The sequence below is a fragment of the Sus scrofa genome, chromosome 3 (assembly GCF_054392235.1).
Source record: "Sus scrofa isolate SSC_HxYL_T2T_F1_AM1 chromosome 3, Sscrofa_HxYL_maternal_Yorkshire_Landrace_v2.0, whole genome shotgun sequence".
In the NCBI taxonomy this organism is placed as follows: Eukaryota; Metazoa; Chordata; class Mammalia; order Artiodactyla; family Suidae; genus Sus; species Sus scrofa.
In genome coordinates, this window is record NC_139385.1 from 53,657,500 (window position 1) to 53,945,857 (window position 288,358).

General features: G+C 43.2%; 4 protein-coding genes, 4 non-coding genes and 2 pseudogenes across 87 annotated transcripts in view; 9 read left to right on the top strand and 1 right to left on the bottom strand.

Moving 5' to 3' along the window:
* Window positions 1–12,469: 12,469 nt before the first annotated feature.
* Window positions 12,470–12,600, top strand: LOC146404626 (small nucleolar RNA SNORA31). The gene has a single exon (XR_014842640.1). It is a non-coding gene; the product is annotated as a small nucleolar RNA SNORA31 (small nucleolar RNA).
* A 22,312-nt stretch (window positions 12,601–34,912) lies between these two features.
* BARX1 (BARX homeobox 1) lies at window positions 34,913–38,605 on the bottom strand. 2 transcript variants are annotated; one of them, XM_013995792.3, is made up of 4 exons: window positions 38,199–38,605; window positions 36,133–36,424; window positions 35,963–36,042; window positions 34,913–35,586 (listed from the first exon to the last, which is right to left on the bottom strand). In XM_013995792.3, exons 1-4 carry the CDS (start codon window positions 38,419–38,421, stop codon window positions 35,276–35,278), a joined length of 906 nt encoding a protein of 301 aa, XP_013851246.2. In that variant the 5' UTR covers window positions 38,422–38,605; the 3' UTR covers window positions 34,913–35,275. The 2 variants fall into 2 exon arrangements, with proteins under 2 accessions (XP_013851246.2, XP_020942655.1); XM_021086996.2 differs by having other exon boundaries at window positions 35,963–36,047.
* A 181-nt stretch (window positions 38,606–38,786) lies between these two features.
* On the top strand, window positions 38,787–167,991 carry PTPDC1 (protein tyrosine phosphatase domain containing 1). 31 transcript variants are annotated; one of them, XR_014841174.1, is made up of 17 exons: window positions 38,787–39,017; window positions 39,364–39,482; window positions 48,415–48,508; window positions 51,791–51,989; window positions 53,709–54,162; window positions 54,313–54,440; window positions 67,939–68,184; window positions 71,030–71,837; window positions 103,112–103,199; window positions 143,006–143,177; window positions 145,461–145,541; window positions 145,779–145,897; window positions 147,879–148,016; window positions 150,308–151,527; window positions 154,464–154,578; window positions 157,224–157,334; window positions 165,656–167,991. XR_014841174.1 is itself a non-coding variant. In XM_085018362.1 (17 exons), the coding sequence occupies exons 7-17, from the start codon at window positions 103,118–103,120 to the stop codon at window positions 165,770–165,772; spliced, it is 2,589 nt and encodes an 862-aa protein (XP_084874488.1). In that variant the 5' UTR covers window positions 38,787–39,017; window positions 39,364–39,482; window positions 47,635–47,697; window positions 48,415–48,508; window positions 67,939–68,184; window positions 71,030–71,837; window positions 103,112–103,117; the 3' UTR covers window positions 165,773–167,991. The 31 variants fall into 31 exon arrangements, 21 of the variants coding, with proteins under 21 accessions (XP_084874488.1, XP_084874496.1, XP_084874493.1 ...); XM_085018362.1 differs by lacking the exons at window positions 51,791–51,989; window positions 53,709–54,162; window positions 54,313–54,440 and adding exons at window positions 47,635–47,697; window positions 113,970–114,003; window positions 142,228–142,541 and having other exon boundaries at window positions 150,308–151,542; window positions 154,393–154,578; XM_085018370.1 differs by lacking the exons at window positions 51,791–51,989; window positions 53,709–54,162; window positions 54,313–54,440 and adding an exon at window positions 47,635–47,697 and having other exon boundaries at window positions 150,308–151,542; window positions 154,393–154,578.
* A 15,137-nt stretch (window positions 167,992–183,128) lies between these two features.
* LOC110260134 (ubiquitin-conjugating enzyme E2 N pseudogene) lies at window positions 183,129–183,798 on the top strand (annotated as a pseudogene).
* A 7,383-nt stretch (window positions 183,799–191,181) lies between these two features.
* LOC146404627 (tripartite motif-containing protein 54-like) lies at window positions 191,182–201,399 on the top strand (annotated as a pseudogene).
* Window positions 201,400–204,663: 3,264 nt separating this feature from the next.
* Window positions 204,664–209,548, top strand: LOC146404628 (uncharacterized). Its single transcript, XM_085020109.1, has 3 exons — window positions 204,664–204,736; window positions 204,812–207,858; window positions 209,113–209,548. Exons 1-2 carry the CDS (start codon window positions 204,664–204,666, stop codon window positions 205,486–205,488), a joined length of 750 nt encoding a protein of 249 aa, XP_084876235.1. The 3' UTR covers window positions 205,489–207,858; window positions 209,113–209,548.
* ZNF169 (zinc finger protein 169) overlaps window positions 204,837–288,358 on the top strand; it is a 103,876-nt gene continuing 20,354 nt past the window's right edge. For 8 of the 49 annotated variants that reach the window (XR_014841184.1, XR_014841183.1, XM_085018411.1 and 5 more), the window contains exons 1-4: window positions 254,485–254,590; window positions 263,191–263,278; window positions 285,640–285,766; window positions 286,266–286,361. Coding sequence is in view for 40 of the 49 variants with exons in the window: in XM_085018422.1 (XP_084874548.1) it covers window positions 263,246–263,278; window positions 285,640–285,766; window positions 286,266–286,361 (256 nt within the window). In the remaining 9 variants the exon portion in view is untranslated. Of the gene's footprint in view, window positions 205,015–254,484; window positions 254,591–263,190; window positions 263,279–272,426; window positions 273,972–275,142; window positions 275,235–277,895; window positions 278,114–285,639; window positions 285,767–286,265; window positions 286,362–286,754 lie in introns of those variants that run through there. The other 41 variants (XR_014841182.1, XM_085018419.1, XM_085018418.1 and 38 more) reach the window with 28 other exon arrangements.
* On the top strand, window positions 215,157–215,248 carry MIRLET7A-2 (microRNA let-7a-2). The gene has a single exon (NR_038599.1). It is a non-coding gene; the product is annotated as a microRNA let-7a-2 (primary transcript).
* MIRLET7F-2 (microRNA let-7f-2) lies at window positions 215,524–215,620 on the top strand. The gene has a single exon (NR_128408.1). It is a non-coding gene; the product is annotated as a microRNA let-7f-2 (primary transcript).
* MIRLET7D (microRNA let-7d) lies at window positions 217,991–218,086 on the top strand. Its single transcript, NR_128407.1, has one exon. It is a non-coding gene; the product is annotated as a microRNA let-7d (primary transcript).

Here is a 288,358-nt window from a genome sequence, read left to right on the forward strand (position 1 = left end):
AGCAATACTATATGTTTTCTACATATGCGCATTCATATAAAGGCATGTTTTAATGGCTGAAAGGATATGTTCCAAACAAACAAATGTGGACACCCGTGAAACTGGGACAGGGGATCAGGAGGTGGGGGGTGGCCCTTCATGGGGAGATGAATCTTAATGTGTAAGCTTTTAATTTTTTACAGAGACAATGCCTAGAAATTTTACTCATGTTCTTGAATGCTGCCTGCAACCAAATAGTCTAAGACAGAAGGCTGAGTGGTACGAAGCTTCACTTTTAGGTGGAACAAGTTCTGAGGGGATAATGCATGGCCTAGTGACTATAATTAACAACTATAAGCTTAGTTAACAATTCTATTGTATACTTGAAATTTGCCAAGAGATTAGATCTTAAGTCTTTTCAACACATACACAAACACACACACACACACACACACACACACACACAAGAGTTGAGGTGATGGGTGTGTTAATTCGTTTGATGATGGCAGTCATTTCACAATGTACACATATATCAAAACTTCACATTGTACACCTTAAATATGTGTAAATTTTATTTGTTAGTTAAAAAGAAAAATCTGGTACTGTGGGCATCAATGCTGGCCTGAGACCCAGGTGTCCCCACAGCTTCACCCTCTCTGCTGCCAAGTTCAAGGGAGGTGGCTGCCCCCTCAGTGCCTACACATCTGCCCTGAGCCACCTGTAGTGCAGAGGTGTGGGGGTGAGGGGCGGGGGTGATGGGTGGGGGGCTGGAATGGTGTGGAAGGAGGAACAGGGTCTTTACTCCCACAGATGCCACTATATTTATTCTACTCCATAGTACTGACAGAGCAAAGAAGGTAGCCAGGATCCAGATGCACCGAAAGCCACCAGCTATTTGGTTTTCAGAAACCCCAGGAGGGGAAGAGAAGTTTCCGATGGGGGCAGAGTGGGTAGGGCATCCCCAGGACCAGGGTGAACCTCAGACCTGCTGCTTGGTCTGTGTAGCTGGAGAGTCCTTTCTGGGCTTGGTCTCCACAGTGGTGGAATAGTGTTCCCCAGAAGTCATGTCCACCTAGAGTCCAGGTATGTGATCTTATTAGAAAGTAGAGCCTTTTATTAGTTAAGAGGTGGTCATACTGGAGTAGGGTGTTGCAGATGCAATTGTTCTGAGGGTCAACTTAGATGGTATCCACTGAAAAACAGATACTTGGGTTAAGTCAAACCTGAACAGAGGCTGGTGACATAGATGCTGACTGGCTCAGGCACCAAGAGCCTGAGGAAGTGGCTAGAAGCTTGGCTGGACCCAGGGATCAGATTATGGCATTAAGACTGTTGCCCTTCCCTCTGGCCCTGAGGGTGGTGGGCCAGTTCTTCCACCAGGCCTCTGTCTTCAAGTGCTTTCCAGCTACCTGGGCAAGACCTCTGAGGGTTGGGCTGTGTAACCAGCCCAGGCACATGACCACCCTCCCAGCCGCTATGACAAATATGAAGCTACTGACCAGCATGGATCGAGGTCACTTTCTCCAGTCCAGAGTCAGGAACACAGGGGCCCAAAAGAAGGAGGAGCACGAAATGTAGTGGGAGCCACAAACCAACAATGTTGTCCCACCAGATGGCATCAGGGATGATGCCACTGAAAGAGGAGCTCCCACTCAAGACCCCACCTTTTTGGTCCCTGTCTCAGTCAGCTCGGACCACCTTAACAGAACACCACAGCCTGGGGGCTCAAACAACAGACATTTCTTCATCAGAGTTCTGGAGGCTGGAGGTCCAGGATCAAAGTTTTCTGGTGAGGACTCTCTTCCTGGCTTGTGGACAAGCCTTCTCGCTGCATCCTCACCTGGCAAAGAGAAAAGGCTCTGTCTCTTCCTTTTCCTATAAGGATACCAGTCCTGTGGGATCAGGGTCCACCCTATGACCTCATTGAACCTGAATTGCCTCCTCAAGGTCCCACCTCTAATACAGTCACACTAGGAGGGTGGGCTTCAATATGTGGATTTGGGGGGCAGGATTCAGTCCATAGATATCCATCTGCTTCTCCCCACTCTAGCCCACCCCCACCCTGGCCCCCAAAGATCCTGTGTCAAATCTGGACCTGACCTTGTCTTTGTCTTCCTTCCAATTCTATCACCAACAGGGCTGTTGCTGATGTAGCCTTCGGGCCACACAAACTATCTGCAGAGACAAGCTGGGGACGACTACTCTCTGTCCTCACAACCACTCCTCTGGACTCCTCAAGAAGAGGAGCTCAGAGCTCTGCTTCCTGGTGGGATTTCAGAGAAGATGAGCCTCTGGCAGCATAAACACCTCTTGATAGTGGGAAGGCAGGCACTGGAGCAGCGATTCAACACAATGGTTTCCAGGAGTTCCCACTATGGCACGATGGGATTGGTGGCATCTGAGGAGTGCTGGGACGCAGGTTCGATCCTCGGCCTGGCAGAGTAGGTTAAGGATCCAGAGTTGCCACAGCTGCAGCTTAAGTCTTTGTGCAGCTGACAGGAGCAGAGCGAGCTACCAGTGTCCAAAGTTAGGCTTCTGGAATCCTAACTCCCCAACTCACCAGCAGTGCGACCTCCAGTGAGCTGCTGGCTGGTGCTGTGCCTCAGTTTCCCCATATGCACAATAGGCTAATTGGGGCTGCTGAGACAGCCCAATGGCACTATGCCTGGCACACAATGAGGACTCACATAGTCTTAGCCCAGGTAGATGTGTCATTACCACCCAGTTACTCCTTCCTTCCAAACCCAATTCTTGGGCCTCCCCTCACCTGATACAAGTTCCCTGGGCTGTCATGATCCACATACACCTTCAGGTCACTGCACAATGATGCCCACTGGGAAACAAATAGGCCAGCATGGCCATCTGACTGGAGTGGAGCAGGATGGCCATGGGGCCCAGGGTGGCTCCTCACCCCCTAACATTCCAGAGAGCCCCAGGGTTTAGGCCCTAGCAGGTGGTGCCTGCACATGCCCCTCCCTAGGAAGGCTGAGACCAGAGCGCCTTACTTGTCAGGAATGTTTGTCGAGGAAACACCACTGGGTAGGGACAGGAATGGCCTTCACGGATCACCTGCTGTGGGCTAGCCCTGTGCCTGAAGATCCTACCGGTCACTGAATGGCGCCAGATATCAAGCACGACAGCAGTCATGGCCCTTGGCCCACCTCGGTACTTCACGTGTACTAACCCAAACCAGCCCTGCACGAGGGATGCAGTATTGTCCCATCTCACAGATGAGCACAATGAGGGACCCATGATGGGGCCAGCACTGGCTGTAGACAGCCAGCTGGGGTCGAGATTCTGATGCCCAGAATTCCCAAAGGAGAGCCGCTTTCGGGAATCAGCAAAGATGGGAGTCGAGAGCTGCTGTGTTGCCCCCCCCCCCGACTCCACCCAGCCACATGCCACCTCTGGTTACTTTAAGGTGTGACTGGCACAGTGAAGAGCTGGATAGGGTGCGGGTACCCAGTGTCCAATCCCCGTGCCGTAATTGGAAGAGTCAGGGAAAGTCACGGCATAGCTCGGCGCCATGGATGCCGCCTGCCGGAGGCCTTGTGGCTGCAGAACCTGCAGTCATGCAAATGATTAATGTCAGCTCCGCGGAGGGCTGGGGTCCACAGGAAATTGGAGTCGATGAATTTAAGAGAAAAACTCCTTGTTTAAACAGAACTACTTTAGAAAATAAATACTGCTGAAGTTGATGGTAAATATAGATATTTGTGTGGGATGGAGGTGGAAATATGAATTTAATAAAACTGGCGGCACGTGGCCCTGCTCCATGGGCCCCTGAGCCAATGTCCCAGCAGCCTGGTCTGCTCAGAATGGGGTTGAGGGGCCCAGCTTCCTGTCTCACTCCTGGGACCTTGACAATTTATGTCCCCTCCTGAGCCTGAGCCTTGGAGTGGTCTGCAAAGTCTCCCACAGGCAACTGTAGAGCAGTTGGCCCACCAGGTCCCTGCCCACTGCCTCCATGCTGCGCCATTCGAAAGGCCACTTGGACTTTAAGGCTTTGCTTGTATTGCCTCTGGTCTATGACTAGTATATCCCCTCCTCCAGGAAGTCCCCCAAGACTTTGCAGATAAGGCCAGGCTCCCAAGTGCTACTACCATGCCAGCACACTCTAGGCCCACAGCCTCTCAGACCCGCCCTGGGTGCAGCAGGCTTCTTGTGGGCTTTGCTCCCCTGCTGGATAGAGGGTGAGACTGGGACTCCAGAAAATGAAGCAACTTTCCCTGAAGTAAGTGGCAGAGTGGGGAGGAGCCAGGGCCCACTAGGTGTGCAATTGTAGGAGCAAGGTCAAGGGTGGGGTAACCACTCTCCAGCTCTGCAAAGTCCCTGCGGGCCCAGGAGCAGGGTGGAGAGGAGCAATCTCCCTCGCCCTACAACAAGGGAGCTCCATCCCATGGGAGGCAAGGGAGGATGCCCATGACTCCCACATTCACACATCTGCTCACATGCACCTCCTGCCTCCTACACATTCCTACATTTACTGAGCACCTTCTGTATACAAAGGCCAGAGACCAGATGCAATTGGATCCTGGTTGAGGGACACAGACACAACTGATGAAATGTGCCAGAGAAGACATGTCCACAAACTGTTGCTCAGGCAAGGAGAGTAGAGCAACCAGCTCACCCTGGTGCGGCTGAGGATCCCAGAGCAATGGGGACAACCACGCCCCCTCCTAGGATGCTCAGGGTGGCTGCTGCTGTCTGTAAAGACAGGGTAAGCCCATGCCAGGCATTCGGGACACCTCCCTGCATACGCATCCCTCTGAGCCCCATCGCAAGGCCACCACAGATGCCTGTCACTCTGCAGGCCACATATTTTTTTGCTTTTTAGGGACATGCCCCACAGCAAATGGAGGTTCCCAGGCTAGGGGTCCAATCGGAGTTACAGCTGCCAGCCTACACCACAGCCACAGCAACATCAGATCCAAGCCGTATCTGCGAAATACAACACAGCTCACAGCAACACTGGATCCTTAACCCACTGAGCAAGGCCAGGGATCGAACCCACAACCTCATGGTTTCTAGTCTGATTCATTTCTGCTGTGTCACGATGGAAACTCCACTGTGGGCCACATTCTCCTCCTGCCTCCCTCCTGGCAAAACCCTCACCCCACAGGAAGCTCCCAGAAGACCCTAGCAGATATCCTAGCCATTCTGGCTTCTGGCCCAGTGGGCAGAACACTTGCTCACAGTCCCGACTTGCTTAGCTGTCACCATCTCCACTTTTCAGGTGGAGAAACCAAAGCACAGAAAGTGTAAGAGACCCCCGAGGCCACATAGTCTATTGCAGCCCCAGAACGTCCCCAAGGTGGCCAGCCTGGGTCTTTAGGGCAAGACTGCCTGGAGGCCGGAGCCCCCATGCCTCTCCCACCAGCCTCGCAAGGCTGGGCACCCAGGAAGGGCTCTGCAGCTGGAGCTCAAGTGAAGCCAGGGGTCCACAACATGCACCCCCTGCCCAGATGGGAAGACTGAGTCTCCAGAGATGTCAGATCAGAAGTCCACCCTTCTTGGAGCATCTCAAGGCTCCCTGAGGGAGGACATGCCCCCAGAGGACAGCCACACTCTGGCGGTGGAGGCAGGTCTCAGGAACAATGATGCTGCTGTGTCAACACGTGCAGGACGATGGTGATTTACACGGGCTTCCTAATCCCCCACCGGGCACCCTGACTCATGGGCCTGGCACCCCTGCCCGCGCCTGCAGGTGGACGGACATTCACCGCGACGGCTGCACCACTGTTATTTTTTCATAAGCCTGCCTTGAAATTTGTCAAACCGCATATTGTTCTCGTACGCGCCCGTCAGCGAAGCCCACGCCAGATGGGCTGGCTCCCCACATGTGCTCCAGGCAGCGAAGGTACACATTGACTTCGGGTTTATGTCAAACCTTTTAAAAGGAGGAAATAAAAAAGAAGACAGAGGAGAGTTTAAAAAAAAAAAAAAAAAAAAAAAAGAAGAAAGAAATGAGTCGGAGTCTGAACAGGCAGGACTATGATGGTGGCTCGCTGGTGCCGGGTTTTATATGGAAACTCAGCCCGCAGTAAATAGGACTTCCCGGCTGTCAGGTCCTTCATTAGTGAGGTGTGCATAATTTATGTATTTAAGAGCTGCCTTCAGCCAAGCTATCACATGGGGAGCATGCTTCATAGGTGTTAGTGTTTATACGGACAGTAAATAAATGTCACACACATACAAAATCCACTCTCAGGCCAGTGCTGACACGGCCCCATCCATCATCTGCCCAGCTGGAGGTTTGGCCAGGCTGCCAAGACCCCAGGGCTGCCTGGCCTGGCAGTGGGGTGGCAGGGCCGGAAAAGGCTGTGAGAAGGCCGGAGGCCTAGGGGCTCTCACACCTGTCCAGAGGCCATGGGAGCCTCTGGTGGGAGTGGGGCCAGCCCATCAGGAGGCCCCCTCAATCGGCCTTTCCCCAGCATTCACCGACGTCCAGCCAAGCCAGGCCATTCTGGCTCTAAGGACTCCCCTGGGCCAGGTTGGAAGAACCCAGTCCATCTCTGCTCAGCCAAGGCTGCCGAGCCTGGAGCCACCTCAGAGGCCAGCACAGGCTGGTAGCTAATAATAGCAACATTGGGAGCAGGGGCCAGGCCAGCAGTATTTCCATCCATGAGTTCACTGGCTCCTCACCCTGCCTACCTGGTAGGTCCTGTTTTTTACAGTTTGGAGCTATTTTTAATCAAAATGTTCTGAAATCATTTTCGTAACTCTTTTTCACGGTCCACAATCAAATTGTACACGCTGGCGGGCCCTGGAAGGCAGGTCCCTGCCTCTGCAAGCTTACATTTGGTCCCTGCCCCAGAAACAGCATGAGCCATTACAGGAAAACATTGCATAACAGCCCATTCCCCTTCTCTGGCAAGGCTGTGACACCCCACACAGACCTGTCCCTTTGCTTCTCCCTGAAAGCCACAACTGAGGCTCAGCTCTCTGTAGACACAGAGTCCTAAGGGTGAAGTGTGGGTACCCCACCAAGTGGGTGCCCTACTCCCCAAGTGGCCAAAACCCAGCCAGGGCTGTGGCTGTAGCACCAACGTCCATTCTGGGGGGGAGGGGCAGCTATGGGTGTTCCCTCAAAATTCATATATTGAAGTTTTAACCCCCAGTACCTCAGAATGTGCCTTTATTTGGAAATAGGGATATTGTAGCGGTAGTTAGTTAAGATGAGGCCATACTGTAGTAGGACTGGTGTCCTTTTAAAAAGGGGGAAAGGTTGGAGTTCCTGTTGTGGCTTAGTGGGTTAAGAATCTGACATAGTGTCTGTGAGGATGCAGGTTTGATCCCTGGCCTTGCTCATTGGGTTAAGGATCCAGCGTTGCTGCTAGCTGGTGTAGATCACAGATGCGGCACAGCATTGCTGTGGCTGTTGCTGTGGCGGGCAACTGCAGCTCCGATTTGACCCTTAGCCTGGGAACTTCTATATGTTGCATGTGCGGCCCTTAAAAAGCAAAACCAAAGGCGGGGAGGGTGAACACAGACAGACAAACAGGACGAACAGCATGTGAAGATGAAGGCAGAATTGGGATGACACATCTACAAGCCAAGGATTGCCAAAAGCTGCCAGCCGACCATAGCAATTATGGGAGGGCCCTGGACCAAATTCTCCCTCATGGCCACAGAAGGAACCAGCCCTGCTGACCCCTTGATCTTTGGCTTCTGACCTCCAGAACAGTTGGGAATAAATTTCTGTCATTTAAGCCCTCATTTGTGGAGCTTTGTTGTGGTAGCCTAGGTGGGTAATATGGGGCCTCTGAGGCCTTAGAGTACTCCTGCCATGCCCCAGACATCAGGGAGAGGGGATGAAGGCAAAGACATTGGGATGGGCCAAGTCTTCTGGTTTCAGTTTTGTCCTTTTATTTATTTATTTATTTATTTTAGGGCTGCAGTCATGGCATATGGAAGTTCCCAGTCCAGGGGTCGAATTAGAGCTATAGCTGCTGGTCTATGCCACAGCCACATCAACATGGGATCCAGGCTGCATCTTCACCACAGCTCATGGCAATGCCAGATCCTTAACCGACTGGGCAAGGCCAGGGATTGACCCCACATCCTCATGGATAGAAGTCAGGTTAGTTACCGCTTTCGCAATGGGAACTCCTTGAGTTTTGTTAACTTCTCTGGGCCCAATTACTCTATCTGCACAGTGGGACCACCGTGAATCTGCCCGGGAGCCCTTCAACTACAGGTGGTTGCAATCCACTTGAACCGCTGTGGTCCTATCCTGGCACACAGGATACCTCAGTGGAAGTTGATAAATGCTGCTATTTGGAGACAGCTCAAGTATGGGGCCTTAATTAAACCTATTGCCAGGACTTACTCTCTGCTATGTGTCACACAAGGTCAGCCTTGCTGAATGGAGCTAGAGCAAATCAGGGTGACCTGACATCACAGACCAAGTCCATCCTCCTTGTTCTGCAGGTGAGAAAGCTGGGCCAGAGAGGATGAGATATGGCTGAAAACCACCAGCAGGAGTATGGCCAAGGCAGGGCTGAAGCCCGAGGTGCCACCTCCAGCATCACCCTCCACAAGGGGACATGCGGCACTGGAGCTGCCTGCTGTGGGTGTGGTCCCACCTGTTCCTTCCTGGATCATTTCTATGAGAAGCCCCTCAGGACCTGAGGCCGGGCACACACCCTGTGTGATCAGCTGTGGTGGGATGACATGGCATAATAACCACAGAAGTGCAAATGAAGGCCAGGTGGCTGTGGGTGAGCTGCTCAACTGGGCATGGCCACCTCATATCCTGGACTGGCAGGCGTGTGCTTAGGGCACGTGCATCCTGCAACAATGTCAGACATATAAGAGGGAACAGGCATATTCAAGACCTATGCCTCAAAAGGGACCACGGGCATCTCAGCCCAATTCCATTGGCCCAAGTACCATCGGTGGGAATCCCCACCGACGTCTCTGGAATGAATTGCAAAAGAGAGTAAAGTGTTGAAATGAAAGGAGTCAGCCACCGCCCTCCCTCCACTGGGCCTGCAGAGCCCCACCGGCAGAGGCAGGGAAGGCAGCACACTGGGATCACAGGTTAGAGCAATGGAACCAGCAAGAATTTACAGCTTCTTTGGTCACTGCACAGTAAAAAGCACGAGGGCGGGCCCACTGCAAGGACGATGTGAAATGCATAAGAGCCTGAGGCATGCCGCCTGTGACGCCCACGTGACTGGAGTTTGGGAAAAACTGACCTAATCCAGGCCATCTCATGCTCCGAGAACTTTTGTGTTTTTTATAGGAACTTCCAAAGGAGAAACCAAAAACGTGGTGACATTTTTCGGCCGTTTAAACAGGTAGGGTGGGATGAAGGAGAAACATCTCTAGGGACAAAGGCGGCTTTCAAGAACACAGATAGGGACAAGCCTTGGCTAGTGTCAGGATTAGGGGCAGAACCACCCACGTGTGAAGAGCCAGAGCCCAGCTCTCAATAACAAGGGAGTTCATTCCATGTTGTATCAAAAGTTCCTATGAAAACGATCTAAGGGTCTTAGTTGGCCACAAGCTGAAATGAGCAATGGATAGCTAAACAAAGACGTAGTCTCAGACTGCACCAAAAAAGCCTGTGCTATCTCATAAGCTGAGGAGGTGTCACCTGTACTATAGCAAGAGAGACCCCATGTCCCCATATAAAGAAATGATCTCTATTTCTTGCTCTACATTATACAAAGGACATTAACAAACCATCTAGGGCACTGGGGACATTCAATAAACAAGTGCCATCTCCTGTGCCAGGGATATTGGACAGATCCATAAGGAAATTAAGTCACCCCAAGACTGGAGGGCAGGGCTGGGTCACCCACTTGTAGGTGAGCTGCTGTAGGACCTTACCGCCACTCCCAGTGGGCAGCCCAGATTGTGTTCCCTTAGCACAGAGACTCTGAGGGCTGGCTTACACTCCCTGTGTGCCAGAAGCCCCGTCCTACCCAGGCCTTGCTCCCTCGCTCTTCATATCCAGCACCCCCAGCCCACTGCTCCCACCTCCTCCTTCCTCATCCTTCACGCTGGCCCATGGTGGCTCAGGGCCCTGCGTGGCTCACCATGGCTCTCACTGTCCATCTCAGTGGCATTGGACAAGGCACTCTACCCCACTAAGCCTCAGTTATCACTCCTGCAGGATGGGTTTCCCTGGCCACTCTGTAGTGTACTCAGGCACAGAGGACACTTTTCTCACAGAATGGTGTTCTAATGTGTTGTTTTCTGAGTCCTGTCTCCCAATTTCCCTTGGGGACCTGCCCCCTCCTCAGTCCATTTGGTTCTGGAGAAGCAGCCCCATCCTCAAGCAGGGTTACAAAGGCACTCCCACCCATCTCGGTGCTGAGCTGGCTCATGTCTTCCAGTTGGAGCTGTCTGGGAGCCTCGGCTGGAGCCAGTAGGAAGAATGCTGCCCCTCTGACCTCTGTAAGACTTAGAGCTGCCCTGGGTGCCTGCACCAGCTCTGGTTCCGCAAGTGGAACACCGTGAGAAGGAAGCCAGCAGAGAAAGATGTGGTAGAATCCCTGGAGCCAGCTATACCTGCAGACAGAACTCCCAGGCTGGTCAGCTACACACTCCACCCTCTGATGCTGATGTTGCCCAAGAAATGAGGAGATTGAATCCCAGGGAGCCTGGGACCCCTGCTGGGTAATGTGAGCAGACTTTAACCTCAGAGCACATGGCACCAAATTCCATCTTCCTCCACCTGACAGCCCTCCTCCCAGTAGGGCTCCAAAGGGCATGCCCTTGTGTGTGCAAGAGGGAGTGACGAGAGAGTGTGTGTGAGAGGGCTTGAGTGTGTATATGTGTGTGTGCAAGTGTGTTGTGGGTGTGAGACTTTTGTGCTAGTGTGAGTATACATGCATGTGAGAGAGTGTATGCTTGTGTGTGTGAGCGGCATGTGTGTGCACATGCACTGTAATTGCCCAGACCCCCGGGCAGAAGAAACCTCGACAGAAACTCCCAAGGACAGAGGCAGAAGCCAGAGCAGGTGTGCAGTGGGGAGGTTTGGCTTGCAGCTGCCACACCAACACTACTACTCTGTGCTGGGAGCCAGGGGACAATTTGCGTGGATGGGTGATTCAGGGGGATGGTCTGGCTTGTGCTGCAAAGCACCAGAAGCCTCTGGACTATCCTCCCTGAGCCCAGCCAAGGGTGTCTGCCCATCTCCATGGAAAGGACCACTGAGGGCAGCACAGCCCTAGAGCCTGAACACATTGCCTGCTTCCCAATCTCTGCCTCCTGGCATGCCTGAGGAGCCAACAGCTTCCACCCTCCAGGAGATGAAGATCCCAGAGGGCTGTATTCTGGGGACTACCTTCACACAGCCATTCCCAGAAGCCTGGGTCCTTAACAGGGAGGGTTCCACAGTTATAAGCCAATGATGACATCTGGGCCATCCTCCTCCCCTGTGACAGGTGGCATCAAGGAAGCTATACCACAGGCTCCAGGACCTGCACTTCTGGCCAGTGCCCCTCTCCCAGCTTCCAGAAGCCTCTGTGTGGACCCCATTCCACCTCCCCATGTACAGCCTCAGCCCCAACCCCTGCCCTGCTGAGTTAGCTGTTCCCCCACCTCAACATCCACTGAACTTTCGAAAGCCCAAATCAGTTCTGAACCCAGATAGACACCCTCACCTAGAGCACTTGGCTCCAAATTCCTTTTGCCCATTAGGCCGGCCATCAGGAAAGAAATTTGGAGAGCCCCCCTCCCCACTTAGATAGGCTGCTTGGGAAGGAGTGATTCGCCCATCCTGCTCCTGCCATTTTCAAGTCGCGAGTCCCTGGGTGGGTTGTTGCCACACTGGGCCTCAGTTTCTCATCTACGGGGAGGAGGGGACTAAGCACACCTGTCCCCAGGGCTGCTTTGAGAGTAATGACACAGGAGGGAGGTACTGCCTGGAGTGGGTGTGGCCTTGCAGGAAGCTGACCTGGGGCATCCTCACACCTTGCAGCATCACCGCAACTCCCTCAGGAAGCCTGCACAGGGCATTGTTCCCCAAAGCAGAGGAACATGACCCCTCACCCTCCAAGATGTGGAACCCTCACCCCCAGACCTGGGTGACGATGACTCAGAGAGAGGGCCCCAGCCTCCCACAGGGTCATACTTCCTCTCTCCCATCTTTCGATTAGAAAACTTCACCATATGATCCAGCAATCCCACTCCTGGGCACCTATCCAGACAAATCTTTCATTCAAAAAGATACATGCACCCCTATGTTCATTGCAGCACTATTCGCAATAGCTAAGACATGGAAACAACCTAAATGTCCATTGACAGATGAATGGATTAAGAAGATGTGGTATATATACTCAGTGGAATACTATTCAACCATAAAAAGAACAAAATCATGCCATTTGCAGCAACATGGATGAAACTAGAGATTCTCATACTAAATTAAATAAGTCAGAAAGAGAAGGACAGATACCATATGATTCATTTACATGCGGAATCTAAATTACGGCACAGATGAACCTATCTGCAGAACAGAAACAGACTCACAGAAATGCATCTATTTGACAGGCCTGGAGCAGTTACTGTCTGCTACTCAGGTTTCCACTACAGGTGCAAGAAGGCATCCTCATGCTTTCTGTCTGTCAAATTGTGGCAGCCCAGATTGAATGGAGGAATACAGAGGGAAATATTTTGCAACTCATAAATCATTACCTAAAAGGCTGCTTTACTCCAAAGAATTTTAAGTTTATTGGGAAAAAGAAAAGAGAAAAGAAAAAGACTCACAGACATGGACAGCAGACTTGTGGTTGCAAAGGGAAGGGAGGAGGGAGGGGGATGGGCTGGGAGTTCAGGGTTAATAGATATAAACTGTTACTTTTAGAATGGATAGACAATGTGGTCCCACTGTATAGCACAGAGAACTATGTCCAATCACTTGTGATGGAATATGATGAAAGATAATATGAGAAAGAGTGTGTAGGGATGTGTGACTGGATCACTTCCCTGTACAACAGAAACTGACAGAACAGTATAAGTCAACTACAATAAAAAATGAAAAAAAGAAAAAAGAAAGAAAGTACAGAAGTTCTGTGTGTGCCCCGCCCCTGCTGGCCCTGAGCCATATGCACAATAGAGACCCAGGCCCACCTGACGCTTTGCCTCTTCTCCTCCCAGACCTGCCGAATCCCCCCAGCTCTCTGCTCCCACCTCCCTGCTGCTCTGAGCCACCTAGTCCTCTGGCATATGCCACTATCCCTGGGGTCTGGGCAGGTCTGCCTTCCCCAGACCCTGGGACCAACCTGACACTTGAAAACATGATGATGGAGGGAGCGTGCTCCTGGCCCATGGTGGGTGGAGGCAAACCTGCAAGGCCACAGGTGACTCCACAGCAAAGGATGGTCCAGGCCCAGAAACCAGAGCCCTGGGCGGAGGGAGGCTTGCTGAGTGGAGCGACAGGCTGGGGCCCTCCCAGTCCACGGGCCTCCATGTGGCTTCCTTTCCCCCAATCCTGTCGTTAGAAGACAGCCAAGGAAAACATGCAGGAGTCCCCCTGACCGGAGCACACAGCCTGGAAGAATTAGGTTTCATGGTAATTAGGCCCATCCGGTGCATATGGTGGCGAGGCCTGGCCACCGCCCAGATACGCCAGGGGACAGGGGACTGATGATGGGGTAAGGATTATTGGGGAGATAGACGATGGGAGGCGTGGGAGGCGTGGGGCGTGGGTTAGGAACTGCCCCAGTCCCTTTTTGTACACGAGGGACGCAGCCTAGAATCCAACGAATGACCTGTCCCCTCCTGGGCTACTGGGCCTGAGCTGGCTGGGTGGATGCCATCATGCTGGGTGGAGGTGGATGGTGAAGCTGTGCCCTTGCTTACAAGGTGTCCTCCAGTGCTTGTCCCCTGAGCCACCTACCGCACATGGTAGGTGCCCACAAGAGAACTATAGGGGCTTCCAACTCCCACCCAGCCCTCAGCAGTCCTCAGGGAGCAGAGCCAGGACGGAGAGTTCCTCTTCATCGTAGGGACACTGGAGCTCACACCCACTTCCTCAAGTGGAGATCTTTCCTGGCCCAGGTATCAACCCCTCACCTCACGTCACCACCTTTAGCCACTCTGCGCTGACGCTCTCTTTCTGGATAAAAAGTCTGCTCACACTCCCTCGCGGGGCACAGACAGACCCTCCCATGCTGCCTCGGGTACATCGCCAACCTAATCTCCCAAACTCTGACTCTATCACCAGAGCCTCAGGAATCCCACTAATGGAGTGCCCGCACCTGACATTTGGTCATCTGCCTATGAGAGACGAACACCAAGCCAAGGGCTTGAATCACACGGACCCAGGTTCAGTCCCTCAGCCAGCACACCAGCCCCTAGAGGGAGTGGGAAAGGGAAGAAGGGGACAGGGGAGGGGAGGATTGGGGGAGGGGTGTGCATCCATGACTACACGCCACTGGCAGAACCTCAAAGGACCCTTAGAGAAGTTTGCCGACCTTTCATTTAGACCATCTACTGGTCAGTCAGCTCAGTCTTGCTCTGCAGCAGTCACAGCCTTCCACTGCCTCTGTGGTGATCCTGTTTGGCTTCCCAAATGGACACATAAGCTACAGCCTCGCAAGAATAATAGTAACAAAGTTGCAATTGTTCTTTTTTTATTGTTCTTTTGTTCTTTTTTTTATTGTTCTTTTTTCATTTTTATTTGTTTATTTTAATAGTAACAAAGTTACAGTTATTCTTTTTTTTTTAAGTACCCCAAATTTTCAACAGCTTTATTCAAAATGACCAAATCTGGAAAACCTGGAAATAACCCAAATGTAAATATCCATCGACAGGTGAATGGACAAACTGTGGTTCATCATACAATGGAATATCACTAAACAATAAAATGAATGAGCAGTTATTCTTTTTTATGTTTTCATTTATTTATTTATTTTAATAGCAACAAAGTTACAGTTGTTCTTTTTATTGTTCTTTTTTAAAAATTTTTATTGATTGATTGGTTAATTTTTTAGGGCTGTACCTTCAGCAAATGGAGGTTCCCAGGCTAGGGGCTAAATCAGAGCTGCAGCTGCCAGCATACACCACAGCCACAGCAATTCTGATTTTTAACCCACTGAACGAGGCCTGGGATTGAACATGCATCCTTGTGGATACTAGTCAGGTTCTTTTCCACTGAGTCAAAATGGGAATTCCCAAGCTGTTGTTGTTCTTAATACTTTATATAAATTACTTACATGTGCATTTATATTTTAAAGGGATCATGCTAACCCCCAACCCACAAATTCTGCAGGCTGATAAGCTCCCAGGGGGCTGCCTGACATGAAGCAGGTACAGACTTTGGGCTTGAGGTGACAGCTGCTGCATTTGGCCCTCCTGCCACTGTGCGTAGCAGTGCTGGGTCAAGGTTGGAAACATGCAAGATGGTTCTGTGGCACCAGGTGTATTTCATCAATGAAGAAATTTCTAGGAGTTCCCGTCATGGCTCAGTGGTTAACGAATCCGACTGGGAACCATGAGGTTGCAGGTTCAGTCCCTGGCCATGCTCAATGGGTTAAGGATCTGGCGTTGCCATGAGCTGCGGTGTAGGTCGCAGACGCGGTGCGGATCTCGTTGCTGTGGCTCTGGCATAGGCCAGTGGCTACAGCTCCAATTAGACCCCTAGGCTGGGAACCTCCATATGCCATGGGTGTGGCCCTAGAAAAGACAAAAAAAGAAAAGAAAAGAAATTTCTACTGGCCAGTGTTGTTCCAATGTTCAGCAATGCTGTGTTTGAATGTTCTGGCCTTTTTAAAACTGGGCCGTGCATGATGAGAAGCTTGTATGCCCACACTGGGAAAGCCAACGGAGGAGTGCTCTGAAGCCAGGAGGTGAAATTAGAAAGGGTGAGGTGAGGCCCCAGGACAGAAAAGGGACTTAGGCAGAAGAGCTTGCCTTGGAAATCTAGGACCTTCCACTCATGAGGATGTCCCCTGATTGCAAACCTAGCGTCTGGTTGCCTAGCACTTGTCACAATGCTCAATAAAGACTAGTTGGAGGAATTTATGTTTGCAGAAAGAAAGGAGTAAAGGCTTTACACATGCAGCCCCCTGCAGAGCCTGATCTGCTCCAGCCCCTGACATCTTTAGAGTACAGGAAGAGACTGCACTACTGGCTTCCGTGGGCCAGAGCTGCCACTTCCCTACTGCACCCCCACCCTAGTGCATGTCTTGCCTCCAACAGTGGTGTTCAGCCAGTACCTACTGAATGAAACTCAAATAAATCAGGTGCGATCATGGGACACCAAAAAGTATTTTGTCAGCAGAGCTTGGCTGCTACAACCTAGCCCTGCTCACCACCTTCTGACAGGAAGGTTCCCCGTCCAAAACCCTGACCGGTGACCTTTCATCAGCAGCACGAATTCCTCAAGGGGTCCTCTGGCCACTTCTCCATCTCCACCTGCTGAACCCCACAGGGAAGGCTGGCTTGTCATTCAGCAGAGGTGGCATGGAGGGAGAGAGAAGGGTGGATCTTGCAGTGCCCTCCTGGCAGTGATGCCCCATGTGGGACTCAGGTTTCAAACCCGATGCCCCTATTGTGAACAGTGAGGTTCTGGCAGCTGTAGCGGAAAATGTTAGCGGTCCCCAGCTGCATGCAAAGCAATGAAACTAGAACACACCCTCACACCATACACAAAAATAAACTCAAAATGGCTGAAAGACTTAAATATACAACAGGACACCATCAAACTCCTAGAAGAAAACATAGGCAAAACACTCTCTGACATCATCATGAATATTTTCTCAGGTCAGTCTCCCAAAGCAATAGAAATTAGAGCAAAAATAAACCCATGGGACCTCATCAAACTGAAAAGCTTTTGCACAGCAAAGGAAACCAAAAAGAAAACAAAAAGACAACTTAAAGAATGGGAGAAAATAGTTTCAAATGATGCAACTGACAAGGGCTTAATCTCTAGAATATACAAGCAACTTATACAACTCAACAGCAAAAAAACCAATCAATCAATGGAAAAATGGGCAAAAGACCTGAATAGTCATTTCTCCAAAGAAGATATACAGATGGCCAACAAACACATGAAAAATGCTCAACATCGCTGATTATAAGAGAAATGCAAATCAAAACTACCATGAGATACCACCTCACACCAGTCAGAATGGCCATCATTAATAAATCCACAAATAACAAGTGCTGGAGGGGCTGTGGAGAAAAGGGAACCCTCCTGCACTGTTGGTGGGAATGTCAACTAGTACAGCCACTATGGAGAACAGTTTGGAGATACCTTAGAAATCTATACATAGAACTTCCACATGACCCCGCAATCCCACTCTTGGGCATCTATCCGGACAAAACTCTACTTAAAAGAGACACATGCACCTGCATGTTCATCGCAGCACTATTCACAATAGCCAGGACATGGAAACAACCCAAATGTCCATTGACAGATGATTGGATTCGGAAGAAGTGGTATATATACACAATGGAATACTACTCAGCCATAAAAAGAATGACATAATGCCATTTGAAGCAACATGGATGGAACTAGAGAATCTCGTACTGAGTGAAATGAGCCAGAAAGACAAAGACAAATACCATATGATATCACTTATAACTGGAATCTAATATCCAGCACAAATGAACATCTCCTCAGAAAAGAAAATCATGGACTTGGAGAAGAGACTTGTGGTTGCCTGATGGGAGGGGGAGGGAGGGGGAGGGATCGGGAGCTTGGGCTTATCAGACACAACTTAGAATAGATTTACAAGGAGATCCTGCTGAATAGCATTGAGAACTATGTCTAGATACTCATGTTGCAACAGAAGAAAGGGTGGGGGAAAAACTGTAATTGTAATGTATACATGTAAGGATAACCTGACGCCCTTGCTGTACAGTGGGAAAGAAAAAAAAAAAAATGTTAGCGGTCCCTTCCCTCCCCTCCCCTCTTTAAGCACATCTTCTGATTTTCTTTCTTTCCTTCCTTCCTTGCTTTCTTGCTTCCTTTTTTGCCTTTTTAGGGCTGCACCCATGGCATAAGGAGGTTCCCAGGCCAAGAGTCGAATTGGAGCTGTAGCTGCTGGCCTATACCACAGCCACAGCAACACAAGATCCGAGCCACGTCTGTGACCTGCACCACAGCTCACGGCAATGCCGGATCCCTAACCCACTGATCGAGGCCAGGAATCAAACCTGCATCCTCATGGATGCTAGTCAGATTTGTTAACTGCTGAGCTATGATGGGAACTCCTCTTGCTTTCTTTATTTCCTGTGTGTGTAGGGGGGGGGGAAATGCAGAAATTCCTGGGCCAGGGATCAAACTTGTGCCACAGCAGTAACCACACTGAATATTTAATCCACTGAGCCACCAGTGAACTCTCATCCTCTGAGAGTTTTCCTTGGGAAGCTCACTTCCTCTACATTTGTGGTCTGAAGGACTAACCAGGCCTGGGATGCAGGACGAGGAGAGATATAACCTGGGCCCCACGTACCATGGTGACTATTTCATGAATGATCCCAAGACTCCAGGAGAGGCAGTACCACATTTACTTGAGGATTAGAAAAAGACAGCTATTTCTGTAAGGTGACCAACAGGCTGGGAAGTCAACCTGGACCCCCACCAGCTCATGTCACCATGACAGGGGGAAGCTGGGAGTTCTGTCATGGCTCAATGGTAACAAACCCGACTGGTATCCATGAGGATGCAGGTTCGATCCCTGGCCTTGCTCAGTGGGTTAAGGGTCTGGCATTGCCATGAGCTGTGATGTAGGTTGCAGACAGAGCTCAGATCCAGTGTTGCTGTGGCTGTGGTGTAGGCCAGCAGCTGCAGCTCCAATTCGACCCTTAGCCTGGGAACTTCCATATGCTGCAGGAGCAGCCCTTAAAAAAATTAAAAAAAAAATAGAGACTGCCCCATCCTCACTCTGAGGGGAACGCTGCCACCTACAGCAACAACATGAGGGCAGACTCATGGAGCAACATCCCCCAAAACTCCAAGGAGATGCTGAGGAATAGGTGTGGGACAAAGCCAGTTCCAGCTGAGGAGTGTGGAAGGCTTCAGGGCAGGATCTAGGGTGTCAGCTCCCTCCCAGACTTGCCATCCTCTGAGCCCTTGTTTGTGAATGCAGCAAGGCCCCGCAGTTCCCCTGTACCCTCCTGGAATCATAGCCTGCCTCTGACACCCAAGGCCTGTCACACGGCTGGCCCTGGCTCTGCTAGGTGACCTCCTGTTTTCCTACAGGCTCAGATGGAGGGTCCCCTCTGTCACCCCTCCCCCATAGACCTGATCTATCAAAGTCCTGCCATGAATCACCTCCCAGCTGTGTCTCCCCCAGGACAGCCTGCAGCCTGCCCCAGGCCCAGCCCCCAACAGCAGAGGGCAGGCTCTGAAAAGCCAGGATCTGGGTAATCTGACTGCCATCTGAGACCCGCAGCCGGTTCTTCCGAAGAAAGCCAATTCACAGAGGTATTTCTTTCATTAAAACATGACAAGAAGAAAGAACGAACAAACACCAGAAAAGAGGCATTCTGGGAAGCACTGCGGGCTGAGCAGGACTCTTCTCCCTCTCCTGACTTTCTCATCCCCTCCATCTCGGTCAGACATTCAATACTTCCTTTTGGAGAACACATAGATTTGTTTGACTTTGAATATTGAATTTGGAGGCTGTTCAGCAATTTCAAATTTCAGGAGTGGGGCAGTGGGGAGATACTGTAAATTAAAAAATTCTTTCCTCTTCGGTTTCTACCCAAGATTGTATATTTTTTGATGGCAAAATTAGGGATTAACTATAAACATCTGTTTGTTCGATACTGGCGTGGTTGTGAGAACAATGACCAAACCATTGGTGTGGGGGTGGGACGGGGGTTGGATGCTGCAAGTCCACAGAGAAAAGCTCTAGACTTCCTACCAGGATTCTGGTAGGGTGGACAAAGGGGAGGTGTCAGGGCCGGGGTTGGGGAGGAGGAAGGAGAGACCCAGGAGAAGAGGCAGCAGGTACTTCTGCCCCCAGGGCACCTGCTCAAACATCAGCCAGCGCTCATCCTCACCCAACCCAGGGCTTCCCACATGACCCCAGCCCTTCCCACTCAGTCCCCACAGCAGCAGCCTCACCAGCCTCCACAGGTCCTTCCTGTGCACCTACTGTGCATCAGGTACAATGCTGTGATCTGAAGACATGCAGGGACTCGTTTTACCTTCATCACCTCTTTAAAAGTCCCACATCCAAATACAGTCACATTCTGAGGTGCTGCGGGCCAGGGCTCTCACATATGATTTTGTGGGGGACACCATTCAGACTCCTTCATGATGGTATGTTATGCATGCTAGTGTGGTGATCACCAGTAGCCTCGCACTTGAACGTGGGCTGGCTGGCTCCCCCGTCTCTGCTTGTCCTCACACCAAAAGCAGTTGCCAGGAGAGAGCTGAGCTCAGAACTGGTGTGCCCCTAAAGGCCATCACATTCTACTGGGCCCAAGGAACAGGAAACAGATTCCAGAAAGGCCTTGGGTACAGGGAGAGAAGGAGTGAAATCACCCGATCATAAATGGGAAAGGCAAAATCATTGCCACAGAGGATGGGGGACAGGCCTGACTGGGACCCCCAGGAGAATTTCCAAGCAGTGCCCATCACCTGGCTGAGGTTGGAAACACTGCACTTGCCCTGGAGTTGGTCCAAACATGTGTGCGCTTGGGTCGGCTCCTCTGGAAGAGGTGTCCACAGAGGACACCCTGTCTGCCTACACTTATTGTCCCTTGAAAGCCACCAGAGCCGCTCTACCTAACTGGAAGCCAGGTTTCTCCAGTCCCCTTGCCAGGTAGCCTACTCACTTCTCAGCATCTCTCTTTTCTCATCTGTGAAATGGAGAAAATAGGAAGACAGTCTTCAATTTTGAAATCTAGAAGATCCAGAAACCTGGCAGCTGTTTCCGTACGTTAGTAGAAAACCAATGGGGTGGAAGGCCCTGACCCTGCACAAAGCCGATTGTGGCCTGTTTGGCCTCTCAAAATCATCATTCCCATGTTCTGTCCAACAGATAGAGGGCTTGAGAACATAATACACATATATAATACATGGTGCATGTGCATCTGAATATCTGAAAAGCTTGAAGCCAGAAACCATCTGGCCCCAAGGTTTCCTGTGAAGCACTCTGTATCTGAACTACCTTTTCAGTTGCTGGAGACATGGCAAAGTTCTAAAGTGCTCAGAAGGTGCCTGGGATGTGGCAGGAGCTTCCTGATGATACAGAGAGGGGACCAGTGGGATGGAGAGTCAGTTCAGTTACCCACTCCGGGTCGTGTTCCTCAGGACCACGCTGGTAGCGAATGTTAATAAGAGCAGATGGAGCTGGGGAGTATACGGGAAATCTTTGTTCCTTCTGCTCGATTTTGCTGTGAACCTAAAACTACTCTTAAAAAAATAAAGTCTTTTTAAAAATGTATTGGAAAAATTGTGATTTAAAGAAAAATGAAAAGATCTAGTAACCAATCAAAAAAAAAAAGCAAATAGATTTAAAGAGAAACATGAGGTGAATCAAATTCATGGAACAAATCTGCAGGTAAGAAAGTCTTTGGACTTCCTGCTGTGGTGCAGTGGGTTAAGAATCTGACTGCAGTGGCTTGGGTTGCCTCGAGGCACAGTTTGATCCCTGGCTCAATGTAGTGGGTTAAAGGATCCTACACTGCCACAGCTGCAGCATAGGCAGTCCTTGCACGGCAAGGACTCGGTCAGCTAAAGCTTGGGACATGATAAGACAGCTCTGACATGAAAGTCTTCACTCTGGAATCTTTGCAACCAGAAGTGAGGCACAGCTCTGAGACTCAGACTCCTGGCTTTGTTCAGCATTCGAACATCACACATTGAGCACTTACTGCCTGTGGGCATTAGGTTCTGAGTACTCAGGGAAACACCTGTCCTGCCTGCCCAAGTCACCGAGTCAGCTGGGGAAACAGACAACTGGACAATGTTGATGCAACAGAGTGACTTGTAAAAGCACCGAGAAGCTTCCCACCTTGGGCTTGGAAGAGTGTGGAGGGCTTCCTGGAGGAGGCAGCCTCTAAAACAACTCTGAAGAGAAGAAGTTCAGATCGTAAAAAGAGGAGGCCTTGGGAAAGCAAGTCCAAGGCACATTTTTATTAGTTCCCCTCCCCTGGGGGAAGTCTGAGGAGTAGCATCCTAGCGCATCCCAGCTCCCAGCTGACCGGAAGGCAAGGATCATTGTGGGCACCGTGCACACCATGGGAACAACATTCTCTTTGCAGTGACTAAGAGTTTTAGCCAGAATATTACAGTGTCCTAAATTTACTAATAATAAATTAAAAACAAGCAGCCTCATAGGGAACAGAACTGAAGTCTTGAATAAGCATTTCACAAAAGCGCATATCTATGTGGCCTCAAACGCAGGGAAAGGTGATAATACAAATTAAAATCCCAGTGAGCCACCACTAGTCAGGTACAGGTGAGATAAAAGGAAAGAGACTGATGGTGCCAAGTGTGGAGAGGGAGGACAACCTGAATCCTACAAGAGGGGACTAAGATGCTGTGGCTGCTTTTAGAGAGCTGCTGGAGATTCTCACCTGAGCTGAGCCTGCGTGTACTTGAGGCCTGCAATTCCACCGCTAATGCATACCCAATTAAGATGTGGGCAGTGTGGAGTTCCTGTTGTGGCTCAGTGGTAATGAGCCCAATGAGCATCCATGAGGTTGTGGGTTTGACGCCTGGCCTCAATCAGTGGGCTAAGGATCCATCATTGCTGTGAACTGTGGTATAGGTGTTACTGGGATCTGGTGTTGCTGCAACTCTGATTCGACCTCTAGCCTGGGAACTTCCATATGCCTCAGGTGCAGCTCTAAAGAGCAAATGCAAAAAAAGAAAAGAAAAGATGTGGGTGTTGCATTCACTGGGGGACCAGACTTAATCAATCCACACATCCGTCCAGTCAGTCGGCAAATATTTATTGGACACCTACTATGTGCAGGCACTCTCCTGGGAGCTGAGGACACAGGAGGGATGTAAGAGGCAAAGGTGCTTGGAGATATCATTCTGGATGGGGAGACAGACATAAACAAGATATAGCAAAAACAACGCATAATCTGATATCTAAGGATGCGTGCTAAGAACCCTGAAGCAAGGAAAGGGGAGAAAGGAGGCTGGGGGTGCTGGGTGAGGTGGATAGGTGGGGGCATGATCGTGGGCTGAGCAATGGGAGCTGACAGAGAGGATAGCACCTGCTAGAGGTGGGTGGCGTTGGCTCTGTGTAAGTGTCCTACAGAAGGAGCAGCAGGGGCAAAGGTCCTGGAAAGGGTGCTGGAGAGAAGGCTGGGAGGCCAGCTTGGCTGGATGGTTGGTTGGAGCCCAGGGAAGGTGTGGGGAGTCACAGGGAGCCAGGGACCTTGAGAGAGCGAGGAGGAAAGCGAGGTCACTTTGCATGAGGGGACATAAGCTGATGGAGGCAGGGCTGGCTCTCACCCACACTTCCATCACCGAAACCCTAACCTGGCATTTGCAGGTTCTCAAAAGGGCATCAAGTTAAGTCAGACCCCACTAGGACAAGACCTGGGTCCACCCCATACCCACCTGTTGTATAAGACCTGACATTTCTTACTTTCCCTGGGGCCTTGGGGCAGGTCCTGGGGGTTGCCAAGTAGACATCTCATGCTATTGTGTGGGGGAGGACTGCAGCCTGCACACCCTGGCCCTGCAGTCTGCAGGGACCCAGAGGGAACCTCTGGGCACAGGTACCCCTGGAATCCCACAGGGCAGAGCTGCTCTCCACACTGTTCACCACTCTGAGTCCCTATAAATACTCCAGGCTCAGCAGAGAGCCTCCTGATCATATTATGACCAGCCTAAATAAGACTCCTTTAATAAGAAGAAACACACGGCCCCATTTATACACAAGTGTGTAAAATATATTAAAATAATTTTAAATGCATGAGTCACTCACAGAGAGTGTTTTTTTAAAAAAAAAATCACAAACAGTACTTTGTGGTGAAGACGGCAGTGAACAGGGGCTTGTCCTGCAGACATGGGACCCTGGCAGGGAAGGCACACAGACATGAGTGGGACACTCCGGAGCGCCCCCTGCAGGTCAGCATTCCTCAGCCGGGGACACTGAGTCCAGGTTTGCACCAGACAGCAAATGGCACTTTCAGCATTGGAATCTGCATCCTCCCCACTTCTCACACTTCACACCCTGCATAGACACCACAGGCAGAGCTGGTGGCAACTGCGGTTGGGGGCTCAGAAATGACACTTTCCGTTTCTCTGGCTCATTCTGGGCTTCAGTTTCATCGTCTACAGACTGGAGAGAAGAACCCTATCTCTCAGGTCTGACAGTGCCTTCAGATGCAGCCCCACTCGCCACACCTCATACAGCTCCACCCTCATCATATGCCCCTCGTGAGAGAGGATGCTCCCCACCCCCCACCCCCGTGGGCATCCCTGGCATTTGATGCTGGAAGAAAGCTCTCCTCTGCCAGCACCGGCTTCCTTGAGGAGAGAGGAGACCACGTGGGGGTTCTGTGGACTCTTTCCGAGCTCCGTGCTGCCAGGCTCTCCGTGCCCCTTGCCCTGGAGCCCAGCTCATCACTTTGGGGGTTAGGTTTCAACATATAAATTTGAGAGGAACACAAATGTTGAGTCCATAACACCCAGCACACTCCAAGAGCAACTAATGAGTTTTCCTTAGTCTTGAGTTTTTTTCCCCCAAATACTTGATGTATTTCAAACAGCTGCAGTTATTATTTTTGCTCAAATTATCCCATGTTGGCCCAGCAGAAGCGCTCTTCTCCTTGGCTGGGTCCAGTAGCACTAGTCACCTCCTTCTTGTCTGCTATAACAAGAAATTCCAGGCTCATCTTGCCAGTTTTCTGTCCCAGACATAGACCAGTTATTGCTCTCTAGAGCCTTGGTTCCTTTTGGTGAGAAGCAATAGAGTCCACAGAGAGGGACCCAGACCTGCTCACTGCTGCTGGATTTATTGCTTCAAGAAATGTTCAGTGCATATAGCTAGAACTTGTGAATTTTTTTAAGATTTTCTCTTATTGTGCTAAAATACACATAATATGAAATCTACCATCTTAACCATATTTAAGCATATACTTCAGTGGTATTAAACACATTCATAGCTCTTTTCCTCTTGTAGGACTGAAAATCTATACATTAAACAACTTCCCCTTCCCTTCTCCCCTCTCCAAGCCCCTGGCACCCTCAAATCTACTATTTTGCATTTTAAGGGCTGAATTTGCAAGCCATAGAAGTTCCTAGCCTAGGGGTTGAATCAGAGCTGCAGCTGCCAGCCTACACCACAGCTCACAGCAATGCCAGATCCTTAACCCACTGAGCAAAGCCAAGGATCGAACCCACATGCTCATGGATACTAGTCGGGTTCATTTCTGCTGAGCCACAATAGGAACTCCTCACCATTCTACTTTTGTCTGTATGATTCTGACTACTCTTAGTAGCTCGTATGAGTGGAATCACACGGATTTTGTCTTTTTTGTGTCTGGTTTATTTCACTGAACATAATGTCCTTGAAGTACATCCATTTTGTAATATGTGTCAGAATGCCCTTATTTTAAGGCTGAATATTATTCCATTGTATGGATAGACCACATTTTGCTTATCTACTTATCCATCGATGAATATTTGGGTCATTTCCACCTTTTGGCTACCATAACTAATACTGCTATGAGTATGAGTGTACCAATCAGCATAAATAACTTTTTGTTGTAGGAGCAAAGGCGGGGAATGAAGACCTGGGTGCATGAATGAATGAATGGTGCATGCTCAGAGCATCCCTGCCTGGCCTTTCTCCCTCAGACCCCTCCCTCCCTCCCCTCTACTTGCTCATCCTCCATCAGCTGGGCCACAAAGCAGGGCCATGGCTGCAAAGAAACAGGATTGCCCACCTTCTTCTTCTTCTTTTTTTTCTTTTTTTGCCTTTTAGGGCTGCACATGTAGCATATGGAAATTCCCAGGCTAGGGGTCAAATTGGAGCTGTAGCTGCCAGCCTACATTGCAGCTACAACAACTTGGGATCTGAGCCCCATCTGCAACCTCCAGAGCTCACGGCAATGCCAGACCTCCAACCCACTGAGTGAGGCCAGGGATCAAGCCCACATCCTTATGGATACTAGTCAGGTTCATTACCACTGAGCCACAGTGGGAACTTCTGGGATTGCCCTTCTCTAGAAGGGCTTCTAGGAGTTTGTTTCACCCAATGCCCAAGGTCTCCTTGACAAATGGGAAGGGCAGGCAGAAGTTTCTGAACAGCACCTGTTGGCAGCACACAGACTGGACATCAATAACACTTTTCTGCTTTCTCCTCTCCCTTCTCTGTCCTCTGCTTCCTCCCTGCTCCTCCTTCTTCCTTATCTTGCTCCTGTACTTTCTCCTCTTCCCTCTCCTCCCCTCCTCCCTCACTATCCCCTCCTCTTCCTTCTCCCCCTCCTAGGGAGGGTGACTGATGCATGATTGAAGCAAAGCCAGTGGCTGCTTGAAGGTGAGTAGACAGCATCAGAGGGATGATGTTTTTGGGATGAGTCCTCAAAAAACATCTATTACAAATGACTGTCTTAAACTTTTTTGCAGTTTTTCACTTTTTCAAATGGAGCCCTATTAACTCAGAGCTGTCAGCAGAGCTGCTTCTATGGTTACTCTCCCTAACAGCCCTCCATGGATCACCCTGTTACAAAAGGCAAAATGCTCCACAGCTAACAAAAGATGTGTTTTCCAGCAAATTCCCACTGGGTGAAACTGGGGTTAAGGGGCCATGCTTATCCACCAACTCCTGGCAGCCACTGGTTGGGTACCACTTGATGAGGGTATAGAGTGTGAGGGTGGCAGCAAAAACCTTCAGGCAGCCTGAAGCCAGCACTTGCAGGTGGAAATCAGATCAAGGCCATCATTCATTCATTCACTCATGGATTCACTCACTGCAGGCCTGACTATCCGCCCACAGCCTGGTTTGGGGTTGGGGGATATGCATGAATGTCCAGGTTCAGGGCAAGCCCAGGGGATGTGGGAGCACACCGCAGTGCCCAACTCAGACAGGGATGGAGTCAGAGAGGTCTCTGAAAAGTATCTGCATTTGGCCAACTGAGGAAGAGCAGATACGGTACCTCAAGAAGAGGAGGGAGCTCTGGAAGATGATAGATTCTGGACATGGTGGAGCCCACAGGCCATGCAGAGGGCAGTGAGAGGAGAGGGTGGAGGACTGGGTGGACAAAGGCACTAGGCCTGGCCCTGGACAGATGGGAGCTGTTAAAGATTAAGTGTAGGGAGTTCCCGTCGTGGCGCAGTGGTTAACGAATCCGACTAGGAACCATGAGGTTGTGGGTTCGATCCCTGCCCTTGCTCAGTGGGTTAACGATCCGGCGTTGCCGTGGGCTGTGGTGTAGGTTGCAGACGCGGCTCGGATCCCGCGTTGCTGTGGCTCTGGCGTAGGCCGGTGGCTACAGCTCCGATTCAACCCCTAGCCTGGGAACTTCCATATGCCGCGGGAGCGGCCCAAGAAATAGCAACAACAACAACAAAAAAGACAAAAAAAAAAAAAAAAAGATTAAGTGTAGCAGGAGTTCCTGTCGTGGCTCAGTGGTTAACGAATCGGACTAGGAACCATCAGGTTGTGGGTTCGATCCCTGGCCTTGCTCAGTGGGTTAAGGATCCGGCGTTGCCGTGAGCTGTGGTGTAGGTTGCAGACACGGCTCAGATCCCGCATTGCTGTGGCTCTGGCATAGGCCGTTGGCTGCAGTTCCGATTCGACCCCTAGCCTGGGAATCTCCATATGCCACAGAAGTGGCCCTAGAAATGGCAAAAAGACAAAAAAAAAAAAAAAAAAAAAAAAAAAAAAAGATTAAGCATAGCAATGACATGGCCCTGAGGCTCTGAGCAGCCATCTGAACAAGCAGAGCTCTCCCAGGGCCACATCCTGGGGCCTGCCAATCACCCTGCCCCTGCCTCAGTTTACCACCACTACCACCACAAGGCCCTGGGGGGAGGGACGTTGCATTCTAGAGCCCATTGAAGCAAAGGCCAGGCTAACTATTGTCGTATGAGATCTTTGTACACATCCTCAGCACACATGTTGGGGTGGGGGTTGGGGGGAGGTGTCTTGGCCCAGGATTTCCCAGCCTGTAAGTGGCATTCACTCTTCTAGCCTATAGACACTTCTTGTGAAACTACCACAGCTCAGGCGCTGTCCCAGGAGTGAGGGTGCAGGGGTGAGCAGAACAGGCAGGGTCTCTGCCCTCCCAGGGCAGACATACCAATGTCTTGGCCAGAAATCCATCAACTGATAATCTCTCCAAAAATTTTGTAAGTGCTATTAAGGCACATATGGGATAGGGCGGGCCAGGGGACTTCTTTGCCAACACCTGAGTCACTCCCATCAGCCCCTGAGACATCACATAAAGCTCATATCATACCCTCAGAATAACTTCAAAACTCCTTTGTGAGGAAATCCTGCTGGCTAAGTGATCAGGCACCTCAAGGAAGGGATGAGATTTTATTATTGGTCCCTATTTTAAAGAGAACTGAAGCACAGGAAAGATATACTTGCCCAAGTTCATGGCTAACCAGTGATGTGACAGGATTTGAACATAAGCAAGCCTGGCTTAGAACTCACATTCTCAACCACCAAGCCAACCTTCATTGGAATTTACTCAGGGCTGAGTCTACAGAGCAGAGCAGAAGCAGTAAGTTGCTCTGGCCTGAATTTGTACCCCAGTTCTGCCTGTGTAAACATAGGCAAGTCTCCCCTTTTCTGAGCTTCTGTTTCCTCATCTGTGAGGTGGATTTGGTTTCTCCACCTTGAGTAGGATTAACTAAAGCAGTGCCCAGCATCAGTGCTCCACAAGTGGTGGAGGCAGCGGTGGCACACTTATAAGCTTGGGGAGGGTCCTTGGTTCCAGCCAGGCTCCCAGGCTGGGAGATGCTGCTGCTCTGTTGGTCTCACCACATCCCAGGAGACACCCTACAAGGTGCTCATTCCAGGACCAGGTCAAATCCCTCCAGAGCCCACCCTGCTTATGCCCAACCCATATACCCACCACTGTTTACACAGGAAAGAAGTACTCTGCAAGGACCCTGGAAGAGAATGAGCCCAGCCCAGCATCCTCTTAGCTCTAGGAGTTTTCTGAGCTTCTGTAATGGGCGCCCAACCCAGCCAGAACCTGGAGGTTTGGATTCAGGTCTGTCTGGCTGCAAATCCAGGGTTCCTTGTTGCTCAGGAGAATGTCAGGAGGAAAGGAGCTCCAGCAGGAGGCTGTCAGGCTGCGCCAGGATTGAGACAGCCATGCCCCAAAGGCAAATGCACAAGGCATCATAGCAGAGGTGAGTGCCAGCCAGACAGGCAAGGCAGTCAGAGAAGCTGACCCTGGGAATAACAGAGGGAGCCCAAATCTGTAGGAGAGAAAGGACACAAAGCAGGGAGTGCAGGGAAGGACACCAAGGCCTGGAATAGCATGTTCGAGGACCCTGAAGAAAAGAGCTTGGCATGTGTGAGAGGCTGAAACCTGCAACTTCATGGTTCCTAGGATTTGTTTCCGCTGTGCGCCAAGATGGAAACTCCTCTTTTTTTTTTTTTTTTTTTTGTCTTGTAGCTCTCACTTCTGCCCCCTTTCCCACACTTCTCCTCTCTCCATCTCCACTGAGTCACCCCACTCCCCTTTCAGCTGCTTCTTTACCCCCTCCACCACACCTCAGCTCTCACCCTTCCTTCTCCCCTCTTCCTTCTCTTACAGTTTCCAGGTTGATAAGTCCATTATTGCATCTACTATCTCTCTCCCCTTCTCTTTCTTTTATCTCTCCTCTCCCGGTTTCTCCCGGTCTTTCTATCTCCTCCCCCTGGCTGCTCCCCAAAGCCTGCTGCCACCTCTACCTGCCCCTTCCCCAAGCGGGTGCCACTTCCAGTGCGCAGCCAGCTCGAGCCTTGCTAATGCGTTTCGCATGGCGCGTCAGTCAAATGCCCTTCTAATGTCCTTAAAGCACGCAGAAAATTGCATCCTTATGAAAAAGAAAAAAAAAAAAAGCAAAAATTGCCCAGTGGAGGCAGAACTGCCGTGGGGCTCTGGCGGCTGCGCACAGAGTTCAGAGCGGCTTAGCTGGCGGAGGCAGCTGACTTTGGCGGGAACCAGACGTCTGCCTCCTCTCCACCGCCTTCCAGGCAGCACCTAGACCCACTTCTTCACCTCCTTCACACTACCTTTGCCCATTCTCCATATTTGCTCCCATCATACTGATGGTCCTTCTGTGCCAAGCTCCATTGCCTCAGGACCTTTGCACTCTCTGTGCTGGTGGCCTGGCAAGCATTCCTTCCTGTCATTGAGATCTCAACTGAAGGGTGAGCTCCTGAAAGAGACTCTCCCTGACCACCCTGACGAAGGCTCCCATCCTACTCGTTGTCTATCACCTGCTTTATTTTCCACAAGGCATTCATTACTCCCTGAAATCATCTTGTGAATTTAATTGTGGTATCTTTGTCTCCAACATGAGCTCCTTAGGTCAGAGGCTGTGTGCCCTATGCCTAGTACAGTGCCTGGCACACAGCAGCCATTTAATAGATACTTGCAGACAAATGGACGAGACTTATTCCAAGCAGGCAGAAGCCACTGGGGACCCTAAGGCATCTAAGACACCAAGCCGAACCTCAAGGCTGATGGGTGAGAGGCAGTGGAGACCAACCGGGCAAAAGTCAGATCCACATTCAGCTGTATGTCCCTGGGCAAGCTGCCTAACCTCTCTGAGCAATATCTTCATTTGCAAAGTGGAAGCAGGGCATCTATTTAACTGGGCTATAACTGGATCAATGAGGGGGGAAGGAACCCCACCACATTCAGTAACTGCTTGTTAAATGAATGGCCCAAGAATGAGATTGTTTAATATCAGAGTCCATGAGAGTGCTGATGTTAGACACCATTATTTCCAGAAATGCTAAGAAAGAAAAAATTTTAAACACTGCCAATGAAGCCATGACCCAGGGCTTTTTTAGCACCCAGCATTTTTATCTTATGCTTTCACAAGGATCTCTTTTGGGCTTAGTAAGACATAAATTTCTATCACAGATCACTACTGAATTTACATAAAAAGGAAACAATTGGGGAAATCAATGGATTGAGTGTTCCTAAAACTTCTCCAAGGTCAGAGCCACCTCTGAATTGACCCCCTTGAGCAGCCACAGTCCTGTCCCACTTGGCCTCTGCCTAGTGGCTGAGTGGATCTGAATTCCCTCCAGGTTGTTGTCCCTTGACTTGCTGCACCTTCAGGAAGGTCCCTTCCTCCTTCCAGGCTTCATATGGTTTTCTCCACCCAGTGCTGGTGCCTGAGAGGTAAGGGCCTCCACTGTTCAGCTAGGGATGCCTGCTATAGAGACAGTAACATCTTGCACACACTGGGCCCACAGAGCCTGGAACAACACTCCACCCAACTGTCTTATGAACCTAAACTTCAGGAAGTCAATGAGATGCAGTGTAAAACAATGAGAGAACTAGGACAAAGGGAACTTTCGAAGTCACAAAAGTGAAAGGCCACTGAAAAGTCAAAGAGGATATGTCTTCTGTGCACCAGGGGTGTAGAGTGACCCAGGGACCAGGGCCAGTGGAGAATTTGGCCTAGAGCCAGGCTTACTGAGATGCAGGATCTTTCTTGCCTCACCCACCAATAAGGAGTGAGGAGTTCTGGCTTCCTTTGTCCCTAAACTGGGGCTGGGAAGGTGGTTTTGGAGAAGCTTCTTTTGGCTCAGTAAGTCTGGGGCAGGCTAATCTGGAGGGTCATTTTTAACCTGGCTGCAGCCCCTGAGAAATCTGGGCCTCGAGAGGCCTTGGGGCGGAGGCTCCAGAGATCAGTGCATCCCTTCTGTAGATGGGAGAAACTTGATGTGGGAACAGAAAATTAACTTCTGGGGCAGGGGTTCCCCTTGAACATAGAAAGGAAATCAGGCAGTAGGGTAACCAAAAAACAGGGTTGATGCCTGGTTTCTCTTTGGATGCTGAGAGGCCAGAGCAGTAAGAGAGCACCCTCTGGCTCCAGGAGATACAAACCTCACATCTAGCAGGGTTAATGTGCCTCAGGCTGTGTTTCTTTTCTTCCACCTTAAAGATTCTCACCACTGACCCTCCAGAACAGGGAAAGGGAGCCAGAGTAACTTTTATTTTACAAAAAAAAAGGTGCCCGCTCCATGAAAAATAAGCCGCTAGTCCGGGCCTCCGAAATGGGATATGGATCCCAGGCCGTCTCCAACAGGCTCACCACTCGCAAACCCTTTCAGCGCGCCTGGCTTGAGCTGAGCGCCGCACAGAGCTAGGCTCCCGCTTCCACCGATGAGGAAAACAACTTGCTTAGGATCGGGGTCATAATCTCCCATTCCAGGCCAGGCCTTCAGCCAACTCCCACCCTCGAAGTCTCCCTTCCCGGCCAGGCCCCCGCCCCCACACCCGTAAAGCCCAGAAGCGCAAACCTCACGTTTGCCTCCGAGGGCTGCCGCCGGACTAATCCCTAGCATAGCTCAGCCCTTGCACACACCCCGGCCCTTCCAGTCAGGGGAGGGTCCCGGCCAACACCGCGCTCCCCCTTTACCCCCATTGCAGGCTCACGTCTCTCGCGATCCCGAGCCCACTCCCTGGCCCGGCTGCGGGCCCTGAGTTTCCGAGGCTCAGCGGCGACCTCTTTTGCGCGCTGGACTGGCGTCCGGTTTTGTTTCCCAGGACCCTGGGGAGGTGAAGAGATTTGTGTGGCAGGGGACAGGGAGGGAGCAAGGAGAACTTCCCTTCCTGAAGCCCCGGGCCTGGAGTTGGGGGCGCGGTTGCCGCCAGGAAGGGAGGAGACTTGCACAGTGGGTGGCCCTGGTGGCCGGAGTGGGGTGGCACTCAGGCCGGCGACCGCATCACCATCCGTGGATAGGACGCGACCATTTACCTAGAGTCCAGACTCTTCGGGCTGCAATCGGAGAGGGAAGTTTTGGAACAGGCAGCAAATCTCCTGCCTCTGCCCCTTCGCTTCTTCCTGGAGAGGGCCTGAGCTTCCAGCAGGTCTCATAGGAATTACCCAAACAAGGAAACCCCCTGAGGTGTTGGGATGCAGTCGGTGGGTGACCAGCTCCTCTCCGGGACCTTTGGGACTCCATCTGCTGTGGTCGCCCGGTCCCCTTTTCTCCAAGGAGCACAGCAGCGCAGGCAGTGACAGAAACCCCTCCCACCCCCGCCGCACTGGAATGTGGACCCCTTCGTTTGGGGCCCAGCTCCCCCACTGACCGTCTGGTGACCTCATGACAGCAGTGCCCGAGTTAGGTTCCCCATATGTGCCTGGAGGGGCTGTACTCCTTGGAATATTGGGACCCTTGTGTTCTGGCCCCGGATTCGCTGGCTGCCCTCCCTCCCTCTGAGAACCCTCATCCTTTTCCACACTCTCTGCCAGCCCAGGGAGGGGACTGCCTTGGGGAAACACCATAGAACCACCAGGCAATCTGCCCGAGGTTGCATTCCTAAAATTTAGGAAGAGGACCCAGAATGGACTGGAGGAGTTAAAATCAGTACCAACCCCCGTCTCCTCTTTTACCCTCCTTCCTTCTACAACTATCCATAGTTGACAACCTGTGGCTGGAATCTGTCCCCTAGGCACAGGAGGGACAGAACTCAAATTTTCACTCCTGCCGCCACCCTCTTTCGAGGTGGAGAGGCTTAAACTCAATAGTACCTGACTTGAATAGCCTGGTGCAGGAAATTTACTGCAGGAACACTTCACTGAGCAGACCTGGAGGTAGCCCTAAAGGCTGGAAGAGATTAAGAAGCTCAGTCTCAGGCTGATGGTCCATTCCTTCACTCAGGCCAGGGTCCTGCAAGTTTTTCAGGCCCCTCGGGGACACCAGCAGGTGAGTAGTCTGGGAGCTGTTTGCAAGGTTGAGCTTAGAAAGGGAGCTGGGGGAAAAAAAAAGACTTGGCAGGGCTGAGGCTTGCAGAGAATTGCCTGCCACCCTCAGAAAACAGCCTCTTTCTGTCTCCTCCCAGCCTTACGCCAAGGCTTGAGATGCTCAGGTACCAGAAATCCAAGTGACCATTTCAGAAAAGGAGAATTGAGCAGTGATTTGAAAAGGAAGCCGCAGCCACTGCAGGTAGGAGGCCACAGGGATTGTTCTCTTTCTGAAGTGATACAAAGCCTTTGTCTGGACATAAGGTTCCTGACTCACTTTCTCTTTTGCACCTGCAAGGACCTGGTTTCAAATTTTGGTCCTGTTTAGAACTCCACAGGGCCAAGTTTCTATCTCTCCCCTAGTTTTAACCAGCAAAGTGGCCTTTTCTCCATCCCCACACCCCGGTCATAATCCTAGGAAGCACAACAAAACAGGAACCTACACAGGAGCTCCCAGTCCGGCTTAGACCAGAGAGAAGGCAATCGGAAACTTCCCGTGGGGAGGGGGGCCAGCAAGCATGTGCTACCAAGCTGCACCCCCCCCCCTTTCTGCATGACCTTGAGCAGTACTCCGCTGCCAGGCAACTCCTTCTTGTGTATATGCAGAAAAAGGGAAACTTCGGGAAGCAGGCGCTGCTGCAGTCTGGGCACTGAGTGGTGGCCAGCCTCTGTGCAAACCTCGGCTTCCTGTTGGCCTCAGGAAGGGCTGGATGGGGCCATCTCTAGGACCCCGCAGTTAGCCCTCAAGTCCCAGGAGACCCAACCAACAAAAGGAGGCAGATTTCAGCCCTGTGGTGGCCTGGGGGTCCTGCTCCTTTGGGCGACCCCTGTGTAGCCTGGCTGCTACGGTCTGCAGTGCCCTGGGCCAAGAAGTAAAGAGAGGAGGTTCAGACTGGCCCCTCATGCCCATAGTGGAAGCAATTCCCAGGATCCTGCAGCAACCGAACCGCCTCTGATGCCAGCCCGGCTGGGTGAAGCAAGTCAGGGCTCGGGTCCACATAGCCCAGCCAGAAAATGTTTCAGAAGCCCTCTTACCTAGCCGGATCCCCCACCCACCCCGCCTCCAACTTTGAGTATTTAGAGACCCCCCTCATCAAGTCCCGCTGTGTCATAAAATATTTTATTGGAAAAAAAAATCACCGTCTTCGTAAGAGAGGGGTAGGGGCCCCAGCGACGTCGGGTTGTCCGGGCGCCATGTTGGGCCATTTGCGGCCGGCGCCGGGCCGCGGGGTCCGACTCGCGGAAGCGGGTGTGTGCCTGGAGGCGTCCCGGCCCCGGGGGCCGGCTCCAGGCTAGTGGGGGTGCAGGAGAGGAGCGGGGCGTGAATGCGCGTGGAGCGCCGGGCGCCGCGGAGCCCCGGGCGGGGACTGCCTTCCGTTGACGCTGGACGTGAGTTTCCAGACAAGAGCCCGCGAGCGCACTGGGGCCTGGGATTGGCTTCAGGGTCTGTCCTTCCTGGTTTGGCCCCTAACTGTCCGCATTCAAAGTAATAATAAAAAGTTTAGAAAGCAAATGGCGTGAACGCGGAAGGGCCGACTCGCGGCATCCTGCGAGTTGTGGGGGCCGCGGACTGCAGGGGGCGGGAGTCCCCGTGTCCGCACCCTCAGCGGCTCTCAGTCCTCGTGGCTCCGGTCGCCGGCCTCTCCCAACGCCTCGGCCGGCTTCTCTGCTTCTTTGGCGCGCTCCTGTTCCGTGAGCTGCTCGCTCGTGGGTATGGAGTTCTTCTTGGGCCTCCCCTTGGGCTTGGTGGGAGACTCCAGGCCGCCGCCCTGCAGCACCTGCGCAGGAGATGGGCGGCACCTCGGTGAGCTGGGACTGGGCAGGGGACCGCTGTGCTCTGTGCCCAGGCAAGGCCTGGAGAGCTCACGAGGCCATTCGAGGCCGCGCCTGGCCCTGGGGACTAGGCAGCCGTTTGAGCGCTGCTGGGGAAAAGCGAACAGAAGTTCTGGCAGAGGGGTTCAAGGCTTCCAGGAGTCCTGTGGGCTCGGCTGGGGCACCCGGAGGGACTGAGAGCAGAGAGGGTCCTTCTATGCATCAGGCACCAAGGGAATCGGGAGGGTTAGGCAGAAGTCTCCACTGTGGAGGGGAGAGAAGCTATTGAAGGCTACGGGGACATGGCAGCAAACAGGGCTCGGAAGTCCACGGAACACTCACTATTTTCTTCCACTTCATCCTTCGATTCTGGTACCATGTCTTCACCTGCAACTGGCTCAGACCCAGGGACTCGGCGAGATCTATTCTGGAAAGAGCGGGGTGCACCCTCAGCGGGGCAAGCAGCCCCCCCCCTCCCGACCCCCACTGGACTCAGCCTGGCCCCGTGCTACCTGTCCGGCGTGGAGAGGTACTTCTGCTTCTCAAAGCGTTTCTCTAGGCCCATCAGCTGCAGCTCGGTGAACACAGTGCGGCTCCGACGCCCCTTCTTGGCCTTGGTGCCTGGCTCCCCCGCGCCTGACGACTCCAACTTCCCGCGGAGCTGCAGTTCGAGCGGCAGGTGCGGCGCGCCGGCAGCGCCGGGCAGCCCAGGCCCCGCGGCAAGCAGCGCCGAGCCCAGCCCGGAGCAGCCGAGCGGCGCCAGCGGGAACTTAAAAACTGCCGCCTGCTCAGCCTTCAGCACCGCTGCGGGGAGAAAGTAGGGAGCCGGGTGAGCTCAGGCCAGGCTGTGCTCCTCCTCCTGGAGATCTTTGCACCACGCACCTCTGCCCCTGCTGAGGAGCTCGCCCTCAGCCAGTGACACCCAGGACAAAAACCTTCCTGCTGGCAGGGAAGTGAGCGATTTATGCCTGCACCTAGACTGACCCTCCTAGACACCAACGTCCCCAGAGTCAGGGAGGGGCATCTCCCCCTCCCGGGTTTGGCCTGGCTTTCCCCAGGGCCCCCACCACCCTGAGTTTTCAGGAATCTCCGTGAACAAGGTCCAACCTCCCAAACACAAAGAGTATGTTTCACGAAAAAGGGAAACCAAGAAAAAAAAGTTACAGTTAGGAAGATGAGCATTTGCCCCAACTAAATCGCATGGCAGTATTCATAAAAAAAAAAAAAAAAAAAAAAAAAAAAAAAAAGGAGTTTCAGTGGAGTAAGCACATCTGCTCTTCTGTGCAGTGCACAAGAGCCACCGGGGGCAGGCAATGAGTTGTGGTGGGGGGTGGTGAAGTTAGGCGCTTCCCAGAAACTCCAAAGCACCCCAAGAATTGGGAAATTTGTTCTTCCTGTTTTCTCTGTTTAGACTCTTCCCCACAAAGTCATTTCCATTTTCATTAGTCCTAAACGATTTTGTTTTTGCCCGCTTCAAACGAATTATTAACAGTGCAACTAGAGGCAAAAGGTAGCAAAAACTGGACTTCAATGAACTGGTCCTGCTGCCTCCCAGGCAAGCAGAGTGAACACTGGCTGGAGGGTCACTGGGTGTGGAGGAAGTTGGCTGGCTGGGTCAGGCTAAAATGTAGGAAGCCTCCCTGCCTAAATAGGCATCTCACTAGGAGGTGTTCTAGCCCCTTTGGAGTCCGAGAAGGGCCTGTCAAGATGTGGATGTAAATGTGAGGAGGGGGCCCAGTATCGAGAAAGAATGCTTGAAAGAAAGTGGGAGAAGAAGGGCAGACCCGCCCTACTGAGAAAGGTGGGCCGCAGAGAGACTGGGAAAGGCCAGAAAAAGGGTGCAGTGAAGAAGGCATAGCAGGAAAGACGAGGATGGAAAGACGAGGATAGAAAGCGGCAGAAAGAAGAGGACAGAAAGCGGCAGAAAAAGCCTGAGTTGTGGGCTCAAGTTCTGCTAAGGTGCAGCTGACCTGGAACGAAGGGCCAGTGGGGCACCAGCTCGAAACCAGGCCTCTTGTCCCCAGGCAAGGCCCAAAAGGGTCGGCACTAGTGGACAGGCCCGCTTCGTTGCCAGCCTGAGACTCCCAACTCTGGGCAGCTCCTGGCTGTCTCCGGCCAGCGTCAGCCCCCAGCACAGCAGTCGGATACAAGGGCCTCTTTCCCAAAGGTCCAGCTTCTCGGGCTTGGGCAGCCACGGCCACTCCCAGCCAGCCTTCTGTGGCGAAGGCCCAGGCGCCCGCGGCCTGAGGTCGCTTTGACCCGAAGTCTGACATTAGCATTCTGGTCCAGCGCCCGCAATGGGGATGCGGGCTCGGGTCCCCGGGCCTGGACTCCTTGTTGCTGGAAACCACCGGGTCGCAGGAAAGGGAAAAGCGAACGCTCTCCTGCTGGCCTGGCCCCCGGGCACGAGGCCTGGTTTCTGCCCGGTCGGGCGCCTACCCCCTTTGCTTCCCCGCCGGGAGCAAGTCAAGGGAACGGCCCGGGGCCTGCGCCCCTGGAGTTGCGTTCCGGAGACGCCGCGGCTCGCTTCCTCCCGCCGAGCCCGGCAGTGCCCCGCGGCCCCCAGTCCCCCACGTACCCAGGTGGCTGTGGAAGGGCCGCGCCGCCAGCAGCGCCTGCACGCCGAACTTGAGCAGCTCGCCCGCGGCGGCGGCGGCGGCGGCAGGCGCGGCGCCCTTGGGCCCCGGAGGCTCAGTGAGGATTTCCTCGATCATGAAGCTGCGGTAGCGGTGCGGCCGGTGGTCAGCGCAGCCCTCGGGCGGCCCGAAGCGCGCTGCGCCCGGCTCCCCTGGCCGCTGCATCGCGGTGCCCGGGGCTCGGCGGCAGCAGCGGCTGGGGCGCGGGGCCCACGCGGGGGTCTAGGCCGGCCCGCAGCTCCGGGCGGCTCGTGGGCGCCGGCTCATGCCCCCTCCCCCGCCGGCCGGCCGGGCGGAGGCACAGGGCGCGGGCGGGGCGCGCGGGGCTCTGCCGGTCGGACCCGGGACTGCGCCCCCGCCCCGCTCTGCCGCGCCTCTAGCCCCGCCGGCCCGCGTCACCGCCCCGCCCCGCCCCACCCGGCCGCCCCGCCCCGCGTCGCCGCCCCCCACCCCCCAGGCCGAGCCCGAGGGAGGGCGGGAGATGGGAGGGTGGCAGGATGGAGGGGGCCGCGAGAGCTGCCGACGGACCCAGTCGGAGAGAGACCCAGAGGAGCGCGCGGCCGAGAAGGATGGAGCTGGAGAGCTCGGGAGAGGAAACCCCTTTGATGGAAGCTGAGGGATCGAGAGAGGTGAGAGAGGGTCTAGAGAGAGACAGCGAGGGCCCCGCAAGATGCGAGACAGTGACGTGAGGATGGCAGGGACGCCGAGACGTGCGCAGAGGGCGACCGTCAGAGGCGCCGGACTCAGCGGAGAGCACAGCAGTAAGTAGTACATAGAGACGGGGCATTAAAGAAAGAGGTGCGACAGCTAGTGAGGCAAGTGGCCTGGGCAGGGTTTAGGGAGCCCGGGAGAGATCGGGAGGAGGAAAAGAAGAGGCCTCGAATCTCGGCTAGGGAAGGAGTGGCGGCGGGCAGCCTTCAGGGCAGGACACAGGGCCGCCTGTCTGGCAGGAGGTCAGCACTGGGTCGGGTGCAACTTCCAAAGCAGTGGCCCCACCTGTGCGCTCCTGCCTCAGTTTACCAGGCACGGCCTCATTTCTCCTGAACTGAGCATCAGAGAAATCTCTACTCTCCCCCTGAGTTTATCTCTTTGCCCCTGCCACTCTAGGCAAGCCAGTGCCCTGTTCTGGACCTGTCTCCTGACCTGTCCTGAGACGATGCTGACCCTTGGCCTGAGGGAGCCAGTCAGGACCTAGTGAGGGGTCCTGTCCCTGTGACGCCCACAAGGTCTGTTAGAGAGGGGTATATAATTTGTCCAGGCAAGGAGGGGGGAGTGTCAATGGAGATGAATGGGACATCCCCAGGAAACTAGAGAGGGGGCCTGCCCCTTTTCTCCTCCCCTTGGAATCCCTCAACTGGAGTCCTGGGCCACTTTCCCTTCCCACATGAGCTCTGCCTGGGGCCTCAGTGTTCACCTCTGGGAAATAGGGCCTGCCATACCCATGGCCCTGCCCTGCCTCAAGATGATGCAGCTTCTCCAGCTCCAGCTGCTGCTGCCGAGGCTCTGGCACCTGCCTGAGACTCTATGATGCCTGAGACTGTGTCCATAGGAACAAAGAGAATGTCTTATCAGAGGCTGTTAAGGGCCCAGCTGCCTCTCCCACCAGTGGTTGATTGACTTTAGCCAGGGCTGCACCCTCCTCAACCTCTCAGGACTAAAAGGTAGCTTCCAGGCATTCCATGTGTGGGTGACCATGTGAGTCACATGGCTCCTCACAAGGGGACAGTAGGGGACCTACTAAGAGTGCCAGCATTCCTTCCACACAAGGCAGGCCTTTCTCCCAGTGAAGGTAGAAAGACAGAGGGTGGGGTCATGCCACCTCAGTTGGCCCAGCAGCCACCAGGCACACATAGAAAAGCCATTGTCTCCTGGAGCCCTGGGCAGTCCAGTTGGGCCCCCTCCCCACTCACAGGCAGAGAGAATCCCTCCTTAGATAGATGCTTGGGTGTCACCCTGTCCAACCATCTACTTTCTCAGATGGTGAAACTAAGGGCCAGCAGGAGGGAAGTGCTGGCCCAGGGACCACAGTAAACAGGGCTTGTTTTCTATTGATCGCTGTATATATGGTATGGGACCTCCACCCAGTGGGGCCCACTGGTGGGTATCCTCCTCCTCCTCACTTCCACATCTTTCCAAGGGCACAGCCTAGGGGTTGTCCCCTGTGGGGGTTAGGCACAGCCACCCACACTCCTTCCCTTCACCCCCAGTCTGGGTCCTGTCTGAAGCCACTTAGCTTTGAACATCCCTGCTCTAGGGAGTTGCTTCCTGAGGGTCTCTGGTCCTCCAGATGGGAGCTCAGGACCCAGATCAGGGGACTTGAAAATCACACTGATCAGCCCTCACCAAATCCATTTTGTCCCCAGTCCTGGGTCAGGGGTAGGGGTAGGAGGTTATTTTCAGGACTGAGCCCTCACCTTTAGACTAGTGCAGTCCAGCCCCCACCCCATTTCACAGGTATGTAGGCAGCAGAGGACTCCTCCTCCACTGGCAGAGCCATTTCCTGGAGTCTGAGGCTGAGATCTGAGCTAGGGAATGAGGCCCCAGGGCTCTTTGGGGGGGCATTCCCAGTATGCTGGAGCAAGAGGGCTTTGGCTGGCTGGAAGCACTAAGAGAGCCCGGACTGTCCAGTCACCCCTCCCTTCAATGAGTAGGCCTGTCATCTCCCCATGCAGTCTATGTACAACATGATCCCAGACCTTCAGATAAACCCCTTTTAGGCGAAAAAAATGCGCATCGCCAACAACAGGGCCTCCTCTGCTGGGAATTACAGTGTAGTTAGCCGGCAAAGGATTCGCAGAAAGTGGGGTCCCTCCTCCTTCCCAGAGGGATGGCTCACTCCTCCTAGTTGGGAACAGAGGCCCAGACAAGGAAGCCCCCTGGGCGAAGGGGCCTCCGGGCCTCTCGCGGCGTCCCAGACCGGCAGCTCCCACCCCAGGGGCGTAACAGCCGAGCCCGACTCCTGGGACCCAGCCCGGGCCTCTCGCCGCCGCTGCCGCCGCGAAAATCCCGGAAACCGTCCGCTCTCGGCGGGCGCAGTGGAAAAGGTGATCTCAGCGCCCGCGGCCAGCCGCTCTCGCCGGCTGAAAGGGGCTTCGGGAGGCAGGGGGGTTTTGGCGCCTCCCGGATGCAGGGTGGGTTTCCCCCCTTCATCCTCGTTGCTCTGCCCCTCAGACCCCACAGCGCATAGGGAAGGGTTACCTCCCTTCTTAACCTAACCCCCTCAGCCAGGGCGTGCAGGTTCCAGACCTCCCTCTCCTCCAGTTAAGCCCTCCTGTTCCCTTGGCGCCGCCGGGGTTGGTTTCTGGAGCCGCTCGGTGGAAAGGGTCCCGAATCTTTGTACCAATGGGGAAGCTGAGTCGGGATGTGGGCAGGCCTGTAAAAGGTTGGTGGCCAGGGTCCGGGTGCTTCTGCATTACCTGCAGTGCCCAAGGCCCAGCTCCCCCTCCAGCACCCACCCATCCACCGCGCTTTTCCGTTGTTTCTTCTCCCAGTTGTGGCAGTTTGTACCCTATTTGGCAAGACGGAGTTCGGGACGGGAACCCAAGAGCTGTTTCTTTTGGAACTGTCAGCTCACCTTCTGGTGCTACCCCCACCCCCTCCCCGTGGACAGATCGGAAACCGAGCCCCACTCGATGGGCTTCGCGGTCTGTGGCCCTCGTTGCGGCCCTGCGCTCCACGCCCTGTGCGGGGCCTCCTCCCCAGAGATGCGGCGGTCCTGTCGGAGACGGGAACGAAGGTCATCCTCGACTTGCTTCTTTCCGTAAGCTGTTGCTTCTGATCGTCTCTAGCCCATGGCAGGCTGGCGCTGGCGGCGGCGGTTCTCAGGCGGGGACGTGCCGGCTCGGTCTCAGTGGGCCATGGCAGGAAGAGGTCACCTGCATCCGGCTGGGAACGCATCATCCCTCCTGAGGCCCGTTCCCTGTTCTTGCTCATAGGGTTTGGACCTGAGACTCATATCTGTCTTGACTTCAAAAGAGAAAATTTCGAGATTATAAAATTACTCCCTCTTCATGAGCAGGAGTCACATCTCCCAGTAACCACTTTCTCCTTGTTGTAGTGGGTCTCTCTGACACCTTTTTTTATGAACGTTTCAAAGCCCTATGGACTTTTCGTTTTGAATCATTTCAAACACGTGTGAACTTTGAGCGCGAAGCACGTTTTGGCACCGCACCTTGAGACACAATCCCTCCATCTCTCCTTCAAGTTCTCCCTCTTCAAATAATTTACAAATTTGTTCTTTGCAAATACCTACTCTCTTTTGGTTTTGTAGCTATTCTTTTAATGTGTGATTTTCTTTAGAAGTGCGAGTTTTAAGATAGACCCGTAGGTAGGAAATAACTGCCTTGACCCAGCGAGGACCCGGTTCTTAATGCCCACGGGAACCTAAGGTGATCCTACTAGCCACAGCGCAGATCCCAGCTGGGCTGGTCCCGGGCTGCCTTTTATGCCCACCTCTCAGCCTAGCCCAGGGGGCTCTAGCAGCTACTTTGGTTCCCAGTGGAGTTAGGAAAACTAGCGGTGCCTAGAGCTGGCAAGTAGTGGCCGTGGGTGCCTCTTCTCGGTGGGGCCCCAGGCTGTGCGCAGGAGCTGCTCTGTGCAGATAGCGAGGCCATGTGTGTGCAGCCCAGCGGACTCCCTCGAGCTTCTCTTGGTGGCGGCGTGTGCAGGTCCTTCAAGAACCATGCCCTGAGCTAAGGGCGCTGTGCTCACTATACACTGGGTGCCAGGACCAAGAGGCTAACTCCGCCCAGGGAGGGGGAGCCAGTCAGGGACCCCAGGCTCTGAGCCATTCTGGCCTTTGGAGAGAGCGAGGGCCAGCGTTGTTCCCCCGATCCGGCAGGTACCTGCTGGCCTGGGTCACCCAGCCTTCCTGCAGCCGGGGACTGACCTCTGATTTGTGGCAGAAAAGGAGAAGCTCTCTCCCTCCAGCCAGATGGGGGCGAGGTTCAAGAAAATGGCTGGAGCTTTGCTTTTTTTTCTCTTTTCCTTCCCTTCCTTCTCTGCTGTTCTTTCTCTCTTCCCTCCTGTTTCCTCTCTTTTTTACTCACCTTCCCCTCTCTGCTTCTCCTTCTTCTATTGCACTTTCGTGCCCTCTGTCCCTGCTCTCTGTTCTCTCTCTCTTTCCCTGTTTCCTGTAGTCAGAAGGATGCCCTAAGCCCAGTCTCCCCTCCTTGTAATGAGGGGAGGGGCCTTCTGCTCCCCCCACCCCGAACTGCCAGGTGTTGGATGCAGAGCCCTTGGAGGCTTCTGTGAGCATCTCCTCCCAGCAGCTGGGAAGCCTGGGGGCGCAGAGCTGGGTGAGACAAAAAGGCCCTGGCCCTGGCCCCCCAGCCAGAGGAGGAAGGCACAGATCCTCCAGGCTTTCTTCCAACAGCCTGTGGGGGGGCCAGATCATATTACCCCCTTCCTTTTTTTTTTTTTTGTGCCACACCCAAGGATTGAACCTGGTCACAGCAGTGACCCAAGCTGCTACAATGACAATGCCAAATCCTTGTCATTGAGTTCCATATTGCCTCTTTCAAGAAGGGACTCACACTTGCATTTGTCCTAACACAGAAGTTCATTTTCTTCCTGGGGACTAGAAGTGGGGAGGGGACAGAAAGCAGCTATGGTCACCTCACTCCTTGGACACCAGGATGCGCCCATGCTCTGGTCCTCAGGTTCCAGTCAACACTCCTTCTGCTGGTCTAAGTGAGAAAACCAGCCCAAGGTCTTGGTGCCCAGTCCACACAAACCTGTGCTTCCTGCATAATCTTGCACATGCACCTCAGTGCCAGGAACAGACACAGAGTTCCTGCTTGAAAATGCCCAGATACCATGCAGGGCACATAAGGAACCCCACAATGCAAGCCCCTTCCCTGCCTAAGCTTTGGTTTCCCAAGTGAAAAAACAAGAGAGAGTAAGCTGGATGAATACTTCTTCTTGCCAGTTTAAACAGTCTAGATCAGGGGTTGAAAAACTTTTCCTGTAAAGGATTGAATGAGTGAATATTTTAGGCTTTGCAGGCCGTATAGCTTGGGTGCAACGCCTCTGCTCTGCCCTTCAGTATGAAGGCCTCTATAGGTAACATGGAAAGAATGAGTTTGGCTGTGTGCTAATCACACTCTGTGCACACTAAACATTGAATTTCATCTAATTTTCACAAAATCTTTTATCACAAATGTTATTATTATCTTTATTCGTTCCAACTGTTTAAAAATGTGAAAACCATTCTCAGTTCACAGGCTGTGCCAAAATTGGCAGTAGGCCATAGCTGCCAATTCCTGGTCTAGATTCAGTTCTTCTGATCACACAAATATGTGCACTTCCATAGCAGTGCTACCTTATCTTTAAAAAAAATTAATTTTTTTCCATGAAAGCACCCATTAGTTTTGCAATATTGAGGCCTTAGAAACATAAATCATCAAGTTCATTCCCTGCTCCTATGTCCGAATTCTTGACAATTTAAAATCTTCTTGCTTTTAATATGCCTGGCCCCTGGACTGGATGCTTTACAACTGTCATCTCATTTAATCCCACATGGTCTTTAGAGTAGGGATTGTTTGCCCCTACCTTCCAGCTTCTTGCATATTCCTGGTGACAGTACACTCACTCCCTTATAGTAGCAGCCCTGACAGACTGCAGGACTGGCTCCTCTGGAGAACTCCTGCTGCTGAGAGCCCAGAGATCTGACCGGTGGCCCTAGAAGGTCATAGGCCATCAAGGGTGTGAGTGCTCCCTCCCAGCCATCCTTTCCCATCTCCTCTCAAATCCAACTAAATCCTCTCCAGCTGTTGAAATGTGGATTGGACAAGGGGGCTACAGCCTTGACTTTCTGGGAGTTTCCCAAGCCCTGAGCCTTCGCAGGCCTTTATAGCTGCCAAGTGACAAATCCTGCAAAATAGGCAAAGGGAAAGAATATGACAGAAATAGCTATTATAAATGTGTTACTTGCTAAAAGTGTTTCCAGGAAATCTTGCTCTCGTCGAGGCCTCACCACCGCCCCCCCCCCCCCCCCCGCCATTCCGTTGCATCTTCAATGGCTCTTGCGCCCTCTGCTGGTCATATTAAGTCTTAACCAAGCTCACTTGGACCAATCTTTGGCTCTGAAAGGAAAAACCACACAGAACTTTATCTCCCTTTTCCATACCAGATGCTTGCTGGATGCTGAGGAGCAGTGGGGAGGTGCCTCAGGGTGTGTAGTTTAGCCGTGGAGAGAGAGAGACAGATGTGCTCACAAGCGATAACAAGGAGGGGCTGTGGTCAGGGTGAGGTGAGGTGGGGTGGGGTGGGGTGGGGTTGATGGCCTCCCAGGGCAGGTGGCAGGTCGAAGGCACGGAGCCTTGAGGGGTGAGGAGCTGCCAGACACTGACACGGTAAGCTCACTCTTCTGGAAGGTGTTAATGTTCCGATCAGGAGCTGGCAGCATGTGTCAGTTTTTAAATGCTTGGATACTTTAGCACCAGCCACAGCTGGCTGGAGACATAACAGGCTGGAGTGACATGCTCCATGTTTTCTCCTGAGGTCCATGGGGACATTTTCCGGACCCTGCTGCTGAGAAGGGGTGTCCCTCAGTCCAGTTAAGTGTTCTGTTGTGTATTCCCCCAACATGGAATAGCACTAGAAACCATCTGAGGAGCGTGTCTTCTGTAGGGGTGGTGTATCACATCCCCCCTTAAATTATCATTTAATTTCACTGTGGGAAGAGGGCATGTTTACTCTTAGTCTACAGGGATGGAAATAGATGCAGAGGGGCTACCTCATTTGCCCAAGTGGTGAGCTGGGGTTTGAACCAGCGCTCTGTCCATAGCACCATAGTGGCCTTTGGCTTTTCTCTGCCTCACTATGTCCAGATCTGGACTCCTCATTTCTCACATCTCCCCAGGCTGCTGTTCCTGGGTGGAGAAGCCCAGCTGGGGGAGCCAGCGGGGAGGGGAGAGGCAGGTACATGCAAAAACCAGGGCAGCCCCATTCATAGCTGGGCAGCCAGCGTACTGGGGCCCTTGCACGTTGTGCTGACCCCATCTGGGCTGCCTAGGAGGGCATTGGGGCAGAGAGGAGAGGGCGACTAAACATGCCTTTGGGAAGGACAGGCTGCTCTCAGGGAACCTGAGGAGGAGGCAGGGAAGGCTGGGGAGGAGGCAGCCAAGTAGGTATCTAGATGTGGCAGGCAGGTCCAAGGAGGCAGAGGAGAGGAGCACATTGGCTGGGGCTGGAAAGCCCTCCCAACCGCTAAGCTCACTGTGGGGGTGTGGAGACCTTCTGGAAGTTCTGGTCAGTCACCCACTTTGAGGCTGAAAGCCTTGCTCCAGAAACAAGTTTGTTCCCCAATGGTTTTGCTTTCAATGGTGCCCACAGTAGCTTGTCTGCGGCCGAGGAGTTACAATTGTAGACCCTCCTGGTGCCCAGGGATAGCCTTTCGACTCTGAGGCAGGTCTGGAGACCTCTGTTGAGACGCCATAACCAGAACTGCCCTTTACAGGCTGCATAACTCCCAAGGGGTATTATCAACTGAACTGGGAATGGCACTTCCCAGCGGTGCAGCGCACAACCCTTGCCCCTGCACCTTGTACAGCAGCCCTGCTGATTACTTGTTTCCTTCAGCTTTTGTAAAACCAGATGGGGTTGAAGAGACTGTTGTCATTAAGTTCTATCACATTCTGTATGCCCCTTTCCCAGATGATAAGCTACATGATGAAACAAAGGAAGATAACACATTCTATCTGCATACTTCATGTTCAAAATCTACCTTAAGGCCCTGGCCTTAAAGGTGCAGCACATTGAGTGCATGGCCCCAGCACAGGAAAGGCTCCTTCCCGAAGGCAGCAAGAGCAGCGGTGACTGAGGACCCCCGCCCCAGAGCCCCTGCTTCCCCTGCAGTGCCCCCAGCAGAAGCTCACTGTCCTGGAGGTGGCTTCAGTCATAGTCTTGGGGGCTTCAGCTCACAGCTCTGGGAGCCACAGCTCAGAGGCATGAGGGAGTCTAGCCCTTCCTATCCCTTTGCTCTGGACCCAGGACCGCACAGTCATGTGCAAATCAAACCAGCTGATGGTCAGCCCAGACCTGTCCTCCTGTCCTCTGGCACCAGAGACCCACTCACCTTTCCCCACTGACAGGTCCCATCACTGTCGGGCAGAATCACCCAGGGCATGGCCCTGGAGCCCTCGATCTGGTCCATAACCCCTGTCTGGTCATCCGCAGAGCAGAGTTTACCATTGAAGACGATCAGGTCTGACAGCTCCATGCCCTGCCCTTTTCTGCCTGGTGGGACTCCAGGACCCTGTGGCCTTGGTCCCACTCCACGGCCACCCTGTCTCCACTGTCAGACAGGGTCAGGCAGCCCTTCTTCAGGTGACTGACCCAGGTGTTTTCCTCCTGGGCCCTTGACTCCATGTCCAGGTCAGCGATAACTGCGATCCAGCAACGACTCCTGCCTGGCATCCTCTGGGAGGCAGACAGAGGGTAGGTGCCATTGTACCGGTCAGTGGGCCTCCAGTTGTGGGCACTGGGTGCAGGGGGCTGGCCAGGGGGTGGGCAGTGGGTGTAGAGCAGCCTGAGGATTGGATGCCAGCACAGGAAGTCCCCCCATGTTGATCCGGAGGGGAGCACATAGACACATTCCTTTCCAGGGGGGTGAAGAGCTGGGCGGGCATCAGACTAAAGGACAGGAGGGACCTCAAACCCTGGGAGAGAGGAGTGGTCAGCGGCCTGCCAGGCATGGGCTTCCCACTTCTGGGAGGGTACAGGCCTGAGGCTGCCTGAGCCAGAGTAAACGGCACAGCTGCGACTCTGTGGCCATCACTCCTGAGGAAGCAGCAATGTCTTAATTAAACCCTGACTCAAGCAGTAAAAAAAAAAAAAACAAAAAAAAAAACCTACCTTAATTTAGAAATCTATGGCCTAGATGTTTTATGGTGCTGTTACAGATTAGAGCAAAATTTTCCTCTTGAAAATTTTGAGTAAGGGACCCACGAGATTCTAAGATTGCCCCCTGGTGGATTTATGCACCCAATATAGGCCCTCCTCTTGAATGTGCAATAGGCTGTCACTGTCCTGATTGTGTTACCTTATAGGGCAAAAAGGATTTTGTTAATGTGATGAAGGTCCCTAACTGGTTGGTGTTGAATTGATCAAAAGGGAAATTATCTTGGACCTGACCTACTATACGACCTCTTTCAGGGGAACTGGAGCCTTTCCTGAAGTTCAGACAGTTCTCTTGCATGTCTTGAAGTCACCTGACACATTTCAAGGGAGTGAACAGAGAGGCTATGAGGCAAGTACCCCACAGTGGTCTCAAGGTGCTAAAAGCAAGGAAATAGATTGTACCAACAGCCTGAGTGAGCTTCAAAGTGGATCCATCCTCAGTTGAGCCTCCAGATGAGACTGCAGCCCTGATTGACACTTTGTGAGACCCCAAGCAGAAGATTCAGCTAAGCCCTGCCTGAACCCCTGAGCCACACAGTCCCCGAATTAACAAGTGTGTTTTGTTTTAAGCAACTGCATTGCAGTAATTTGTTACATAGCAATAGAAACTAATTCGGTAAGCAAGTCGTGCATGGGAAAACCTGACTTCTGCCTCAGGAGAAAGAGGACAGGACACCTGCTTTTTTTCCTTTTTTTTTTTTTTTTGGCCATGACTTGTAGGGGCTTGATGTGGGATCTCAGTTCCCAAACCGGGGATTGAATGCTAGCTGTGTCAGTAAAAGAACGCCAAGTCCTAACCACTAGACCACCAGGGAACTCCCCCAGGACACCCCTCTTGGGATCTTTGCCCTTTACTGTGACCCAGGGGCAAAACTGGAGCCCACCCTGAGGCAGTGATCACACCTACCAAGGGACCAATGTGCCTCTGTCCCCACATGCCTGCTGACCCCCAAGGAAGCCCCTTTGACAGATAGCTGGCCTCAATGTGGGTAGGACCAATGTTGTTTTTCCTCACCTGGAGTAGAGAACAGAGAAGATCATTCTGATTGCCAGTGTCCTGCAGCTGCCCTCTAACTGTGATTAAGAATGAATCTGGAGAGTTCTCTTCATGGCTCAGCAGTTAACAAACCCGACTAGGATCCATGAGGATGCGGGTTCCACCCCTTAATTCAGTCAGTGGGTTAAGGATCTGGCATTGCTGTGAGCTGTGGTGTAAGTTGCAGACATGGCTCAGATCCCACGTTGCTGGGGCTGTGGTATAGACTGATAGCTGTAGCTCTGATTTGACCCCTATCCTGGGAACCTCCCTATGCCACCCCTAGCCTGGGAACCTCCATATGCTGCAGGTGCAACCCTAAAAAGCAAAACAAAAACAACAAAAAAAGAATACAGGATTTCCTGTTGTGACTCAGTAGATTAAGAACCTGACATAGTGGAGTTCCCGTCGTGGCGCAGTAGTTAGCGAATCCGACTAGGAACCATGAGGTTGCGGGTTCGGTCCCTGCCCTTGCTCAGTGGGTTAATGATCCGGCGTTGCCGTGAGCTGTCGTGTAGGTCGCATATGCAGCTCGGATCCCGCGTTGCTGTGGCTCTGGTGTAGGCTGGCGGCTACAGCTCCGATTCGACCCCTAGCCTGGGAACCTCCATATGCCGTGGGAGCGGCCCAAAGAAATAGCAAAAAGACAAAAACAAAACAAAAAACAAAAACAAAACAAAAAACAAAAGACAAAAAGAACCTGACATAGCGTCAGTGAGGATGTGGGTTCAATCCCTGGGCTCGCACAGTAGGTTAAGGATTCAGCATTGCCATGAACTGTGGTGCAGGTCGCAGATGCCACTCAGATCCTGTGTTGCTGTGGCTGTGGCGTAGGCTGGCAGCTGCAGCTCCAATTTGACCCCTAGCCTGGGAACTTCCATGTGCCTCAGCTGCAGCCATAAAAGGAAAAATGAAAGAATGAATCCAGAGTTCCCACTGTGTTTCAGTGGGTTAAGAATCTAACTGCAGCAGCTCGGGTCCCATGGAAGTGCAGGTCCAATCCCTGGCCTGGCACAGTGGGTCAAAGGATTCAGCACTGCCACACCAGCGGCATGGGTTGCAGCTGTGGCTTGGATTCAATCCCTGACCCAGGAACTTCCATATGCCACAAGTGCAGCCATTAAAAAAGAGAGAGAGAGAGAGTCTAAGGAAGACTTCCCAGGGAGGGGAAGCTGCCCTCAGGCCCTCTGAGGCTACAGAGCTGGCCAGCAGTGCACATAGACCCCACTGGAAGTGGGCAGCCAGGTGGGGGAAGGTGTGTGTTCTGTTCCTATTTCTCCCATCCCCCTCTGGCTCCCCTGCACTCTGGGAGGCAGAACAAGGCAGTATATGGACTTGGATCCCATTCTCAGACCCCTGGTCTGGTGTGCTGGGGCCAGCCCATTCGGACCCCCACCCCCCAGTTTGCTCTGTGGCCAGGTCTGAGTCCCTGCCCACCCAGTCGCCGTCCTCCCAGTGACTGACTCCACTCAGGGGTACTGGCCTCTGCCTGCTGCCCCTGTATTCGGGCTCCTGGGAGGAGCCCAATGTGGCCTGTGACAGCGGAACTTCTTGTTGGCCAGGCTCTGCTCAGCATAGACTGCTGAATCCTGGTTGGGAGTGCCCCGGTGGTCTAGTGGTTAGGGTTCAGTGTGCTTTCACCCCTGTGGCCTGAGTTCAATCCCTAGTCTGGGAACTGAGATCCCACATCAAGCAGCTGGTCCTCTGTATCCTCTTTTTATTCCCCCTAAGTAAGAGGAGAGCAGGGCTGTGGAGGAGCGAGGGGCCATCCCCAGCTCGTTTCTAGCAGATGGATTGCATACCCTGGGAAGAGCTTCACTGAACACAGCACTACCAACATTGTCTCACATAGGGGGGAAGACCATTCCTGTCCAATTATTTCTTCATCTTTCTGATCTTGCTGGGTCCCAAATGTCAACCTGCTGCTAGGGTGGTTCTCTGCGCCCACAGACTGGCCACTCCATGCGGTGGACGAATCCAGCCTCAGCGCCACAGCAGCGGACAGGCAGCAGAGCCCAGGGGTACAGGGAGAGTGTTGTGTTGTAATTGGATTCGTCTTTACAGTTAACTACTTTCTCCTTTTCCTTAGTGATGCTGGGTGACTGTTTTTGTTTTTAGTATGTAGGTAAATTTTAAGCACTTTGCGTTAGCAAGAACATTGTCATTTCAAGGGAAACAAATCAGATAAGCAGTAGCACAGGGGATTCATGAGGAAAAGACAGGCTCTCCGAGGGGTGTGAGCACGGCAGCACAGATCCAGGTTCAAATCTCGCTCAGTGACCTGGGGGATGAGCCTTCTCTGTGCTTCAGTTTTTTCCACGAAGATAGGAAGATAATATTGTGAGGGCCAGCAATGTGCATAGTCGCAAAGCCCCCAGGTGGCCCTGACATCTGGCACATCACAGGGAGTGTTTGCTGCATAGAATTGACTGCCGTTTGAGCAGCCTGTGCTGTGAGCCTCCCAGCAGAGCATGCTGCACCTCCCCAGACTCTGCTGATGTCTATCCCTTCAGGAACTTTCTGACCCAAGTCTGAGTGGGGTGCTGAGATCCACAGCCCTGTCTTTCCGATGCCACTCACTTCTCTTGTTACCAGGACAAGGACCTTAGCTCCTGGCAGGGAGAAATGCCAGTCAACAGCTGTACCTGGCAGGGGGCCTGGGCCAGTCGTGACGGTGAATGAATGAAGTGAATGAATGAAGGCTCTGATTGCTCCGTGGCTGTGCCACTCTCTGGATGCCACGTGTGCTCGCTGCAGAGAGGGCCCTAAAGGAGTTTTCTTCATGGCTCGGCAGGTATCCATGAGGATGTGGGTTCCATCCCTGGCCTTGCTCAGTGGGTTGGGGATCTGCTGTGAGCTGTGAGCTCACATTCCTCATTGCCATGGCTGTGGTGTAGGCTATAGTTCAACCCCTAGCCTAGGAGCTTCCCTAAAAAGGAAAAACAGAAAAAAGAGAAAGAAAGAAGGAAGGAAGGAAGGAAGGAAGGAGAGAGAGGAGGGAGGGAAGGGTTGGGGCATGGGTCTGTAAAGACACACTATAATGAAAGCCTCCCTCTCCTCCTGAGACCAGTGGGGCCCAGCTTTGTGTCTGTCCCTGATGTGAGTCCATGACTTGCTGGTCCACAGAGCAGCTCCATTTGGGGATTGATGGCCATGGGGCAGAGGGGATTCTGGAGAATTTCAAAATGGTGAGCAAGTGGTCCAGCTTGGAGGCGATGCTGGTCACTTTCCCTGACAACTGGGCCAGAGCTGGGACAATCCTGCCACACACCCAGTAGTGCCGATAACAGCACTCCAGGCAGCCAGAGCTCAGAGCCTAGGGTCCTGCCTCCAGGCTGCCCCCTCTCTGTGTTACCCCAGACCTTCTCTCCATTTGTGAGGTGGGATCACAGGGCAAAAGGGCTCTGAGAGCCATCTTAGCCCAATATTCTGTGACAACGAATTCACATGTGTTTCTGTAAGTGGTCATATCTCCCTGACAGTTCTGGCTCCATCCTTTGCCAGTTTGGAAGACAAGTATCAGAACCTCTCCGACTTTAGCTTTCCTACCTGTCCAGCGGAGACAGTAGAAGTTTCATGTTCATGGATTGCTGGGAGGATAAAATGAAACAATACTTTCAAGATGCTTAGCAGAACCAGGAACAGAGCAAGTGCTTGCAAAACTGGAATGATAAGCTTCTGAGTGCTCAGAGAACCCCTATTAGGAGTTCTGGCTATGGTGCAACAGGATTGGCAGTGCACTTGGGAGCACCGAGATGCAGGTTCGATCCCTGGCCCGGCACAGTGGGTTAAGGATCTGACATTGCAGCAGCTGCAGCTTAGGTCAAAACTATGGCTTAGATGTGATTCCTGGCCTGGGAATCACATGCCATATGCCATGGGGCATCCAAGAAAATAAGAGAGAGAGAGAGAGAAAGAGAGAGAGAGAGAGAGAGAGAGAGAGGGAGAAAGAAAGAAAGAAAGAAAGAAAGAAAGAAAGAAAGAAAGAAAGAAAGAAAGAAAGAAAGAAAGAAAGAAAGAAAGAAAGAAAAAGAAAGAAAACCCTTGCTAGTGATTACCTTTGAATGAGTGTATATGATCACATGCCTAAGCCCTTGAGCATTAGCTAGTGTCATCCCCATCTTTCTGACCAGAAAACTGAGACTTGAGGCATTATAGAAATTGCCCAGGGGAGTTCCCATTGTGGCTCAGTGGGTTAAGGACCCTATGTTGTTTCTGTGAGAATGCAGGTTTGATTCCTGGCCTGCCAAAGTAGGTTAAGGATCTGATGTTGCTGTGGCTGTGGCATGGGTCACAGCTGCAACTCCAATTCGACCCCTGGCCCTGGTAACTTCCATATGCTCCCAGTGTGGCCTTAAAAAAAAAATTGCCCAAGGAAGCCAGTAAGGGCAGAATCAAGTTTGAATTGTACACTAGAAGATCTGCAGGTACCCAGTCCTGGGTGGGGGAACTTTGTGGCCAGGTGGCAGGGAAGATGGAGAGTGAAGCTCTGAGCTGCATATGTGCATTTCAGAGCAGCCTTGGAGGCCTGAATGCAAAGATGTTGCCCAGTGGTCCTAGGTAAAAATGCTGCCATCGCTTCCTCCCACCCCCAAAACCCCCTTTCATGTAGGCACTCTTCTTGTAGAAGCTGAAGTCAAGGTCCAGAGTGGAGCAGCAGGTAAGAGGAGGAGAGTAGGGACTAGAACCCAGTCTGTAGGATGCTTCCTTCACTGCCTGGAGTCTCTGGCTGCCTTTCATCAAGTGTCCCCAAGCCCCCAGCTCTCGTGCACATGCCCAGCCTTGGGTCTCAGAACTTGGGGTGGGGCCAGGCACCTTCCCAGGGTGGTCAAGGAGGAGATGCAGATACCCCGCTGGACTGAGGACTCACAGTGCATCCTTCTTCCTTCCCCCCAGCCTCGGCTTTCTCCCCCAGGGACTTTGGACAGTTCCCTCTCCTGATGTCACTACCAGGGAGGCCTTGGGGGGTGAGTGACCTCCAGAAGGTGTGACAGATCAAGGGTGGCCCCAGGATAGCCATGTTGGCATGTGGAAGCTCTGAGGAAAAGAGGAGAGGGCTGTGGAAGGTGCCCCTTGGCTCGGAGCACAGCCTCCCCCCCGCTGCCCCAACCCTGCAGGTGCTCATGGCCTGCGTGCATGTGGCCTGTGTGCCCTCTGCTGGATTCTCCTGGAGCAACAACTTAGCACTCATCCGTTGCTTTCTTCTGCCAACACTTCTGGTGGGACAGCATTCCCAAGGGAACAGGTATTTATTTGCTTATTATGTGTTTATTTAAAAAAAAAAAAAAAAAAAAACTCTGCCACTAGGCCTTTAGGATCCTTGAGAACAAGATTCACCAACCCACCTCCACCACAGTGCAGAGAACTTCACATATTCTAGGGATGTGGGGGAGGTTCTGATGTTTAAAAACATTTAAATAAGAATTCTAGAACAGAGCCGTCACTTCCCACATGAGCTTCCTGTGGCTACCATAAGAAAGCACCACAAGACTTCTCACTGTGGCACAGCTAGTTAAGGATCTGGCATTGCTTCTGGTTGTGTTGTATGATCCCCAGCCTGGTGTAGTGGGTTAAGGATCCAGTTTTGCGACAACTGTGGCATAGGTAAGCTGTGGCTCAGATTTGATCCCTGGACTAGTAACTTCCGCATACTGTGCGTATGGCCAAAGAAAGAACTAAAGATTTGGTGGCTTGGAATAACAGAAATCTGCTTTTTTTCAGTTCTGGATGTTTGAAGTCCAAAAGCAAGGTGTCAGCAGGGCCACACCCCTCCAAAGGCTCTGGGGGGGGGGGGGTCCTTGCTCTCTCTTCTATCTTCTAGTGACTGCTGGCAAACTCCAGTCTCAGCCTCTGTGGTCAAGCAGCCTTTCCCCCTATGTTTCTGTGTCTCCAAATCTCCTTTCTTTTTTTCTTTTTGCTATTTCTTTAGGCCGCTCCCGTGGCATATGGAGGTTCCCAGGCTAGGGGCTGAATCGGAGCTGTAGCCACCGGCCTACGCCAGAGCCACAGCAACGTGGGATCCGAGCTGCGTCTGCAGCCTACACCACAGCTCACGGCAACGGACCCACAGTTAAGGCAACAGATCGTTAACCCACTGAGCAAGGGCAGGGACCGAACCCGCAACCTCATGGTTCCTAGTCGGATTCGTTAACCACTGCGCCACGATGGGAACTCCCAAATCTCCTTTCTTATAAGGCTTCCAGTCATTAATTTAGGGTCCACCTTAATCCAGCCTGATATCATCTTAACTTATTACATCTGCAAAGACCCTATTTCCAAATAAAAGGACACTCACAGCTTCTGGGAGTTAGGACCACAACATAGCTTTTTGGGGGGCACAAATCACCCCATAGCACTACCTGTATAGCATCTTCGTACAAATTATGTAAAGACACCCCCTCCTGAATAGGCACGGCTGCAGCAGTCAGTTTAGGTTTGAGCACCTCCTCCCCACTGAGCCAGGCATTCTTTCTCCATGAACAACCTTCGCAACTAACTGTAAGCAGCAGCCCTGTTCTGGAAACTCATTTAAAAGCTTAACATCTGGTAGTTCCCGTCATGGTGCAGCAGAAACAAATTCGACTAGTATCCATGAAGATGCAGATTCTATTCCTGGCCTCGCTCAGTGGGTCGCGGATCTGGTGTTGCCATGAGCTGTGGTGTAGGTCGCAGACGTGGCTCAGATCCCATGTAGCTCTGATTTGACCCCTAGCCTGGGAACCTCCACATGCCGCAGGTGCGGCCCTAAAAAATCAAAATAAATAAATAAATAAAAATAAAATAAAATCTTAACATCTATCCCAGGTAAACAGTCCAGCCTGGAAGTTCAACTCCAAACTAGGCCAAAGGTGCTACAAAGCCCAAGGGAGGGGCCTGAGTGTCCCAAGCCTGGGGGCTGAGGCAAGGTCTAGAGTGGGACAGGCCGAGAGTGATGTACTTCTGCAGAGAATTTAAGAACAATAACAAAGCTAACTAAACATTGATCTGCTTTTTTATTATCACCAGGCATCCACTATTTTAAACAATGTCACTCAGGAAACTCTCCTCCCACACCCAAATCTGCTGGTTTAAGTTCTGACAACTGCTGCTGTTATCATTGAGTTTTCATGACATATGGAAGCTTCAGACTAGCACACACTAGTTCCTTTTCACAAACACTGTGGTGTGGAAGTTTTTTGGACACATGGAAGTTAGGCAGCAGGGCCTGACATACACATTCACCTTGAGTTGGTGAGGTTTGGGGACCACTGACAATCACAGCCCCAGTAGGACTGCCCTGAGACTAATGTCCATCCTGAAATCAGGGTGGCTGTGAAGACAAAAGCAGATCCCAGGCTTCTTCAAGTGTGCTGTTCTGCCAGAGCACGAGGAATTTTTACAGTGTTCAAATCTTAAGGCAATAAAACAGAGCCTGAATGTAAGATGCGACAGTTCTGTATCCTGAATTAAGTGGTGGTTACCACATAGGTGATTAGAAGCTGAGAATAACACAAATATACAACTTCCAGCCTTTTTTTTTTTTTTTGTCTTTTCAGGGCCACACCCACAGCTTATGGAAATTCCCAGGCTACAGGTCAAATTGGAACTGCAAGCTGCCAGCCTACACCACAGCCACAGCAACATGGGATCCGAGACATGTTGTGACCTACACCACAGCTCACGACAACAATGGATCCTTAACCCATTGAGCAAGGCCAGGGATCCAACCCAAGTCCTCACGGATACTAGTCAGCTTCATTACTACTGAGCCACAATGAGAACTCCTCGTCTTCTTTTTTGAATGGTATTTTCACTTAGTGTAGAATTCAGGGTTGACATTTTTTCTTTCAGTACTTAACAGTTTCTGAACAGAGGTATTGTCATTTTTACTTTGCTCTTGTAATATGTCTTTTTTTCCTCTAGCTGCTTTATTAAGATTTTCTCTTTATCTTTGGTTTTTAGCAATTTGATAATCATGTAGCTTTTTGTGGCTTCCTTTACGTTTCTTTTGTTTGGGGTTTGTTGAGCTTCATGGATATTTGGGTTCGCAGTTTTCCTCAGATTTGGAAATTTTCAAATATCATTTCTTTAAATAGTTTTCTTCCTTTTCTCTCTGTCTAGGACTTCAATTACAAGTCTGTTAGACCACTGGATATTACAACACAACTCAGTAAAGTTCTGTTCTTTTTTCAATCTTTTTTTTTTTTTCTCTTGGATGGTTTCTACTGCTACAGCTACAACTTCACTGATCTGTTCTTTTGCAATCTAATTTGATTTTAATTCCATCAGTGTATTTTTCATTTCAATATCATATTTTTCATCTATACGACTTCTACTTGGGTCTTTTTTTTTTTTTTTCCTATTTCAGTCTTATTGAGGTATAAGTCACATAGATCACTGTAAACATTCAAAAACATAGAGTTCCCATGGGGGCTCAGGGGTTGGTTAATGAACCCGACTAGTATCCCTGAAGATGCAGGTTCAATTCCTGACCTTGCTCAGTGGGTTAACGATCTGGCGTTGCTGTAAGCTGTGGCATAGACCAGCAGCTACAGCTCCGATTCAACCCCTAGCCTGGGAACCTCCATATGCTGGCCCTGAAGAAAAAAAAACAACACACATTTAAAGTGTACAGCATAATTATTTGACTTATATACATCATGAAATGCATTTGGGTCTGCTTTATAGCTTTTATTTCTTTCCCCATTATGTTCACATTTTTATTTTCTTTTTTTTTGGGGGGGGGCACACCGGGGACACATGGAGGTCAAATTGGAGCTACAGCTGCTGGCCTATACCACAGCCACAGCAACACCAGATCCGAGCCACTTCTGCAACCTACACCACAGCTCACGGCAACACCACATCCTTAACCCACTGACTGAGGCCAGGGATTAAACCTGTGTCCTCATGGATGCTAATCGGTTTCATTAAGCACTGAGCCACAAAGGGAACTCCCACATTTTCTTTTATTGCCTTGAGTATAGTTATAAGATTTTTAAGTTATCTTAATATCTTTACCTATTAACTCCATTATCTCTGTCATTTCTCAGTCTGTTTCTATTGACTGATTTTTCTGCTGGTCATATCTTCTTTGCCTGCTTGGTAACTTGTGCTTAAATATTGGGTATTGTGAGTTTTATGGTGCTGTTCAGTGCTGGATACTGTTACACTATTTTAAAGAGTTTGATTTTTTTTTTTTTTCTGGCAACAGGTTACTTTCAGATGAAATTGATCATTTTGAGGTTTGATTTTAAGATTTATTATGGGGATTTCAGAGCAGCTCTTATTCTGGGGAAAAGGCCCTTGTGAACATGCTACTCAATACCGCAGGTGTTAGGTCTGTGAGAATACAAGCTATTCCCAGCCTTGTCTAAACTCCAGGAATTGTTCTGTCCACTGCTTTTTGGGATTTCTTCTCTTGGTCTTATAAGCTTTCCTCCCAAACATGCACAAGTACTCTCTCTCTCTCTTTTTTTTTTTTTTTTTTTTTTTTTGGTCTTTTTCTCTTTTTAGGGCTACACCTGCGGCATGTGGAGGTTCCCAGGCTAGGGGTCTAATCAGAGCTGTGGCCATCGGCCACAGCCACAGCCATGCCGATCCAAGCCCCATCTGCAACCTACACCACAGCTCACAGCAACGCCAGATCCTTGACCTGCTGAGGGAGGCCAGGGATCAAACACACAACCTCATGGTTCCTAGTCAGATTCGTTTCTGCTGCGCCATGATGGGAACTCTAACAACTACTCTAACAAAGATTCCACAGTATCCTTCTGCTGATGGGTGTCTGGACCTCACTCTTTCTTCCTTCCTTCTTTTCTTTCCTTTTACAGCCACACATGCAGCAAATGGAAGTTCCCAGGCTAGGGGTCGAACCAGAGCTGTAGCCCCCAGCTTATCACAGCCACAGCAACTTGAGATCTGAACCACATCTGTGACCTACACCACAACTTTTGGCAATGGATCCTTAACCCACTGAGTGAAGCCAGGGATCAAACCCTCATGTACACTATGTCGGGTTCTTCACCTGCTAAGCCACAATGAGAACTCCTGGAACTTTCTATAACACAATCTTTTTCTGTATTCTGTCTGAAATTTTTAAACTTTTGACTTGCTGGGAACCCAATACCTGTCTCCTGAACTCAGCAATACTTCTGAGCACTGTTCGGCTTTCCTGTCCTGTCCTGCATTCCCCCTTAGAGATTGGCTGCAGGCAGTAAATTGGGGCAATTGCAGGGCCCACCCCATTTTCTTCTTTTCAGCTTCTCAGTCATGTGCTACCTGTTTTCCATGGTTGAAAACTGTTGTTTCAAATATCCTGTCCAGTTTTCTAAATTTTATGACTAGAGGGCAATTCCCATAGCATTTAATCCTTCATGGACAGAGGTACAAGTCATCCATTGAGTTCTAAATTTCAGTTACCATAATTTTCAATTCTAGAATTTCCATTTGATTGTTTTTAATAGTTTCCAGTTCTCTGAAAAAAATTTCTATTTTCTTATTGGATGTACTGAAGACATGAAATGTGAAACAATTATTTTAAAGTCCATGTCTGATAATCCCAGGACCTGGGCCCTCTGTGGATCTGTCTTTGGTCTTAATTTTTTCTCTTAATTTTCAGTTAATTAGTACCTTTTAAAATGCCTGCCTATAGTTGGTTGAGTGCCAGATATTTGTGGTTTAAAAATTATGGAGATAATTTGAGACTTTGGATTCCTTCTCATGCAGAGGGGATTTACTTTTACTTCTGGTAGGCATTTAGTAAGGGACAGACAGACCACCTTATTGGAACAAAAGACTAAGCTGACATAAAGCTGGCTTTTGTCCTTGTGAGAGCTGATCTTTTTCCTATTTGTCCTTTCTCTTAGGCTGTAAGCCTTCAGGGACCTTGCCCCAAGCCTAGGTGTAGGACAGGTCTCCCCTCTTTGGCCAAATTTGAATGACAATTGCTTTTTGTTTTGTTTTTGTCTTTTTAGGGCTGCACCCACAGTATATGGAAGATCCCAGGCTGGGGGTTGAATTGGAGCTGCAGCTGCCAGCCTATGCCACAACCACAGCAATGTGGGATCTGAATCAAGTCTGCAACCTGCACCACAGCTCATGGCAACACTGGATCCTTAACCCACTGAGTGAGGCCAGGGATCAAACCTGCATCCTCATGGATACTAGTCTGGTTTGTAACCTGCTGAGCTCCCTTGAATGATACAATGATAGGAATTCTCTTGAATGACAATCATTGCCCCCAAACCCATGGAACTACCAACAGTCTCATTGAGCTTCCCAGCCCCTCTGCAGCAGCAGCATTTGTTTCTGGCAAATATCTAGAGGGGAATATGTACCAGATGTCAGGCTTCCTCTATCTGTAATGCTGTCAAAAAATGTGTACTTGGATTTTGTCCAGATTTTCTAGTTGTTCTTGGTTGTGAGACTTAGTTTGAAACAAGCTCGTTCACCATTACAAAAAATAAAATTCAGCCCTGATTTCTCTCTCTCTCTCTCTCTCTCTCTTTTTTTTTTTTTTTTTTTTTTTTTTTGCTTTTTATGGCTCAACAGGTGGCATGTGGAAGTTACCAGGGTCAAATAGGAGCTATAGCTGCCATCCTATGCCACAGCCACAGCAACTGGAGATCCAAGCCACATCTGTGACCTACACCACAGCTCATGGCAACGCCAGATCCTTAAGCCACTGAGCAAGGCCAGGGATCAAACCCCCATCCTCATGGATAATAGTGGAGTTCATTACCACTGAGCCACAATGGGAACTGCCAGCAGTGATTTGTTTTTAGTAACATTTTTGAGGCTGAGTGGGCAGAGGTTGTGCTCAATGATGAAATCTACTCAGCTAAAAACTTCCTTGTGGCCAAATCTAACTCTAATTCCTTGAACACTAAGATCATAAACATGAATGGAACTCTTTCCAAATAGCTATGGTGGATATACCCCTTAATGAAGCCAGACAGTAGGATCCTTGAACTAAAACAATTTTAAGCAGAAGAGATTTACTGCCATAACACGTGCAGATAACTTATTGAAAAAGGGAGTGGTCACCTATGGTGATGTGTGCTTAGGAACAACGCTTATAGTATTACTATCCAGGAGGGAGTTCCCATTGGGGCTCAGTGGTAACGAACCCAACTGGTATCCAGGAGGATTTGGGCTCAATCCCTGGCCTCACCCAGTGGATCACAGAGGCGGCTTGGATCTCATGTTGCTGTGGCTGTAGTGTACGCTGGCAGCTGCAGCTCTAATTTGACCCTTAGCCTGGGAACCTCCATATGCCACAGGTTCTGCCCTAAAAAGGAAAAAAAAAAAAGAAGAAAATCCTCTGTAGCATGTTCAGTGTTGCACGACACTTACAGTGGAGAAGTCCCATCTGTATTCAACCTGCATCTCTTTTGTCTGAATTGCTTTGGATTATTATTCTCACTAGAAACAAATTTATTTGCTACTGTCAGCTTACACAGTAATACTTTATAACTCTTAAGCCTATGATTGGACTATTTCAAACATTTGCATGAGAAATTTTAAATGCATTTGTCATGATGTTTCCAAATCTCAACAACAATTAACCTTTCTTTATTAGTTTCCCATTCTCCTCCTCTGCCTTGCCCACTCCTCATCTGCGGTATTGGACTTTTTTTGCATTTCGGGGAAGTACCAGGCCTTATTTTCACTAACTGCATCTTTATGACTGCAAATAAATTGACATGCAGTTTAAAATCAAGAGCAGAATGAGGGTCACTGCCTTTCTCTTGTGTCATAGTTGCTTCATTTGTAAAATAAAAATGTTGAACTCAGTTGGGCACCAAGAATGGGACCCCTGGATTCCCAGGGGGCCTTCAGTGATGTGAACAGGGATCAGTAAGCTAATAAAATGGAATGTTTGCCCACAAAAAGGCTACAAAGGAATAAACATTTACTAAGTACCCATGTGATAGGCTCATGTTTCCTTGGAGTTATGTAATGAACCAGGTGTTATTATATCTATTTTACCATTTCCATTTTCAGATGAGAAAACAGTCCACAGAGAGGGAGATAACTTTCCCAGGGCAGAACTGGGGTTTTCAGGGCTAAACAAACAAACAAAAAAACCCCAAGATTCTTTGCTACTAAATGGAATTATATCAACCTAATAATGTAATGAGGTTTTTTCAGTTAACAGAGGGAGGAAAAAAGGAAAAAGTGTATTTTTGTTTGACAAAAACCATTCAAAACATGACCCAAAGGGAGAGGCAGATAATCATGTGTCTCCTTCTCCATAATGTTAGGAACCTATGGAATAGTTGTTTTCTAAAGCAAGGACCTTCCAGCTCAAAATACTTGGATTCCAAGAAAACGACTCACATTATGTGCATTGATACTTATATGCCACAAGGTGGCACAATTTTCAGTAAAAGCAAGAAGTTTGGTCCAAGTCTAAAATTTGACACTTGCCTTCTGCATGTACAGCATTCTCATGAGGTTGAAATTAAGGCATCAGTGGACTGAGTTCCCATATGGAGGCTTTGGGGAAGGACCCACTCCAAGCTCACCCTTTTTTTTTTTTTTTTAGGAGTGGGTACATCCACAGAAATTCCCAGGCCAAGGATCAAACCCATGCCACAGCATTGACAGAGCTGGATCCTTAACCTTAACCCATTGAGCCACCAGGGAATTCCCTCAAGCTCATCCTTATTGGCAGGACTCAGCGGCCCTCAGTTGCAGGATTGACAGCCCAGCTTCCTTGTTGTCCATTGACTCTCAGCTCCTAGAAGCCTCTCAAATCCTTTCCACTTGGTCTCCATCATCAAGTCAACAGTAGTGCCTCAAATCCTTCCCATACTTCATGTCTCTGACTTCACTGATACTACCAGCTACAGAAAATCCTCAGCTTTTAAAGGTTTCATGCAATTATATTAGGTCTACCATGATCTTCTCTTTCTTTACATCAACTATTCCAGGTAATATAGCTTAATTATGGCAGGAAAACCCATCAGATTCATTCCCAAGGATTAATCAGGAGGTGTATACGGAAGGTGTGCAGGAACCCTTGGGAAACAAGTTAGAATCCCATCTACACACAGAAGTATGGGAATCATAGGCATGACTTTAATACCAGGCTCATCACTCCAAGAAAACATGACACATAGCATGTGCATTGATAATTATATACCACAAGGTGGCACAATTCTCAGTAAATGCAAGAAGTTAGGTCTAAGTCTAAAATCTCCCATCTCTGTGGTTGGACATATTACATTTGATTGAGCCAATGTTTCTTCATTGGTAGGATGAAAATAATAAATAGTCCACAATGTTTTTGTAAGGGTTAATGAGAATATGGATATGAAAGTGGCTTCAACGCATAACCTAGCAGGGTCTAGTCAAAGTAATATGTACAAATGTGTGGCATCACTAGACTGGAAATTCCTAACAGAGGAAAACATGTGTCTCTTCAGACCTGCCAAAAACAGGGCTTCCTCCTCTGCAGTGTGAGCCTTACTCTTAGCCACAAGGACATGGAAGTTGAGGGTGTCAAGAAACTGACAGGAATTACAGGATTTCAAACAGCCTTTTCTTCCCACCCAGGACAAATTTCTACACCGTAATTTTTTTTTAAATTTTTTTTGGGGAGGTGCACCCACGGCATGTGGAAGTTCCCAGGCTAGAGGTCAAATCGTAGCTGCAGCTGCTGGCCTGCACCATAGCCATGGCAATGTGGACTTCAAGCTGCATCTTTGACCTACACTGCAGCTCGCAGCAACACCGGATCCTTCGAGGCCAGGGATCAAACCCAAATCCTTGTGGATATATGTCAGGTTTGTTACTACTGAGCCACAATGGGAACTCTGCTAAACTGTATTTGGATGTATCTGGGCCACTCTAGCCTTTGGCTACAGCTAGGATTTCTTCAAATAACCAAACAGTCCTGGATCCCCAAGTTGACATGGTTCATCTGGTCAAGTCGGGGTTTAACTCAGAAGGAGGGAGACACAGCAGAGGTGGCTTCAGGGCAGTGTTTTTGCAGCAAAGACAGCTTAGCTATCCCTCCCCACTCTCAAACATTTCTTAGCACAGAAACTGAGTTATGACAACATCTAATCATAACTCTCTTAGCTGAGAGCACCAAGGGGCAAGGTTCTCTATTATCTGAAAGAAACACTGAAAGTAGTCAGCACACACCTCTGTCAGAACCTAATTTTCTCTTCCTTCAGGGTGGCTTATTTTCTGAGAAAGCAGCACACAGACCTGGATGTAACTTGCTTAAGAATGATGACGACAAATATTAATGTTTTCCCCTTCAGCAGAAGAAATCATCATGTAATGGTCCTCTGCAATCCTTTCTTGCGGAATACAGAGAAAAGAGCAGAGTCTTGTGCATCACAGACATTTCAAATAGCATTTGCTGGATGAACAAATGAACAATAGTAATAATAATAAACAGTGAGCTAGACCCAGATCTATTTCCCACACATCACTTTCTAGTAAACTGTTTTCCACTCTATTGGCCTCGTGGCTGCCTTTAATAAATTTAATAAGCAAGTGTTAAGGCTCAGGCTAAACCTGGATATGTCAGCTCCCACAGCCACTAGGAATTCTAACCAGCTTGTCAAGTTAAATGTCTGTAGAAACAGCCACGCAGCTGAGGAAGTGAACAGCACATCGACTCTCTGTTGTCTTTCTTCTGGGAGCTGAGCTGAAGGGATCTGGAATGTTAATGAGCTCTCTCTGGCTAGTGTGGTCTTGCATAATCTTTAGGTGTATGGGTGTTGTCTATTTTGGAGGAAAAACACCCACATGAAATGCCTGGGGTGAGCACATGCATCTACAGTGAATAGAGTTTTCTTGCCATGGTGATGTGTGAACTTTTTAGAGCTATAAAGGAACACTAGAAAATCACTTGAGCTTTCTAATCAGAATGCTCTGGGGTTTTTTGTTTTGTTTTGTTTGTTTGTTTGGTTGGTTGTTTTTTTGGTTTTGTTTTGTCTTTTGGTTTTTTAGGGCCGCACCTGCCCGCAGCACATGGAGGTTCCCAGGCTAGGGGTCTAATCAGAGCTACAGCTGCCAGCTTACACCACAGCCACAGCAATGCCAGATGCCCAAGCCACTGAGCAAGGCCAGGGATTGAACCCGAAACCTCATGGTTCCTAGTCGGATTTGTTTCTGCTGCACCACGATGGGAACTCCTGCTCTGGGTTTTAAACCTTGACCCCTCCACTGAGTAGGATAACTTTGGCTCCTCTCCGAGCTTCTGTTTCTTCACCTGCAAAATTGGAATTATAATATTTATATCATGGGACTATCATGAAGATTAAATGAACTAAGTGTGCAAAGCACTCAGTAGAGAAATAGGCACTTCATAAATTGGCTACTATGATTTGTTGGTGTGTAACTAAACTCCCTCTTGAATTCCTGTGAACTTCTCCAAACTATGCCATCACTTATTCCATAAACAACTCTAAGTGCTTAATAATATGCCAGTCACCGTGCCAGGTGATAGCAGTGGAATCGAGAAAGAGGATGGCTCAGGGGAAAGGCAGAGGAAATTAATGTGGATCGAGAACCTACGTGGAACCAGACTTAGCCCTTTGTTGGGACTCACAGGCAAACAGTTGCAGCATTTGAATCTCATACCTGCTTTTGTTTCTTCATTTCACAAGTTCATTTAAGAGACATCAAAGCTCACAGAAGCTGCTAAGGCTTTCTGGTCACCAAAATTTCTTTTTTAGGGCCACACCCTCGGCACATGGAAGTTCCCAGGCTAGGAGTGGAATCAGAGCTGTAGCTGCTATAGCTAGATCCGAGCTGTGTCTGCGACCTACAACACAGCTCACAGCGACACTGGATCCTTAACCCACTGAGTGGGGCCAGGTATTGAACCAGTATCCTCATGGATACCAGTTGAGTTCATTACCACTGAGCCACAATGGGACCTCCAGGGCACCACAATTTCTTTTTGCATCAGTCTTCTCTGAATTTCACCAGGGCAGGACAGTTGTAGTGATGAATAACTCCTCTTTTTCAACAGAAGCCTCAATGCCCTTGGCCTCAACATTATTGCTCTTGAAAGTAATTGTGTTGTGGCAAGATCACCCTGCACTCTTAATTAAGGGCTTTTGCGGTTTGGTCCTTGTCCCAGGTCCTCTTAATTTATTTCCTGTTGTCAATTTCACCACTAAGTATGTCCTCTTATATAATGTTATTACAGCACAAGTGACATAGCACCATAAAATTTCGGGGGAAAAAAAACCCTGGAAATAAAAATACTGAGAGAACCACATGATGAAGAAAAGATTCCACAGGGCTAATTTGTTCTCTATTTTCCATAAATCTACAGAAACAAGTCAGTCATTTTAAAAATAGCTCTAGAGTTGCCTGCCTAGAATAACTCAAAGGAAAAAAAAAATCACACACACTTATCATGGTTGTTAGTTTACTAACAACCAATTAATCAATCTTCAACATAGTAACTCCAGAACAATTAAAATTTAAATGAGATATAAAACTATACCTCAAAAAAAGAAAAAAGTTCCCATTGTGGCTCAGTGTAAATGAATCTGACTAGCATCCATGAGATTGCAGGTTTGATCCCTGGCCTCGCTCAGTGGGTTAAGGATCCAGCATTACCATGAGTGGTGGTATAGGTCACAGATGCAACTTGGATCTGGCATTGCTATGTCTGTGGCACAGGCAGGCAGCTACAGCTCTGATTCAACCCCTAGCCTGGGACCCTCCATGTGCTGCAGGTGCGGCCCTAAAAAAACAAAACAAAAAAAACCTATAAGTATTTTAGAACTATAAATATGTGAAAATGTTTACACTTCTGAAGTGGGAATGGTATTTCTAAGCATGACATCAAAGGCAAAAAGCATTAAAAAAGTGAATTAGTTTCTGAAAAGGCTTTAAAACTTTTACATGGCAAACAATTCCCCAAAATATTAACAAACATAAATTAGGAAAAATATTTGCAATTCACCAAGAGCACTTAACATACAGTTTCACAACTGCAAAATGGTCAAAAGTCATGAAAAGACATTTCACAAAGTACAATGTCCAGTAAACATATAAGCATGTTTGACCTCACCAAAGAAATACAAATTAAAACAATGAAATATAATTTTTCACCATTATATTGGCAAAACTTAAATTTATAGATAAGGCCAGTGTTGGCAAGTATGTGCATAGACCAGAACTCTCACACATTCTTACTGGAAGTGTGGTGGGATTATTTTTCTGGATGACTCTTTTGCAACATGTCAATAATTTTAAAAATGCATACCATTTGACTTAGCAATTCCACTCCTGAGAAGTTTTTTTTTTTTTTTTTTTTGTCTTTTTAGGGCCGCACCCACGGCATATGGAGGTTCCCAGGCTAGGGGTGGAATCGGAGCTGTTGCTGCTGCCCTACGCCAGAGCCACAGCAACGCCAGATCTGAGCCACATCTTCAGCCTACACCACAGCTCATGGCAATGCCAGATCCTTAACCCACTGAGCGAGGCCAGGGATCGAACCCAAACCCTCATGGTTCCTAGTCAGATTCATTTCCACTACACCACGATGGGAAACTCTCCTCCACTCCTGAGAATTATCCTTAGAAAATAACTGAAGAAGTCATAAGGTGTTTTGTAGCATTGTTTATAATACAGAAAAATTTTAAACAACCTTATATCTATAGAGGGCAGTTAAATTATGTGACATCTGTACAGTGGAATATTATGCTGTACGGATACATTAAAATGATACCAATAAAATGATAATGATTCTCTCTCCTTTGCTGGCTTTGAAGAAGTTGCCAGGTTGTCAGTGGGTCAATGGAAAGAACCATGGGTAAGGAACTGAGAGTGGCCTCTAGGAGCTGAGAGCAACCCATTGCTGGCAGTCCGCAAGAAAATGGGAACCTCAGTCTAGAGCTGCAGGGAGATGAATCCTACCAGTAACCCGAGGGAGCTTGGAAGCAGATCCTTCCCTGGTCGAGCTTCTGATGAGACTGCAACCCTGGCCAATACCTGATTGCAGCATGGCAACAAAAATGGTGAGATAGTAACTGTGTGTTATTTTCAAGTCACTAAGTTTGTGGTATTTTGTTATTCAAAGCTGTCTATGTTATATTTAGTAAAAACATAGGTTATGAAACAGTATATAATATGATCTTTTTAAAAATTAAACAGGTTTGAATAAATATTTGTAGATAAATGTCTTGGACAATATAAACCACTTTTATATATTATAGAAAGTATTCTTCATACTTTTCTGCCTTTCTTGAAATCTTTTTTTTTTTTTTTTTTTTTTTTTTTGGCTTTTTAGGGCTGCACCAGTGCCATATGGAAGTTCCCAGGCTAGAGGTCGAATCGGAGCTACAGCTGCCGGCCTACACCACAGCCACAGCAATGTGAGCTCCAAGCCACATCTGTGACCTACGCCACAACTCATGGCAATGCCTGAACCTTAACCCACTTAGAGAGGCCAGGGATCGAACCTACAACCTCATGGTTCCTAGTTGGATTCGTTTACACTGCCCTAGAACAGGAAATCCCTGAATTTTTTTTTGATAAACATATATCTTATAATTAAAGATAAATGTATTCCCATTTTCAAAGAAAAAAAATCAAAACCTTGGGAGAAGAGTGCATCTGTGATGGTGTCATTTTTTTTTCTTTTTCTTTTCTTTATTTTGCTTTTTAGGGCTGCACCCATGGCATATGGAGGTTCCCAGGCTAGGGATCCAAACGGTACAGCTGCTGGCCACAACCACAGCCACAGCCACAGGATCCAAGCCGAGTCTCTGAACTACACTGCAGTTCACGGCAATGCTGGGTCCTTAAACCACTGAGCAAGGCCAGGGATTGAACCCGCAACCTCATGGTTACTAATCGGATTCATTTCCTCTGTGCCACAATGGAAACTCCTTTTCTTTTTAGGGCCGCACCTGTGGCATAGGGATGTTTCCAGGCTTGGGGTCAAATCAGAGCTGCAGCTGCCAGCCTACACCACAGCCACAGCAGCACCAGAGCTGGTACTGCAACCTACACCGCAGCTTGTGGCAAAGCTGGATCCTTTAACCCACTGAGCAAGGCCAGGGATCAAACCCAAATCCTCACTAATACCAGTCAGATTCTTAACCTGCTGAACCACAATGGGAACTCCAGTGGTGTCATTCTTGTGTCATAATGATGCAACATTTTTGGGGGAAACTTGGAACATTATTGAAATTCATTTATTTAAAGATAATTAACAATTTTTTTCACTAAGGTAATCTGTAGATATGCGTAAACATGCCTGTCTTAGACTAAGGGATAAAATGAAAAAAAACTGCAATCAGAGCTTTTGCACTACTAAAAATAGCTCATATTAAATTTAGACACTTGCATTATGGCTTATTTCAAACACACTGCTAGTGATTATAAGGAAACAAAATCACAACTTGAATAACTGCTATGCCAGAACATTCATTCTACCCAGTAACAGAATACTTGAGTTAGACTAACAGGACAAGTTCTTCAATAAGAGCAGCACTTACTGTTCAAGAGTAATTGTCAGTTTATCTCCCTTACAGTAGATGGATTCAGAGAGACAGTCAAACAGAGGCTAAGATGTATTACTGAGGAGAACACAACTGGAGATGGTGCCATGGAATAAATTGTTTCAGTATTAACTAAAGAAAGCATTTGGTGAAAAGTTAGACATATGGCTTAAACATTCATATTTTTATCAAAAATTTTCACCCTTCCTTCCTTCATTCTTTCTTTTTTGGTGACACATGGAGTTCCTGGCCAGGGATTAGATCTGAGTCGCAGTTGCTACCTACACTGCACCCAGATCCTTTAACCCACTGTGCTGGGCTCTGGATCGAAGCTTTGTCCTGAAGCTGCAAAGACTCTGCTGATCCCACTGCAGCAAAGCAGGAACTCCCAGAATTTTCTTTTTAGTGCTCTGAGCCATAAAGTGATCTACTGAGCTAGGTCTAATCACACATCAGTTTTCAGAGATTCAAATCTGGGAAGCAAATAAATGGGGGGGGGTGTAAAAAAAAAGACTGAGTATTAAAAAACAAAAATGCTTAAATAACTATCATTTTAATGTAACCTAACTTGTAACCTTTTTATTCCTTAAGAAAAAACATCATTTTGAAAGTGTTGCCAGAAATATCAGTTAGTGAAAATAAAGTTCTCTTGCAAGTGGCTCTCTTAGTGGTCCTACAAGAATTTAAGAACAAAGCTCTGTTTTTAGTCCATATCACCCACAAAATTGTATCAACAATATTGTTCCTTATCATGAACACAATGAAACTTTTACTCCTATGGTGGCTGTAAAATGAGAGAAATTATGTTAGCATGTGAAGTCTATTTTACTTTCACCATCACAAAACCTTCTACTCTAAAACTCCCCATTTTATTCTTTAAGAATGACTCAGGGAATTCCCGTCTTAGTGCAGCAAAACAAATCTGACTAGGAACCATGAGGCTGAGGGTTCGATACCCAGCCTCGCTCAGTTGGTTAAGGATCCTGCGTTGCGGTCACCTGCGGTGTAGATTGCAGACCTGCGTGGCTCGGATCTGGCATTGCCGTGACTCTGGCATAGGTCCGCAGCAACAGCTCCGATTCCACCCCTAGCCTGGGAACCTCCATATGCTGCGGGTGAGGCCCTAAAGACAAAAAAAAAAAAAAAAAAAAAAAAAAGAAAGAAAAAGAAAAAATTACTCAGACTCACAGGAATAAATTTGATACCTAATTTTCATTTTGTCCTTCCTTCTTCAATATTTTGATTAGAAAGCCAGAATTATTTGGCAAGAGATGTAAAACTACTTAAAATTAGGGTTTATATGTAGTATTATATGTAGTATTCATTTTTTAAAATAATGCACCTTTGATTTAAACAGATCAAAAGTGAAGTGCACCAAGTGCAGCCTTAGCTTCTGCATACTATTCCTGGGGAGGACGGAGGATCAAAGCGAGACCTGATTATCTCTCCTTCACCAGGCCATTTAGTGGCATCTCTACATGGTGGATAATGTGAATTGGTATTCACCAGTTCCATTCCATCTACCTTTTGGCTGGGGATGTGGCAACTACACTTCCCATATTCCCTTTAAGTTATGTTCTTGTGTGAATGAGGATTTTGAGACGTGGAGCTGGAAGTGAGGCACGGGTTTTCTACCTTCCCCGTCAGCTCTTTCTACCAGGAAGCGGAGTCGTGGATATGTTAAGGTTTTTCTACACAGTTCGCCAGTATTCCTTCTCCATCCTGGGGGACTAGAGGTTATTACAGCAACTGCAGCAACAGCACCCACTGGCTTTCCATGCCTGGATCATCGCTAACGGGCGTCTTGAGATCCTTCTCCTACCGAACTGCGGCGTGGCCCGCAGAGAGCACCTGGAGTCAGAGCCGGACTTCAGTTACAAGCAGCCACGCAGAACCAAGGCAGGGCCCACCCAACACGCTCAGACCCCCGCCCCCTCTAGCGGCCCAGCAGTCCGCCCGCGCCGCAGTAGCCAGCTCACCCCGCCGCCCGCAGCCGGCTCTGAAAGCGCCGGGAGCAGCCAGTCGCGTCACGGACCGTCTCGAGCTTCCATTGGCCAGCTCGCGTCACATGCGGAAGCGCGCAGCGGCGATTGGTGCGGCGCGAGGCGTCGGGGGGCGCCGGCACAGCGGAGGAGCGTCGCTTCATCTCCGAGCGCCTGGCTGCGGTGAGTGGCGGGCGGGCTGGGGGATTGCGGCGTTGCGGTTGCCGTGGGGGCGGCGGAGCCTCCGGAACGCCCTGGCGTTCGGTTGAGGCTGGGATCAGCCAGGCCAGCAGCCCGGGGCGAGTGGGGCGGGGCCGGCGGGGAGGCTGCAAAACTGACCCGCTCTCCGGCTGCGAGGGCTCCGGATGCCGATGCCGAGCAGGGCTGGAGGCGCGCGACCTGCGGTTAACACAGCTGCGCCAGAGACTCCAGCTGCGTCCTTAACGTCCGGTTCCTCACGTGGTGAGTGTTGGAGGATACCTCCATGAGCGGGATTGGCCTGGGTTTTGGAGCTGCAGCGCAGGGGCGCGAGAGACCGCCCTCGGCTTCCGCCGGCCCCCGCCCAGGACCCGACCTGATCTCTAGAAGCTGAATGTGGGCATTCTCCTGTAGAAGCTCCAGTTTTCTAAGTGTTAGGAACTAATTCGAAGTAAATAAGTAAACACAGTGGGAGCCAGACCATCACTTTGTGACTCTGACGTGGACCTAATTCTGCTCCTAATTTGTGCAGTGCTCTTGACCAAGTCACCTCTCCGTAGGATGGACGTTTTCAACATGAGTAATAGTGCTCATATTTGGGGGGGGGGGGGGCGCGGCAAAAGGTTTGTTCTTTCCAAAGGGCCACAGAACATGAGCAGATGCACCCACTATCTGTGGCGTTAAAATGTTAATGGAAGCTGAGAAAATGTCTAAAGGGCTCCTAGGGAAAACGGGGAAAAAAGATGAGAAACACTGCTTTAAGGGAAGAGAAACATTTCCGTGATAGTTGTATGTATTAAAAGATTAAAACAAACTGGCGTTCATAGACTGAGTTGGAAGAATGTCAGAGGCCATCTAACTATTAGAAAAGTTTTGTGACATCACACAGATACACTCGTAATTTTACTTGGTCTCTAAAACAAACTGGCATTCCACTTTATATAATGAGAAAATCGAGGGTCTTCCTGCAGTCAGAGCTATTAAATTGAAGACCTGGAATTTAAACTCAAGTCTCTGTGGCTACAAACCAGGGATCAAACCCGCAACCTCGTGGTTCCTAGTCGGATTCGTTTCTGCCGTGCCAGAACGGGAACTCCAAGATCTTGCCTTTTATTCTTTTCTTTTCTTTTCTTTTCTTTTCTTTTTTTTTTTTTTTTTTTTTTTTTTTGTCTTTTTGGCTTTTATGGGGCCGATCCCGCGGCATAAGGAGGTTCCCAAGCTAGGGGTCGAATCAGAGCTGTAGCCACCAGCCTACGCCAGAGCCACAGCAACACGGGATGGGAGCAGCGTCTGCAACCTACACCACAGCTTAGGGCAACGCCAGATCCTTAACCCACTGAGCAAGGGCAGGGATGGAACCTGCAACCTCATGGTTCCCAGTCGGACTCGTTAACCACTGCACCACAACAGGAACTCCATTGCCATTTTTTTAAGTTCTCTTTTTTTTTTTTTCTCGGTAGTGTTCTGCAGTTTTCAGTATACAGCCTTTTCACATCTTTTGTCAGATGTAGCCCTAAATATTTAATACTTTTTGATACTGTTATAAATGTGTTTTCTAATTTTAGTTTTATAATTTATGGTTATTGTATAAAATATTAGTTTTTGAGTGTTAATTATATACACTGTAACCTTAACTTACTCCTAGTAGATTTTTTTAAATAAATTGCATCAGATGTTCTACATAGAGGATATGTCACCTCCGTATAAAGATAATCTTGTCTCCATACTGTATTGAGTAAAAGTGGTGAGACTAGACATACTTGTCTCAGTGGGGGAAATACCTTGAATTGAATGAACTTTCAACATATCAAAAACTTGTAGGCCACCTAAAGCAGTGCTGAAAGAGGATGCAAGGCTGGTTTAATATTTGAAAATTAGTTAATGTAACTCACCAAATTAACAGGTTTATGAGACAAAAGTCACACGGTTGTATCAGTTGATGCAGAGAAAGTATTGGACACAATTCAACACTGACTCATTATTTTAAAAACTCTAAGAAAGTTACAAATAGAGGGGGAACTGCCTCAACTTGAAAAGAATATTTTTTTTCTTATTTATTTTATTCTATTCTGTTCTATCCTATTTTATTTTAACTTTTTTTTTTTTCAGGGGCGCACCTGCGGCATATGGAAGTTCTGAATCAGAGCTGCAGCTGCCTGCCTACACCACAGCCACAGCAACACAGGATCCAAGCCACGTCTGCAACCTAGACCACAGCTCACAGCAATGCGGGATCCTTAACCTACTGAGTGAGGCCAGGGATCGAATCCACATCCTCATGGATACTAGTTGGATTTGTTTCCACTGCACCACAATAGGAACTCCTATTTTTTTTTTTCTTATAGACCTCATAGAATTAAGTTTTACATTTAGTTTAAGCATAGAGAAATACATGTTTTTGTTCATTTGTTTTTTGTCTTTTTATGGGCCACATTTGAGGCATATGGAAGTTCCCAAGCTAGGGGTCAAATTGGAGCTGCAGCTGCCAGGCTATACGATATAACCACAGCAATGCAGGATCCAAGCTTGCAGCAACACTGGATCTGCAAACCCACTGAGAAAGACCAGGGATTGAACTCACATCTTCATGGATACTAGTCAGGTTCTTAACCCTCTGAGCCACAGTGGAAGCACCCGAAAAAGACATTTTTTGTATACTAATCTTGTATCCTGTGAACTTGCCAAACTTGTTTATTCTGATAGGTGTGGATTCCTTAAAATTTTCTAAATACGACATCACATCTGCAAATAGAAATTCTTTTATTTCCTCCTTTCCAATTTGGAAGCCTTTTTTTTTTTTTTTTTCCTTCCTTATTGCACTGACTGGAACCCCCATTACATTGTTGAACAGAAGTGGTGAGAGTACCACTCATCTTGTTCCTGATCTTAGGAGAAAGCCCTCGGTCTTTCATTATTGCTTATGGTGTTAGTTGTGGGTTTTTCATAGATGCCCTTTGTCAGTATGAGGAAATCCCTTGTAATGCTAGTTTATTAAGTGTTTTTAATCTTGAGAGGATGTTGGTTTTGGTCAAGTGCTTTTTATGTTCTGTTGAGATAATGTGGGTTTTTTTATTTTATTACACCCACATGAGGTATTTCATTGATTTTGAATGTCACACAAAACTCACATTCCTCAGATAAATTCAACTTGATAATGGTGTATATATTTTTCTATGTGTTGTTGAATTTGGTTTGCTAATATTTTTTGAGAATTTTTTTTCCCCTCCATATTCATAAGATTCTGACCTTTAAACTTCCTGTGATGTTTTTCTCAGTTTATTGTCAGTGTAATACTATACTTATAGAATGAACTCTTGTTTTTTGAGAGTTTCCATTCGTCACCGTGTAGTTGATCCCCTCTTACCCTCCTGCCTTTTTCTGCCTCTTCCCTTCTGGTAACCACTGGTCTGTTCTCTGTATCTGTGTGCTTGTTTTTGTTTGGTTTGGCCGCCCCACAGCATATGGAGTTCCCAGGCTTGGGATCAGATCCGAGCCTTTAACCCACTGTGCTGGGCCAGGGATTGAACCTTCATCCTGGTGCTGCAAAGACACTGCCAATCCCATTGTGCCACAGTGGGAACTCCGTTATTCATGTATATTTTTTAATTTGTTGTTTATATTCTACACGAGTGAAATTATATGGAATTTGTCTTTCTTCATCTGTTTTATTTCATTTAGAATCATACTTTCAGGGCCCATCCTTGTAGGAAATGCAAATTTTTTTTTTCTTTATGGCTGAATAATATTCTAATGTGTGTGTGTATACAAACACACGTGTATATATGTGTGTGTGTATATATATAGCCATTCATCAGGTGATTGGCCATGAGATTACATTCATATCATGACTATTGTAAATAATGCCACAGGGGTGCCTATATCTCTTAGAGTGAGTGTTTTGTATTCTTTGGATAATTACCCAGAAGAAGGATAGCTGGATCATATGGTAGTTCTATTCTTAATTGTTTCAAGGAATCTCCTTACTGTTTTCCCTAGTGGCTACACCAAGTTACATCCACACCAGTAGTGTATGAGGGTTCCCTTTTCTCCATATCTTTGTTAAAATTTATTTCTTGCCTTTTTGATAATAACTTATGTCTGACAAGTGTGAGTTAATAAGTCACTGTGGTTTATTTTGTTTGTTTGTTTATTTATTGTCTATTTGCCTTTTCTAAGGCCGCTCCCATGGCATATGGAGGTTCCCAGGCTAGGGGTCTAATTAGAGCTGTAGCCGCTGGCCTACACCACTGCAACGCCAGATCCGAGCCCTGTCTGTGACGTACACCACAGCTCACCGCAATGCATGCCAGATCCTAAACCCACTGAGCAAGGCCAGGGACTGAACCCTCAACCTCATGTTTCCTTGTCGGATTTGTTAACCGCTGAGCCACGATGGGAACTCCAAGTCACTGTGGTTTTGATTTGCATTTCCCTAATAATTACTGCTGTTAATGTCTTTCCATGTGCCTGTTGGCTGTCTGTCTGTCTTCTTTTGGAAGCTTGTTTGCTCATTTTAAAATAGGGTCATTTGGAGCTCCCACTGTGGTGCAACAGGATCAGCAGCATCTTGGGAGTGCTGGGACACAGGTTCGATCCCCAGCCCGGCACAGTGGGTTAAAGGCTCCAGTGTTGCCGCAGCTGCGGCTTAAGTTGCGACTGTGGCTCAGATCTGATCCCTGACCCGGGAGCTCCATATGCCATGGGGCAACCAAAAATGAAGATAAATAAATGAATAATGAATAAAGTGAATAATGAATAATAATAATAATAATGAATAAAATGAATAATAATGAAGATAAATAAATGAATAAATAGGGTCATTTGGTTTTTTGTTGTTGAGTTGTATCAGTTCTTTATATATTTTGGATATTAATCCCTTATTGGATGTATGACTTACATCTTCTCCCTTCTTCTTCTCCCTTCCTTCCTTCTCCCTCCCTTCTTCCTTCTCTTACAAATCTTCTCCCATTTGGAAAGTTGTCATTTTGTTTTGTTACCATTTTCCTTTGCTGTGCAGGAGCTTTTTAGTTTGATGGAGTCCTGTTTATTTTTGCTTTTGTTTCCCTTGCTGGATACATACCTAGAAAGATACTAAGACCAATATCAAAGAGCATATTGCCTGTGTTTTCTTCTAGGAGTTTTATGGTTTCAGGTCTTAGCATTCAAATTTTTAATCTGCTTGAGTTGATTTTTGTCTGTGATGTGAAATAGTGGTACAGTTTTTTTTCTTTTCTTTCTTTCTTTTTTTTTTTTTTGCATGTGACCAGTTTTCCATCACCATCTATTAAAAATATTAGCCCCCCCCCCACTCCTGGGCATCTATCCAGAGAAAACCATAACTCGAAAAGCCACACGTACTCCAGTGTTCATTGCAGCACTATCTGCAATAGCCAAGACATGGAAACAGCCTAAGTGTCCGTCGACAGAGGAGTGGATCAAGAAGATGTTGTACACCATGGAATATTACTCAGCCATTAAAATGAATGAAATACCAGCATTTGTAGCAACATGAATGGACCTAGAAATTATCATACTAAGTGAAGTCAGCCATACAATGAGACACCAACATCGAATGCTTTCACTGACATGTGGAATTTGAAAAAAGGACAGACTGAACTTCTTTGCAGAACAGATGCTGACTCACAGATATTGAAAAACTTACGGTCTCCAGAGGAGACAGTTTGGGGGTGGGGGGCTGTGCTTGGGTTATTGGATGGAAATCCTGTAAAATTGGATTGTTATGATCATTATATAACTACAGATGTGATAAATTCATTTGCGTAATTTAAAAAAATTTTTAAAAATAAATAATATTAGGCCCTTTCTCCACTACATGTCCTTTGCTCCTTTGTTATAAATTAGTTGTCTATATATGTATGGGTTTATTTCTTGCTCTCAGTTCTCTTCCACGGACCTGTGTTAACTTCTTCTGCCAATAATATGTTCTTTTGTTATTTTGACTTTGTAATATTTGAAATCAGGGGTATATCCAGCTTTGTTCTTTTTTTCTTAGGCTTCTTTTGGCTATTCATAGGTCTTTTGTGTTTCCATATATGTTTTAGTTAGAAGTTTTTGTTCTGTTTCTGTGAAAAATGTCCTTGGGATTTTTGCTAGGGATTGCATTAACCCTGGAGATTGCTGTAAGTAATAGGGGCATTTGACCAATGTTAATTTTTCCAATTCATGACACAGACTATTTTTCCGTTTATTTGTCTTTTCTTCACTTTCAACAGTATGTTATAGTTTCCAGTGTACAGGTCTTTCACCTGCTTGGTTAAATTTATTCCTAGGTTTTTTATTCTTTTTGTTGTGATTATAAAGGGGGGTGTTTTCTTGATTTCTCTTTCTGCTACTTATTGTTAGTATATTAAAAACGCCACAGATTGTTGATTTTTGTATTTTGTAACTTTTCTGTGTTAATTATTTCTGTTTTTTGGTGGTGTCTTTAGGGTTTTTAATATATAAAATCCTGTCATTTGCAAATAATAACTTTACTAATTGTTTTCCAACTTGGATACATTTTATTTCTTTTTCTTATCTAATTGCTCTGCCTAGGGCTTTCAATATTATGATGAAGAAGAGTGGCAAGACTGGGCATCTTTGTCCTGGTCCCAGTTTTAATGGGATAGCTTTCAGTTTTTCACCATTGAGTGTGATGTTAGCTGTGGATTTGTCATATATGGTTTTTATTATGTTGCGGTATGATCCTTCTATACATACTTTGTTGAGTTTTTGTCACAGATAGGTGTTAGAATCTTATCGGTGCTTTTTCTGCATCTACTGAGATGTGGTTGTATTTTCTCTCCTTTTTTTTAAATGCACCACTCTAGAACAAGCCAGTGCTTGACTATACACTTTTTCAGAGACCATAGAGCTTTTTTTGTTGTTGTTTTGTTTTATTTGTCTTTTTTTTTTTTTTTTTTTAGGGCTGCACCCGTGGCATATGGAGACCAGGCTAGGTGTTGAGTCAGAGCTGTAGCCTCTGGCCTATGCCACAGCCATTGCAACTCCATATTTGAACTGTATCTGTGACCTACACCACAGCTTACAGCAGTGCCAAATCCTTAACCCACTAAACGAGGCTAAGGATCAGACCCACGTCCTCATGGATGCTAGTCAGATTTGTTTTCACTGAAACATGATGGGAACTGATCATGTTTTCTTTTATCCATTTTGTTAATGTGATATATCATGGTGATTGATTTGAGGATGTGGAACCACTTAATCATGGTGTGTTATCCTTTAAACATATTGCTGTATTCAGTTTGCTAATATTTTGTTGAGGATGTTTGCATCTTTGTTTATCAGAAGTATTGGCTGAATTTTCTTTCTTTCTTTTTTTTGTTTTTTGTTTTTTTGTTTTTTTGCTATTTCTTGGGCTGCTCTCGTGGCACATGGAGGTTCCCAGGCTAGGGGTCTAATTGGAGCTGTAGCCACCAGCCTATGCCAGAGCCACAGCAACACGGGATCCGAGCCGCGTCTGCAACCTACACCACAGTTCACGGCAACGCCAGATCGCTAACCCACTGAGCAAGGGCAGGGACTGAACCCGCAACCTCATGGTCCCTAGTCGGATTTGTTAACCACTGCGCCACAACAGGAACTCCTGAATTTTCTTTTTTTGTGTGTTGTCTTTGTCTGGTTTGGGTATCAGGATGATATTGGCCTCATGAAATGAGTTGGAAAGTATTCCTTCTTCAGTTTTTTGGAAGAGTTTGGTAAGGATAGGTATTGAATCTTTGAATGTTTGATAGAATTCACATGTCAAGCTGTCTGGTCCTGGACTTTTGATTTGGGGGCGGTTTTTAAATTACTGTTTCAGGAGTTCCTGTAGTGGCTCAGTGGTTAGCGAATCCGACTGGGAACCATGAAGTTGTGGGTTTGATCCCTGGGTTGATCAGTGGGTTAAGGATCCGGTGGGTTAAGGATCCCTGGGTTGATCAGTGGGTTAAGGATCCGGTGGGTTAAGGATCAGTGGGTTAAGGATCCCTGGGTTGATCAGTGGGTTAAGGATCTGGTGTTGCCGTGAGCTGTGGTGTAGGTTGCAGATGTGGCTCGGATCCCAGGGTTGCTGTGGCTCTGGCATAGGCCGGCAGCTACAGCTTTGATTAGACCCCTAGCCTGGGAACCTCCATGTGCCGCGGGAGCAGCCCTAGAAAAGGCAAAAAGACAAAAATAAAATAAAATTACCCTTCATGATTCAGTTTTGGAAAGTTATATAAATCTAAGAACTTGTCTGTTTCTTCTGGGTTGTCCATTTTGTTTTCATACAGCTGTTTATAATGTTCTCCCATAACCCTTTGTATTTCTGTGGTATGTGGTCTGCTCTCTTTCCAGTGCTTTAATTAATACATACTTTGTCTCATGTATCTTCAGCTCAAGAATTTGGTTCTTTTTGAGAGTTTTAATCTCTTTGGTAAAGTATTCTTTCTGTTCATTAATTTTATTCCTGAGCTACTTGAACGGTATTTCTGAGTTTTTTGGTAATTTCTTCAGTTTCTTCATGACAGCTATTTTGAATCCTCTATTATTTAGATGACAGTAGTCCATGATTTTGAGTTTGGTTTGGGGGGAGTTGTCATTTTCTTTTTGTAATACGGTGTTACTGTGGTTCTTTATGGTGCTCTGTGAGTTGTTCCTTTGCCAGTGCATTGGAAGTAGCCACTACTTTTTCTACTTGGTTCTAATATCTCAACAGATAAGAAATTAAGAGGATATTCTTTTGTTTTCCGGTAGGTGGCACTATAGCCTGGGTTTTTGCTTTCTGTTACCTGAGCTGCCACTGGTTATATTTAAGGGTTGGCACTTTTCTACCCCATGCCTCTGTCAGGTGTTGCCCCATGCCTTCATTATCCCTTCTTGTGTCTTCAGGATCAGTAGCATCCGCTTCTGGGGCACTGGGATGGTGGGCTTCTCTGCTGCATCCAGAATTCCCAGAGTCAAATGCTCCATCACCAGGGGTAGGGTGAGGAGTCAGGGTCATGTGGACACCTCTGCTGTGTCTGGTGTTATAAGGATTGCAGGCTCTCTTGCTGTAGGTATGGTGGCAGTGGGCCAGAGTTGTGGGCACCTCAGTGACTGAGAGGATGGGGTTCTGGGTCCCAGTAGCACTGCTGCCATGGGTGCCACTATTGCTCAGAGGCCAGAGTTGTGTGTACCACCTTCTTTGCTGCTACCGGGTTTGCTGGGGCTGTGGGCTTAGCTGCTGCAGCCATAGGCACTTCCGTCAGTGTTCCCTCAGTTCTGCCTCCTCTGTGTATTACAGTCTACCCACCTTTTGGTTTATGGGTGTGTGGTATTCTCTAGCATCCCACTGAGTTGGGCAGAAGGGCACTTGTTAAGTTATGGATGTTTTAGTGGATGTAGATAGAAGTGGAGATAACAAAAGGAGTGTCTCATTTTACTGTGCTGCTGGTGTCATTTCCCCAGATTTTCTGTTTCTTTTCAAAGATATTCTTGGTAGTTTGTGTCTTTATAGCAATTTTTTCACCTTTCTTACTTATTTGTTGGCGTACTTTTCTTTCTAATATTTTCTTGAAGAGATTTTTTTGGGGGGGGCTATACTCCCGGGCATATGGAGGTTCCCAGGCTAGGGGTCCAGTTGGACCTGTAGCTGTCAGCCTACACCACAGCCACAGCAATGCTGAATCCAAGCCGCGTCTGCGACCTACGCCATAGCTCACGGCAACTCCAGATCCTTAACCCACTGAGCAAGGCTGGGGATCAAACCTGCAACCTCATGGTTCTAGTCAGATTCATTTCTGCTGCGCCCCGATGGAACTCCTCTAATAGTCTCTTATAACTTTTTTTATTTTTATGAAGTTTCTTATATATAATACATACCATATAGTACATGTAATATGTAGTATGTGATATATAATATTCCATCTTTTATTACTAATTTAGTAATTTGAGTCTTCTCTTTTTTTGGGGGTACAAAGTTTGTCTATTTTGTTGATTTTTTTTTTTAAAGAACCAACTTTTGGGCTCATTGATTCTCTCTGTGATTTTTCTTTTATTTCATTTTTTCTGCTCTAATCTTTCTCATTTCCTACCTTCTGCTTGCTTTGGGTTTATCCTTCTCATCTTTTTCCAGTAACTTAAGGTGGAAGATTGTTGATTTGAGTTCTTTCTCCTTTTTTTAATATATGCGTTTGCAGCTGTAAATTTCTCTTTAAGTGATAACTGTGTAACATAAGTTTTGATATTTTTTAGTGTCTTTTTCATTTCATCCCAAAGTACTTTATGTTTTCCATTGTGTTTTCTTCCTTGACCCATTGGTTATTTAAGCAATGTTGCTTAACTTTTTTGTATTTGTAATTTTTCCACATGTTTTTCTGTTATTGATTTCAGATTTAATTTCATTGTGGTCAAAGAACATACTTTACATGAGTTAATTATTTTTTTAATTTATTGAGGTCTTTTGTTTTGTTTTGTTAGGGCCGCACCCATGGCATATGGAGGTCCACAGGCTAGGGGTCGAATCAGAGTTGTAACCACTGGCCTACACTGCAGCCACAGCAACCTGGGATCTGAGCCATGTCCGTGACCTACACTAGAGCTCACGACATCACGGTATTCTTAACCCACTGAGCGAGGCCAGGGGTTGAACCTACATCCTCATGGATGCCAGTCAGATTTGTTTCCACTGAGCCACAACAGGAAATCCCAAGAGGTTTGCTTTATCACCTAACACATGGTCTATCATGGAAAATGTTTCATGTGCATTTGAGAAGAACATGCATTCTGTTTTTTTTGGACCTAGAGTGTTCTGTAAATACCTGGTAGAACAAGGTGGTTTATGGTATTCTTCAAGTCTTCTGTGTTTTGTTGACCTTCTGCCTTGCTTTCAGTCTTTTTTATTTTTATTTTTTGGCGGTGCCTGCAGCATGTGGAAGTTCCCTGCCAAGGGACTGATCCCATGCCATAGCAGTGACCCAGGCCATAGCAGTGACAATGTCAGATCCTTAACTGGCTAGGCCACTAGGAAATTCTGCTTTCCATCTATTTTTATAAGTGAAGTATTGAAGTCTCCAAATATTTTTGTTAAATTGTCTGTTTCTCCCTTCAGGTTTTCGGTTTTACTTCATGTATTTTGGGGCTCTTTTTAAGTGCAAGTATACTTAGAGTTACTCTATAGTCTTGATGAATCAGTTCTCCTATTAATATCTTTCTTTTATCTCTAGGAACAGTTTTTGCCTTACAGAATTTTGTGTGATGTTAATATAGCCATCTCAGTTCTATTTTGGCTACTACTTCCATCCTTTTGTTTTCAGCCTGTTTGTGTCGTGGAATCTAAAGTGTTTTGCAGATAGCATATAGTTGGATTTTTTTTTTTTTTCTTTTGGATGGAATCCAGTTCATACTTTTTTGTTCTATATTTTCTGGATTCATATTTTTTAAGACTGCTTTTTTTAGATCAGGTTTAAGTTTACAACAAAATTGGAAGAAAGTACAGAGATTCCCATGGATTCGCTGCCCCCACACATGCATCACCCATTAGCAACATTATACACCACAGTGGTACATTTGTTATAATCGGTAAATCTACATTGATACATCATAGTCAGCATTAATTTTGGCTGTGCCCCATGGCATATGGAAGTTCCTGGGCCAGGGATTGACCTGCATCACAGCAGGGACCTGGGCTGCTGCAGTGACAACACCAGATTCTTAACCCACTGTGCCACAAGGAATTCTAGGGTTCATTCTTGATGTTGTATACTTTATGGATTTGGACGAATGTATAATAACATAGTTATAATACCACAGAGTATTTTCACTGCCCTAAAAATCCTCTTGCTCAGCCTATACATTCCTCCTAACCTCCTTGCCGACCCATCCCCAGCAACCACTGATCTTTTTATTGTCTTCATAGTTTTGCTTTTTCCAGAATGTCATATGGTTAGAATCATACAGTATGTAGCCCTTTCAGACTGACTTCTTTCACTTAGTGATATGCATTTAAGATTCCTTAAGGTCTTTTCATGGCTTGATGGCTCATACCTTTTTAGTGCTGAATAGTATTCCATTATCTGGATGTACTGCAGTTTATTTATTCATTCACTTATTAAAGGGCATCCTGTGGCTTACAAGTTTAATAAATAAAGCAGCTATAAAATCTGTGTGCAGGTTTTTGTGTGGACATAGGTTTTAACTCCTTTGGAAAAAAACTAAGCACAATTGCTGTATTGTGTAGTAACAGCATATTTAGTTTTTTTTTTTTTTTTTTGTCTTTTTGCTATATTTAGTTTTATAAGAAATCACAAAACTCTTCCAAAGCAACTGTATTATTTTGCATTCCTACTGGCAATGTGCAAGAGTTCCTGTTGCTCCACATTGCTGCCAGCATTTGGTGTTATAGTGTTCCAGATTTTGGCTTTCCTATCAGGTGTCTAATGACATCTCCTTGTTGTTTTAATTTGCATTTCCCTGATGACATATGATGAGGATCCCCTTTTTCATATGCTTAGGTGCTGTATGTTTTCTTTGGTGAAGTCTCTGTTAAGTTTTTTCGCCCATTTTTTAGGTTGTTTTTTTCTCTTATTGTTGAATCTTAAGTGTTGTTTTTATGTCTTCAGTAGCTGTCCATTACCAGATGTCTCTTGTGCAAATGTTTTTTTCTCAGTCTGTGGTTTGTCTTCTTTTTCTTTTGACATTATCGTTCACAGAGTATAAGTTTTTAATTTTCATTAAGTCCAGCTTACTAGGTTTTTTTTTTTTTTTTCATGGTTGTGCTTTTGGTGTTGTATCTCAAAAGGCATTATCATACCCAAGTTTTTCTTCTATATTCTAGAAGTTTTATAGTTTTGCATTTTATATTTGGACTTAGTGTCAATTTTGAGTTAATTTTTGTGATGAGTCTAAGGTCTGCATCTTAGAGTCTTTTTTTTTTTTTTTTTTTGGCATGTGGATGTCCTGTTCAAGCACCATTTGTTGAAGAGAATGTTTTACTCCATTGTATAACTTCTACTTCTTTGTCAAAGACCAGTTCACTGTATTTATGTGGGTCTATTTCTGAGTTCTCTATTTGGTCCATTGATCTGTATGCCTATGCTTTTGCCAGTACCCCATTGTCCTAATTAGTATCCTCGCAGTAAATCTTAAGGTCAGGTAGTGTCAGTTCTCCAGCTTGTTCTTCTCTTCCAGTCCTGTGTTGGCTATTCTAGGTCTTTACCCACCCCCTGTTAACTTTAGAATCAGCTTATTGATGCTCATAAAATAACTCTCTAGGATATTTTGGTTGAGATTGCCTTGAATATATAGATTAATTTGGAAAGAACTGACATCTTGACAATATTGAATCTTTCTATCAGTGAACATGAAATATTTTTCCATTTATTCAGTTCTCCTTTGATTTTGTTTGTTAGAGTTTTGTAGTTTTCCTCATGCAGCTCATATGTGTGTGTGTGTGTGTGTGTGTGTGTGTGTGTGTGTGTGTGTGTGTGTGTATTTAGATGGATAATTTTTAAGTCCATTCTGCCAATCTCTTGACTTTTGATTGGGGTATGTAATCCATTTACATGTAATAAAATTACTGATAAAAATTAAGATTTATACCTTCCCTCCCTCCTTCCTTCCTTCCTTCCTTCCTTCCCCAAACCTGACATATGGAAGTTCCTGAGCTAGGGGTAAATCAGACCTGCAGCTGTGGTCTATACCACAGCCATGACAACACTGGATCTGAGCCACACCTGTGATCACTGCATCTTGTGGCAGCAGCAGATCCTTAATCCACCGAGCGCCAAGGCCAGGGATCAAACCACATCCTCATGGATGATATGTGGGGTTCTTAACCCACCGATCCACAACAGTAACTTCTCTTTTTCTTATTTTTATATGTCCTACATCTTTTGCATTCCTTTATTCTTTGATTCTTGCCTTCCTTTGTTTAGATATTTTTTATTATGCTCTTCCAATTTCCTTTTTTCTTCTTCTATTTTTAGTTACTTTCTTAGCACTTAGCCTAGCATTACAACTAGCATCTTAAAACAGTCCCATTTAGATTAATTGTAGTTTAATATCAGTAGTATACAAAAACTTTTCTCCAGTATATCTCCATTTCCATCTCTCTTTTATGTACTATTATTGTAACCAAGGTATACTTTTATTCACTACATGCTTATCAACTCATTTTTATAATTATTGTGTCATACAAGTGTCTTTTAAACAGATCAAGGAAAGAGTTATATTTAAAGAATTGCATTTATGTGTTTTTCATAATTCATATTTAGTTCAATTTTGGGGGTGCTTTTTACTTCCTTGTGTGGATTCAAGTTATCATGTAATGTACTTTATTTCAGCCTGAGGGATTCCCTTTAGTATTTCTTGTAAGGCAGGTCTGTTAGCAACAAATCCTCCCATGTCATTTTTTGGAGTTTTTGATTGGTTTTAAATATGGAGATGTCTTAATTTCTCCTTCATTTTTCAAGGAGAGTTTAGCTGGATATAGAATTGTTGGTTGGTCATGTATTTCATTCAACATTTTGAAGGTGGTCGTCTCATTGTCTTCCATCTTTTCCAATGAGACACGGCCATCTGTTATGTTACCCTCTTCGTGGTCATGTTTTGGGCTACAACTTCTCCCACTCAGTTTTAGTTGCCTCTGTACTTCCATCTGCTTTCTATCTTCCCATACCCATTTAAATCTTCTCTTGTCCCTTGCTCTGTGGGCTTAATTCTTTTTTAAAATTTCTTCTTACCAGCACCTTAGGTGGAAGGGGAAGCTGGTTTATTAATTCAATCCACTACTTAAATCAGGCATTATCTGTATCTTGCTATAGAAGGTAAGCTAAGTCTGTGGTGTTCCAGGAGCTACACACCTGCCTGTGTTTTAAGTCATTCAAGTTTATCACCCAAGTATTTGAAATAAGTTTCACAGAATAGTTTTTTCTTTGCAAAGTAGTTTAGGAATTGAGGCGTAAAATCTTGTTATCCTTTGTAGTCTGTAAATAAATGGAGATAGTAAAATAAATAAACTCTGTTTCACCTAGTAGTCTAAGCTTTTCATGTTGAACTAGTTGTAATTTATTTTAAAAATTCTAAGCAATATATCACTATGTATTTTTTTTTTTTTTTTTTTTTTTTTTTTGTCTTTTTGTCTTTTGTTGTTGTTGTTGTTGTTGCTATTTCTTGGGCCGCTCCCGCGGCATATGGAGGTTCCCAGGCTAGGGGTCTAATTGGAGCTGTAGCCACCGGCCTACGCCAGAGCCACAGCAACGCGGGATCCGAGCCGTGTCTGCAACCTACACCACAGCTCACGGCAACGCCGGATCGTTAACCCACTGAGCAAGGGCAGGGACCGAACCCGCAACCTCATGGTTCCTAGTCGGATTCGTTAACCACTGCGCCACGACGGGAACTCCAATATATCACTATGTATTTAAAGGTGAATGTAATTATATGTGTGTGTGTGTGTGTGTGTATATATATATATATATATATATATCCACAGTTATATACTTACTATAAAGGATATTCAGATAATAAACTTCTCTTAGTTAGGAATCTAAATTATGGTGTCCAAAATGATATGGTATGGGGTGCTTGACTAAAAAGAGGCTGCTATGGAGATAGCAGTCTTCTTGCTGATACCACTTATGCTCAGATTCTAGATGATGTGTTTGGTTTAAAATAGAATTTTGGTAGGAACACTTGTATCCAGGTCTCACTCAGGAATATGAGGCTATTCCTAGATCTGGTTTATGATATAGGACTTTTTGTTTTTTCTGTCTTTTTGTCTTTTTAGGGCCACACCTGCAGCATATGGAGGTTCCTAGCCTAGGGGTCAAATCGGAGCTACAGCTGCTGGCCTACAGCACAGCCACAGCAACGTGGGATCTGAACCATATCTGCCACCTACACCACAGCTCACGGTAATGCTGGATCCTTAACCCACTGAGCCAGGCCAGGGATCAAACCCACATCCTCATGGATACTAGTCAGATTAGTTTCTGCTGAGCCAGGACGGAAATTCCAATAGGACTTCTTAAAGTATTTCAAGACATGGTGAAGATTGTCTCAGGTGCTATAAAACGCAAGCTTTATTGGCTCACAGCTAAGCAGAACGTAGGAGATATACCGTCACAGTAATGTGTAGAATACCTGCTGTTAGGTAAATACAAATTGCTTACCTAATGTAGTGGTTCTCAAAGCATTCAGCATCATAGAAAATAGTTAAAAATGCAGATTCTCAGCTCCACCTAGACCTACTGGGTGGAATTCTTGGGGTGGGACCCAGCGGTCTGGGTTTTTAAGAAAGCCCTGAAAGTGATTCTGATGAACATTGAATTGGGAATTGTTGACCTCTTTATGAGTTTAGAAGTGTCTGTGGTAGTGATGTTCATGTGAGGGTTGGTTCAAACTTGTAGAAGTAACCAGACAGGCATGGTTGTTTGTGAGAAAAGGCTAGGGAGTTTGGAAACTTTGCTTGTGAAGACTAGCTTCACCTATTGCTAATACTTTACCCATCTGCTTTATCATAATATATTTTCTGAAGAGTCTGAACCAAATAGCATGTTTCTTTAAATGATGAAATAGTAAGAATCCTGCTGTAGTGTTGTTTTTCCTTGATCTGTGATGAGTCTCCTGAGAGCCAGGACCCTCCCTAAGGTGTATTTAAGGCCCGAGATCACAGAAGCCAGGGAAGTTCATAGCAATCTGCCAGACATAACGTATTTTCAAAGCAGTCAGTTCTTAGCTCTTTCTTTCCCTGAGGACTTACCTAGCTAGAAAGGCTGTAGGTGTTTGAAATTTAAAAAAAAAAAAAAAAAAAAAAAAAAGTTTTTAAATGTCACCTGCGCTTTGGAGGTGATTTGAGGAGAAAACGGATTTTATATAGTTCTGTGGGTTTTTTAAATTTTTTTGAGGTTGCAGATTCAGAAGTGAGGGCTTAACACCTTCAAAGACATCTGTCTTTGTTTTGTTTTACTACATAAGAAGTCATAAAGAATGCTTTAAATCTTTTAAGGACAATATACTACCATTGTATTAGGAAACTATGTTTTATAGCATTTGAGCCAATAGATAAATCTTCAGTCAGCCATTCATGATGAGGGATATGGATAAAATGTGTTATTGGTATTAGGGAAGGCTCCCAAAGGAGAGAAAATGTGGATTGAGGGTTGAATTTATTGTCATCATGCATATTTGGCTGAAGGAAAAACACCTACACCCTCAGGGAATTAAAAGGAACACAGATCTGTCAGGTTAAAGAGCAGCAAGAAGTTGAAGATATAATTGTGATCAGGAAAACTAAGGTAAGGAGAATGCCGTTCCTAGCTTTTGTGTAGTGGTACTGTCATATAATTGATAGGCTCTTAGCAGTAACATTGAGATAAGTACCATTCCTCCTTTACAGATGAAAAGGCTGAGGTTTAGAGAGATTAAATGATGGTGGTTTGGCGGCAGCTGCTTCTTATTGACATATATTCATGTATTTCTTCAGCAGATCTTTGAGCACCTACTGCATGTCAGGCCCTGTTCTGGGCTTTGGAGACACAGCAGTTAGTTGACAAAGCAGACAAAAATATATGCCTTCCTGAAGCTTACATTTCAGTAGGGAAAGGCAGCTGATAAATAAGTAAATTATGAAATGTGCTAGATGTATTTTTTTCCGTAAGTCCTGAGGAGAAAAGTGAAATGGGGGGGGGGGGGCTGGTTTAAATTGTAAACAGGGTGGCTAGAAGGGTTTTGAAGAGAAGGGTGATATGAGCCATCTGAAGTTAACCAGATCACTCTGGCTACTGTATTGCAAACAGATTGAATTATGGATCAGGCATGGAATTAGGTCTGTGTACTCACTGTCAGGCAGTCTTTAATAACTACTGCAGAGCAGAAAATGAGTCTCAGTGTGCTTAAGATCACAAAGCTAGTAAGTGCTAACAACTCTTTTGAAAATATGTTTGGATTTTATAACCTTATGTTTAGACCAGCCACATTTCTGTTTCTGTTGGGAGGAGGAGCCAAAAATGTATAAAAGGGCTGTGTTCTTGATATTTGTCTTTGGGGCAGCAGTGAATGAAGATTTGGATGAAGGATCAGCAAATTGCACAGAAGCAAACAAATTTGGAAAATCTTGCTGTGGAAAGAGAATCTGAAAAGTTTCTTGAAAATGAAAGAATTAATTATAAATGGTACAGAATCCAGTGTAACTAACGGAGTTATGATGCATAATGTTGATGAGTAATGATGATGTTCTGTTTACTTAGTGTGAGGTCTTCATTGTTAAGCTGTATGTATAATAGTTGAGAGTACAAACTCTAGAGTTGAACTGTGTAAATTCAAATCCCAGCTCAAATCCCAGTTCAAGTAATAGCTGTGACTTTAGGCAAATTACTTGACTTTTCTTAGCTTTAGTTTCCTAATCTGTAAAATAGGTATAAGGTACAAATGAAACATGTTCTTACCACACCATCCAGCAATCATGCTCCTCCATGTTTACCTGCAGGAGCTGAAAAACTTATGCACACAGATATTTATAGCAGCTTTATTTGTAATGATCAAAATTTAGAAGCAGGGAGTTCCTATCGTGGCACAGTGGAAATGAATCCGACTAGGAACCATGAGGTTGTGGTTTCGATCTCTGGCCTTGCTCAGTGTGTTAAGGATCTGGCGTTGCCATGAGCTGTGGTGTAGTTCTCATACACAGCTCAGATCTGGCGTTGCTGTGCCTGTGGTATACGCTAGCACTGTAGCTCCAATTCAGCCCCTAGCCTGGGAATCTCCATATGCTGTGATTGCAGCCCTAAAAAGACAAAAAGACAAAAAACAAAAAACAAAACAAAAAAAAAAAAACACAAAACAGCTTAGAGGCAACCAAGTTGCCCTTCAGTAGGTGAGAGAATAAACTGTGGTGCATCCAGAGAATGGAATATTACTCAGCACTAAAAAGAAATGATCTATCAAACCATGAACAGACATGGAGGACTTTAACTGCACATTACTAAGTGAAAGTAGCCAATCTGAAAGGGCTACATAATGTACGATTCCAACTATGTGACATTCTAGAAAAGAGAAAATAAAAAGATGAGTGGGTGGGTGGGAACATAACTCAGCAGAGCACAGAGGATTTTTAGGACAGTGAAAATACTCTGTATGATACTGTAATGATAGGTATATGTCATACATTTGTCCAGATCCAGAGAGTGTCCAAGATAAACTTGGTACCATAGCTTATCTTAGGTACCAAGAATGAACCCAGAAATAAGCTGTGGACTCTGGGTAATTATGATATGTCAGTGTAGGTTCATTTGTTGTAACAAATGTATCACTTTGGTAGGGATATTGATAATAGGAGCAGCTATACATGTGGGGGTATATGGGAAATATTTGTACCTTCCACTCAGTTTTGCCATGAACTATGGACCTAAAGCTACCCTTAAAAATAAGCTATTTTTAAAAACGGGAATAGGAGTTCCAGTCGTGGCTCAGTGGAAATGATTCTGACTGATAAACACGAGGACACAGTTCGATCCCTGGCTTCGCTCAGTGGGTTTAGGATCCAGTGTTTCCGAGAGCTGTGGTGTAGGTCACAGACACAGCTTGGATCTGACATTGTTGTGCCTGTGGTGTAGGCCAGTGGCTACAGCTCCCATTGGACCCCTAGCCTGGGAACCTCCGCAGGTGTGGCCCTAAAAAGGCTAAATAAATAAATAAATAAAACAGGAATGGTAGCATTCACCTATTAGTGTTGTTATGGGGATTGTATGAGTTGTAGAGTATTTGGAACAGTGCAAATGGTATGGATTAAGCTTATCTGATTTAGTTATATTATTCATGAACATAAAAATATTTACGTAGATTTCGTAGGTTCACTCATAGACTTGGGGTTGGTTCCATCTCTGTTTTTCCCCATGTAAATTTTACTTTTTCAGTCTCAAATTCCTCTATCCTGATTAACATGTAGAATCTAATCATATTGACTGTATGTACTTCTTTAAGTGTGGGCACAGGGCCTCTTAGAATGAGCTGGAGGGTAAACTGATAATACAGATTGTACAGATTGTTACAGAAGTATACAGATTTGTTACCCTTCTCATGGAATTTACCAACTCAGACATTTTGAGGGTGGACCAAGGAATTTGCCTTTTCATAAGCATCCAAGACTATTCTGATGCAAGTTGGAGTGCTGGTTCTTTGAGAGTGTGGGAAGGATTATATCACACTTCTAATCTCCCAGGCACTTAATGCAGTCTTCACAAATTCTCTCCCCCAAAAATGCATGTAGATTTTAACAGATCACTGTATATCTGGAAGCTAGAAGGAAAGTAGTGACCCTAAAACTCCTCGGTCCACCTCAGAACCCAGTCTCTTGTGTGAAATGACTTCTTTTTTAAATGAAGGAGAATAGTCTTTATGTCAGACTCTTTGTGGTGATTCTTCCTAAAGTGTAATAGGCCATTGCTGTTCTAACTTTTAAGTAGTGAGTATATGATTGATCCTAAACGGTTGAGTCATTTTGAGGGACTTTTGGGGATAAAAGCAAACTCTAGAATAGAAAAACAGCTATCATTAGCAACAGGTAATTAAATGAAGTAATAAATGATTGTGCAGTGAAATGATAGGATTACTATTCAAACCCTTTTTCTCCTGACCCTACAGCCAGGCACATGAAATAAATTCAGTTGTGGATGGAGATAATGTTTCATAAGTCTTCTTGAGAAGCTCAGTCATTACTAACTACTGGCAGGACTGTTCTGCTGATAAAGAAGGGATTACTTTACAAATACTTTTTAAAAAATAATGGAAAAATGAAGTGAATACAGATTTAGAAGGGAAAGAAACAAAAAGATTGCAAGTATTGGTTTGCAAATGAAAAAAACAAGCATTTATTTAATACCTGTATACCCAAGATTGTGCTAGGCATACACACACAATCTCTCTTCATATTCACAGCATCTTAAGAAAGATATAGTAATCCTTATTTTATGGAAAATAAAATTGAAACTCGAAATGGCTCATACAGTAGGCAATGAACAAAGTCAGAATTTAAACACAACTTTTTTTTTTTTTTTGTCTTTTTGTCTTTTTGTCTTTTCAAGGGCTGCACCTGTGGCATATGGAGGTGCCCAGGCTAGGGGTCTAATCGGAGCTGCAGCCTCTGACCTACGCCAGAGCCACAGCAATGCAGGATCCGAGCCACATTTGCGACCTACACCACAGCTTATGGCAACACTGGATCCTTAACCCACTGAGCAAGGCCAGGGATTGAACTCGCAACCTCATGGTTCCTAGTTGGATTTGTAAACCACTGAGCCATGATGGGAGCTCCCTAAACACAACTTTTGAGTGTATGGTATAGTTTAACCTAGTTGAGCTGTTTATAATTGATTAGCAACTATATACAATTGCACTGCAAATTAATGTTTTTTTTGCAAAACCAGTGCACAGTGAGCACTATTTCAGAGGTCCCTTGGATTTGAGTTATTCGAAGAGGGCCAAGGGTGTTTCCGCTTCCAACCAAGATGAAAAAACGGAGACCAGAATCACCCTCCTGCCTGAAGTAACTAATGATAGACAAAATATATTTAAAAATGAGTTTTGGACATTGGAAAGCAGGCAGCTTAGGATTGTGTTTTGTGAGAGAAGAAACTAATGTGGTGGGCCTAAGAGGGTGCCAGCTGCCTTCCCCGCAGTGCAGGAGTGCTAAACAGAGCCTTCTCAGAGATGTGTGGAGAGCCAGGGTGGTGAGAATTTGCAGTGCTGGGTGCTGGAGAGAAGGCAGCAGCATGGAGAGAGGCTCTAGAGAGGTGCAGAGGACCCCTCACATCTTTGCTGGCCTAAGGTGTTTGGCTGAGTGCTCATTTGTGCAGACAACCCAAGACTAGGGAAAATACAGGAAGGCATAGACCCAGTAGTTTCCAGGGCTCTCAGAGGGGGCTGGAAATAGTTCATGTTCCCACCAGCCAGGGAAGAAAGGCCTCATGATACCCAGAGCAGTGGGTGGAAGCCTCAGAAAGATGTGGCCTTAAGCAATGGGCTAAATAAGCCTGAAATGACGTGCCTCTGGAACTGCTGTAAAGTAATAGAGATTTCCTTGAGAAGGATAGAAGGATTAAGTAAGATAAAACAGGAAAAAATATATGACCGATGTTCAGGCAAACAGGAAAGCTGTTTAATTTGTAAAATAGTGGAACAGAGGCTACTAGACTTTTTTTTTTTTTTTTTTGGCCATACCTGTGGCATGTGGAAGTTCCTGGACCAGAGATCACACCCATGCCATAACAGTGACCTGAGCCACTGCAGTGACAGCACTAGATATTTAACCCACTGAGCCACTTGGAATCCCAGTACTAAAGTATAAATTATAGCAAGTCATCAGCAACTGCAAAAATGAAAAGGAATCAGCACTGGATGCTTTTGATGGCCCTACGGATACAAATAGAACTGATTTTCTCTTTTAACCTTCAGGGGTTTTTTAGGTCTTCTCCTCCCTGTTTTTTTTGATTGGGTTGTTTTTTGGTTGGGGGATTTTGTTTTGTTTTTGTTTTAATTTTATTAGAGTTGACTTCAAACCTTCAGACTTTGAAAGGTCTTGAAATACTCTGTTCCTCAAACTAATAATTTTATTATATATTTCAGTTCTTCGAAAATTGGTAATTTAGCTCAAAGCATCTTTGGTAACTCTTGGGTTACTAACATCTTTAAAGAAAACTTTCCATTCTTCCACTGTTTTCCTAGGTTAGAAGAATTACTTTTCCATATAAAGCATGTAGTCATGTTGTTGGTAAAAATGTATATTTAAGCTTTACAAATGTAGGTAATTAACAGAAAAGGATAATTTTTTTTACTACTATTAAAGGAGACTTTTACTATACATGAAGTCTCTTTACTGTACATACCATATTGTTTGAAGATGGACCATCTTTAATTCTGTAGATTAACTTATACTTTAGCAATTGTACTGTCAATCTGCAAACTAGGAGCATTTATCACCCCAAAATGGGAGACATTAAATTGGGATTTACATCTTATATTGGGGAAAGCTTTCCTTATTGTGGCATTAGAGCCAGAAAAGCCGAAGGAAAAATCTTACAGGTTGGACTACAAGACAGAGTAGGACTGCTAGGCAAAACACACCATTAACATATTTAAGACATGGTAAACTATTTTTATTTTGTTTTTTTGGGGGGGGGGTATGATTTTTTAAATTTTTTTTTTCATTTTTTTAAATTACTCAAATGAATTTATCACATCTGTAGTTGTATAATGATCATAACAATCTGATTTCACAGGATTTCCATCCCACAGCCCAAGCACATCCCCCCACCCCCCAAACTGTCTCCTCCGGAGACCATAAGTTTTTCAATGTCTGTGAGTCAGCATCTGTTCTGCAAAGAAGTTCAGTCTGTCCTTTTCTCAGATTCCACATGTCAGTGAAAGCATTTGAGGTTGGTGTCTCATTGTATAGCTGACTTCACTTAGCATGATAGTTTCTAGGTCCATCCTTGTTGCTGAAAATGCTGGTATTTCGTTCTTTTTGATGGCTGAGTAATACTCCATTGTGTATATGTACCACATCTTCTGGATCCACTCCTCTGTCGATGGACATTTAGGTTGTTTCCATGTCTTGGCTATTGTAAATAGTGCTGCAATGAACATTGGAGTACATGTGTCTTTTCGAGTCATGGTTTTCTCTGGATACATGCCCAGGAGTGGGATTGCTGGATCAAATGGTAGTTCTATGTTTAGTTTTCTGAGGAATCTCCATGCTGCTTTCCACAGTGGTTGCACCCATTTACAATCCCACCAACAGTGTACTAGGGTTCCTTTTTCTCCACACCCTCTCCAGCACTGATTGTTTGTAGACTTTTTGATGATGGCCATTCTGGCTGGTGTAAGGTGGTACCTCAGAGTGGTTTTGATTTGCATTTCTCTAATAATGAGTCACGCTGAACATCTTTTCATGTGTTTCTTGGCCATCTGTATGTCTTCTTTGGAGAACTGTCTGTTTAGATCTTCTGCCCATTTTTTTATGGGGTTGTTTGTTTTTTTGGTATGGAGCTACAGAAGGTGTTTATAAATTTTGGAGATTAATCCCTTGTCAGTTCACTTGCAAAGATTTTCTCCCATTCTGTGTGTTGTCTTTTTGTGTTGTTTAGGGTTTCCTTTGCTGTGCAGAAACTTTGAAGTTTGAGTAGGTCCCATTTGTTTATTTTTCTTTTTATTTTCAATACTCTGATAGGTGGGTATGAGAAGATGTTGCTGTGGTTTATGTCAGAGAGTGTTTGGCCTATGTTTTCCTCTAAGAGTTTGATAGTGTCTGGTCTTATATCTAGGTCTTTCATCCATTTTGAGTTTATTTTTGTGTATGGTGTGAGGGAGTGTTCTAATTTCATTCTTTTGCATGTGGCTGTCCAGTTTTCCCAGCACCACTTATTGAACAAGCTGTCCTTTCTCCATTGTATATTCTTGCTTCCTTTGTCATTGATTAGTTGGCTGTAAGTGCATGGGTTTAATTCTGGGCTTTCTATCCTGTTCCACTGATCTATATGTCTGTCTTTGTGCCAGTACATGGTAAACTATTTTTTAAAAGATATAGGAAATTCACTCTTCTAAAAAAAGCCTCTGGAAAACTACTTTGCCTCACTACAGCAATTTGAAGTAAAACAATAATGAGGTGATTCTGTTAAAAAGGTGAAAAATTCCTGCATTGATGAGGAAGAGAGAAAAGTCACCCTTTAATACATTGTGTAACTTGGTCGGATCTTTCTGTAGGGCTGGTGGATTGGTATTAGGAGCATGCAGGCTGGATTCATGTCCCAACTCTGTCACTAAAATCTGTGATCTCAGACAAGGTTTCCCACCTGAGAAGATGGAGATAATAATAGTATATACTTCATAGAGTGATTCTGTAAGAATGACATGAATTTTGTAAAATAAAGCACTTAATATAAATTATGATATCTGGTGCACAGTTTTAGCTTCTGGAGGAGACATCATTTACATATTCAAAGGGCCCAGCAATCCAGGTGAACAAAAAGGACCTGCTTCCAGTACACAGGTCGGCATCCAGACTTCTCATCAGCAATATTGTTTGTTAAAACACAGTAGAACAGTACCTTCAAATTCTGACATGGCTTGGCTTTCAATCCAGAATTCCGTAAGCAGCCAAATTATCAACTGAGTACAAGGATAAAATTATATTTTCAGAATGAAAGAACTTAGAAAGTTTACTTTTCATTAAAAAGTTACTTGAGGATAGATTAAAGCCAAAACAGAATCTGAGGAACAGTGGCCTCAGCTGAGGGGTGCAGTTGGAAGAAATCCCAGGTTGATAACTGTATATTGGGCCTATGAACCTTCTCCACTCCATCCACATTAAAATAGGAACCCAGAGGGCTTGGAAAAAAATATTTTCAAAAAGCAAGCATATGATATGATTAAGATTTTGAAAGATTTTAGAGATATGATAAAGATTTATGATACTTTTTTTTTTTCAGGGCTGCACCTGTGTCATATGGAGGTTCCCAGGCAAGGGGTCAAATCAGAGCTATGCTGCTGGCCTACGCTACAGCAACACAGGGTCCAAGCCCTGTCTGTGACCCACGCCACAGCTCACGGCAATGTCAGATCCTTAACCCACTGAGTAAGGCCAGGGATAGAACCTGCAACCTCATGTTTCCTAGTCAGATTTGTTTCCGCTGTGCCACAACAGGAACTCCAAGATTCATGTTACTTTTATCAGCAAGAAAAAGGCAATTAAAAGCCAGGTGAAAGTCTGTATAAGAAATACAGCATCTTGGGAGTTCCTGCTGAGGCACAGTGGGTTAAGAATCCAGCTTCAGTGGTTCAGGTCACTGCAGAGACCCAGGTACGATCCTTGGCTGGCACAGTGAGTTAAAGGATCCTCTGTTGTCACAGCTGTGGTATAGGTTGCATCCATGGCTCAGATTCAGTCCCTGGCCCAGGAACTTCCATATGCCACAGGTTTGGCCATTAAGGAAGGAAGGAAGGAAGGGATACAGTATCTTAAATTGGCAGCAAAATAAAATGCACCCTTGTTGAAAGCAGTTAATGAAAGATAATCCATTTGACACTGATACTTCGAATGTTTTACTTTGAGCAGCACAGGTTTTGCAACATAAGATAGTATATATTTTTTTTTTTTTTCAGAAAAATGTTTTCTTTTTTTTTTCTTTTTGGCTGCCCTGCAGCATATAGATTTCCTGGGCCAGGGATCAGATCCAAGCTTCAGTTGAGACTTATTCCACATCTGTTGGCAACACTGGATCCTTTAACCCACTGTGCTGGGCCAGGGATCGAACCTGTGGCCTAGTGCTGCAGAGACATTGCTGATACCATTGTACCACAGTGAGAACTCAGGATTGTACTTCTTTTTATATGAGTCCAAGCATAGTACTTGGTAAAAAAAAATTTATAGGGTATGTATATACAAATTATACATATGTGTATACAGATATATAATATCTAACATAATATATTGTCTTTTGTCTCACATATTAGAATAAGCCTATGGACAAAGCCTGGGAAACTTAATTATAGGTAAAACTAAAGCTTAAAAATTAAAAATCTTTAAAGAAAAGATATAATTGGCAGAAGTTGGAAGTGGAGTGGAATAGTACAGGTAAAGTAATTTTCTTATTTTACAAGGTAGGGAATCAAGATACTGTTTAAAGTTGATAGAGTAAGAGATGGTTAAATGATGTTATTTAAAATTACAAAGATAATCAGAAGATTTTAAAGTATGATGTATTAAATGAGGAAAGGTTTGGCATAGTAGGAGGTAGATAGAGAAAATGAGCCAATTTCCTCATTATTTACTCCAGGAATTCAATAAAATGGTTTAAAAATGATAAAATAATAAACAGAGGTATAAATATATTAACTGCCCCCCAGGAAAAACTAAAACCAATGTTTACATTGTTTACCTCTGGGAGTAAAACTTGGGCTGGGAGATAGGAGTAAGGAGACTTTACTTCTCATTCTGTACCATTTATTTCATTGTAAACTTTTATGTGTGTTTAATTATCTGTACCAAGTGTCTGTTTTTTAACCTAAAAATATACTACAAATCATCTTTAGCCAAGTTTTTTTTTTAAATATTCTATCCTGATGTGTCTTGAGACTGCTGAAAACACTCATGTGGGTGGTAAGCTGCATACACTGTGCGACAGGGGAGATGACTTGTTTTTGTTCTAATTTTTGATGATTACACCTCACCTAAATGGTAGATTTCAGCTCTCGGTACTAGATTATGAGTAATTGTAGAGTGTAAATATAAAAGGGCATCCAGGTCTGTGAGGTCTAGAACTATTGCATGAGAAAGGCGAGGGGAACTGCTGGTGGGAGTCTGGGAAAGTATAATTCAGGGTTAGGAGGAACATGAATGATCACCAGCAGGCTTTAGAATGTGGAAGAGAGGTTTTATTGTTCTGTGTGGTCTCCAAGGGCAGAAATGAGACCAGTGGGAAAAAATTAGAGTGGCCACATTATAAAGAGCTTTCCAAGTACAGAAGCTGCATGGTGATGTCACTGTTACTGTTCAGAGAGACTGTGGAGAGCATGTTCTTGTGGGTTAGAATTCTACTAGAGGACTTCTGATGTTCCCTATAACTTTGAGTTTCTGAGGGGCTAGTTAAGAAGAAAATCTTAAGAAAGTCCACAATCATATTTGTACTCTTTTATTACCCAAAAGGGTAAAATGAATTCAACACTTTAACGCCGTATTTTCACTGGGCATGAGGCGTTGGCAATTCAGAGATAAACAAGATACAAATAGATCCATGAAACTTAATCTGGAATGCCCATTTCAGCTTAATAGATGCGCAGTGAATGCTTCCCTTAAACCAAACTCTCCCCTTCTCTAAAGACAAATGAGCACATCATGGCGTCTCTCAAGACCCCATGATGTTCAGGGAGCCAGTGTGGTGGTAGCATTTCATTACATTACAGCTGAAGAGCTTAGGGTGGCATCAGAGAAGGCTTCACAGAGAAAGTGACTACTGATTCCATCTTGTCACCACATGCTGGATCACCTGGGACATGATTCATAACTCTTTATCTACAAAACAGCTAGGGCTAGAACTCTGATGTAAAATTCCATCGTTCTAAAATGTTTTTTGTCAAAATATGTTTTAAAGATACAAATTTATGAAAAGTAATATGATAAAAATGTTTACTGTGAATCTAAATGGATATTCTTTTGCATAAATGATTTTTAATTTTTTCATTTAATTTTTATTTTGGAGTATATGTCACCAGAACTTGGCCTCTGTCTATTGCTGCTGAATAGAAACTTGGAGACAGAGTTTTGGGTGAAGGCAGAAAAAAATAGCTTTATTGCTTTGCCAGGCAAAGGAAGGTCACAGCAGGCTAATGCCCTAAAGACTGTACCCCCCTTGGGAGAGATTGGGAGGTGGTTTTATAGTTTGGAAGTGAAAAACAGGGCCACAGATTAGGATCAGCGTAGATGCAAACTTTCATTGTTTTTCAAAGCTGGTGATCCTTCTTCCATTTGTTGGGGATTTTAGTTCTGCAGAAGAGCTCAGATATTGTTGTCTGTATTCCTTGAGAAGGAACCAGGACTCTGCCCCAAGGCTACATCCCCTCCATTCCTTGATTAGCAGCTGTTTGAACCTCCCCACTGGAACTCAGGAAGGTCAAGTAGCCTGAATGAGGCCTGTTTCCTAAAAAGAAATGGGGGCCACAGAAAGGCTTTTGTTCCCAGGAGCCCTATTGGGCCCTGCTCTGTTACATATACTTGATTTATAATGTTGTGTTAGTTTCAGGTGTACAGCAGAGTGATTCAGTTATACATATATCCATTTTTTTCAGATTCTTTTCCCATATAGGTTATCACAGAATATTGATGGATATTCTTTCAGGTTAAGCTTTTGTTAGTTTCCTGGGACAATGTGTTCCATTAGTCCATTGACTTATTGTTTTTATGTAACATTCGCTTGAAATATTATGCAATGCTATAAAATTTTGTGTTACTATCATATCAGATTTTGTTGTATTAATATCGAAGGAATTTCTTTTTTCTTTCTTGTTAGAATACCCCTATGATTTTAATTCTTGTATTTCTTTTGAAGGGAGACAGTTTCATCAAATAGGTCTTTAGATTAAAATGTTATAACTATTGAGAATATAAAACTTGATTGTAGAAATTTTAGTAAATTTTGTACAATTTTAGTAAATTTGAAATTCTTTTTTTTTTTTTTTTTTGTCTTTTTGTCTTTTTGCCTTTTCTAGGGCTGCTCCCATGGCGTATGGAGGTTCCCAGGCTAGGGGTCGAATCAGAGCTGTAGCCACCAGCCTATACCACAGCCACAGCAATGCCAGATCCGAGCCTTGTCTTCGACCTACACCATAGCTCACGGCAATGCCAGATCCTTAACCCACTGAGCAAGGCCAGGGATCGAACCCTCAACCTCATGGTTCCTAGTCAGATTCGTTAACCACTGAGCCATGACAGGAACTCCGTAAATTTGAAATCTTGAAGGATCACTGAAATTTGTGAAGTGACTTTCTTCCCAAAGCAGATATTCCAAGGAAACATTAATTAAGACTGTATTTAATTACTGCTGTTAATTTATTGGTACAAAAAATTTCAACAGATTTTTAGAGCATTTTTTAAAAAATACATAGCACTTTAATATAATAAAAATAATAGTGTTAAACTCCCCGTTGTTGAATATCTAAACTGTAAACATACTTTTTCAGAGAAAAATATTAAAATCATTATTTAGAAAAAACTTTAATATTGTGTATGATTTTCTGTTGTGTCAGTCAAGTCTCTCCCTCTAGACAATTCCAAACTTCTAAAATGGCTTGGTTTTTTTGGTGACTAGCCCCCATCTAGGAGCCATGCAGTAGCCCACCTAGAGTGAGAGTTGCCTCATTAGAACTAAAACAAAAGGTGGAGTTCCTGTGGTGGCTCAGCAGGTTAAGAACCTGACTAGCAGCTATGAGGCTGAGGGTTTGATCCCTGGCCTCGTTCGGTGGGTTAAGGATCTAGTGATGCTGCAAGATGCAGCATAAGCATTGTAGCTGTGGCGTAAGCCAGCAGCTGTAGCTCTTGATTTGACCCCTAGCCTAGGAGCTTCCATATCCTGCAAGTGCAGCCCTACAAAGAAAAAAAAAGGAACTAAAACAAAAGAGACTCCCAGGGCTCTTATCACTTAGGAATTTACAATGGTCTAGTTGCCCTGTGTCAGGAACCAGGGAGAAGAGACAAGTATGTGTTTTTCTTATTTCGCAATCCAACACATAATAAGAGCTTAACAAAAGTGACAACTTGCTTTTGGAAACTATAGCAACACAGTGATCACTTGGATCACTTAGAATCATATTAGCATGCGCTAAAGACTGTTACCTATAGATTAAAGTCATAAATTCAGTAAACCCTCACTTGATGGAATGAGTAAATATTGAGGGTTCTGTTCACTTTCCTAGTATACTTTCATGTCCTCAATTTTACTCCTTGAGCCCAGTTCTAGTATAGACTCCTTCAAGCTTTGTATCTGCCTCCAGTTGGGACAGCCCTCCTGCTTGTCCAAGCTTGCCTTGTGATGCTTAGCACATATTAATTTGTGTCAGTATCTTATCTTCCCAACTGTCTTACATGCATAAAGGAGAATGTGTCTTATTTTTCTCTATAATGTCCTTACTGCCTAGCACAGCACTGTCCAGTAGAATATCATATGAGCCACATACTCAAATTTAGGTTTTATAGTAGCAACATTAAAGATAAAAAAAATCAGGAGTTCCTCTGTGGCTCAGTGGGTTAAGAATCCAACATAGTGCCCATAAGGATGTGGGTTTGATCCCTGGCCTTGCTCAGTGAGTTAAGGACTCAGCTTTGCCACACGCTTTAGTGTAGGTCATGGATGTGGCTAGGATCCAGCATTGGTGTGACCATGGTGTAGGCCAGCAGCTGCAGCTCCAATTCGACCCCTAGTCTGGGAACTTGCATAAGCTGCAGGTGCAGCTGTTAAAAAAATCAGAAAAATAATTGTAACGATGTATTTAACCCAGTATATCAAAACTATTTCAATGTCAAATTAATATAAAAAACTAGATATTTTACATTCTTTTTTGTACAGGTCTCCAAAATCTTATATATTATGTCTACAGCATATCTCAAATCTACACTAGCCACATTTTAAGTACTCAGTAACCATTTAGCTAATGAATGTTGTATTAGACAGTAAAGTCTAACAAATTATAGGTGATTAGCAAATGAATATTGCATAGGACGACTTTTAAGAAACAATCTTTTTTTCTCCCAACAGACTACCATGGCTGCAGGAGTCTTGCCTCAAAATGAACAACCATATTCTGCTTTGGCGAATAACAGTGGGTATGCTGTAAACATGAAAGGTAATAGTTCTTTAATATACCATTTGTCTCTGTGCGAACTAGAATTTAATAAAGCTCTATAAATGGACATGAAAGAAAAGGATTGGTTTTTCATATTGGAATCCCAAATTGCAGGTACTAGTTAAGGCCTTTTGTTTATTTCTGCCTTAACATTTTGGTCTCTTAAAATTCCTTTTCAAAATTCTGAGTAATGGAGTTCCCTTTTGGTATAGCAGGTTGAGGATCTAGCATTGTCACTCTAATGGCTCGAGTCCCTGCTGTGGCACAAGTTTGATCCCTAGCCCAGGAACTTCCACATGTCATGGGCATGGCCAAAAAAAGTTCTGATTAATGACCTTAGCTCTTTATTTTTCCTTAAATTTTTTTTTTTTTTTTTTTGGTCTTTTTTGGCATTTCTTGGGCCGCTCCTACGGCATATGGAGGTTCCCAGGCTAGGGGTCAAATCGGAGCTGTAGCTGCTGGCCTACGCCAGAGCCACAGCAACGTGAGATCCAAGCCGCGTCTGCAACCTACACCACAGCTCACGGCAACGCCGGATCCTTAACCCACTGAGCAAGGCCAGGGATTGAACCCACAACCTCATGGTTCCTAGTTGGATTTGTTAACCACTGCGCCATGATGGGAACTCCCTTAAATTTTTTATATTAACTTTTGAGGCTTTTTCTTTTTCTTTTTTTAAATTTTACCCATGGCATGTGGAAGTTCCAGGGCTAGGGATTGAACCAGAGCCATAGCCGTGACAACGCCATGTAGTTAATGCTGTAGGCCACAAGGGAAGTCCTCTTACACAACTTTTGAAGGTTATTTTTTATTTACAGTTATTAGAAAATATTGTCTGTATTCCTCATGTGGTGCAATATATCCTTGAACCTATCTTACACCCAGTAGTTTTGTACCTCCTACTCCCCTGCCTTTGTGTTGCATACCACCCCACCCCACTGGTATCCACCAGTTCTTTCTATCTGAGTCTGCTTCTTTCACTAATTTGTTGTTTTATAGTTTCCACATATAAGAGATATCATGTAATATTTGTTTTTCTCCGACTGACTTCACTTAGAATAATGCCCTCTGAGTCCATCCATGTTGTTGAAAATGGCAAAATTTCATTCTTTTTATGGCTGAGTAATGTTAATGTATATGTATACACCATATCTTCTTTATCCATTCATCTATTGATGGACACTTAGATTGCTTCCATATCTTGGTAATTGTAAATAATGATTCCTATAAACGGGGTCCATGTATCTTTTTGAATTAGTGTTTTTGTTTCTTTCAGGTATATACCCAAGAGTGGAATTGCTGAATCATGTGGTAGTTCTAGTTTTAGTTTTTTTGAGAAAACTCTGTGTTGTTTTCCACAGTGGCTGCACCAATTTGTAGTCCTACCAGCACTGTACAGTGTTCTCATTTCTCTATATCCTTGCCAACATTTGTTGTTTGTATTCTTTTTATTGATAGTGGTTTTGACAGGTGTGAGGTGTAAGATTAGCTCATTTATTTGTGATTTTTCTTGTTTCCTGAGGTAAGCTTGTATCACTGTAAACTTCCCTCTTAGAACTGCTTTTGTTCTGTTCCATAGGTTTTAGAACGTGGTGTATTTGTCTCTTAAGTATTTTTTTATTTCCTCTTTGACATCTTCAGTGATCCATTGGTTATTTAGTAACTTTGTCTTTTTCAGGGCCACATCTGAGGCATATGGAGGTTCCCAGGCTAAGGGTTGAATTAGAGCTGTAGCTGCTGGCCTACACCACAGCCACAGCAACACTGGATCCTTCACCCCCTGAGCAAGGCCGGGGATTGAACCTGCATCCTCATGGACCATCAGGCTTGTTACCGCTGAGCTACAATGGGAATTTCTAATCCCTTAATTTTAAATGCGTTTTATTTATTTATTTGTTTATTTTGTTTTTTTAAAATTTATTTATCTATTTGTCTTTATGTCTTTTTTTTAGGCATACGGCATATGGAGGTTCCCAGGCTAGGGGTCCAGTTGGAGCTGTAGCCACTGGCCTATGCCAGAGTCACAGGAACACGGGATCCAAGCCGCATCTGTGACCCACACCACAGCTCATGGCAACACCGGATCCTCAACCCTCTGAGCATGGCAAGGGATCGAGCCCGCAACTCCATGGTTCCTAGTTGGATTCGTTACCCACTGAGGCACAACGGGAACTCCTAAATGAATTTTAAAAGCTTTGCATTTGTACTCTTCTTCCCTCATGATTATTGGGGTTTTCCCCTTTTTTTCTTTGTTTTCTTTTTTATTAAAGTATAGCTGATTTACAATATTGTTTGATTACTCTTTTTGGTATCGTATTTTACATCTAATAGTTTTATGTATCACTTAACTGCTTATTGTGCATATAGATGTTTTTATACTTCTGTCCTTTAACTTCTCTACTAGCTTTGTGTATGGATTATTTCCTGCCTTTACTGTATGATCACCTTTGCCAGTGAGCTTTTTCATTTTGTAATTTTCTTGTTTCTAGTTGTGGACTTTCTTTTTCACCTAGAGAAATTCTTTTAACACTTGTTGTAAAGCTCATTTGGTGGTGCTGAATCGTAGGTTTTGCTTGTCTGTAAAGCTATTGATCTCTATCAAATATAAACAAGAGCCTTGCTGGGTAGAGTATTTTTGGTTGTAAGTTTTTCTTTTTCATCACTTGAAATATATTGTGCTACTCCCTTCTGGCCTGTAGAGTTTCTGCTGAAAAATCAGCTGATAGCCTTATGGGAGTTCCCTTGTATGTTATTTCTTGCTTTTCCCTTGCTGCTTTTCATATTCTTTCTTTAATTTTTGCCACTTTAATTACAGTGAGTCTTGGAGTGTTCCTGTTTGGGTTAATATTGTGTGAGACTCTGCTTTCTGGACTTGAATGACTCTTTCCTTTTCCAATAACTTAGAAGCTTTTAGCTCTTATGTCTTCAAATATCTTCTCAGACCTTTTTTGTCTTTCTCTTCTACTTCACAGACCTCTCTGATGCCTGTATTAGTACACTTGATGTTGTCCCAGAGATCTCTTAAAGTGTCCTCATTTCTTTTCATTCTTTTTTTTCATTCTCTTTTCAAATCACTATTCAGAATCAGTGATTTCAGCACTGTCTTCTAGCTCACCAGTCCATTTCTCTGTGTCATTTAGTCTGCCACTGATTCCTTCTAGTGTAGTTTTCATTTCACTTATATTTTTCATCTCTGGTTCTTTATATTTTCTCTTTGTTAAAAACTTCTAACTTCTTGCTCTGTTCATCCATTCTTCTCCTAAGTTCTTTCATCGTCTTTAGGATCATTACTCTGAACTCTTTCTCAGGTAGATTGCCTATTTCCACTTCACCTAGTTCTGGGGTTTTATCTTATTCCTTTGGAACATGTTCCTCTGCTGCCTAATTTGTCTTAGTTGCTATTTGTATTTCTATGTATGTGGTAGGTTAGTTATGTTTCTCAACCTTGGAGAAGTAGCTTTCTGTGGGAGACATTCTGTGTGTCCCTCTCATCATCCAAGCTGTATGCATTAGGGGTCCCCCTAAGGGAGCTGTGTGAGTTCTTCTTTTGTAGGGGCTGACTCTGTGGGTAGTCATGTAGGTTTGGTTGGCCCCTAGCCCAGTTGGTTGCCAGGCCCTGCCTTGTGTGGATGCTGCTGGCTGCTGTTTAGCAGGGCCTAGTCATAAGGTGGCTGGCTGCAGAACCCTAGGGGCCCTGGGACTAGTGCCCCTGGTGGGCAGAGTCAGGGTCCCAAAGACTCTGGGGCTGTTGCCTGCCCACTGGTTGGTGAAGCCAGGTCCTGGGGTTAGTACTGACCTACTGGTAGGCAGAGCCAGTTCCTGGGGTGTGGCTGCAGGGCTCAGGGATCCTAGAGCTTGTTTCACGTTATTGATGGTAAGGGTAGTGGGGTAGTTCCTGACACAGTTGTGTATGTGGTCTGGGGTATCCTGAAGCTTGTATTGGCCTCCTGTGGACAGGGCCAAAGCCCAGCTGGTAGGGTCTGGCCTGCAGTGGGCTGCCTAGTTCCACAGGCTGCGAGATTGTAGTTTTCTTCTATTTGATATCTGTCCTCTTGGTGAGTGAGGCTGTTCAGGAGGCTAGTGCAAGCTTCCTGGAGGGAAGGGCCAGTGTCTGCCCGCTGGCAGGTAGAGCTGGGTTCTAACCCTAGTGGGCAGCCACTGGGAGCTCAAGAATTCTTCAGGTAGCCTGTCTGATGATGGGTGGGGCTGTGTCCCTGCTCAGTTAGTTGTTTGGCCTGAGGTGTTCCAGGTCTGGTGTTATAGGCTATTGGGTGGGGCTGGGTTTTGTTACTAAACAGCCGACTTGGCAGCCACCAGCCGCAGTATTCACCCAGCGGAATGTTCCCAAATAAGGCCGTCCCCAGTGTCTTTGTTCCCCGGGTGAGCCTCAGTTGTCCCACTTTTCCAGGAGACTTGCCAAGACCAGCAGGTAGGTTTAGGCTCCTGTCAAATTACTGCTTTTGCCCTTGCTTCTGGCATGTGAGATTTTGTGTGTGTCCTTTACGAGTGAAGGCTCTGTTTCCCCATTTCTGTGGGGCTCCCAAAATTCAAGCCCCACTGGCCTTCAAAGCTGAATCATCCTCCCAGTGCAGGACCTCCAGGCTAGGATTCCTACGCGGGGCTCAGAATTCTCACCATTATTCTCCAGAGTATGTTATTCTCCAGTTTGTGGGCTGTCCACCCGGGCATATGGGATTTGATTATATCACAAGTCCACCCCTCCTACCCATCTTGTTGTGGTTCCTTTTTTGTCTTTAGTTGTAGGAGATCTTTTCTGGTAGGTTCCAGTCTCTTTCATCCATGGTTTTTCCGCAGATAGTTGTAATTTGGACGTGCTCACATAAGAGGAGGTTTCTGTTCCACCGTCTTGGTTGTTCTCTCCTTACTCTTTTAAGAAGGAATATTTAAAACAGTGTTTGTCGCCTGCGTTCTCCTCTTAAACTGAAATTATCCAGCTGTTGCTCTCATCAAATGCCTACTTGTGATTCAGCCTTTTACTAGTTTCTTCTTTTGTTATTCGCAAGTGTCACTTAGAAAACACATTGAGAAGCTCTCCTCCTCTGTTTCGTTTTGGTTTTTTTTTTCCTCTCCTTTGTCACTGTCCTACTGTACTGATTTTTACAAGGTGCCTGGGAAGGAAGGGTGCTCTGTGACTCAGAGTCTTACTGCCACACTCATCCTTACTCTCACTGTTGCAAGTTCTAAGCTGGAAGTACACCTTGATTCCCTGTGACTTTGGCACCGCTGTTCTGGTTACTACCACCAACAGTTGGCAAGAGAAATGCTGAATAATTTTCTTTCTTTTTTTTTTTTTTGTGTGTGTGTGTGTCTTTTTGTCTTTTTGCCTTTTCTAGGGCTGCTCCCGCGGCATATGGAGGTTCCCAGGCTAGGGGTCGAATTGGAGCTGAAGCCACCAGCCTACACCAGAGCCACAGCAACGTGAGATCCGAGCCTCGTCTGCAACCCACACCACAGCTCATGGCAATGCCAGATCCTTAACCCACTGAGCAAGGCCAGGGATCGAACCCGCAACCTCATTTGTTAACCACTGCGCCACGATGGGAACTCCATGAATAATTTTCCTTGGCAGTACCCTTGCATGTGGTTTTCTTACTGCCTACTTTGGGTTTTGCCCATGTTCGCTTTGGTGCTCCTCTATAGGAAACTTTGAAGTGTTTGCTTTTCCTGAGTATGGATTAGATAATATAAGGAAAAGTAAAGGAGTAAGGGTCTAAAAGTATTAAGAGTTAAGCACTTGCTGGGAATAATTGGTTCTCAGCTGATTGTGCCTCATGTTGGAATCTAACCACTCCACCAGAGGGAGCTCTCTTTTCCCACTTCTGACCTTTTCTGGATTCCAGATCCTTGTAGATTCTCCTTCCCCTGTCCCTTCTGTGTCTGGCTCTAGAGGGACTAATACATCTGATAGCTACCATCTATGGAAAGCTTTTGTGTGCCAGGCTTACTGCATGTTCATTTCCTTGGTTTTAGAAAGAGGTGCTCTCTAAAACAAATGCAATGATGGTATCTACTTACTGCTTCTCTTGTAGAATAATGGGGTGTTTTTTTCCCCCTAAGTAACTTTGCAGCTAAGAATGTAGGAGTTGGATGAGTCTTTTTCCCTAGCCCTTCTTCTACTGGAATGTTACCGTCTAAGTTGGTGTTTCTCGCCTGGGGTTCTGTTGGCTTTTGAGGTGGGACAACTCCTCATGGTACAGGAGAGCTCTGAGCATTGAAGACATTTGGTAACCCTGCCCACCCCCCAGGTTACAGTGATTAATTACAGTGACAACCAAAGCATATCCATTTCCAAATGCCCCTAGGAAGGTTGTAACCTCTATTGTCACCCACTAGAGAAGCTGATTTTTACCTTTTCCAAGACACTTTTTTAAAAAAATAAAATATTCCTCAGTGTATAAATGTAGCTAATTTTGAACTAGGAAAAAAATCTAGAAAAATAAAAAGCTTACTTTATATCTTCTTAAAATGCATCTCATTTATGACGATGGTCAATTAAACTTCTAGTATTTTTTTCTTAATTTTGGCTAATGGATCATGGGAAATTTTAGGAGATATACAACTAAAGTACTTAAATTACTTTTAAAAGAGGAGTTCCCGTTGTGTCTCAGCAGTAAGCGAACCCGACTAGGATCCATGAGGATGCAGGTTTGATCCCTGGCCTTACTCAGTGGGTTAAGGATCTGGTGTTGAGGTGAGCTGTGGTGTAGGTTGCAGACATAGCTCAGATCCCAAGTTGCTGTAGCTGTGATGGAGGCCGGCAGCTGTAGCTCGGATTAGACCCCTGGCCTGGGAACTAACGTATGCCATGGGTGTGGCCATTAAAAAAAATTACTTTTAAAGGAAAATAGAAAACTCAGCAATAATTAGCTTTGGAAATAGACCTTAATTTAAATCATGATTCTACATTTTTTGGGGAAAAAAGAAAAGTCTTATTTTGGAAATTTTCAACATTCATGGAAGTATACAGAATCCACTAAAGATTCACATGTGATTATCACACCCCTGTACCCCATGGAAGTACTATCCCCTATATAAATCAGCTTTAACAGTCTCAGCTCACTCACTCCCTCTACTCCCTTCCTCTACTTCCAGATTATTTCATTTGTTAACCATATCATCATTGCATTAACTAAAAATAAATTTAACACTAATTGCTTAGGCATCTGAACATTGCTCAAATTTCTGATCGTCTCATACATATATGTATGTTTATTTGAATCAAGATCCAAAAAACCACATTGTTTAATATACTGTAATTGGTTGATGTGTGTCTAATATCTTTTAAATTTGGCTTTCCCTGTCTCTTGTTCCTTATAGTTTGTTGGAGAAACCACTTTTTTTTTTTTTTTTTTTTTTTTTTTGGCCCTATAGAGTTTGCCACAATCTGTATTTTGCTGGTTATATCCTTGTGGTATTTCCTGTAAATAGAATTGATAGAGGGATGTAGAGTCTAATCAGATTTTTTTTTTATTGGCATAATATTACATGGATGGTGCTATATTCTTCTATCAGGATGCCCATGATGTCTTGTTGTCTCTTTTTTTGTGATATTAGTTCTTCTATTTTAAAATAATTCCAAACTTATACAGAAAACTACAAAAAAATTCCTGTGTATTTTTTACCCAGAGACCCCCATTCAGGTTTTATCAGCTGTCTCAATGATATCCTTTAATAGCAGAAGGATTCTTATCAATTTTTTTTTCAGTTTCTTTTGATGACTGTAGTCCTCTTTGACCTTTGTGAAGAGTACAGGCCAGTTCTTTTGCAGTATGTTCCTCAATTTAGGTTTGTCTGCTATTTCATCATAAGATTGAGGTTATGCATTTTTGACAGAAACATCACAAAAGTGAGTCTATGCTTTTCTTATAGTGTATCCTATCGAGTGACACAGATATCATTTTACTTTAAAACTGGAAATGTTAAGTTTGATTGCATCAGTAAAGCGGTATCTGCCAAGAATTACCTATTACAAATTGTTCTTTCTCTGTTCATAATTAATATTTCATGAGAGATGTTTTGAGACCATGTATATATCCTGGTCCTCATCCAGCTTTTACGCAGTAGTTTCAGCTTTTAATTATTACTATGATAGATAACTAAGTGGAGCATTTTTGTTTTGTTTTGTTTTTTGTTTTTTGGTCTTTTTTCCCTTTTCTAGGGCCGCTCCTGTGGCATATGGGGGTTCCCAGGCTAGGGGTCCAATCAGCAATGTGGGATCCCAGCCGTGTCTGTGACCTACACCACAGCTCACGGCAACGCCAGATCCTTAACCCACTGAGCAAGGCCAGGGATCGAACCCGCAACCTCATGGTTCCTAGTCGGATTCGTTAACCACTGAGCCACGAAGGGAACTCCTAAGTGGAGGTTTTTTAATTCCATCACTCCCTCTGCATTTCTTAGTTGGCACTTTACTATGAGGAAGAAATTTCCCTTTCCATTTATTTGTTCACTCATTTCTTTATTTCAGTTTAGGTTGCTATTTTGTTCAATGCAATACCGTCTTTTACTATCATTCATTTTGATGCTCAAATATGGTACTGTCATATTTGGCCGGTAAGAACCCTTTAGCTCTATCATTTTGACATTCCTTACTTTCTAGGACAGCAAGAGCTTCTAGTCTCATATTGTGCTTTCCCTGTCTCACCCCTGAAATCAGTCATTTTTTCCCAAGGGGCCCTGGTTTCTTTTAGCTGGGGCTGGGGTTAGTGGTGGGGGGTGGGGCGGTATTTAGAAACCAAGATGTATTTAACTACTGGATGTGCTAACTGCTGGAATGTTAGAGTTCCCAAGCTCCCTAGGAGAGAATGCTAGGAAATATGCATTAATATACATACACACACACATACACCTGTCCGTTTTTACATGCGTATTTATTTTTGTTTCTATCTGTACATGTTGAAAACCATGACTTCATTTGGTACTTCCTATTCTAATCCAACTCAATACCATTATTCTAGCTTTTTCAATTATGTTTATAATTCCCATCTCCAAGAATGAGAAGTCTGGCTCTATTTTTTTCTTTTTATAGCCACACCTGCGGCACATGGAGATTCCCAGGGTAGCGGTCAAATTGGAGCTACAGCTTATAGCAGTGCCAGATCCTCAACCCACTGAGTAGGGCCAGGGATCGAACCTACATCCTCAGAGAGATGCATCCACAGAGAAACCAGGGCTCCTTGGGAAAATGATTGATGTCTTGCTGTATTTCTGTTGTTGTTGTTGTTGTTTTTTTAATTTTGTTATAGTTGATTTACAGTGTTCTGTCAGTTTCTGCTGAACAGCAGAGTGACCCAGCCATACATATTTATACATTCTTTTTCTCATATTATCTTCCATCATGTTCTGTCACAAATGATTAGATATAGGTCCCTGCGCAGGAGTGTCCAGTTCTTAACATGATAGTCCACAATGGGAACTCCAGAAACCAGTGTCTTACTAGCCCCGATATGTTTGCTTATTTATTCAGCCCTCCTTTTCATAACCAGTCTACCAGCCCTGCCCAGCCATCAGCACCTTAGCTCTTTCTCCACATGAGGCCCACATCCTGCCAGGCTACGTGCCATGCACCCTCTTCTGTTGCCTTCTCTGTTGGCACTGACCTCTGCTAAATGACCCTCACTTAGGCCTGGCCTATGGTTTTTTCTTCTTGGTTATATATACATTTTATTTGAAATATGGTGATAATTGTACAGTCACCGGCTATTGTAAGAAATAGTACAAAAAGATCCCATTGACCCTTTACTTAGTTTCCGCCAGTGGTAACATCTTACAAAACTATAGTACAGTGTCATAGCCAGGATATTGACATTGTTATGGTCAAGACAGTTCCATCACTACAGGGATCCCTCTTGTTGCCCTTTGATAGCTAAACCTACTTGGCTTGGATTTCTTGGGTGTGTCCTATTTAAGCATAATATAGCTTCTTGAACATGTAAGTTTATGTCTTTCTTCAAAGTTGGGAAGTTTCCAACCATTATTTCTTCAAATATTTTTTTAGTCTCACTCTCTTCCTCCTTTGGGATTCAGTGATACGGACATGTTAGCTTCTTTGTGGTTGTGGTGTTTTTGATTGGTTTTGTTTTGGTTTTTTTGTTTTGTTTTGTTTTTTCTTTTTCTTTTTTTGGCTATCCTGTGACATAAGGAGTTCCCTGGTCAGGAATCAGATCCAAGCCACAGTTGTGACCTAAGCCACAGCTGCGGCAATGCTGGTTCCTTAATCCACTCTGCCAGGCAAGGGATCAAACTTGCCTGGCACAGTGCTACCAACATATCACTGATCCCATTGCACCACAGTGGGAATTCCTAGCTCCTTTGTTAAGTCCTGTAGGCCCCTGAGAATCTATTCATTTCTGTAAGTCTATTTTACTGTCGGTTTAGATTGTATAATTTCTGTTGATCTGTCCTCAAGGTCACTAATCATATTCTCTGTCATTATACTCTTGAGCCCAGCCAGAGAGTTTTTAAATGTTGGTTATATATTTTTCAGTTCTGTAGTTCCTATTTGTTTCTCTTTTTATAACCTCTATTTCTTCGCTGAGAATTTCTGTTTATTTATTTGCTTTCGTAATTGCTGAATTATTTTTAGGACAGCTTCTTTAAAATCCTGATTGGGTGACTTCAATGTAATGTTTATCTCCATTTCTCTGTTGATTGTCTCTTATTCAAGTTGTAATTTTCTTGGTTGTTGGTATGACAAATAATTTTCTTTAAGTGTGTTGTAGACCTTTAAAGTCCTATTTCTTCTTATAGGCATCTCCCTCTTGAAGTGTAACTCGAGAACCAGGTGGGTATGTACACCCTGCTTCCCATTCAGCCATATTGATACCACCCCAACAAAAGTGGAGCACTTACACTGTCTTCTTGCAGGTGACTGACGTGGAACTTCAGCACCCCCATCAACTCTGTTGACACCTTTGTGGGCCACTGCCCTTCTCTGTCATGTTCCCTTTGAACGGGGGGTTATAAAACTAGTTCCCTGGGGAAAAGATCAGCTGCCCACTAGGAAGAGGGCAATTAAGGGTGATTCATGCCACTTTGTTGCTGTAGGATGCAGTTGAAGCTCATTTCCCTTTTGGGCCATGTGGACATGTGGGAAGCATAGTGCCAGCTATCCCACCTCCCACCACTGCTTTCTTCCGCAGGGATACCTGGTGTTGTGGGAGGCTCAGCTCCCCAGTGGGCCCCACTGATACTGGGAACAGTGTAGGGGAAGACAGGAGTGCCAGCTAGCCTGCTTCAGCACATTTTTAAAAACACATTCATCAGTTGATGGGCATTTGTGTTGTTTCCACTTTTTGGCTATTATACAGCTTTGAACACTTGTGTACAAGTTTTTGTGTGGACACATGTTTTTATTTTTCCCGAGTCTATACCTTAAAGTAGACTTTCTGAGTTGGATGCTCTTTATTTTTTCATTTGAGGATCTGCCAGATTATTTTCCAAAGTGGTTGTGCCCTTTTATATTCCCATCAGCACTTTATGGGGCCTCTCAAGTCGTCCCATTCCCACAGCACTTGTTATTATCTGACTTAATGGTCCTAGTCCACCTAGTGAATATGAAGTGATATCTCATTGTGGTTTTGATTTGCATTTCACTGATGCTTAGTGAAGTTGAGAATCTCATGTGCTTATTGGCCATTTCTATTTCTTTTTGGAAAAATGCCCATTCACACACCATAAAAGTCATGCTTTTTTTTTTTTTTTTTCTTTTTTCCTTCTTTTTTGGGACTGTACCCGCAGCATATGGAGGTTCCCAGGCTAGGGGTCCAATCAGAGCTCTAGCTACCAGCCTACGCCAGGATCCGAGCTGCGTCTGCAACCTACACCACAGCTTACAGCAACACTGGCTCCTTAACGCACTGAGCGAGGCCAGGGATCAAACTTGCATCCTCGTAGATACTAGTCAGGCATGTTACCACTGAGCCGCAATGGGAACTTCCTATTCAGAGGTTTTTAGTATATATATAAGGCTTTGCAATTATCATCACTATCTAAATCCAGAACATTTTCATCATATCAAGCAGAAATTAGCAGTCCCAATTTCTTTTTTAAAAAATTTTTATTGGAATATAGTTGATTTACAATGTTGTCAATTTCTTTTGTACAGCAAAGTGACCCAATCATACATATATAAACATTCCTTTCTTATGTTATCATGGTCTATCCCAAGAGACTGTGTATCATTTCCTGTGCTATACAGTAGGACCTCATTGCTTAATCATTCCAAATGTAATAGTTTGCATCTGTTAACCCCAAACTTGCAGTCCATTCCACTCCTTCCCCCTCCCACTTAGCAACCACAAGTCTGTTCTCCATGTTTGTGAGTCTGTTTCTCTTCTGTAGATAAGTTCATTTGTGCCACATTTTAGATCCCACATATAAGTGATACCATGTCTTTCTCTTACTTACTTCACTTAATATGATAATTTCTAATTGCATCCATATTGCTACAAATGTCATTTCTTTCCTTTTTATGGCTGAGTAGTATTCCATTGTGTATATGTACCACATCTGCTCAGTCCATTGATCTGTTGATGGACATTTAAGTTGTTTCCATTTCTTGGCTATTGTGAATCTTGCTACAGTGAATATAGGATGCATGTATCTTTTCTAATTAAAGTTTTGTCTAGATATATGCCCAAGAGTGGGATTGCTGGGTCATATGGTAGTTCTATATTTAGTTTTCTGAGGAACCTCCATACTGTTTTCCATAGCAGTTGTACCAATTTACATTCCCACCAACAGTGTAGGAGGGTTCCCTTTTCTCCACACCCTCTCCAGTATTTGTTATTTGTGGACTTTTTGATGATAGCCATTTTGACTGGTGTGAAGTGGTACCTCATTGTAGTTTTAATTTGTATTTCTCTGATAATGTGCCTGTAGGCCAGCTTCATGTCTTCCTTGGAAAAACATCTATTTATAGGTCTTGTGCCCATTGTTTGATTGGGTGTTTGGTTTTTTGTTGTTGTTGTTGTTGAGTTGTATGCGTTGTTTGTATATTTTGGAGGTTAGGCCCTTGTCAGTTGCATCATTTGCAACTATTTTCTCCCATTCCATAGGTTGTCTTTTTGTTTCTTTTATGGTTTCCTCTGCTGTGCAAAAGCTTGTAAGTTTGATTAGGTCCCATTGGTTTATTTTTGTTTTTATTTCTGTTTCTTTGGGAGACTGACCTAAGAAAACATCTGTATGGTTTATGTCAAAGAATGTTTTGCCTATGTTCTCTTTTAGGAGTTTTCTGGTGTCTTATTTTTAAATCTTTAAGCCGTTTTGAATTTGTTTTTGTGCATGGTGTGAGGGTATGTTCTAGTTTCATTGATTTACATGTGGCTGTCCAGTTTTCCCAACACCACTTGCTGAAGAGACTCTTTTTCCCACTTTATATTCTTGCCTCCTTCGTCAAAGATTAATTGACAGTAGGTGTCTGGTTTGTTTCTGAGCTCTCTATTTTGTTTCATGGATACATATCTGTTTTTATACCAATACCCACACTGTCTTGACTATGGTAGCTTTGTAATATTTCTGCAGTCTAGGAGACTTATGCCTCCTGCTTTGTTTTTGTTTTTGTTTTTTCCTCAGTATTTTTTTGGCAATTCTGGGTCTTTTATGATACCATGTAAATTTTTGGATTTTTTTTTTTTACTGTGAAAAATGTCACAGGTAATTTGATAGGGATTGTATTAAATTTGTAGATTGGGCGGAGTTGCCGTCGTGGCACAGTGGTTAATGAATCCGACTAGGAACCATGAGGTTACGGGTTCAATCCCTGGCCTTGCTGAGTGGGTTAAGGATCTGGTGTTTCTGTGAGCTGTGGTGTAGGTTGCAGACACGGCTCTGATGCAGCATTGCTATGGCTGTGGTGTAGGCCAGCAGCTACAGCTCCGATTCAACCCCTAGCCTGGGAACCTCCATATGCCGAGGGAGCAGCCCTAGGGGGAAAAAAAAAAAAATTGTATATTGCTTTGTGCAGTATGGCCATTTTAACAATATTAATTCTTCCAATCCAGGATCATGGGATATCTTTCCATTTCTTTAAATCCTCTTTAATTTCCTTGATTAATATTTTATAGTTCTCAGCATATAAGTCTTTTACCTCCTTGGTCAGGTTTATTCCTAGGTATTTAATTTTTGGGAGTGTGCAATTTTTAGAAGTATTTTTTTATATTCCTTTTCTAATATTTCATTGTTAGTGTAAAGAAGAACAATTTCTGAATGTTAATCTTGTAAACTGCTACTTTGCTGAATTCGTTGATCAGTTTGAATAGTTTTGTGTGGTGTCCTTAGGGTTTTCTATATATATTATCATGTCATCTGCATAGGGTGACGATTTTATCTCTTCTCTTCCAGTTTGGATACCTTTTATTTCTTCTGTTTGTCTGATTGCTGTGGCTAGGATTTCTAATACTATGTTGAATAAAAGTGGTGAGAGTGGGCATCTTTGTCTTATTCCATATGTTTGCAGGAAGGCTTTCAGCTTTTCTCTGTTGAATATTACATTGGTTGTGAGATTGTCATAAATGGAACATATAGATATGTTCCCTCTATATCCACTTTGGTAAGAGTTTTTATTATGAATAGATATTGCATTTTGTCAAATATTTTTCTGCATCTGTTGAAATGATTATGTGGTTTTGACGTTTCTTTTGTTAATGTGGTGTGTGACATTGATTGATTTGTGTATGTTGAACCATCCTTGTGAACTTGGGCTGAATCCCATTTGGTTGTGGTGTATGATCTTTTTTATGTGCTGTTAGGTTTGGTTGGCTAAAATTTTGTTGAGAATTTTTGCATCTCTATTTATTCAAAGGTAATAATAGCCTATATAATTTTCTTTTTTGGTAGTATCTTTGTCTGGTTTTGGTGTTAGGGTGATGTCAGCTTCTTAGAAAGTCTGTGGAAGTGTTATTTCTTCAATCTTTTGGAAAAGTTTAAGAAGGGTGGGTATGAGTTCTTTGTACGTTTGGTATAATTTGCCTGTGAAGCCATCTGGTCCTGGACTTTTGTTTGTAGGGAGTGCTTTTATTACATATTCAATTTCATTTATAGTAATTGGGCTGTTTAAATGATGTATTTCTTCTTGGTTCAGTTTTGGAGGGCTGTGTGTCTATAAAGTTGTCCATTTCTTCCATGTTGTCAGATTTGTTGGTGTATAATTGTTCCTAGTATTCTTTATGTTTTTTTGTATTTCTGAAGTATCCATTGAGATTTTTTCTTTTTCATTTATTTTGTTTGTGTGGGTTCTCTCTCTTCTTGAGTCTCACCAGAGATTCATCAGTTTTGTCTCCCTCCAATTTTTGCCTCCCTCCAATCAATCACCTTCTCACTAGTTCTTGACAGCCACTAATCTTCTTTCTGATGCTATGGATTTACTTCTTCATGACATTTCATATAAATGGAATAATACAACGTAATTTTTTTGTCTTCCTTCTTTCACTTACATGACTTCAAGTTTCATCCATGTTGCAGCATGTATCAGTAAATTCATCTGTTTTATTGCTGGATAATGTTCCATTGTATGAATATACATTTTGTTTATCCATTTGGCTTGATGTATATCAGGGTTGTTTTTGCCTTTGGCTACTTTAAACTATACATTTATGAACTTTTGTGTGCATATTTTTTGGTGGACATATTTTTAATTCTTTTTGAGTATATACCTAGAAGTAGAATTGCTAGGTCACGTGGTGGATCCATGTTTAACAGCTTGAGAAACTGACAAATTGTTGTTTTGATTGCATTTTTCTTCTAATTTCTTCTGAGCATCTTTTCATGCTTACTTGCAGTTAGTGTATCTCTTTTCATGCTTACTTGCAGTTAGTGTATCTCCTTGAAATAAATATCTATTCAAATCCTTTGCCCATTTTTAAATTGGGTTATCTTTTTATTGTTGAGTTGTCAGAGTTCTTTATGTACTTTGGATACTAGTTTGGTATAGTAGCCTTGTAGTTTGCTCTTCTTGACTTTATTTGTTCTTATGGATTTTAATTGGTATCTTATGTTTTCTCCTTACTTTAATAAAACTCTCCTCCCACCTACTCTTTTGTGCTGTTATCATCATATGTATTACATTTCTATATTTATAGGCCCGACAATACAATTAGATACATATTATTTTGTGCAGTCCTTTCTAAGTTACTTAATAGAAGAAAAGGAAAAAAATTTTATTGTTTTATATAATTATAGTCTTATGTTTTCTGTCTTTAATGTACCTGTATCCTTTCTTTCTGTAATATGGATTGACATTAATATCTGGGGTCCCTTGCTTTAACCTGGAGAACTTTATTATTTCTTGTTAACTGGGTCTGCCAGCAAGAAATTCTGTTTTTTATTTATCTGGGAATATCTTTGTTTCCCTTTCAGTTTTGAAAGATAATCTTGCTCAGTATATTTTTTGGTTGGTAGTTTTTCATTTTTAGTACTTGGAATACATCATCCCTTTGCTTTTTGGTCTCTCTTGTTTCTGATTGAGAAGTTAGCATCTACTGAGGTTCCCTTGTACTTGAATCATTTTTCTCTTCGTGTTTGCCTTTTGGTATTTTTACTATGACGTTTCTTGGTGTTGAGTCTCCTTATATGTATCCTGCCTGGAATTTGCTGAACTTCTTGGATTTATAGGTTGATATTTTTCACCACATATGGAGAGTTTTAAACTGTTATTTCTTCTGATATTTTTTTTGCTCTTTTATCATCTCTCCTCCTGGTACATCCATTATGTGTATATTGATAGACTTAGTTGTGTCATATTTCTTAGAATATCTTGTTCATTTTTCTTCATTCTTTATTCTCTCTCATCTTCAGAGTGCATAATCTCTGTCTTTCTTCCAGTAATCTAATTCTTCCTTCTGCCGCTTCACATCTGCTGGTGAGTTCCTCTAGTGAATTTTTTATTATTGTACTTTTTGGCTTCTGAATTTCTGTTTCTTTTTTGAAATTTCTATTTGATGAGACATTATCATCATACCTTCCTAAACTTCTTTAAGCATGCTTTCCTTTATTTCTTTAACCATATTTACAATGGCTACTTCAAAGGCTTTGAAAATCTGATATCTGCATCCTCCAACAGGTAGTTTCTAATGACACTTCTAAATTCTGATTTCCCTCTCCCTTCTCTAGGCTTGTTTTGTTGTTTTTGCTTGTCTTTTGTTTAGAGACTTCACTATACCATTTTAGTGAAGTCTCTTTTCTTCAAAGTCTGAATCCTCAGAGGGCACAGCTTTAGGCAGGCAAGCACAGTCACCCTGGGATGACAGTGGTTGTGGAAGGGCTCTCTTTCTCTCACTTTAACTAAGCTTTCTGTTAAGCTATCTGTCTCCCTTGTTATAACACCCAGCTGTTAGTTTCCACTAATTGCCTTCTGGTCACTCTGTTGTTTTGGTTTTTTTGGTTTTTGTTTTTCGGGTTTTTTTTTTTTTTTTTTTTTCTTTTTTCTTTCTAGGGTCACATCCACAGCATATGAGCCTCCCAAGCTAAGGATTGATCAGACCTACAGCTGCTGGCCTACACCACAGCCACGGCAATGCGGGATCTGAGCTGCATCTGCAACTACAACACAGCTCATGGCAGTGCTGGGTCTGAGCTGCATCTGTGACTACACCACAGCTCACGGCAATGCCAGATCCTTAACCCACTGAGAAAGACCAGGGATTGAACCTGCATCCTCATGGATGCTACTCAGATTTGTTTCCACTGATCCACAACGGGAACTCTGTCACTGTGTTGTTTCTGATAAAGCTCTGGAGCATGTATTGCTCTACAGTTTGATCCAGTTAAGTTCTAGCAGTGGTAAGCCTTTGAGGTTTGTTCTTACCCTTTGACGGCTTGCCTTTCTCTGCCTGGAATCTCTAGCTACAGTGGAGGTGGGGTGAGCTTGCATAGTTGAAAAGTACAAAACATTGCTGAAAGAAATTAAAGATCTAAATAAACAAAAGGACATGCTCTGTTCATGGATTGGAAGAATTGCTGAGATGTCAGTACAACCAAAAAGGATCTGCAGATACAGTGCAATCCCTATCAAAGTCCCAATGACATTTTTTGCAGAAATAGAAAAATTCACCCCAAAATTCTCATATAATCTCAGGGGAACCCCAAATAACCAAAGTAATCTTGAAAAGGAAAACTTGGAGGACTTGTTTCTTGATTTCCAAACTTACTACAAAGGTCCAGTAATCAAAACAGTATGGTACTGGCATAAACACGGACATGTAAACAAACGGAACAGAATAGCAATCCCAGGGGGGAAAAGCCTTGCATGTGTGGTCAGATTATTTTTGACAAGAGTGCCAAGTGGGGAAAAGATAATCTTTTTTTCAGAGGTGGGCTGAAACTGGAAGCAGTTACTGGTGCTCCTGGATCAGATGCATGGCTTTCAGCAGGTTTACACCAGTGACTTTGTCAGTGCAGCATCAGAGAAACATTAGAGCTGATGACTGGTATTCCCACAACTAAGGTGGGTCTTGCACTATTAGCATCATAGTTTGTGGGTACACACGTGGAGTGGGGCTAAAATCTGAGTCAATTATTGGCAGTCCCACAGTGGATCCCACAGTGGAGGTGGGGCCGAGGACAATGGACACACACAGCAGGTGGCAGTTGGTGTCACAGAACATGTGTCTCAGTGGACAGTGCCTAAGGAGGAATACACAGCAGCTCATTTCCCAGCAGAAGGGCTCAAGTCTTGCCTGCCTCATACTGCAGCTTAGGAACAGATCTGGAGGCTTCTGTTCCAACAACTGAGGAGCAGACCCTACCCTCAGTGGGGCTCTGATTATCACAGAACAAAGAGGAGGCCTGTCCAACATCCAGTGCAAGCTCTGGTCACCACAGCACCAATCACACCTCCTATCAAGAGGATAATGGCCAGGATCCAGGGATGCTCCCACGTAAAATCAGCCTGTCAGCACCACTGTTTCTCCTAAATTCATAGAGTCAGAGAAATATAAGCAATATGAAAAAGCAGAGGAGCAAATCCCAATTAAAAGAACAAGAGAAATCCCCTGAACAGTGAAACAGATATTTCCAATCTACCAGGCCCCTGAATACAAAAAGAAGGTGAAAAAATGCTGAACGAGTTAAGAAAGACTGTTGATAGAAATGAAGATCTGTAACAAGGAACTATAAAGTGTAACCAATCAAAATTAGACAATTGCTGAGTTGAAAATCAAACTAAAAGCAACTAAATAATGCAGAGGAAGGAATTAGTGATTTGGAAGACAAAATAATAAAATCATCCAATTGGAAGAGCAGACAGAGAAGTTTACATTGTGGCTCAGCAGTAACAAGTTTGACTATTATCCTTGATTAGTGGGTTAAGGATCCATCATTGCCATTAGCTGTGGTGTAGGTCGCAGATGTGGTTTGGTTCTGGCGTTGCTGTGGCTGTGGCATAGGCCAGCAGCTGCAGCTCAGATTTGACTTGGAGCCTGCAGACTTCCATATGCCATGGCTGTAGCCCTACAAAGACCAAAAAACAGACAAACAAAAATACCAAAACCCAACCAATCAACCAAACAATAGAAACAGCAGACAGAAAGACAGATAAAAAATTGAAAGCGACATAGGAGACCTATGGGATAATACAAAGTTTCCCAATCTACATGTAATAGGGGTCCCAAAAAGGGAAAGAGAAAAGGGGATTGAAAATGAATTGGAAGAAATTATGGCTAAAAACTTCCCAAATCTAAAGAAGGACAACAAATATCCAGGTACAGAAAGCAGAGGGTCCTAAACAAACTGAACCCAAGCAGACCTACACCAAGACACAGCATAATTAAAATGGCAGTAGTTAAAGAGAGGATTCTAAAGAGAACAAGAGAAAAGCAGTCAGTTGTAAGTGAATGCCCATAAGGCTGACAGCTAATTTCTCTACAGAAACTTTGCAAGGAGTGGAAAGATTGATTTAAAGTCCTTAAAGGGAAAAGCTTGCAACATAAGATACTCTACTCAGTAAGATTATCATTTAGGATAGAAAGAGAAAAAGAATTTCTCAGTCAAAAACTAAAGAATACAGCAATACTACACTTACCCTAAAAGAAATATGAAGAGGTCTTCTCTAAATAGAAAAGAAGCAAGAATCTAGAGGAAAGGGAAAGTCACAAAAGGAAAGGCAAATATACAGAAGGATTGAAGATCACTTAAGCCAGTATAAAGATTTAAAAAAAAAGAGGAGTTCCTGTCGTGGTGCAGTGGTTAACGAATCTGACAAGGAACCATGAGGTTGAGGGTTCGATCCCTGGCCTTGCTCAGTTGGTTAAGGATCCGGCGTTGCCATGAGCTGTGGTTTGGGTCTCAGACACGGCTTGGATCTTGTGTTGCTGTGGCTCTGGAGTAGGCCAGTGGCTACAGCTCCGATTTGACCCTTAGCCTGGGAACCTCCATATGCTGCAGGAGCGGCTGAAGAAAAGGCCAAAAAAAAAGAAAAGAAAAGAAATTGTAAAAGCAGTGATAAGTACAATGAACAGCAAAAGCATAAACTTGAAGGTGTAAAATAGAAAGTCAGAATCATAAAATGTAGGAGAGTAAGAAAATGTAGATTATTTGTTTATTTATTTATTTTTGCTGTTTAGGGCCATACCCACTGCATATGGAAGTTCCCAGGCTAGGGGTCAAATTAGAGCTGCAGTTGATAGCCTACACCACAGCCACAGCAGCATGGGATCCAAGCCACGTCTTCGACCTACAGCACAGCTCATGGCAACACCGCTCCTTAACCCACTGAGCAAGGCCAGAGATCGAGCCCAAATCCTCATGGATACCAGTTGGATTCATTTTTGCTGTGCCACAACAGGAACTCCCAGAAAATATAGATTTTTTTAAGCATGTGTTTGAGCTAGTATGACTATCAGGCTAAAGGAAAATATGGTAATGGCTTAACATACTTGAAAACCGGAATAACTACAATCAAAAATATAATCACAAAAACCAAAAGTAAAAGAACTTGAGCATAATACAAAAGAACACTGTTAAACCACAAAAGGAAAAGGATAAAGGAACAAAGAAATATAAAGTCACCTGGAAAACACATTTTAAAATGGCAAACAAACAAATACCAAGCAACATTAACTTTAAATGACATAGAATGGCAGACTGAATAATCAAATAAGAACCTATGTTAAGCTCCCTATAAGAGACTTAGAGACCCACTTTCATGTGAAGGACACATAGATTTAAAGTGAGGGGATGGAAGGAGTTCCCACCGTGGTGCAGTGGTTAAACGAATCCAACTAGGAACCATGAGGTTGTGGGTTCAATCCCTGGTCTTGCTCAGTGGGTTAAGGATTTGCGTTGCTGTGAGCTGTGGTGTAGGTCGCAGATGCAGCTCAGATCCCTAGTTGCTGTGGCTCAGGCAAAGGCCAGTGGCTACAGCTCTGATTTGGGAACCCCCATATGCCATGGGAAGCGGCCCTAGAAAAGGCAAAAAGACAAAAATAATAATAATAATAATAATAAAGTGAGGGGATGGAAAAAGAAATTTCATGCAAATGGAAATGACAAGCAAGAAGGGGTAGCAATACTTATAGCAGATAAAATAGACTTTAAAACAAAGGCCATATAGAAAGGTAAGGACGGACACTACTTACTGATAAAAGGTTCAGTACAAGAAGATATTACATTCATTTAACATATATGCATCAAATATAGTAAAATGTAAATACATAAAGCAAACATTAACAGAAAAAAGGGAGAAATGTTAGGAATGCAATAATAGTAGGAGATTTTTAACAACCAGCTAACATCCTCAAGGGACAGATCTTTCACAGTAAAATCAATAAGGCAACAGAGATCCTAACTGACATAATGGAAGAGTTAGATTTAATTGATATCTTCAGGACACTACATCCAATAAAACCCTCAGAATATATACTCTTTTCTCAACAGATTTAAGAGGATAGGAATTATTTCAAGCTGTTTTTTGGGTTTTTTTTTTTTTTTTTTTTTTTTGGTTACACCTGTGGCATTTGGAAGTTCGCAGGCCAGGGATCGGACCAGAGCTATTAGGTCTCCAGGAAACCTTTCAAGCGTTTTTTCTGACAACAACAGCATGAAACTAGAAATCAATCACTGAAAGAGAAATAAGGGGCGTGAGGGGGAAATGATTACATGGAGAATGAACATGCTAGTAAAAACCCAATGGGTCAAAGATGAAAGCAACGAGGAAATTAAAAAATACCTCAAGACAAGTGACAGTGAAAACACAATGGTACAAATGTCTGTGGGTGGCAGCGAAAGCAGTCCTAGAAGGGAAGTTCATAGCAAAACAAGCTTTCCTCAAAAAAAAAAAAAGAAAGAAAGAAAGAAAAATCTCCAACAACCTAACCTGCTGCCTAAAAGAATTAAGAAAAGAAGAACAAACAAAACTTAGGTCAGCAAAAGGAAGGAAAGATCAAAGAGGAAATAAGTAAAATAGAGATTTAAAAAAACAATAGAAAAATCATATAGTAAAGGTAGGAAATCATCCACAAACAAATATGTTATCAGAACCAGCCATACTGAGATGAGGAGGTTACAAATGCAAGATACTGTAGATGCATTTGCAATTAAGAGACCAGCAACTTAAAAATAATCTTGTATATATAAAAATAATAGAAAAAAATCAGTAAAACCAAGAGCTCTTTATTTATTTATTATTATTATTATTTGTCTTTTTTGCCATTTCTTGGGCTACTCCCACAGCATATGGAGGTTGCCAGGCTAGGGATCTAATCAGAGCTGTAGCTGCTGGCCTACACCACAGCCACAGTAGTGCAGGATCTGAGCTGCGTCTGTGACCTACACCACAGCTCACGGCAACACCGGATCCTTAACCCACTGAGTAAGGCCAGGAATTGAACCCACAACCTCATGGTTCCTAGTCGGATTCGTTAGCCACTGAGCCATGACGGGAACTTTGAAGAGCTCTTTTTTTTTAAAAGGATAAACAAAATTGACAAACCTCTGGCGAGGCTCACCAAAAATAAAAGAGAGGATCCAAATGAAATAAGAAATGAAAGAGGAAAAATAATAATCAATAGTAAAGAAATACAAAAAAACTGTAAGTGAATACCATGAACAGTTAAATGCCAACAAACTGGACAACCTAGAAGAAATGGACAAGTTTCTAGATAAGTACAGCCCACCAGAACTGAATCAAGAAGAATAGATGATTTGCACAGACCAATCACCAGATGTGAAATAGAATATGTAGTAAAAAATTAAAAAACTCCCTGCAAAAAAAAAGTCCAGGACCGGATGTCTTCACTGGGGAATTCTGTCAGACGTACAAAGAACTTACGCCTTTCTCAAACTGTTCCAAAAGATTACAGAGGAGAGAACACTCCTAAAGTCATTCTATGAAGACACTACCCAAAAAGGAAAATTATAGGCCAATATCTTTGATGAATATAGATGTGAAAATCCTCAACAGAATATTAGCAGGCCGAATCCAATTACATATAAAAAGAATCATACACTATGATCAGGTTAGATTCATCCTAAGGTAACAAGAATGCTACAGCATAATGCAAATCAATGTGATACACCACATCAAGAAAAAAGATGAAAACTACATGATCATCTCAGTAGATGCATAAAAAGCATTTAATAAAATTCAACATCCATTAATGATAAAAATTCTCACCAAAGTGGATGTAGAGGGAACATATTTCACCATAATAAAAGCTATTTATGACAAACCCACAATCAGCATAGTACTCAGTGGTGAAAGCCTTTTTGCTAATTCTGGAACAAGACAGGGATGCTGACTCTTATCACTTCTTATTCCATATAGAATTGGAAGTTCTAGCCACAGCAATCAGACAAGAAAAAGAAATGAGGTATTTTTATTGGATAGGAAGAGGTAAAATTGTCATTATAAGTAGATGACATGATAGAAAACCCTAAAGCCTACACTCAAAAACAACTAGAACTGGTAAAATGATTCATCAAGGTAGTAGGATACAAGGTTAGCATAAAGAAATATGTTTCATTTCTTTATACTAACAGTGAAATATGAGAAAAATAAAGCTAAAAAATAACTCTTTTAAAATTGTGTCAAAAAAGTAAAATAAAATACTTAGGAGTAAACCTGACCAAGAGGTGAATGAGTTAAAGGCTGAGGACTATGAAACACTGATAAAGGAAATTAAAGATGATTCAAAGAAATGGAAACATAATTAGAAAAATGAATATTTTTAAAATGGCCATACTACCCAAAGCATTCTACAAATTTAGTGTGATCCTTATCAAATTACCCATGTCATTTTTCATACAGCTAGAACAAATAATCCTAAGATTTAGATGAAACCATGAAAAAACCATCATTTTTCACACAACTAGAACAAATAATCCTAAGATTTAGATGAAACCATGAAAAAACCAAAGTTGCCAAAGAAATCTTAAGGAAAAAAAACAAAGCTGGAGGCATAACCCTCCCAGACGATTTTTTTTTTAAAGTATTGATCTCATTGCCTTTTAGTTTTATTTTATTTTAATATATGTTTAATACTCAATGAATTTATTATATTTATAGTTGTAAAATGATTATCACAATCCAATTTTTTTTTAATCTTTTTGCCATTTCTTGGGCTGCTCCTGCAGCATATGGAGGTTCCCAAGCTAGGGGTCTAATCGGAGCTATAGATGCCAGCCTGTGCCGGTGCCACAGCAATGTGGGATCCGAGCTGCGTCTGCAACTTACACCACAGCTCATGGCAACGCCGGATCCTTAATCCACTGAGCAAGGCCAGGGATCAAACCCGCAACCTCATGGTTCCTAGTCGGAGCTGTTAACCACTGAGCCATGACGGGAACTCCTATCACAGCCCAATTTTATAGGATTTCCATCCCACAACCCCAGTGCATCCCACCACCCCCAACCTGTCTCTGTTGGAAACCATAAGTTTTGCAAAGTCTCTGAGTCAGTATCTATTCTGCAAAGAAGTTCATTCTGTCCTTTTTTCAGATTCCACATGTCAGTGAAAGCATTTGGGGTTGGTGTCTCATTGTCTGACTGACTTCACTTAGCATGATAATTTCTAGGTCCATCCATGTTGCTAAAAATGCCAGTATTTTGTTCCTTTTTGTGGCTAAGTAATATTCTGTTTTGTATATATACCGCATCTTCATCCATTCCTCTGTCGATGGACATTGAGGTTGTTTCCATGTCTTGGCTATTGAAAATAGTGCTGCAGTGAACATTGGAGTACATGTGTCTTTCCGAGTCATGATTATCTCTGGATAGATGCCCAGGAGTGGGATTACTGGATCAAATGGTAGTTCTATGTTTAGTTTTCTGAGGAATCTCCATACTGCTTTCCACAGTGGTTGCACCAATTTCCAATCCCACCAACAGTGTACTAGGGTTCCTTTTTCTCCACACCCTCTCCAGCACTGATTGTTTGTAGACTTTTGGATGATGGCCATTCTGGCTGGTGTAAGGTGGTACCTCAGAGTGGTTTTGATTTGCTTTTCTCTGAGAATGAGTGATGTTGAACATCTTTTCATGTGTTTCTTGGCCATCTGTATGTCTTCTTTGGAGAACTGTCTGTTTAGATCTTCTGCCCATTTTTGGATGGGGTTGTTTGTTTTTTTGGTATGGAGCTGCAGAAGGTGTTTATAAATTTTGGAGATTAATCCCTTGTCAGTCAATTCACTTGCAAAGATTTTCTCCCATTCTGTGGGTTGTCTTTTTGTGTTGTTTAGGGTTTCCTTTGCTGTGCAGAAACTCTTAAGTTTGATTAGGTCCCATTTGTTTATTTTTGTTTTTATTGTCAATGCTCTAAGAGGTGGATCTGAGAAGATGTTGCTGTGGTATATGTCAGAGAGTGTTTGGCCTGTGTTTTCCTCTAAGAGTTTGATAGTGTCTGGTCTTATATCTAGGTCTTTCATCCATTTTGAGTTTATTTTTGTGTATGGTGTGAGGGAGTGTTCTAATTTCATTCTTTTGCATGTGGCTGTCCAGTTTTCCCAGCACCCCTTATTGAACAAGCTGTCCTTTCTCCACTGTATATCCTTGCCTCCTTTGTCATAGATGAGTTGGCTGTAGGTGTGTGGGTTTATTTCTGGGCTTTCTATCCTGTTCCACTGATCTGTATTTCTGTCTTTATGCCAGTACCATATGGTTTTGATGATTGTTGCTTTCTAGTATAGTCTGATGTCAGGGAGCCTGATTCCTCCATTTTTCTTTTTCAAGATATTTTTGGCTCTTCTGGGTCTTTGGTGCTTCCAAACAAACTTTAAAATATTTTGTTCGAGTTCTGTGAAGAATGTCCTTGGTAATTTGATAGGGATTGCATTGAATCTGTAGATTGCTTTAGGTAGTATAGTCATTTTGATAATATTAACTCTTCCAATCCATGAGCATGGTATATCTTTCCATCTATTTGTGTCATCTTTGATTTCTTTTATCAGTGGCTTATAACGTTTTCAGAATACAGGTCTTTTGTCTCTTTAGGTAGGTTTACTCCTAGGTATTTCATTCTTTTGGATGCAATGGTAAACGGGATTGCTTCCCTAATTACTCTTTCTGACCTTTCATTGTTAGTGTATAGAAATGCCGTCGATTTCTATGTATTAATTTTGTATCCGCCAACTTTGCCAAATTCCTGGATGATCTCTAACAGTTTTCTGGTAGAGTCTTTAGGATTCTCTAGGTATAGTATCATGTCATTTGCAGATAGTGATAGTTTTACTTTTACCTTTCCAATTTGGATTCCTTTTATCTCTTTCACTTCTCTAATTGCTGTAGCTAGGACTGCCTAAGCTGTGTTGAAGAGTAGTGGCGGGAGCAGACATCCTTGTCTTGCTCCTGATCTCAGTGGGAATTCTTTCAGCTTTTCACCATTGGGAATGATGTTAGCTATGGGTTTGTCTTATATGACCTTTATTATGTTGAAGTAGGTTCCCTCTTTGCCCAGTTTCTGAAGCTATTTTTTTTTTCTTTATCAGAAATGGGTGTTGGATTTTGTCAATGGCTTTTACTGCATCTATTGAGAGGATCATGTGGTTTTTATTCTTCAGTTTGTTAATATGGTGTATCACACTGATTGATTTGTGGATATTGAAGAACCTTGCATCCCTGGGATAAATCCCACTTGATCCTGATGTACAATCCTTGTAATGTATTGTTGGATGCAGTTTGCTAATATTTTGTTGAGGATATTTGCATAGATGTTCATCAGTGAAATTGGCCTGTAGTTTTCTTTTTTTGTGGAGTCTTTGTGTGGTTTTGGTATCAGGGTGATGGTGGCCTCATAGAATGAGTTTGGGAGTATCCTTTCTTGTGAAATTTTTTGAAATAATTTTAGAAGGATAGGTATTAGCTCTTCTCTAAATGTTTGATGGAATTTGCCTGTGAAGCCATCTGGCCCTGGACTTTTGTTTGTTGGAAGTTTCTTAATCACAGTTTCCATTTCATTACTTGTGATTGGGCCGTTCATCTTTTCTATTTCATCTTGGTTTAGTCTTGGAATATTGTACCATTCTAAGAATTTGTCCATTGCTTCTAGGTTTTCCGTTTTATTGGTGTATAGTTGCATATAGTAGTCTCTTATAAACCTTTGTATTTCTGTGATGTCTGTTGCTACTTCACCTTTTTCATTTCTAATTTTATTGATTTGCGTCCTCTCTCTTTTTTTCATGGAAAGTCTGGCTAAGGATTTATCAATTTTGTTGATCTTTCCAAAGAACCAGCTTTTCGTTTCATTGATCTTTTCTGTGGTTTTCTTCTTTTCTATTCCATCGATGTCTGCTCTGATCTTTATGATTTCTTTCCTTCTACTAACCTTAGGTCTTGTCTGTTCTTCTCTCTTGAGCTGCTTTAGATATAAAGTTAGTTGTTTATTTGAGCTTTTCCTTGTTTCCTGAGGTGGGCTTGTCTTGCTATAAGCTTTCCTCTTAGAACGGCTTTTGCTGCATCCCATAGGTTTTGGAGTGTTGTATCTTTGCTGTCATTTGCTTCCAGGTATTTTTTAATTTCCTTTTTGATTTCTTCAGTGATCCATTGGTTGTTAGGTAGCACGTTGTTTAGTCTCCATGTGTTTGTATTTTTTGCCGTTTTTTGGTTTTTTTTTTTTTTTGTCTTTTTTTTTGTCTTTTTGCCATTTCTTGGGCCGTTCCTGCGGTATATGGAGGTTCCCAGGCTAGGGGTCAAATCACAGCTATAGCCACTGGCTTACACCACAGCCACAGCAACGCCAGATCCGAGCCGTGTCTGTGACCTACACCACAGCTTACAGCAAGGCCGGATCCTTAACCCACTGAGCAAGGCCAGGGATCGAACCTGCAACCTCATGGTTCCCAGTCAGATTCGTTAACCACTGTGCCACCACGGGAACTCCCCGTTTTTTTCTTGTTGTTGATGTCCAGTTGTATAGCATTGTGGTTGGAGAAGATGCTTGATATGATTTCAGTTTTCTTAAAGTTAGCGAGGCTGGATTTGTAGCCCAAGATGTGATCAGTCTTAGAGAGTGTTCCGTGTGCACTTGAGAAGAATGTGTATTCTGTTGCTTTTGGATGGAATGTCCTATACATATCTATTAAGTCCATCTGGTCTAATGCATCATTCAGGGCCTGTGTTTCCTTATTGATTTTCTGTCCGGATGATCTGTCCATTGCTGTAAGTGGGGTGTTAAAGTCCCCCACTATGATTGTGTTATTGTCGATTTGTCCTTTTAAGGTTGTTAGCAGTCACCTTATATATTGTGGTGAACCTATGTTGGGTGTGTAGATATTTAAAATTGTTATATCTTCTTCTTGGATTGATCCATTGATCATTATGTAGTGAGCTTCCTTGTCTCTTAAAATATTCTTCATTTTAAGGTCTGTTTTGTCGGATATGAGTACTGCTACTCCAGCTTTCTTTTGACTCCCGTTTGCATGGAGTATTTTCTTCCATCCTCTCACTTTCAATTTGTATGTGTCCCTAGAAGTGAAGTGGGTCTCTTGAAGACAGCATATATATATGGGTCTTGTTTTTGTATCCATTCAGCCAGTCTCTGTCTTTTGGTTGGGGCGTTTGGTCCATTAACATTTAAGGTAATTATGGCTATGTATGTTCTTATTGCCATTTTATTAATTGCTTTGGATTTGTTTTTGTTGCTCTTTTTTCTTCCCTCCTTCTCTTGTTCTCTCTGATGACTATCTTTAGTGTTGTATTTGAGTTGATTGTTCTTATTTGTTTGTGTATCCATTGTAGATTTTTGGTTTGCAGTTCTTCTGAAGTTTTGATGTAAGAGTCTGTACATATGCGAGACTGTTTTAATTTGTTGGTCTCTTAAGTGCAAGTGTATCGCCAGTGTCCTGCATTTGTACCCTCCTCTTCTCATGATTTCTGATTCTGGTGGCATAATTGTGCATGGATGATTTCGTATCTTTGCTATATATAATATACCTTTACTGGTGAGCCTTGTCATTTGTGGTAATTTTGTTTCCTGTTGCTGTCTTTTCTTTTCTGCCTTGAGTAGTTTCTTTTTTAGTATTTGTTGTAAGGCTGGTTTAGTGTTGCTGAATTCTCTCAGCTTTTGCTAATCTGTGAAGCTTTTGATTTCTCCTTCAAATCTGAGTGAGAGCCTGGCTGGGTAAAGTAATCTTGGTTGGAGGTTTTTTTCCTTTCATCACATTAAGTATATCATGCCACTCCCTTCTGGCCTGCAGAGTTTCTGCTGAAAAATCTGCTGATAACCTTATGAGGTTTCTTTGTATGTTATTTGTTTCTTTTCCGTAGCTGCTTTCAGTATTTTCACTTTGTCTTTAGTTTTGTTCAGTTTGATTGATATGTGTCTTGGGGTGATCCTCCTTGGGTTTATTTTATATGGTACTTGTTGTGCTTCCTGGGTTTGAGTGGTTAGGGATGTTTTCACTTATTATCTCTTGGAATATTTTTTCTGTCCCCTTCTCTCTCATCGCCTTCTGGCACTCCTATAATACGGATGTTGGTGCATTTAATGTTGTTCCAGAGTCTCTGAGAATCTCTTCATTTGTTTTCAATGTTTTTTCTATTCTGTTCCTCATCCGTAATTTCCACTTATCTGTCTTCAGCCTTGATTATTTATTCTTCTGCCTCCTGTATTCTGCTGTTAGCTGCTTCTAATGAATTTTTTATTTCAGTTATTGTATTTTGCATCTCTTCTTAAGTTTTATATCTTGTATCTCTTTGGTCAGTGTTTCCTGTAAGTTATCCATCTTTGCCTCCAGTTTATTTCCAATGTCTTGCATCATCTTCAGCACAAACAGTCTAAAGTCTTTTTCCTGGAGGCTGAGAATCTCCTGATCACTTAGCTGATTTTCTGGGGGTTTTCCTTTCTCCCTCATTTGAGTTATAGTTCTCTGTCTTTTCATTTTTGTAGGTTTTTGGTGTGGTGACCTTCTTCCAGATAATAGAGTTGTAGCCTCTCTTACTTCTGGTGTCTGGTCCCCTTGTGGGTGGTTTTAGTATGGGGGGCTTCCTGTGTGCTTCCTGATAGGAGGGACTGATGCCTGCCCACTGGTAGGTGAGCTGATTCCTATCCTTGTGATGGGTGGCGCTTTGTCTCTGGATGTGGTTAGAGGTGGCTATATGCCTGGGGGGGTCTTTAGTCCACCTGTTTACTGAGGGGTGGGGCTGTGATCCCACTTAGATTGTTGTTTGGCCTTGGGCTTCTCAGGGCTGATGGGTGGGGCCAGATTTTCCCAAAATGGCTGCCTCCAGAGAAAGGCATGCTGCTGAATATTCCCAAGAGCTTTGCTTCCAGTGCCCTTCCCCCACAACAATCCACATTCACCCCTGTTTTCTCTGGAGGTTCTCCAAGAACTGCAGTCAGGTTTGACCCAGATTCCTATGGAGATTTGCTTTGCCCTGGGAGCCAGTGCACATGAAAGTCTGTGTGCACCTTTTAAGAATCAGGTCTCCGATTCCCCCAGTCCCATGGAGCTCCAGCACCCAGGCCCCACTGGCTTTCAATGCCAGATGTTCCAGGGGCTCTTTCTCTGAGTGCCAGATCCCCATTGGTGAGGGTGTGATGTGTGGCTGAGAACTCTCACTTCTGTAGGTGAGTCTTTGCGAACCAGTTAGTTTCCAGTCTGTGGGGCTTCCCACCTGGGAGGTATGGGGTTGGTTATATCATGTAATTGCCCCTCCTACCTCTTGATGTGGCCTCCTCTTTGTCTTCTGGAGTAGGATGTCTTTTTGAAGGTTTCTGGTCCATTTGGTTGAAGCTTGCTCAGCCTTTAGTTGTAAATTTTGTTGTTTTTATGAGAGAAGTTGAGCTCCAGTCCTTCTATTCTGCTATCTTAATCCCATCTCCCAACTCTCCCAGACTTAGGACAATACTACAAAACTACAGTAATCAAAACAGCATGTTATTGGCATAAACAACAGATACAATGTTCAATGAAACAGAATAGAGAGACCAGTCAATTAATCCTCAACAAAGGAGACATATATAATGGAGAGAAGACATTCTTTTCAGCAAGTGGTACTAGGAAAGCTGGACAGCTGCATGTAAATCAGTGAATTTGGAACACTCCACACCATACACACTCACAAAAATGACAAAATGGCGTGGTGACTTAAAAACAAGATATGACAGTGTAAAACTAGAAGAGAACATAGACAAAACATTCTTGGATGTAAATTGTAACTGTTTTCTTAGATCAGCCTTCCAAAGCAAAAGAATTAAAAGAAAAAAGTAAACAAATGGAATCAAATCTAACTTACTGACTTTTTTTTGGCCCATGCCAGGGATCAGCCTCTCACCACAGCAGCGACCCAAGCCACTACTGTGATACTACCAGATCTTAAACCCACTGCACCACAGGAGAGTTCCTAAACGTAATGGTGTTTGGACAGCAAATGAAACCATTAACAAAATAAAAAATGCAGTGTACAGAAGGGGAGAAAATATTTACAAGCAATGTGACCAACACAGGATTAGTTTCCAAAATACACGGACAGCTCATACAGCTCAATATCAGGAAAACAAACCTAATCCAATAAGTGAGCAGAAGACCTAAACAGACGTTTCTGCAAAGAAGATATATAGATCGGCAACTGGCACATGAAAAGATGCTCCATATTGCTAATTAGTAGAGAAATGCAAATCAAAACTGCGGTGTGTTATCACCTCATACTGGTCAGAATGGCTTCCATCTAAAAGCCGGCAAATAGTAAATGCTGGGATAAGCTGTGAGATCCTTTTGTATAGTGCAGAGAACTGTATCTAACCACTTGTGATGGAACATGGTGGAGGATAATGTGACCCAAAAAATATATATACATATATGTATAACTGGGTCGCTTTACAGCAGAAGTTGACAGAACATTGTAAATCAATTATAATAAAAGTAATAATAAATGCTGGAAAGGCTGTGGACAAAAGGGAGCCCTCTTACACTGTTGATGCGAATGTAAATTGGTGCAGCCACTGTGGAAAACAGTATAGAGGTCCTTTAAAAAGTAAAACTAGAATTGCTGCATGATCCAGCAATCCCACCCCTGAACATGTATCAGGAAAAGATGACAATTCTAATTTGAAAAGATACTGCACCCCGATGTTCATGGCAGCACTACTTAAAATAGCCAAGACATGGAAGCAACCTAAATGTCCATTGACAGAGGAATGATAAAAGATGTGGTAAATGTATACTATACAGTGGAATATTACTCAGCCATAAAAAAGAATGGAATAATGCCATTTGCAGCAACATGATTGGACCTAGAGATTATCATAATCTAAGAAGTTAAGTCAATGAAAGGCAAATATCATGTAGAATTTATTTGTGGAATTTAAAAAACTGAACTTATTCACAAAACCAAAACAGACTCACAGACATAGAAAACAAACTTCGCAAACTTAACAAACTTATGGTTACCACATGGGAAAGTAGGGGGAGATATAAATTAATTAAGAGTTTAGGATAAATAGATACACTACTGTATATGTAATAGATAGACAACATGCACCTACTGTATAGCACAGGGAACTATACTTAATAACTTGTAATGATAAACTATATGGGAAAAGAATCTGAAAAAGTATATATATGTATGTGTATATATGTGTGTATATATCTTAGTCACTTTGGTGTATACTTGAAACTAACATAACATTGTAAATTAACTATATTTCAGTTAAGTTTTGTAAAAAATCAAAAACCTAAACATAAGAGCTCAAGGTATAAAACCCTTAGAACAAAATATAGGGGGAAATCTTCATGACATTGGATTTGATAATGACTTCTTGGTTATGACTCCAAAGTGCAGGAACAAAAGAAAAAATAGATAAATTGGACTTCAATATTTAAAACTTTTGTGCATCAAAAGACAGAATGAAAAGTCATCCTATAGAATAGGAGAAACTACTTGCAAATCATGTATCTAATAAGGGACTAGTATCCAGAATTATATAGAAGTCCTAAAACTGAACAACCAAAACCAAATAACCCTATTCAGAAATGGACAAAAGACTTGAATAGAAGTCTTTCTATTCTAATTCTCTCAAAAAGATACAGATATGAAATAACCAATGAAATGATGTTCAACAATATTAACTATTAGGAAAATGCAAACCAAAACCAAAGTGAGATACAACTGCATATCCATTAGGATGGGTGTCATCAGAAAGAAATTATGAGTATTGGCAGGGATGTGGAGATATTGGAACCCTAGTGTATTGCTGGTGGTGTAAGTGGTACAGCTACAATTGAAAACAGTATAGTGGTTTCTCAAACAATTAAAAGTAGAATTACCATGTGATCCAGTAGGTTCACTTCTGGGTGTATACCAAAAGAAGTGAAAGCAGAGACTTGAGCAGATGTTTCTATACCCATATGTTTTTTAATTTTTTTATTATCGTTGATTTACATTGTCCTGTCAATTTCTGGTGTACAGCAAAGTATATACATCTATACACACTCTCATATTATCTTTCATCATGTCCCATCACAAATGATTGGACATAGTTCCCTGTGCTGTATAGCAGGACCTCATTACTTATGTAAATGTAGCAGTTACATATGGTATCTTTCTCTTTCTGACTTCACTTAGTATGAGAATCTCTAGTTTCATCCATGTTGCTGCAAATGGCATTATTTTGCTCTTTTTTATGCTTGAGTAGTATTCCATTGTATATAGGTACCACATCTTTTTTTTTTTGGCTTTTGTCTTTTTTTGAGGGCTGCACCCACAGCAAATGGAGATTCCCAGGCTAGGGTCCAATCAGAGCTGAAGTTGCTGGCCTACACCACAGCCACAGCAGCACAAGATCTGAGCCACGTCTGCGACCTACGCTACAGCTCACAGCAGTGCTGGTTCCTTAACTCAGTGAGGCCAGTGATCGAACCTGCAATCTCATGGTTCTTAGTCGGATTTGTTAACCACTGAGCCACGACAGGAACTCCTATACTACATCTCTACATCTTCTTAATCCATTCATCTCTCAGTGGACATTTAGGTTGTTTCCATGTCTTGGCTGTTGTGAACAGTGCTTCAGGGTGCATAGGGTGCATGTAATCTTTTTGTGTGTGCCTTTTTTTTTTTTTTTGCTTTTTAGGCCCGCACCTGTGGCACATAGAGGTTCCCAGGCTAGGCGTCAAATAACTGCAGCTGCTGGCCTATGCCACAGCCACAGCAACACTGGGATCCAAGCCACCTCTGTGACCTACACCACAGCTCATGGCAACAGTGGATCCTTAATGCTCTGAGCAAGGCCAGGGATTGAAGCCATGTCTCATGGATACTAATCAGATTTGTTACCACTGAGCCACAACGGGAACTCCACATGTATCTTTTTGAATGATATATGCTTGGATATATGCCCAGGAGTGGGAATTGCTGGATCATATGGTAGTTCTATATTTAGTTTCCTGAGGAACCTCCATACTGTTTTCCAAAGTGATTGTACCAATTTACATCCCCACCAAGAGTGCAGGAGGGTTCCCCTTTCTCCACACTCCCTCCAGCATTTGCTATTTGTAATCTTATTAATGATAGCCATTCTGACCAGTGTGAGGTGGTACCTCCTTGTAGTTTTGATTTGCATATCTCTAATGATTAGTGATGTTGATCATTTTTTCATGTGCCTGTTGGCCATCCATATGTCTTCTCTGAAGAAACGTCTGTTTAGGTCTTCTGCCCACTTTTCAATTGGGTTGTTTGTTTTTTTGCTGTTGAGTTGTTTGTATATTTTGGAGATTAAGTGCTTGTCAGTTGCATCATTTGCAGCTATTTTCTCCCATTCTGTAGGATGTCTTTTCAGGTTTTTTTTTGGTTTCCTTTGCTATGTAAAAGTTTGTAAGTTTGATTAGGTCCCACTGGTTTATTTTTGTTTCTATTTGCATTGCCTCAGGTGACTGACTTAAGAAAACATGTGTACAGTTGATGTCAAAGAATGTTTTGCCTGTGTTCTCTTCTAGGAGTTTTATGGTATCTTATATTTAAGTCTTTAAGCCATTTTGTGTTTATTTTTGTGCATGGTGTGAGAGCATATTCTGGTTTCATTGATTTACATGCAGCTATCTAGCTTTCCCAACACCACTTGCCTGAGAGACTTTTTCCCATTTTATATCCTTGCCTCTTTTGTCAAAGATTAATTGACCATAAGTGTCTGAGTTTCTTTCTGGGTTCTCTATTCTGTTCCATTGGTCCATATGATGGTTTTTGTACTGGTACCACACTGTCTTAATTACTGTAGCTTTACAGTATTGTTTGAAGTCTGGAAGAGTTATGCCTCCTGCTTTGCTTTTTTCCCCTCTCAGGATTGCCTTGGCAATTCTGGGTCTTTTGTGGTTCCATATAAAATTTTGAATTGTTTGTTCTAGTTCTGTGAAAAATGTCAGGGGTGATTTGATGGGGATTGCATTATGTATGTAGATTGCTTTGTATATACCCATATTTATAGCAGCATTTACAATAACCAAAAGTTGGAAACAACCTGAATGTCCATGAGTAGATTGATGGATAAAATGTGGTATGTATATGCAAAGAGATATTCAGACTTAGGAAATAAATTCTGACACATGCTACAAGATCAATGAACTTTGAAGACATTATGCTAAGTGGAATAAACTAGTCACAAAAAGATAAAAATAATTATATGGTTTCACTTATATGAGGTACCTAGAATAGTGAAGTTCATAGAGACAGAACGTACAGTAATGTGGGTCTAATTCCTTGGTTGTTGGATATTTAGTCTACGATCAGTTATTTTATTTAAAAATAAGACATCATGTATCTTCAGGACCAGAACCTTTTTACTGCTATCTTTTCCTTCAGTAAACTCCTAGGGATAATGTGACTAGTGAGCAAAATTAATTTTCAAAGCTCATATTTTTATTTACTTGAGTCTTTACATGTTTGGACAACCAATTATAAAGAAGCTGAAAGGAATATTTTTTAGCAACTCAGCAAGGGTTTTTTCTGAGATCAGCAAGGAATAGGAAAAAAAAAACGATGCCTTATCTTTAGACAAATACCATATGATATCGCTTATATCTGGAATCTAATATGCAGCACAAATGAACTTTTCCACAGAAAAGAAAATCATGGAATTGGAAAGTAGCCGAGGGGGAGAGGGAGGGAGGGAAGTGGATTGGGAGCTTGGAGTTAATAGATGCAAACTATTGCTTTTGGAATAGATTAGCAATGAGATCCTGCTGTGTAGCACTGGAAACTATATCTAGTCACTTAGGACAGAGCATGATAATGTGAGAAAAAAGATTATATACATGTATGTGTAACTTGGTCCCCATGATGTACAGTAGGAAAAAATTGTATTGGGGACATAACAATAAAAAAAAAAAAAGAAAATTATGAGAAGTCCAAAGTAAAAAGGGAAGATGTTAGCTGTGCTGCTTAGAAAAAAGCAGGAAACTCATTTACAATATGACTAAAAATATGTAGGACATCTACTTGCTGTGGACAGATATTGGAAGGAAATTGAGTTTAGGGCTGGGACGGAAGGTCCTCTTTCCAAGTATAAAGCCATTTGGCATAAATAAAAACTAATTTTTAAAAAATGGATTTGGCTATGCATTGGGCATTTTGCCAAGGACTAGAAGGCACATGAGACAGTGAGGTTGACATTTCTAATTTGTCTGTGGGGAATGGAGGCCTCTGCGCAAGTCTGTTGTGCCCTTCAGCTCCAAATCAGCACCAGACCAACACCAGGTGTGTACCAGCACCACTGGGTGTCCCAAGCAAGCAATTTGCTGAGAGGGGCTGCTGTCACCTTTTGGACTTCTGTTTGCCTTGGGCTCCACTTTCCTAACGACCCGGATTCAGCATTCCTGACTGTCTAGTAACTGAGTCTGCTCGGTGGTTGCATATTTATTTGAGGCCAGCCCAGTTCTTAAGATTTAACAGCAGAAATTATTCTTGAGATGATACTGCCTGGTCCTTCCTTCCCTTCCTCAGTTTGGTCCAGGCAGGTCCTGTCGTCATCACGTTCATTCTTATTTTTAGAACCATCAATAGCAGAGTCACTTGGACTCTCCTCTCTGGATGTCCTTAGAGCTGCATAGATCAGGCATTGCCCACTCGCTGGTTGAGACCTCTTAGTTGCCACCTTACATGCCATTCATCTTGAACGGAGCTTGCCAGAATGGAGTTTGCTCACCCATCTTCTCATAGATGCCCATGTTAATCAGCTTCAGTTATCTCACTGCTGCTTACTTAGGCTCAAAGTCTCAGCACCCTGGGCTCTACTCATGCATTCACTGTCTGCAGGCCTCCAGTCCTTGACCTCTGGGCTTGTCTTTGAAGGGGGTATTAACAGAGACTTCCTGTTCCCAAGGTAGAAGACTTGCACCCTTCAGTTGGAACAGTTAGGGCCTCCTGCCATCAGGTTCCAACTTGCCTTCCATAGCACATCTACTGTTTCCTCTCCTGTGAAACTCCATGGAAGCTGTGTCTTCTGGATTGAATGCATTACAAGAAATTATTTCCATTGCTATATACAAAGTAACAGGAGCAGAATGCTACATTCATAGGATTTGGTGCACCAAATTGAGCTGCTCTGTCTTATTTGACAGAGTACTTCCAATTGGGGAGATGGATGTGTTTTAAAAGGAGCATGCTTTAAAGCATTGATTGTTAAAACAGAACAAAACAAAGACAAACCTTTCTGTGACAGTAAATTTCCATCTGCACATGGCTGAAATACAGTTTGGAGAGACATGGGGGTGGGGTTAGGGCGAATGATTGACATTAACAAGGGAGGAGGCGGACAATTGGTGGTTGTTGTAGTTTCTGTGTTCTGTATATTTTTTGTCCTCAAGTTGCAACCTCCCCCTCATCCACAGCCTTTAAAAAATGTGATACTTAGTAAATTTTCTTCCTTTGCCTCTGCCAAGACTTTACTGAAGCTTTTCTTTTCCCCATAGTCAGCAACAAAAGGCACAGAATTGTGTCTTTTGAGTTTTTGAGAGCTGTGGTTATGACTGCTATATCCAATAAAGGCATAACCAAGAATCGGGTTTTCACATTCTGAAAACAAAAATATGAAAATAAATGTCTTTTGATTAATATATCAGCCCTACACATGTCTTTTGTTCCATCCAGGTATTCCTTTAATAGTTCTATAAAGAAAATACAGGGATTTTTTTTGGTTTTGAAAAATTAAATGGTGCTTTAATAATGTTAAAGGTATCTAGTATATCCCAGTATTACAATTAACTTTTTATCTGCCCTGTTCCAGAGAGGAATAGAAAGAGAATTTTTTTCAAAACATTCAGAGAATTAATATGAAAGGGCTAACAAAATTTAAACCTTTTAATATATGTATATTTACATCAAAAAAGACATTTTTCTAAATTCATTGCAATATTTTAGATGTAATTCTTTGAGCAGTCAGAGCTTTTAAATGTGTTTGAGAAGTGAAATAGAGTAGTCACATTTTCGGTATACTCTATTTAAAATACATGTTATTCTTGTTTATATTTGAACAATGTGTTAAAAACACAATCCATTCATAGGAGATTTTGCTTGTGCAGATCTGAGTGGGAATCAGTAGTTTCTTTGTTTGTCACTATGGAAACAAGTCAGCCTATCCCAAATGTCGGTTAGATCACGCAGAGTGATGCTCACGTCTCAGTGTAACTTCATCATGGAGCAGGCTGGCGCTGACATCTCCTCGCCTCCAGCTCTTCCCTCCTGGAAGCCCAGTGCCATGCAGGATCCACCCCGGAGGCTCTCTGCTGTGCCGTTCCTCAGCTCCTTTTTCCAGGGCCGACGACACTCTGCCTCCGACCCAATAGTGCGGCTGCAACAGGGGCGGCACAGTTCTGCTGGCAAGATGCTGTCCTCGTCCTCTCTCCAGGTGATGGTGGCGGTGTCCTCTGTCAGCTGTGCTGAGAGAAACCCAACTTACCCTGGAAAAAGTAAAGCTCCTTCTCTTCTTAAAGATTGCTGCACCTTCAAGTTTAAATATAAGAACTATTAAGGAACTATGTTGTGTTTGTGTTTTTTAAGATTTTGACAGTTAATTTTGCGTTATACTTTTTATTATCTGTTATGCTAAGAGTTTCAGTGGACATGTAATTTGAGATAAAAATTGTTTTGTGTTTTTTTGTTTAAAATGTAGTTTTTGCACAAAACTGTTTCTCTTGAAGAAGTTCCTTTTCATTACCAGTATGACACGTGGAGATTATTGTGTGCAGAAAGCCTTTTCTATAGTAAGGAACGGTGCACTTATATGAAAGAGAAACAGTTTTATTCCTGACAAAATGAAGGGGATTTAGCACCAGCTTGTCATCTGCAGTCTTAAGAGAAAACAGAAGCTCTTTCTCATGTTACTATGCCATTTGGAGATTAGAATTTTGAGTCTTCCCTTTGTATGTTCTAGGAAATTCAGGACGTCCAACACCAAAGTATACAAAAGTTGGAGAGCGTTTACGGCATGTCATTCCTGGACATATGGCCTGTTCCATGGCATGTGGTGGCAAAGCTTGCAAGTATGAAAATGCAGCCCGCTGGAGTGAGCAGGAGCAAGCTATTAAGGGGGTTTACTCATCCTGGTAAGTGATTTTTATCAGCCTTTGGTAGTTCCCACTTACTTCTAAGCAGCAAAAGGTCATGGGCATGTAGATGATGCCAGGAGGTGGCAGGCTGTAGAAGAAGAAATACAGGGTTTTCAAGTCAGAGGCCTCACCTCCCTGGCTTTGCCACTTGACAAGCTGTGTGATCCTGGCCTCCTCACACAGGCACTCTAAACAACAGGTTCCTCATCTATAAAATGGGAATAATACAACCACACTTACAGGGGTTTTTTTCAATTAAGTGAAAAGCTATATGTATGTAAAGTATCTTAAAGAAATGGAAACCAGCTCTTAAATTTCAGAAATTTCTAGCAATAAATAAAATGTTCAGCTATAAATTTGAGAAAACGTGAGGTGCATATGTAGGTTTTCAGTTTCATACAGGTAAGCTTTAGCCTCATTTTTATTTTGTTCTTGTATTCTCTATTGAAGGACACATATTCATACAAATACATATACTTCCAGTGTGCCTCAAGAGAAGACAGTACAAATTGTCAGTTTAGTAGATGATATTAGATGCTTACATTGTTTATGGCATGTAATTCATTCATTGTTGAGTCATACTGCTTTTATTATTAATAGTAAATCAAGTATACCTTTTTGATGTAGTAATATCTCTGAAAAATTCTTATGTTCAAACCAAGTCACATTTGAAATGCACTAAGGGGAATTCACTGTTTAGAGAATTCTGCTGGTGAATCATTTTATACAGCAAGAATCTATTTACAAATTAGGTATTTGTCAACCAGCTTATCTAACTTGCAACCCTGTATTTTTTTATATTGGATTTGCTTGGTATTTATATAAAGATACAGTCTGAGGTCCACTGTCACTGTCTCCGAGTGTGTCACTGTCTTTCTTAAAGAATGTTGTGGAGGAGTTCCTGTCGTGGCTCAGTGGTTGACAAATCTGACTAGGAACCATGAGGTTGTGGGTTCGATCCCTGGCCTTGCTCAGTGGGTTAAGGATCCAGTGTTACCTCGAGCTGTGGTGTAGGTCGTGGACGCGGCTCGGATCCGTCATTGCTATGGCTCTGTTGTAGGCCGGTGGCTACAGCTCCGATTAGACCCCTAGACTGGGAACCTCCATGTGCTGCAGGTGTGTCCTAAAAAAAAAAAGAATGTTATGGAAAAGCAAACACTCTTCCTGAGAGTGGTCAGACAAGTAAATTCCTAGTAATGCAGCTTAAGTTTTGTCTTATTGTTGACTACACCATCTGAATTTTTTTCACCTCTGCTGCTTTCATATAGTATCTCTTCTTATACTAGGTGCTGTTATATTTGAGGGATCCCAAACCTTTAGGGATTCTGTTAAATTTTAGACATTGCCCCAAGCAGGAGGAGCAGTATCTTTCTGACCTGCTTATCTAATGTATCTGTTACTCCTCTCAAGTTCTTGCGACCCACAACTTCTAATAGTCCACTTTGCGTGTCTTTTACCAGGCCACTGATGAGAAATTTGATTAGAACAGAATGAAGCCAGAGCCCTAATGAGAGTGACAGTCATTTATTGGGCCTTTATGCATTTGTACACTCAGTGAATCCATTTGGCTATAGGCCAGGCATGGTGTTAGACATTTTCAAATTATTACCTTCATAAGACTCTTTAAATAGGCATTGTTAATGTCATTTTGTTGATGAAAGAATTGAGGTTCAGAGAGACCAAGTAATTTGCTACACAGCTGGGAAATAGAAAAGCCAGCATTTGAAACCAGGCCTGACTGACTCCAAAGCCCATTGCTAAATTACAGTAACTCAGCATTTATTCATAACCACATGCCAGGATTTGTGCCGAAGACTTTACATTCACATCATGTGGAATTCTCACACCAACCCTGTGAGGCAGACGTTATTATTATCACCACTCAATGGATTAGGTAACTGAGGTACAGGTAGCTGAGTAACTAAAAATACTTCCTCACTGGCACTCTGCATTTAGTCAGTAATCTTTGAATAACTCTTCCAGGATGTTACCTTTGCTGCCAGCTTAGGTTTCTCTATCACGGCCACTAGAGTATCAGAAATGTCCTTGAAAATACTTTACAAGAACCCATAAATACATTATGTCCAGGAATTTAAGATGTTAGGGTTTCTTAGATCCCTAATCATAATGTAAACTTGAAGCCAGATTTGTATAAGGAGATTCTTACAGAGTTGTTGAAGTCATAGAAAAAGTAAGGACTTGAAATCTTGCATTCCCCATCCTTAGAGCTGGAGCACTCTTGATTTTGTGCATCTCACCAATGCCTCCTTCCGCCTGTAGGGTCACTGATAATATCCTAGCCATGGCGCGCCCATCCACTGAGCTCCTTGAGAAGTATTGCATCATTGAGCAGTTCCAAAGGTAAGCTTTGAACCGTGCACACACCTTGATAAGCCAGCCCGTGTTTTCTCTTCCATTGCTTTTGACTTCGCATGAAAACATGCTTTCATTTTACCAATAGGAGTGTGAAGGCCTTATTTCAGATAAGATAATTCAGGTTTTAAGAGTACCTAATAATGATTATTAATGCCAAAAATGATTAATTTTTTTTAGTACTCCCTCCCAATGTGATTCATTTTTTTTTTCTTTTCCTTTAAGCCATGGTATAAAAAGTATCATCAACCTGCAGCGTCCTGGTGAGCATGCCAGCTGTGGGAATCCTCTGGAACAAAAAAGTGGCTTCACATACCTTCCTGAAGCTTTCATGGAGGCTGGCAGTAAGTCCTTCGATCTGCCTCTTCATGAGTTACCAAGGACAGAACTCAGAAACTTTTTGTCTGCTCAGCTCTTAGGTTAAAAAAAGTGATACCATTGTGGTGCAACAGAAATGAATCCAACTAGTATCCATGAGGATACAGGTTCCATCCCTCGCCTCACTCGGTGGGTTGAGGATCCAGCGTTGCCGTGAGCTGTGAGCAGACATGGCTGGGATGCCCTGTTGCTATGGCTGTGGTGTAGGCCGGCAGCTATAGCTCCGATTTGACCCCTAGCCTGGGAACTTCTATTTGCCAAGGGTGTGGCCCTAAAAAGAAAAAGTGATGGAAATAAACAGTTACTGCACTGTAGTAGGGCTTCTAAAAAGTGAAGATGAGGAGTTCCTGTTGTGGCGCAGTGGTTAATGAATCCGACTAGGAACCATGAGGTTGTGGGTTCGATCCCTGCCCTTGCTCAGTGGGTCAAGGTTCCGGCGTTGCTGTGAGCTGTGGTGTAGGTCGCAGACACGGCTCGGATCCTGCATTGCTGTGGCTCTGGCATAGGCTGGCAGCTACAGCTCCGATTCGACCCCTAGCCTGGGAACCTCTATATGCCGCAGGAGCGGCCCAAGAAAAATGGCAAAAAGACAAAAAAAAAAAAAAAGTGAAGATGAGCAAACTTTGACTTTAAGTAACGCTACCATTCTTTACTGGTATAGCTATTGAAAGTACAGGATTTCTTTTTTCCTGTGAGGGGGAACTTGAGAGGAGACCTTGTAGAAATAATGCTTATGTAATTAACATAAATAGTATGCCAGAATGTCATCTCATTTAATCCTTAAGGCAGTCGTGTAATATAGTTGTTCTGCTTCACATATGAGGCCACACAAGCTGAGCAAGTTCTGACTTACCCAAGATCACATGGAATAAACATGGCCGAAGGATGGGAACCCAGGACTCTCATGCTTTTACCTACTGTGCAGCTGTGCCCCTGGGTAGGATGCAGAGATTCTGAATGTGATAATCCCAGAAGCCCCTCAGTCACAGGAGTGTTAGAGTAGAATCCATTGAATAGGTGTCATTCACACCAGACTGAAAGGATCAATGTGTTTCACTCTTTTTGGGGGGATGGGGGGCGCTCCCATGGCATGTGGAAGTTCCTGGGCCAGAGAGCAAACCCATGCCACAGCAGCAACCCAAGCCATAGCAGTGACAATGCCAGATCCCTAACCCACTGAGCCACCACAGAACTGCCAGATTATTCCACTCTTAGAACATGTTTATAAAACGTTTATATCTAGGGTTTGTTGTTATTATTTTGTGTGTGTGTGTATTTTATTTCTTTTTCTTTTTTTCTTTTTTTTTTTTTTTTTTTGCTTTTCAGGGCTGCACCCGAGACATATGGAAGTTCCCATGTAGGGATCCAGTCGGAGCTACAGCTGCCAGCCTACACCACAGCCACAGCCACAGCAATGGAGCAACGGTGGGATCTGAGCTGCGTCTGCAAGCTACATCACAGCTCACGGCAACACCAGATCGTTAACCCATCGAACCCGCATCCTCATGAATCCTAGTCAGATTCCTTTTTGCTGCGCCATGACGGGAACTCCAGTATCTAGCTTTTTTATGTTATAGAAATATGTACATACTGCCTTATGCCATTTATCAGTCTCCTGGACATATTTCTATGCTTAAACAGGGCTGTGTGCTTTTCCTCTGTGGTTGAATAATTTGGGCATAGATCATTGACTTTAATTTGCAATCCTGTTTTTCCTTAATGCTTTCTGGCTGAGTTTCAGCAAGAAATATAAATAGTATAGAATGTACTTTGTAAGAAATGTTAGTAGTAATCTTAGTAGAAATGTAAAAGTCCTATTATTTCAGGCCTACATATCCAGTGAGATGTTTTATACTTCTCATGAATTCACTCACTGTCTTCAAATATTTTTGCAGATATTTTTCCTGTATGTTGATTTTTCTTCTTCTTCTCTTTCTCATTGTCAAGTTTATTTCTACAATTTCGGATGGAAGGATTATGGTGTAGCATCCCTTACCACCATCTTAGATATGGTAAAAGTGATGACATTTGCTTTACAAGAAGGAAAAGTAGCTGTCCATTGTCATGCAGGACTTGGTCGAACAGGTAAATGCTCGGAGGTAGTGGTTTTATTATCTTTTGGCGTATATATATATATAAAATTCTAAGCTTTGGAGTCAAATGGTACAAGTCAATAAAAGATACTTGAGGAGTTCCCATCATGGCGCAGTGGTTAACAAATCCGACTAGGAACCATGAGGTTGCAGGTTCGATTCCTGGCCTCGCTCAGTGGGTTAACGATCTGGCATTGCCGTGAGCTGTGGTGTAGGTCACAGACGCAGTTCGGTCCTGTGTTGCTGTGGCTCTGGCATAGGCCGGTGGCTACAGCTCCGATTAGACCCCTAGCCTGGGAACCTCTATATGCCGCAGGAGTGGCCCTAGAAAAGTCAAAAAGACCAAAAAAAAAAAAAAAAGATACCTGAAATATGTTAGTTTCTGTAACCATATATTCATGAGAATTGTTTTGGGAGTTTTTTTTGTTTTGTTTTTTTACATTTTCAGGGCTCACCTGTGGCATACAGAAGTTCCCAGGCTAGGGGACAAATAAGAGCTGCAGCTGACGGCCTACACACAGCCACAGCAACTCGGGGTCTGAGCCATGTTTGGACCTACACCACAGCTCATGGCAACACCACAGCTCATGGCAACACCACAGTTCATGGCCAGAGATCGAATCTGCAGCCTTGTGGATACTGGTTGGGTTCTTAATGCCGAACCACAGTGGGAACTCCCATGAGAGTATTTTTGAGTGACTTAGGGTTAAAACCTCATCATATTGAGTAATAAATAGGTGGATTTCCACAGTTAGCTAAATGACCTTTCTGATATTATTCTTTGAAGGAAATAAATCATCATTTTGTTTTTAAAACATAATTTTTTAAATGTAATTTTCCTTAACCAAAATATAGTGAAAATAGCAAGCAGTGCTTCACCTATTATCTTTTTAAATCTTTAGCAACAATGTAAGTTTTGAAGGAAGTTAATCTGCTACATCAAGTAAGTAGCAGGGCTGTGATTAAAATCTATAGCCGTAGGGATTTTGTTTGTAAAGGAGAGTCTTATCTATGTGTACAATTCTATATAAAAAATCAGTGATTTTACTTAAAAATTCAGCAGAATATCAATGCAGTGCTGATATTGGGGCAAAAAAAAAGAAGAGTTGGACCCTTCATTGTCATCTGAGTTTGACTTTGTCCACAGTATACCCATGTCCCTGCCACTGGGTGTCACACCTACTCAGGAGCACCTTCAATGTGGAAACTCAGTCCTGCTCCAAATTGTCAGCACTCGTGGTTGAGCCAGAATCTCACTTGGGAGTCCATGTGATAGCTCTGCAGATATTTCATAGTTAACAGTAAAGAGCTGCCATGTCCTAGTGAGAAAGATATGTTGGACCTTACCACGTACCAGGAAAACATGCATTTTTCAGGAGTTCTGATTTTCATGAGTAACAAGAGTCATAAGTGAATCGTACAGATGTCTTTTGATTTGCCTTTTACTTGATATTAATTAACTATTACATTGAATGAATAGATTATCACTTTTTATTATTCATTTTAACTTTGTATTAATAAGAATACATAATGTTTATGCTGTTAAGGCTGTTTTCCTTAATATTAAGTGCTTATAGAAAAATACAGTTATATCATGGTCTAGAGGAAAATGCATATTAGTTTAGGCATTAGTTTTAGTCTTAGAATTATAAGGAAAAAAAATAGATTGTGAAAGTGAATAATCCCCAAAGATAAAAATGCCCAAGTAGGGAAAATGCCACTCTGGAAGGTGCCACCAGTTGATGACAAAGATAACAGGGGTTGGAAGTTCCAATCAGAGTGTAAGGATTGACTGGATAGAAATTTTTAAAAGCTTTCAAAGAGGAAAGCAGAGTTATCTTTCTTCCATGTTAGAGTTCAGCATAATAAGGATAAATGGGCCAGGTCATCAGTTCATTATGTCATGCCCCCTTCACACTTCGTCATCCCCCTCACTCCACACTTACTCCATCATCCCCCTCACTCCACACTAACTCTGTCATCCCCTGACTCCACACTCCATCATCCACCCACCACCCATTTACTCCATCATCCCCCTGACTCCGCACCTACTCAACTTCACTGTGACAGTTCTTGTGCTTGCCCTGGGGTGCAGAAGTGACTAGCAGAGTCATAAGGAGGGTTGCCATGTGGACAGGTAAATAGGTAAACTCTTATACAAAAAGTTTAAAAGTTATCATTATATTTATATGGTTTCTTAACATATATTTAAATTTTAAGTCGTCAAAGAGTATAAATAAAAATAGAAGCTTTTCTCATATCAGTCTTCTCTTCACTGTTTAGGTGTCTTAATAGCATGTTACTTAGTTTTTGCAACAAGAATGACTGCTGACCAAGCAATTATATTTGTTCGAGCAAAGCGACCCAATTCCATACAAACTCGAGGACAGCTACTATGTGTAAGGGAGTTTACTCAGTTTCTGATACCTCTTCGTAATGTATTCTCTTGCTGTGACCCCAAGGCACATGCTGTCACCTTAGGACAGTATCTGATTCGCCAGCGGCATCTGCTTCATGGATATGAGGCACGACTTCTAAAACACGTACCAAAAATTATCCACCTCATTTGCAAATTGTTGCTGGACTTAGCTGAGGACAGGCCAGTGGTAACAGAAGATGTGGTGGAAGTACCTGGCCTCTCTGCTGAAATTGAAAAGACTGTCTCTGAGATGGTCACAAGGCAGCTGGATAAAGAGTTACTGAGACATGGCAGTGACGCATCGGACTCTTTCACGCCTAATGCAGTGGTGGCAGAATTTTCAAATCAGGGTGTGGTTCTTTCTGGTGAGCAAGAGTTTGACCCTCTCTGGAAGAGACGGAATGTCGAGTGCCTTCAGCCCCTGACTCGTCTGAAAAGACGGCTCAGCTACAGTGACTCGGATTTGAAAAGGGCCGAGTCACTTCTAGAGCAAGGGAGGCCTCCGTGGACAGGGCCTGCCCAGGTCTTGCCTTGCTGTAACTCCAGGCAGCAGAAGCCCATAACCCGTTGTTACTCCCCACAGTCTCCACAGCTAGACTTAGATAAGGAAACACTGCTCCACAATGCATTTTCTCTCTGGAATCAGGCTAAATTTGGAGGCCTGGAAGGACTCAAAGATGACAGGTCATCAATTTTTCATAGGACAGATATTCCAAAGGAGGTACAGCGAAGTAGAACTTTTTCTTCAGGTGTTTCAGGTTCATATAACCCTGGGGAACCAGTTACACCCAGCTTTGCAAATATCCCTAAGGAACCAAACTCTTCTCACCAGCAGGTATCCCACTGTGGGTGTGAAACTCACAGTGGTTGTGGCTCAAGCTCTGTTGTGAAGGACGGTGAGACTTGCCACCACCCTGTGGACTGTGGCTCCAGTCCCAAAGCACAGGACAGCAAAGATCTGTCTGAAGTCACTCCACACACGTCTTTACAGTCTGAGTTGAGTGTTGAAGCAAGAAGAATGCTGGCAGCCAAAGCCCTGGCAGATTTGAATGAGTTTGCAGAAAAGGAGGAAGTGAAAAAGAAGGTAGAAATGTGGCAGGTATTTGTATTTCATTAATTATGTATGGATGGGAAATAATTTATGTCAGAGCAAAAATAATACATTTTCCCAAACTCATTTGTTAGAGAAATTTGAAGACATGTTTGCATAATACTTAACTTTTGAACTTCAAGTTTCTCAGCTGTCATCCCAGCTTGCTGTCATCAAAACAGGGCTGTTTTGTAGGTTCATTTCAGTCTCTGTGAAAGAATGCAGTTAGTGCTTAATGCTCAGCAGGGTGCGTGACTGATCAAGTCATCGATGTTGATTGATGTCAGCAGTTCCTTCTTTCTTGCTGGGTTTGTGAAACTGAGGGGCAGATGGACAGACCGCAGCAGACAGCTGTAGGAACTGACCTGAAGCTCCTCTGCCCTAACGCCTGGCAGGGAACCACTCACCAAGAGACATAAATAAGATCAGAGACAATTCTTTTTCAAAACTCATCAGCCCGTGTCCAGGAAGGTCCAAAAGATGAGTGATAGGGACTCTGCTCAGCATTCCCGCCTCAGACTTCCCAGTCCACCCCAGTAAGGCAGGTATTGGATTCTGGAAAGCAAATGAGGATACCCACAGAGTACCTCCAGTTCTACCCAAGATTGTGGGGTCTGTTTCTTGGCTTTTATTTAAAATAGTAGGTGAAGATTTTAATTGTAACCCGTTTTTGTGTTGTACTTCAGTAGAAAGACAGTCTTGAATCAGCCATGCTCTCTGCCCAGAATGAGCATCTGGTCTAGAGAAAAGGCAGGCCTTATAAACCAAGCTTTCAGAAACAGGTAAACTGCCCAAATGTAGGCTGACCTGAGGGTTGGCTTGTTAACCCATCATCTGCTATGAATTATTTGTGCAGCTCTTTTTCCACATTCTGCCATTAAAGCAAAGCGTGTACACTTTCTAAAAGGTCAGACCTTCCAGAGGCTGAGGCAGGAGGAGTAGGCGTGGAGCCTCACCCTCACTTGTAACTGTGTGACACTCACGCTTTCTTCTTCAGAATTGTGTTTTGCTTAAGGAGTAGTTAAATGTCTTGCTTTCTTCCAACATGAAGTATTTTCTTTATTTCCTACACCAAACTGAACACATCTTCCACTCAGCGGGCAAGTCTCTGCATCGCTCTGAGCCACAGTGGCTAGCTGTAGGACCTCTGGTTTTCAGCTTACCGTCCCCTCATGGGTCAGTACCCCCATGGACCAGACTACTTGAACACATAATATGTACAAAAGCATCTATAGAGGTTGATACAGCCCTATGGTTTGGATAGGTTTGGTGTTTTTTTCCTTTCTAGATTTTATTGTGGTTCTTTCAGTAATAAATTAATTGAATTCTGGAAAAAGTAAAAAGAATATATGATTTGAATAGCATCATGCCACCTGCGCTTCTACTAGACCCTTTCACATCTATTATTTTATGTGATTTTCACAGTAATCCTGTGAGACAGATGACATTATTTACAGATTTTGTTAATTCTTATGAATTAAGTATCACAGATGGGGACGCTAAAGGCCATAAGGGTCATGTGATACACTTGAGGTCATGTGGTCTAGATGCAGCAGAGCCAGGGTACAGTTCCTGCGTTTAATACTTTGTCATCCGTGATGTTTTTCCTTACCCCAATGGAAGATTTCAGAAAATAAGTGACGTAATGGTCATTTTACAAAAAGGGTCTTTGAGTCATGTCATTTCTGCCCAACATAAAATCGAATAAAAGTCACTCTGCTTTTATGTATACATGATCTGTGAGATACAGAGGACTAGCTGCAACTGAAAGTTTTGGCTTATTTATGAAGTAATAAGGAGAAACCCAGTGCCGGAGGGCCCTGGTTGCATGACATAAACATTACAGACTGGGGTTGAGCAGACGTTGAATTGGGAATACCTCCTTTTCCTCTTTCTCCTGGGCGAGTTACTTCATCCTCCCTGAGCCCCCAGGACCTTCATCTGTCAAGGGGCCTCCTTGGTGGGTTGCCATAAGAATCATGGATAAGTCTGCTCCTGGCGTACTGTAAGTTCTGTACATACTGTAAGGGTGAATGAATGAATGGTGGTGTTAATTTTTCTGCTTATTCCTATTGTAAACATATTTTATTTACGAAAACATAAATCGGAGCCCTGTCAGAAATTAAAATTCTCATCTCTCCTGCTCTCTGTGAGGTAGTTTTAAAATCTATTTAAATTATCTACGCATTTGGAGTATTGGCAAGACTTCCTAGTTATTTTACCCCATTAAATTTCAAAATGCAGGGTTTGTTTATTGAATTCCATGTAGGATTCTAAAAAGGAATTTGAAAGAAATACATATACCACATCTACCAACTTTTTTGTGTAGCACTTTGAAGTTTGCATCAGAAGCGTTTCTTACCTCGGGTTAATCTGCAGATGTTCTCTTATTTACACCTTTCCGTCGTCATTCTCCTTCACCGCAGTGAGCATTTTTGTTTTGTTCCAAGGAGCCTTGAAAGGAAATGACCCTCTTGAACTGTTTCTGTAGTTGGTGAATGAAGTGGAAAACTCCAGTTAACTAAGCCCTTCTCTGAACCAGGCGCTTTAACAGCCCTCTAGGTTAGTCAGGCCACCTGTAGGGCAGGAACAAATTTCACAAAGGAAAACTGAGGCTTAGAGAAACTAAACGCCTTAGTTGAAGGTGCTGCCTGGAAGTGGGAGCTCTGGAAGCGGAGCCAATCCACACTCAGTGCCTGAGACCTTATTCTCCTGGACGCCTAAGGGTCATCAGATGTCCAACAGGGCCTGCCTCCCTTCCTCCTCTCTCCCTCACTTTGTGTCTCTCCCTCCTCTCTTGTCTCGTCCTGTCCTCTCCTCTCCTTTCCCTTTTCCCTGTCTTTCTTCCTTCCTTTTTAGAAAGAACTAAATTCCCGAGATGGAGCTTGGGAAAGAATATGTGGCGAAAGAGATCCTTTCATCCTGTGCAGTTTGATGTGGTCTTGGATGGAGCAGCTGAAGGAGCCTGTGATAACCAAGGAGGACGTGGACATGCTGGTTGACAGATGTGCGGATGCTGCAGAAGCACTGTTTTTATTAGAGAAGGTAAAGTAGTTGGTGGACAGTTGGTGAAGTTAACTATAGCCCTCAATGCAAGTTTCACACACTGAAAAAAAAACCCTTATTAAAAAAAGAATTCATGCAGAATCTCATCATATTGGTGTCTAAATTAAATTTTTCCAAGGTAAGAGAAGAAATGCATACCCAGCATAAACATTTAGAAGATAGAAAAGTAAAAAGGGAACATAACCCATAAAGGAGGGCCACTTTAAACATTTTTATTTAAACATTTTCAAGTCTTTTCTTTCAGTCTTACCAAGGCGTATGTTAACTTAATAAAAATTATTTCACATACAACTTTATTTTATTTTATTTTGCTTTTTAGGGCCACACCTGTGGCATATGGAGGTTCCCAGGCTAGGGGTCCAATTGGAGCTACAGCTGCTGGCCTACACACAGCCATAGCAATGCCGGATCATTAACGCACTGAGTGAGGCCAGGGATTGAACCCACAACCTCATGGTTCCTAGTTGGATTCATTTCCACTGCGCCATGACAGGAATTCCCACATACAACTTTATATACTTCATGTTTGCTCAAAATGTAGGTGTTTTTCCATGTTTGGTTTTTTTTTTTCTTTTTTTGGGTCTTTTCTAGGGCCGCACTCAAGGCATATGGAGGTTCCCAAGCTAGGGGTCTAATTGGAACTGTTGGTGCTGGCCTACACCACAGCCACGGCAACGTGGGATCCCTGAGTGAGGACAGGGATCGAACCCTCAAGCTCATGGTTCCTAGTCGGATTTGTTAACCACTGAGCCACAATAGGAACCTCCAGTGTTTTAAGTTTTTCATAAACGTTCACTTTAATGGGTAGGTAGTGCTCTAACATAGGGATCTGTTGTAACTAACCACTTTTTCACTTTCAAGTACTTGTTTCTGCTCATTTACTTTGAGCTAGGTTAGAATATGCACTCATTTGTGTTTCCTAAAAAATGATGTATCTCACTTATGTGCATTTATGTATGTAATATGTATAGGTATAAAATACAAATGAATATAGAAGGAAAAATAAAAAACCGATAATGGTGGTTGCCTTTAGAGAATAGTTATAGGAGGCAATGGATCTAGAAGCCAGAGAGACTTAATTTTTTTTTTTTTTTGTCTTTTGTCTTTTTAGGGCTGCACCCACAGCATGCTGAGGTTCCCAGGCTAGCGGTCCGGTTGGAGCTACAGCTGCTGGCCTACACCTTAGCCACAACGCAGGATCTGAGCTGCATCTGTGACCTACACCACAGCTCACAGCAACGCCGGATCCTTAACCCACTGAGTGAGGCCAGGGATCAAACCTGCATCCTCATGGATCCCAGTCGGGTTTGCTAACCGGGGAGCCACGACGGGAACTCCCAGACTTATTTTCATTGTAGATTCTCCTGTGCAATTTAATATGATTAACCGTCTAGAGATAATTAAATTTTCATTTATAAATAGGCTTTGTTTTGCTTTAGGAAACAATGTTACCTTGAGTTGCCTAATATGTGGTGGTATAAACATCACCTCATTTCCAAATCTTCTTCTGTTACTACGTATAGACACACAGACACATGCACAAGCACTTGCATACAGATGTGTGGTACACATCTTTAAAGATCAGGTGTTCCCTGTATCTACATTCCTTTTCTCAGACTATTTTCTGAGCATTTAAGTCACAGAGATGAAACAGGAGGGATGTGGAAGGTGGTTAGCCTTGCTGGTGGCAGTGGGCCAGGCCCTTGCTAGGTCATAATTTGTGTTTTTACCTTTATTTATCTCCATAGCTCAGAGAACTAGAGGCCTAACTTTTCAGAAAAGGGAATGTGAAGCAGTCTGCCCACACTGTACAGCATGTGTTAGAGCAGGATTCAGATTTGGGTGGCTCTGGCATGAAGGTCATTTACTTTCTGCCATATTGTACTATTTCCTCATCATTCACTCCAACCCTAATATGCAGGGCATTTACATTATTTAGAGTTTTTTTACTTTTATAGGCATCACTGTAATGATCATTTGTGCTTGCATTTTTTTCTTCATTTCAGATTATGCCGTTAAGAGTAGATTTTTAGAAGTGAAATTAGTGGCTCTTGGGGTGCAACAAGTATTGGATGCAAGTTGCTCCAATGATGTGGTTTCTCCTTTGCTTCTCCGAAGAAAACAGCCCACAGGGGTCAAGTTGGGGACACATTCTTCAGGGGCCTTCCCCCTTAAGCAGTGGCATGCTCCTAGGGGGCTGTGACTTTCTTCTTCTGCCTTTCCTCCCTCAGTAGTGTCTGCAGCTGAGGTGCTGAGCACTGAATACCCGGCCGACTATTCAGCCAGTGCTGTGGTATGTCAGCATCTATTTGCCAAACTGAAATGACTATGTTTAGAAACAAGAAAAATAACTGCACAGAAGATACTTGATTTAAAATTGCACTTGTCTTCATATTCAACTGTACGTTGTGTTGTAATGAACCACCCTTGACTTTATCTTCTGAAAGCTTTTCAGATTAACACATAACAGTAAACATATGGTAGGACCCTTGGTAGATGGTTTAGTATTTGAGGTACTGCATACTTGGTTGCAAACAAGTTCTTTGTTCAGCTGTTGTTTTGAGTTTATTTCTTGAGGCATTTTTTTCAAACAATTTGTTTGATTTTGATTTCTGCAAAAACAGGGCCAGCAGCAGACTGTTCTTTGTGTGTTGCATTGCATAGTAGGCCTACAGACAATCCCCGCAGATGTGGAGGAGGCTGTTCTTGCCCGTGCCATTAAAGCTTTCACAAAGGTGAGTTGCACTCTTTCCCCTTCAGACCACAGTCAGCATGATCTTTGTAAGTCAGAATCCAGAGGTCACCAGCCTCCTCTAAAATAAAACCTTTAGCCACATTTCCTCTTTTTTTTTTTTTTTTTTTTTTTGTCTTTTTGCTATTTCTTTGGGCCGCTTCCAGGGCACATGGAGGTTCCCAGGCTAGGGGTCTAATCGGAGGCGTAGCCACCAACCTACGCCACAGCCACAGCAATGCGGGATCCGAGCCGCATCTGCAACCTACACCACAGCTCACGGCAACGCCGGATCGCTAACCCACTGAGCAAGGGCAGGGACTGAACCCACAACCCCATGGTTCCTAGTCGGATTCGTTAACCACTGCGCCATGACGGGAACTCCCACGTTTCCTCTTAATAGAAATATGTTTGACATTTCTTGAAAGTAGTTGCAGACTTTTGGCTAAAAAAATGTCATTTTCCTAGCAGTGTTATTAGAAAAGGGGTTTTGAAGGAAAACTCTGAAACAAAGAACTTTTCTATAGAGAGAAACAGTGGGTATTGAGAAAATGTTTTTAAATCATGTGCATAATAGAACTCAGAGAATCGTTTCTTGTTGAATCAGTTCTACCTTGGGTCTGAACAGGAAACCATCTACTGAGAATTTAATATCCAGTGCTGGCAGTTCTGTTCCATTTCTGGTTGGCAGATCCTAAGCAAAAAGTAAAAAAATTGTTTTCTTTCCATAACATCCTTTTGGCCTGCAGCAGTCTTTCCTGGCTGAAGAAAGGGGCTCAGGCCAAGAGAAAAGGTCCCCTTCACCCCTTCTGCTGATTTGTTTGCTATCTCTCATATATGATATACAAATGTCATTAAACAACCCAGTTTTTTTGATGACAGCATCTGTGGTACACCTTAATGGTAATAGCAATTATTATTTGTACTCATTCACCAGTGTCTTTCCCCATCCACTCTTTCCAAGTGATGTCCTTCTTAGAGGCTTCTTTGTTCCTCGTCTGCAGTGTTGTGACACTAACCACTCTGCATCCTCTCAGTCTCTTCTTGACAGTTTCCAGAGTCAGCACCTCAAAACCAAATCACGTGATCCTTTACATCTGAATATATGTTTTCATAGTTTCAGGGGCTACCTGCTGTGTGGGGAGGGTTGTGATTTGGTGTTTAACAAAGTGTACAGTTCAGACTTTTTTATGTTGTTTTTTTTTCTTTTTAGGGCCTCACCTGTGGCATATGGAAGTTCTCAGGCTTGAGGTTGAATCAGAGCTACCGCTTCTAGCCTACACCACAGCCACAGCAACTCGGGATCCTTAATAAGGAGTTTTTGCAGATAGGATTGACAAAATAATGATAAAGATAAAGTTAAATTTCTGAATTTAACTGAAACAATTCTTAATAGTAATCTCTCTTAAAGCAGTAGTAATTCTTTACAACTTCTGTAGGCCTTTTAGGGGAATACTAATGAAAAGTTAAATATACTGGCTATTCAAAAATCTGTCTATAACAATGTTAGATCTTTCTTGGGTCTCTCCCCTTGTGTACAATCTTAGGAGCAGAGGCCTTGATAGTTTTTGTTCCAGGCTAGCTCTTCAGTGAAATCTGTGCAGCATCTGCTTCCAGTGTAATTAACAAAGATCATGTTTTCTTCAGGCCCAAGATTAGCAGGCTTGCCACAGTTCCCTCATCAAACATAGGGAAGTGCCTAATTATGGATTTCCTCAGCTATAATGCAGACTCTTGCTTGTGCAACCTCCACATGTGCCCCTCTGCACCATCCCCGTGGGGCTTGGTGGGCATGGAAACCCATGTTGTTATGGAGCATGTGCTGCCTTGAGTCATAAAGGTGTTTGTCTCTAGCCTGGCAATCTCGTGTCTCCTGCCAGTATCCACAAAGTGTGTGAGCAGGGTGAAATCTCAGACCCTTCTCAGCCCTTCATCAGGGTGTGGCCTTCCTTCTCTCCCTCCAGGAGGGAGGGGATCCCTCACCAAGGGATCCCGATCCTTTCTTAAGGAGAAATTTCGTTGACCATGGAAGTGGGATAGCGGTGTGGTGATTGCTCTGATTCTCTGCTTTTGTGTGTGTGTGGCTGCAAAAAGTTTATTGTTTTATACATCCATACAAATAATATGTACTCATTTATACCAAATTAACAACATGAGGGGAGTTCCCGTCATGGCTCAGTGGTTAACAAATCCGACTAGGAACCATGAGGTTGAGGGTTCGATCCCTGGCCTTGCTCAGTGGGTTAAGGATCGGGTGTTGCCATGAGCTGTGCTATAGGTTGCAGACGCGGCTCGATCCCGCATTGCTGTGGCTCTGGAGTAGGCTGGTGGCTACAGCTCCGATTCGACCCCTAGCCTGGGAACCTCCATATGCTGCAAGAGCGGCCCTAGAAAAGGCAAAACAAATAAACAAAAACAAATTAAACATGAAAGAAGTATTGGTGGGTGACATCTGCTCACACACAGGCACTAAGCAAAGTGTTTTACTTTTTTTTTTTTCATGTATACTCAAAGCAAGTATTGATAGATGAGGAAACCAAGGCACAAAGAGATTAACTTGTCCGAATATCTTGGAACTGAGATTTGAACTCAGGTCTGACACCAGAGCCTATGCTTTGAACTTCTACCCCATTTCTGCTTCCTGCATGTTTGCCAGTCTGAACTCTGGCAGTTCCCTTAGTGGTCTGGGGCCTAACAGTGGGAACTTAGTAAATGTTGGTTGAATGATTTTTTTTTTTTTTTTTCTTTTCGTTTTCTTGTAGGGCTGCAGCTGCAGCATATGGAAGTTCCCAAGCTAGGGGTCGAATCCGAGCTTCAGCTGCCAGCCACAGCCATAGCAATGCAGGATCCAAGCTGTGTCCCGAGATCTACACCGCAGCTCACAGCACGCCAGATCCTTAACCCACAGAGTGAGGCCAGGGATCAAACCCACATCCTCATGGATACTAATTGGGTTCATAACCCGCTAAGCTACATCGGGAATTCCAAATGAATTTCTTTTTTTATTACTCAATGAATTTATTACATTTATAGTTGTACAATTATCATCATAATCCAGTTTTATAGGATTTCCTTCCCACACCCCCAGCACATGCCCCCACCGCCACCCTTTCTCCTTTGGAAACCATAAGTTTTGCAAAGTCTGTGAGTCAGTATCTGTTCTGCAAAGAAGTTCAGTCTGTCCTTTTTTGCAGATTCCTCATGTCAGTGATAGCATTTGATGTTGGTGTCTCATTGTCTGACTGACTTCACTTAGCATGATAATTTCTAGGTCCATCCATGTTGCTAAAAATGCCATTATTTTGTTCCGCAGTTTTTTGGAATAGTTTCAGAAGGATAGGTGTTAGCTCCGTCTCTAAATGTTTGATAGAATTCGCCTGTGAAGCCATCAGGTCCTGGACCTTTGTTTGTTCAAAGCTTTTTAACCATAGTTTCAATTTCATTACTTGTGATTGGTCTGTTCATTTTTTCTATTTCATCTTGATTTAGTCTTGGAAGATTGTCTTTTCTAAGAATTTGTCCATTTCTTCTAGGTTTTCCATTTTATTGGTGTATAGTTGCATATAGTAGTCTCTTATGATCCTTTTTTTTTACTCTTTTTTTATTACTCAAATGAATTTATCACATCTGTAGTTGTATAACGATCATAACAATCTGATTTCACAGGATTTCCATCTTATGATCCTTTGTATTTCTGTGATGTCTGTTGCTACTTCACCTTTTTCATTTCTAATTTTATTGATTTGCGTCCTCTCTCTTTTTTTCATGATAAGTCTGGCTAAGGATTTATCAATTTTGTTGATCTTTCCAAAGAACCAGCTTTTCATTTCATTGATCTTTTCTGTGGTTTTCTTCTTTTCTATTCCATCGATGTCTGCTCTGATCTTTATGATTTCTTTCCTTCTACTAACCTTAGGTCTTGTCTGTTCTTCTCTCTTGAGCTGCTTTAGATATAAAGTTAGTTGTTTATTTGAGCTTTTCCTTGTTTCCTGAGGTGGGCTTGTCTTGCTATAAGCTTTCCTCTTAGAACGGCTTTTGCTGCATCCCATAGGTTTTGGAGTGTTGTATCTTTGCTGTCATTTGCTTCCAGGTATTTTTTAATTTCCTTTTTGATTTCTTCAGTGATCCATTGGTTGTTAGGTAGGACATTGTTTAGTCTCCATGTGTTTGTGGCCGTTTTTTGTTTTTTTTTTTTTTTTTGTCTTTTTTTTTTGTCTTTTTGCCATTTCTTGGGCCGTTCCTGTGGCATATGGAGGTTCCCAGGCTAGGGGTCAAATCACAGCTATAGCCACTGGCTTACACCACAGCCACAGCAACGCCAGATCCGAGCCGTGTCTGTGACCTACACCACAGCTTACAGCAAGGCCGGATCCTTAACCCACTGAGCAAGGCCAGGGATCGAACCTGCAACCTCATGGTTCCCAGTCAGATTCGTTAACCACTGTGCCACCACGGGAACTCCCCGTTTTTTTCTTGTTGTTGATGTCCAGTTGTATAGCGTTGTGGTTGGAGAAGATGCTTGATATGATTTCAGTTTTCTTAAAGTTAGCGAGGCTGGATTTGTAGCCCAAGATGTGATCAATCTTAGAGAGTGTTCCGTGTGCACTTGAGAAGAATGTGTATTCTGTTGCTTTTGGATGGAATGTCCTATACATATCTATTAAGTCCATCTGGTCTAATGCATCATTCAGGGCCTGTGTTTCCTTATTGATTTTCTGTCCGGATGATCTGTCCATTGCTGTAAGTGGGGTGTTAAAGTCCCCCACTATGATTGTGTTATTGTCGATTTGTCCTTTTAAGGTTGTTAGCAGTCACCTTATATATTGTGGTGAACCTATGTTGGGTGTGTAGATATTTAAAATTGTTATATCTTCTTCTTGGATTGATCCATTGATCATTATGTAGTGAGCTTCCTTGTCTCTTAAAATATTCTTCATTTTAAGGTCTGTTTTGTCGGATATGAGTACTGCTACTCCAGCTTTCTTTTGACTCCCGTTTGCATGGAGTATTTTCTTCCATCCTCTCACTTTCAATTTGTATGTGTCCCTAGAAGTGAAGTGGGTCTCTTGAAGACAGCATATATATATGGGTCTTGTTTTTGTACCCATTCAGCCAGTCTCTGTCTTTTGGTTGGAGCGTTTGGTCCATTAACATTTAAGGTAATTATGGCTATGTATGTTCTTATTGCCATTTTATTAATTGCTTTGGATTTGTTTTTGTTGCTCTTTTTTCTTCCCTCCTTCTCTTGTTCTCTCTGATGACTATCTTTAGTGTTGTATTTGAGTTGATTGTTCTTATTTGTTTGTGTATCCATTGTAGATTTTTGGTTTGCAGTTCTTCTGAAGTTTTGATGTAAGAGTCTGTACATATGCGAGACTGTTTTAATTTGTTGGTCTCTTAAGTGCAAGTGTATCGCCAGTGTCCTGCATTTGTACCCTCCTCTTCTCATGATTTCTGATTCTGGTGGCATAATTGTGCATGGATGATTTCGTATCTTTGCTATATATAATATACCTTTACTGGTGAGCCTTGTCATTTGTGGTATTTTTGTTTCCTGTTGCTGTCTTTTCTTTTCTGCGTTGAGTAGTTTCTTTTTTAGTATTTGTTGTAAGGCTGGTTTAGTGTTGCTGAATTCTCTCAGCTTTTGCTAATCTGTGAAGCTTTTGATTTCTCCTTCAAATCTGAGTGAGAGCCTGGCTGGGTAAAGTAATCTTGGTTGGAGGTTTTTTTCCTTTCATCACATTAAGTATATCATGCCACTCACAGGATAAATCCAAGAAGAAAATATAACAATTCTAAATATATATATATATGCACCCAGCATAGGAGCACTCAATTTATAAGGCAAATGCTAACAGCCATAAAAGGAGAAGTCAACAGTAACACAATAATAATGGGGTAGTTTAGCACCCCACTTACATCACTGGACAGAAAATCAGTAAGGAAACACAGGCCTTAAATGACACATTAGCCAGGGGGACTTAATTTATATTTACAGCACATTCCATCCAAAAGCAGAAGACTACACTTTCTCCTCAAGTGCACATGAAACATTCTCCAGGATAGATCACATCCTGGGCCACAAAGCAAATTTTCTTATATTTAAGAAAATTAAAATCAAATCATGCATCATTTCTGACCACAATGCTCTGAGATTAGAAATTAACTATATGGTGATATCACTTATATCTGGTATCTAATATACAGCACAAAAGAAACTTTCCACAGAAAAGAAAATCATGGACTTGTAGAAAAGACTTGTGGTTGCCTGGGGGGAGGTGGAGGGAGTGGTATGGATTGGGAGCTTGGGGTTAATGGGTGCAAACTATTGCTTTTGGAATGGATTAACAATGAGTTTGTGCTGTGAAGCACTGAGAACTATGTCTAGTTACTTATGATGGATCATGATAATGGGAGGAAAAAGTATGTATACATGTATGTGTAACTGGGTCCCTATACTGTACAGTGGGGGAAAAAATTGTGTTGCGGAAATAACAATAAAAAAAAAACCTAAGGGGAAAAAAGAAATTAACCATATGGAAAAAACTAAAAAACGCAAACACATGAAGGCTAAGCAATGTGTTATTAAACAACCAATGGGTCACTGAAGACATCAAAGAGAATTAAAAAAAAAAAAAAAACTAGAGAGAAATGACGATGAAAACACAATGATCCAAAACCTATGGGATTCAGCAAAAGCAGTTCTAAGAGGGAAGTTTATAGCAATACAGTCTTACCTCAGGAAACAAGAAAAATCTCAAATGAACAACCTAACCTTACACCTAAAGCAACTAGAGGAAGAAGGACAAACAAAACCCAAAGTTAGTAGAAGGGAAGAAATCAGAGAGATCAGAGCAGAAATAAATGAAATAGAGAAGAAGAAAACAATAGAAAAAATCAATGAAACTAAAAGCTGGTTCTTTGAAAAGATAAACAAAACTGATAGACCTTTAGCCAGACTCATCAAGAAAAAAGGGGGGCTCAAATCAATAAAATTTGAAATGAAAAAGAAGTGACAGCAGACCAGACAGAAATGCAAAGGGACATAGGAGACTACTGCAAGCAATGATATGCCAATAAAATAGACAACCTAAAAGATATGGACGAATTCTTAGAAAGATATAAGTTTCCAAGACTGAATAGGAAGAAATAGAAAGTACAGTTCTCTGTTTTAACATCACTCCTAACCCTGCCCAGATATGTGTACCAACAAGAAAGGGAATTAACTTTTGTGGGGGTTGTTAGATGTGCAAAGCATGTGTTAGTACTCATAGAAATCCTGAGAAGATGGATGTTGTGATCTTCATTTTGTAGAAAAATTATATATCACCTGAGGCTATAGTAGCTGACGGGTGAAGAGCTCAGTTTAACATGTGCATTGTCTTAATAAGACACCTTTGCACCATCCACAATTAGTCTCTGGAGTCAAAATTCCTATCTGTCACACTCAATAAATTCATGACAGTCTGACTTGCTTTCGATAGTACATATCCAAGCACTAGGTTTTTGTTTGTTTTTGGGGGTTTTTTGCCTTTTTTAAACAGCTGTACCTGTGGCATGTTGAGGTTCCCAGGCTAGGGGTCTAATCAGAGCTACAGCTGCCGGCCTATGCCAGAGCCACAGCAATGCAGGATCTGAGCTGCGTCTGCGACCTACACCACAGCTCATGGTAATGCCAGATCCTTGACCCACTGAGTGAGGCCAGGGATGGAACCCCCAACCTCATGGTTCCTAGTCAGATTCATTTCCGCTGCACCACGACGGGAACTCCCCAAGCACTAGTTTTAATTTTTTTTAGTTTTCATTCATAAATTTGCTGTTGACATGATTGGCAGTTCTAATATAGTCATATTAGACTATATATTTTTTTTTTTTTTTTTTTGTCTTTTTGCCATTTCTTGGGCTGCTCCCGCAGCATGTGCAGGTTCCCAGGATAGGGGTCTAATCGGAGCTGTAGCTGCCAGCCAGAGCCATAGCAACGCAGGATCTGAGCCTCATCTGTGACACAGGGTCCGAGCCACATCTGCGACCTACACCACAGCTCACGGCAACGCCGGATCCTTAACACTCAGCAAGGCCAGGGATCAAACCCGCAACCTCATGGTTCCTAGTCGGATTTGTTAACCACTGTGCCGTGACGGGAACTCCTAATATAGTCTTTTAATAAAACTAGTGTGTGTAATGTGTTGTGGGTGCTTTTTAATTATATGTAATTATGTTTATAAGTCTTTTTTTTTTTCTCTACCCCTTTTCTTTTATCCCAAAGTAGAGACTGGTTAAAATTCTTGTTATAGTATCCTGAATATAAATTTTCTTTGTCACCAGGTTAATTTTGATTCTGAAAATGGACCAATAGTTTACAGCACCCTGAAGAAAATATTTAAGAACATGTTGGAAGAGAAAAGAAAAATGACAAAAGATGGCCCTAAACCTGGTATTTAGTGCAGCTGACTTTCCCGTTATGAATAGTTCAGACCTGAAGATCTCGATGGCATTTCTGCTCATTAGTGAATAAGATGAAGTGTAAAACTGCTTCATCTCATAGCACTTTATTTCAGATGCTCTTGGATTGTGCTAAGAATGCTTGTTCCTGTTTGGAGCAATTATTTCTTTTAAAATGTCCTGGATTTACATTTTTGTGTTGAAAAATGTCCACAAGCTTGGTACTGCTTCTTTCGTTATTTAACTGAATTAATATTACAATAATATTAATATTAATATTTTAAGTATGTGGTGTTTACATCCTTATTCATCTTGACATTTGGGGGAAAAAATGTAACTCTTCTTTCCAAAACAGTTATTTTATTGACAGAACTTGTCCTAGAGTTTTAACCAAATAGATAACGTTAGTAGTAAAACTTCACTGTGTATCCATCCCCTGATACATGACCTAAGGAAGTCACCAAGTGTCTTAAACTGTTTTATATTTGTTGATAAGAAGGCTATTGATACAGCATTTTTAAAGGATTTTTTAAATTCATTAGAATTTTCTTTTTTTTTTATAAATGTGGTAAAAAGTCTCAAAGTGTATTATTTTTCAGAGTGATTTAGTTTTACGTTAAAAGGTTGACAGTTTAGTGTTTGGGATTTTTTTCTTATTGTGGGAAATAGACTTGTTCTTTGTCAGCCTTCCAGATGACCTCACTGACCTCTGCTGTCACAGGAGGAAGGAGCAGTTCTCAACACATCAAGCCTTATTCCCACTCCCCTGGGCTCTTACTGAGCCAAATCACATCTCTACAGAGAAAGTGGGATCAGTGGCAGGCAGTGTGGGAAGCTATAGGACTCTGGCAGAAAGAACTGTCAGACAGGGGCAGGCACCGTAGCCACTCACCAGAGGCAGTTCTGCTCCTACTGATGTTGTAATAGTGTAAGCGCCAGCCCACACCTTCTGAATCTGCCATTACATAGACGCAGTTGCCTCAGGGCTCTGTCTTTGGCTGCTTTTCTATTATGAGATTAAGCCTTTTAAATGAATTTAACGCACATAGGTTGCATTCACCCTACTGGCTTTGGATGAGGAAGTGATTGCCTAAACTATATAGTTCCTTGTAAACCAAATTATCAATCAGCAGCTGAAGTTATGAATATTATTTAGAGGAATGTGTGGGGCACAAGAGGGCGAGACACAGAAGGGGCAATAACCTTTCCCAGTAAAACTTATATTAAACCAATTTCAAACTGAAGCAACTGCTTAATCTGAAAGCAGAATTAATTTACAACAAATGAAATTTCTCCAGCTTGTGTATTTCTGAATCAGGTTCTAGCACATTAAAAAATATTGTACCAGTTCGCATCGTGGCTCAGTGGAAACAAGTCTGACTCACATCCCTGAGGATGCAGGTTCAATCCCTGGCCTCACTCATTGTGCTAAGGATCTGGCGTTGCCATGAGCTGTAGGCAAAGCTCACAACTAGGTCGTAGATGTGGCTTGGATCCTGTGTTGCTGTGGCTGTGATGTAGCTCAGTGGCTACAGCTCAAATTTGAGGCCTAGCCTGGGAACCTCCATATGCCACTGGTATAGTCCCCAAAAAACAAGAAATATATATAGTTTATATATATATATGTATGTCATTATTACAGTCCCCTGTGGCCTAGCAATTAAGGACTTGGTTCTGTCACTGCTATGGCTCATGTTACTGCTGTGGCTCAGGTTCAGTCCCTGGCCTGAGAACTTTTGCGTGCCACAGGTGCAGCCAAAAAATATATGTTTTTTAGTCATTGTATTACTAACTCTACTGGCAGTTACCAAATGCCACACTATTTGAATTTTTTAGGAAGTCAAGTCCAGTGAAATTTAATTAACTGGGTTGCCCATTCCTGGAATTTATTATTTTCAAGTGCCTGATCTGGGAAAGAGGAGAAAACAATTATACTTATCCAAAAGTATATTATAAAACTATGTTTTTTACCTAAAAAGATGTTTATCCTCATTTCTGTCAGTCTCATGAGCCACCATGGCTCATTTGACAAGTGGCCTGTGCATCTGAAATGATCATTTAAATTAGAGGATAAATCCTGCACAGCTGTGATGTAACCACAGCAGTACATGTCTAAAACCTAAGTGCACGAGCCTGAAAAAGAGAGGCGGCAGGAGAAATTACTAAGGGTGTTTACAGATTTTGTATTTATTTGAATAAAAGTGAAAAAAAAAAAAAAACCCATAACCCTTGTCTTGTACTCCTTTAGCTTGGCGCTCTTGAGGTCCTGATGATAAAGATGTGACTTTGTGTTTAGAGTAACCTGATGAGCAGCCTGAGTTGTAGGCTGCATAGTCAGCTAGCCAGGCTGTAGTCAGTCCCCACTTCACTGGCTCACAGTGGCCAGGGGATGGAGGTGGGGGCAGGTAGGAGCATTCTAAGAGGAATGTGTGGTCCCTGCCTTCCTGTGTTTGAACTGGTGGGGAGTTTGAATTGGTGGGGAGCCCAAAGGAGAGAAATTACCTACTGGAGGAAGTTACAGGGCTGCAGAATTCAGCTCATGGAGTAGAGAGTCCCACATTTGGAACTTAACTATCACTGGCCAAGCATATGCATCATCTTGCTTCTCTTACCAGACCGAGAGAGGAAGTAGTCTTCATACATAGCTGATGAAAGAGTTCCCTGTGACCGACTTTGAACCATGCTTGTCTCCCTCACTAGATTCCGTGAGGGCGTTATAGAGCGTCCCATTACCCATAACGTCAGTGGAAATATCCCACATTTTTTATCCTCTGAAAAAGGCTAAGCTCAGTGTTGTTACTATATATATGATCTCTAACATTGTGCTGAGGAAGTGCATGATTTCTTGCTACCTATGGTTTCTCCTGTTTTAGAGAACTTGTTGATACTCTTTGAGATGAGGCACTGCTACTTTAGATATTGCTGTCTCTGCATAACTCAGTGGATCTACTTTGTGATAGCTTCAACCGGCTTCCCAGTTTTGTCTGGATTCCATAAAAAATAACCCTGTATCATACCTCAATAGAGAAAATGTTTCTCTATTAAGCTCTTAAATGGAGGAGCTCTTAAATAAACATTGCTCGTTTATTTGGGTGCTATTTCGGGCTATTCCTAGAGATCTATGTGAAAAAATGTCCAGACATAGTATATGTAGAAGCACATACCCTAAGATTTTGATATCTGAAAGCCCCAAAATAATTTGGGTTATTTAAAAGTGACAGCTTACCCATAGGAGCTTTGGTTTTGTTCAGAATTCACAAGCATTGGTATATTTTCAGTGCAAGTAAGTCAAGAACAACCTTCCCTTTGGTGCTTTTAATTTTTATGAATGTGGCCCTAATCAGATTAGCACCTTACCAAAGGAACCCTTTTCAGTGTTAAGTGGTTGAAAATTATTTGCAGGTGAAATGGCAGGAGAAAAATTCAGCAAATCCTGCTATGCATTGGTGCATTATTTTTTAGTTATGTTTTTAAGCATGAGCTGATCTCTTCTTAGCCCAATGCTGACAATAAATCTGATTTATAAGTAATCACAATAGAGCCATTCAGTAGTGGAGCTGTGGCAAACCTTCATTTTAAGTCATCAGTTAAAAACATCCAGTCACTAAAAATCATGTCCCAATAAGACTTTAATATCATAAAAACCTTTTGCACTGGAAATGAAAGTCACATATATCCACTGCAGTTTATATCACAACAGAAGACTGTTAGGCCCTTGCCTTCTGGCCTTCTTGATTAAAATGAAAAGATGTTTTAAGATTGCCTCTTTGGGAGAGAAGTTGTTTTTGGAATAGGTTCCTTCTTATGTGACCATTTGATTACAGTCTGCAAACACTCTTTGGTGTTGATTTAGTGAATTGCTTTATTATCATTTTCTTTCTCCTTTTAAAAATAAAACAGACTGCTCAGACATTAAATTAGGTTGAACCAAATTGAATGGCCATTTCTTCAGGTCAAAAATGATCAAGTGTTGGCTATCTCATACTATTCAATGTTCCCATGGAGTTCCAACTGTGGCACAGTGGGTTAAGAATCCAACTGCAGTGGCTTGAGTTGCTGTGGAGGTACAGGTTTGATCCCCAGCCTGGCGCAGTATGCTAAAGGATCCAGCATCGCCACAAAATCCTGGGCTGCGGCTAGGATTCAGTCCTTGGCCCAGGAACTTCCCTTTGCTGCAGGTGTAGCTATTTTTTAAAAAATTACTGTTCTTGCAGTTCCCATTGTGGCACAAAGGAAATGAACCCGACTAGGAACCATGAGGTTGCAGGTTTGCTCCCTGGCCTCACTCAGTGGGTTACGGATCCAGCGTTGCCATGAGCTGTGGTGTAGGTCGAAGATGCAGCTTAGATCCCGTGTTGCTGTGGCTGTGGTGTAGGCTGGTGGCTACAGCTCTGCTTCGACCCCTAGCCTAGGAACCTCCATATGCTTCAGGTGTGGCCCTAAAAAAGCAGAAAGATAATAATGTTCTTAGCACCAGTACGTGACATTTTAAGAATTATTTTTAGCAAAGTTTATATGATCAATTATTCTCTAAGAATATCCTGTATGCTCACATTAGAGTTTTAATACAAGTGGAAGAGACTAATATGAAACTCTTACTCTTTTAGCAATAAGACTGTGCTATTCTGTTTGCACTCTGCTGATGCTGGGGACACCCAGGAATCGTTCATTCAGTCATTCCTCCCTCCTTTAAGAGCCAGTCTACCTGCTTTTCCATATCTGCTGGGTCACTTGTCTGTGCTGCCTTCTTCCTCCATAACTGAGCTGGAGATAATTGAGTTCTACATTATCTGCCCCTTTGGTCCACACTTGCATTCTTTCTATACAGTGCTGGAAGACTAACTCTCAACGCTCTAATTCTGAATGTGTTTAATTCTCATTTTTTTTTTTTTTTTTTTTTGTCTTTTGTCTTTTTAGGGCCGCAACCACAGCATATGGAGGTACCCATGCTAGGAGTCCAGCTGGAGCTGTAGCTGCCAGCCTGTGCCACAGCCACCGCAACACAGGATCCGAGCCAAGTCTGGGACTCACACCACAGCTCATGGCAACGCCAGATCCTTAGCGCACTGACCAAGGCCAGGGATTGAACCCATGTCCTCATAGATTCTAGTCAGGTTCGTTAACCACTGAGCCATGATGAGAACTCCTGAATGTGTTTAATTCTGAAACTCAGCTATGATTCCTTTGGACAGAATATGTGCTAATAACTTTTTATTACATGTAATTAAATTCAACTACCTGACTACCTTGTGGCCCAAGGAAATGGGGAGTTGTTATGTGCTGAATTATGACCTCCAAAAATGCATGTTGAAGTCCTAACCCCCACTACCTCAGAATGTGACTGCATTTGGAGATAGGGCCTTTTAAGAAGCTATTAAGTTCAAAGGAGGCCCATCTGTGTGGTCCCTTATCCAATCTGACTGCTGTCCTCAGAAGAAGAGAGTGGCGCATAGGTGTGCACAGATGCGAGGACACAGAGATCGTCGTCTGCAAGCCAAGGAGAAGCCACAGGAGAAGCCACACTGCTGAAAACTTAATCTCAGATGCCTGGCCTCCAGAATTGTGGGAAGATAATGTGTGTGTTGTTTAAGTCACCCACCTGTGGTACTTTGTTATGGCAACCAGAGCTGAGGGATACAGGAGGAGACAAAAATCTCTGCTGCTCCTCAATGCTTACACCATACCTCGTGTGTGTTTACAATTTTACTTCAAATACCACATTGCTTGGTTTTGCCTGTTTTTAAACTTTATGTAAAATGAACAATGCAGTATGCATTTCCCTCTGACTTGCCTTTTTTGCTCAACATACTCCTCACATGTTTGCATGTCGATGTGCAATGCTGTACTTCCTATGTAGTCGCTGCTGCATGGTGGTCCTTTGTGTGGATGCACCACCATTTTCTCCCTTGGCTTGCGGCAGACCCTTGGTGGTTTATATTTGTACAGATGCATAAACACATGGGTGCAGAGTTTCCTAGTTGTTCAGCAGGTTAGGGGCCTGTTGTTGTCACTGCTGTGGCACAAGTTAGATCTCTGGCCCAGAAACTTCTGTGTGCCACAGGAGTGACCCCCCCACCAAATAAAATAAAGAAATACATGGGTGCACATATACAAATTCCGCTAGTCTGTGTAGCTCCCAGTGGAATTAATGGGCTTTAAGTAAGTACATGTCCAGTTTCCTATGCAGGGACAAAGCATTTCTTTTTCATTTTTTTCTTTTTTCTTTCTTTTTTTTTTTTTTTTTTTTTTTTTGTCTTTTTGCCTTTTCTAGGGCCTCTTCCGCAGCATATGGAGATTCCCAGGCTAGGGATCTAATCGGAGCCATAGCCACCAGCCTACGCCAGAGCCACAGCAACACAGGATCCAAGCCGAGTCTGCAACCTACACCACAGCTTACGGCAACGCCGGATCCTTAACCCGCTGAGCAAGGCCAGGGATCGAACCTGCAACCTCATGGTTCCTAGTCAGATTCATTAATCACTGCGCTACGACAGGAACTCCAAGGGACAAAGCATTTCTAAAAGTGATTGTACTGGTTTATACCCCTCGTAGTTGAGAAAGAGTTCCCATGGCCCTACATCCTTCCCAACACTTGGTACTGAGTTCTTGATTTTTGCCAAATCCAGCTGGTGTGAGATTGTGTTTCAGTGTGTTATTGTATGTTCAGGGCTATTTGTGTTTCCTCTTCTCTCAAGTGCTTGTTCACATGCATGTCTGTCTCTCATAGGAGAGACAGGATGCTGCATTGGTTGGTTTTCTTTTCATCCTTGGACCTGCCACTCCTATTTTAATGCAGGGCATATAGAAAGGACTCAAAAAATGTGGGTAAAAGAAAGGAGAGGGGATGGAGGAAGGGAGGGGAGAGCTCTCATATCAATGAGAGCTATATATATAAAATTGTCTCTTGGAGTTCCTGTCATGGCACAGCAGAAATAAATCCGACTAGGAACCATGAGGACGAAGGTTTGATCCCTGGCCTCTCTGTGGGTTACAGATGCGGCATTGCCGTGAGCTGTGGTGTAGGTCGCAGACGTGGCTCGGATCTGGCATTGCTGTGGCCCACAGCTATAGCTCCGATTCGACCCCTAGCCTGGGAACCTCCATGTGCTGTGGGTGCAGCCCTAAAAAGACAAAAAAACAAAAAATAAATTTAAAAAAAATTATCTCTTTAGGGCCACACCTGCAGTATATGGAAGTTCCCAGGCTAGGGGTCGAATCAGAGCTGTAGCTGCGGGCCTACACCAGAGCTACAACAACATGGGATCTGAGCCGCGTCTGCAACCTACAGCACAGCTCACAGCAACACCACATCCATAACTCACTGAGCGAGGCCAGGGATCAAACCTGCGTCCTCATGGATACTAGTCGGATTTGTTTCTGATATGCCATGATGGGAACTCCTGGGCAGTTATATTTAAAAATAAGGAAGTGAAGTGTGTGGCGCATCATGGAAGTAATGTTTTTCCACTTCATTCAAAGTAGCAAAACACCCTTGCCACTAGATTGTGCCATGTACATATGTAATGCCTAAAGTAAGCACTAGGAAAAGTATGCAGAATGACATACTCACAAACTATAATTAAGATGGAATTTTTAAATTTTAAATAACTATAACAGGAAAGTAAGAAAAGAATGAGAAACAGAGCAACTAGAACACAAATAATAAAATGGTTGACTTAAGGTCTAACAATTACCTAAATTCAGATGGACTAAATGTACCAATTAAAATACAGATTGGGGAGTTCCTGTCATGGCTCAGGGGACACAAATCTGACTAGTATCCATGAGGATGAAGTTTTGACCCCTGGCCTCGCTCAGTGGGTTAAGGATCTGGTGTTGCTCAGGTATAGGTCACAGACGCAGCTCGGAACCTGTGTTGCTGTGGCTATGGTGTAGGCCGGCAGCTATAGTTCTGATTTGACCCCTAGCCTGGGAACCTCATATGCCACGGGTGTGGCCCTAAAAAGACAAAGGAAAATAAAATATAGATTGGCAGAGTGGATTAAAGAAATGATTAATAAATCCTGTGTACCAGAAGTATTAAAGTACAATTTTATAGTTTGTATCACATACTTTTTAAAACAGAATAGTTAACATTATCAGATAAAGTAGACTTCAGAGCAAAGAAAATTAGTTGAAACACTGTACAATGATAAAAGGATAGGTCTCCCACAGACACACAATCCTAAATAAGTACACACCAACACCAAGAGCTTCCAGATATATAAAGCAAAAACTGATAGAGCTGAAAGGAGAAGTAGATAAATTCACGATTAGGGTTGAACCTTCAGCATCCTACTCGTAGCAACTGAGAGACTACTTGAGAGAAAGCAAAGCTGCAGAAGCACTGGAGCATGCACACACTTGTGCATTCACACACACAACACACACACCAAACACTGGCTCCTGTGCAGCAGCTCTGACTGGTTTATCTCAGGACCACTTTGCTCTCTTAAGAATCATTAAGTTCCTCAAAGAGCATTTGGTTGTTGTTATACTTAATGATTTTGATGTATGTAATTGACAAATCTCTAAAATAATTCATTTCAAATGAAACCTAAACCCATCCAGTACTTCTTACCATAAGTATCTTAGTGAAAAAATGACTATAGGGAGTTCCCGTTGTGGCTCGGTGGTTAACGAATCCGACTAGGAACCATGAGGTTGCGGGTTCGATCTCTGGCCTTGCTCAGTGGGTTAGCGATCCGGCGTTGCCGTGAGCTGTGGTGTAGGTTGCAGATGCGGCTCGGATCCCGCATTGCTGTGGCTGTGGCGTAGGTTGGTGGCTACGCCTCCGATTCGACCCCTAGCCTGGGAACCTCCATGTGCCACGCGAGTGGCCCAAGAAATGACCAAAAAAAAAAAAAAAAAGACTATATATCCAAAAAACCAGTGAAAAGATTGGCATTGTTTTAAATTTTTGCAAATTTGGGAGTTCCCTTCGTGGCTCAGTGGTTAATGAACCCGACTAGGAACCATGAGGATGTGGGTTCAATCCCTGGCCTCACTCAGTAGGTTAAGGGCCCAGCAACAGCGTTGCCGTGAGTTGTGATATAGGTCACAAACTCAGCTCAGGATCTGATGTTGCTGTGGTTGTGGCATAGGCCAGCAGCTGTAGCTCTGATTCAGCCCCTAGTCTGGTAACTTCCACATGCCATGGTTGTGGCCCTCAAATATTAAAAAGTAAAATAAATTTTTGCAAATCTCTTTGAAGTCTGACTTACAGAAGACAGCTAGGTTCTCATATCTGCTCCTGCATTCAGTCTGTTAGACTATCACACACCTTGTAACCCCTGTAAAACTCCATTGTATATTCATGAGAGTGAGAAATGCACATAACACCTTAGTATTATAGTGAAAAAGCTTGAAGTTGGCAGACACCCTGAAAGAGTCTTGGTTCCCCTAAAGGTATACTTGATACTGTATGGCCTCTATCAGCTTGAAACCAACCATCCAAAGCTCCTTTCCAAGGAAGCCTCCCACTAAGGAGAGGCTGCTGGAAGTAGAATTCAGTTTGACAAGGAGGGAGAAATTGAGGGCAAAGAAAAGAGAAGTCTAGTTAAAAATTGGGAGAGGGAGTTCCTGTCATGGCGCAGTGGTTAACGAATCCGACTAGGAACCATAAGGTTTCGGGTTCGGTCCCTGCCCTTGCTCAGTGGGTTAACGATCTGGCGTTGCCGTGAGCTGTGGTGTAGGTTGCAGACGCGGCTTGGATCCCGCGTTGCTGTGGCTCTGGCGTAGGCTGGTGGCTACAGCTCCGATTGGACCCCTAGCCTGGGAACCTCCATATGCCGCGGGAGCGGCCCAAGAAATAGCAAAAAGACCAAAAAAAAAAAAAAAAAAAAAAAAAAATTGGGAGAGGAACAGAAAGTGAGATTTTTTTTTTTTCATCGTTTTTCAAAAACCACAGAAAGAAGCCCTAGAACCACAAAGCTAGGAAAGCAATTCTGCCCCCATCTCACATGGTATGAGCAACAGTTGAGGACCATTGTTTAATCCTGTATAAAATGAGTAAAAGAATAAAAAAGCTTAATGGGTTAAGTGCAAAGAACATTGCTGTAAATAAAGTATACCAGAAATATATACTTGCAAAATATGTACCTGCTATTTCAAAATGAGCTTTAGAAATTAAGATTATAGAAGCTATGACAGAACAGCAAAATAGAATATGAAATAATGCAAAGAAGATTGGGGGAAAAGCAGGTAACTCAAGAAAGAATTAGAAATAACAAGGAAAACTTGGAGAAACTGAAGATTAAACTAGGTGGAACACAAGAGCAAATAAATCCGAAAGAAAGAAAAGTGGGAAGGAGGAAGACAAACCAAATTTATGAAATAAACTTAAAAAGATTTGAGAAAAATTGATAGATAAAAAAGACAAGATTCAGTGTAAGTGTAATAGGAATATCCAAAAAAAGAAAACCAAACTAATAGGAAAAAAAACTAATTAAAAAAATTGCTCTGTAAAAGTTTTAAAAGTATACACTAGAAGTTCCCATTGTGGAGTTCCCGTCGTGGCGCAGTGGTTAACGAATCCGACTAGGAACCATGAGGTTGCGGGTTCAGTCCCTGTGCCTTGCTCAGTGGGTTAACGATCCGGCGTTGCCGTGAGCTGTGGTGTAGGTTGCAGACGCGGCTCGGATCCCGTGTTGCTGTGGCTCTGGCGTAGGCCGGTGGCTACAGCTCCGATTCAACCCCTAGCCTGGGAACCTCCATATGCCGCGGGAGCGGCCCAAGAAATAGCAACAACAACAGCAGCAGCAAAAAAGACAAAAGACAAAAAAAAAAAAAAGAAGTAGGCAAGAGAGTAAAAATTAAAAAAAAAAAAAAAAAAAAGAAGTTCCCATTGTGGCTCAATGGAAGAGAATCTGACTAGTATCCATGAGAACGCAGGTTTGATCCCTGCCCTTGCTCAGTGGGTTAAGGATCCTGCATTGCTGTGAGCTGTGATGTAGGTCACAGACGCGACTCAGATCTGGCGTTGCTGTGGCTGTGGTGTGTGCTGGCACCTACAGCTCTGATTCGACCCCTAGCCTGCGAAAATACAAAAAAAAACAAACAAAAAAAAAGTATACAATAAAAATTCACTCCATTTGCACAGGAAAATCAACCCAGACTGGCCAACAATGACTCCTATTCTAGTAAAATTGTTGGGTTTTTAAAGAAAAAGAAAAACCCCTTTGGAAAAATCAGACAGAATGACCAATCTTCTATAGAGAAGTAAAATCAGACTGACATCATCAGACTTTACAAAAGTAACACCATGCCAGAAGACAATGATACTCACACAAGTGTCTTGTTAAGATGTCAGTATTATCTAAACAGCTACAAATTCATTGTAATTCTAGCAGTCTTTTTGTGTTTAAGGAATGGGAGGAAAAGAATATTTCCAGACAATGCAACCTCTCTATCACATTCATCTGAACATATCTCAGAGAATATTGTTTACATGCGCCCTTCCTGAGGTGTCTCCTAGACTTGGGGCAGCTCAGATCTAGCCCACCACTGGTTTTTGTACAATGCATGAGCCATACAAAAAGCATAAAATATTCCCTGAGTCCATATTTATATAAGTGAGTGAGCAATAAATAAGTGGTAGAGATGAGGCAAATCTATACAGAAGGATTCCAGATAATTTAGGTAGGTACTCTCCTCTTCCCCACCAAAATGTGGGATGCACTTAGTAAGCTGCTTCCAGAAAGTGTAACATGAAAAAGGGCACCGGGAGATTGGTAAGTTTATAGTGGGGAACGCTGGCCAACATCTTGGCCAGGGAATCAAGGTCAGGATCATTAGTGGTGAGTCATGTTGTAGCATTCATTCATGATACGATGGAAGGAGAGGCATTCATTCATGATACGTATGATATGACACCTAGCATTCATGATATGTAGCATTCATTCATGATACGACGGGAGGAGAAAAGCATTCATTCATGAAACATGATATATGTAGCATTCATGATATATAGCATTCATTCATGATACAATGGGAGGAGAAAGACTTGTGCTTCCTCCCCATGAGAAAACCATCAGACAAACCCAAAGTGTGGAACATTCATTCAACAGCCTGGGAAGTTCTCCAAACTACCAAGTTAATCAAGGACTGGGGAGATCTGAGAAACCCTCACAGCCAGGAAAGGCTAAGGAGACAGGATGACTGATATCCAGGATTAGATTCTGAATCGGAATAAGGACATTGGAGGGAAAAGCGGTGAAATCCAAGTAAAGTGTCAAGTTCAGTTAAGAGCAATGTGCCAATGTTGTTTTCTTAGTTGTAACAGATATACCATGGTGAAATGGAATTTTAGCAGTAGGAAAACTGAGTCAGGAATATATAAAAATTCTGTTATTTTTGAAACTTTTGTTTTAAGGTAAAACTATTCTTTAAAATAAAAAAGATCATTGTTTAAAAAAGACAATATTGGAGTTCCCATTGTGGCTCAGCAGATTAAGAACCTGACTAGTATCCATGAGGATGCGAGTTCATTCCCTGGCCTCGCTCAGTAGGTTAAGACTCTGGCATGGCCATGAGCTGTGGTGTCGGTCCAAGACACAGATCTGGCATTGCTGTGGCTGTGGCATAGGCTGCCAGTTTCAGCTCCAATTCAACTCCTAGCCTGGGAACTTCTATATGTTGCAAGTGCAGCCCTAAAAAGCCAGGGAAGGGAAGAGGAATAGGAAGGGAAGGGAATCTTAAAGTGTCTTATGGACTAAGTGTGTTCTCCCAAAATTCATATATTGAAATTTACAATTTATGTACAAGATTATTTTTTAACTAATATAAAATTCTGGGAATTTCCTGGGGACTCTGTAGGTTAAGGATCCCACATTGTCACTGCTGTGGCTCAGCCCACTGCTGTGGCTCAGATTTGATCCTGGTGCCAGAATTTCCAAACACACAACCACCACAATTAGCAGTGACAATATTTAAGAAACTGGAACCTGGAACTCAGGCAACAAAAAACAGTGATCTTGAGAGACAGGAAACATGTGAGCTGCACTATTGCCACAGGTTCCTGCCTTGAGAAAGTGTCCGGACTGTGGCAGAAGAGAGGGGACCGAGAATAGCCTAGTAGGTTCCTACTTGAGGAAACAGAGCTGAGAGGTGGGAGAGACCAGGCAGCTAGAGCTTTGGAACAGAGTGCCACCCAGGAGGGGGCTGCACAGACAGGAACCCAGAGCTGTGCAGAGGGACCACTCGGGTGCTCAGGTGAATACTGATCCCTTCATGCTTGAGGAAATTACTATATAAACAAACAAAAAAACAGATGATCATCTTCAGATGATCGCATTTGTCAAAATCCAACGTCGTTTTCCAATAAAAATTCTCAGCAAATAGCAGAAAAGAACTTCCTCAGTGTGGCAAAGAGCATCTAAAAAAGCCTACAGCTGATGTCATGTGCAAGGATGAGTGTGGTAGGGCCATCCCCATAAGAACAGGAACAAGTTAGGGAGGGCTGCTCTCAAAGTCCTATTCAACACGTTACTGGAGGTTCTGGCTCATGCAGTTAGGCAAGAAAAAAATAAAAGCATCAGGAGTAGAAAGTAAAGTGGTTTTTATTCCTTTTTCTTTTTTTTTTTTTTTTTTTTTTTTTTTTTTTTTTTTTTTTTTTTTTTTGTCTTTTTGCCATTTCTTGGGCCGCTCCTGCGGCATATGGAGGTTCCCGGGCTAGAGGTCGAATCGGAGCTGTAGCTGCCAGCCTACGCCAGAGCCACAGCAACGCAGGATCCGAGCCGCGTCTGTGACCTACACCACAACTCACGGCAAACGCCGGAACCTTGACCCACTGAGCAAGGGCAGGGATCGAACCCGCAACCTCATGGTTCCTAGTCGGATTCGTTAACCACTGCGCCACGACGGGAACTCCCCTTTTTCTTTTTTTTTTTCTCCTTTTTTGCCTTTTTATAGGGCTGCTTCCCCTGGCCTATAGAGGTTCCCAGGCTAGGGGTCTAATTGGAGCTGTAGCCACCGACCTACGCCAGAGCAACAGCAATGCAGGATCCGAGCTGCGTCTGCAACCTATACCACAGCTCACAGCAACGCCGGATCCTTAACCCACTGAGCAAGGCCAGGGATCAAACCCGCAACCTCATGGTTCCTAGTCAGTTTTGTTAATCACTGCGCCACGACGGGAACTCCACAGTTTTTATTCTTACATGTGATCATCTATGTATAAAATCTGTTGGAATCTACAGAAAAAGCTATAAGAATAGGTGGATAAAGGAGTTCCTGTTGTGACACAGTGGAAACGAATCCTACTAGGAACCATGAGGTTGCGGGTTAGATCCCTGGCCTCGCTCAGTGGGTTGGGGATCTGGTGTTGCCATGAGCTGTGGTGTGGGTCACAGATGCAGCTCAGATCTGGCGTTGCTGTGGCTGTGGTGTAAACCTACAGCTGTAGCTCAGATTAGACCCCTAGCCTGGGAACATCCATATGCCACGGGTGTAGCCCTAAAAAGACAAAAAGACCAAAAAAAAGAGTAAGTGGATATAGCAAAGTATGAAGATTCAATATCAATATGTAAAAATCAATTCCACGTCTAGGTACTAGCAGTGAAAAACCTGAAATTGAAATTGAAAAACAATGCCGGAGTTTCCGTCGTGGCGCAGTGGTTAACGAATCAGACTAGGAACCATGAGGTTGCGGGTTCGGTCCCTGCCCTTGCTCAGTGGGTTAACGATCCGGTGTTGCCGTGAACTGTGGTGTAGGTTGCAGACTCGGCTCGGATCCAGCATTGCTGTGGCTCTGGCGTGGGCCAGTGGCTACAGCTCTGATTCGACCCCTAGCCTGGGAACCTCCATATGCTGTGGGAGTGGCCCAAGAAATAGCAAAAAGACCAAAAAAAAAAAAAAAAAAAAAAAAAAAAAAAAAAAAAGAGAGAAAGAAAGAAAAGAAAAACAATGCTATGGCATCAAAAAGAGGACATACTAAGGGAAGAAGGAGGATTGCAGATATGAACAACCAGTTTCTTTAGTTTCCCTAGTGCTGCCACAACCAGTTATCACAAACTCGATGGCTTATAACAGAAATTTGCTCTTTCCCAGTTCTGGAGGCCCAGAGCCTGAAATCAAGGTGTCAGCAGACCTGAACTCCTTCCAGAGGTTCTTGGGGAGGTTCCTTCCTGCCTCTTTCAGCTTCTGCTGGCTCAAGGAGCCCCTTGCTGTGTCTTGGCCATAGCACTCCAGTCCCTGCCCCTGTCTTCACATTCCCCTCTGCACGTCTCTTAGGAGGACACTTAGCCCAGCTGGATACTCCAGAATGACCTTCTCATCTTGAGACCCCTAAGCACCTCTGCCAAGACCGTCTTCCTAAATAAAGTCACACCCTCAGGTTCTGGGGATTAGGATATGGACATCTTGGAGGGGAGGGTGAGAGGGCAGTTATTTAGCTAACGGCACCAATACCCTGAAAACAACGACAAACTATTGCCAATCGAAACTAGACCTAATTAAGACGGGAGTTACACCTGTCCAGGAGTCACAGGACTCAAGATTGTTAAAATTGTCACTTCCCTCCAGAGTCTATGCAATCCTAACCAAAATCCATACAGGCTTTTCTTGTAGAAACTGACAAATTGATTCTAAATATAATATGGAAAGGAGAGGACCTTGAACAACCGAAACATCTTTGAAAAAGAACAAAATTAGCAGGCTAGTGCTACCTGATTTCAAGAATTATCATCAAGCTAAATGAACACTAAATGAACCTGTAGTATTTTATACAAAGATAGGCAGATCAGTGGAACAGAAAAAAATGAATCCAGAAATAGACCCACACGTACAGGAACACCTGATTTTTGACAAAGGTGAAAAGGCAGTGCAGTGGAGGATTGTCTGTCAACAAAAAGTGCTGGAGCAACTTGGCTATTTATTTGGGAAAACAAAAAAACTACTTGTACCCATCATCTGCAAAAATCAACTTTTATTTATTTATTTGTCTTTTTAGGGCCATACCCATGGCATATGGAAATTCCTGGGCTAGAGGTCAGATCAGAGCTGTGGTTGCTGGCCACAGCCACAGCCACATGGGATCCAACCCACGTCTTTGACCCACACCACAGCTCTCGGTAACCCACAGCTCATGATACCCACTTAGCAAGGCCAGGGATCTGACACACGTCCTCATGGATACTAGTCAGGTTCGTTACCACCGAGCCACAATGGGAACTTCAAAACTGAAATTTTTTTTAGGGCCGCACCTGTGGCATGTGGAGGTTCCCAGGCTGGGGGTTGAATTGGAGCTGTAGCTGCCAGCCTACACCACAGTCACAGCAATGCCAATCTGAGCTGCATCTGCAACCTACATCATGGCTCAGGGCAACACCAGATCCTTAACCCACTGGGCAAGGCCAGAGATCAAACCTGCATCCTCATGGATACTAGTCAGATTCATTTCTGCTGAGCCAGGACAGGAACTCCCAAAGCTTACTTTTAAATGAAAAATCTTAGCCAAAGATTTATAAGCTAGGACACCAAAAGTGTTACTAAGCAAGAGCTTACTGCCCAACCTGCATAGAAACCAATACTATGGCAGAGGATTTTGAGAAAAGAGAGAGCTTATTGTAAGGTCAACAGGTAAGGAGACAAGAGGCTCAGCTCAAATCTGTCTCCCTAATCCAGGATTCCAGGTAAAAATTAAGGGGTTAGGGGAAGAAGTTGATTGGCTAGTCTTAGATTGGAATGGTAATCAGCTGCTGGAAGCCAGATTTTTCTTACTGGAGGACTCACTTCATAAAGGGCTCCAGTGAGGACATTTCCATTCTTTGAGTTTTGAAGACTGAAGATTCTTGCTTTGGGGGTTGTTGGGAAGTCATGGGTTTATGTCTTGCATATGCGTGGTGCTGTCTCTGTAAAACAGCCCCAGGTTTGATTCATCAACAACTCGTTTTAAGGAAGCAAAACCAATTTAAGCTCGTCAGGGTTATATGTACTATTTCAAAAGTGCAAGAGTTCCCTGGTGACTCAGCAGGTTAAGGATCCAGCATTATCACTACTATGACACAGATTTGATCCCTGGCCAGGAATTTCCACATGCCTCGGGCACAACCGAAAAATAAAAAATAAATAGCACAATCCATAAAAGAATATATTGATAAATAGGACAACATACAAATTTAAAACTTCTGCTCTTCAAAAGATACTATTAAGAAGTTCCCATTGTGGCTAATCAGGTTAAGAATTCGACTAGTAGTCACTTTTGAGGATGTGGGTTCAATCCCTGGCCTTAGTGGGTTGATGTTGCAGCAAGCTGAGGTATAGGTAGCTGATGTGGCTCAGATTCCGCATTGCTGTGACTGTTGCGTAGGCCTGCAGCTACAGCTCCAATTCAACCCTTACCCTGGAAACTTCCATATGCTGCAGGTGTGGCCCTTAAAAAAAAAAAAAAAGACTCTTTTAAGGAAATGAGACTGGTACATGAGGCCAGCAGAGCCAGAGACAAGACCAGAGGCTGTACTTGTGATTTGACAAGATGGCTGGGCTGCCCCACAGGATTATCAAGGAAACCCAATGTTTGCTGGCAAAACCAGATGAGAGCAATGCTCATTATTTTCATGTGGTCATAACTGGCCCCCAGGGTTCCAGGTGTGGCCCTTTGAGGGAGGGACTTCTAAACTTAAACTATTCCTTCCAGAAGAATACCCAATGGCAACCCCTAAAGTCTGTTTCATGACCAAAATTTATCATCCTAATGTAGACAAGCTGGGAAGAATATATTTAGATATTTTGAAAGATATGTAGTCCCCAGCACTGCATATCTGCACAGTTTTGCTATCCATCTAGGCTTTGTAAGTGCTCCCAATCCAGATGATCTATTAGCAAATTATGTAGCAGAGCAGTGGAAGACCAACAAAGTCCAAATCATAGAAACAGCTAGAGATTGGACTGGGCTATATGCCATGAATAATATTTAAATCAATCATCAAGTGTGCATCACTTCTGTTCTGCCAAGGTGTCTTCCTTTTTTGTTTGCATTTAATGGACACAGTCTTAGAAACATTACAGAATAAAAGCCCAGATATCTTCAGTCCTTTGGTGATTAAATGCACATTAGCAAATCTAAAAAAAGAAAAAAGAAAAGAAAGTGAAAAGAATGAAAAGACAAGCCATAGGGTAGGAGACTTTTGCAAAGCATATACTTGATAACGGACTTGAATCCAAACTATATGAAACTTCTAAAAACTCAGCAATTAAAAAAAACCTCAACAGGGAATTCCTGTTTTGGTGCAGTGGAAACGAAGAATCAGACTAGTATCCATGAGGATGTGGGTTCGTTCAATCCCTAGCCTCCCTCAGTGGGTCAGGGATGTGGCATTGCAGTGAGTCGTGGTATAGGTTGAAGATGAGGCTCGGATCCCACATTGCTGTGGCTGTGGCATGGGCTGGCAGCTGTAGCTCCAATTCGACCCCTAGCTTGGGAACTTCCACGTGCTGCAGGTGTGGCCCTAAAAAGAAAAAGAAAATCTCAATAAGACAAAAGAGAAAATAGCCCCAACTTTTAAAAGTGCAAAGTATTTGACTATACCACCAAAGATACAGCACTGGCAAATAAGCATATGAAAAGATGCTAAGCATTATTAGTTAGAGAAATGACAATGAAAATCATGAGATATCACTTCACACCTTTTAAATGGTTAAAATGAAAAAGGCCGACCATACCAAGTGTTGATGAGGATGCAAAGAAACAGGAATTCTCATACGCTGCTCGTGGGGAAATAAAATGGTACAGGCTTTGGAAAACAGTTTGGCAATGCCTTCAACAGTTAAACATGCACCTACTATGTTGATCCAGCCATTCCACTCCAAGGCATTTACCCAAGAAAAAAACATATATGTTCCTACAAAGAATTGTACACAAATGCTCCTATCAGCTGTAGTTGGAATAGCCCCAAACTGGAAACAACACAAATATCTATGAACAGATACATGGACACCTAAATGGTGATACATCCATACATGAAATGCCATGCGGCAGTAAAAAGGAATGAACTATTGATACATACAACAGGAATGAAATTCAGCCTGATTGTGCTCAGTGGAAGAAGACAGCCCCCTTACCCCCCAAAAAAGTGTATTGGATGGTTCCATTTATATAAAACTCTAGAAAATGTTGGAGTTATCTTGTGATGTCATGGGTTAAGGATCCGGTGCTGATGTGATGTGGGTTCAGTCCCTAGCCTGGGAACTTCCACATGCCTAAGCCTTGGCTAAACAAACAAACAAACAAACCTCTAGAAAATGCAAAGTAATCTGTAGTTGCCTGGTGATGAGGAAGGGAGAAGAGAGGAACAACGAAGGTGAAGACAGATTTGTTCACTATATTGGTTGTGGTTTTGGATTCACGGGTATACATGTGTCAGTACCTGTCTAATTGTACACTTTAAATATTGCATGTCAATTTTACTTCAATAAAGTAGTTCAAATAAAATAAACTACATTTGGAGTTCCCGTTGTGGCTCAGTGTTTAACAAATCCGACTAGGAGCCATGAGGTTTTGGGTTTGATCCCTGGCCTTGCTCGGTGGGTTAGGATGTGACTTTGCTGTGAGCTGTGGTGTGGATCGCAGATGCAGTTCAGATCCCGAGTTGCTGTGGCTGTGGCATAGGCCGGTGGCTACAGTGCAGATTAGACCCCTGGCCTGGGAACCTCCATATGCCTCGAATGCGGCCCTGGAAAAAGACCAAAAAAGACAAAAAAAAAAAAAGAAAGAAAAAAGAAAAGAAATTATATTTGTAAATGCGGAAAGAAAACATTTTAGAAGGAGGAATGTTAAGATGGGCACGGAGGTTTTCTCTGGGGAAGGGATTGAAATGTGTGGTTACTTTCAAAGAGCACTGGAGCTTTAACTGTATCATTTAAGTTTTTATAACACAAATATGCCCACCTATTAACTGTGTTATTTTTTAAAGTTTAAAAAAGAAATGGCTGGCACACAAGTGGGTGTTGATGTTTGTTCACTCTGAATCTTCAGAGAAGCTCTCCATGAGTTGGAATATTTTTATAGTGGGAACTTTGTTTTTACAATCTAAAATATCTTAAAGGAATTGAAAGAAAGTTATTTCTTAGTTTAAATGTTTTTTCCTGAGAATATCCAAAGGACTGAGTTTGGAAAAATCTGCTTTTTAACAGATGTGTCTTGCATTCCCTCCTCAGTATTTTTCTAGACTCTGACTAATACATGAAATTTTTTGGCCACCACTCATTCAGAACACAACCTCTATAACCAGATGTTTGTCTTCCTGCTTTCTATTTTTAAAAGAATCAGGGAGAGATTTAGCTGTTACAGCCACACAATAATTTTTGCAACAATTAAAAAACTCTGATGACGAGGATCCACAAACTAATTACATTGAGGCATAGAAACTCCAATTTAATTAAAGAGCTTCAGGAAAGGCTCAGCCTGTTGCCTCCTGCAATGGCTCTGGTGGCATGCCCAGAAGTCCTCACCCCAGGAATTCTGATAGACAGAGCCTCCTGGCTGCCACCCAGGGACTGTGAGTCATGAAGAAACCCCATGTGTGTAAAATAAACCTTCAGGCAAGTGAGAAATGGTCCTTCAGAAAGTACTGTGTCTGAGCCACAGAGTGGAAAGTTGAATTAATTCTTTCTCCTTGGCATCATTTATTCAGTCCGCACTCAAGCACCTTTGGGCTCTCCATTCCCCCCCTCCCCAGGAATGTGGAATGTGCAGCTGGATCCCCACTAAGGAAACAGGTAGCCCTGGGAGTCCAGGCAAGACAGACACCTAGAACCAGATTCCTTTGGGAAGAGGGAGAAGCTCCTCTGCCAGGGGACAATTGGACTTGACTTACAGAAAATAGAAGGATGAAAATTCTGGACAAAGACGAAATACGTAGAAGTACTTTCAGAGATACAGCTGCCAGCCTACACCACAGTTCACGGCAACACCGGATCCTTAACCCACTGAGCAAGGCCAGGGATCGAACCCAAAACTTCATGGTTCCTAGTCAAATTCTTTTCTGCTGCACCACGAAAGGAACTCCACTTCAGGCCTTTTGTTCTGAGATCAAATCATTCTGTCCCTGGACTGTAAGAGAGGGTTAGGAGAGAAATACAGCCAGGGTTGTTCTGGTGCCAAAATTCAAAAAGCTCCCCTCTCTTTCAGTCTTTTAAATCCATAAACTCAGGTGGGCAAGAAATTTCACTTTGGGTTTGTTTTTTGTGTTTTTTTTATTTTCTTAGGATCAACTCAGTGTTGACTCCAAGTCCACATTTCCCCCCAGGGCTGGTAAAATATCTGATCTAGGTCATTTTGGGCCCTAAGACTGTGCTGGGGTTCAGGCATCATTTGGAGCTGAGATGGTGAATATGCCCTCAGGCCTGGGGCCTCTGCTCTGCCTCCCAGCTACCATACTGGGCTTGTGGCCTAGGGGCGTTCAGCAAGGCTGAAACACAGACATATTTTCTCCTTAAAATGGGAGTTTCCTTGTGGACTGGCAGCTTAAGGACCCAGCATTGTCATTGCTGTGGCATGGGTTTGATCCCTGGCCCTGGGACTGCCACATGCTATGGGTGTGGACAAAAAGAAAAACAAACAAACAAACAAACAAAACAGAACTGGGAGTTCCCATTGTGGCTCAGTGGGTTAAGAACCCAGCAAATATCTATGAGGATTCAGGTTCAATCCCTGGCCTTGCTCAGTGGTTAAGAGTCCGGTATTGCCATGATCTGTGATGTAGGTCGCAGATGCGGCTCAGATCCTGAGTTGGCTGTGGCTGTGGTGTATGCTGGCAGCTACAGCTCTGATTTGACCCCTAGCCTGGGAATTTACATATGCTGAGGGTATGGCTCTAAAAAGAAAAAAAGAAAATGAAAAGAAAAACAGGGCTCCAGAAGTTCAAGGACCTGTCTTCCAATTTGGGATGCACTCTTGACTCTGAGGAAATTACTTTCCTCTGGCGCTTGGTCTGAGGCTGGCTGAGGAGATGGCTTGTGTAGGAGCTTTCGTAACTCTTGGGAGAAGGTGAGAAAGGAACTGTGATCCTCTCCAGGGCACCCATGGGGGGCTGGCTGACAGAGGGCTGTTCATCTTTGCTGAGACTGTCTCTGGCACAGGACACTGACTGGATGACCAGGAAGAAATAAGGATCCCCAGGTCTGCTCCCGCCCAGCTTCTAGGACCAAGCTCATCTGGAGAAACCCCTCCCTGAATTCTCCCCATCCAGTGCCTTACCCCACATTCCAGTCCCTCCCCAGTCCCTCACAGCAGCATCAGCTACCCCAGCTCAGCCTCCTCCTTCAAGAAGCCACCCCAGTGGCTACTTACTTTAAAGTCAGGTAGATTCAATATCATTAATATACAGTCAGATCCTATGCTTTTCATATTCTTTTGACAAACACGGTCATAATCATCACAGTCAAGATACGGTTTCAGGAGTTCCCACCATGGCTCAGCAGTGACTAATCTAACTAGTGTCCATGAGGACGCAGGTTTGGTCCCTGGCCCCATTCAGTATGTTAAGGATCCAGCATTGCTGTGAGCTGTAGTGTAGGTCACAGACGTGGCTCAAATCTGGTGTTGCTGTGGCTGTGGTGTAGGCCGGCAGCTGCAGCTCTAATTCAACCCCTAGCCTGGGAAATTTCATGTGCCACAGATGCAGCCTTAAAAAGACAAAAACAAAAACAAAAACAAAAAACCAACCAACAATGTGATTCTATCCACACAGTAAGCTTCCTGGTGTCCCCTGGCAGCCCTCCCCAGCCCTGCACCACATCTGTTTTCCGTCTCTCTGGTTTTGAATTTGCAGAACGTCAGACAATATATAGCCTCTGGGGTCTGGCTTTTCTCACTTCACAAAATGTATTTGCCATTGGCAGATGCTGGGGCCTCTCAGTCCTATGCTCATTTTTGAACTGAGGAAGTTTGCCTTGTGTGGACAGACCGCAGCGTGTTTATCCATTTACCCAAGGACATTCAAGCTGCTTCTTGTTTTTGCCAGCTGCAAATAAAGATTCAATACAAAGAGCATTGGCAGGTTCTCTTCAAAAAACTTGGTTTTGGTTTCTCTTGGTGAAAAGTCTAGGAGAGGGATGGCTGGACCTGGTGGTGAGCAGCTTTGAAGAAGCGGCTCTTTTTTATTATTTCCTCCAGAGAAACTGGCTTCTCTCTTGCATCACCTCTGCTCTGCCTCAACCCTCCTCCACACCCCAGCATTGGTTCAGTCCACAGACTTATGGGGAATTGTCTCTCAGCATCATCCCCCCATCTCTTTGTCTCTCCCTCCACATCTCATGCCTTTCTGAAGGTGCATCTCCTCACATCCTGCCCCTCAGTCTCTCTGGGAACCCCCCATACCCACGAGCCCTCCTGCTTCATTTTCTCCCTTCCCCCAGTGATGTCCCTCCCCTTTCTCTGCATGGCTTCCCAGGGCCAAGGCCAAGTGAGGGTCTCTTGGGCACCTTCTCATCCAAGGAGAGCACCCTTTTCCTGGGAAGGGTCTGGGGCCCGTCCTAGAAGGCAGGGGCAGCTTCTGATTGAAGTCTGACTCCCCAGACCCAGAAAGCACTGGGCACAGATTTGGCACCCAAGGGGGACACAGGCAGGGAAGACTCTACCACCAAAAGGGGGCAGGTACGTGGAGAACACAGGGAAGTTTGAAAACCCTACTTCTCAAGCAGGAATGTTGTGGGGACTGGGAGGGAGTTCAGAGAAGCAGAAAGGTGTGCACCTGTCGGTGGGGTGGCTGAGGAGCTCAGGCAGATGTCCAGCGTGTACACAGGTTTGCGGCTCATATTCCTGGTCCCGGAATCTGAAAGTCTGCCCCCATGCCCCATTCTGCTCTCTACTCTCCTGAAGCCACAGGTGATGACGGAGGGTGCAGATCTACCCCCAACAAGCCTCGGAGGCAGCACAGACCCACACTCTCTCCTTGGCACTTTGTCTTCCTGTGGTCCCTCTTGCTGCTGCAAACCCTTTCTGGACTCTTCCCATCCCCCTCTTCTGCCTGGCCGGTGTTGGGTGGGGGGGTGTTTCACTCTGCTGTGCCCACACCCTCCAGCCCCTGTGGCACCATGAGAGAGAGCTCAGCCAGGCTGTCCTGCCTGGATCCACCCCCCAACTGATGGCTCTCACACCTCCTCTCTGTCACTTTCCACCTATAAAAAGTGGTGCCCTGAATGGGGGTGGGGGTGCCAGGGGCTTGGAGAGGAGAGAAGGGGGAATTATTTAATGGGGACAGTTTTAGCTTTGCTGGATGAAAAAGTTCTGGAGATAGATGGTGGTGATGGTTGTTTAAGAATTTGAATGTACTTAATGCCACTGACACGTGCACTTAAAAATGATTAAAAAAGAGAGTTCCCGTCCTGGCATAGTGGTTAACAAACTTGACAGTATCCATGAGGATGCAGGTTCGATCCCTGGCCTTGCTCACTGGGTTAAGGATCCGGCGTTGCCGTGAGCTGTGGTGTAGGTTGAATACACAGCTGGGATTCCGAGTCACTGTGGTTCTGGCGTAGGCCTATGACTACAGCTCCAATTAGACCCCTAGCCTGGGAACCTCCAAATGCTGCAGGTACAGCCCTAAAAAGACACACACACACACACACACACACACACACACACACAAAAGGTTAAAAACGTAAATTTTATGTTATGTATATTTTAACAATTTAAAAAATGAAAAAACAAAAGAAAAAAAGCAGTGGCTTAGCAATCAGAAGGCTGCTTCTTGCTGGAAGTCCCCAATACAGCAAGGGGCCAGGGGAGTGGACAGAGGCCAGTGTTTACCTGTCCAGCCTGCTGCTTGCAGTCCTAACTGATCATTCAGCCTTAGGGAGGTGTGGACACACAGAACCAAATTCCCAGTCTTCCGAAAAGCCTGTACACAAGCCAAGAATGAGCCATGGGACCCAACCAATAGGACTTAAGCAATGAAGATGTCTATTCTGTACTTACAATAAGTCTGGAGCCAGGTGGTCCCAGGGTTCTTTCAGCAGCTCACTGAAGTCAGTGTCAGCAGTCTGGGTCAATACATCTACTGATCTTCAGGGGTTTACTTCTTGGTCTTTTTGTCTTTTCAGGGCTGCACCCATGGCATAGGGAGGTTCCCAGGCTAGGGGTTGAATTGTAGCTGTAGGTGCCAGCCTATGCCAGAGCTATAGAAACTAGGGATCTGAGCCATGTCTGCAACCTACACCACAGCTCATGGCAACACCAGATCCTTAACCCACTAAGCGAAGCCAGGGATTGAACCCTCATCCTCATGGATCCTAGTCGGGTTCGTTAACCGCTGAACCACGAAGGGAATTCCCTCCATAGTCCTTTCTGATGCCAGTAGCAGCATTTTTTCAAAATGCTTCCAACCTCTTATCTCCATGGCTCATAATACTTCCTGCCTTGTTTTATCAGTTAGGATTGCAAACCGACTTCATGGTGGCTTTCTTTACCCATGTATGGTGAGCTGGAGGGAGGTGAGTACTGGCATCATCGCAGCTGCTGCAACTCCAAGTTCTACACTTTCATTCCAGGCAGAAAGGTGACGGGAAGTGTGCTAAAATCTGCATTGGTCTCTTTTGTAAGGAAATCGAGAAATTTCCTGCAAATCCTCTATCAGACTTTGATGCAAGTCTCATTGGCCAAAAGCCTCTGACATGACTACCCCTCAATGTCAGACAGTTTGATGGGACATACTTGGTACTTTTGGCCACTGTCCTAGAAGACAATCACTGAAGAGATAGCCAGTGGGCCATACTTTCTGTACCTGCATCTCCTTTGGGCTGAGAGCTCTCCGAGAGCAGGGATTTGCCTTGTCTGTGTTCATGAATTAGAGTTGGTTACACAGGAGTGATGTAGTGAGTAAATGGGTGGTGTGTGCTGAGCACTGATCCTAATGAGACTGTCATGAAAAACAAGCATCTTAAGCCCCCATGGGACCTATCATGTGTCTTGAACATATTTAGCGCTCAATCTGTGTTTGCTGAACGGAGGCTGAGAGCACATAGGGTGGGTTTTCTCTCCTTTCTCCCTGGTCTCCATGGTCTCATAAGCACATCCAAGAGTATAAGGAAACTGCATTTCACCAAGAACCTTCCCATCTGCAGGAGGACCTCATTTGTGAGGCAACAGCCCATCAAAAGCACAGGAAGAGCTAGTGGACCATGGTGCATCACCAGCTTTGCCATCTTCATGAACTGCAGCCCTGGGCAGGTTGCTTTATCTCTTCAGGCCTCAGTTTCCATGACACAGGTGAGAACTAATGACTTGAACCTATTCCACTTGTGGAGACTGACAGATAATATGACAGCAGTCTGGCCCAGCCCGAGTGCTCAGTCAATGCTTCTTTTTAAGACTAGTTCTTCTTTTGAAGAACCCACAGGCCAGGTAAGGACTATACAGTTGTCCCCGTTGTGAGAGGCTGTGGAAGTTAGGAAAACCTGAGTTACATGCCAGAGACTAGATGCGCAGTGACAGAGCTGAGAGGGATTAAGATAACCCAGTTCAATGGATTGTGGATGAAGAAGCAGGAGAGAGGCTAGTGATCCTTGGTGCATAGACGGTGGGCTGGAGGCTGGAGCCAAGGCCTCCTCCCCACCAACTCCTAAAGTAAATTGGAATGAGCTGAATGTGCAAGTGAGGTGGGCTGGCTTCCACTTATGTTTATCTTCTAAATTAGACAGGGTCAGGAGTTCCCGTCATGGTGAAGCAGAAATGAATCCGACTAGGAACCATGAGGTTGCAGGTTCGTTCCCTGGCCTCGCTCAGTGGGTTAAGGATCTGGCGTTGCTGTGAGCTGCAGCAGTGTAGCACAGATGTGGCCTAGATCTGGTATTGCCTTGGCTGTGGTGTAGGCTGGCAGCTGCGGCTCTGATTCAACCCCTAGCCTGGGCACTTCCATATGCTATGGGTGCTGCTATAAAAAGGAAAAAAAAAAAGTGAAAAGCATACGTGGTTCAAGATGTACAAAGAAAGCTGGTGGGCTAGGCTATGCCACCATCCCCTCCAACACATCCTGTTGCCCCTGGTATCTGTGGAGCTTCCTTTGCTTCTTCCAGCCTCTGAGGAAAGCCCTGCTGTGTCACACGGCTATATTCCACGCCTGTTCTAGAAGCCTGGCAGGGGCAGATGGCCTGGGAGAGGCAGGTGGCTGCAGATGCCATGGAGGCACTGGGCCAGGTTCTGTCCTGCCTCGTGTGTATGGAGCTGTTCACGCCCCCAGTGCTGCTCCTCTCCTGCTCCCACAACTTCTGCAAACAGTGCCTGGAAAACATCTTGGTGTGCCAGAACGGCACCCACGTCAATGGACAGTTCTGCTGCCCAGTGTGTAGGAAAGTAAGAGAGGTTTGGGCCCCTTCTGCCTTGAGGGAGAAGATTTCTTTCTTTACTTTTTTTTTTTTTTTTGCTTTTTATTTTTATTTATTATTATTATTATTATTATTATTATTAGGGTTGCACCCGCAGCATATGGAAGTTCCCAGGCTAGGGGTCTGATTGGAACTACAGCTGCTGGCCTACACCACAGCCACAGCAATGCCAGATCGGAGCTATGTCTGCAACCTATGCTACAGCTCACGGCAATGCTGGCTCCTTAACCTAATGAGCAGGGCCAGAGATCAAATCTCCGTCCTCATGGGTCCTAGCTGGGTTTGTTAACTGCTGCACTAGATTTCTTTCTGATCAGCACTTCTTGGGAGCTGTTCTGTGGAAGAATTGGGGATATCTGGCCTGCAGAATGAAGGCTGGCTGGCCAGAACTCTCATCTCTGAAGGGCTCTGAGGCCTTCAGGTGTGGGTGGGGAGCAGTCGGAGCTACCAGAGGACATGCGTTATGGCTTAATGTTAGAGAGAAGGTTCTAACAGAAGCACCAGGAGATAATTCAGCGCATGCTAGAGTAGTGGGCATTTCTCACCTTCTAGGGGCCTTGTCACTGTGCCAGGACCCCAGCTGTGCAGAGATGAATGAGTGAGGAGCATCGTCGCAAGAGCCAGTGGCCCCGTGTACAGCCTAACATCCCACAGTGGAAACATGCAAGACTGCAGAGGAGGGCAGACAAACAGAGGATAGCAAATGCCAGGGGTCAAGAAAGGGGCCTGCAGCCGAGATGCTTAGAGCTGGTTAGTAGATGAGAAGTCATCAGGACATTCCTTTTGTGGCTCAGCAGGTCACGAACCCAACTAGGATCCCCGAAGATGCAGGTTCGATCCCTGGCCTCACTCAGTGGGTTAAGGATCCAGCATTGCTGTGGTGAGCTGTGGTGTAGGTCGCAGATGTGGCCCACATCCCACATTGCTGTGGCTATGGTGTAGGCCGGCAGCTGCAACTCTGATTTGACCTCTAGCCTAGGAATTTCCATATGCTGCAGGTGGGGCCCTGAAAAGAGAAAATAAATAAATAAATAAATAAATAAATAAATAAATAAAAATAGAAAAAAAAGAAGAAGGCTTCAGTGTGGGGTCATGGGAGGGGACAGGGCACTGACAGCACCCACCAGGAGGCCAGATTGAAGGTCTTATACGTCATGTAAAATACTTTGCATTCTATCCTGTAAGCAATGCGGGCAAGGGTCTATAGTGTTGGCTTTGAAAGCGCACTGTTATCTACATTTCATACTCTCATGGAAACTTTTTGTACAATGACGTGTGTAGTGTCCTCTCCCCATCTGGGACATAGGAATTGTGTGGTGTTTCTCCAGGTCCTTTGGGTATTTTTCTCCAGGAGGAAAATATAAAATGAATGGATTGCAGGAAGAGGGAAGTTCTGTAAGGATCTGCATCAGTGGAACAGAGGGTGAGTGTACTGGATAGATGGGTGCCAACTCTTCAACAATAATCCACTGAATATGGTGGTAGGGTGAGGGGGCAGTGAGGAGACCATGTGTGTGTGTGTGTGTGGGGGGGTGGCAGTCAAAAACACCAGATGCTTAGATTTATTTATGTTTTACATTTTTCAACCTGGTATTTTCACTTATTTATGCATTTGTTTAAAAATCATGTCAGGAGTTCCCACTGTGTCACAGTGGGATTGGTGGCATCTCTGGAGCGCTGGGATGCAGGTTTGATCCCAGCCTAGAACAGTGGGTTAAGGATCTGGCATTGCCACAGCTGTGGCTTAGGTCAAAACTGTGGCTCAGATCTGATCCCTGCCCAGGGATTCCGTTTGCTGCTTGGTGGCCAAAAAAAAAAAAAAAAAAAAAAAAAAAAAAAATTACACACTAGGAGTTTCCTGGTGCCCTGTAGGAGTTGGAACTGCTCCCAACTATGTAGGGAACTGTGTATGAAAGTTCCCAGGCTAGGGGTGGAATCAGAGCTGCAGCTCCCAGCCCACACCAAAGCCACAGCTACACAGGATGCAAGCTGAATCTGCAACCTACACCACAGCTCATGGCAATGCCGAATCCTTAACCCACCAAGCAAGACCAGGGGACAAACCTGAATCGTTGTGGATACTAGATGGATTCATTTCTGCTGAGCCACAACAGGCACCCCCTCGAGTCACAATGTTTAAGTTCAACACAGCTATTTTTTCCCTCAGGGTATAAAATACATACAATACAGTAAGGTGTGTGAAGTGCCACACGTCTGAGGTAAACATCATTCCGATGAATTATGTATGTATATTTTCATAAAGCCCCATCCAGACCAAGATCTAGAAAATTACCTTCACCCCCTTGTGCTTCCCTCCAACACACACGCAGGAGACATTTATAATTTCTTTCACTGTGGGTTAGTTTTGCAGAAAAGAATATTGTATCCAAGAAGGGTCTAAATTAATTGTCTGGTTGGAAATCAGCAGACAGAGGTAGCATATTGGTTGTTTAACATCTGTTTCCCTCTCTAGCATATAAACCCCTTAGGGTAGGGCCAGCTGTGTCTGTCCTGTTCACTGTCACATTCCCAGCATGGTAGGTACCTAATAAAAGTTTACTGAACAAATGGTATTTAAGGTTGTTGACAGATGGGTGAACTGTGATTGTAACTCACAGTGGCATCTGGCCTTTTTTCCTTGTGCTCTTAAATGTAGGTTTTGTTTTTATTCAGGTATGACGAGGCCAACAGATCAGGAGATGACTCCCATTGAAAAACAGTCTGTGGAGTTCCTTCGTGGCACAGTGTGTTAAGGATTCAGTATTTGCAATGGCTCAGGTCACAGTTGTGGCATGGGTTTGATCCCTGGTTCAAAAATTTCAATATGCCATGGGTGCAGCCAAAAGAAAAAGAAAAAGAAAGAAAAGAAAGAAGGAGGGAAGGAAGGGAGAAAGGAAAGAAAGAGAGAGAGAAAGAAAGAAAGCGAGTTTCCGTTGTGGCTCAGCAGAAATGAATCTGACTAGCATCCATGAGGATGCAGGTTTGATCCCTGGCCTTGCTCAATAGGTTAAGGATCTGGCATTGCTCTGAGCTGTGGTGTAAATTGCAGATGCGGCTTGGATATGGTGTGGCTATGGCTGTGGCACAGGCCAGTAGCTACGGCTCTGATTCCCTAGCCTAGGAACCTCCATATGCCACGGGTGCGGCCCTAAAGGACAAGAAAGAAAAAAAAAGAAAAGAAAAGAAAAGAAAAGAAAGAAAGAAAGAAAGAAAGAGAGAAAGAAAGAAAGAAAGAAAAAGAGAGAGACAGAAAGAAAGAAAAGCAGTTTGTAACCCATAGCTGCCAAGAGGAGGGGCCATGCCATGTTGCAGGGGGCCCTTGGTGAAATACAGGGAGACAGGAAAAATGTGGACAAGACCTTTGTTGCGGTTTCTGCAGGAAGGAACAGGTGAGGCAGGGTGAGAAGGCTTAGGATTGGCCAGTTGGAATAATTTCAGTGGCTTCCTAGAATAATTTCTAGGCTGCCCCTAGATATCTGGTGTCTGGCCCTGGGGGGTAGGGAAATAGCAAATATGAAAGAGGTAGTTGGGGTGGGAACCCCAGATTTATTGGTTTACATGTGGAAAGCCTGGTCCCAGATGTATCCTTTACTGTCTGTAAGAATTGGCTTACCCTGGAAGGGGCCATCCCGGGTCCCATATGCCAGAACATCAGGACACAGTAAATAAAAGATGTGGTTAATGCGCTTTGGTATTCAATGCCTAATTCAGGCATCTGCTTGAGTATCCAGTTCTGCTCTCCTCCATCACCCCAAGGACACTTAGTCCGTCCTTTTTATGCTCCCCTGCATACCCAATCACACAGACTCTGTGAGGCTGCCCTTCCCTGGGAGACAGAGCAGGTGCAACCAAGACTCACAGGGTGAAAGGAGGCAGGTTCCTGTTTCATCTGATGGAATTCATGGCATCTGTCTCTGCAGACAGTGACTGCATGCACACACCAGTCTATAGGCAACAGGGCTTCGGAGAAGGAGAAGTTATTTTGCAGAGGTGAGAGACTTCACAGTCATTTCTTTTCGAAATTCCGATCAGTGGGTGACCTTTTCTCTCTTCCCGCTCGATGGTGTTTACATGCCAGAAGGGAGGTGTCTCATCCTTCCCCATTATAGTGTCATGGGTGATGATGGGAATTTGCCACGTGCTCCTGCCGGCTCTGTGTTTTAGGTCGTTTATTTGAGGGAAGGGGAACAAACGGATTGCAGAGGAACATCCTGGCTGAAAACATACTGGAGAAGTTTAAGGAAGAACTTGAGATGCTTCACACCAAGGAGCAAAACCGGCTTGCTCAGATGTGTGAAAAGCACAGAGAAAGTGTGAATCTGGTATTCAATTACACTCTTAATTTTATTTTATTCTTGCTTAACTACCCAATCTGTCAAATGACTTAGCAACCTTATGCTTGAAATCAGGTATTTGCTCAGGAGTATAGTAGAGAATTACTCTCCAAATAAATGCACATACCAATGTTGACTTCATGCTTCATTTTTAAGGATGAAATTCAGTGTTGAGTGTGAGTGTGTGTGTGTGTGTGTGTGTGTGTGTGTGTGTGTGGTATTCAGCCATTGTACTCCGTACTATGCCATATGCATTGTATGTTTATACACACGTCTACAGTGCGATTTATACAAAACCATGTGTATACGATTCCATATTCCCCAACAAAGGATCTTCGTGGGTAACTTGACACACATAATCTTTCCTTTTGGCACTCACTTTAGCATGATGCCTGTCAGATATATATAACTGAGATATGAATCAGATACAACACCACTTCAGCTTTCATTCTGTTGACAAAGCTGTTTCACAACCTTGAGCCTATTTGATTTGAATCCAACTCTTGGAGGGGCAGGATGAAGCACAGCGTTCTATGTTTCACAGACTATGTAGCACCAATCACCAGGTCTAGGTTGCTTTGTTAATGGTCAGGGATGAAATAAATAGGTGATTTCCTTGGAGAGAGTCGAAAGTATTTCCCAGCCTTCATTAACTAGCTCTAGCTTGAATGAAGCTCAGCAACCAACTCCTAAGGTGTCTTTGAAAAAGGGTCTGGATAGAGTTCCCGTCATGGCTTAGTGGTTAACGAATCCAACTAGGAACCATGTGGTTGTGGGTTCAATCTCTGGACTCATGGGTGAAAGATCCGGCGATGCTGTGACCTGTGGTGTAGGCCAGCAGCTACAGCTCTGATTCGACCCCTAGCCTGGGAACCTCCATATGCCGTGGGAGCGGCCCTGGAAAAAGGCAAAAAGACAAAAAAAAAAAAAAAAAAGAAAAAGGAAAAGGGTCTGGTAATTCCAGGGGCCTCAGCACTTCAGTGCAGAATATCAAGAGTCTGTGCTTACAGGGAGGGTTTCTCTATAAGTCTCCACCCTCAGCGAATCTCCTGGGCTGCTCTGAGCTCAGCCAGCCTCTGCTCTGTTCCTTCCAGCTGCCCCTCCTCCTCCAAGGACTTAAGTGGCATGCTTGGAGCAGGCTAGCTCAGGCCACTAAAGGACTCAGGAGAATTTGGCATTCCTGTTACACTATGCCTCTAAAAATCGGTTTTATCACAAATTCCTAGTGGTTCTGTCTCATCCTAAGCAGTTAACCTTCCCTTCCAAGGTTCCAAGAATGGGAGTTCCCACTGTGGCTCAGAGGGTTAAGAACCTGACTAGTATCCATGAGGATGTGGGTTTGATCCCTGACCTAGCTCAATGGGTTAAGGATCTGGTGTTGCTGTGAGCTGTGGTGTCGGTTGCAGACACAGCTCAGATCCCACGTTGCTGTGGCTGTGGCTTAGGCTGGTAGCTACAGCTCCTATTTGACCCCTAGCCTGGGAACTTCCACATGCTATAGTGTGGCCCTAAAAAGGGAAAAAAAAAAAAATTTCCAAGAATGAGTTTTCATTCCAAGGCTTCCCTTACCCAAGTGAGAGGGGGAAGGGCCAGCATTGCAGGAAGTGTCCTCCTCCATCCCTTCCATCTAAAATAGGCCCAGCTTATCTTGAGCCTGTGGTGAGGTTAATTTTGTCCAAGTCCTTAAGATATCATCAATAGCTACCATGTGTATCTACAGAGTGCCAGATACTACACCAAAGCACCATGCTATATGCCCCATGGTATTTAATCTTCTCAAGAGCCCTATGAGGAAATGACTTGGCCAAGTGGAAAAAGCTTTCCTCCTGGAGTCAGAAAACCCTTGTCTTCTCATCTGAATGCTATCCCTTCCTGGCAGTGTGTGCTTGGGCAAGTCACTTATCAACTTGGAGAATTCTCATCTCTCTTGCCTGTAGAATAGGCATAATACTTTCCAAATCAGAGGGTTATTGTGAGGATTCCATGAACTACCAAGTGTAGCAGGTACTTGCTAAATTACCACTCAGGTATCCTAGCACCATCATCTCTGTCCTCCACACACCAGGGCATCCTGTGCAACTGACTTTTTTTTCCTTTGTGTTTTGTTTGTTTCTTTGTTTGTTTGTTTTTGCTTTTTAGGGCCCCACCCTAGGCATATGGAAATTCCTAGGCTACGGGTCAAATTGGAGCTACAGCCGCCAGCCTCTACCATAGCCACAGCAACTTGGGACCTGAGCTGCATCTGTGACCTACACCATAGCTCATGGCAACACCAGATTCCTGACTCACTGCATGAGGCCAGGGATCAAACCTGCATCCTCATGGATACTAGTCAGATTTGTTTTGCTGCACCACAACAGGAACTCTGCAACTGACTCTTGATATCTGTGTAAGAATACATTCAGGGAGTTCCCTGGTGGCCTAGCGGGTTAAGGATGCAGTATCATCACTGCTGTGGCTTGGATCACTGCTGTGGCACGAGTTCGATCCCTGGCCCGGGAACTTCTTCATGCCATGGCCGTGGCCAATAAAAAAAAAGAAAGAGGGAATAAATTTGGAATGTCACTAGCCTGAGGTAGGCAGGTCCTGAGTGTGTTGGGTTGGATCAGGAAGAGAAATAAGTGTCACTGACTTTTCTTTTGTCAATCAGATGTGCCTAAGTGATGAAGAACCAATATGTGGAATATGCAAGCTCTTTGGAGACCATGAGTCTCACCCAGTAGCCAAAATTTCTGATGCCTATGCAGAGAAGAAAGTGAGTTTTGTTGAGGATATTCAGCTGGTGCTACAGAAATCTGAGAGCACATCACGAGCAGTGCAGGTACCCCTTGTGTGGCTTGTGTCCTTTCTCCACATAAACATCAGGACAATGTTTGGTTTCAACTCAAATGGTGGGTTTTCTCTTGAGGACACTAGACTGACAGAGGCAGTGTTTTAATGAGGGAGAGGAGTTCCTGTTGTGGCTCAGAGGGTTAAGAACCTGACATAGTGTCTGTGAGGATGTGGGTTCAATCCCTGGTCTCTCTCAGTGGGTTAGGGTCCACTGTTGCTGCAAGCTCTGGCAGAGGTCACAGACTTGGCTCGGATCTGGCATTGCTGTGGCTGTGGTGTAGGCTGACAGCTGTAGCTCGGATTGGACCCCTAGCCTGGGAATTTCCACATGCTGCAGGTAGGGCCCTAACAATAAAAATTAAAAATAAATAAATAAATAAATAAATAAAACATGCAGGAGAAATTCATTCCTCTCCTTAAGTGTGTCCTGAGAGGCATCCCTAAGGAGTTCCTGGCTCAGTGGAGGAGAAGAGGCAATGCCATGAACCAGGTGCCCAGGCCTGCCCTCTGGAGGTCTTTCCTAAGAAATGTTCCTGCCTCCACAGGACACAGAGAAGCTCATCAGGGAGCTCTCCACCAGCACCGCTGACACACTGGCCATGATCAACACCATTGGAGACAGCCTGCTCAGTGGCATCAGATCCTGGATTGCCACCTTAAAAAGGTACCTGAAGAGGGAGCACACCTCCAAGTTGGAGAAGTTGCAGCCCCCCTGTTAGCAGATGAAAATCCTCTTGCAGCATCAGGCAAACGCAGTGCAATTTCTCCAAGAGCATAAAGGCTCAAGGCAGAAATGGAGAGACTCAACAGAGAGCAGTTTGTCCCCCCAGGTCCCCACCAAGGACACTATTTCCATCAGGCACTAGTTTCAGGAGCTCATTAGAGGAATAGACATCACTGCCTTTGTCCCTTCTGAGACTTCCCGAGTTCTGGCCAGCACAGCTGGGCTCCAAGAGGACTGGCAGGTGGGCTGTGTCACGCAGGGTGGTCTGTCCCAACAAGTTCTTGAGGATATTTTGCACAAGGCAGTGTTGGGCTCAGTTAATGCAGAGGCAAAATTTCCCAGGAAACCATCTCATTCCTCCTCTCCTTCCTCCAGCACAGGGAAGTGAGGCTGGGTCTAGGGAATCAACTGTATAACTTGGTATTTTGGTCTCAAAATGTCAGCGGCTTTTATCATTTTGGCTGCAACTTGAAAGATGTTAATTTTACTTCTTAAAAAGAAAAAAAAAGATTCTACATTGAGGTTTCTCCCTTGATTTAGGGTCTTCTGTTGTTAATTGATTATCCAACACTTTTCCTTTTCTTGTTTTTAAATGGAAATCTGCTTTAGAAGCTAGGTGCTTGAAACTCATGGGGGTTGATGGCTTGGCCATCTGGATGGGTGGTGCAGGAGGTGAGTTCTTGGCACAACTGAACAGACCAGCTTTGTGCTCTGATGACTTACTTTGCAATTTTAGCTCAATTGAGCCTCAGATAGTAGGAATCACAATAGCAATGATTCCCCAGAAATGAAACCTTTGGCTATCTCTCCACTGTGTCTTTTGTTCTTTTTCTGTCACAATGACTACAATTGGCTGAATGCTTAGGATACAAACACTACTAGGCACTCTTATGTTAATGAGTTAATCCCATTCTCAAAATAACTGAAAGTGATGAGAATTATCATGTCCACTTTATAGGAGGAACCTCAGGGTCAGAGAATTTAAGAGCCTAAAATGACACAGCCATTGAAAGGGTGGATTGTAATGCAAATCCAAATCCTTCTAGTGGAGCCCTGGCTTCTAGCCCTTCCCAGAGTCTCTGAAGGCAGTGCAGAGGTGGAAATATCTCCTCAAAAACACTGCTATCATTCTTCAAGAGGGAGCTTACTCTTCTTAATTCTAGCCCACCAGTTTTTTGTAAACATCTACTGTGAAATTCACTGTTTATGGAATTCTGAGTAGCACCTGTGATGCACATTGTGCTTCGTGTTTCACATAAATGACATTATTGGAACCCCCACTCCACCTTGGGAAGTAAGCTTTAGAGTTCCCATTATACAGATGAAGAAACTGGGAAGGAGATCAGTGCTTTGTCCAAAATGGCAGCACAGTAGAAATGTATCATTCTCAAACCTATTCTCCTTCTGGCTACTGCATGGTTAGTTGGGGAAAGGGTTAGTTGGGGAAAGGGTGGGGTAGCCTCAGGGGTGATAGGACCTAGACTCAGTTGATGTCAGAAGGCCCCTTCTCTCTTTTGTCTCTGCTTCTCAGTGCTTGCTTTGCTTCTTTACTACAGTATGACCCCTTCTCCCCCGTCATCACAGCTTGGTGTTCAGAGCTAAGGGGTTCTCTTCTCCCAGCGCCTGTTTTGAGACATCCTCAGGAAAGGACTCTGCTTGACCTACATCAAAATCCCATGACCCAAGTGGGGCAGAAACAGTGCCACAAAAGAGGAGGCAAGGAGTACATGGGAGTCAAGCTTGTAATAAAAATGAAGCAGGTTGGGAGTTCCCATCGTGGCTCAGCAGTGGAGAAACTGACTAGGATCCATGAGGATGCAGGCTTGATCCTTGGCCTTGCTCAGTGGGTTAAGGATCTAGCGTTGCCCTGAGCTGTGGTATAGGTCACAGACAAGGCTTGGATCCCAGGTTTCTGTGGCCGTGGTGTAGGTGGGCAGCTACAACTCCAATTTGACCCCTAGCCTGGGAACTTCCATATGCCTTGGGTGCAGCTCTAAAAAGACCGAAGGGAAAACAAACAAACAAACAAACAAACAAACAAACAAACAAGCTGGAGGTGGGGAGGGGTGGAGGCAGGGGGGCTGTGACGAATAGCAGAGTCCATGCCGAGCATAAAGAAAATACTGTCCTGTTGGGATGTAGGCTGAGTGTAGCCAGAGATTCCAGTTTCTTTAGAAAAGCAAGAAATTCAGACTTTTTAATGTTAAATATCTTCTTTTGAAAGCTGTCAGCTAATTAAAAAGAGATTTAAAACAGTGCACGGTTGTCACAAAGCATTTCTGTAAACCAGATGTGATCTCCAGGCCATCACCAGTTTGCAATCTCTGATCGAGGTGGACAATATAGTAACAACATAACAGCTTACTCCACTCCAGTGATGCTAAATGCATTTGCCAAGCCTGGGCCTCTCTCCTTCCACTGTGACTCCTTAGGGAGCATCACTTCCCAGCAAAGACACAGGAAAGCAGGAGGTCCCTGGCAGTCAGAGTGGGTAAGATATTGGTAGGCACTGGCCAGACATCAACCTCCAGATCTATGCGTTCCCAGTTCTCTGAGCTAAAACCTGGGCCCACTGAGGCAGACACTCAGGATTAAGGGTCTGGTTAAGGATAAGGGCATCTGCTGCAAAAGGCAGGGAGGCCAAGAGGCAGAAGTCTCATCTGGACCCAGCATGCTGAGTGAGGGGCCATAGGGAGCAGCTGCACAAGAAGCCCCAGTCTCAGCTGGGTAGGGACAGTGATGGGGCAGAGGGTGTGTCTGGAGTGTGTTTGCTTTTCTTGGGTAATTGTGGTTGCAGGTTGACAAAGGTGGAGGGAGGGATCTGTTCTGGGGCTGCCTGCAGAGAGGTGTAGACAAGCAGAGGGGTCTGAGATGGCAAGGCCTTAGTGACCTTGGACCTCTGGGCCGGTTTAGGCCTGGCTACTCTTGGAACTCCAGTCTAGGAAGTTTGTACGTTTTCTCAGGACTCTGAACCTCCTCCTCTTCCTGGCCCAGCAGGCTGCCCCAAGCTCAAGGTTTTCCTCCTCTAGTTTCTTGTTCACTTCAGCCCACAAAATTAACTCTTCAGTTTAACTCCTTTTCCGTGTATTGCATTGTAGTAATACAAGTGTTAGATACTGCCACCTGAGATCGTAAATATAAACGCACCAGGTAAACTAAGTGCTGTTCAAAAACATTTCTATTATCCATTAGGATGAATTTTTGTGTTCTGTTTCTGCTTTTTTAAAACCTTGTGCGCAAAGTTAACAGTGAGGAAAGACAGACTCAGCTTGTGGGGCTCCCAGCCATTGAGAGACCTGAAAGTTTACCTAAACAGTGCTTTCCGGGGTCCTAGTTTGGGAGGGTCATTATTGGAACGGAGGAATGATATTTTCAGCAAACGTTAAAGTAGGAAAATTAAACATTGCTTTGAAAAGACAAGACTCTTCAAAACTTGGGGCCTTCGATTGGCTGCCTCATCTACAGCTGCGTAAACTGAAGCAAAGTGGGTGGGTCTACTTGAAGCCTCAGGGGGCGGCGGGCGGGACAGTCCTTGTGGGGGTCGCACGCAAGACGTTCCGGCAACCAGGGGGCCAGGCACAGCCGCCCCCAGCGAGGGCAGCGACCACGTGACAGCGCCGATCGATCACGAGCGGACTGCAAGACCCCGTGCCACCACTCTCCCGGCGGTCCAATAAGAAATGGGGAGCGGGCAAGGTGGGTGGGCCCTGGTCGCCCCGCCCTTCGCGAGGCGGGTCCAGCCGCCGCCCTCCAGTGAGGTCCCAGCGAGCCTGGCTCGGCGGAGGCAAAGGGCAATGTTTACGTCAGTCAAACGGCCTCGCCAATGAGTTCGCGCGCTGCGCTCGAGCCCGCCCCTGCCTCGGCCTCCCGGCGCCCGCGCTCCCTTCCCTCCGGCCGCCGCGGCCCGCCAGCCCGCACCTCCATCCGGGTCTTCGCGTGCGACTTTCCGGTGGCTGCGGGCGGCAAGCGCCGGGGCCGGGCTGTCCCCGCGGAGGGCGGCGGCTGGCCGTTGGCTCTTCCACGAGCCTGAGGTGGGTACAGAAGCGAGACAGCGAGCGCGGGCCCGTCGCCATTTTTCTTCTCTCGGACCCCTGGCGGAGCTGGGAAAAGGGGACCGCGGCGGCCTGGTTGGTAGAGAGGCCTGGGGGCCAGAGCAGGCCGGGCTGGCGGGTGGCGAGCTGAGGCCGCGGGAGGCGGCGGCGCGGGCGGGGGATGGGCGCCGCGTGGCGCGTCCAGCCCCAACCCCCTCCGCTTCCCGCCCAGCGCCTCACGGACGGGGGGAGGGGTCATTCTTCACATTCTTCACCCAGCACCTCCCCCCACTTCAATCAAACTTGGGCGGGGGAAGTCCCGCCCCCGCGCCGTGCCCATTGGCCAGCATCTCCTCCTGCTTTGGCGTAACTGGCTGCGGGCGCCGCCAGGTCCCCCTGACGTCGCTTCCGCTATCAGGTTTGTGGGCCGGGGAGACCTTGGTCTTGGGGGCTGGGATGCTGGAGGGAAGGTAGGAAGTGCGGGGGAGGGCCGGGGCTCGCTGGCTGGCAGGCCCTGGGCTGGCTCCCTGCCTCTAATCCGTCCCACCAAGTGCAGCCTCCGGCCACGGAGCAGCTGTGCGACTGGGTCCAACCGGCGGCCGTCCTTGGCGGGGGAGGGGCCGGGCGGGCGGTAGGAAGTGGGATCCCGGGGGACGGTCTTGTGCACGGCGACCAGGGCCACCGCCAGCGGCCCCAGCACTGATTTGGGCTGCACACCCTGCAAGCGGGCTGGCTGATAAACGTTCCCGGAGGACTCGAGTGTGAGGAATGCGTAACCTTTATGTCCTTGGCTGGCAGTGGCCTTCGGTCTTTACAATTTTTACAGTAGGGACTGGCCCCCTGCCTTGTGTGTCAGAGTTGAGGGTGTGTTTTTGGCACATTTTTCAACTCTTAGGCTTTTTAAAATTGACTTTCCATTTATGAGCGGGTTGGCAAACGGCATCAGGGCATTGGGGATAGTGAGTGTGAAATTCTTAAAGTAAATCGGAAGACTGAATGATTTTTCTTTTTTTAACTTTATTGATAATGTATCGCTTTTTTGGCACTTCTAGTTAAAACCGCATTTAGCAGTCCTCGTTTATTTTTATTGGCCTGAAAATCATGCAGTAGTTTAAGAAAATGTAATGTTAAGTTCTAAATTTAAATGTAGTTCAGAAAAATACAGTAACTTTTTATCCGTTTTTCTGCTGTATAGTAGTCTGATTAGTTTATAGTATATTCAGAGTATTGTAGTTAAGGCAATAAAAATTTGTAAGTTTGGGTTTTTTTGAAGGTGCTTGATGTACTGTACACAGTTGTTAAAAGTATCGTTTTGAAACTTGTGGACTCTTTTGAGAGTAGAATGGTTAGCATTAACTAGAATGTCTTGGTTTAGAATACAGTACACTAGATATTTGTGTACCTTTTCTTTCAATAGCTAACATATGGTAGTTTTATAAATAATTGTAATTGCTCAATAGTGAGAGTTAGAAACCAGTATTTCAAACTGTAGGTGCTGGCTTACTGGGTCATAAAATCACTTTTAGTGGGTGGTGATCACAATTCTAAAAAAATAGAAAGTATTAGTTTGTTACATGAAACTGTTAATTCAGCTATATACGTATTTGCTCCTGTAAAAATACCTTTTTTGAGGGTATTTGGAAAAGTTTGAAAAACAGCCCTTCTGATGGGTATTTTTTTTGTTTATAGCACTAGTGTTCTCCTAAGAGTGTTAAAAGTAGCCCTGTTATATTTGGTGGAAAATGTTCTCCTCACTTTAGTATTCAGGAGTTGGGGAAGTAAATTTGCTATCAGTGACCAGCATGCTTTTTAGTTATTTTTTTTGTCATTTTAGGGCTGCACCGGAGGCATATGGAGGGTCCCAGGCTAGGGGTTGAAATGGAGCTGTAGCCACCAGCCTGCATCACAGCCACAGCAGCAGGATATCTGAGCTGAGTCTGTGACCTACACAGCTCATGGCAACGCTGGATCCTTAACCCACTGAGCAAGGCAAGGGATGGAACCCACTTACTCATGGATGCTTGTCGGTTCGCTAACTGCTGAGCCATGACGGGAACTCCCAGCAAGCATCTTAATCATGTAATATTTTTAATAGTTTGAGAAGTTTTTACTTAGACAATAAAGGATCTTCTCCATTCCAGAATATTAACTATCAATGAATTTTCCATGTCTAAATAGAATCCAGATCCCCAGTTAGGAGTTATCAACATTACCTTTACATGACCTCAGGACTGGATAAGGGAGGCCTGGTCATTGCATTGTTGTTGACTGTATAGATGTTCTAAGCATTGCACAATCACTTAGATCAAAGGAGAGCTAGGAATTCCCTTGTGGTGCAGCAGGTTAAGGATCCAGTGTTGTCACTGAACCAGCCCAGTTTGCTACTGGCCCAGGAACTTCCACATGCCACAGACACAGCAAACAACGACGACAAAACGAGAGTCACTGCCTTTTTTTGTTGTTGTTTTGTACTATGTCTTTGAAATCTAGAGTGTATTTTACAGTTGCAGCACATCTCATTCTGGGCTGATTGCATTTCCAGTGCTCAGTAGTGACGTGGCTAATGGCTACCAAATGGCCAGTGCAATTATAGTGGATTGCTCAGCCGCTTTTCAAGAATTTAGCTTTCTCTAGCTAAGTATTTTCAGATTATTAGCCCAAAATGTTCCCTCTCCATAGTCTAATCTTAAATATGAGGTCATTTCTTTCTTAGGCTCTTTCTTGGTCTAAGATTTAAGTATTCTGAGGCTGATGACAAGTAGTTTTGCTGAGTGTTATGTTTGCTTTTCTAGGAATATTTTAAGAGATTTTGGATGTTTTTAAATTTTTACTCGCTTTTGCTATGTAGGGCTGCACCCACAGCAAATGAAAGTTACCAGGATGGGGTCAAATCAGAGCTGCAGCTACTGGCCTGTGGCACAGTCACAGCAAAGGGGGATCCAAGCCATGTCTGTGACCTACATACACCACAACTTGAGGCAGCGCCGGACCTTAACCCACTGAAAGAGGCTAGAGATTGAACCTGCATCCATCTCCTGTATACCAGTCAGGCTTGTTACTTCCGAGCCACAACAGGAACTTCTGGGTGATCTGTATTTTGTTTTTTTTTTTTGTTTTTTTCCGCCTTTTTTAGGGCCAAACGTGTGGCATATGGAAGTTCCCAGGCTGGGGGTTGAATTGGAGCCACAGCTGTAGCAACACCAGATCTGAGCCTTATCTGCAACCTACACCACACACTCGACAACTTCAGATCTTTGACCCACTGAGGGAGGCCAGAGATTGAATCTGCATCCTCGTGGATCCTAGTTGGGTTTGTTTCTGCTGAGCCACAATGGGAACTCCTGGATGATGTTATAAAATTACAGATATTAATGATGAATTTAATTTAGAAGCACTTTGTTCTTCTATTAATTAGGTAGTTATCCTTTTCTGCTTTTTGTCAGCATTCGTTTTCATGAAGTTATACTGTCTTTTCACTTGGCTGACTCACCCCTTCCCCCCAATTTTTATTTGGTCAATTATATGATTACTTAATGCATAGGAGAGAATGTTTTTCTTGTACAGTGTAGACTGAGTTGTCTGCTAATTGTAAACTGGGATATCTGGATTTAATGGCAAGAACCCACCTTTTTAAAGCCTTTTGGGGACATGTAAGCTTTTCAGTATGGGAGCATATCAACTCAGTATCGTGGATGGGAAGGCAAAAGATTGATGATTGAGAAATAATGGTGTATGTATATAAGGACCATTAAACAAAACAAGTTACTACCCAAGTGGAATACGCTGCCTCACCCTAAATATTTGTGTGCTCTATATGGTTTGTAGCAGAATTTAATTAGATATACAGGAAGGTAGCATAGAATGCACTTGTAACAGGGAAGGTGGTCTCAAATTAACAGTTTGCATCAGGAATTCTACAAAGGAATGCTGAGTTGACATTAGTTCCCTTTTTAAAAAATTACAGAGTTTAGGTACTTTATCTAATCAAGAACATCTTTGAGTTCTTTTCTGGTGCAGCCAGTTAAGGATCTGGCATGGTCACTGTTGTGGCTCTGGTTTAATCTCTGGCCTGGGAACTTCTGCAAGCTGTGGGTGCAGCCCTCCAAAAACAAAACATCTTATGTACCTGCTGTATGTCTAAGATCGAATGAAGGAAAGGTTTTGGTTTTGTTTTGGAAAACATGACCTAGTACTAGCTGTTTAAAACGTTTAAACTATTAAACTGTAGAAACTTTTAAACTATTTGAAATTTAACATGTGCTTCGGCTTAGTATTTATCAGCAAGTGAAACTAGATGATGAGACTGAAGGAAATACTTGTTGTATTTGTCAGGATAAGAAATTTAGTGGATAGTGGAGGTCCCGTTGTGGTGCAGGGGAAACAATCTGACTAGGAACCATGAGGTGGCTGGGTTCAGCCCCTGGCCTTGCTCAGTGGGTTATGGATCGGGTGTTGCTGCGGCTGTGGCGTGAAGCCTGGGAACCTCCATATGTCATAGGTGCGGCCCTGAAAAGACACAAAGCCAAAAAAGAAATTTAGTGGGTAGTAACTGTTTGTGATCATTTCACAGTGTTTACAAATAGGGAATCATTATGTTATGCACCTGGAACTAATATACTGTATGTCAGTTATACATCAATTTAAAAAAAAATCCTGCCTACAAAGAGAAATTGAAAGATTAGAAGTAGGTTAATTTGATTTTTGAAATTTTATTGGATTATAGTTGGTTTACAATGTTGTGTTAGTTTCAGGTGTTCAGCAAAGTGATACATAATACAGGTTATTACAGAGTATTGAGTAGATTTCCCTATGAGCTATACAGTGAGACCTTGTTATTATCTATTTTTTATATAGTATATGTATGTTAATCCCAACCTAATTTATCCCTCCCAACCTTGCCCCTTTAGTAATCCTAAGTATGGTTTGGAAATCTTTGAGTCTGTTTTTGTTTCGTAAATAAGTTCTTTTGTATTAGAAGTAGGTTAGTTTTCATTAGCAAAGCTTAGGAAGAAGGAATCAGAATTGTGTTGGAGAGTTTGCATGTTTTATATTGAAAATACTTTTACATTTTGGATAGTATTTTAATGTTCAGCCAGCATCATCAGATAATTTTGTTAATAGTTAACTGAGTATTTCAAGGAAATTCATGTTAAGTAGCCAATATTCTAATTTTGTATTTATCAGCAAGTGAAACTAGATGATGAGACTGAAGGAAATACTTGTATTTGAATGAAAGTTTGGCAAAAAGTGAAATTTATATAAATGGCCTGTGAATAAAGGTTTTTAAAAATAAAACCTGGGGTTTCCGTTGTGACTCATCAGGTTAAGAACCTGATGTAGTCCCCATGAAGATGCAGGTTCAATCCTGGGCCTCACTCAGTAGGTTAAGGATCTGGTGTTTACACAGGCTGTGGTGTAGGTAGCAGATGTGACTCAAATCTGGTGCTGCTTTGTTGCTGTGACGTAGGCCTGCAGCTCCAATTTGACCCCTAGTTTGGAAACTTCACGTGCTGCAGGTGCGTCCATAAAAAGAAAAAGGAAAAAGAATAAATAAATAAAAGTAAAAATTTTCTGAGGTGCTTTGTTTATAGAAGTATGTGAAATATTATAAAAGGTAGGAAATAAGACTGCTGGAAAAAGTTTTTCTCAGAAGTTCAGAGCTGTGTCACTGCAGTAACCAGTAGTGACAACACTGAATCCTCAGCCCACCTCACCACAAGAGAGTTCCTCAAACTCTAATAAGCCATAGAAAGTAGAGTATGCCTGGCTTTGGACTAGGTTTAGCGTATTTTAAGAACTAGAAGCTTGTTTGTTTAAAATACTGTCTTACTAGGGAGTTCCTTTTGTGACTCAGTGGTTAACAAATCAACTAGGAACCATGACGTTGCAGGTTCGATCCCTGGCCTCACTCAGTGGGTTAAGGATCTGGTGTTGCTGTGAGCTGTGGTGTAGGTCCCAGACAAGGCTTGGATCCCGTGTTGCTGTGGCTCTGGGGTAGCCTGGTAGCTACAGCTCCAATTAGACCCCTAGCCTGGGAAGCTCCGTGTGCGGCCCTAGAAAAGACAAAAAATAAAATAAAATACTATCTTACTAAAATTGACAATGCAAAAGTGGTATTTATGTATTTCAATTAGTATGTAGCTTTCAGAATGTATATTCATGTGTTTTTAGGACCATAACGCTTAACCTTCTTTTAGTTATAGACTTTGTAAATGTGGTAAAAGCTGTGGAGTCTTGTAGAAAAATTGTACATTCTGAAATTCATTGTGCTTATAGGTGAAGAACTCTGACTTTAAGGTGTTGACTATACACAAGTATTAAACATAAGATGTCATACACTGTCATTTACTAAGATATAAGTGGATTTTAAAATGAAACCTTACTTGATAGAAATACAGATAAACAAGCTTAAATCATAATTAATAAGTAGATATGCCTCTTCACAGCACATTTTAAGTTGACACAGCATGATTAAATTGAAGATAAGTATTTTTGACTGTCACAAGTATATCCAGGAATTTAAAGTTAGTTTCTCTCTCAGATTGATTTATTAGAACAAGGGTTACCATTTGTTGAGTACTTACTTCTAGGTCATTAAGGTGCTTTGCATGTGTTCCTAATCCTCAAAACGGTCTTCTGAGGGTGTGGATGTTAGTTCCCCAACTGATGAGAAATAAACCTCAAGAAGGTTATTTAATTTGCCCAAGAACACAGCTGCTAAGAAGCTGCTGTATCCGAAAGCCATTGCTCTAATCTTTCCTGCACTGCTATGTTGCGCAGGAACATTTTGTCCAAGTTGAATTGTGATGTTTAATTATTAGTATTTTTAATAGGGATGGGAAGAGTTCAAGCTACAGATTAAGGTAGTGCGTGAATAAGGATAGAAGATACATGGAAAGTTATGTTACTTTTAGTTAGAAAAGGAATTATCTGAAAGATCACATTCAGATAGTTTCAGCTAATAGTCTTGTCTAAGAATGTTTTAGTTAATATCTAATACTGATGATTGAAGCTACAAGTTACTGAGTATCCTCTGTGCACCTGGCATTGTGCTTTGTGACTTTCATATTTTCCTCCCCCCCATCATCTTTCCTTCCTTCCTTTTTCTTTCTCTGTAGTTATTTTTCTCTCCCTCCCTCCCTTCCTTCCTTTTCCGCCTCCACAGCATGGAGAAGTGTCCAGGCCAGGGATCAGACCCAAGCTACAGCAGTGACAATGCCGAGACCTTAAATACTGATTTTAATGAGTTAACATAACAGAGGCCCCAAGATTATTTCCGAGTCTCAGATTCTGAAGTGTGCTCTGACTTCAGAGGGGAAAATCTGAAGAACTGAAAGTAAACCTGCTCTGTGACCCAACTCCTTTCTCTTTCTTTAGTCAAACATTGTGTAGTTGTGACAGTGTACATGTTAGTTTTTCTTTAACTTTATTTCTTAATGAACATTTCTATGGATCCTTGTTATTTGTTATGTGGATTGTGTTCTGTGTTCTGAAAGCTTGCTTAACTAAACATTGCCTACTCTCAACTGTTAGATTTTAGTTTCCAAAATTTGCTCTCATCAGTATTAATCTGAAAAACTGTAGGTTGAAAACCATCAGTGGATCATAAAATCAATTTAATCTGTATAATAAAGTAGAAAAAGAATAGGGGTTAGTATTGATTTTTGAACAATAGTGAATAGTAGTATTTTACTGTATTAGTATTTTGTATTATGTATGTATAGACATGTATGAGTACTGTTTTGAATTATAAAACCTTTTTCTCATGTGGATCATAGACTTTTGGAAGCTATCGCTCTAATGAATAGTGATGCTACATAGTAGATAATTGTTCCCCCTGCCCCTCACCCATAAATAACAATTTTTGGGTTACATTTGTATGTATTTTCCCCCAATTGGAGGAGCATTTTAAAAGCTCCTGGTGTATAAATTGCTGGATTGCTGTCTACCAGTATGGGTACCTGTATACATTGCTGGATCAAGAAAAATAGTACAAAGTAAACATGCCTCATTTTCCAAGCTTGAAAAGTGAATACATTTTAAATTCTATTGTTTACTTCATTTTAAATTCCTACATTTGCTGAGGATTCAAACATGTTTTAAATGAGGAAAATCAGGCTGGGCTTGAGAATTGGGTTGGAGGTACCAGCTGGTTTTCCTCTTGGTTCTTATTTATTTATTTATTTATTTTAGGGCTGCACCCATGGCATATGGAGTTTCCCAGGCTAGGGGTCAAATTGGAGCTGTAGATGCAGGCCTAGGCCACAGCCACAGCAACACAAGATCTGAGCTGCGTCTGTGACCTACACCACAGCAACGCCTGATATGTAACCCACTGAGCAAGGCCAGGGATCGAACCCGCAACCTCATGGTTCCTAGTTGGATTCGTTAACCACTGAGCCATGAGGGGAACTCCCAGAAAAATCTTTTTAGGGACAGTTGTCTGCATGTTCATATCGTGAATTATCTGGCCTTGTAGAATTGAAATTGGCTGAGGTATGGTGAGTTTGAGTTTGGAGATCCAGTGCTGTCTCTCCTTGTAATTTGGAGCCAGTTATTAAACTTCCTGGCACCAGTTTACACCTATGTAAAATAGACACCATGAGATAAGGTGGCTCACTTGAAGGGCTTAATGGTGGGGTCTTATATATATTGAGGGTGTGGTAACTCTTTTCCTGTATTATGGATCATTTAGTCCATTGTATTGATGTTACAGAGGGGCTGGGTTCCAGAGTGTCAGTGAGTGAGCAGGGACAGGATTTGAACCTTGGTTATTTTGACTCCAAATGAGATATGTTGCTGTGAGCATTCATATTTAAGTTTTGTGTTTAATTCTGTTAGGAATATACCTGTAAGTGAAGTTGCGGGATCATTTGGTTAATTTTTTGATAAACTGCTAAACTTTTCCAAAGCACCTGACCATTTTACGTTCCCACCAGCAATGGTAATGTAATTTAATTTTTCCACATCCTTGGTCTCTTTTTGATTATGGCCATCCTCGTGGATCTGAAAGTGATACCCCATTATGATTTTGGTTTGATGACTAATAAATGATGTGAGGTTTTTTTATGTACTTATTGGCCCTTTTTTCTTATTAATCACATCTTTAGAGAAATGGCTATTTATCCTTCTTTAAAGGAGGTTATTGGTCTTAGGTTACGTTTATATGTGGTGCGAGGTGTAGGGGTCCAGATTCATTCTTTTGCATGTGGATATCCAGTTGTTCTGGCACTCTTTGTCGAAAAAAACTTTTGTTTCCCCATTGAATTGTGGTGGCACTCTTGTTGAAAATCAGTTGACCCAGTATATGGGGTTTATTTCTGGATGTTAAGTTCTGTTACATTGAACTATATGTCCTAAGAGTGGTTTTGTTTACAGGTTTTGGTTATTACTAAGTAACTACTTAGCAGCTTGCTTTCTTTGAAATTAAGTAATCTTTACAGTGGCTGCTTCTTAAGTATGAAGTCTGTAAATTGAAGACTGATATTTAATATGGTTTAGCTCAAGATTTTGATTATAAAACTAAACTGGTCATATTGCTTAGTTCAGAGAGTATTGTACCAAAGTGGTTACCATCTTTGATCTTCACAGCACTTTTCTAGTGAAGGAAGGATCCTTATCTTGCCTCAGATCCAGTAGATAATCATTGGTTTTCTTTTAATAAGATCACTTAGTGTTTGCTGACATGGAATACTTGAGTAGGTTAATTTAAAAATGAGGTTCTCATGTATGGATGTGTGTGTTTTGTCCTTTTAGTGCTGCATTCGCGTCATAGGGAGGTTCCCAGGCTAAGGGTCTAATCGGAGCTGTAGCTGCTGGGCCTACGCCAGAACCACAGCAATGCCAGACCTAAGCTGCGTCTGTGACCTACACCACAGCTCATGGCAGTGCCGGATCCTTAACCCACTGAGCGAGGCCAGGGATCGAACCCACAACCTCATGGTTCCTAGTCGGATGTATATTTTTTGATAGCTCTGTACATTATTGCATTTAATCATAGATTATGTTAAGTGAATGAAAGGAGTCTAATACTTTTTTCTTTCTCCTTTAATCACACAGGAGAACCAGGATTACCTAGGAGAAAGCTTTCCTGTGGTGCTCAGCTGTGGTCCCTTTTCAGCATTCACTGTGGACGTTCTCTTCACTGTGGGATGAGGTAGTAGGTTGTATAGTTTTAGGGTCACACCCACCACTGGGAGATAACTATACAATCTACTGTCTTTCCTAACGTGATAGAAAAATCTGCATCCAGACAGCATCATCCAAGCATCACTCAACATCAGTACAAGTTGTATGACATTTAAGATTAACTTTTGTAAAAATGCTGTGGTTCAGTATTTCCTTATGGTGTACAAGTTGCTGCTTATTTTAGAGACTAAAAACATTACCAGGTATACAGGTTGGGTGGGGATACTTTTACTGTGTGTCAGAGTAAGTGTATTTTATTTTGATTGGTAACTGATGATGCAACATAAAGAGATTGTGCTCTATTCCCGAAGAAGAGATTGCTCTATCAGAGTGAGGTAGTAGATTGTATAGTTGTGGGGTAGTGATTTTACCCTGTTCAGGAGATAACTATACAATCTATTGCCTTCCCTGAGGAGTAGACTTGCTGCATTTTGTTTCTACCTAGATATTAAAACTCAGAAGAATTAATTTTGACATTGCTTTGTACTTAAAATTTGTTTATGTTATTTGCTAATAACATTCTCTGTTGCTACAATAGATACAGTGATCAATATGTAACTTTTTCACTTATCTATTTTAGAAATTTGAGAAGTTCCCATTGTGGTGCATTTGAAACGAATCCGACTAGTATCCATGAGGCTGTGGGTTTGATCCCTGGCTTCACTCAGTGGGTCGGGATCTGGCATTGCCTTGAGCTGTGGTGTAGGTCACAGACGTGGCTCAGATCCCACGTTGTTCTGGCTGTGGCTTAGGCTGGCAGCTGTAGGTCTTATTCGACCCCAGCCTGGGAATTTTCATATGCCCCTGGTGTGGTCCTAAAAAGCAAAGAAAGAAAGAAGAAATTTGAAGTCAAGCAGCAGGGGACCAGGCCGCTGTGGAATTGTGAATAGGTTTGCTGCCCCGGTAGAAATGTCCAGGGTGAGATTGTAGGTGGTAAAGGTAAATACAAACTGGAAAAGCACTGTCACAGCTAAAATGGAATCAGGTTGATTATGATTCATTCCCCAGTTTGGTTTTTTTGGGTGGCTTTCGGCATTGTAACCATGTTTTATAGGTGTGTTGATTTGGACAGCTTAATTTTCCAGCCTGGAAAGGGAGATACTGGGCTCTGGGTTCAATTTTTGCTCCCTGGTTAAGTCACTAAGACCTTAGCTTTGCCCTGCCCTCAAAACCTGAGCTGGGTCTTCACTCACAAAGGAATGAAGCTGTCAGATGAGGAGATCCATAGTTTGTTTTAAAATGCAAGGATCGTGCTCAAAAGAACTGCTTTGAGTTTTAACACCCATGAAGACCTTCTTCTAACGTCTAAACCATATGTTGCCTTGGGCCCTTATAATTAAGCAAAGCTAAAGCTCCTTGCCGTGTTTTAAGTGTTTGCCATCTATTTTATTTGGGGAGAAGGAAAAGAGGCAAAGTGGAGGTGAGGAGAGGTCACACCTTTTCCTAAATATCTCCGTCTGTCCTGAATCTTAATATCTAAGATAATTACTGTGTGGTGCCATCGGCAGAAGGAAACCTGCATGATCCAGAATTGGTCTTTGTTATAAACTAGACATACATAGGTAGAAGGCTTTTATAGTCAACTGCCTTTTGTTGTGCCAAAGAAAAGTGGGAGTGTTAGAGAAATTGGCGAGTATAAGTTTTGGATTTGTAGTACATGTGCCTCCAGTGTAGCTATTGTCACCACTCTGCAGTTGAAAACTTAACTAATACCTAATGTTTGGTGAAAAATATATACCTTTTAGGAGTTCCTGTTGTGGCTCAGCCGTTTACCAACCTGGCTGATATCCATGAGGGTGCGGGTTTGATCCCTGTCCCTGCTCAGTGGTTAAGGACCAGGCATTGCTGTGAGCTGTGGTTTAAGGTCGCAGATGTGCCTCAGATCCCAGTTGCTGTGACCGTGGCGTAGGCTGGCAGCTTCGACCCCTAGCCTAGGAATTCCATATGCCATAGGTATGGCCCTTAAAAAAAAAAATTATGTCTTTTATTAATTACCCAAGGACCCATTTCATAACCTTATTGGCCAAGCACAATGGCCAATTGAATGGAATTGTGGAGAATTAGATTTTGTGAAAACCTTTAAATGTACTTTATGGAGGGTTTCTCGTGTGGCGCTGCAGTGATTTGGGTCACTTCTGTGGTGCAGATTCAATCTCTGGCCCAGGAATTTCCACATGCTGCAGGCCCCCCAGCCCCCAAGTACCTTATGGTACAGTGTGACAGTCTGCAAAAGCTTGTTGATGGTTTTCTAAAACCATGAACAGAATTTGCTTGTTTAACACTCTAGATGAAGGGTCAAAATCCCCAAATAACCATGGCCTGGAAGTGGCTGGCTGTAACTGGAGAACACGGCATCTAAAGGGGACAGGCAGTAAGTTAATTGCTTCAGTTGATGGTGGCAAGGATTTATACATGCAGTCACTAATTTTCTAGTTTATCAAGAAAGGTGGAGAGTTTATGAAATTTGATGATATAAATTTTGACATTATAGTAAATATTTCTTAAAATCTGTGGCTTCAGCAGTACATGGTGGGCTGGGTATTAGGCCTCTGGTTTGCATCCTCTGATGTAATTGAATTGTTTCTTCATAGCAAGAGGTTTGATTTTAAGCAAACATTTTGTGATTTTTACCAAGGGCATATGGCCAATAACTTTTTTAGAGCCTCTCAGTGAGTGAATTCTGATTGGTTTGAATTTGAAATAAAACCCCCAAAATATGACCTAATTTAACAGGTTAATTTGAAATCCATCTGTTAAGTGGAAGACTGGCAAGAAAAAAAAAAAATGGGTTCCTAGGAAGAGGTAGTAGGTTGCATAGTTTTAGGGCAGAGATTTTGCCCACAAGGAGGTAACTATACGACCTGCTGCCTTTCTTAGGGCCTTATTATTCCACGGTAACCAGTTTCCTTGCTACCTTGCTTTGGTGTAAGCAGAGTTGTTTCTGCAGGTTTTCTGACAAATGGAAACATTGCAGGAATACCAGAGGAAAGAAGCATTGCTTACATTGGTGATTTAAAAACAGCAGCATGGTACCAACATTGATTAATAAAAGTAAAGTACTGAGAATTTAATAAGACTTTTGTAGTATATCTAGTTGCTTATATGATCTCATTTTGGGGTTGCTGTGGAAAATTTTGGAAAGCATAGTTTTTTTATTTTTTTGGTCAAGTACCTTTTTCTGATCAGAGACTGCCGGCTCCTTTCCCCCTCTGTAGCCTCTGTTAACACTTCAAAGAAGGCATTCACTGAAGCTAGTGGGAAAATTTTGCTTTTTCATACACTGTATTTGTAAATATTTATCTTGCTAAGTGTTTGGGTTTCTTTGTCTTCTGGACTTAAAATTTGGAATAGTTGTTAGGGGTGGAATGTATTGCATATTGTGGGAATCCATCATTGCATTGAGCACCCATTGTGGTATGCAACTCTGAATCTGTTTAATGTGTACAGGGACTGGAAGGTCAACAAAAATGAGTGATTATAAAATTATTTGTTAAACATCTTTCCAATAAAAATAATTACTTTTGCTTTAAAACTTGTGCTTTTAAAATCATTAACCTGTCCCCCCCCCCCCCCCCCCGAGAATGTTACAGTAGGAGGAAGGTCAGTAGGTTCTAGGCACATTACACACCTTTGACGGAGATAGTTATGTCTGGCATCTAAGGCATTTTTTACATTGTGCAGTCCTTTGAAATCAAAGTTTTAAAGATTTTAGTTGAGTGGCAAAGCTGCATCAATTACATGTATGCTGATTTGAATGAAAATGCATAGGAAAAGAGCAAGGAAGTGAAGGTGATACTGGCTATAGCAGGATTTGGGATGATTTTTTTAATCAGTATTTCAAGTTTTCCCTAGTTTTACTTATAAAGGCATTCTAAATGACCTGTAACCACCTTCCTATTAAAATATTTGGACCACACCATACAGCCCTTAATTTTCCAGGTGGTTCTATTTTGTGTTTTCTGTTTTGCTTCTTCCTTTGGTTGGGATCTTGGTGGGAGGGGAGCTGAAGCTTTCCTAGGGATTGGGCATCAGTGCCTTGAGAAATGTTTGATGGTTGGAGTTCCCATTGTGGCTCAGCAGTTAAAGAACGCTACTAGGATCCATGAGGATGCGGGTTCGATCCCTGGCATCACTCAGTGGGTTAAGGATCCGGCGATGCCATGAGCTATGGTGTAGGTCGCAGACGTGGCTCAGATCCCACATTGCTGTGGCTGTGGTGTAGGCTGGCAGCTGTAGCTTCTATTGGACCCCTAGCCAGGGAACTTAAATATGCTTCAGCTGCAGCCCTAAAAAGCCAAAAAAAAAAAAAAAAAAAAAAAAAAGGAAAGAGAAATGGTTGGTGGAATTCACTTCGTGGCTCAGTGGAAACAAATCTGACTAGTATCCTTGATTTTGATCCCTGCCTGGCCTCACTCAGGGTGTTAAGGATCCAGCGTTGGCTGTGATAAGTGGTATAGGTCACAGTCACAGCTCATATCTGACATGGCTGTGGTGTAGGCCAGTGGCTACAGCTCCAATTTGACCCCTAGTCTGGGAACGTCTGTATTTGCCATAGTGCGACCCAGAAAGACAAAAGAGTGTTTAAATGGTTGAACAAGCACATGAAAAGATATTCAACATCACTCATTAGAGAAATGCAAATCAAAGCCACAATGAGGTATTCCATCAAAATGGCTCTCATCAAAAAAATCAGAGTTCCCATCATGGCTCAGTGGTAATGAACCGGAACAGTATTCATGAGGATGTGGGTTTGATTCCCTAGCCTCACTCAGAGGGTCAAGGATCCAGTGTTGCCCTGAGTTGTATAGGTTGCAGATGCACCTCGGATCCCTAGTTGCTGTGTGTAGGCTGGCAGTTGCAGCTCTGATTCAGCCCCTAGCCTGGGAACTTGTATATGCCATGGGTGTGGCCATAAAATATATAATGTACAAGTAGCCGTTCTCTTATGGGTTATGTAAATTGGTGCATCCATATGGAAAATAGCATGGGAGTTCCCGTCGTGGCGCAGTGGTTAACAAATCCGACTAGGAACCATGAGGTTGCAGGTTCGATCCCTGCCCTTGCTCAGTGGGTTAACGATCTGGTGTTGCCATGAGCTGTGATGTAGGTTGCAGATGCGGCTTGGATCCCGCGTTGCTGTGGCTCTAGCGTAGGCTGGCAGCTACAGCTCCGATTAAACCCCTAGCCTGGCAAAAAAAAAAAAAAAAGGACAACAGTATGAAGGTTCCTTAAAGAACTAAAAATTGAGCTACTGTATGATCCAGTGGTCCGTCCCACTGCTGGATAGATAACTGGAAAGACAAAAACTAACTTGAAAAGATACATGTACCTCAGTGTTCATAGCGGCACTTTTTACAATAGCCAAGACATGGTAACACCCCAAGTGCCCATCAACAAATTGATGTAAGAAGTGGGAGGGGTATGTGTGTGTACACAGTGGAATGTTACTCAGACATAAAAAAGTATGTGGAATCTTAAAAAATAATGTAAATGAATCTACATACAACACAGACAAAATAGACTTAGCTTATCAAAGGGGAAGGGAGGGGGAGCAGGGGACTATATTTAATATAATCTGTAATGGAAAATTATCTGAAAAAATAGTCACTTTGCTGTATACCTGAAACTGACATCAGATTGTAAATTAATTGCAATTGGGAGTTCCCGTCGTGGCGCAGTGGTTAACGAATCCGACTAGGAACCATGAGGTTGCGGGTTCGGTCCCTGCCCTTGCTCAGTGGGTTAACGATCCGGCGTTGCCGTGAGCTGTGGTGTAGGTTGCAGACGCGGCTCGGATCCCGTGTTGCTGTGGCTCTGGCGTAGGCTGGTGGCTACAGCTCCGATTCAAGCCCTAGCCTGGGAACCTCCATGTGCCGCGGGAGCGGCCCAAGAAATAGCAACAACAACAACAACAACAACAACAACAACAAAAAATTAATTGCAATTAAAACAAGTTTGGCAGTTGGCCCACCTGAAGGAAGCATCTTCTGTATTAACTCAGATCCTGGAAACCTTGCTTAAAATCCATTAACTTTAATATTTTAGATCGATTTAAGGCTATTTTCCTTAAGTAAGAGAGCCCAGGGGTAGAGTAATTGAATTTAACTGCTATTAATATTAGAACAATGTGTTAGAGAAATTTACATTTCAGAGAAGTGTGGAGGTTGCCCAGTGCTGATGTGGAAGCTTAATAATTGCAGTCCTGAACTTTTTTTTTTTTTTTTTTTTTTTTTTTGCTTTCTGCCAGCTCTAGCACATGGTTTCCACTTTTAAGTTCACCTCTTTGTCATAATATGGCTCCTGTTAGGTGGTCATCACCCCTTTTCTAAAGAGAAAGATGTAAGGAGAAGGGCACCTTTTTGTAGAGTTTTCCCAGCCATGCCCCATGGTGGCTGCAGGGAAGGCTGGTAAATGGTTTAGGCCATTTTCCAGGCTGAACAGGATTGGTTCCATTGGTACGGAGATGAAAGAGAAGTACACCATACCTCAAAGGGCATTAGGAAAAATCTTGGCATAACGGCCAATGGTTTCTGTTCTACCCCTCCATACTTGAGTGGCTTTGGGCAGGGCCCCTCCAACTCCTCTGAGCTTGATGAGAAATTTCTTTTGAGATGGAGTGGTTCAGTAAGAAGGGCTGTTGTGCGGGACTTTCCATCAGCAGAGAGAACTGGCAAGGGACCTGCACAGACCCGACAATGTATAATTGCCCCTAGCACAGGGCCTGGTACAGAATTGCATCTGATGAGTCTTTTTCTCTTAATAAACTATTAGAGTAGCTTTAGGATCACAGCAAAACTGAGCAGAAAATAGTTTACATATACCCTGCATCATCTATACCCTGCCCCCCAAAGTCCCCAGCCCAAACTTAGCCACTGTGGACATCCTGACCACAGTGGGACATTGTAATAAAGCTTTTTTTTGTCTTTCCCTTTCCTTTGAAGTTCTTCTATCATTAGAATTAGTCCAAGGCTTAGATTATGGCCCCATGGAAGGAAGGGAACAAAACTGCAATGACCAAAGGACAGATTCCTGGCCTTGAGTGCCAAAGTTGGCTGAAGAAAATGTCAGAAGCAGGTACTTACAGTGCCTTTTTTATTTTTTGCTTTTTAGGGCCGCACCCGAGGTATATGGAAGTTCCCAGGCTAGGGGCCAAATCAGAGCTACAGTAAACCACAGCTACAGCCGCTCGGGATCTAAGCCATGTGTGCAACCTATACCAGAGCCCATGGTAATGCCGGATCCTTAACCCACTGAGCAAAGCCAGGGATCAAACCCCCATCCTCATGGGTCCTGGTCTGGTGGTTACTGCTGAGCCACGATGGGAACTTCCTAAAGTGACTTTGGAATTTTGAATAAACTTGTCAAGAGCTAAACCTGAAAGACTGAAGACAGTGAGTTGCATTATGACAATAGTAGAAGAAAATGTGTAATGAACTTTCCACTCCAGAAGAGTTTTACCAGCAAGTAAGGAGAGAATGACTTCAATGAGTGCTGGAGAAAAGGTTCCTGTGCTCAGTACTGTGAGCATGTGGAATTCCATAAATGAATTGGGGGGAATGCAGGAGCAGGGGTTGGCAGGTTTGCCGCCTTTGCCAGGGCAGAACCTGGGAGACTTGTAGGCAAGACCGTAGATAGCATGGTACCTCAGCAGTTAGGGCTGGAGGAGTGCTGTGGCTTTTGATGGAGCTGGAAGACCTATGCAAATCACGTATTTCTAGGAGGGCCTCAGTTTCATTGAAGCATGAATCCTTGTCTCAGGAAAAGTGCCCCAGCTCTTGGTCTGGGGATAGACAGACCAGATCTGAACTGAAATGTAAAAAGGAGTGGTAGAGGGTTCATAAGGGGAACCTTCTGGAAAAGAAACAGGCTTGTAGTGTACCCTGCTGCTTACCTTTGGCTGTGGTTGTGTGATGACCAGAGCTATAACAGCCTCCTGAAGACACCCGGGAGGGAGGGAGGTCAGTGCCAAGTGGAAATTTTGACATCATTGAGCCTGTGTCAAGCATTTGCCATCCTTCTGGTTATATGTGAAAAAGAAACTACCCCACAGTGAGTGGGTATGCAGAGGAGAGCTCCTTTTACAGATCCCACATATCAGGGACATCTTAAGGAAAGCCCCTAGATGTGTTTAAGTATGAGGAGTGAAGGTGTGAAGAGACTGTCAACTAGGTAGAAGCTTTGGTGCTGGGTTGAAGATTGTAAGAGACTGCATATCTGACATTTGGAGGCCATGGTATGATCCTGAACAGGAGCATAGCTTGCTGTGGATAAAGGCTAACAACAAAGACCATGTTTCTGAAACTGAGATCTTAGGAGTGTTGGCCAGCAAGGACCAAGTTCGGACAACATGTGGACCAGCCATCCCTTTCTGGTGGTGAGGTGTCAGCTCCTTGGAAACTTAGATCCTCAAGGAGGAAAATGGGTCGGGGAAGAACTCTGAGTTTGATAGGCTACTCTGTTAAAACTGCTTTAAATCAAAACAGTTTCAGCTTTCTGTCAGCAGAAATGGGAGCATTTTAAGACATTTAAAAACAAATGTTAAGTTACCTTACGCTCCTGAATGCTAAGTGCAATTTTGAACATCTACAGTTAGCCTAACGCAGAACTTACTACTCAGAAATAAGAGCTTCTTTGAGGATTTGCAGTGAAATACAGATGTAGAAACATTTTAAAAGGCAAACTATATGGCTTACCTACTTCTTAATGGGTAATGTAGATTAAGTTTTCTAACATCTCATTTTATACCCCAGGTATATTATCCTTAGTACTTAATATGAGCATTAGTCACATGACAGGCTCTCAATAAATGCAGTGTGTGTGTGTGTGTGTGTGTACTCCTTGCTTTGCATGGTACCTTGCTAACAAATTTATGCATATGAGAAATGTTCTTCCTTTGCTTTGCCTAATAGAGAACCATGCAAAGTGAGTACAGCGGAACCAGTATATACATGTTTTCATTAACATGGCACCATGCAAAGTGAGTATTGCCTGCATGTATATGTACCCTTTGCTTCTTAAAATATGCCCAGCTCCCTTCCTTGTCTTGCTTCCCATCAGTCTAGGACCCTTTAGTCATAGATTCTCATGGAGCTAACTCTCTAAACTTCCAGGTTTCATCATTCAGCCCATTGGCAGTGCTTAGAAAGCTTAATACTAAATCTTGAGGTGTGGTTTTTCAACCAGGTCTGAAAGTGGAGGAATGACGCAGTGGAGGGGGAGCACTGGCTAAAATGAGAAAGGAGACGGCTAAGGAAATCTGTAGAGATGCACAGAGTTTGAGGTCCAAATACATTGGTCTGGTAACTCTCAAAATTGTAAATAATGCCCTCTAAGTAATCTTAAAATGATTAATATCTTGGATACCCCAGGGTAGGGACTAAGGAGACTCAGGGTATGATGAATGGCAGAGCAGAGGATGTTTGAATGGTGGGAAAATACATTGCAGTTACTGGAAACCTCCATTGAAAAAAATGTATCTGGTTTGTATATGGTTATTTTGTGATTGGGGGTATGGCAACTTAGTTCGTAAGAATGATGAAACACGCAGTCCTTTGAATATGGTTTCTTTTGCTTAGCATATTTTAAAAGTTCATTCCTGCTATAACATATATGAATAATCTGTTCCTTTTTATTATTGCATAGTATTCTGTCATATATCACATTTGTTTAGTCAGTGGTCATTGGATTTTTTTTCTAGATTTGGCTTTTTTGATTGATGTGCTATAAACACTTGTGTACATCTCTTTCTGTGGATATCTGTTTTCATTTCTCTAGGAGAAATACTAAGGAATGAAATTGCAGGGTGATCTGGTAAGTTTATGTTTAACTTCTAGAAAGTTGCCAGATTGTTTGTTGCAAAGTGTACTATTTTACATTCCCAACAGCAATAAATGAAAGTTCTATGCATCTTTATCAACACTAGATAATTACTTTCTAGTAGGTGTTTAGTGGTATCTCATTGTAGTTTTAATTTGCATTTCCATAATGACTAATAATGTTACACATCTTTTCCTGGACTTATTAGCTATTCTTGTATCTTTGGTAAAATGTTTACTCACATCTTTTGACCTTTTTTTCCCATCAGCTTGGTTATCTTTATATAATTGTGTTATAAGGATTCTTTTTATATTCTGAGTACAAGTCCTTTATCAGATAGGCTTCCAAGTATCTTTTCTCAATCTGTTTTTCATTTTATTAATGGTGTCTTTTGAAATACAAAAGCTTTAACTTTTGATGAATTCTAATTTATGGGGGGGTTGTTTTATTTTTTAGGGCTGCAGATGCAGCATATGGAAGTTCCCAGGCTAGGGGTTGAATCAGAGCTACAGCTGCCAGCCCACGCCACAGCCATAGCAACGCCAGATCCCAGCCACATCTGCAACCTACACTCACGGTAATGCCAGATCCTTACCCCGCTGAGTGATATCTTTATACCTTTGTATCATAAAGGTATAATATAAAGGTATAAATTTATCTCTTTGGCTGCCCAGTTGTTTCTCAGCACCATTTGTTGAAAAGATTGTCCTTTTCCAATTGAATTGGCTTGGTGCCTTAAGTGAAAATCAATTCACCATACCTATGAGGCTTTACTTCCTTTTTTTTCCTTTATGTTTCTAGCTTTATTGAGGTATGATTGACCAAAAATTATATGCATTTAAGGTATATAATATGGTGTTTTGATATAAGCAAGCATACTTTATGTAATGATTGCCATAGTCAAGTTAATATATCTGTCACCTCATATACTTCGATTGTGTGTGCATTGAAAGCAAGATCTACTCTCACAGTGGATTTCAGGTATACATTATTATTATTATTTTTGTCTTTTTTTGTCCTTTTAGGGCCGCACCTGTGGCATATGGAGGTTCCCAGGCTAGGGGTCTAATCGGAGCTATAGCCACCAGCCTACACCAGAGCCACAGCAGTGTCAGATCTGAGCCGCGTCTGTGGCCTATGCCGCAGCTCACAGAAATGCTGTATATGTAACCCACTGAGCGAGGCCAGGGATTGAACCTGCAACTTCATGGTTCCTAGTCGGATTCATTTCCACTGAGCCATGACAGGAACTCCAAGTATAGGTTATTATTAATTATAGTTACCACATTGTACATTAGATTTCTAGAACTTAGGCATCATGCAATATTTGTCTTTCGTATTTAGCTTATTTCACTTAACACGTTGTCCACCTTCATTGCCATTATCACAAATAGCAGGATTTCCTTCTCATGGCTGAATAATAGTCACTGCATGTCTATACCATACTTTTAAAATCTGTTTCTTTGTCAGTGAACATAGATTTTTTTTCCTCATATCTTAGATAATTGTGAATAATGCTACAATGAAAATGGGCGTACAGGTATCTCTTCAAGATAGTGATTTTACTTCCTTTGGATATTTACTCAGGAGTGGGATTGCTGGATTACATGGTAATTTTTTAGTTTTTTGAGAAATGTCTATATTGTTCTCCATAGTGGGTGTACTAGTTTACTTTCCCACCAACATTGTACAAGGATTTCCTTTTCTCCACATCATCTCTTTTTGATAATCTTCATCCTAGGAGTGAGCTTTATTGAGCTGTAATTGACATATAACTTTGTATAAGTTAAAGTGTACAGTATGATGATTTGATATACATATGTATTACAGAATTACCAAAATAAAGTTACTTAACATATCTTTCACCTCACATGATTACTGTTTTGTTGTTATTGTGAGAATTTTAAAATCTATGCAACTTTGGAGCATAAATACAGTATTATTAATGTAGTCACAGTGTCGTACGTTAGATCCTGATACTTAGGTCTCTGTCACTGAAAGTTTGTACCTTTGTCCAGTACGTCCTCATTCTCCCACTCTTGCAACCCTTGGTAACTACCTTTCTATCCTCTGCTTCTACAAATTCAGTTTTATTTTTGTTGGTGTTCTTGTTTTTGGTTTTTAGGGCTGTATTTGTGGCACATGGAAGATCCCAGGCTAGGAGTTGAATTGGAGCTACAGCTAGGGCCTTTGCCACAGCCACAGCAGTGTCAGGTCACAGCGTCTGCGACCTACCCCACAGCTCACAGCAACGCTGGATCCTTAACCCACTGAGGATTGAACCTGCATCCTCATGGATACCAGTTGGGTTTGTAACCTGCTGAGCCACAACAGGAACTCCCCAACTTTTTTATTTTTTATTTGTACATTTTTAAATTTTATGGCCACAGTCAGGGCATATGGAATTTCCCAGGTTAGGGACTGAATCTGTAGCTGTAGCAGTGCCAGATACTTCTAACCCACTGCCAGGCTGGGGATCACACCCAAGCTGCTGCAGTCAGATTCTTAACCCAGTTCACCAAAACAGGAACTCTGAGTACACCTTTTCTAGATTCTGCATATAAGCGAGATTATACAGTATGTGTTTTTGTCTGACTTCTGTCACTTAGCATAATGCCCTCAAGGTCCATCCATGTTGTGGCAAATGGCAGTATTTCCTTTTTTTGATGGTGGTGGTGGGGTTATGCTTGCAGCATGCAGAAGTTCTGGGGCCAGGGATTGAACCCCATGGCAGTGACAATGTGACAGTGCCAGATCTTCAACGTGCTGAACCATTATTTCCTTTTTTTTTTTTTTTTTTTTTTTTTTTTTTTTTTTTTTTTTTTAGGGCTGCATCCACGGCCTATGGAGTTCCTAGGCCAGGGGTTGAATTGGAGCTATAGCTGCCAGCCTACGCCACAGCCACAGCAACATGGGACCTACACCACAGCTCATGGCAATGCTGGATCCCTGACCCACTGAACAAGGCCAGGGGTTGAACCTACATCCTCATGGATACTGGTCGGATTTGTTTCTGCTGCGCCACAACGGGAACTCCTGGATTTCCTTCTTTTTAGTGACTGAATGATATTTGTGTGTGTGTGTGTGTGTGTGTGTGTGTGTGTGTGTGTGTGTTTTCTTCATCCATCAGTAGACACGGGTTGTTTCCATGTCTTGGCTATTGTGAATGATGCTGCAGGGTATATGTGTGCAGATACCTTTTCGAGATACTGATTTTATCATTTTTGGATATATACCCAAAATGAGAGTTCTGGATCATATGATAGTTCTTTCTTTAAAATTTTTTGAGGGATATTTATACTGCTTCCATAGTAGCTGCACCAATTTACATTTCCACCAGCAGTGCACAAGAGTTCCCCTTTCTCCACATTCTTATCAGCATTTGTTATTGCTTGGTTTTAGGGTTTGTTTGTTTTTGTTTTTTTGTTGTTTTTTTGTGTGTGTCTTTTCTAGGGCCGCACCCACGGCCTGTGGAGGTTCCCAGGCTAGGGGTCTCATTAGAGCTGTAGTCGCCAGCCTACGCCAGAGCCATAGCAACACTGGATCCGAGCTGTGTCTGCGAACTACCCCACAGCTCATGGCAATGCCAGATCGTTAACCCTCTGAGCAAGGGCAGGGATCGAACCTGCAACCTCATGGCTCCTAGTCGGATTTGTTAACCATAATGGGAACTTCTAGGGTTTGTTTGTTTCGTTGGTTTTTTCTTTTTGTCTTTTTAGGACCTTACTCACAGCACATGTTAGTTTCCAGGCTAGGGGTTGAAATCAGAGCTGTAGCCACCAGCCTACGTCCCAGCAATGCTGGACCTGAGCCGTGTCTGTGACCTACACTACAGCTCATGGCAGTGCCAGATCCTTAACCCATTGAGCAAGGCCAGGGATCAAACCCGGGTTCTCATGGATACTAGTCATGTTTGTTACCACTGAACCATGACTGGAGCTCCTTTTTGGGGTTTTTCGATAGTAGCCATACTAATAGGTGTGAGGTTTTAACTTTCATTTTCCTGATGATGAGTGATGTTGAGCATCTTTTTGTGTATTCTTTGGCCATTTGTATCTCTTCTTTGGAAAAATTTTCTCTCTCCTTTTTTTAAATCAAGTTGTAAGCTTTTTGCTATTGAATTAAAGGAGTTCTGTATATATTTTGACTCTTAACCCCTTATCAGATAGATGGTTGCAGATATCTTCTCCCATCCTGTAGGTTGCCTTTTCATTTTGTTGATTATTTTTTGGGACTCCTTTAATTTAGCCCTTATTTTTTTTGAAGGACAGTTTTGCTGGCTATAAAATTTTCATTTGATAGCCCCGCCCCCCCACCCCCTGCATATTATTGTTTTTTAGGGCCTCACCTATGGCATATTGAGGTTCCCAGGTTAGGGGTCAAATCAGAGCTGCAGCCCCTGGCCTACACCACAGCCACGGAAACACCAGATCCTTAACCCACTGAACAAAGCCAGGAATTGAACCTGCATCCTTATGGTTTCTACTTGGGTTCCTTAACCTCTGAGCCACGAAGGGAGCTCCCCCTCCAGCACTTTAACTGTTGCCTTCTGGCCTTCAAAGTTTCTGTTGAGAAACCTACTAGTAATCTTATTTGAGATCCCTTGCACATGATGAGTAGCTTTTCTCTTGCCCCTTTCAAGAGTCTCTTTTTGTGTTTGCTTTTTTCATTGTGCATCTTGATGCATTTGGTTCTTTCATTGTGTCTTGATGTGGGTCTCTTTAGATTTATCCTACTTGGAATTTGCTGAGCTGGCCATTGTTAATAAGTCTACAAATAACAAATGCTGGAGAGGGTGTGGAGAAGAGGGAACCCTCCTACACTGTTGGTGGGAGTGTAAATTGGTACAGCAACTGTGGAATACAGTATGGAGGTTCCTCAGAAGACTAAATATAGAACTACCATATGATCCAGCAATCCCACTCCTGGGCATATATTTGGGCAAAACTGTAATTCAAAAAGATACATGCACTGCTGTGTTCATTGTAGCACTATTCATGTTAGTCAAGACATGGAAACAACTTAAATGTCCATTGACAGATGAATGGATTAAGAAGATGTGAATATATACAATGGCATACTACTCAGCCATTAAAAAGAATAAAATGCCATTTGCAGCAACATGGATGCAACTAGAGATGATCATACTAAGTGAGGTAAGTTAGAGAAGGACAGATACTCTATGATGTCACCTATATATGGAATCTAAAATATGGCACCAAATTACCTATCTATAAAGCAAACAGACTCACAGACATGAACAGACTTGTGCTTGCTAAAGGGCAGGGGGAAGGAGTAGGATGTACTGGGAGTTTGGGGTTAGTAGATGCAAACTATTACATTTAGAATGGATAGACAAAAAAGTCCTGTATAGCACAGGGAACCATATCCAATCTCCTGGAATAAACCATGATGGAAAATAATTTTTTTTAATGTAAATATATGTATGACTGAGTCATTTTGCTATACTGGAGAAATTGGCAGAGTATTGTAAATCAACTATAATAAGGAATAAATGGGCAGAGGACCTAAATTAACAGGTTTTCCAATGAAGACACAAAGATGACCAACAGGCACGTGAAAAGATGTTCAACATTACTAATCAGGGAAATGCAAATCGAAATCACAATGAGATATCACATCACACCTGTCAGAAGGGCTGTAATCAAAAAGACAAGAAATGAGTGTTGGTGGGCAAAGGAAACCCTCAGGCACTGTTGATGAGAATGCGAATTCATATAGTCACTATGAAAAACATGGATATTTCTTAAAAAAATAAAAATAGAACTACTATACAATCCAGCAGTTCTACTTATGGGTATTTGACAAAACCAAAAACACTAATCTGAAAAAATATAAGCACTGTTGTGTTCATTGAAGCCTTACTTACTATAGCCAAGATATGGAAGCAACCTAAGTGCCCGTCAGTGGATAACTGGATAAAGAAGATGTGATTACTCAGCCCTAAAAAGGAGGAACTTCTTCCAGTTGTGAAAGATGGATGAACCTAGAGGTTATTATGCCAAGTGTGACAAGTCAGAGGAAGGCAACTATGGTATAATTTCACTTATGTCCTTAAATGCAAAGGAGCTCCGTTGTGACAGTGGGTTAAGGATCCAGTGTTGTCACTGCAGTGACTGGGGTCACTGCTGTGGTACAGGTTCAGTCCCTGGTCAGGGGACTTCTGTGTGCTGCGGGTGGGGCCAAAAAGTAAATAAAAAATAGGAGTTCCTGTTGTGGCTCAGTGCAACTAACCCAACTAGTATCCACAAGGATGCAGGTTCGATCCCTGCCCCCACTCAGTGGGTTAAGGATCTGGTGTTGCCGTGAGCTCCCTGTTGTGGCTCAATGGTAATGAACCCAACTAGTATCCATGAAGATGCGGGTTCGATCCCTGCCCCCACTCAGTGGGTTAAGGATCTGGTATCGCCGTGAGCTCCAGTGTAGGTCACAGACACAATTCGGATCTGGAGTTGCTGTGGCTGTAGTGTAGGCTGACAGCGGCAGCTCCAATTTGGCCCCTAGTTCAGAAGCTTCCAAGTGCTGCGGGTGTGGTTCTAAAAAAACCAACCAAACAAGCAAACAAACATAACTAAACAGAACAGAGTCATAGATACAGAACAAACAGGTAGGTGGTTGTGTCATCCTATGCATGAACAAGGTCTTTTAAAGGTCTTTAAGAATAACTCAGTGATGTTTTGTAGTTTTCAAGTTTTGCAAATCTTTTTTCGTATTTATCCCTCAGAATTTCAAATTTGAGGAAAGTGTCAATTGCTGATTGTTCCTAATAAAGATAATCTTTTATAAAAACAATTTAAGTTATTTTAAAAATTTTCTCAAGTTGCTAAACTTTTTAGTTTCATCAGAACTAATCATTGGGAGTTCCCGTCATGGCGCAGTGGTTAGCGAATCCGACTAGGAACCATGAGGTTGCGGGTTCGGTCCCTACCCTTGCTCAGTGGGTTAATGATCCGGCGTTACCGTGAGCTGTGGTGTAGGTTGCAGATGCGGCTCGGATCCTGCGTTGCTGTGGCTCTGGCGTAGGCTGGTGGCTACAGTTCCGATTTGACCCCTAGCCTGGGAACCTCCATATGCCGTGGAAGCGGCCCAAGAAATGGCAAAAAGACAAACAAACAAACAAAAAACTAATCATTGGGTTTTCTACAAAGGCGATCATGCTGTTGTGAATAAAGACATTTTTGTTTACCATTCTCTATGCTTTTCGTTTATCTTCTTGCACTTACTCCAGTGCCCAATTCAGTGTTGCATAAAGTGGTGAGCATAAGCATCCTTTTCTCATTTCTGACATTTGTTGAAAAGTTTTCATTCAGTATAATGTCCACTGTACCTTTTATTCATAGTTTGCTGAGAAATTTTACAAATTAGGAATGGATCGAATTTTGTGAAATGCTTTTTCTGTGTCTATTTAAATAATCTTTTTAGGGGAGTTCCTGTTGCGGCTTACTGGTAACGAACCTGACTGGTATCCATGAGGATGCAGGTTCGACCCCTGGCCTCACTCGGTGGGTTAAGGGTCTGACTTTGCCATGAGCTGGGGTGTCAGGTCACAGAATCTGCTTGGCTCTGGCATTACTGTGGCTGGGATGTAGGCTGGCAGCTGTAGCTTGGATTCAACCCCCAGCCTGGGAACTTCCATCTGCTGCAGATGCAACCCTAAAAACACAAACCCCAAAAAATAAAACAAAATTTTTTTCCTCTTAGCTTGTTAATATGTGGATTTACAGCGATTGATTTTTCAAATGTTAAATGAATCTTGCATTTCTGGGACCCACTTGGTTATGATGTGTTATTATTCATTTTTAAGAATCCTTCTTTAATACTATTTTTTTTCTCTTTTTGTATTTCAACTTAAGTATTTTCTCTTGACCTGTCTTAGATTTGATTCTTCCGTTGCCTTACTACAAAGTCCACTGAAAGACTTCTGTGATGGTATTTTTCATTTCTAACATTTCCTTTTGGCACTTTCTGAATGAAGGGATAGTTTTCATCTGCATGTTAAAATTCCCTGCTGTTCAATGTTGTCCCTCCTTTCTGCTGTTTTCTTTAAAATACTTATTATAGTTATTTAAAATTTTCTGTGTAATAATTCCCATATTGGAGCCATCTCTGGATTAAGAGTCTTTCTTCTCTTGGTGATGACTGCCATAGACTGCCATTGCCTGTGCTAATACTAAAACCCAAAGGTCTTGGAGTTCCTTTAAGTTCTCCCAGCCTGCCTCCAGGCTTAAGCACACACTGCCTCTGCACACCTCTGCCATTTCTCTCTCCGCTCCCCACTCCTTCCCTCCGCTGTAGACCACCACTGCCTCATGCTCAGTATAGGGCTCAGATTTCACGTGGGATTTCTCTGTTGCCCTTTTTTGTCCCAATTTTCTATAGAGCCTCTCTATAGATAGGCTGCCCTTATATCTGGGGCTACTAAAGATCCTAAATTCTCAAACTAGCCCACATTTGGCCTTCAAAAGTTCCTACCCATGTCTGTGCACCCTTCTCTTCCTCCTGCTGCTCACTCAATGATAAAATAACTGGGATGCCTTTATTTTCAAGAGGGGTCTGTCATGTTCTGTATTTTTGCTTAGCATTTTTTTTTTTTTTTTTTTTTTTGGTGACCTCAGCTTTCTGATGGTTTAAACGATCACTTTGAAGAAATATGATGTCGTAGGTTATCTGCCTTTGTTTTTGTTGTTTTTTTGGGTAGGAGAGACATTTCCCCATGACTTTCTGTGTCCTAAGCAGGAGTGGAAGTTCCTAATGTCTTTTTTTTGGGGGGGGTCTTTTTTTTAGGGCCGCACCCCCAGTATATGGAGGTTCCCAGGCTAGGGGTTGAATCAGAGCTACAGTTTCCGACCTATGCCAGAGCCACAGCAATGCCAGATCTGAGCCACGTCTGTGACCTATACCACAGCTCACGGAAATGCTGAATCTGTAACCCACTGAGCGAGGCCAGGGGTCGAACATGCAACCTCATGGTTCCTAGTCAGATTTGTTTCCGCTTCGCCATGACGGGAACTCCCCTCATGTCTTTTAAGCCCAGGTCCTAGTTGTCTCCAAGCTTCAGTGGCACTCACTCCTTCCCTGTGATCCTTGAATTCCACTTTTGTTTAAGCTGAGTAGAATTTGGTTCATCTCAGTGTAACCTCAAGTGTCCTGTCTAACACAGGAGTGGGAAGACATTGGGGAGATGTTAAGCAGAGACTACAATCTACCAGAATGCCTCTATTCCTTTACTTGCAGAATGGGGGTGAAATTCTCTCCTCTGTCTGCTTACGGGTCTCTTGGGAGAGTCTTCTGGTATAATGGATGTGAATGAGCTCTGTAAACTATACAGTCACTATGCATGTGTAATTACTGAAGATAAAGGTTTGTTTTTCCCACTGCCTCAAATCTATGGAGCTCAGGTCTTCTCTCCATTGGTACTCCCACCTTCTGGTTTGGGTCCATCATTTCTCATCAGTAACTTCCTATGTGATAGTGATCCTGCCTGAGCTCTTTAGGCATCTGTGCTGTCCTTATTACAGATATGGTCTACAGATTTATGACTCCAGCTTCTTACTGGCTGTGTGAGGTTGGAGAAATAGTTTAACATCCCAAAGCCTCTGTTTCTTTATTAGTAAACGGGTTAAAATAGCATATAATCTCAGAGTTATAAGAATCAAATGCCGTGTTTGAGATGTGTTCCTGGCATGCTGGAAGTGACTGGCCCCAAGGCCATGTGGTCAGTTTACATTAGGGCTAGGCTGGAGCCCAAGTCTGATGTCAGAGGCATCATTTAGAATTACTGAGTTATGTGGTCTCTGAGTAGCTTTCCTGGACTCTCCGCTTCGCCTTTGTCAGATATTCCAAAAAAACACATACTTTTAAAAAAAGTCTTTCTCTTGCCCTTAAACATTTGTTTGTACCTCAATGCCAGGAACTCTCTTCACATCTCCAAATGAATTATCCCAGCATTCAAGGCTCCTCACGGTCCTGGATAAAACTTATCTGTCTGTCAAGCATGCCTTATTGCTCTATTTAGCCCACAAACACTGGTTGTGCCTTGAACAATGAGTAAGCTAAGGACAGGCACAGACAGAGAGGGCTATTTTGGGTTGTGTGGGAGAGGGCATTTCCAGGGGAAAATGATGAGAGTGAAGACCAAGGGACAGGTAAGCAAGGTGGCCTGTATGGGAAGCAGAGAGCAGGCTATTGGATGCATGGAAGATGTGTACTGTGGAAGGTGAACCCGGGGTATTACCCATAGTTGGACGGTTTGGACAGCAAGTATAAGCTGCCTGATTCTTGTTCATTGTGTTTTCCATGGGAAACCCATGGAATTGGTTTGAGAGGTAAAGACATGACCATCTGCGCTGCAGGGTTTCTTGCTCCTGGTTTTACTTCCACTATTTCAGAGGTCAGACAATCTGGAGTGGAGTCTCAGGGCTCTCCTCTCTGACTTCATTCTCCTTGCAGCCTCTGAGAGGCCCAGCCTCACCCTCCATCAGAAAGTTACTGTCTCTAGCCTCATCCTCCTGAGACACCACAGCTTGAAGTCCTGAGAAAGACTTAGAATATGACCACAAGATCTCAATATCTGCTTGTCCACATCAAGATCTCTCTGTGCCTTAGTTTCCTTGACTGTATATTGGAAGGAATATCACCTGTTTTGGAGGGATGCACTGTGGGTTAAGTGAGATAATGTAAGAAAAGTGCATAGCACAGGGTCTGGCATGAAGCTAGCTCCCAGTAAAGCCTTCTGCTCTGGCCTTCTCCTGGGACATTCTTCCCTCTAGCACTTTCCATTCACAGACAGTGAATGGTTCCATTCCAAGGCGCCTGTTCACTTGTTCAGAGTGTGGGCATCACCTGAGAGGCAGGGCACACAGTTTCTGCCTTGAAGATCGCATGGTTGATCTATGAATAGAGAGGACTGGTGTCCAGACGTCCAGCACAGTAGGGAGCATGAGGAAGGAGAGTTCCTTCCTCTCTCAGAGGCTTCTGTGCTCACAGGGACAACAGTGTGACAGAGGAAAACTGTCTGCCTCCAGGGTTAGCTGATTACAGTCACCAGCTGCAGAACGCAGGCAGGTCCCTCCACTTCTCCGATCTGTTTTCTTCATTGAAATTGGTTCTGTGTGAGGGGAAATGGAAGAGTACAGGTAAAATGCTGCATATTGTCTGGCAACACTAGCTCCTGATGAAGGCTGCCCTCTCCCACATGATTCTCCCTGAGACCCATGGAGAGGAGGAGCAGTCAGGATGGTCAGAGAAGCTCCTGGTTGCTCTCAAGGCCTTGCAGCAACCTGGACCTCAAGGGCCAGCTCTGATGTGATGGTGAAGTAATTCTGTGATATCCATGTGCCATATTGCTTTCCACCTTGGGGCACAGCCAAGACCACCAGGGTCTTGATTCTGCAAGTTCTCTTCGGAGATTCTACAGAGGGTCAAGCACTATACTGTCCATTAGAAATGTAATGTGAACCACACGTCTAAGTTTAAATTTTCTCGTAATCACATTAATAACGAGGAGTTGCCACTTAGGTGCAGTTGGTTAAGGATCCATTGTTACTGCAGCTGCAGCTCGGATTTGACCTCTGGCCAGGGAATTTCCATATGCTGTAGGTGGTATGGCCAAAAAATGAGGACAATGTTAATTATTTAACCAAATATATCTAAAATACTGTTTCCACATGTAGCCAATATAAAAACATTATTAATGAGATAATTTGTTCTTCACACTAAATCTGCAGACTTCCATGTGTATTTTATATGTAAAACAATCTTAATTAGGACTGGTCACATTTCAAGTGGTCATTAGCCATGATGTAGCTAAGTGGCTATGAACTGGACAGATTCAGCGTGACTGGACCTCCAGGAAAGAGCCATGCTGCCACCTGGTGGTCGTGTTGTCAAATAGCAACTTGAACATCCACCCTGGGCTGGCACCAAAGACACAGAAGTTACATATTTCTTGCCCTGGCATGCATTCATCCCAGTGAGAGAAAAGGCAGTCAGAAAGAACCAACCTTCAGAGGGTGCAAACTCCCAGAAGAGAAGGCCCTAACAATGCCCTGGGATCTGGATGCATCAGGCACAGAAGTCAGCCAGAGATGTGAAAACACTCTAGGCAAGGAGGCATTTCACAAACATGGGAGAGGAGAGGCTTGGGCCACATGATAAGTAAACAGTTGTCCTAGGGTGAAGAGGCTCTTGGCCAGGCCACCGGCATCTTCACATGGGCCATGGAAATCATTTTAAGTACTTTTTTGCCTCTTTTTATTAAATACTACATTTAATGATTCAAAAATCCAGTAAGAGCAAAAGCAAATAACCTCCCTCTCATCCTTGCCCCCTAACCACCCTGTTCTCATGAGAACATTTATGTGAAACATAAACATTTAGTGAAGTATGCAAGCAATGCCATGATAACTTTGTAGACAATTTGTAGACAATTATTCTACACGTGCAAGTACACCTGTAGAATAAGTTTCTCTCTCTCTCTTTTGCCACAATCACAGCATACAGAAATTCCCAGAAAGTCACAGCAGTACAATGCTGGATCCTTAACTGCTAGGCTACCAGGGTACTCGAGAGTAAGTTTCTTGAAATTATTGGGCCCGAATATATATGCATCTGTAATTTTGATAGATAAGGAATAGCTTTTAAAAAAGATTTAGCTTTTTTTTATTTTTTAATTTTTCAGCCATGCCTTGAGTGTTTGGAAGTTCCTGCACTCAGGATCAAACCTGCACCACAACAGTGACAATACCAGAGCCTTAATGGATAGGTCAGCAGGGGACTCCACATTAAGTTTATTTAGATAATAATCTGCATGTAATAAATTCCCTGTTTTAACTGTAAAATTTGATGAGTTTTGAAAAATGTATACAGTTGTGTAACCACAACCACATTCAAGATATAGAACATTTCTATTGCTTCACAAAGTTCAGTCTTGCTTCCTCCCTTTTCCTTTCACGCGAAAGTACTTCCTAGGAAACCCTTTCACTCCTAACTGTCTCAGCACCTGCTTCTTAGAGGACCCAAGCAATAAACAACTTAAAAAAAATGAAAATTTATAAACAACAGTTCACAAAAGGATAAACACTAAAAGAGGCTTAACACTATTAGTGAAGAAATATAACAACGAAATGACCATTTAGGGAGCAATTAGATAAGAACTTTTGTCTATCGCATTGGCAAAAGCTTAAAGAAGTTGAATAATATCTGTGTTGGTTAGCGTGTGTTGAGAATGTAAATTGCAAAGTGTATGGTAATGGAAACTGATATAGTCATTTTGGGGAACTGGCTTACAAAATATTTTGAAATTATGTATAAATACCATATGACTCAGAATATTTCATTTCTTAAAATGTACTTTAAAGAACAATTGCTAATGTATAAAATGAGGTATATTCAAGAATATTCATTGTAACATGGCTTATAATTGGTAAACAATTCTAGAAAGAAACAAACGAACCTGACTCCTGAGGTAGTTTTGTATAACCAGTTAAATTTAGAGATCTCTTCGCTCCTTGGCAAAGAACATACTGATTTTTTAAAAACTGTAAAATCTAATATTTAGTATTTTAACCATTTGTAAGTGTGCAGTTCTGTGACATTACATATATTCATAATATTTTGTTTGTTTGTTTGTTTGTTTTTAGAGCCACCCCTGTGGCATATGGAAATTCCCAGGCTAGGGGTCCAATTGGAGCTGCAGCTGCCAGCCTATGGCACAACCATAGCAACTTGGGATCCAAGCCACATCTTTGACCTACACTGCAGCTCATCATGCCCAGATCCTTAACCCACTGAGTGGGGCCAGGGATGGAACCTTCGTCCTCATGGATACTAGTCAGGTTTGTTACTGCTGAGCCACAACAGGAACTCCTATCATTCACAATGTTTTCAAGTTCCATCTATGTTGTAGCATATTTAAAAAGTTGTTGGTCTGAATTAAATAAGATTCCACCACATTTTGTTTATCCATTCAACTGTTGATAGGCACTGAGTCTTTTGACTGTTGTGACAATGTGAATATGGGACTAGATATTGCTTCTAGGAACACTGCTCTACAGATTCAAGTTGGTGCTTTCAATTCTTTTGGATTATATACCTAAGAGTAGAATTGCTGGATCATATGGTAATATAACTATGTTCTAGTCCCATCAGCAATGCACAGAGTTCCAATTTCTCCACATACTTGCCAATACTTGTTATTTTATATTTTTAAAATTAGAGCCATAATATCTTATCTTTTATAGTTTCAATTCACATTTCTCTAATGGCTAATGATGTTGAGCATCTTTTCATGGGCTTATTGGCTATTGGTATATCTTCTGTGGAGAAATGTCTATCCAAGTCCTTGGCCTACTTTTTGAACTGAGTTATTTTCTTGTCAATGAGTTGATTTGTATGCGTTCTTTATATTTGTGGATAACAATCCCTTATCAGATATATGATTTGCAAATATTTTCTCTTATTTTGTGGACTGCCCTTTGATTCTTTTTTTTAAAACTGTTATAACACAACATGTCATTTATTGAACATTTTCTAAGAGCTTTACATATACTAGTTCTATGATATTTCTAAAAAATCATGATAAATTAGGAAGCTGAGGCTTAGAAAAGTTAAGTGATCTGTCCAAGGTCACATATCTAGGTGAGCGGAGCAGTCAGCATTTGACTCCAGATTCAAATGATTCTAAACAGTCTCTTCCCATCTATTAAGGTGTGACTTCTCAACAAGCCATCAAGAGGATCAACAGCTTTGAGGTACAGAGCCAACAAGAATTCAGCTAATATCAAATAGTCGAGATGTAAGATGGTGGATGAAATCTGAGGGGCAGGCTAACACTCACGTGTGGTGGACCTTCATGAGATTTTTGGCATCCTAAGGTCCTTTCCTTTCTTCCCAGCACCTTGGTTTCTATAGGGGACTTACTTCTTTCCTTCAGGATACCATATGATGAGATCTTAATCGGGAACCCTACTGTCACTGATAAAAAGAGTATATATTTGATCTAAAGTCAGCTGGACACTTGTTCCCTGGAATTTTGAATATTTTTTTCTCTATTTTTGACATTTTCTTTTATTTATTTTTTTAATTGACATATAGGTGATTTACAATGTCATGCTATTTTTAGGTGTACAGTGCAGTGATTCAGTTATATTTATTTATAGCTATTCTTTTTAAGATTCTTTTCCCTTATAGGTCATTACAAAATATTGAGGATAGTTCCCTGCGCTATATAATAGGGTCTTTTTTTTTTTTTTTTTTCTCCTTTTTTCTTTTTTGGCTGCTTCTCAGCATATGGAGTTCCTGCGCCAGGGATCAGATCTGAGAACCTCAGTTGCTATCTACACTGCAGCTTCAGCAACTGCCAGATCCTTTAACCTACTTTGCCTGGCTGGGGATCAAACCTGCATCCTGGCCCACTGCAGAGATGTCACAGATCCATAGCGCCATAGCGGGAACTCCTGTTTGCCTTTTCACTCTTGATGCTATTTTTGACACATAGAAGTTTTTTTTTTTTGTTTTTTGGGTTTTTTTTTTTTTTTTTTTTTTTTTTTTTTTTTGCTTTTTAGGGCCACACCTGCGGCACATGGAAGTTCCCAGGCTAAGGGTTGAATTGGAGTTGCAGCTGTTGGCCTATGCCACAGCAACAGCAACGTGGGATCCAAGCCGCATCTGCAAACTATACCACAGCTTATGACAATGCCAGATCCTTAACTCACTGGCCAAGGCCAGGAATCAAACCTGAATCCTCATGGATTCTAGTTGGGTTGGTAACCTGCTGAGCCACAACAGGAACTCAAAAGTTTTTAATTTTGATGTTCAGTTTGTCTATTTTTTTTTTCTCTTGTTGCTGGTGCTTTGGGTATCAAATCCATGAAATTGTTGCCAAATCCAGTGTCCTCAAGATTTTCCTGAACATTTCTTCTGAAAGTTAAATCGTTTTAATTTTTATGTCTATATCTTTGTACTAATTTGAGTTCATTCTTTTGCATGTGGATATTCAACTTTTCCTAGTACCATATTGTCCTTTCCCCCACTGAATGGTCTTAGCACACTTGTCAAAATTCAGTTGACAATATGTGTGAAGGTTTAGCTCTGAACTCTCTTCTGTTCCATTCTGATATTCTATATGTTTGTCCTTATGCCAGTACCATAATGCTTAATTATTATAGCTTCCTAGTAAGTTTAGAAGTTAGGAAGTGTGAGTCCTCCAACTTTACTCTTCATGTTCAAGATTATTTTGGCTACTTGGAGATTACATTTAACATGCTAAAATTATAATGTTATAATCTGAGTTGATACCGTTTGAATTCCATATGAGTTTGAGGATAAGCTTTTCCATTTCTGTAAAAAAAGGCAGTTGAAATCTTGATAGTAATTACACTGAATCTATAGGTTACTTTGGTAGTACTGACATCTTAATAATATTATCTTCCTATCCATGAACACAGGATGTCTTTCTATGTATTTAGATTTTCCTTAAATTCTTTCAGTAATGTTATGTAGTTTTAGCATGTAAGTCTTTTAACTTCTTGGTTAGATTTATTTCTAGGAATTTAAAAATGCCATTATAATTTAAATTTCTTTCCTAACTTCCTTTTGGATTGTTCATTGCTGGTATATAAAAACACAACTAAATTTTATGTTTTGATCTGTACTGTGCAACTTTGCTGAATTTGTTTATTAACTCTAGGGGCTTTAAATGGCTGTGAATTCTTTGGAATTTTGCATATATAGGATCAAGCACCCACAGATAGAGATAATTTTACCTGTTCTTTTCCAATTTGAATGCTTTTATTTCTTTTTATAATAGCTCTGGCTAGAAATTCTAGTACAGGGTTGAGTAGCAGTAGTGAAAGTGGGCATATTTGTCTTATTCCTGAACTCAGGAGAAAAACTTGTAGACATTTACCATGTTAGCTATAACCTTTTCTTAAACGGCCTTTGTTGTGTCAGAAGAATTTTTCCTTTATTCCTAGTTTTCTGAGTTTTTATCATGAAAGGATATTGAATTTGTCAAATGTGTTTTCTGCATCAATAGAGACGATCATCCTTTTTTCCCTTCATCTTCGTAATTTGATGTATTTCATTGATTAATTTTCTTATGTTGACCTATGTTTTCATTCCTGGGATAAATCTCACTTGGTAATGGTGAATAATTTTATTTATTTTTTTTTTCTGGTCAACTTTGCCCTAGTTTGTGAATAATCTTTTTAATGCACTGTTGGATTTAAATTGGTAATATTTTGCTGAGGATTTTTGCATCTATATTCATAAGGAATATTGGCCTGTAGCTTACTTTCTTGTTATATCTTCATCTCACTTTGGCATTAGAGTAATGCTGGCATTACTAACATGAGTTAGGGAGTATTTCCTCCTCTTCAGTATTTTGATAATTTGAGAGGTGTTGGTGTTCATTATTTAAGTGCTTCGTAGAACTCTCCAGTAGAGTCATCTTGTCCAGAACTTTTCTATGTTGGGAGGTTTTTAATTACCTTTTCAATCTCCTAACTTGTTATATGTCTGTTCAAATTCTGTATTTCTTCTTGAGTCAGTTCATGTAATTTTATGTTTTAAGAAATGTGTTGGAGTTCCCGTCGTGGCGCAGTGGTTAACGAATCCGACTAGGAACCATGAGGTTGCGGGTTCGGTCCCTGCCCTTGCTCAGTGGGTTAACCATCCGGCGTTGCCGTGAGCTGTGGTGTAGGTTGCAGACGCAGCTCGGATCCCGTGTTGCTGTGGCTCTGGCGTAGGCCGGTGGCTACAGCTCCGATTCGACCCCTAGCCTGGGAACCTCCATATGCTGTGGGAGCGGCCCGAAGAAATAGCAAAAAGACAAAAAAAAAAAAAAAAAAAAAAAAAGAAATGTGTCCATTACTTCTAGGTTATCTAATTTTGTGGTGTACATAGTATTCACTTCTAAACCTTTTTATCTTTATAGGATTGGTAATAATGTCCCCACTTTCATTTCTAATTTTAGTTATTTGCATCTTCTCTACTTTGTCATCTTTTTTTTTTTCTTTTATTTTTAGGGCCACACCCATGGCATATGGAAGTTCCCAGACTAGGAGTCAAAATTGAGCTGTAAACACCAGCCTATGCCACAGCCACAGCAGCTTGGGGGCTGAGTGTCATCTGTGACCTACACCACAGCTCACAGCAATAACAGATCCCTGACCCACTGAGCGAGGGCAGGGATTGAACTGCATCCTCGTGGATACTAGTCGGATTCCTTTCCACTGTGCCACAACGGGAACTCCTCAAAGAACCAAGTTTTAGTTTCATTGATTTTCTCTATTGCTTTCTCTTCTCGAATTTATTTCTTTACTTCCTTCCTTCTGCTAGCTTTGGGTTTAGTTTATTTGTCTGCCCTCACCAGCTCCTTAAGGTATACATTTAGGTTCTTGATTTGAAATCTTTCTTCTATTTAATGTAGACATTTGTAGCTATGAATTCCCCTCTGCTTTTGTCTTTTGCCTTTTTAGGGCTGCACTCATGGCATATAGAGATTCCTAGACTAGGGGTCGAATGGGAGGTACAGCTGCCAGCCTACACCCCAGCCACAGCAACACGGTATCTGAGCCTCGTCTGCAACCTACACCACAGCTCATGGCAACGCCAGATCCTTAACCCACTGAGCAAGGCCATGGATCAATCCTGAATCCTCATGGATGCTAGTCAGATTTGTTTCTGCTGAGCCACAACGGGAGCTCCTCCCCTCTGCTTCTTAATGCAGAATGTAAATGTAAGAATTTAAAACTATTTCTTTCCCATAAAATTTGGTATGTTGGATTTTGTTTACATTCATCTCTGGATTTTCTAATTTCTCTTGTGATTTATTCTTTTACCCTTTGGTTGTATAAGAGTGTGTTGATTAATTTTTGTGTGTGTGTGTCTTTTTGCCATTTCTTGGGCCGCTTCACGCGGCATACGGGGGGTCCCCAGGCTAGGGGTTGAACTGGAGCTGTAGCTGCTGGCCTACACCACAGCCACAGCAACTCGGGATCCGAGCCGCGTCTGCAACCTACACCACAGCTCAGGGCAACGCTGGATCCTTAACCCACTGAGCAAGGGTAGGGACCAAACCCGCAACCTCATGGTTCCCAGTCGGATTTGTTAACCACTGAGCCACGACGGGAACTCCCTGTTGTTTAATTTCTATATATTTATGAATTTTCCAGTTTTCTTTTGTGTTATTGATTTCTAAATTCATCCTGCTGTGATTGAAGTTGATGCTTAATATGATATCTACTTTAAAAATCTATTGAGAAGTTCCTGTTGTGGCTCAGTGGTAATGAAACCAACTGGTATCCATGAGGATGTAGTTTGATCCCTGGCCTTGCTCAGTGGGTTAAGGATCTGGTGTTGCCATGAGCTTGGTGTAGGTTGCAGGCACGGCTCATATCCTGTGTTGCTGTGGCTCTGATTCAACCCCTCGCCTGGGAACTTCCATATGCTGCAAGTATGGCCATAAAAAGAAAAAAAAACCCTTTTATTAATAAACAATGTCCTTCTTTGTCTTTTGTAAACCTTTTTTATTTTAAGTCTATTTTTTCAGATATTAGCATAGTAACCTGCCGAGACCAGCTGAGCAAGTGAGGGCTGAAGAACGGGTGCTGTGAAACTTAAGGTTATCATAAAACAAGACACAGAGACATTTATCTTAATCAAATATGGGAACTGGGGGACTCAAGGTCTCAGGGACCAAGAGCGCCACTTCAAGAAACCACACTGCTTTTATTGTGCTCTTTAGGATTACGTCAGGTGAGGAGGGGGCTGTAGGTGCAGGATATAGTTTTTCTTTATTTTTTTTTTTTGTCTTTTTGCTATTTCTTGGGCCGCTCCCACAGCATATGGAGGTTCCCAGGCTAGGGGTCAAATCGGAGCTGTAGCCACCGGCCTACGCCAGAGCCACAGCAACGCGGGATCCGAGCCGCGGCCGCAACCTACACCACAGCTCACGGCAACGCCGGATGGTTAACCCACTGAGCAAGGGCAGGGACCGAACCCGCAACCTCATGGTTCCTAGTCGGATTTGTTAACCACTGCGCCACGATGGGAACTCCAGTTTTTCCTTTTTTTAAAAGTCATGTAGCTGGTAGCTGGTTAAGCTTTTACTCTGACCTTTAGGCATTTAACAATCTAGCATTGAGGAAGCCTGTCATCAGCTGTCTATGCATAGCATCTAGAGGATCACCATTGTGCTTCTGCAGACAGTGTGCCAATCTGTGGCAAACCAGGAGTGCCTAGGTTTGTACCTTGTTCTCCTTGCTAATGCATATCCTGCTAATGACCCCTCATAAACCCCTTGGGGTCATGGCTCATCTTCCTCTTATTCTTTTTTTTTTTTTGTCTTTTGTCTTTTTGTTGTTGTTGTTGTTGCTATTTCTTGGGCCGCTCCCACGGCATATGGAGGTTCCCAGGCTAGGGGCTGAATCGGAGCTGTAGCCACTGGCCTACGCCAGAGCCACAGCAACGCAGGATCCGAGCTGCGTCTGCAATCTACACCACAGCTCATGGCAACGCCGGATCATTAACCCACTGAGCAAGGGCAGGGACCGAACCCGCAACCTCATGGTTCCTAGTCGGATTTGTTAACCACTGCGCCATGACGGGAACTCCTTCCTCTTATTCTTAACAGGACCTAACATGCTGTGCAAACGGCATCCCTATCTGCACAGGTCTGGCATGCCTAGACCAACACATTATGTCCTCATTCAGCTGACCACATGAATAACTTATGCCTTTTAGTCTTTGTTCTTAAGCTTAAGTTATTTGCCAGCACTTTGACTGTTTTTCAAGCAGGAATATAGGGTAAAGGTAAAGCAGGACAAGAGTTTTCAGCATAGAAAACAGAAGCAGAGAGGCTAAGAAAAGATGGTAGAAACATGTCTCCCAACAGTAACCCAACTCTTTTTTAGGTATAATTTCATGGATTTTCTTTTTTTTTTTTTAACCAACCTTTCACTTTCAACCTATTTGTGCCTTTGGATCTGAAGTGAGTCTTTTGTAGAAAATTTATAGTTGGATCATGCTTTCTTTAAATCCATTCCATTAATCTGTGCCTTTCATTTGAAGAGTTTAATCCATTTACATTTAAAGTAATGAGTGATAAGGACTGGCTTGTTTCTGCCATTTTTTCTTTCTTTTCTATATGCATTATAGACTTTTTGTCCCTAATTTCCTTCATTAATGACTTTTTCTGTGTTTAGTTGATTCTTGTAGTGAATTTTTTTTTTTTTTTTTTAATTTTCCCACTGTACAGCAAGAGAGTCAGGTTATCCGTGTTTTGTTTTGTTTTTTAGGGCCACCTCCGTGGCATGTGGAGGTTCCCAGGCTAGGGGTTGAATCAGAGCTACAGCTGCCGGCCTATACCACAGCCACAGCAACATCAGATCCTAGCCACATCTGCGACCTACATCACAGCTCATGGCAATGCTGGATCCTTAACCCACTGAGCAAGGCCAGGAATCAAACCTGAATCCTCATGGATGCTAGTCAGATTTGTTTCCACTGAGCAATGATGGGAACTCCTGTAGTGAAATATTTTTATTACCTTATCATTCTTTTTGTGTATAGTCCTTAGATATTTTCTTTGTGGTTATCCTGGGGATTACATTTAACATGCTAAAATTATAATACTATAATTTGAGTTGATACCAATTTAACTTCTATAGCATGTAAAAACTCTGTTCCTAAATAGCTCTACCTTTTTTATGTTGTTGTCACAACCTATATTTGTATATAAACTATGTGCCCAATAACATAGTTTAGTATTTGCTTTTTGGGGAGTTCCTATTGTGGCTCAGTGGGTTAAGAACCTGATAGAGTGTCTGTGAGGATGAGGGTTCAATCCCTGGCCTCACTCAATGGTTAAGGATCCAGTGTTGCCATAAACTGGGGCATAGGTCATAGATGAGGCTCAGATGCACTGTTCCCATGGCTGTGGTATAGGCCTGCAGCTGCAGCTCTCATTCATCCCCTAGCCCAGGAACTTCATATGGGGTAAGTGTGGCTATAAAAAAGACCAAAAAAAAAAAAAAAAAAAAGACTCCTGCATTTTATGCATTTGTCTCTTAAATCATGTAGAAAATGCAAAGTAGTGTTATAAATCAATGTTGCAGTTATATTAGCTTTTATAATTATCTGTATATTTACTTTCACCTGAAATCTTTATTTCTACATACAGCTTACAATTAGTGTTTAGTGTCTTTTCATTCCAACCTAAGGACTCTCTTTAGCATTTCTTGCTGGTCATATCTAGAAGTAATGAGCCCCTTCAGGTTCCAATTATCTGAGAATGTCTTAATTTCTCCCTCATTTTTGAAGGACTATATTTCCGGATATAGAATTGGTTGGGAGTTTTTTTCTTTCAACACACTTTGAAAGTATCACCCAACTGGTTTCTGGCCTCCAAAGTTTCTTTTGAAAAATGATGAATACTCTTACTAAGGATCATTTGTATTTGATAAGCTTGCTGCTTTCATGATTCTTTGTCTTTCTTTTTTGACAGTTTGTTTATAATGTATCTCATGTGTGTCTCCTTGAGATTATCCTACTTAGAGTTCATTGACCTTCTTAAAGTTATAGATTTATATGTTTTTTTCAAATTTGGGAAGTTTTCAGTATGTATTTCTTCAATTATTCTTTTTTGCCCTTTCTCTCAGTCTTCTGGGACTTCCACATTGCAAATATTGATTTGCCTGATGGCATTCCACAGGTCCTTTAGGCTCTGTTCATTTTTCTTCAGTCTTTTACTTTGTTCTTCATATTTTATAACTTCAGTTGCCCTATTTCAAATTTGTTGCCCTATTTCAAATTTGTTGATCCTTTTCTCTTCATGCTCAGTTCTGCTTTTTCTTTTTTTTTCTTTAGGGCTGCACCTGAAGCATAAGAAAGGCTAGGGGTCGAACTGGAGCTGCAGCTGCAGGCCTATGCAACAGCCTCAGCAATGCCAGATCTGAGCTCTGTCTGCAACCTATGCCACAGCTCACGGCAACACCAGATCCTTAACCTACTGAGTGAGGTCAGGGATCAAACCTGCATCCTCATGGATACTAGCTGGGTTTTTTTTTTTTTTTTTTTTTTTTTTTTTTTGTCTTTTGCTGTTGTTGTTGTTGCTATTTCTAGGGCCGCTCCCGCGGCATATGGAGGTTCCTAGGCTAGGGGTCCAATCGGAGCTGCAGCCACCGGCCTACGCCAGAGCCACAGCAACGTGGGATCCGAGCCGCGTCTGCAACCTACACCACAGCTCACGGCAACGCCGGATCGTCAACCCACTGAGCAAGGGCAGGGACCGAACCCGCAACCTCATGGTTCCTAGTCGGATTCGTTAACCACTGCGCCACGACGGGAACTCCACTAGCTGGGTTTTTAACCAGCTGAACCACAAAGGAAATTCCTCACTTCTGCTTTTGAACCCCTCTTACGAAGCTTGCATTCAGTTATTGTACTTTTCATTTCCACAATTTCTTTTTATTTCCTTATTATTATATTTATTTACTTGCTTATTTATTTATTTAATGCTGCACCTGAGGCTTACATAAGTTCCCAAGCTAAGGGTCAAATCAGGGCTGCAGCTGCTGGCCTATGCCACAGCCATAGCAATACCGAATCTGAGCCACATCTGTAACCTATGCCACAGCACATGGCAACACTGGATACTTTAACCCACTGAGCAGGGCCAGGGATTGAACCTGCATCCTCATGTATACTAGTTGAAATCATTACTGCTGAGCCACAATAGGATTTTTATATTTTCTTTTTATTAATATTCACATTTTATTTATGCATTGTTTTCCTGTCTTTGTCCATGTTTTCCTTTAGCTCTTTGAGAATCTTTAAGACAGTTTTTAAAAATCCTTTGTCAGAGTTCCATGGTGGCCCAGCAGTAAAGGATTTGGTGTCATCACTGCTGTAGCTTTGGTTCTATCCCTGGCCCAGGAACTTCCACATGCCACCAAAAAAAAAAAAAAAAAAAAAAAAAGAGTCTTTGTCTAGTGAGTTTAATGTTTGTGTGTCTTTAGGGTACTTTCTGTTGATTTATTTTTTTCCTTTAAATTAGACATATTTTTCTGTTTTTCATATACTTTGTGATTTTTTTGTTGTTGAAAACTGGACATTTAAGACTTTTAATGTGATAATTCCAGAAATCAGACTCTCTCCCTTTCCCAGGGTTTTCTTTAAAATAAAAATGTTGTAGGGTGGAGTTTTTGCTGTGGTGCAATGGGATTAGCAGTATCTCTGGAACACTAGGATGTAGGTTCAATCCCTGGCCTAGCACCGTGGGTTAAGGATCCAGTGTTGCTGCAGCTGTGGCATTTTACAGCTGTGGCTCATATCTGATCCTTGGCCCAAGAACTCCATATGCTGCACAGTGACAAACAACAAACAAACAAACATGTTGTAGGGTATTTATGTACCAGGTATCAGCCTAAGGTGAAAGGTTAAATTCTTTTCAAGACTTTGCTGAGGCTGTATCTTTCCCTGGGCATTATGGTGACTTTCTAAATATCCTTATACATATGGTTGCTTTGGAATGTCCTAAACTTCAAATATCTGTCTTCCAAAATGGGAAAGCGAAGAACAAAGTAAGAACAACACCCCCTAGGTGCTGTTCTTTCAAATACTCTGAATATTGCTTCTTCCAGTGTGGGTTAAAACAATAGCTGGTCACTTCTGTGCCTGCACTTTCATGATCAAAAGCAGCAAGCAATCAGAACACAGATCCATAATATTTAGAAAATAAAGTCCCTATTGATCACCCTGGCTTCTGCAAGTCTCACCAGGAACATGGGCATGGCTGCCTGTGAGGGATGGGGAGCTACTATCACACTAGTGGCTGTAATTGACTAAAATTATTGCTATTTAGTATCCAGGCCATCCTCTGGAAGCTGCAAGTGCCCATAGAGACTCTAGAGTTTCAAAACAGTTACTTCAGTAACTATTTAGTTAACTGGCAGTTTTTGCCAGTATAATTATTGTGTATGCCTAGAAACAGATTTCTGGTGCTTCCTAATCTACCTTCCATGGTATCACTCTATACAGATTTTTTTTTTGTGGGGGGGAGGCTATGCCCATGGCATGTGGAAGTTTTCAGGCCAGGGATCAAACTTGTACCACAGTTGCAGCCTGTGCCATAGCTGCAGCAATGCCATGTTCTTAACCTACTGCCCCACAAGGGAACTTCCTCAGTACAGATTTTTTTTTTCTTTTTTAGGGCTGCACCAGCTGCATGTAGAAATTCCCAGGCTAGAGGGTCCAATTGGAGCTACAGCAGCTGGCCTACACCATAGCAATGTGGGATCTGAGCTGTGTCTAAGACCTACACCGCATCTCATGGCAACACTGGATCTCTGACCCACTGAGCAAGGCCAGGGATTGCACCCAAATCCTCGTGGATACTAGTCGGATTTATTTCTACTGCATCAGAATGGGAACTCACCTCTATACAGATTTTTGGTTGTCATTTTATTTTAAAAATTCCATGAAAGAAATAGCAATTAAGGCAGTAAAGTTTGATTTGACTGTGGCCAATAGCTTTATTTTCCAAGTTTAGCCATGTAGCATTCATGTATGGCGAACAGTAGTCATATACTTCTGACACACATTGGATTACTTTCCTCTTTCAAAAATTATTAGAGTTCCTGTTATGGCTTGGGTTAAGGACCTGATGTTGTCTCTGTGAGGATGTGGGTTTGATGCCTGGCCTCATTCAGTGGGTTAAGGGTTTGGCATTGCCATGTGCTATGGTGTAGTTCTCAGATGCAGCTTAGATTGGTATTGCCATGGCTGTTGTGTAGGCTGGCAGCTGCAGCTCTGATTTGACCCTGCCCAGGAATTTCCATATGCTGCAGGTGCAGCTGTTTAAACAAACAAACAAAAAACAGGAGGGCTTCAACTTTGTAGGAACTTGAACTGCAGAGAGATGACAGAGGAGTTACTAATAATCTGTACCCAAAATTCTGAGTGCAGAACTAGGGACTTCACTGAAGAGAAGGGAAAAAAATGTAGGCCCATAAAACTAGCCAATTATAATACTGTTTAATTTTTATTTTGGCTATTGATGCTTCTCTTTTATTATACAGAAACACAATTAATATGTATAAGTTTCATTTCTAGTAACTTGGTTATTCAACTAAATGCAAAGACTATTGGCAACTAAAACAGAGAAAATATTTTTAAAAATCGACTTGAAGGCATTAAAGAGCTAACTAGAGAGTGAACAGTCTGGCCAAGAAGTTAGAAAAGACATCTTTCTTTTGGGGGAAATAGAGATGAGCCATTCTTCTGTGGATTTTTGTATGGAAGTGCTTGTGCATATTGAGAGGTAGTTGAGAGGCTGAGCAGTGATTTCCACAGTCATTTAGGGCCAGAAGGTATCAGTCTACACTTTGGGATGGTCCCTAGAGCCTGAGCCCTAGAAGTGTAGATGGACCAGAAGCAAACCAATTCTCACATGGGTTGCAACTTAGCTTTGTGTCATTAGGTAGCTCAGAAAAACTCAATTTCTTTCCAGATTGCCTGTCACTAATTATCTCAAACGACATCAACTTTTCCATATTCTTTGCAGCAACAAATAGCTTCTTCAGTTGCCTGAGTGCCAGGTTTTCCAGGTTCCTCTCTTGCTACAACGCATTTTGGCTCAATCACTCTTCCTTCAATTAAATGAGATTTTGTAGCATCAACTTCAGTTATGGAAGAAAAAGTTACAAAACCAAATACTCTTGATTATTTGCTTGCAGGATTCCTCACTACCACACAGTCTGTAAGTTTTCCCCATGGCTCATAGTAGTTCGTCAGACTTTGCTCTGTTTCAAAGCTTAAGGCACCAATGTTTACAAAAACGTCCCTTTTCTCTCTCAATAGCAGGCTTGGTCACTTCAGCTGGATTTCCCAGACAGATGAGAGAGAAAGCCACCAAGGAGTATGAGCACACCTCTCCTGGCGCTGTTGTCTTGAGGCATTCTTTTCTTTATGGTCTTGGTTTCAGTACAACGCCTGCAGAGGCTTTCCATACCACAAGATGGTTTTCAAAATAATATTTCGTATTACATCTCTGATTTCGTTTTTTATATTTGCCTTGTGAACTAGCTTAATTTCTCCCAAATAACTACTTTTCAGGCTTTCCAAACTGATTTGAAATAAGCTTTCTCAATTTTCCTCCCTCTCTTCCTTATTAGCTAATTTATTGATGTTCCCTTAGTTCCATACAGCTGACTTGCATCACTGACACAGATTATTATACCTTTGTAACTCAAATAAAGCAAATTGAGGTTTTTATAAATTTTTAATTTTTTAATTGCTTTTTAGGGCTGAACCTGTGGCATATGGAGGTTCCCAGGCTAGAGGTCCAATTGGAGCTACAGCTGCTGGCCTACACCACAGCCACAGCAACACAGGATTCAAGCCAAGTTTGGATCTCAAGCTGCATCTGAGAACTACACCATAGCACACTAAGCGAGGCCAGGGAACAAACTCGCAACCTCATTGTTCCTAGTCAGATTAGTTTCCACTGGGCCACAATGGGAACTCCTGAGCAAATTGACTTTTATTAATCATTTTTTGATAAATATCATCAGTATAGCCATCCAGACAAACATTAGAATTACTTTGTGGTATTGAAATATATGCACATGCTATTTTAATTGAATTATGTTAAATTTAATGTTCATTTTATGAGAAATCTTGAATTTATCCTTCTTTAAAATTTTATGTAAGAATATGTATAATTACATATTATACATTTTACATACATGATGCATGCAGAAATGAAAGTGGGAGTTCCCGCTGTGGCTCAGCTGTAATGAACCCGACTAGTATCCATAAGAATGTGGGTTTGACCCCTGGCCTCACTCATCTGGCATGCTGTGATCCGGTATTGCTGTGGCTGTGGCATAGGCCAGCAGCTGCAGCTCCCATTCGACCCCTAGCCTGGGAACTTCCATATGCTGTGGGTGTGGCCCTAAAAAGCAAAAAAAAAAAAAAAAAAAGTTTAAGATTTTTTTTTGGCTGTGCCCACAACATACAAAAGTTCCCAGGCCAGGGATTGAAGCCACACCACAGCAGTGACCCAAGCCAAAGCAGTGACCATGTGGATCCTTAACCCATTAAGCCACCAGGGAACTCTAACTCTTAAGATTTCTGAAACGGAGTTCCACTTATGGTGCAGTGAAAATGAATCTGACTAGTATTTATGAGGATGCAGGATCCCGGCCTTATTCGGTTGGGGATCCGGCATTGTGGTGAGCTATGGTGTAGGCTGACAGCTGTAGCTCCGATTCCACTCCTTGGCCTGGGAACATTCATATGCCATGGGTGCAGCCCTAAAAAAAAGCAAAAATAAATAAAAATAAAACCTAAAAAAAAAAGGGTCTTTGAAACGTATTTGACACACTTCTCCCTTAATTTAAGATTCAATCAAGCATTTAGGCCTAATTTTGCTCCTATCATTCAGGCAAAACCCTGTATTTTTACTCCACACTATGCATGGGAATTATGATTTCCACTCTGTTAGGAACAGACACTGTTCCTGGCCCTATGTGAACTAAGGGTATTTCCCTCCTTCCTTTTCAGTTTCTTTCCTAGGGGTTGTACATGTGCATGCTGGTTGGCACCCAGTGGAACTTCAGGAAGAGGACCCTCACTGGATTTCCTTTCTCTCCCCTGTGACCTGAAATTTCTCTCCAACCAGTGATGCTCAAAGGCTTGCACCTGGTTCCTCACCCATTTATCAGGGTTCATTGCTCTTCGTTGTCTTACGTCCAGTGTCTTCAAACTTGTCATGTCATTTAAAAGTTGTTTTAGGCAAGGGGTTAAATCTGGTTCCCAGTACTCCATTTTGAGAAGTAAACAGGAAGTAACTTTAAAACACTTTTGTCAAATTCCTAGAGTCTCTTTGTAAAGACTTTATGTTCCTGAGATTCCTATTCTGTTACATATAACCCATGATTTTTGGACTAGTAAAATAATTTTTATTTTAGTTATTGTAGCCCTATATGTTTTCATGCTTACTTTTTCCTTTTTTTTTTTTTTTTTTTTTTCTCTTTTTCCCATTTTAGGGCCGCACCTGTGGCATATGGAGGTTCCCAGGCTTGGGGCTGAATTGGAGTTGCAGCTGCCTGCCCACACTGCAACGCGGGATCCGGGATCCGCTCCGAGCTCCGTCTGCGACCGACACTCCAGCTCACTGTAAGCTCCCGGATTCTTAGCCCACTGAGCAAAGCCGGGGATCAAACCCAAATCCTCATGGATACTAGTCGGGGTCATTGTTGCTGAGCCACACGGGAAGTTCCCCCAATTGGCTTGCCGTCATTACCTGGACCGCAGGTGCCGGAGGAGCAGAGGGATGGAACGCTGGAGCTGGCGTTCTTGTAAAAGGCCTGGTCAGGTTGGGGGGTGGGGGTGTACCCGTGCCGCAGGGCATTGTGGGTATGGTAGTCCCACCCCGAGGAATTGTGGGTAGCGTACTTTCGCGCCGCCGGACCTTGGTTCGTGAGGCTTGGACGACTTTCCGAGCTTGTGGTGAGCTAGCCCACCTTTGGCCACTGGCTCCCTGGTAAAGCGGGTCGGGAAAGCCGGGCGAGGGCGGCGCGGTTGGTCCATTTTGGCTGCGGGTTCTTTGAGAGTTGATTTTTTTTTTTCCGGGCGGGGTCGGAGAAGCTGTGGGCAGAGGTCTTGGGTCGCGCTGGCCAGTGGTGCTGCGGACCCAGCGTCCGTCCCAGAGGGGTCGGGACTAGTGCAGGTAATTTGGGGGGCACAAATGCTCCTCGTCCGGAGCAGACGTCCCCACTGCTGAGGCGCGCTGCTCAGGCGCCCTTCCTGGATGTTAACTGGGGGGCCGCTGCCAGGTGGTGCCCAGCGCTTGGCTCCTAGGACCTGGGTCTTTGGGGAAGGTCTGGCTTGGGGCAAACACCCAGATTTACCTTGATGGGAGAGAGGGATGTGGGTTAACAGCCTCAGGCCCGCGGTCTTCTGGGGGTGTTGGTAGGATCTCGGGGGGCGGGGGGCTGGGCCAGACATCCAAGGGTTTGTGGCCCCATGATTCTGCCCAGGTCTGCAGCTCCCGGACATGTCTGGCTTCTCCGGAGTCGGTCTCTTTGAGAAGCATGGGGTGGAGAAAGTCGGGTGGGAGGAAAACTCCTAGGGGCATGGCAGGCCCACCTCAGATGGGGACTACCACCTCGTGTTCTTGCCTTTGCTCATAACTGGAAGGTGCATTACGTGGTTGTCCTTAATATTGTAGTCCTATCTCATATTTTAATAGCAGGATATCACTGCTGGACACTTAGTGCATGACCTCAGGATTCTCCTTGCCTCTTTGAGTTTTACAGATTTTCCCACTAATCTCACGTGCTGTTAAATCTTGTAATTTCTTCTTCCCTTTCTCCTCTCCCCTCACCTTTGTGTTCTCTCAACATATTTTGTCTTTTCCCATGTTCTAGTTCAGCTGTTAAAAAAGGGGGTCCTCTCTTTATTGCTTTTCCCTGCTTGTGGGCTCTAACGTTGGACTTGTGAGGTTCTACCATCAACTCTGGACCTTGGGCGTTTGCGTTTATTCTGTGTGCCTCCCTTTCCTCGTCTGTAAAATGAAGTCGAGAGCACTCTTTTTATTGTGAGGTAGAGATGCGACTGTGTTTCTGCAGTGGTTAGGGTGCCTGACAGACAGTGAGGGCTCAGGAAAAGGGATTATCATCAATTCTGAATTGCCTCTTCAACCCACCTTTCCAGAATTAGCTCGCTCTCTCTCTTTTTTTTTTTTTTTACCTTTTCTAGGGCCGCTCCCGCGGCGTATGGGGGTTCCCGGGCTAGGGGTCTAATCAGAGCTGTAGTTACCGGTCTACACCAGAGGCACCGCAACGAGGGATCCGAGCCGCGTCTGCAACCTACACCACAGCTCACGGCAACGCCGGATTGTTAACTCACTGAGCAAGGCCAGGGATCAAACCCACAACCTCATGGTTCCCAGTCTGATTCGTTAACCACTGAGCCACGATGGGAACTCCCAGAATTATCTCTTACTCTTCACTCTGGTTGGACTCTGTTTTACAATGACATGTATTCCACTCCATGGAGTTTTATTCCTTCATTCCTTTATGCTTCACAAATTCACTTTTTTTTTTTTTTTTTTTTTTGGTTTGTTTGTTATGCTTTTTTGTCTTTGTAGGGCCTGCACCTGAGGCATATGGAGGTTCCCAGGCTAGGGATCGAATTGGATCTACAGCCGTCGGCCTACACCACAGCCACAGCCACAGCAACTCGGGATCCGAGCCCTGTCTGCAACGTACCCACAGCTCATGGCAATACCAGATCCTTAACCCACTCAGCGAGGCCAGGGATCAGGCCCGGAGTCCTCATGGATGCTAGTTGGGTTTGTTAACCACCAAGCCACAATGAGAACTCCACAAATTCACTCTTGTTAACTAACCAGCTCAGATGTTCCTTCAGAGCAAGGATTTCGAAGTGTTCTTGCCAGAATTACCCCCACTGCCCCCTTTAGTCCCGGAGCACTTTATACATGAGGACTCCAGGGCTCAGTGCATGGTACATCCTGATTGACTGTCCCACTGGGTTTGAGATATTGCTTTGAGGAAGGGGCACCTTGTTTGGCTCTTCATGGGTCACTGATTGTACCCAGCTGTGAGGATATGATGGCTTGTTCTTTCTGCCTGGAAAGGGACATGTATGGAAGGAATGATGGAAACTCAAGTGGGAAGTGGGGTTAGGCTATTGTTGGGGTAGGCTGTGGTTATTAAGATAATAGGTGTGGATCTCTTTCTGTGGTCTTTGGGACCCACTGCAGGGTTTGGACCAGAGCAGGTTCATCGTTTCTTCATTCAGTTATTTATTACCTCATCTCTCTGTTCCCCTTTATAATGGAAGGCATCAAGAGAGTTGTCTATGTTTGATAATCCAGTTTTTCTCTGCCCAGTCTAATTAATTTTCAGATATTTGGGATTTTTTAAGGTAATCTATTGTTACTGATGTCTTACTGAATGCCATTCAAGTTCAAGAACCTTCATAGTATTTTCCATAGTGGCCGCACCATTGTACAAGTCACCAGTAGTGCACTAGGGTTCAGTTTCTCCACATCCTCTCCAAAACTTGTTATTTTGTATGTGTAGTTTTTAAATTTTTTTTGTTGAAGTTGATTTACAATGTTCTGTCAATTTCTGCTGTACACCAGTGACCCAGTTATACATACATATATATGCATGCTTCTTCCCATATTATCCTCCATCATGTTCCAGCACAAATGATTACATGTAGTCCCCTCCCTTTTAAATAATGGATATTCTGATGGGTCGAGGTGCTATCTCATTGTGCTATTGATTTGCATTTCCCTGATAATTTGTGATGTTTAGCATCTTTTCATACTTTTGGCCATTGTATCTCTTCTTTGGAGAAATGTTTATTCAAATCCTTTGTCCATTTTTTAGCCAGGTTATTTGTTTTTAGTTATTGAGTTGAAGTTCTTTATATATTTTGGATAGTAACCTCTTATCCCATGTATAGTTTATATCTATTTTCTCTCATTCCGTAGATTGCCTTTTCACTTTGTTGTTTGTTCCCTCTTCTGCATAGAAGTTTTTAAGTTTAATGTAGTCGCATTTGTCTATTTTTGCTTTTGTTGCTTGTGGTTTTGGTGTTATAGCCAAGAAATTATTGCCCATTTCAGTGTTAAGAAGCTTTTTCCCTATGTTTCCTCCTGGGAGTTTTATAGTTTCAGGCCCAGGGTTTAGAAAAATTTTTTTTTTTTTGAAAACGATAAGAATAATATTTATTGAATTCTTACTAGGTATAAGATGCTACATTTGGCTTATTGTAACTAATTCAACACATTGAGTATTATTCCCATTTTAAGACAGGGGAGCTCTGCTTAGAGAGAATCTGTACCACTTTACTAGTCAGTTGCAGAGCTCATATTCTTTAACAGCATTTCCCCAAGTGAGTCCCAATTTATGTAGAAATTTTAACATTTGCCAATAATCAACCTTTGGCTTTTTCATTCTCTTTGGAGTTTCATTTATATTTCATGAAATATAAATTCCTCTCTATTACTTTTTCCTTTTCATGTCTTAGCTTCTTAAGGTGGGAGTTGGTTTTTAATTTCTTTTTTTTTTTTTTTTTTGTCTTTTGTTGTTGTTGTTGTTGCTATTTCTTGGGCCGCTCCCGCGGCATATGGAGGTTCCCAGGCTAGGGGTTGAATCGGAGCTGTAGCCACCGGCCTACACCAGAGCCACAGCACCGCGGGATCCGAGCCGCGTCTGCAACCTACACCACAGCTCACGGCAACGCCGGATCGTTAACCCACTGAGCAAGGGCAGGGACCGAACCCGCAACCTCATGGTTCCTAGTCGGATTTGTTAACCACTGCGCCACGACGGGAACTCTGGTTTTTAATTTCTTTAAATTAAAACTTTTCTGGTGCATTCATTTGAAGCTATATGTTTCTCTTTAAGAACTGCTTTAGCTGCTGTCTTTGTTGCTAGGACTGTTATAATAAAGCAGCACAGACTGGGTGGCTTAAAAAACAGATTGATTTTCTCCCAATTCTGGAGGTTAGAAGATAAAGATCAAGGTGTTGGTTTCTCCTGAGGCCCTTCTTAGGCTTGTGGATGGCTGTCTTCTCACGGTTTACACGGTCTTCCCTCAAATCTGTCTGTGTTCCAATTTTCCACTCACCAGTTATATTGGATTAGGACCCACTCTAGTAATACCATTTTAACTTAATTGTCTCTTTGAAGACCCTGCCTAAAAATACAATCACATTCTAAGGCACTGGAGGTTAGGGCTTTGTGAGTTTGATGTGAGTTTGATAGAGGACACAATATGGTTAGATCCATATTACAAATTTGGTTAGTTGTGACATGTTTTGATATGTTGTGTTTATTAGAATCATTCAGTTAAAAATATTTCTAAATGTCCCTTGGAATTTTTTTCATCCATATCTCCTTTAGACCAGTACTGCTTAATTTTCTAATTGTGGAGGTCTTTCTAGATACTGATTTCTGCTCTAATTCCATCTTGGGCAAGGAACATACTCTTTTAAAATATTAATCTTTTGAAATTGGTGACTTATTTTATATGCATTGGTTAATATTCTGTGCCCTTTCTACACTTGTGGGGTTTAGTGTTCTATAAACATCAATTTGATCTAATCTGCCTGATAGTATTTTTTAAATCTTTTGTTACTTTGCTTTTTTCATTTACTGAGAGGTGAAAAAATTTCCTTAACTGTGATTATGATTCTCTTTCTCTTTTCCATGCTGTTATTTTTTTTCCTTCAAGTATTTTTCCCCCAATTTATGGCGTGACTTTTTATTTTCTTGCCAGTATTTTTTGCAGAAGTATTTTTTTTTTCCATTTCTTGGGCTGCTCCTGTGGCATATGGAGGTTTCCAGGGTGGGGTTCGGAGCTGCAGTTGCCACCCTATGCCACAGCCACAGCAACCTGGGATCTGAGCCACGTCTCCAGCCTACACCATAGCTCACGGCAATGCCAGATCCCCAACCCACTGGGCAAGGCCAGGGAGTGAACCTGCAACCTCATGGTTCCTAGTCAGACTGTTAACCACTGAGCCACAAAGGGAACTCCAGAAGTTTTTAATCGTAACAGAATCCAGTTTACCAATTTTTTTTCTTTTATGGATTGTGTTTTTGGTGTTATGTCTGAAGAGACATTGCCAAACCCCAGGCCATCTAAATTTTCTCCCATGTTCTATTCTTTTCTTTTTTTTTTTTTTTTGGTCTTTTTAGGGCCACCCCTGCAGCATATGGAGGTTCCTAGGCTAGGGGTCGAATCGGAGCTACAGCTGCCAGCGTACACCACAGCTCATGGCAATGCCGGATCCTTAACCTTCTGAGTGAGCCCAGGGATTGAACCTGCATCCTCATGGATGCTAGTCACATTCATTAACCACTGAGCCACAACGGGAACTCCCTCTTCATATTATTTTCTAGGCATTTCAGAGTTTCACATTTTACCTTTAAAAGCCTGTGGTCCATTATGAGTTAATTTTTGTGAAAGATATAAGATTTATGTATGTGGATGTGTAATTGTTCCAGTGCTGCGGTTTATTGAAAAGATAATCCTTTCTCCATTGAATTTCCTTTACTCCTTTGTCAAAGTTAAGTTGACCCTATTTGTGAGTCTATTTCTGTACTCTATATTTTGTTCCATTGATTTTTTTGTCTGTTTTTTAAATCTATTTTTTGCCAGTATCACACTTTCTTAATCACTGTAGCCATATAGTAAGTTCTGAAATCTGGTCATGTCAGTTGTCTGATTGTGTTTGTGCCTTGCCTCTACATATAAACTTTAGAACCAGTTTGTTGATATCTTCAAAGTAGCTTGCTGAGATTTTGATGGGTTGAATGTTACGACCATTTGGGAACAACTGACATCTTAAAAATATCAGATCTCCCTATGCATGATATGAACTACCCATTTTTTTAGATCTTTGATTTCTCTCAGCAGAGTTTTATAGTTTTCATGATATAGATCTTGTACAAATTTTTAAAAGATTTATACCTAAGTATTTGATTTTTCTGAGTGCTAATGTTATAGTTGTTTTGATTTCAAATTCCATTTGCTAATGACTGGTATAGAGGAAAGCGTTGATTTATGTATATTAACCTTATTTCCTGTAGCCTTGATATAATCACTTCTTAGTTCCAGAAATTTCTTGTCAATTCTTTGGGATTTTCTACACACACAATCAGGTCATCTGCAGACGAAGACAGTTTAATTTCTTTCTTCCCAGTCAGCATACCTTTTATTTCCTTTTTTTGTCTTCCTATATTAGCTTGGAATTCTAGTATGATATTAAATAGGAGTGTTAAAATGTGACATTCTTGCCTTATTTCTATTCTTAGTGAGACAGCATCTAGTTTCTCACCATGAAGTATAGTTGTAGATTTTGCACTCTTTATTTAAGCATAGCTACGGTTTTTTGCAGAGGGTAATAGCACAGCCCATTTTTAGTCTAAGCCTAACAAAATTGATATTAACTCTTTTTTTTTTTTTTTCTTTTTTGGTCGACTCACAGCATATGGAGTTCCTGGGCCAAGGATCAGATCGATGCCACAGTTGTCACCTATGCAGCAATGCTGGATCCCTTAACCTACTGTGCTGGGCTGGGGATATGCTCCAGACACACTGCTGATCCTGTTGTGCCACAGCAGGAACTCCAGTATTGATTCTTTAATGTTGTCAAATATCTTAGCACTGTTCACATTTCCTTGAGTGCCTCCAAAATGTCTAAGCAAGGTCCACACATACATTTGATTGATAGGTCTCTTAAGTCTTCTTTTATTCTATAAGACTTTTCTCTTTTGATGCTATTGACTTGTTGAAGTCTTCACATTTTTTAAAAATTGCAAGTTACTTCAATTCACCCTCAGTACTTCAGCATTGTTTCTTAATAATGTTTTTTTTTTTTTTTTTTTTTTTTGTCTTTTTATCTTTTGTTGTTGTTGTTGTTGCTATTTCTTGGGCCGCTCCCGCGGCATATGGAGGTTCCCAGGCTAGGGGTCTAATCGGAGCTGTAGCCACTGGCCTACACCAGAGCCACAGCACCACGGGATCCGAGCCGCGTCTGCAACCTACACCACAGCTCACGGCAACGCCGGATCGTTAACCCACTGAGCAAAGGCAGGGACCGAACCCGCAACCTCATGGTTCCTAGTCGGATTCGTTAACCACTGCGCCACGACGGGAACTCCATTTTCTTAATAATGTTTTCTTGTTTTTCTCTGTGTCCAGAATATCGTGATCATACCTAACAATATTCATAATAATGCTCTAATATCATCTAATATCCAGTTCATTTTAATTGGCCTTCATAGTCCCCAAAGTGTCTTTCAGTACATTTGTTCAGATTAGCCAGTTAAGGCTTATAGATAACATCTGAAGAATGGTTTATCTTTCTCTCTCTCTCTCTCTCTTTTTTTTTTTTTTTAGTCTTTTGTCTATTTAGGGCCTTACCTGTGACATATGGAGGTTCCCAGGTTAGGGGCTGATCTGGAGCTGTAGCTGCTGGCCTATTTCACAGACACAGCAAAGCCAGATCTGAGCTGCATCTGCGACCTACACCACAGCTTATGGCAACGCCTTATCCTTAACCCACTGAGTGAGGCCAGGGATCGAATCTGCCATCTCATGGTTACTAGTCAGATTCGTTAACCACTGAGCTATAACGGGAACCCTTATGGATTTTCATTTAAGGAAAATTTTCCCTCTTAAAAATTTCATCATGAAATTGACTTGTTGAAGACCTATACCATTTTATGACTGCCCATTCTTAAATTTTGAATCATATTTCAAATCTTGGATATAGAAGTAGAAGGGAAGGTGCAGCCAGGTTATGACTTCTGCCCTGCTTCAAGTCTCCCCCGAAATCTACATTCTGTGGAGAGCTGTAGTGCTCTTGCTGTTTGGAGTTTCTTGGGCCTTGTCCTTTGGCCCCATGACTAATGTGGTTGGGAAACTTGTCTTTTCATTGTAATAGGTCACTTTTTCTCCATGCGAACACTCACCTGTGGGCATAATGCAGCCCTTTTCCTCTTAACAGAGCCCACACACTTACTTAACAGAGTTTCATCCAGCTGCTGGGGTCGTGGGCTTCATTTCCCAGCTGGAGACTGGGGCTGAACTGCTCCTGGTCCAGCCCTGGGGCCTTTTTTTATAGGACACTGGTTAAGAATGGGCTGCCTGGAGTTCCCGTCGTGGCGCAGTGGTTAACGAATCCGACTAGGAACCATGAGGTTGTGGGTTCGGTCCCTGCCCTTGCTCAGTGGGTTAACGATCCGGCGTTGCCGTGAGCTGTGGTGTAGGTTGCAGACGCGGCTCGGATCCCGCCGGTGCTGTGGCTCTGGTGTAGGCCAGTGGCTACAGCTCCGATTCAACCCCTAGCCTGGGAACCTCCATATGCCGCAGGAGCGGCCCAAGAAATAGCAACAACAACAACAACAACAACAACAAAAGACAAAAAAAAAAAAAAAAAAAAAAAAAAAAAAAAAAAAAAAAAGAATGGGCTGCCTGATGTCCTCTGTAACCTGCCTTCCTTACCTCCCTCTCCACTCTGCTGCACTGGCAGGCTGGATATAAGGGTCTTCCTCCTAAGCACCCCCTCACTTCTCTCTTCTCTTTCCCCAGCTCTGCTTTTGCAGCTTGACTCTTCTCTAGGAAGAGCACTTAGCAGACCAAGAATATGGCCCCAGGGCCCCTGACAACCAGGGATGAGGTGAGTCCTGAAATTTCTCCCTAGCTCTTAAAGAATGGACCCACTGCCTCTTGTCCTGGAGCTGCCTTGTTGGTGTCAGGCTGTACCTAGCCCTGATCTTGGCTCATCTAACCTGGCATCTTTTCTCAGACTCCTTTTCTCCATTCATGACTCATGCATTCACCAAGTAGTAAACTGTTACCAGCACAGATAAAACACAGACTCAGGGTATTTATGCTAATGGGCCCAAGGTGTAAAAAAGCGAAGGAAGGCTTTCAAGGGAGGAGCTGCTTGAGCTGCCCTAATAGATTTGGCAAGTTGAAGAGCTGAGGGCATGTATTCCTGTGGGAATGAGGCAGGCCTAGCACATCTCAGAGACCAGGTGACCTGCAGGCTGTCCCTCATCATATAGGAAGCTTGTCAGTGGCCTTTTGTCACGTTAGTTTTCTCTTTGTAGAGGTGAGGGTGTTGACCTGATATCTGTTGGTGACTCATGGATAGATTTAGTTGGGCTGGCCCAATGCTTTATATTTATTTATTTATTTATTTTGCTTTTTAGGGCCACACCCATGGCATATGGAGGTTCCCAGGGTAGGGATTGAATCCAAGCTGCAGCTTCCGGCCTATGCCACAGCCATAGCAACACCGGATCCTTAACCCACTGAGGGAGGCCAGGGATTGAACCTGCAACCTCAGGGTTCCTAGTTGGATTTGTTTCAGCTGTGCCTCAATGGAAACTAACCCCCCTATGCTTTATATTTAAATGAGTTTTCTGCACTTAAAAATTGGAAGATTACAACTAAGTCCCAAGTCCACACTCTTGGCACATATGACAGGTATCTGAAGCCAGTGGGATCTCTGTGATGAAGTAACACCCCTGATCCTCTTGACTCTATGGCTGAGGTGCCTACCTCATTCACTCATTACTTGTCTTGCTCCTGAGGGCTGTGGTTTCCTCCCTCTGGGTCTGGATGGAGGTGATTCAGCCAGAAATCTGAACGTCAGGATGAGGAGTGTGGACTTGAATTTGGAGCAAGCTGGGTTTTGAAGGATTTTCAGAAGGAGTTTGCCATACTGAAATCAAGGATTTGGAAATAAATAGTAATCCAATGAATCTATGTCCCAAAGGAAAGATTTTCTAATCCCTAAGCCTAGGCATTATGCGAACATGACATAATCAAATGGAGTTAAAATTTACTGACCACGTAAAGTGATACCATGTGGGATACTGTGTTGATTATATCAGGTTTGAAAGATAGTATTTACTGGGTTAAGTTTTGTGTTTCCTGTCCTATAAATGTGATATGTGTAGAATTTTTTTGTAAGAGCTGAACTTGATCTTAATGCTGAGTTCATATGGTAGATGTCTGCCTGTAACTGTATCAGTTAAAAGTGATTGGTTTTGGTGTTATCAGCCATCATTGAGGGCTGTGTCTCTCAATTGTCAAATCTTTTATACCTTTGAGAGAAAATGTTTATATAGTGTATGCAATTCAGAATGTCTGCTAAGGTAGCAGAGGACAGCTTTTCTTTTGTAGGTCTCACTTTAACATTTCCGATGTTAACAGAGAGGCATTCTTGACGAAATGGAACATTGCTTTTCCTGTCCCTATTCTGCCACTTCTTGTGGGGGATCCTTAGCACACCCTGAACCTCATTCTGTCTATGACAAACCTCTCTCAATGTATATATTTTTCTTTTTATTTATGTCCTTATGAAAAATTGATGCCGGGGCACAAGCATTTGAGTGGCTTTGTCTTTTATTTTATTTATTTTTATTGTTTAAATTTTTATTATTTCTGTTATAGTTGGTTTATAGTGTTCTATCAGTTGTTGCTTTTTTAAGATGCAGTTTCCTTCCTTGCAAATGTCAGGCGCTCATAACATACTTGTTACATAAAGGGGCCCAATCGTAACTTAACTTTGAAAGAACAAAGAAGTTTGTTTGTAGCTCTTTGTTATTTGAGGCATAGCAATTATATTCTTTAGGGTTCTTTAAATTGTATTTCTATTACTTTGTTTCGTGTCAGATCTGAATTATATAGAATATTCTGACCTACGTATTCATCATGACACATAGGTATTTTTCCTAAGGGCTTTTGCCTGAGAGGAAAATTTGGAATACGCACTATCGTTGTGACGTAGAAGGGGGCTGTGCCTGTAGGCTACTAATGAGTAAGAAATTGCCACTCTTAGGAGTTCTCTTGGGTTAAGGATCTGTCGTCACTGCATTGGCTTAGGTCACTGCTGTGGCATGGGTTTGATCCCTGGCCCTGGAAATTTCACATGCCGAGGGTGTGGCCCCCCCCCCCAAATTTAACATTCTTTTATTTAATCTTAAAAAATTGGGCGTTTCCTTGTGGTGCAGCAAGTTAAAGATGTGGCTTTGTCACTGCAGTGGTGTGAGTTTGATCCTTAGCCCAAGAGCTTCCACATGCTGCAGGTGTAGTCAAAAATTTTTTTGAATGTCTGCTGTGTGCATGAGCCTTTGATAGTGTACAGTGTTACCTACATCATAGCCTGCATTCTTACAACACTTTCAGCTTATTTGGGGTTTACCTATCACTGGAGTTTAACATTTTGGAAAGTTTTTATTGAGATATAATGCACATCTAGTAAAATTTGCCCTTTAAAAGAGTACAATTCAGTAGCTTTTAGTATATTCACAAGGTTGTGCAACCTTCACCACTATCTAGTTCTGTATGTTTTTTAGTATTCCCTCAAAAAACCCTGTACCCATTAGGAGTCACTCCCCGTTCTCCCCTCTACTAGATCTTGACAACCACTGATCTGTCTTCTATCTCTATAGATTTGGTTGTTTTGGCTGTTTCATAGAAATGGAATCCTGTAATAAGCAGTTTTTTATATATGTTTTCTTTCACTTAGTGTAACATTTTCAGGGTTCATTAACATTGTAGCCCAAATCGGTAACAGTTCATTCTGCTTTAAGGTTGAATAATATTCCATTGTATTGGTATGAGACATTTTGTTTATTTATTCATCAAATGATGGACATTTCAATTATTTCTATCACTAGAATTTAATTAATATTTTCGGTCTGTGTGTATCTGACAGATTTTAATGGTAAAATTAGAGTGTATTAAAACTAGTGACTACCCCATTATCATACCTTTAGAGATGAAGAAACCCCATTCACATTGAAATTGATGACTATGGGTTAAAAACATTCACAGATTTTCATTATTCCGTCCCATTATTTTTCAGTCATTTGAAATTTAATCCATTCTCAATGTTTGAGAACCTATTGAAGGGATTTTTTTTTTTTTTTTTTTTTTTTTTTTTGGCTGTGCTTGTAGCACATGGAAATTCCTGGGTCAGGACTCAAACCTTATTTATTCATTTATTTATTTATTTTTATTTTTTAAAAGATAGCTTATTTGGATATAATTGCAATACCATATAGGTTAAAACATACAATTCGATGGTTTTAGGTGTATTTACAGAATGTGTAATCATGGCTATTTAATTCATGAACATTTTATCACCCCCCCCAAATAAACCCCATGCCCAAGAGTAGCCACTTGCCAACCCCTCCTTCCCTCAGCCCCTGGCAAATACTAATCTGTTTCCTCTTGATAAATTCATTTCACATAAATGGCATTTTACATTATACGGCAGGACTCAAACCTGAGTCACAGCAGTGACTGCCGAATCTTAACTGCTAGGCTACTAGGGAACTCCACTGTGGGAAATTTTGTTCATGAAAAGAATTTTGGACTTACCACAAAATACGACCAAGTGAAGAGACATGAATATTTTTAATATATGAACTACATCTCTGTAGTAGAGTGTCTGTTTTTTTGTCTGCTTTCAGAACCATCCACGGTTTGCTACACCTCTGCTCTTAAATATTCTTAGTTTACCTTTCCCTGCTGCCAGAAGTTTTTCCCTATGCATATTGTAGGCTTTTTCCCTCTCCCTCTGCTCATGGAATCTGTGTTCCCTTCCTTGCTACATGTCTCAGCTTGATTCTTAGCCCTCTCTCTGCTTTTTCCTTGACTATTCTGAGTCTTACCTTTTAAATTTTAGTTTTTTTGGATATATAGTTTATACTATAATTTACCCTGTAGATGAAATTATTAGACAAGGACTTTAAAGTCTCTATTTTAACAATGCTCAGTGAGGAGAAGGAAAATGTAGTACTGTCAGCTATCAGATAAAATCAACTTCAAGACAAACAGGAAGAAGACCATTTCAGAATGATAAAGGAGTCACTTCATCAGGAGGCTATAATGGCTCTGTGTGTATATGTCTAATAACAAAGCTTCAAAGTGGTTGACAGAATTCAAGGGAGAAAAAGGACTCCCTCTGAGTAATTGATAGAACTAGGTAAAAAAATCAGTGAAGACATAGCTGATCTGAAGAAAACTAGCAACTCTCTTATCCTGGTTGGTATTTATAGAACACTGCACCCCACAGCTGGAGAATACACATTCTTTTAAAGTACATTTGATATGTTCACCAAGATAGACTACATGGGAGTCTATAAAGAAAGTCTTAATGAATTTAAAAAGATTTAAAGACTATATTAAGTATATTCTGAGACTGTAATAGAATTGTATTAGAAGTCAATAATAAGAGATCTAAAAAAATTTCAAACATTGGAAATTAAACAACACATGCCTTAGTAATCATTACATCAAAGAAGAAATTCTAAGAGAAATTAGCAAATATTTCAAACAGAGTGATGATAGAAATACAACATACTAAAACTGGTGAGAGGCAAACCTGGCTAGTTCTGCTTTGCCAGCCCTGAAGCAGAGCCTTCTACTCTTGGGGCTAGGGACTCTGTGCTAGCCCCACCCCTGGCATCCAAGTTGAAGCCCCCATGCCATGTCCCCAGAGGCCCTGGAGGAAGACAGGGTATTGCTGATTTGGCTGCCATATTCTCTTTCCTGCCTGACTTTCTGTCCTTGATGGAGAAGCTCATGGTCTGTGATTGGTGATGAGGTTACAGGGATTAGCACTAAGGACAAGTAAGGGGGCTTAGCACTTGGGAAGTGACTGAATGAACACTCCAGAGCAGAGCCATCACCTGCTTGCCTTCCCATACTTGGACAGAGGCAGCTACGTGTGGTCACAGTGCTAGCTTGCCAACTGGCTAATGAGCCACTCTGGATTTTATTTGCATTTCTTAGGTCTCAGGCACAATGGGTCGGAAAGCAGGATCTCCTTTGCCTAATGAGAAAGGTTCAGGACAGACAGCAGAGGCTCTGCTTTCAATGGTCTAATGTTTAGTAGGAGAAAATCCATGTATACAACTTAAATCAAAACAGGCAATTCTGCAAAAAGATGGAGATAAACCATCTTATTTTGTGAAAGAAGGAGTCTTGAGGTAGAGTCCTTAGGAGCCAGGTTTGGGGAAAGCTTGTAACACTGGCTCAGGTTAGATTCTTCCAAGTTGCTCCTGTATTTCTGGCAAGTAATCTTGTCTCCTGAAATTCCACAGGAGCAAGTACCCAGGGATTTGGTGAGTGTAGGTGCAATGTCAGTCTAAAGTCAGACTTTCCTTCAAGGAGAATGATACTTCAGGAAGAAGAACCCACAGATATATTATTTATAGTATACGTTTCAATTTAATTATGAGCTCAGGCAGCATCAAGAAAATGCATTCTGGTGAGAAACCCTATATGTGTGATAATGGCAGTAAATGCCTAATCAAAAGCACAAAACTTAGTATCAGAGATATATACTGGAAAGAAACTTTACAAGTGTACTGAATGTTTAAAAAGCCTCAGTCAAAATTCTAATCTTCAGCATTAGAGATTTCACACTGGAAAGAAATCCTGTGGAAACAGTGTAGGTAAATAAAGGATTCAGATCCCTCTCAGATCTCTTTCAGCATCAGAGCCTCCATTTGGGAGAGAAACTAAAAATCTGGTAAAGGTCAGGTAGCTTTAGCTAGAGCTCACATCTTGTTCTACATAGACAAACTTACAGGGAGAAGCCCTGTGAGTATAAGGTGTGTGGGAAATGCTTTATCTGTAGCTTAAATCTAACCAACACCAAATAGTCTACTTCAGAGTGGAGCCTTACAGATGGGATGAATGTGGGAGGGGTTTCTGTTTGACCTCACAACTTGGCCAGCACCAGAAAAGTTAGGGCATGGGAAAAAAGCCATACAAATGTCGTGTCTATAGAGAGTGCTTCAGTCAGACCTTCTACTGTCTTTACCAGCACAGAATCCCACTGGTGATAAGTGTGGGAAAGCCTTTGTCAAGTTGCAAATCTTATTCAACATCAGAAAGTTTATATTGGAGAGAAACCCCATGTATTAGTCTCCTAGGGCTACCATAAAAGAATATCACAACCTGGGTAGCCTAAACAACAGAAACTTTATTTTCTCACAGTTCTGGGGGCTAGAAAATCAGCCAGTTCAGTTCCTGATGAGAGTCTTCCTGGCTTGTAGATGGCTGATTTCTGGGTGTATGCTCTCATGGCAGAGATGGAGTGTTCTGGTATCTCTTCCTTTTATGAGGTACCATCCCTATTGGATCAGGGCCTCACTCTTATGACCTCACTTAAGCTTAATAGTTCCTTGGAGGTCCCATCTCTAAATATTACCAAATTGGGGTTAGGGCTTCAACATAATTTGGGAGGACATAATTCAGTCCATAGCATTCCACCCCTGGCCCCTTAAAAATTCATGTCCTTCTGACTTGAACATGTATTATTTCATCTTTAACAGCTCTCAAAACCTTAACTCACACAGTGTCAATGTTATAGCTCAAAGTCTTATCTAAATATCTAAATCTGATATAGGTGAGACATGAATAGAAGTACCATCTAAGGTAAAATTCCTCTCCATTTGTGAACTTGTGAAACCAGATAAGTTACGTACTTCCAAAATAAAATGGAGAGGAGTTGGATACACATTCCTGTTCTAAAAGGGAGAATTCAGAAAGAAGATAGGATGAAGGATTCTAATAAGCCCAAAACCTAGTAAGGTAAATTGTATTAGATCCTAAGGCTGGAGAATAACCCTCTTTGAGTTGATGTTCTACTCTAGATTGTCAGTGCCCCTGTAGCTTGAAGGGGTGACCCTGCCTCTTTGGCCCTCTGAGAGGGCCCTGCTGTAACCAAGGAGTGGCAGCCTTGTTCCCTGGGCCTATGGTGTTATTAGCAGCTGTGTTAATTTGTGAATAGCCTCTCTTTCTTTGAAGGATAATGCATACGCACACTCTTCCTAATCCACCTCATTTTCTGTGTTTACTGTCATCCCAACTGCAGTGTTTTTGGTGACATACTTCAATCTCTTCATGGCTTTTGCTGAGATGAGTGATTAAATTCATGTTTCACACTCATACTAATTACCTTATCAAATCGTTGTTCAAACATGCCCTTGGTGTTCTCTTTAGAACATGTTTTCTCTTTTTTCGTTTTGTTTTGTTTTCAATGTAGATAAACTGAGAATTTTATCTTCACTTCACGTTTCTTTTTACTTACCAATTCCATCTTCAATTCATCTCTTTTCTTGTACATTTTACTCTAAGCAGTCAGGAGGACTGCTTGAATCTCCTCTGTTAAATATCGTCTCATCACTCACAAGTTCAGCCTTCCACAGAACACTTTGAGAATCTAATTCATGGTGTTTCCCTCATGGTGCAATGATAACAAACCTGACTAGTAACCATGAGGACGGAGATTCGATCCCTGGCCTTGCTCAGTGGGTTAAGGATCTGGTGTTGCTGTGAGCTGTGGTGTAGGTTGTGGCTTGGCATTGCTGTGGCTCTGGGATAGGCCGGCAGCTGTAGCTCTGATCCAACCCTAGCCTGGGAACTTCCATATGCCATGCATGAGGCCCTGAAAAAGACAAAAAAATAAAAAGAATACAATTTACACCTGTTCTTTGCCATTGTATAACAGAGATCACATTTCCTCCAGTTTCTAATAAACTGTTCCCCGTTTCCATCTGAGCATCACCAAAATGGCCTTTAAAGCCTATATTTCTGCCAACATTTTCGTGGTTATTTATGTATTCTCTAGAAGATGTAGGTTTTCTTTTCATCTCTTCTCTTCTGAGCCCTCATCAAAATCACTTTTGATGTTTGTATGTCTGCTAGCATCTCTTTCATGTCAATCTGTTTTTTCTAGCATGCATCACAGAAATCTTCCAGCCTCTACACATCACACAATTTCAAAGCTGGGTTCAAAGTTTTACGGATTTGTTACAGCAGAGCCCCTCTCTCAGTACCAAAACCTGTATTGGTCTACTAGGGTTGCCATTAACAAATTACCATAGACTGGTGACTTAAGCAACATAAATTTATTTTTCACAGTTTTCAAGGCTGGAAAGTTAAAATCAGGGTACCAGCTGATTTGGTTCCTGGTGAGGGCTCTCTTCTGGCTTGCATGTTGCTGTTTTCTTGCTGTGTGCTCACATAGTAGACACAGAAAGAGAGTGAGCACTGGTCTTTTCTTCTTATGAGGTACCAGTCCTATCAGGGCTTCATCTTTTTGATCTCACTTAGCCTTATTCACTTCCTTGCTGGCCATAGCTCCAAATGTAGACACATAGAGGACTGGGAGGACATAGTTTAGTCCATAGCACCCCACAAATATTACGAGTGTGGAAAAGCCTTTAGTCAAAATTCACAAGCATCAGAGAGTACACAATTAAAAATTCTTAGGTGGAGAGAACCCTTTAAATACAGTGAATATGAAATGCCTTATTTGTTCAGTGTCAGAGAATTGATAGATTGGGAAAGGCCATAGATGCAGGTGACATATAGGAAGCTTCCATGTGCTAAGCCCACATGGATCCTGGCTCCGCCTCATAGTATTGACACTAGGAAGTGTAAGGAACATGGAGAAGATTCTGGTGATGCACTGATCCTCAGTGTATGTAGGATCATGAGAGCCCTGTGGACAGTTTCTTTCCAGCTTGTTGGAAAGTATTTATTATTCTGGGCCATCTGCTAGGATATGGAAAGTGTCCTTGGAAATACATCTCCTTGAAAGTAACTACAATATTTGTTGATGTGAAATTCATATAACATAAACTTAAGCCATTTTAATATGTACAATTCAGTGGCATTTAGTACATTCACAATGTTGTGTAACCATCACCTCTATTTAGTTCCAGCATTTTTTCATTATTCCCAAAGGAGTCATTAAGCAATCACTCCCTGTTTGCTCCTCTTTCCAGATACTCACTAACCTGCTTGTGTCTCTATGGATTTACCTGTTGTGGATCTTTCATATAAATGGGATCATTCAATTAAAAACTTTGTGACATCAAAAATGGCAAAGTAAGGGAAAATCCATGGCTATACCTCCTCAAAAGCAACTAATGAGCTGCCAGAAACTATCAAGAGTTAACTCTTATAAAACTTTGGAGGCTGGTCAAAACTGGAAGATTTGCTGAAGAAAGAAGCTCCTTTCTTTGTGGCAGGAGAGTACTGTGGCATTTTAAACTGCCTGCCTACCAATTATCCATGAGGAAGCCCAGGCACAAAGACTTTGACTCAACTATCCCAAATATTCATAAAGAGCTAAAGGAAACCATGGATATGGAACAAAAGGAATTAGGTCAACAATGTTTGAAGAGATGGAGAATATCAATAAAGAGAAATTATAAAAAGGAACCATATATAAATCCTGGAGCTGCAAAGCCATGATAACTGAAGGAAATAAAATTCATTTATAGGGGGTTAATGGCATATTTAAACAGGCAAAACTAAGTCAGTGCACCTGGGAGTACTTTAATGGAGGTTATCTACTCTGAGGAACAGAAAGAAAAAAATAATGAAAGATGAATGGTGCTTGTTGGACTGGTGTGACACCATCATGTGTACTCACATACATATAATGGGAATTGCAGAGGGAGAGGAGAGAGAAAAATCAAGAAATAACATCCAGAAACTTTCCAAATTTTATGAAAGACGTAAATCTATATATCCAAGACACTCCACAAACTCCAAGTAGGATAAACTCAAAAATATCCACACCAACACATACTGTAGTCAAATTTTTGAAACCTGACAACAGAGTTTTGAAAGCAAATGAGTTGTTTGTTACCTACAAGGGATCCTCAAATAGATTAACAGCCAGTTTCTCGTCAGAAACCACGAAGGCTGCCAGTCAGTGGGATGACATATTTTAAGTTTTGGAAGAAAAACTGTCCACTAAGAATTCTGTATCTGGCAAATTACTTTTTAAGAATATTAAGTTACCAGGTAAAATGTGAGAGAGCTCATTTAAAAGTAGATGTGCTCTTAAAAAACAAAACAAAACATGAAGCCCTTCTGGCTGAACTGAAAGGACACTAGATAATAACTCCAAACCATAAGAAAGAAAAGTGAACAGTAGCACATAGGCTAATATAAAAGCCAGTATTGTGCTTTTTGTTTGTTTTATCAATTCTTTTTTTTTTCTATATGATTTCAGGCAAACACAAGTATACATCTGTTGAAGAGCATACATTGTATAAAGATGTAATCTTTTGGACAATTACAAAATAAAGGGAGAGGAGTCCCCATGGTGGCTCAGTGGGTCAAGAACCTGACATAGTGTCTGTGAGGATGCGGGTTTGATCTCTGGCCTCACTCAGTGGGTTAAGGATCCAGTGTTGCTGCAAGCTCTGGCATAGTTTGCAGATGGAGTTCAGATCTGGTGTTGCCATGGCTGTGGCATAGGCCTGCACCTGCAGCTTCGATTTGACTCCTAGACCAGGAACTTCCATATGCCACAGGTGCAGCTGTTAAAAAAAAAAAGTATAGGAAACAGAGTGTTTGTATACTCTTGAAACTAAGTTGGTAGATTTTTACAAGTTTAACATGTAAACATGATAACCACTAAGAAAATAATTTAAAAAATACAGAAAAATGAAGGAAGAGAATGTTATACTACAAAAAAATTTTTGAAAAGGCAGTAATGGAGGAATTGAGGAACAAAAGACATACAGAGAAAACAAATGGCTAAGTAACAAAAGTATGTCTTTTCTTTCCAGAAGGTCCCATTGTGGCTTGGTGGGTCACTAACCTGACGTATCTATGAGGATGCCTCATTTGATCCCTGGCTTCACTCAAGTGGGCAAAAAAAAAAAAAAAAAAAAAAAAAAAAAAATCTTTTCAGTAGTCACATTATTGTTATTATTAGTCTTTTTAGGGCCACACCCATGGCATATGTAGGTTCCCAGACTAGGGGTCTAATTGGAGCTGTAGCTGCCGGCATACACCACCACCACAGCAGTGTCAGATCCTAGCTGCATCTGTGACCTACACCACAGCTCATGGCAATGCTAGATCCTTAACCCTCTGTGCCACAGCAGGAACTCCAAAATACATTTTAAATTAGGAAAATAGGGAGTTCCCGTTGTGGTGCAGTGGTTAATGAATCAGACTAGGAACCACGAGGTTGTGGGTTCGGTCCCTGCCCTTGCTCAGTGGGTTAACGATCCAGCGTTGCTGTGAGCTGTGGTGTAGGTTGCAGATGCGGCTCGGATCCCGCGTTGCTGTGGCTCTGGCGTAGGCCAGTGGCTACAGCTCTGATTCGACCCCTAGCCTGGGAACCTCCATATGCCGCGGGAGCAGCCCAAGAAATAGCATAAAAAAGAAAAAAAAAAAAAGACAAAAAAAATAAATTAGGAAAATATTACAAGAGATGAAGAAGGATATTTATTGGTAAAAGGTTCACTACAGAGAGAAGATTTCATGATTATAAATATATACATACCTAACAATATAGTCCCAGAATACATGGGGTAAAAATGGGCAGAATTGGAGAGAAAAACGGTTCTACAATAATGGTTGGTGTCTTCAATACCTAGCTTTTTATGTTGAATAGCAGCCAGACAGGATCAACAAGGAAATATAGGACTTGAACTACACTATAAATCAATTGCACCTAACATTTATCTACAGGACACACCATTCAACAACAGCAAGATATGTATTCCACTCAAGTGCACATGGAACACTCTCTAGGATAGACCATATATTAGGCAACAGTTAAGGTAAGTCTTAGTAAGTTTGAAATGATTGAAATCATACAAACTAACTTCATTTCACAATGGAATAAAACTAAAATAACAGAAATAACTCTGGAAAATGCATGAATATATGGAAACTAAATAGCACACTCTTAAATGACCAGTGTATAAAGAAGAAAAATCATACAGTAGAAAATACTTTGGGAGACAGATGGAAACGAAAACATGGTATTTCCAAAACTTAAGAAATACAGTTAGGGAGTTCCCTTTGTGGCTCATCAGTTAATGAACCTGGCCTGGATCCATGAGGATGCAGGTATGATCCCTGGCTTTGCTTCAGTGGATTAAGGATCTGGCATTGCTGTGACTGGCATAGGCTGGCAGCTGTTGTTCTAATTAGACCCCTAGCTTGGGAACTTCCATATGCTGCAGGTGCAGTCCTAAAAAGAAAAAAAGAAAAAAAGAAAAAAAAAAAAAAAGGAAATACAATGAGAGCAGTGCTTAGAGGGAAGTTTATAACTGTCAATGCATACATTAAAAAAGAACTTGAATTAATAACTTTATAACTTATGTAACTAGAAAAAGAAGCACTAAGTAAACCCAAGCTAGCAGAAGTAATAAATGTTAGAGCAAAGCCAAATGAAATAGAGAACAGAAAAATGATAGGTCAACAAAACCTACAGTTGGTTCATTAATAAGATCAACAGAATTGACAAAACTTTATCTAAATTGACCAGCTAAAAAAGAAGACTCAAATTACTAAAATCAAAAGTGAAATTGGAAACCTTGTTATCCATTTTTTAAAAATGAAAAGGACTCTAAGGGAATACTATTAACAGCTGTATGCTGACAATTTGGCCACCCATGGTGATGTGAACACATTTTGAAACATGCACGATCTAAAGTGACTCAGGGAAGAATAGGAATTCTGGATAGATCTAAAACTAGTAAGGATGTTGGATAAGTAATTAAAAAAAAAGTCCCAGAGTTCCCATTGTGGCTCAGCTGAAACAAATCTGACTAGTATCCATGAGGACACATGTTCGATCCCTGGCCTTGCTCAATGGGTTAAGGATCGGGCATTGCTGTGAGCTGTGGTTTAGGTCACAGATGCAGCTCAGATCTGGTGTTGCTGTTGCTGTAGGATAGGCCATTGGCTACAGCTCTGATTTGACCCCTAGCCTGGGATGCCACAGGTGTGCCCCCCCCCCCCAAAAATCAAATCTCCCAACAGAGTAAAGCTCACAATGAGATGGTTTCATTTGTTAAATACATAAAGAAGAGGTAATATGAATCTTTCTCAAACTATTCCAAAATATTGGAGAGGACACTTCATAACTCATTCTGTGAAACATTGCTCTGATTCCAGAGGTCTCAAAGACATTACAAAAAAGCAAAGTTCAGACTGATATCCCTTATGAATACAGATGCAAAAAGCCTCACCAAAATGCTCCCAAAGTGAATCCAGCAGCATATTAAAAGGATTGTACCTCATGACCAAGTGAGATTTACAAGGATGTTTCAGTATATTAAAATCCTGCATATGTCACAGTAAGAGAGGAGTTCCCATTGTGGCGAAGCAGAAACAATCTGACTAGGAACCATGAGGTTGTGGGTTTGATCCCTGGCCTCGCTCAGTGGGTTCAGGATCCAGCGTTGCTGTGAGCTGTGGTGTAGGTCACAGACTTGTCTTGGATCTGGCGTTGCTGTGGCACAGGCTGGTGGCTATAGCTCCAATTAGACCCCTAGCCTGGGAACCTCCATATGCTGCAGGTGCAGCCCTAGAAGGACAAAAGACCAAAAAAAAAAAAAAAAAAAAAAAAAAAAGAGTGTGATGGACTGGAAGTTTGGGGTTAGTAGATGCAAACCATTACATTGAGAATGATAAGCAATGAGGTCCTACTGTATAGCAAAGGAAACTATACCCAGTCTCTTGGGATAGACCCTGACAGAAGATAATGTAAGAGAGGGAATGTATATGTGTATGTATGTACACATGTACATACACACATATGACTGGATCACTTTGCAGCAGAAATTGGCACAACATTGTAATCACCTATACCTTATTTTTTTAAAAAAAGTACTAGAGTAATCAATGGCTGAAAACTTCCTACTTCTTTTGTTGTTGTTTTGCTTTTTTTTTTTAAGGGGCCTCACCTGTGGCATCTGGAGGTTCCCAGTCTGGGGGTCGAATTGGAGCTACAGTTGCTGGCTACACAGCCACAGCAACACAGGATCCAAGCCGTATCTGTGATCTACACCACAGTTCATGGCAACGTCAGATACTTAACCCACTGAGTGAGGTCAGGGATTGAACCCATAACCTCATGGTTCCTAGTTGGATTCGTTTCCACTGCACCACAACGGGAACTCCAAAATGACAAAACGAGTGAAGGAACAGATTAAAAAAGCTAAGTGTATCCCAATCATGATAAGCCCCACTCCTGCTGCAATTCATGCCAAGATATAGTGAAACTTCTGAAGACTAAAAATGAAGAAAACATCTTGAAATCAGCTAGAGAAAAAGAATGCATTTCTTACAGGGGAAGAACTATTAGAATGGTAGAGAATTTCTCATCGGAAGTGACAGGAGGTTAGATGGAAGTGGTGTAGTGTTTTTCAGGTTCTGAAAGAAAAGAATTGTAAAGCCCAAATCCTGTACGGAATGAAAATATTTTTCAGAAATGAAGGGAGATCAGAACATTGCCAGATGAAGGAAAACTCAGAATTTGTCTCCAGGAGAATGAGGGAAGGCAAATTTATAAACAAAAAGTAAACATTAAATGAGGGAACCTTGGAACATCTCTGTGCTGTGAAGAGTTAACATAGCAGACTCCTATCCTTAGAAAGTCCCGCTGGCAAGATTGTATTTTGGCTAGCATTGCGATCTTGCATTTCAGGTAGGTTGGCACCATTCCCAGAACTGATAAAATGAATGGCTCTCTATTGCCTAAAACTATGTGCACAGTGTGGTTTATGCTTTCCTTTAGGATCTTGAGTTTTGGTATGTGCTAGAAAGAAGGTGCCTATGTTACCATCCTGCCACTAAAATTTGGGCACTGAGCCTCTAATGAGCTTCCTTGTCAGACAACATTTAGTACATGTCACAAATTCCTTGCTGGAGGAATTAAGTGGGTCATTTGCGACCCCACAGAGAGAAGATTCTTAGAGGTTTATTCCTAGGCTCCTCTGGACTTCATCCTCATACCATTCCCCTTTGCTGGTTTTCCTTTGTATCCGTTTGTTATAATTATAGCCAGGCATTACTACTCTACACTTTATCTTGTGAGTCTCCTAGTAAACATCAAACCGGTGGGGTGGGGGTGTGTGTGGTCTCGGGGACTCTTGGCACAATTAGGAAGAAGGAAAACATTGTAGTGAAAAATATGAGTAAACAAAATAGGTGCTTATATATGAATTTTTACAAATGATTTTGATGATTAAAGCAAAAATTTGAGGCTATTCTAAATGTAGGTAGAGGAAGTTAAGTCTTTAGCAAGACCAAGAAAAAAGAGTAGACACAAACTACCAGTATCACGAGTGAAACGGGGTATTACTACATTCTTGGTAGTTATCCAAAGAATATCTGCCCACAGGTTTGACAACTTAGATGAAAAGGGACTGGATTCCTGAAAAAAAAAATGTGAATTACTTTTAACTTGGACAATATGGAATAGATAATAAGACCTAAACACCAGTGCTACATCATTTCTTTCAGAAAATAGTGAACACTTTCCAATTCACTTTATGGAGTAGATAGCATGCTGATAATAAAACCAGACAAGGACAATAGAAAAAAATGAAAACTACAGGTCAACATCTCATGATTATAGAGATGAAAATCTTTATATTATTAGCAAATTGAGTTCAACAGTATATAAAAATAATTTTACATCACTACCAATTATAATTTATTGCAGGGACATAAGACTTGCTCCATATTTGAAATTCAGTCAATGTAATTCTCCATGTTACCAGCTAAAGAAGAAAAAGCACATGATGTAGTTCAAGCATTTGACAGGATTCAATAATTGTTTGTGGGAAAAAACCGCAAAATTTACAACAATAGAAACAGGAACTCCCACATGATTAGGGACACCAAAAAATATGTATATATCTGTGAGTAGCATTATTCTTTTTTTAAAAAAAAAACAGACATATACATAACAAAATTTTTACCATTATAAAATGTCCAGTTCAGTGGCATTAAGTTCTTTCACACCATTGTGCAGTCATCACCATTCTTTCCAGAACTTTTTCATCTTCCCAGACCAAACTATCCATTCATTATACAATAACTCCCCATTCCTCACCTCAGTAATTCCTATTAACATCAGTTTTACTTTGTCTCTATGAATTTGCGTATTCCCAGTCCCTGCTATAGGTGGCATTAAACAATATTTGACCTTTGTGACTTTTTTTTTTTTTTTTTTTTTTTTTTTTTTTTTTTTGCTTTTTGGGGCAGCACCTGCAGCATATGGAGGTTCCCAGGTTAGGGGTCCAATCAGAGCTACAGCTGCCAGCCTACACCACGGTCACAGCAACATCAGATCCTTAACCCACTGAGCTAGGCCAGGGATTGAACCCGTAAGCTCATGGTTCCTAGTCGGATTCTTTTCCTTTGCACCACAATGGGAATTCCTTTTGCGACTGTCTTATTTCACTTAACCCCTAACCCCTGGTGTAGCATATATCAGAATTTCCTTCCTTTTTAAGCAGAATAACGTACAATTATGTATATATATGTACTATATTTTATCTATTTTTAGATTTAATATATATTTTATATTGGATTAGTATACTTTGATTTACAATACTGTGTTGATTTAGGTGTACAGCTAAACAAATCAGTTATACATATATCCATTCTTTTTCAGATTCTTTTCCCACATAGGTTGTTACAGAATATTGAGTGAAATTCCTTGTGGTATACAGTAGGTCCTTGTTGATTGTCTATTTTGTATATAGTAGTGTGTATCTGTTAACCCCAAACTCCTAAATTATCCCTCCCCTCCATCTTTCCGTTTTGGTAAACAATAAATTTGTTTTCAAAGTCTGAGTCTATATCTGTTTTGTAATTCAGTTCATTTATATCACATATAAATATCATATGATATTTGTGTTTCTCTGACTTACCTCACCTAGTATGGTATTCTCTGTCCATCGATGTTGCTGCAAATGGCATTATTTCATTCTTTCTATGGCTAAGTAATATTCCATTGTATAAATACACTACGACTTTACCTTTTCCTCTGTCAATGGACAGTTAGTTTCCTTCCATGTCTTGGCTATTATAAGCAAAGATGCATGTATCTTTTTGAATTATTGTTTCCTCTGGATATATGCCTAGGAGTGGGATTGCAGGATCATAGGTAGGTTCTAGTTTTAGTTTTTTTTTTTTTTTTCCCCCTTTGTTTAAGGCTGCATCTGTGGCATATGGAAATTCCCAGGCTGGGGGTTGAATTGGAGCTGCAGCTGCCGGTCTATGCCACAGCCACAGCAACAGCCACAGCAATGCAGGATATAAGCTGCATCTGTGACCTATGCTGCAGCTCACAGCAATGCTGGATCCTTAACCCACTGAACAAGGCCAGGGATCAAACCTGCAGGTATCCTTGTGGATACCAGTCAATTTCGTAACCCACTGAGTCACAATGAGAACTCCTATTTTTAGTTTTTAAGGGAACCTCCTTACTGTTCTTCATAGTGGTGGTACCAATTTACATTCCTACGAACAGTGAAGGAGGGTTCACTTTTCTCCACACCCTCTCAGCATTTATTGTTTGTAGACTTTCTGATGATGGACATTTTGACCAGTGTGAGGTGATGCCTCATTGTAGTTTTGATTTGCATTTCTTTAGTGATGTTGAGTATCCTTTCATGTGCTTTTTGTTCATCTGTATGTCTTCTTTGGAGAAATGTGTATTTAGATCTTTTTGCCCATTTTTTGGTTGTTTTTTTTTTTTTTTTTTTTGAGCTCTTTGGATTTTGGAGCTTAAGCTCTCATTGGTTGCATCGTTTGCAACTATTTTCTCCCATTCTGTGGGTTGTCTTTACATTTTGTTTATGGTTTCCTTTGCTGTATGAAAGATTTTTAAGTTTCAGTAGGTCCCATTTGTTTTTTTGTTTGTTTTTATTTTCATTACTCTAGAGATCTGAAAAGATGTTGCTGTGATTTATGTTAAAGAGTGTTCTGTTTATGTTTTCTTCTAAAAGTTTTATAATATCTGGTCTTACATTTACCTTTATGATCCATTTTGAGTTTATTTTTGTGTATGGTGTTAGAGAATGTTCTAATTTCATTCTTTTCAATGGGCTGTCCAGTTATTCCAGCACCACTATTGAAGAGAATGTCTTTTCTCCTTTGCATCTTCTCGTCTCCTTTGTCCATGGTTGTATTAGTTGACCACAGGTGCATTAGTTTTTATTTATTTTTTGAAATTTTATTTTTATTTTTTTTACAGAATAAAATACATATATTTAAACACAATTACATTCACACAGATTATTATATCATGGATCTTAAGAAACAGATTAAGTGACTCCCTCTGGAGAAGTGGAATGGAAAATATGCTGAGACAAATAGGAAATTTATTCTATACTTTATCCCATTTCGTATGGCTTTCATCTCTACTATTTAGTATTATCTATTACATTTCAATGTTTCTTTAAAAATCAGCATTATATTAAAATTGTATATATTATGCAACTAAAATTTATAAAGAAGAAAGCCTTATATACCATAATAAAAAGAATAACTTAACTGGTAAGAATAACAAAAATAATACACCCTCTTAAAATAAGTAAAATATGAAATGCATAAATTGGTTAAAAAACAGTGTAACTATATAAATATGTCCTCACAATTTGTTACATCTTATTGATTCTTCAATATAGGCATTACACCATTCTAGGTGATGTGATAAACAAGGCATTATAGACCTTACATTGTACCATGGAGAGAAATGGTTATTAATAATACAATTGTAGAACTGTATTATTTAATTGTACAGTGGCATTATTTAATTATAATTATCATAAATTCTTTGATGGAGAGGAAATCCGAATCAGATCTAAGACGACTTCAGCATTCCAAGGTGATGTCAAATGGCCCCCTTCATGGTGGATTATGCACTTATTTACTATGAGATATATTTCTTCTCCAGAGATTCCTTGTTTGTGTATCAATTGTAGATTTTTGGTTTGCAGTTCTTCTGAAGTTTTGATATAGGAGTCTATATGTATATGAGATTGTTTTAAGTTGTTGCTCTCTTAATTGCAAGTTTATCTCCAGTGTCCTGCATTTGTACCCACCTCTTTTCATGATTTCTGATTTTGATGGTATAATTGTGCATGGATGATTTCGTATCTTCACTATATATATACCTTTACTGGTGAGCCTTGTCATTTGTGGAATTTTTGTTTCCTGTTGCTGTCTTTTCTTTTCTGCCTAGAGAAGTTCCTTTAGTATTTGTTGTAAGGATGGTTTAGTGTTGTTGAATTCTCTTAGCTTCTGCTTATCTGTGAAGGTTTTGATTTCTCCTTCAAATCTGAATGAGGGCCTTGCTGGGTAGAGTAATCTTGGTTGGAGGTTTTTTTCCTTTCATCACGTTAAGTATATCATGCCACTCCCTTCTGGCCTGCAGAGTTTCTGCTGAAAAATCTGCTGATAATCTTATTGGGGTTCCCTTGTATGTTACTTGTTTCTTTTCCCTATCTGCTTTCAAGATTTTCTCTTTGTCTTTAATTTTGGTCAGTGTGATTAATACGTGTCTTGGTGTATTCCTCCTTGGGTTTATTTTATATGGTACTCGTTGTGCTTCCTGGATTTGAGTGAGTGGTTCCTTTTCCATGTTAGGGAAGCTTTTGGCATTACCTCTTGGAATAATTTTTCTGTCCCCTTCTCTCTCTCTTCTCCTTCTGGCACCCCTATAATACGGATGTTGGTGTGTTTAATGTTGTCCCAGAGTTCTCTGAGACTCGCTTCATTTGTTTTCCATCTTTTCTCTTTTCTGTTCTGCATCTGTGATTTCTACTAATCTGTCCTCCACCTTGCTTATTTGTTCTTCTGCCTCCTGTATTCTGCTGTTAGCTGCTTTTAGTGAATTTTTTATTTCAGTTATTGCATTTTGCATCTCTTCTTGTTTAAATTTTATATCTTGTATCTCTTTGCTCAGTGTTTCCTGTAAGTTATCCATCTTTGCCTCCAGTTTATTTCCAATGTCTTGCATCATCTTCAGCATCAGTAGTCTGAAGTCTTTTTTCTGGAGGCTGAGAATCTCCTGACCACTTAGCTGATTTTCTTGGGTTTTTCCTTTCTCCTTCATCTGAGTTATACTTCTCTGTCTTCCCATTTTTATAGGTTTTTGGTGTTAGGTGCATTAGTTTCTGTGCTTCTGTGCTTTGTATCTTGTTCCATTGATGTATATTTCTGTTTTCGTGCCAGTACTGTACTATTTTGATGACTATAGCTTTGTAGTATAATCTGAAGTCAGGGAGCCTGATTCCTCCAGCTCCATGTTTCTTTCTCAATTTTGCTTTGGCCTTTTTCTTACCTATTTATCTGTTGATGGACATTTGGGTTGTTTCCACCTTTGATCTATCATGAATAATGCTCTTATGGACATTGTTATATGAGTATTTGTTTGAGTTCAGAGTACATACTCAGGACTAAAATTGCTGGATTAGGAGTTGCTGCTGTTGTGCAGTGGGATTGGTGGTGTCTCTGCAGCAGGACACAGGTTCAGTCCCTGATCCAGTGCAGTGGGTTAATGGATCTAGAAGGATCCAGTGTTAGGTCACTGCTGTGACTTGAATCTGATCCCTGGCCTGGGAACTCCATATGTCATGAGGTGACCAAAAAAGAAAAAAAAAAAGCAATAAAACTGCTGGATCATATGGTAAATTGTATGTTTTTTTTTTTTTTGGTACATTAAACTTTTTGAGGAACTGCTGAACTATTTTTTCACAGAAACTATACCATTTTACTTTTCCAACAGCAATGCACAAAGGTTCTGATTTCTCTATACCCTGAGAAAACTTGATCATTTCCATTTATTTGGTAATAGCTATGCTAATGAGTGTGATGTGGTATCTCTTTCTGGAATAGTATTCTTAATGCTTTGAGACATTATGCTTTCCTCCTTATGTAAAGACCAAGGCAAGAATGTCTATTCTTACCACTCTTATTCACTGTTACGCAGGAAGTTCTACAATAAGGCAAAAACAGGAAATAAAATGCACATAGATTGTAAAGGGAGAAATAAATCTGTCCCTATATGCAAATACCATGATTGTGTATATAGAAAATCTAAAAGAATCTAAGAGAAAAAAAAACCTAGAGCAATAAGTGAGTTCAGCTAGTTTGAAGGATTCAAGGTAATTAAAGTATAGTTTTACAATGTTGTGCCAATTTCAAACTATTTTTATATCATAGCAGTGAACAAATGGTCACTGAAGTGAAAATACAATACCGTTAAAGTCACTAAAAAAAGAAAAATGGGAGTTCCAATTGTGGTGCAGCAGAAGCAAATTCCACTAGTAACCACGAGGCCTCACTTGGTGGGTTAAGGATGTGGCATTTCCATGAGCTGTGGTGTAGGTTGCAGATGCAGCTAGGATCCTGCATTGCTCTGACTGTGGTGTAGGCTGGCACCTGTAGCTCTGATTCGACCCCTAGCCTGGGAACCTTCATATAGCACAAGTGTGGCTCTAAAAAGCAATAAATAAATAAGTAAACACCCCCCAAAAACCAACAAACAACAACAACAACAAAAAGAAGAAATTTTTAGGTGTTAGTTTTCTTTGGTTTTAGTTTTTTTCCAACAAAACATATATAGGATTTATATGCTAAAAATCACAACATGCTGATGAAAGAAATCAAAGACCATCTCAGTAAAGGGAGCGACATATCATGTTTACAGATTTGAAGAGTCAACATGGCAAAGATGTCAGTTCTTCCTAAATTTATATACAGGTTTAATGTAAATCTTGTCAAAATTCCAGCATTTTTTTTTTTTTGGTAGATATAGATGAGATTATTCTAAATTTGCATGGAAAGGCACATGTCCTAGGATAGCTAAATTAATCTTTAAAATGAAGACTGAAGTGGGGGTGAGAATCAGTCTGCCTGATTTTAAGACCTATTATATAGCTACAATAATCCAAACTATGTTTTTCATAGCATCACAGATGTAGAGATCAATAGTACCGAACAGAGAACCCCTGAATAGATCCACCAGCAATGTGGGAAGAGGATTAGCAGTCTTGAACACATACCAAAAGGGATTGGGTTGAAAGCAAGGATTTATGGATCTCACCTATATATCCCACACCAGCCTTTCTGCTGTCTTGGTTAGTGGCTTAAGTTAAGCTGACAGTGGGCATGGGTGGCTTCTGGATGAGCAGGGATGTGTTTGTATTACAGGCATTAATGGCCTTCAGGGATGTGGCTGTAGCCTTCAGCCAGAAGGAGTGGAAGCTACTGAGTCCTGCTCAGAGGACCCTGTATCGGGATGTTATGCTGGAGAACTACAGCCTTTTGGTGTCACTGGGTAAGGATGGCCTGACTCATATCTCAGACTCTGTGGGCATCTTTAAGTTTTTATGTAGCATCCATCATACTTTTAGCTCTGAATTCTGTAATATTTTTCTTACACTCTGAGAGAAGGTCTGAATTCTGTAGAGCTGGAAATAATGAAGGGGTGTGTGTGTGTGTGTGTGTGTGTGTGTGTGTGTGTGTGTGTATGTTTGGGGTTGGGGGTGACACTGTATTTCCAGGCCTCTTCCAAGGCCAGGCCCTCCTCCAAAGTGATCTTGCTTCAAATGGAGGAATATTTGTATTCATTCAAGCACAGAGGAGAATCAGGATACTGGCTTTACATCCAGGATTCTCCCATCCCATGAGTCAACTTTTCTTAGCATTCAGAGAATCTTTGCCCCTCTCCACCCCTGCCTCCCCCACTGCCCCCATTCCCTGGCTGACTCTGAGTTCTGTGGTAGTCTCTTAAGTCGCTAACCCAAGGTCGCCTTGGTTTTTTTCCTTGTGAGTAGGAATTGCCTTTCCTAAACCAAAACTCATCACACAACTGGAACAAGGAGATGAGCCCTGGAGAGAGGAGAGCGAATGTTTCCTGGACCTTTATTCAGGTAAGTGGGGACACCAGGCAGACTAGGAGACAGGGCAGTGAGGTGCTCAGCAGGCATCTGTGAGCTGCTGAGGAGGAAGCTCTGCTGCAGGCTTCTCTTCCATATGCCATCCTGCTCAGTCCAGATAGGGCTTCTCTGGCATCCCCCTCTTTCCTCCTCCAGTGAGCCATACGCTGCTCACTTGGTGTCCCTTTTCCAGCATCTAGGATCTCACCATCCTTGAATTTTTGTTGCTTGGCTTGATCTTCTGAGTACTTGCCATCTGAGACTAAGTCATCTGCCCCTGCTAGATAATGGCCAATTTCTAGTCTTAACCCACTGACATTTGTGCATTGATTCTACCCCATAATTTCCCATAACTTTGTTTCTTTTACTTTATGATGGATTATTTAGGATTACAACAGTGTGAGAAGAATTATATAATGAGTGCCAAAGTGCCTACCCTGAAGCCTAAGGAAGAGACCATTATAAGACCACGTGACAGCCCATACCTTTCCTGGTTGGGTCCCATTCCTCCGCCCTGCTGCTGAGAATCTGATTTCAGTGTTAGCATGTCCATGACTACTTTTATCCTTTTTATCCATCCACTGGGTCTTTCAACCATGTAGAGAGTTGTTTCCCATGTCTGTAAACTTCTCTGCACATAGTATATTGTATATCTTTTTCTGGAATATGCCTTTTCATCAACTTTATGTGAGATTCATGTTAAAATGTGTAGGTTTAGTTTATACTTTTAAAAATTCTTACATGTGGTTCCATTATATGAATATGAATATGATGTAGTTGAATTATCAGTTCTCTTCTTTTGGACATTTGAGTTATTTCCAATTTTTGACTGTTAAATAATGTTGCTATATATTCTTGTTACTTCCTTGGAAATAACATGCAAGAGTTTTTCCAAGATGCATACCTAGAGCACAGTGGCTAGTTCAGAGGCATGAGTAGCCTCAGCCTGATTAGATTGTGCCATATTATGTTCTGAAGCTGTTCAGCACCATTTTACACTCCCAGCAGCAATGATGAGTTCTTGTTCCACATCCTCACATTTTCCACCCAGTTGTTGAGTTCGTGGTGAAGCCTCAGATGAGTTTTGCTTTCCAGTGAGCATGAGCGTCTTTTCCCATGTTGACTTACCATTGCTATTTACCTTTCTGTGATTAGACTGTTCAGGTATTTCCCTATGTTTGATTTGGGCTGTTTCTGTTACTGATTTGTAGAAATTCCATATACATTCTGGGAACATTTAGGTCTTTAACTGGAATTAATTTAATGTGAATGTTGGAAGGTAAGGATAAATTTCTGCCTGATTTTTTTTTTTTTTTACTCTTATTTTCAACATTCCTGGCATTTTATTTATTTATATACTTTTTTTTTTTTTGCTTCTAAATACAACCATATATCTGGGCTACATTGTACTTTACAGCAAACTCAGGGCTTTTTTCTTTTTTTTCTTTTTCTTTTTTTGCCTTTTCTAGGGCTGCTCCCCGGGCATGTGGAGGTTCCCAGGCTAGGGGTCTAATTGGAGCTGTAGCTACCAGCCTATGCCACAGCCACAGCAACACGGGATCCAAGCTGCATCTACGACCTATACCACAGAGCACGGCAACGCTGGATCCTTAACCCACTGAGCAAGGCCAGGAATTGAACATGCAACCCCATGGGTCCTAGTCAGATTCGTTAACCACTGCGCCATGACGGGAACTCCAGGGCTTTTTTCTTTTTTTTAAAAAAAGAACTATTATATAAGCTATATGTATAAGAGAAAAATGTTATTATGTACAATATATTATTATGGTATATAGTCAAGGAATAAATGTGTGGTATATTATCAAAGAACAATAAACTATGTATATTTAAAGTGTAAAATTTGGTAAGTTTTGACGTGTGCACAGCCATGAAACCATTGCCATGATCTAAGTCCCAAGCGTACTTGTCACCCCGACATTTCCTGGTGCCTCACTGTAATCTCTGTCTCCTGCCCCTCGCTATCCTCCCCC

Coding starts and splice junctions, on each gene's coding strand:
- BARX1 (XM_013995792.3), bottom strand. CDS start 38,421: ATGCAGCGGCCAGGGGAGCCGGGCGCAGCGCGCTTCGGGCCGCCCGAG. Junction 36,043..36,132: donor TACCTCTCCACGCCGGACAG/GTAGCACGGGGC, acceptor TTTCCAGAATAG/ATCTCGCCGAGTCCCTGGGT. Junction 35,587..35,962: donor GGATGAAGTGGAAGAAAATA/GTGAGTGTTCCG, acceptor TCTCCTGCGCAG/GTGCTGCAGGGCGGCGGCCT.
- LOC146404628 (XM_085020109.1), top strand. CDS start 204,664: ATGGGGAGCGGGCAAGGTGGGTGGGCCCTGGTCGCCCCGCCCTTCGCG. Junction 204,737..204,811: donor GGTCCAGCCGCCGCCCTCCA/GTGAGGTCCCAG, acceptor CTCGCCAATGAG/TTCGCGCGCTGCGCTCGAGC.
- PTPDC1 (XM_085018362.1), top strand. CDS start 103,118: ATGGCTGCAGGAGTCTTGCCTCAAAATGAACAACCATATTCTGCTTTG. Junction 114,004..142,227: donor AAGTGTAACTCGAGAACCAG/GTGGGTATGTAC, acceptor AATGTCGGTTAG/ATCACGCAGAGTGATGCTCA. Junction 151,543..154,392: donor AGAAGGTAGAAATGTGGCAG/GTATTTGTATTT, acceptor CTTCCTTTTTAG/AAAGAACTAAATTCCCGAGA.